At 36.5% G+C, this 249807-nt stretch overlaps 42 protein-coding genes, 4 long non-coding RNA genes, 3 other non-coding genes and 8 pseudogenes across 66 annotated transcripts; 24 read left to right on the top strand and 33 right to left on the bottom strand.

Moving 5' to 3' along the window:
* Nucleotides 1-406: 406 nt before the first annotated feature.
* LOC117126016 lies at nt 407-6293 on the bottom strand. The gene is made up of 6 exons (XM_033273237.1): nt 5359-6293; nt 4020-4873; nt 3238-3939; nt 2704-2978; nt 2528-2609; nt 407-2450 (listed from the first exon to the last, which is right to left on the bottom strand). The coding sequence occupies exons 2-6, from the start codon at nt 4869-4871 to the stop codon at nt 1911-1913; spliced, it is 2451 nt and encodes an 816-aa protein (XP_033129128.1). The 5' UTR covers nt 4872-4873; nt 5359-6293; the 3' UTR covers nt 407-1910.
* Nucleotides 6294-17887: 11594 nt separating this feature from the next.
* LOC103872197 (zinc finger MYM-type protein 1-like) lies at nt 17888-28723 on the bottom strand. Its single transcript, XM_033272283.1, has 2 exons — nt 24019-28723; nt 17888-18581 (listed from the first exon to the last, which is right to left on the bottom strand). Exon 1 carries the CDS (start codon nt 27599-27601, stop codon nt 25295-25297), a length of 2307 nt encoding a protein of 768 aa, XP_033128174.1. The 5' UTR covers nt 27602-28723; the 3' UTR covers nt 17888-18581; nt 24019-25294.
* On the top strand, nt 18103-24568 carry LOC103871948 (probable galacturonosyltransferase-like 3). The gene is made up of 3 exons (XM_033272846.1): nt 18103-18588; nt 21449-21543; nt 24004-24568. Exons 1-3 carry the CDS (start codon nt 18103-18105, stop codon nt 24566-24568), a joined length of 1146 nt encoding a protein of 381 aa, XP_033128737.1.
* A 717-nt stretch (nt 28724-29440) lies between the features above and the next one.
* Nucleotides 29441-30219, top strand: LOC103871949. Its single transcript, XM_009150285.3, has one exon. It carries the CDS (start codon nt 29687-29689, stop codon nt 29828-29830), a length of 144 nt encoding a protein of 47 aa, XP_009148533.1. The 5' UTR covers nt 29441-29686; the 3' UTR covers nt 29831-30219.
* On the bottom strand, nt 29884-35120 carry LOC103871950 (piriformospora indica-insensitive protein 2). Its single transcript, XM_009150286.3, has 2 exons — nt 34677-35120; nt 29884-34214 (listed from the first exon to the last, which is right to left on the bottom strand). The coding sequence occupies exons 1-2, from the start codon at nt 34887-34889 to the stop codon at nt 33165-33167; spliced, it is 1263 nt and encodes a 420-aa protein (XP_009148534.1). The 5' UTR covers nt 34890-35120; the 3' UTR covers nt 29884-33164.
* Nucleotides 32863-32936, top strand: TRNAI-AAU. The gene has a single exon. It is a non-coding gene; the product is annotated as a tRNA-Ile (tRNA).
* A 180-nt stretch (nt 35121-35300) lies between the features above and the next one.
* LOC103871951 (protein CROWDED NUCLEI 2) lies at nt 35301-40160 on the bottom strand. Its single transcript, XM_009150287.3, has 8 exons — nt 39737-40160; nt 39398-39607; nt 38979-39232; nt 38630-38900; nt 38466-38549; nt 36362-38250; nt 35993-36170; nt 35301-35845 (listed from the first exon to the last, which is right to left on the bottom strand). Exons 1-8 carry the CDS (start codon nt 40046-40048, stop codon nt 35537-35539), a joined length of 3507 nt encoding a protein of 1168 aa, XP_009148535.1. The 5' UTR covers nt 40049-40160; the 3' UTR covers nt 35301-35536.
* A 5418-nt stretch (nt 40161-45578) lies between these two features.
* LOC103871952 (probable phospholipid-transporting ATPase 11) lies at nt 45579-52174 on the top strand. 2 transcript variants are annotated; one of them, XM_009150288.3, is made up of 10 exons: nt 45580-47908; nt 48561-49447; nt 49517-49627; nt 49707-49983; nt 50056-50144; nt 50212-50320; nt 50406-50624; nt 50699-50923; nt 50995-51186; nt 51309-52174. In XM_009150288.3, exons 1-10 carry the CDS (start codon nt 47057-47059, stop codon nt 51972-51974), a joined length of 3627 nt encoding a protein of 1208 aa, XP_009148536.2. In that variant the 5' UTR covers nt 45580-47056; the 3' UTR covers nt 51975-52174. The 2 variants fall into 2 exon arrangements, with proteins under 2 accessions (XP_033129156.1, XP_009148536.2); XM_033273265.1 differs by having other exon boundaries at nt 45579-47908; nt 48561-49627.
* Nucleotides 52175-52408: 234 nt separating this feature from the next.
* Nucleotides 52409-54512, top strand: LOC117126023 (uncharacterized protein At1g43920, Chloroplastic-like). Its single transcript, XM_033273269.1, has 2 exons — nt 52409-53824; nt 53934-54512. Exons 1-2 carry the CDS (start codon nt 53570-53572, stop codon nt 54219-54221), a joined length of 543 nt encoding a protein of 180 aa, XP_033129160.1. The 5' UTR covers nt 52409-53569; the 3' UTR covers nt 54222-54512.
* Nucleotides 54477-55686, bottom strand: LOC117126022. Its single transcript, XM_033273268.1, has 2 exons — nt 54818-55686; nt 54477-54742 (listed from the first exon to the last, which is right to left on the bottom strand). The coding sequence occupies exons 1-2, from the start codon at nt 55637-55639 to the stop codon at nt 54536-54538; spliced, it is 1029 nt and encodes a 342-aa protein (XP_033129159.1). The 5' UTR covers nt 55640-55686; the 3' UTR covers nt 54477-54535.
* Nucleotides 55687-58444: 2758 nt separating this feature from the next.
* Nucleotides 58445-60262, top strand: LOC103871954 (E3 ubiquitin-protein ligase AIRP2). Its single transcript, XM_009150291.3, has 5 exons — nt 58445-58790; nt 59099-59261; nt 59360-59426; nt 59511-59751; nt 59836-60262. Exons 1-5 carry the CDS (start codon nt 58675-58677, stop codon nt 60050-60052), a joined length of 804 nt encoding a protein of 267 aa, XP_009148539.1. The 5' UTR covers nt 58445-58674; the 3' UTR covers nt 60053-60262.
* LOC103871953 (heterogeneous nuclear ribonucleoprotein 87F) lies at nt 60232-62879 on the bottom strand. The gene is made up of 2 exons (XM_009150290.3): nt 62675-62879; nt 60232-62247 (listed from the first exon to the last, which is right to left on the bottom strand). Exon 2 carries the CDS (start codon nt 62230-62232, stop codon nt 60505-60507), a length of 1728 nt encoding a protein of 575 aa, XP_009148538.1. The 5' UTR covers nt 62233-62247; nt 62675-62879; the 3' UTR covers nt 60232-60504.
* Nucleotides 62412-65772, bottom strand: LOC103871955 (actin-related protein 3). Of its 4 annotated transcripts, none has more exons than XR_004448546.1 (10): nt 65399-65766; nt 64856-65315; nt 64645-64791; nt 64454-64546; nt 64219-64338; nt 64017-64127; nt 63895-63940; nt 63689-63814; nt 63487-63585; nt 62412-63369 (listed from the first exon to the last, which is right to left on the bottom strand). XR_004448546.1 is itself a non-coding variant. In XM_033273267.1 (10 exons), the coding sequence occupies exons 2-10, from the start codon at nt 65443-65445 to the stop codon at nt 63289-63291; spliced, it is 1314 nt and encodes a 437-aa protein (XP_033129158.1). In that variant the 5' UTR covers nt 65446-65610; nt 65696-65772; the 3' UTR covers nt 62412-63288. The 4 variants fall into 4 exon arrangements, 3 of the variants coding, with proteins under 3 accessions (XP_033129158.1, XP_009148540.1, XP_033129157.1); XM_033273267.1 differs by lacking the exon at nt 63895-63940 and having other exon boundaries at nt 62412-63399; nt 65399-65610; nt 65696-65772; XM_009150292.3 differs by lacking the exon at nt 63895-63940.
* Nucleotides 65773-68353: 2581 nt separating this feature from the next.
* LOC103871956 (oxysterol-binding protein-related protein 1D) lies at nt 68354-71785 on the top strand. Its single transcript, XM_009150294.2, has 8 exons — nt 68354-68887; nt 68958-69311; nt 69493-69577; nt 69652-70112; nt 70189-70344; nt 70462-70770; nt 70927-71271; nt 71406-71785. The coding sequence occupies exons 1-8, from the start codon at nt 68354-68356 to the stop codon at nt 71580-71582; spliced, it is 2421 nt and encodes an 806-aa protein (XP_009148542.1). The 3' UTR covers nt 71583-71785.
* On the bottom strand, nt 70797-71118 carry LOC117126024. The gene is made up of 2 exons (XR_004448552.1): nt 70888-71118; nt 70797-70831 (listed from the first exon to the last, which is right to left on the bottom strand). It is a non-coding gene; the product is annotated as an uncharacterized LOC117126024 (long non-coding RNA).
* On the bottom strand, nt 71774-72009 carry MIR5714 (microRNA MIR5714). The gene has a single exon (NR_120823.1). It is a non-coding gene; the product is annotated as a microRNA MIR5714 (primary transcript).
* A 1648-nt stretch (nt 72010-73657) lies between these two features.
* Nucleotides 73658-76910, bottom strand: LOC103872199 (annotated as a pseudogene).
* LOC103871958 lies at nt 76405-87467 on the top strand. 5 transcript variants are annotated; one of them, XR_004448550.1, is made up of 8 exons: nt 76405-76415; nt 85652-85674; nt 85798-86042; nt 86145-86415; nt 86502-86567; nt 86643-86711; nt 86811-86943; nt 87037-87467. It is a non-coding gene; the product is annotated as an uncharacterized LOC103871958 (long non-coding RNA). The 5 variants fall into 5 exon arrangements; XR_004448549.1 differs by having other exon boundaries at nt 85652-86042; XR_004448551.1 differs by lacking the exon at nt 76405-76415 and having other exon boundaries at nt 83861-85916; nt 86008-86042.
* Nucleotides 77309-79270, top strand: LOC103872200 (cytochrome P450 86B1). The gene has a single exon (XM_009150538.3). The coding sequence runs from the start codon at nt 77429-77431 to the stop codon at nt 79010-79012; it is 1584 nt and encodes a 527-aa protein (XP_009148786.1). The 5' UTR covers nt 77309-77428; the 3' UTR covers nt 79013-79270.
* On the bottom strand, nt 79184-83568 carry LOC103871957 (glycosyl hydrolase 5 family protein). Its single transcript, XM_009150295.3, has 4 exons — nt 82779-83568; nt 80789-81036; nt 79900-80417; nt 79184-79806 (listed from the first exon to the last, which is right to left on the bottom strand). The coding sequence occupies exons 1-4, from the start codon at nt 83334-83336 to the stop codon at nt 79325-79327; spliced, it is 1806 nt and encodes a 601-aa protein (XP_009148543.2). The 5' UTR covers nt 83337-83568; the 3' UTR covers nt 79184-79324.
* Nucleotides 87468-89217: 1750 nt separating the features above from the next.
* Nucleotides 89218-91913, bottom strand: LOC103871959 (cytochrome P450 71B7). The gene is made up of 2 exons (XM_009150297.3): nt 90134-91913; nt 89218-89998 (listed from the first exon to the last, which is right to left on the bottom strand). Exons 1-2 carry the CDS (start codon nt 91034-91036, stop codon nt 89378-89380), a joined length of 1524 nt encoding a protein of 507 aa, XP_009148545.1. The 5' UTR covers nt 91037-91913; the 3' UTR covers nt 89218-89377.
* A 241-nt stretch (nt 91914-92154) lies between these two features.
* Nucleotides 92155-94257, bottom strand: LOC103871960 (cytochrome P450 71B7). 2 transcript variants are annotated; one of them, XM_018659431.1, is made up of 3 exons: nt 93854-93930; nt 93309-93780; nt 92155-92928 (listed from the first exon to the last, which is right to left on the bottom strand). In XM_018659431.1, the coding sequence occupies exons 1-3, from the start codon at nt 93928-93930 to the stop codon at nt 92317-92319; spliced, it is 1161 nt and encodes a 386-aa protein (XP_018514947.1). In that variant the 3' UTR covers nt 92155-92316. The 2 variants fall into 2 exon arrangements, with proteins under 2 accessions (XP_018514947.1, XP_009148546.1); XM_009150298.3 differs by having other exon boundaries at nt 93309-94257.
* Nucleotides 94258-99304: 5047 nt separating this feature from the next.
* On the bottom strand, nt 99305-101631 carry LOC103871961 (proteasome subunit beta type-5-B). The gene is made up of 8 exons (XM_009150299.2): nt 101528-101631; nt 101202-101330; nt 100997-101126; nt 100628-100734; nt 100121-100255; nt 99940-100043; nt 99748-99848; nt 99305-99646 (listed from the first exon to the last, which is right to left on the bottom strand). The coding sequence occupies exons 2-8, from the start codon at nt 101319-101321 to the stop codon at nt 99519-99521; spliced, it is 825 nt and encodes a 274-aa protein (XP_009148547.2). The 5' UTR covers nt 101322-101330; nt 101528-101631; the 3' UTR covers nt 99305-99518.
* Nucleotides 101632-101814: 183 nt separating this feature from the next.
* On the bottom strand, nt 101815-103019 carry LOC103871962. Its single transcript, XM_009150300.3, has one exon. It carries the CDS (start codon nt 102960-102962, stop codon nt 102015-102017), a length of 948 nt encoding a protein of 315 aa, XP_009148548.1. The 5' UTR covers nt 102963-103019; the 3' UTR covers nt 101815-102014.
* Nucleotides 103020-103195: 176 nt separating this feature from the next.
* Nucleotides 103196-105436, bottom strand: LOC103871963 (pentatricopeptide repeat-containing protein At1g13040, mitochondrial). The gene is made up of 2 exons (XM_009150301.3): nt 103663-105436; nt 103196-103575 (listed from the first exon to the last, which is right to left on the bottom strand). Exon 1 carries the CDS (start codon nt 105376-105378, stop codon nt 103825-103827), a length of 1554 nt encoding a protein of 517 aa, XP_009148549.1. The 5' UTR covers nt 105379-105436; the 3' UTR covers nt 103196-103575; nt 103663-103824.
* A 186-nt stretch (nt 105437-105622) lies between these two features.
* Nucleotides 105623-108808, top strand: LOC103871964 (coilin). Of its 2 annotated transcripts, none has more exons than XM_009150302.3 (13): nt 105623-105870; nt 105960-106024; nt 106109-106348; nt 106420-106590; nt 106682-106748; nt 106863-106940; nt 107033-107231; nt 107314-107357; nt 107424-107618; nt 107710-107781; nt 107863-108015; nt 108141-108291; nt 108373-108808. In XM_009150302.3, exons 1-13 carry the CDS (start codon nt 105673-105675, stop codon nt 108570-108572), a joined length of 1833 nt encoding a protein of 610 aa, XP_009148550.2. In that variant the 5' UTR covers nt 105623-105672; the 3' UTR covers nt 108573-108808. The 2 variants fall into 2 exon arrangements, with proteins under 2 accessions (XP_009148550.2, XP_009148551.2); XM_009150303.3 differs by having other exon boundaries at nt 107430-107618.
* A 77-nt stretch (nt 108809-108885) lies between these two features.
* TRNAR-ACG lies at nt 108886-108958 on the bottom strand. The gene has a single exon. It is a non-coding gene; the product is annotated as a tRNA-Arg (tRNA).
* A 288-nt stretch (nt 108959-109246) lies between these two features.
* Nucleotides 109247-112638, top strand: LOC103871966. Of its 2 annotated transcripts, none has more exons than XM_009150304.3 (15): nt 109247-109503; nt 109644-109739; nt 110135-110240; nt 110320-110431; nt 110534-110674; nt 110762-110866; nt 110945-111028; nt 111109-111227; nt 111313-111414; nt 111500-111613; nt 111693-111749; nt 111822-111942; nt 112048-112122; nt 112196-112231; nt 112322-112638. In XM_009150304.3, the coding sequence occupies exons 3-15, from the start codon at nt 110209-110211 to the stop codon at nt 112433-112435; spliced, it is 1212 nt and encodes a 403-aa protein (XP_009148552.1). In that variant the 5' UTR covers nt 109247-109503; nt 109644-109739; nt 110135-110208; the 3' UTR covers nt 112436-112638. The 2 variants fall into 2 exon arrangements, with proteins under 2 accessions (XP_009148552.1, XP_009148553.1); XM_009150305.3 differs by having other exon boundaries at nt 109334-109565.
* A 178-nt stretch (nt 112639-112816) lies between these two features.
* LOC103871967 lies at nt 112817-115269 on the bottom strand. Of its 2 annotated transcripts, none has more exons than XM_009150306.3 (2): nt 114533-115269; nt 112817-114303 (listed from the first exon to the last, which is right to left on the bottom strand). In XM_009150306.3, exons 1-2 carry the CDS (start codon nt 114611-114613, stop codon nt 113203-113205), a joined length of 1182 nt encoding a protein of 393 aa, XP_009148554.1. In that variant the 5' UTR covers nt 114614-115269; the 3' UTR covers nt 112817-113202. The 2 variants fall into 2 exon arrangements, with proteins under 2 accessions (XP_009148554.1, XP_033129165.1); XM_033273274.1 differs by having other exon boundaries at nt 114421-115269.
* An 8373-nt stretch (nt 115270-123642) lies between these two features.
* LOC103871968 (ethylene-responsive transcription factor ESR1-like) lies at nt 123643-127895 on the bottom strand. The gene has a single exon (XM_033273275.1). The coding sequence runs from the start codon at nt 125661-125663 to the stop codon at nt 124686-124688; it is 978 nt and encodes a 325-aa protein (XP_033129166.1). The 5' UTR covers nt 125664-127895; the 3' UTR covers nt 123643-124685.
* A 9638-nt stretch (nt 127896-137533) lies between these two features.
* LOC103847887 lies at nt 137534-141845 on the top strand (annotated as a pseudogene).
* Nucleotides 141822-143250, bottom strand: LOC117126025 (putative F-box/kelch-repeat protein At3g24610). Its single transcript, XM_033273273.1, has one exon. The coding sequence runs from the start codon at nt 143186-143188 to the stop codon at nt 141905-141907; it is 1284 nt and encodes a 427-aa protein (XP_033129164.1). The 5' UTR covers nt 143189-143250; the 3' UTR covers nt 141822-141904.
* A 679-nt stretch (nt 143251-143929) lies between these two features.
* Nucleotides 143930-146012, top strand: LOC117126026 (annotated as a pseudogene).
* Nucleotides 146013-146056: 44 nt separating this feature from the next.
* LOC103872202 lies at nt 146057-147733 on the bottom strand (annotated as a pseudogene).
* Nucleotides 147734-152422: 4689 nt separating this feature from the next.
* LOC117126027 lies at nt 152423-155884 on the bottom strand. Its single transcript, XR_004448554.1, has 6 exons — nt 154609-155884; nt 154005-154092; nt 153229-153931; nt 152945-153095; nt 152726-152862; nt 152423-152630 (listed from the first exon to the last, which is right to left on the bottom strand). It is a non-coding gene; the product is annotated as an uncharacterized LOC117126027 (long non-coding RNA).
* Nucleotides 155885-157416: 1532 nt separating this feature from the next.
* On the bottom strand, nt 157417-160346 carry LOC103848749 (probable histone-arginine methyltransferase 1.3). Of its 2 annotated transcripts, none has more exons than XM_033273271.1 (12): nt 160099-160346; nt 159947-160015; nt 159804-159862; nt 159473-159697; nt 159311-159398; nt 159123-159210; nt 158915-159047; nt 158737-158840; nt 158491-158663; nt 158315-158415; nt 157782-158243; nt 157417-157710 (listed from the first exon to the last, which is right to left on the bottom strand). In XM_033273271.1, the coding sequence occupies exons 2-12, from the start codon at nt 159966-159968 to the stop codon at nt 157600-157602; spliced, it is 1566 nt and encodes a 521-aa protein (XP_033129162.1). In that variant the 5' UTR covers nt 159969-160015; nt 160099-160346; the 3' UTR covers nt 157417-157599. The 2 variants fall into 2 exon arrangements, with proteins under 2 accessions (XP_033129162.1, XP_033129163.1); XM_033273272.1 differs by having other exon boundaries at nt 159947-159994; nt 160099-160284.
* Nucleotides 160347-160580: 234 nt separating this feature from the next.
* LOC103849276 lies at nt 160581-168040 on the bottom strand (annotated as a pseudogene).
* Nucleotides 168041-169124: 1084 nt separating this feature from the next.
* LOC103871969 lies at nt 169125-178360 on the top strand (annotated as a pseudogene).
* Nucleotides 178361-178447: 87 nt separating this feature from the next.
* LOC117125913 (putative F-box/kelch-repeat protein At3g24610) lies at nt 178448-179731 on the bottom strand. Its single transcript, XM_033272858.1, has one exon. It carries the CDS (start codon nt 179729-179731, stop codon nt 178448-178450), a length of 1284 nt encoding a protein of 427 aa, XP_033128749.1.
* An 853-nt stretch (nt 179732-180584) lies between these two features.
* LOC103872203 lies at nt 180585-184649 on the top strand (annotated as a pseudogene).
* A 3975-nt stretch (nt 184650-188624) lies between these two features.
* LOC103871970 (glyceraldehyde-3-phosphate dehydrogenase A, chloroplastic) lies at nt 188625-190513 on the top strand. 2 transcript variants are annotated; one of them, XM_009150308.3, is made up of 5 exons: nt 188625-188872; nt 188965-189069; nt 189162-189466; nt 189546-189790; nt 189881-190513. In XM_009150308.3, the coding sequence occupies exons 1-5, from the start codon at nt 188684-188686 to the stop codon at nt 190381-190383; spliced, it is 1347 nt and encodes a 448-aa protein (XP_009148556.2). In that variant the 5' UTR covers nt 188625-188683; the 3' UTR covers nt 190384-190513. The 2 variants fall into 2 exon arrangements, with proteins under 2 accessions (XP_009148556.2, XP_018508017.2); XM_018652501.2 differs by lacking the exons at nt 188625-188872; nt 188965-189069 and having other exon boundaries at nt 189252-189470.
* A 264-nt stretch (nt 190514-190777) lies between these two features.
* Nucleotides 190778-192188, bottom strand: LOC103871971 (nudix hydrolase 12, mitochondrial). The gene is made up of 6 exons (XM_009150310.3): nt 191994-192188; nt 191855-191933; nt 191652-191775; nt 191472-191555; nt 191229-191393; nt 190778-191123 (listed from the first exon to the last, which is right to left on the bottom strand). The coding sequence occupies exons 2-6, from the start codon at nt 191923-191925 to the stop codon at nt 190920-190922; spliced, it is 648 nt and encodes a 215-aa protein (XP_009148558.1). The 5' UTR covers nt 191926-191933; nt 191994-192188; the 3' UTR covers nt 190778-190919.
* A 2418-nt stretch (nt 192189-194606) lies between these two features.
* On the bottom strand, nt 194607-196153 carry LOC103871972 (nudix hydrolase 12, mitochondrial-like). The gene is made up of 6 exons (XM_018659490.2): nt 196089-196153; nt 195616-195694; nt 195366-195489; nt 195188-195271; nt 194959-195117; nt 194607-194861 (listed from the first exon to the last, which is right to left on the bottom strand). Exons 2-6 carry the CDS (start codon nt 195684-195686, stop codon nt 194760-194762), a joined length of 540 nt encoding a protein of 179 aa, XP_018515006.1. The 5' UTR covers nt 195687-195694; nt 196089-196153; the 3' UTR covers nt 194607-194759.
* Nucleotides 196154-198828: 2675 nt separating this feature from the next.
* On the bottom strand, nt 198829-203024 carry LOC103871973 (transcription factor SCREAM2). Of its 3 annotated transcripts, none has more exons than XM_018659448.2 (5): nt 201663-203024; nt 199832-200350; nt 199559-199765; nt 199267-199446; nt 198829-199181 (listed from the first exon to the last, which is right to left on the bottom strand). In XM_018659448.2, the coding sequence occupies exons 1-5, from the start codon at nt 202008-202010 to the stop codon at nt 199098-199100; spliced, it is 1338 nt and encodes a 445-aa protein (XP_018514964.1). In that variant the 5' UTR covers nt 202011-203024; the 3' UTR covers nt 198829-199097. The 3 variants fall into 3 exon arrangements, with proteins under 3 accessions (XP_018514964.1, XP_009148559.1, XP_033148891.1); XM_009150311.3 differs by having other exon boundaries at nt 199832-200347; nt 201663-203023; XM_033293000.1 differs by having other exon boundaries at nt 199276-199446; nt 199832-200347; nt 201660-203015.
* A 958-nt stretch (nt 203025-203982) lies between these two features.
* LOC103872204 lies at nt 203983-204318 on the top strand. The gene has a single exon (XM_009150540.1). The coding sequence runs from the start codon at nt 203983-203985 to the stop codon at nt 204316-204318; it is 336 nt and encodes a 111-aa protein (XP_009148788.1).
* A 231-nt stretch (nt 204319-204549) lies between these two features.
* LOC103871975 (V-type proton ATPase subunit C) lies at nt 204550-207231 on the bottom strand. Its single transcript, XM_009150313.3, has 11 exons — nt 207005-207231; nt 206873-206941; nt 206668-206795; nt 206495-206594; nt 206259-206326; nt 205941-206082; nt 205727-205843; nt 205420-205545; nt 205244-205327; nt 205066-205145; nt 204550-204948 (listed from the first exon to the last, which is right to left on the bottom strand). Exons 1-11 carry the CDS (start codon nt 207116-207118, stop codon nt 204849-204851), a joined length of 1128 nt encoding a protein of 375 aa, XP_009148561.1. The 5' UTR covers nt 207119-207231; the 3' UTR covers nt 204550-204848.
* A 376-nt stretch (nt 207232-207607) lies between these two features.
* LOC103871976 lies at nt 207608-209370 on the bottom strand. Its single transcript, XM_033274134.1, has one exon. It carries the CDS (start codon nt 209267-209269, stop codon nt 209045-209047), a length of 225 nt encoding a protein of 74 aa, XP_033130025.1. The 5' UTR covers nt 209270-209370; the 3' UTR covers nt 207608-209044.
* A 5956-nt stretch (nt 209371-215326) lies between these two features.
* Nucleotides 215327-215767, top strand: LOC103872205. Its single transcript, XM_009150541.3, has one exon. It carries the CDS (start codon nt 215327-215329, stop codon nt 215765-215767), a length of 441 nt encoding a protein of 146 aa, XP_009148789.1.
* A 1225-nt stretch (nt 215768-216992) lies between these two features.
* On the top strand, nt 216993-217862 carry LOC103872206 (malate dehydrogenase, chloroplastic-like). Its single transcript, XM_009150542.2, has one exon. It carries the CDS (start codon nt 216993-216995, stop codon nt 217860-217862), a length of 870 nt encoding a protein of 289 aa, XP_009148790.2.
* A 2217-nt stretch (nt 217863-220079) lies between these two features.
* LOC103871977 (glutamyl-tRNA reductase 2, chloroplastic-like) lies at nt 220080-222493 on the top strand. The gene is made up of 3 exons (XM_009150315.3): nt 220080-220752; nt 220845-221086; nt 221237-222493. Exons 1-3 carry the CDS (start codon nt 220401-220403, stop codon nt 222338-222340), a joined length of 1698 nt encoding a protein of 565 aa, XP_009148563.2. The 5' UTR covers nt 220080-220400; the 3' UTR covers nt 222341-222493.
* Nucleotides 222494-222924: 431 nt separating this feature from the next.
* Nucleotides 222925-226539, top strand: LOC103871978. The gene is made up of 13 exons (XM_009150317.3): nt 222925-223338; nt 223408-224059; nt 224150-224276; nt 224359-224479; nt 224569-224658; nt 224738-225034; nt 225109-225288; nt 225371-225457; nt 225547-225618; nt 225707-225793; nt 225874-225981; nt 226069-226137; nt 226243-226539. The coding sequence occupies exons 1-13, from the start codon at nt 223111-223113 to the stop codon at nt 226315-226317; spliced, it is 2193 nt and encodes a 730-aa protein (XP_009148565.1). The 5' UTR covers nt 222925-223110; the 3' UTR covers nt 226318-226539.
* Nucleotides 226540-228944: 2405 nt separating this feature from the next.
* On the top strand, nt 228945-231095 carry LOC103871981 (protein PARTING DANCERS). The gene is made up of 9 exons (XM_009150318.3): nt 228945-229146; nt 229517-229644; nt 229727-229818; nt 229886-229981; nt 230062-230156; nt 230239-230279; nt 230370-230453; nt 230583-230749; nt 230828-231095. The coding sequence occupies exons 1-8, from the start codon at nt 229080-229082 to the stop codon at nt 230730-230732; spliced, it is 753 nt and encodes a 250-aa protein (XP_009148566.1). The 5' UTR covers nt 228945-229079; the 3' UTR covers nt 230733-230749; nt 230828-231095.
* Nucleotides 230854-233817, top strand: LOC103871980 (annotated as a pseudogene).
* Nucleotides 233760-235813, bottom strand: LOC103871979. The gene is made up of 3 exons (XR_633607.3): nt 235491-235813; nt 235256-235301; nt 233760-235103 (listed from the first exon to the last, which is right to left on the bottom strand). It is a non-coding gene; the product is annotated as an uncharacterized LOC103871979 (long non-coding RNA).
* A 147-nt stretch (nt 235814-235960) lies between these two features.
* On the bottom strand, nt 235961-238085 carry LOC103871982 (E3 ubiquitin-protein ligase At1g12760). The gene is made up of 5 exons (XM_009150319.3): nt 237289-238085; nt 236949-237068; nt 236753-236885; nt 236502-236672; nt 235961-236434 (listed from the first exon to the last, which is right to left on the bottom strand). The coding sequence occupies exons 1-5, from the start codon at nt 237891-237893 to the stop codon at nt 236261-236263; spliced, it is 1203 nt and encodes a 400-aa protein (XP_009148567.1). The 5' UTR covers nt 237894-238085; the 3' UTR covers nt 235961-236260.
* A 466-nt stretch (nt 238086-238551) lies between these two features.
* LOC103871983 (RHOMBOID-like protein 6, mitochondrial) lies at nt 238552-240225 on the top strand. 2 transcript variants are annotated; one of them, XM_009150321.3, is made up of 5 exons: nt 238552-238692; nt 238891-239121; nt 239233-239396; nt 239475-239638; nt 239715-240225. In XM_009150321.3, exons 2-5 carry the CDS (start codon nt 238901-238903, stop codon nt 240078-240080), a joined length of 915 nt encoding a protein of 304 aa, XP_009148569.1. In that variant the 5' UTR covers nt 238552-238692; nt 238891-238900; the 3' UTR covers nt 240081-240225. The 2 variants fall into 2 exon arrangements, with proteins under 2 accessions (XP_009148569.1, XP_009148568.1); XM_009150320.3 differs by having other exon boundaries at nt 238552-238678.
* A 283-nt stretch (nt 240226-240508) lies between these two features.
* LOC103871984 (cytochrome P450 87A3) lies at nt 240509-245503 on the bottom strand. The gene is made up of 9 exons (XM_009150323.3): nt 242524-245503; nt 242128-242449; nt 241851-242000; nt 241527-241778; nt 241334-241423; nt 241154-241232; nt 240946-241052; nt 240717-240844; nt 240509-240629 (listed from the first exon to the last, which is right to left on the bottom strand). Exons 1-9 carry the CDS (start codon nt 242718-242720, stop codon nt 240524-240526), a joined length of 1431 nt encoding a protein of 476 aa, XP_009148571.1. The 5' UTR covers nt 242721-245503; the 3' UTR covers nt 240509-240523.
* Nucleotides 245504-249807: the final 4304 nt, after the last annotated feature.

The raw sequence follows: 249807 nt of genomic DNA on the forward strand, positions 1-249807 counted from the left end.
TAAAATTAAAACTTGGTGGAAAAAAAAAAAAGGAGAAATCGAATTTTATCATATAAGATAATAAAAGAGGTTTTGTTGGAGCAATAGAAACTTTATGCCACGTACATGTCACGCTATTATGTATTTTGATTCGTTAAGTTGCATTCTATGTTCACACGTAAACCACGCCAATTGGATTTTTTGGAGCCAAACAGGATCGACTTTTATTTAAGGGAAAATTGCCAAAAGAGAACAAGAAATCAACATAGTTGTCCCTATGGTATAAATCCATTTTTTTCCATTTTTTCTCCTTTTTACCCTTTCCATATGTTAAAATTAATGTAATAAATAGTTATAAGAATCAAAAAATTATTAAAAATATAAAAAACTAATAAAACACCCATTTACACAAACACATATTTTTTTAGGTTTGAAAAACATAATAAATAATGTTTTTAAATTACGTTCTACTAAAAGTAGAATTCTGTTTCTACACAAAACGGGTGAGTAGAAAATGAATTCTAGAATGAACACATCCATCTACTTGTTTTAGAACGTAAAAACTACTTTTTACTATAATTCTAAATATGGGGAATACGAATTCTACTATTTGTAATGATCGCTACTTTTATTCAGAAACATGTTTCTACTTTTATCGAGTATTCTAAGTTATCAGGAATGCAAAATCTAAAACATACACGAACGTCCACATAGTGTAGAAATTACATTCTGGAATTTTGTTATGTTCTACACAGTGTAGAAGGTGCCTTCTACGGATAAAAAAACTGAATTTTCGAAAATTAAGGAAGTTGCAGTTTTAAAAATATTCTAAAAATATTCTAACTTCCTAAAACGTGTTTTCATTGATTTGCTTCGTGAAAAATTAAAAAAAAAAACGATTTTGAATGTTCTTCTTCACCAATCTATGATTTCCCCATGATTTTTCTATAGTTTGTCTTGTGATTTTCACAAAAACTTGTTCTATGATGCATATCTATACAACATGTGGTGTTTGGGAGTTTGGAGCAACCACGGGATGGGTTTTTTCGGCTGATGAGAAAGGGGCTAGGCTACTGTTATTGGAATCAAGTTCTACCTTAGAGGTTTTTAAAAGAATGGTTTTGGAAGATTTTGATATGGAAGAAGATAGCTTACCCGATTTGGAGTTGAGTTATCTACCTAATGAGTTGATCAATACATCAACTTGTCCACCTGTGATCATTGCGAATGATCGACAGCTTCAGAATTTTGTTGGTTTTGTTCAAAAGTGTGTTTCTACTCGATTGTGTGTAACGTCTAAAGCCAAAGTTGAGAATCTGAATGAACCAGACTTTGATCTTAACAAGTCGCCAGCTGATTCAAGTTCTGCTCAAGAGGAGGGAAACTCGGTTGATAGGGGGAACGAACCGGCTCCTGTGTTTGTTGAGAGGCAGTGCGAGAAAAAGAAAGAAAAGATTAGAAGAGTCGAAGTTGATGAGGATGCCTATCATGCCGATACTATGATCTCGGCCAAAGAGGACATACATAAGATGTCAAAGTTTTCTGTGCTCAATGTTGTTAAGAAGGGACAATTGTTTGAGAACAAAACTTTGCTGAAGGCGACTTTCGAGCTATGTGCAATGAAGCATAACTTTCACTACGAGGTTATCAAAACGGATAGACAACTTTGGTACGTTAGATGTGAGGATAATGCATGCAATTGGTGTGTTCGAGCAGAGTGTTTGAAGGATTCTGAATATTTCATTATCAAAAAGTATGTCGGTGAACATACATGCGCACCTTCAAACAAAACCAAACCGGGTAGGACTGCTTCGGCCAAAACTATAGGCAGTCTGATTATGCATAGGTATGAAGGGGTTAAGGAAGGGCCAAAATGCAATGATATAATACAGATTATGCTTATGGATCATGGCTGTGAGATCACGAAATCTTTAGCATGGGATGCTCGTGAATATGCGGTTAATGCTGTTAGAGGTATACCAGAGAGAAGTTATGGAAAAATACCGAAATACTTGCACATGCTCAGAGAGGCTAATCCGGGAACCGACTGTGAAATCCTTCTGGTGTCTCATAGGCTGAACTGCCTTGACAATACGCGGAATAAGGTTTGCGAACCCATCCACCTCCTTGTACCTTTTCCTACCCGAGCAGTCGAACACTTCAATGCTTCTCGTCACGAAACTGATGCACAAGGCGATCCAATGATTCCCACTGACATGAACAGGGACATACAGGCGATCCACATCTATATTCCATATCTCATGTGTCCTGCCATGTGGTGGAAGGACTCCTTTACCGAACTGCAGTAGCAAATTATGAAGCATGTAGCTCTTTCTACCCTGACCTTCTAAATGACCATACTCTTTTTTAATCATATTGCTGAAGACGACAGTCATGAAGGCGACACGATGAGGTCTCCATCGTTTCAAAGATGTTCTCTCCCGGAATACGTACATTGCAGCGTCAATCTCCTGCATATTTTGAAAATCTTAGCACACACAATGTATTTAAAAGACACAAATGGAAGCAAATAGTCTCTAAGGTTTACCAAGCTATTTAACCACTCAGATTTATCCATAAGACGATTAGCAATCTCAAAATCTAAAGTGGCAGGTCCAATCCGTATACGTCTGAAACCAAATACAATGATAAAATTGTAAAACATTGAAACGTTTATTTTAAATGTATTAATACATGACATATGAATGAGAATAGAGTACTTACGTAGAGGAAGTTGACCAAGTTCTAACTTTTTCCCAATCCTCTTCACGGAAAAACACCAACGCGGCATCTGGCGAGTCTTCTTTGGTTCGATCCATTTCCTCATCATTCCACTGCAGTGGAGCCATGTTAAACGGTTTCGATTTACTTGACGTCTCAGCTTTCACTTGAGACAGATCAAAACCGTCAACAAATGTAGCTTGGGACAGGTCCCGCAAGTCTTGTGTACTCAATCCAAAATCAAAATCATTAGTTTCTGTAGCAATCTTTTTCCCGTCCTATTCATTAAAATTTAAAACATTGCATATAAGAAGAAGCCATTTATTCATAACACAAACAAAGCATTACATTCATAGAGTTTAATACACAAACAGTCGAACATATTACACTTTAGAAACCTATTACACAAAGTTTCACATTCCATATTACATAATATTACACAGTCAATATGAAGTTCCATACGTCTAGCTCCAGCACCCTAACTCAAGCATCCTAGTTCCAGGTTCATCAAGTTCTACACTTTCTCTTAGGTAGTACCTTTTTTGTTGGAGTAGGTTGATCGCCTTTGCGCTTAGGTGGAGCTTCAGCGCCTTTGCTCTTAGGTGGAGCTTGAGCGCCTTTGCTCTTAGGTGGAGCTTGCTTGGCTTTGCTGTTTAGTGGAGCTTCTTCAGTTTCTTTCTTACTAGGATAGCTTCCTTCACCAGTCAAACTGATTGCGTCCTTGAGCTGTGAAACCTCAATCTCCATCTTCCCCATCCTCTCTGTAAACACTCTCTCCATATTCGCCATTTGCATACTGAGCACATCTCCCAATGAAGTGACAGATGTGCGGATAAGACCCTCAATGAAACTCTTAGTTTCAGGACCAAAAGTCAGAAACTTTTCTGCTGATCGCTTACACAGCACCTTCTTCTTTCTTGTCTCTGCTCCTTCATCAAGAAACTTTCTCTTGCCTTTTCCTGCAACCTGAACCGAAGAGGTCTCCTCGTCTGCTACAACATCCGTATGATCCACGCTCTTATCAGCTTCTGACCCTCTATCATGGCTGTCGGGTTCCTCCATTTTAGACTCTTCAGGGTCTAAAACTGGCCAGTCTGTGCTGCTCCAATCATACTTGTTCCTGATCCTCTCCAAAACAAGGTCCACTCGTTCATCTTCCATCTCACCCTCCCTTGTGTACTGAGCATCTAGAAACACATCACCATTACCAGTCACTGATATGACCGAGAAGAAGTTATCCTGCAAACAGTTAAAATATGAAAATCCAAACAAAATATATACAACAACCATATAAAAGAAAAAAATAGAGAGAATATTACCTTGTTAGTTAAGGAGTCCTCGAGCTCAATGATGTCTTCATAAGAAACTTTTGCAACTCCTTTCCAATTGCCACACCTTGGACCTTTGAAGCTGTCTGAGACTCTTCTGCCTAAAATTTCTCCAAAATCTGGAATTGCCTCCATAATCCAAATCTGGAGAGCATAGGAGAAACCCTCGAAAATGTAGCTCTCCTTCTTACCCAACTTCTTCCTAGCCTTCTCAATCGAACTCAGCAGGAAATCATACGAGTGAAGACCCCAATGGAACTTCCGAACCTTGTCAAAATCCATCACCAACTTGATGTACATATGAGGGATGGACACCTTCTCATCTCTCCCCATCACCACACCCACTATTACACACAAGTAGATCAACCTCATCCTATCAAGCCGAGTCCAGGTGTGAACTTCTTGTAGATGAACCTTTCTGATCGACTGCAAGGTGATCTTACCACCTGTGTGCAGTAGGTTACTCCAAAAACCCCCGTCGTTTTTCCATTTCACTACGTCACTGTTAGTTTCCCGTGTAATCTTGAGGCCTGTCACGGCATGGTACTCCTGAAGCGAAAACCGGAGAGGCGTCCTCGCAAAAACAAACCACTTCTCATGCAGCTTTGAGGTAATCAGCTGCCTACATATGAAGCTATCCACTAGTTTCCCAGAGAACTTGAGATCATTTTCGGCAATAGCCATGATATGTGTGAAAACTGGATCTCTCTTCACATCATCATACTCGGCACACATAGCTTTCTTCAGATCTCTGATAAGTTCCATGCGGCAACTGTTGTTGATCTTCTTAACCCGAGGTTCTGAACCCTCTGCATACAATCGTTTGGGTAGCTCAAGCTCCATATCTACAAAAGATAATAAAACACATGGTTGTTAACACCAAAAGACATCACATGAAAGCATAAACACGCAAACGTCCGAAACAAGCGTAAGAGTGAAACTGAGCCAAACACAAGATAATAATCAAAACCAAACACCATTGTCTAATCAAATTTAAATTTAGAAACACAGTAGATCGATAAATCAAATTAAAACAAGTCAATCTCCATCTCGCAAACAAATCAGCAAACTAAGACAATTACGAGTCAACTACACACAAACTTTGTTCAGCGAAATCAGTATCGTAACAGTCACGAACACAAACAATAACATTGTTCAACGAAATCAGTATCGTAACACTCACAAAGACAAACACAAACACTAACATTGTTCAATAAAATCGGTTCACATAATCAAAAAGTCAATCCACACAAGCAAACAAATATTTATCCAAGTCAAAGTCACAAAATTAATAATGAAACAAAGACTAAGACAAATCAAAGAAACAAACCGTTCGCAAATTGAGGCAGAGAGGCGGAGAGGCGGAGAGAAGCGGAGAGGTGGCGATAAGCGGAGAGGTGGCGAGAGGTGGAGAGAACCGACGAGGCGGCGAGAGGAGGAAAGACGCCGAGAGAGGCGGAGAGAAGCAGAGAGGTGGCGAGAAGCGGAGAGGCGGCGAGAGGCGGAGAGAGGTGGAGAGAGGCGGAGAGTAGCAGAGAGACGTAGAGGTGGAGAGAGAAGCTTCGGTGGGTTCCGTCGTTGATTTCACCGGAGGGAGCACAACGGAGAAGACAAAATCGCCATCTTTATCTCCGTGAAAGAGAGAGGCGGAGAGACCAACGATGTTAGGGTTAGGGAAATCAAGCTTTTGACCCCTTTTCTTCTGATTTTTTTTCTAACCCGGTAACTTTATTAAACCGAATCATCTTTATTTTTTTATAAAAAACCAAATTAATTATGTTTAATAAGATTAATTAAAGGTTACTTTTGGTATTATGGAAAACATTATACTATAGGGACTACTTTAGGTTGGATTTATACTATAGGGACAACTATGTTGATTTCTTGTTCTCTTTTGGCAATTTTCCCTTTATTTAATAAATGATTCGATTGTAATAGAAAGTTCGCGATTTGAGCATTTTAAATAGTTTTCCATTTTTTTAACGGTAAATATAAAGTAAAATATATTTAATAATATACCAAACCTTACATCAAATATAAATGGATGAACAATATTACTTCTAATATAGAGTAATAATATTCATTTTAAGAGAAATTACATGTTTACCATTTTTATGGTACCACTTTTCATTTTTACCACCACTAAAGAGACATTTTCAAAAATACTTTTTTTCATTAAGGGTATGACTGGTTTTCCAGATATCACCCGCAAACGCAGCTTTTGCGATTGGTAGCGGTTGTTGGCGTTTTGCAACAATCGCTCAAATCGCTCCAAACCGCTCCAAATCGCTCTGAACCTCATAAATTAAAAAGTTGGTTCCAGCTAGTGTTTGCGGTTGCGGACGGTTGCGGGAGAATAAAAATTTTTTTTCCAAAACAATATAAATATTAAAATAAAAATATTCAATAAAAAATTAAATTAGAATTATAAAAATGTAAATATTGTTAATTTATTATTTAACCGCTCCTGCATTTGCTAGTTAACCAGTCATAAGTATCTCGCAAACGCACCAATTTCTAACCGCAGAACCAGTCGTACAAATCTCTTAAAACCGCTAGAAACCGCAACTACCTGCATCCGCAAACTCCCGCAATCGCAACTGATGCGGTTGAACCAGTCAGGCCCTAAGTGGCAAAAGACTCTTATGCACTTGTTATTTATATATAATAAATTATTATTTAAATAATAAAAAAATAATAAAAAAAAGAAACTTTTTTTATGTTTTCGAATTATAGTTTTTCAAATTCAAACTTTTTTATAAAGTTTTTTTTTTAAATTGTTTTTTCGAATTTTTTTTATTCTTTTTTCAAATTTCTTTTTCAAAAACGAAAATCATGTTTGAAACTACTTTTTTTAAATTTTTTATATACTTTTTAAGTATTTCTTTATATATTTATTAGAATTCTAAATTTCACATTCCAAAAACCCTATCCCACCCTTCAACTCTAAACCCTAAGTCTAGATTAGTTAACCCTCGTGTTCTAAAACGCCGATGCCTAGCCGCAAAATCGTCCGCGTAGGCGTTCGACGGCAAGCCAGCGCCGCGATTAAAGCCAAATCGGCTTAACTATGCGGACGACCGATAAATCGGTCAATCGAAGCGATTAATCGGTTTTTGAACCGACTTTTACCGCTTAAATCCGCGTAAACTTCAACTATCCAGTTAATTATGGGCTTATATTTAAAGCCCATTTGCAAGTAACTACTCAGAGACTAGCTAGTGACTATTTATAGATGTCTTCAACCCTTTTCCTCTTTATACCTTACCGATGTGGGATCTTTGATATGTGTTTTTAAAATTTTTTGGCGTAAAATTAAATACGCATTGGCAGTCCATCGAACCGTTGACCTTAAACTGCCCCAACATCTGCGCACTCCATTACACCAACGCATCCTGTGATGTCTCTTTATGTATTTTGATGTTTATATTCATATTTTATTTATATATAAATATTTATAATTTAAAAATATTAAAAAATTAATCACCGATTACTCTCCGATTAATTTCCGATTTTTCACTAACTCGCTAGGCGTTAACTGACCGCCCGACTAACGCCTAGCGTCTTTTCGAACCTTGGTTAACCCTAAGAGTATAATTGTCTTTTACCCTTCATTAAAAGTGAAGATAAAAATGGTTAGCGTAAACATGAAAAGTGATACTATGAATGTGCTATTTGTAGCAATTTCCCTTCATTTTATTTTATTTTTAGAATAAAATATTTTTTTACAAAATGATCCTTCACTTTTATATGTTTTTATTTCTTATCTAAATAGAACTATATGTTATAAAAATTTACATTCAAATATTATTAAATTAATAATATCAATAATATACTAGTTTAAACTTTAAAAATACTAATAATTTATATTACATTAAAAATACAATAACGTGATATAATAATCTAAAATACATAATCAACAAAAAAAACAAAAGACAAAAATAGTCAATAGTAATTTTGTTGCTAAAAAACTTATTATATAACACACCATTAGTTTTAAAACAATCTTCAGTTTTGCTAATATTGTTGTATTGTTTTACTATTAAAAAAAGAATTTCAGATTTCAAAATTTATGGTTTTTACTCTAAATGAATCTAATTTCTTTTAGTAAAAAAAATAGAGAGAATCGTAATAACAAATTTCCTTTTTATAGTAACTATATTATTAATACTAAGTACTTTTTGGTATTGTTTAGAAACATAAATAACAGTATAAATAAAAATTGTTTGGAAATATGGATAGTAATATTTTTAATACTTTCTTTTATTTATACATTTAGCCGTTACATTTACAATAAATTAAGTATTTCTTTTATTTACAGATTATACCACTGCAAATAAAATCAATTTAAATTAATTAATTACGATTACAAAGCTTATCTAACTAAATCGATATTCATACATTGATCATTGTTAATATTGTACGATTATTAACTAAATCGTCTGTAGTCTTATATAAAAATTTTGAGAGTTCAATTTTTTGGAAAACAAAATATCATAAGATTAATAATAATTCATAGAAAACTAACGCAAAAAATTTAAAAAATTAGTATGTTGTTTCATTTTAAAATAAATTAACGAAAAACAACAAGTTAATATATGAATAGTATTATTACATCAAATTCTATCAAGTTATAAAAAATTTAATATAATATTATGTACAAATAAAAAAATTATTATCAAACATCTATATTATAAAATAATATATTCTACTATACATGTAAATTACAAAACATAAAAATATACATGAGATATTTTTTTTTAATCTAGCGATTTATGAGTTTACGTTGAACACAAGTTAAATCAAACACTTGTACAGGAGCGCGGATCAAGTTCTAATTTTATTTATACTAACAACCGTTATAGATAGTTTTAGAAAATAACAATGCATATGAATACATTTTTTCAAAAACTAATTTCTATGAACTCCACATACAATTTATGGTTTTCAGTATTTGTTGATAAATAAAAGTAATTAAATATTAATATTTTATTGTGAGATATCCATAGTTTGTGTTGAATTTTACGTAATTTTGAAATATCCATAATTACCATATATGTATATGTATGTATTTTGAGAACTCCAATGAGAGAACTCTCCAACATGCAATTCCCTCCCCTCGTCAACTTGTAACTCTTTTTTAGTAAAAGGTCAAATTGTAAACTTTAAAATTATATATAGTGTCATTTTTAGTTATAGATTGTTAAATTGTTTTATTTTAGTTACGTATAAATGTGTGTGGGTGTGTTTTAATGTTATTCGACTGAACTTGTAATCTGAAATTCGATCGAGTAATACTCCAACAAATATACTCAATACTTATCCAGAGTTTTGAACTATTTTCTAAACAAATAAGTGACGGACTCCGCAAATAAAAAATCATGACATAGAAATTAAAAAAAGATCTATTAGTAACATGAATGCTTTTTGACAAAAAAAAATTGAGATTGCTTTTGTTGACCAATAAATTTTAAACAAAAGATGCCGAGTAGCTCATGGCCCAGTGGCCATATGACAGTCTCTTTGGGACCTTGGCATCAAGGGTTCAACTCCTTCCTGCCTCCTGTAGTGAGGCCTTCCCCTCTATGAGGGTTTGGGCTATCGGACCGGCCCGTTGTGGCCCGAAAGTTGACAAAAAAAAAAAAACAAAAGATATATGTGGGACCTATGTAAATCCAGTGTACAAATAACTCTCCCAGAGAAGGTGGATATTAGTAGTTGTTCTATAAATTTATTCACACATTGAAACACTAGTTAAATATTCAAAAAATTTCCTTGTTTGATCACTAGCATGGCATAACATTATTTGTTTATCCTGATTTAATTAAAGGCAAAAAGATAAATTAATAGAAAAATGCATTGAAATCATAAAATAATATTTATTTTGTAACAAATATTTTATGTTGCAGCAACATTTAATTTAAAAGGAATGAGGTGATAGATAGAATATAAAGACATAGTTGCCCTTTGACACGGTATTACAAAACCGTGCATGTCTTTGAGTTAGGCAATCGAAACCAGCTTAGCCGGTTTTATATTTTTGTTTTTCAAAAACGCAAAAATATGATAAAATAAGAAAAACGCAGAAACAAAGCTAGAACAATATAAGAATTCCTCTTACAATCTCAATAAGTTTTGATTATATTTTCTAACAATTTTTTCTTTTTTTACGAACTCGTTCTTAAGTTTGTATCAACTTCTAAATAGACAACAGATCATCCCATATCACAGAGAAGAGCTATAATAGGAAACTAGAGTTTTAGTAAACCTACACTCATAACCTGTGGGAAATTGGCATATATATTGGTGTCTGAACTTTATATGTAGCGTGTATCTTTTATCTCTTCGTTTGTCTATCACTTTATCAAGTAATTTAGTTTCCACAACATTTTCCAAACCCTAAGATACATAATGCATATCTGTATACGTACATATCGACGGACCGACAATTTTGAAAGATCATATGATGTTACACATTCCACCGATGACTTTGACGGAGTCCAATAATATTACAATCGCTGATACAATGACAATTAAGGTTCAATATATAGGTTACTGACTATTTTTTTGGTCACCAGGTTACTGACTACTTACGAACGTATATATACATGTTTTAATAGGGTTTCGTTTTTGGTTCCAAATTACGTACCATTTATCGTACATTCGTACTTCTTCTCAAAGAAATCTGGGTTTCGAGTATAGCTTTTTGTTTTAAATTTTCGAGTATCGTTCGTAAGTTAAAGATATATATTAAAGTAATATTCAAATTTATACAAAACTAAGCAACTGCTTCACTTTATTTAGTGGAAGTGGTCGTGAGCAAAGTATATACATAGTATTTTTTCTTGCCTCGAACGAAATAACCTTATATGATCCCCGAATAGTCAAACTTAATGAGGTCGGAGACTTCAATAGCAAAGTCGCATTTTTTGTATTTATATGTCCATGAAAAATAACGATAGCTAAAGAAGAAAAGATTAATATATCTACTACAATAAATAAAAAAATCAACAGTTGACCAACTAACCCAAAACAACGAAGAGTCAATAACTAGAAGAAGGTTCGATACAGTAAATTTTGATATTTTCTGCAACGTTCAAGACTTTAAAAATAAAAACCCGTACATAAAGAGTCAATAACTAGAAGAAGGTTCGATACAGTAAATTTTGATATTTTCTGCAACGTTCAAGAGTTTAAAAATAAAAACCCGTACATAAAATTACAGTTTATGCTTCTCAAAGAATCAAGTTATAAAATATACATTGGATTATGGATATATCTCCATATTGAGAATTCAATGGACCTTAAATAATATATAAAAAGTTTAGATCAATTTCTTTATCACCAATTGGTTTTAAGTTATAAATTCATAATAAACTCAAATCTAACATGGTACGATAGCACAAATCCTAAACATCCTAAACTCCTAATTAATATAATATTTTCATCTAGGTATAAAAATGATACTTAACCTTTCCGACCGGATATAGCTGTCGTATTATACTCGTTCAACCGATTATAAATTTATGACCGATAAAGGTTATTATCCCGAGAAAGAGTATTACAAATATGTATCACACATCGAAAATTCCATGTGACCTTAAGTAATATATAAAAGATTCGGGTCAGTGCATTTATCACCAATTGATTTTAAGTTAGAAACACATGGTAAACCCGAATCTAGAAGATAGCGATACATATTTCTCCAAAAAGTATGTATAATCAAGATTACTCATTAGACTTTGATGCAAATAACTCATTACTCGAGAACATCATAGCTAGATTTAAAACTCTGCCTATAAGTCTACGTTTACTATTTGATTGTATTATTTGGTACCAAATATCAGTCTGATTACGACATGGAGTTTGGACACAGGTAATCGACATAGATAATCTATAAGCTATGATTTATTTGTGATTTTAGTTTGTTTATAACCACAATTTAGAAACAAACAAGAGATGGGTCATTGGTCCTTAAAAGAAAGTACCCACTTGCTCTTCTTTATAATTCTCAAAAAACACCAATCTCCGTAAAAGTCTTCTCTCCTTCTAAGTCCATCAAAGTCTATCTGCCAGCCTTTGCATATATATTTTCTTGACTTTTTGCCGCTTCTATCAATTATCATTGATAATTCGGTCGTATACAAAGGTATACATTTATACATAATGTTTAAGTGCATGTGTACCCTGAGTAGTTTACACATAAATACGTGTATAGGGAAAATTCTGATAGTTTGGTTTTTCTTTTAACGTCTGTAAAGGGAAGTTATGGATGAATTATTCTTACGATATCTAACATTATATCAAAATTTATTATGTTATTCATTCCAGATTTAATAATTTCAGGTTTGATCTAGAAGACACAAATGTTAAAATCGATTGTAGAGCATAACCTTTCTAATGATTAAAAACTATTACACTAAGCTTAACCAAACTTTCGCATGGAGTTGACAAACCGCATTGCCTCCATGCACAAATAATTAAAATGTTGTTAATTAGAGATGATAATATTTCTACAGTTTAGGACACTGTACTATAATATGGATGAATTGAATATTAAAGTTGACATGATAGACCGATATTTTCCCATTCTTATTGTTGGTCAGAGAGACCCAGCATATCAAAATTATTAGTATAGTAAATTATCATCTTTTGATGTAATGACTATAAAATGAACATGTATATTTATAGCGCACCCTAGATTTTGTTCATACAATTTTTTTTTTAAAACCCTAACACACGCAAGAATGAGTTGTACTAACTTGTACGTACCCGGGAACTTCACGGTCGACCTAAAATGATTTTTCATTCTCTTAATTAATTCCGCAAGTCTCTATGCATCTGCCTACTTGTACGCTCAAATTTGACATTTAAGCTTCGTCAAACGTTTGCTTTTCTTTATTTAGTTCTTCTTAAAATTAAAATGATTGTGCATGACTATAACAATCCTCACATGTAAATGTTTTCCTTGTATCATGCTACAAAAATTCAGTTACTTTACACCGAAAAAAAAATTTAGTTAAGCGGGATTATATTCTCAACATAATTGTTTTTTGAATTCTCCACGACAGCTGAAAGTCAATATTAAAGACTGCGTAAAATGCAATGTAGATCAAAGTTATGCAATGTAGATAGTTTGTGATTTTTTAGAAACATATGAGTGTAGATTACATTTTTCCCCTTGAGCCTTGAGGTACTGAAAAAAAAATATCATACTTAGAACTCCATTCTCATACATTAGTTTCACGTTCGTGTAAAAAATTTTATTCCCTTCAGTACGTAAACTATAAAAAAAAAAAAAAAAAACTATAACAAAATTTTATTCTCATTATATAGGTCTCAACCTTTTTTCAAAGTTCGTTCCCGCGTCCATCAGAAAATTGTATATAAACTGGGCCTATTTAACAATATTGGGCCTTAATTTATGTTATATGCCAGATGACATCTAAGCTACGTAGAAAAACATTCATTACACAGTTACCTACATTACAAGTCACACAACTTATTACAACACAATGTTTTCTCAGTTTTCTCGGTGCAAATGTTAAAAATGTTCTCAGCTGTTATGTCATATGCTAAACACGTAGGAAAACATTGGATTTCGTTTCCCATTCGTAAAGGAAGGAATAAATCTAGCTGACCAATCGTTGTGTTTAATTTCAAATGTTTAAAAAAATGTTTACATTTAAACATTAAATAATTATTTATTGAACGAAAAAATAGCGTATAATCAAGGTTACAGCCTATGTAAAATACACATTCATTACATTAAAAGCTTTTTATTTCTTCATATATTTATAACTGTTATTTTCCTTTCTACATTATACTACGTGAATTACTTGTATTGTATCCCTCTAAATAATCACTATTTGGACCATTTGTTAAGTTCGTGTTGGTAAGCAGACTAAGCCAAAGGGGACTTATTGAATTTTGAATATGGTGTAAAGCTAATGAGACAGAAAATTGATAGGGCATCCACTTTTGTCTGTGTCTGTCCCTAGTTTTTATATGAAAATAAGAATAGAGGTTTGTTTGTATGTTTATGTGTCGGTGGGATCTGACTATGCTACAGCGTTTGCTTGAGGGAATTTGAAAATTTCTCTATATACAATAGTGGCAGTGTATGGCTCAATGGGTAAGAGAACGGTTTCATATAATTAGAAGGACGGACCATGCTACCGAAACATTATTTTATATGTGATCCAAAAGGACCACAACCATGGATGAAATCGCAACTTGAGAAAAATGCAAGTAAAAATGAAATTTCGAAAGAGTGAGAAAAAGGAATCCGTGAAGAATAGTATTCCGTTTACAAAGGAAAACATCCAAACATATGTGTTGCAAGTTGTAACTTTCACCTTTATTTTTGCATCATATTCATCATGGACCTCTATGTATTTTTGTGTTTTCTCCAAAACAAATAAATAAATAAAGATATTTACTACTTTGTTTTTTTTTGTCAACTTACTACATTGTGTTTGGCTGACTCTTTAATGTCTAGGAAATACTAAAAAAACTTTTGTAGAAAGTTTTCATTACATATCCAAAATGCCAAGTTTGTTTTCTGATTCATACTAACATTAAAAGACAATTTCATTGACAGTAAATAACTAAGATGTGAGAAGAGGGATTATAAAGATTTTTTATTAGCAACACATACACAATGCGTTTATTCTTCCATAAACGTATTTCACGTTCATTCATTAAATAAGATTGATTTTAGGCATCTAAATTGTCGTTCAACCTTTGTTTGTCACATGTTTTTAGTCTAACTAGATTTTGTTTAGTATGTTTTGCATTGTAGTTTGATTCATATGTGTTCGACAAAGTGCTTAAACCACTTTAGAGTTGTGAATACAAGAATAATCTCTACCTAATGGTGCTTATTGAACTCTTTGCCGGAAAAGATACATCCATGATCAATCTTACGTAATTCGGACACATACACTATAATATCCAAAAATGTCGTTATACCATTGTGAAATATCTAAATTGGTTTTGCCATCATCTTGGCAAAGTAAGTAGTTGAGACAAATGCATTAATGAGACATCTAACTTATCAAGGCCAATCTAATTCTCTTGTTGTTTCTTTTTCAATCAGTCTATATAAGATATGTTTACACTCTTTCAAAATGTGCTTGTTGTATTTAAACCAAAAGATACATTTAAAGCTTGAACTCCTTGCTTTTGGCGTTTGTTGGTCACTGATGCAAGTAAACTTAAATCAAACGTTAAACCCCCAGTGGCTGTCGTTGGTGTGTACTTACACTCGCTCGTGAATCACGCTTATACAGTATTACCATTTTCTTTTCTTCTTCTTTTTTCTGAACGAATCAGTAAGGCCATGATTATCGTAGGTCCTAAGTGGAAGTTTTAAACAAAATTTGTGATTTAATTAAATCAAAAGAAAAGGAAAGGAGAATTACCGATCTTTAATAGGGTGTTTTGGAAATCAATTTTTAGGGGAGTTTTATAACCACGTGTCAACATCTCATTTTTTTTGTTTTTTTTTTCTCTTTTTTCTTTTCTCTCTTCCTTTCCTTTTCTCACTGTTTTTCGACTTCTTGTGTTCTCCGTCAGAGGAGAAGAATCCAAACCAACGATGGACGAGGACTGTGTCGGTCCAATTGACGTCGCCTCCGTCTTCTCCGTCAAAAGAAGGAGCAAAAGTCACCGTCGACTCTATCGGTGCTCACCGTATCTCCTCCGTCTTCTTTCATCTACGCCATCAAAAGAAGGATCGAAATCCACCACTAATCAACGAATCTCTCGGTACTGATGGCGTCTCCTCCGACTTGTCTCGTCTTCCACCTCAGAAGAAGGATCGAAACCCATCACAATCGACGACTCTCTTGGTCATCACGGCGTCTCCTCCGTCGGTTCTCGTCTTCTCCGACGTACGACGACTCTATCAGTCTTCACGGCGTCTCCTCTTCTGGTGGGCGATGTGTTAAGTTTGGAGATCAGCTTCTGGTAAGTATGTAACTTCCTCACCTTTATCGTCTGGATTAGTGATGCATATACTTGTATGTAGTTGTCTCGGGGTATTGATAGTCAATCAAGATATTAGTGTGCTTAATTGTTTCCCTTTGATTCATATAACCGAGGAATTGTTTTACATTTTTAAGCTTTCAGTTGATTAAATTGAAGCTTTCCTACGCAATGTTGTGGTTTTGATAATTATCAGATATTGCTGATAGTCATGCGTGTTTATTTCTTCAAAGTTTGTGGTCTTACAGATTTCACTTCCTTTTCTATGTGTCAATGGTGAATATTGTTGTGATTGAAGGTGTTTTGCGTTTGAATTTTCAAGTTAAGGTTTGCCTCTTTAAGATTTCAATTTAGTTAGATATGTGAATGGAGAAAGCATGGTATCAATTTTGAATTGTTTTGTGCTTGAATTTCATATGAAGTAGGTTATCATATGTATTGTCTACTTAAGTTATGTGCTCCAATGTAATATGAATTTATTTTTGCATTTCAGTGCTAGTGGTGGTTGATGGCAAAGTGAACATGCTAGTCTAACACATCCAGTTCTGTGAGACTGTCGGTGAGGTAAGTCTGCAAAACTCTATATCATTTTCTTGCTTTCGTTATGGATAATAGGTAGGTTAATGAATGCGACTGATGAAAGCTTGTTAGAGTTAGGATATGGTTAGTCAATGCTTGTGATGAATACTTGTTTTAGTAGTTAGCTTAATGAATGCTTATGATAAATGGTTGTTTTAGTGATACATTAGGATATGGTTAAGTAATAAATAAGTTAGATACATGTTTACTCAGCTCAACTCTATTCAAATCAAAGAGTAAAGATAATTAAAACACCCGTATCTAACAACATCTTTATCTTCCAACAGTATGTATGTTTCAAGTTTCATAATGTATGTTTCAAGTTTATGTGATCTGTTCTATGTGAAATGTGAGAGAAAGAAACTCAAGTTTATGCAAAGCAAGAGAAGTCCCAAGTTTCTGTTCTTGTATAATTATATAAATACTTGCTCTTGTGTTCTCTGTCCCATGTTCTTGTCTTCGTATTTCAGGTCCAGAAGAGTGTTCTTGTTTTGATGGAGTTAAAGTAATAAGGTAATGGGATTACTCATTATCATCATAGGCACGTAGCATGTTATGTTTCAAACGGATACAATACGTGACACTGATAGTAATGAATGTTCCGGCTATCATATTGAGGTTTTCTTCTAAAATGGCATTGACATTGGCATTGAGACGATCAAGTAAGGTTTTCTTGTTTATGTTTCTTCTTCTTGAGTAAGTGATCTTCTTCAATTTTTTTAACGCTGGATAATTATGCTATTACAACTATGAAAAATATTACAGATGATTCTACAGCCGACAATTCTACATGCGGTATGAAGATTCACGCCTGACTGCATCACCTGAACCGCCCTATCGGATCCACGCTTGACGGTATTCCTTGTGCCATGTTGTAGATCTCTTGTAATCATTTTTCTCATTTAATTCGCATAATTCCGTCTTCTGCGGAAATTGAAATCCAGACCTCCTGATGTAGAAACATTAATAAACCCTTGATCAAACCACGATACCAAGGGAATTTCCATAATTTTCTTCAATTCTTCTAAAAAGTTTAATTTTTTTTTAAGAACCTTTAGTTAAAGAACTCTGAAACCGTTCAAAACGAAAATTTCTTAACTAGAATTCTTAAAATACATTTATATAATTAAATAATCATTAGGAAACCCAAGTGGGTTTCATGAGATAATCATGCTCTAATACTTGTACCACTTTCATTTAGTTACGTTTATGCTTAATTAACGCGTATCTCTGCCAGGCTGGCTTTCTAGACAATATCTGCCACATGATTATTGTAAATATCCAAAAAATACTAACTACTTTACATCAATAAAAATATTCTATAATACAAGTGACGACAAATTAACAATTAATAACGCTTGCCATTAACGAAACTTGTCTGAAAATGTCGAAACTACCCCTAATCCGCGATTAACAATTTAACAAAGACACAAAAAGCCGGTTCTCTCTTTCACACTCTTGTCTTCACTCAGACACTCAGTTCAAAACTCAAAAAGTGTCGGCAATGTGTTTACGTTTATGTCTGTTTCTGCTGTTTCCAATCGCGATTAGCAGCGTTACTACCACCGACACTGATCTCCCCGCGTTTCGAGAAGCCCCGGCGTTTCGAAACGGCAGAGAATGCTTCAAAACGGTATGGTCACCGGAGGATCGCACACACAACCCTTCGATCATCCACATCGCGATGACTCTCGACGCCATCTACCTCCGCGGCTCGGTCGCCGGAGTCTTCTCCGTTCTCCAGCACGCCTCTTGCCCCGAAAACGTCGTTTTCCACTTCATCGCAACTCAACGCCGCAGCGCCGATCTCCGCCGCATAATCTCCTCCACGTTCCCTTACTTAACCTTCCAAATTTACCATTTTGACCCTAACCTCGTCCGCAGCAAGATCTCCTCCTCCATTCGCCGCGCCTTGGACCAGCCGCTAAACTACGCCCGGATCTACCTCGCCGATCTCCTCTCCGCCTCCGTGCGCCGCGTGATCTACTTTGTAACAGCCCGATCCCCCGGCGTCCGACCGGGGTTATCGAAGGGGCGTTATGGACACGTGTCTACTCATTTAGACAACCCTACGTATCCCGTTACTGGTCCCGAGAGACGAGCGCATAACCTTCTTTGAAATACCGTCACACCCACATCCATATACTTCTACTTACAGTCCTGCGCACAGGAAAAAATGGAAATGGAGGGGTGAGCAACAAGTTACTCAGTGAAGTGGCTCTAGACCAGCCTGCCCGCATGACACTCTATACTACTCTATGCGGGAACTAGGACCGACTAGCCACTACAATCAGTTAATGCATTTTATCATTTCCTATCGTCATCTGTAATTTCCACATTAACTTCCATTCATTTCTAACAACCTAGTGATCAATCAATACAATGATCTCACTCATTGCCACACAGGTCAAACCCTAGACTTAACCGACTCATCTTACCAGTCCAACTCGATCCTATGACACCTTTAACTCCCCGTTACCCGACCATGATGCACGTTTTTATATCCCGCCTCTCGCGGTTGGCACACGTTCTTTTCATCAGTGGGTAGTCCCAACTAGGCTTCTACCCCATATTCATGTGGATTCGCCACATCTCCTATGGGTGCTTCCATATTCATGTGGATTCGCCACATCTCCTATGGATACCTAGCGTGAACTGCTGCCACACATACTTTTCCTCAGTGGGTAGCCCCCCACTAGGCTTCTACCCCATATTCATGTGGATTGGCCACATCTCCTATGGGTGCTTCCATATTCATGTGGATTCGCCACATCTCCTATGGATACCTAGCGTGGACTACTTACCCCACCTACTTTCCTTAGACTCTCTATATGCTTTCCCACCCATGCTTAACCTTAACATCATTCTTTCATACTTTTACTTATCCTTTCACTTCCTTATCGTTTCCACTTAACCCTTCTCATTCCCAATTACTCCCCTTTTCATTCATACTTGTACTTGGACTCAATCACTAGACGCCACCCGTTATCGGTGTCACACACAATACACATCGCATTCAAGTTCTACTTCAATAACTTTTATAATCACTGCTCACCTATCATCCTAGCATTTATTTCTCTCTAGCATCCTAACTTCAATCACAACAACACATGGGACATCACAACCAAACATACAAGTATCAACTACCAATCAACCATTACCACAACAATTCAATTCAGTTCATCAAGTCCCATTTATCAGTATGAGGGTTCTTATGCATCATGATCCATTCATCTATCATCCTAGCAATACCATGTACTATCAACCTAACTCCCAAACAGGGTCTAAGCAAACCTAACTCCAACATATAGGAGTATACAGAACCATGAAAGAAGGTTGGGTTCGAAACACTCCACCTTAGCCTAGATCTGGATCTGGAAACAAGGATGAAGAGATCTGAACAGATCTGGAACAACTAAACAAGAGAGAGACGAGATCTGGTCACCACCACCACGGCTGCAACCACCACCACCATCACCACATGGCACCGGCGAGGAGGAGGGAGAGAGGAGAGAAAGAGAGGCGTGAGAGAAGAAGAGGGAAGAGGGAAAAGAGAAGCTTGACGGCTAGGGTTTCCAAGTCTCTCTAAATCTCTGCAGAGCTTCGCTCAAGTTTCAGAAAATGAGAGAAAAGAATGGGCTGCATCTCTTTATAAAGGAAAGGGTGAAGGGAACCCTAGGTTTTTTGTGAAATGGGCCGTAGAGAAGCCCATTCTTTTATGAAAATTTTTGGGCCAGGAACCGGGCCGTTACAATTCTCCCCCACTTGAATGGAATTCGTCCCCGAATTCTATATGTCGATACTCCAACTCTAACATCCTGAACCCGAATGGGTAAACAACTCGTCCTTTGAAATCTAATGGTTCATGCAACAGACCAGGTTCCATATTCCTCACGGAGATCCAACGTCCTCTTAATTCCCAAATCGATTCTCCATCAGCGTTCTCATCCCTAGATTGTTTTCATCTCATATGCATTTCCACATCACCACCACTCTTGTCGACGTAATTCTCTGATGGTCATGTACCTCTTCTATCCTTTCGTACAGCAGCTCATCATCAACAATTATATCTGCTAAGCGGTTTCTTGGATCATCTCAGGCTCGAGATTCTGATCTCCCCCACTTTGGTCCTACATAAGGGATTCAACATGGTTGTTCATACAATCCTCATAGGGGATATCCATTTGCTTGAGTCATAGCTAATGTCTTGCATGGATTCAACTAATATCTGATCCATTAACCAACTTCCTCTCTAAGCTCCACACACATGTACATCACATAGGTTGATTGCCATGTCCTTGGCGACCCAACAACAAAAATATATTGTTATCATATTCCATTTCCATTTTGACACATAAAACTCTTGCATCAATCATATACGGCCTCACATCCCACTATTCTCAACTAACAAGTCTTAGTTGCAAAGCTCCATTAAAACCCTCTTGGCAGTTCCTCTTCGAATCCGGATAAATCTGTTTGCTGCCCACTACAATGGCCATTGCGACCGATAAACTTGTCCCATGATCTCTTCCTTCACCGTTGTGTGGTACCCAACCACATCTCCGTTGATTAACTTAGCGAGCACTTCATCTCATGAAACTTAACGAGCTACTCCACACCGAACATATCCTCGTCCTCTGAGTCCTTCGGTCTGGCCATGTTTTCCTTGATGAACGAACCTCCTATCATAGCCCTACTAGTTGTACTGGTTATACTGGTAGTACGCTCCCATCCATTATCACCTAGTGTGGTTCTTCTCGCACTTCCACTCTTGTCACAACGAAACCGCCTTGTGTTAATGACGATGTCGCAAGTTCTCCTTGGGCTCTGAGTATGTGATGCTTGGTTAGCCTATGATCTTCTTACACCAAACAATAGCTCTGCACCCTTTTAGATTAGTTCATGATCCCAGTAATCTTGCACGTTACAACTATTCTTCAGATCGGTTCTCATTTCCTTCAGGAAGCTGTGAATCAGTTCTCGCCCCCCTTAGAGAGTGCCTGACAATCTCCTCAGGGGTTATATCTTTATTGTATTCCCTTACAATCATGTCTCTCGGGCAGATATCCTAGAACTAACCCTCCATTAGATATATGTCATTCTTCGGGAAATACTTTCATTGACCTATGGCCTCAACTTGTTTCACTGCACCTCTAATGTTCCTCTAAACTCATGATATCCGCCACAACCTTCACGCTCTCGGTAGTTACATTAGTCGGGTTTCCATCTCTGGCTTTCCTCCAACCACTCCAACTCATGTGTCTGGCGATGGAACTTCATCAATGGACGTCACCGATGGGGTACCACCTTTCTCTTTATGATGCGCTGAGTCCGAGTGTAGTTCGGGTTCCACCATGCAGGTCCACGATACCCGTAATTGTCACTCTGGTCGATACTGGTTGTCGAAGACATCCTTCAAGTAGACATCCGATCAGAACCATAATAGAAGTATAGATATAGTGGGTGGTTTTGAAATCGTTCATAACTTTCAGAAAAATCACAACTTTCAGAAAAATCAAAACTTTTCACACACTCTTTTCTTTTAGTTAAAACAATTCTCTCTTTTCTTTTTTTTTTTTTTTTTTTTTTTTTAAACGTCGGAAATGCCGATCCCTTAGGACAGAACTAAGGGATCTTAACCCGCTCTGATACCAATTGTAACAGCCCGATCCCCCGGCGTCCGACCGGGGTTATCGAAGGGGCGTTATGGACACGTGTCTACTCATTTAGACAACCCTACGTATCCCGTTACTGGTCCCGAGAGACGAGCGCATAACCTTCTTTGAAATACCGTCACACCCACATCCATATACTTCTACTTACAGTCCTGCGCACAGGAAAAAAATGGAAATGGAGGGGTGAGCAACAAGTTACTCAGTGAAGTGGCTCTAGACCAGCCTGCCCGCATGACACTCTATACTACTCTATGCGGGAACTAGGACCGACTAGCCACTACAATCAGTTAATGCATTTTATCATTTCCTATCGTCATCTGTAATTTCCACATTAACTTCCATTCATTTCTAACAACCTAGTGATCAATCAATACAATGATCTCACTCATTGCCACACAGGTCAAACCCTAGACTTAACCGACTCATCTTACCAGTCCAACTCGATCCTATGACACCTTTAACTCCCCGTTACCCGACCATGATGCACGTTTTTATATCCCGCCTCTCGCGGTTGGCACACGTTCTTTTCATCAGTGGGTAGTCCCAACTAGGCTTCTACCCCATATTCATGTGGATTCGCCACATCTCCTATGGGTGCTTCCATATTCATGTGGATTCGCCACATCTCCTATGGATACCTAGCGTGAACTGCTGCCACACATACTTTTCCTCAGTGGGTAGCCCCCCACTAGGCTTCTACCCCATATTCATGTGGATTGGCCACATCTCCTATGGGTGCTTCCATATTCATGTGGATTCGCCACATCTCCTATGGATACCTAGCGTGGACTACTTACCCCACCTACTTTCCTTAGACTCTCTATATGCTTTCCCACCCATGCTTAACCTTAACATCATTCTTTCATACTTTTACTTATCCTTTCACTTCCTTATCGTTTCCACTTAACCCTTCTCATTCCCAATTACTCCCCTTTTCATTCATACTTGTACTTGGACTCAATCACTAGACGCCACCCGTTATCGGTGTCACACACAATACACATCGCATTCAAGTTCTACTTCAATAACTTTTATAATCACTGCTCACCTATCATCCTAGCATTTATTTCTCTCTAGCATCCTAACTTCAATCACAACAACACATGGGACATCACAACCAAACATACAAGTATCAACTACCAATCAACCATTACCACAACAATTCAATTCAGTTCATCAAGTCCCATTTATCAGTATGAGGGTTCTTATGCATCATGATCCATTCATCTATCATCCTAGCAATACCATGTACTATCAACCTAACTCCCAAACAGGGTCTAAGCAAACCTAACTCCAACATATAGGAGTATACAGAACCATGAAAGAAGGTTGGGTTCGAAACACTCCACCTTAGCCTAGATCTGGATCTGGAAACAAGGATGAAGAGATCTGAACAGATCTGGAACAACTAAACAAGAGAGAGACGAGATCTGGTCACCACCACCACGGCTGCAACCACCACCACCATCACCACATGGCACCGGCGAGGAGGAGGGAGAGAGGAGAGAAAGAGAGGCGTGAGAGAAGAAGAGGGAAGAGGGAAAAGAGAAGCTTGACGGCTAGGGTTTCCAAGTCTCTCTAAATCTCTGCAGAGCTTCGCTCAAGTTTCAGAAAATGAGAGAAAAGAATGGGCTGCATCTCTTTATAAAGGAAAGGGTGAAGGGAACCCTAGGTTTTTTGTGAAATGGGCCGTAGAGAAGCCCATTCTTTTATGAAAATTTTTGGGCCAGGAACCGGGCCGTTACATACTTCGACTCCGATCTCGTCGTGGTCGACGACGTGGCGAAGCTCTGGGGGATCGAACTTGGCCGTCACGTCGTCGGAGCTCCGGAGTACTGTCACGCTAACTTCACCCACTACTTCACTTCAAGATTCTGGTCGAGCCAGGGGTACAAGTCGGCGCTGAAAGGGAGGAAGCCGTGCTACTTCAACACCGGCGTGATGGTGATCGATCTAGGGAGATGGAGAGAAGGGAGGTTCACGGTGAAGCTTGAGACGTGGATGAGAATCCAGAAACGGCACCGTATCTACGAGCTGGGGTCTTTGCCGCCGTTTCTGCTGGTTTTCGCCGGAGATGTTGAACCAGTGGAGCACAGGTGGAACCAGCATGGTCTCGGGGGTGATAACATGGAAGGGCTTTGTCGGAATCTGCATCCGGGTCCGGTGAGTTTGTTGCATTGGAGCGGGAAAGGGAAGCCATGGCTAAGGCTTGACTCCAGAAGGCCTTGTCCGTTGGATTCGCTTTGGGCTCCTTACGATTTGTTGCGTTATTCACCGTTGATCTCTGATAGCTGATTAATTAATCATCGGACGGTGGAGAGAGTTTTGTAACATAAAACGTTTTGAAGCTAAATTCATTTGGGTCGTGATGGGCTTTTGAAACATTGGGCTATGCTTTAGATTTAAAGTTATAAAGGAAGGTTAACCGATTTGGGCCAGGAAGCCCACGATTTTTGTGCCAAGAAAGCCGGCAAATCTACAATTTTTTGATATAAAGTTCTTGGGCCTGCGTTTAATATATACTTTGATTCTTTGAAACACTTATCCTATATTATCTTTGAAATATCAATACTTTGATGATTTCTCATGCATATTAAAAGTATAAGTCGTCCTTGTCTAGCTGATTATTATACTCGGAAGGTACCGGCACTGATATCATTATGTTAAATATATATATCATAATTCGTGCGCCAACCGAAGAGTACTAATTAGCTAGAGATTATTATAGTAATCATCACCTAACGCATTCTTTGATTAATGAATAATGATACATTTCTCAGTAAACGAATCTCGACATGCAGGCCACGTCATGGACACTTTATTAGGGTCAAACACTCCATATATGAAATGGATTAACTATATTATGAAGTAGTAATTCATAATTCATTACGTATATGTACAGGGGCGAAGCCAGGAAGTTTTTATCACGGGTGCACTATTATTAAAGTAAATAATATTAAATAAATTATGAAAATATTAAAAAAGTATTAAAAACAACATTTTTATGTTAAAAACAACATTTTACAAAAGCATCCTTCTTTCACTCATGGCTTGAAATCGAATCAACACTTCTTCGTTTGTGACATCGTCAAGCAATTCCTTTTCGATAAAACAAATGAGATAATCACTTAAAAAATGATCTCCCATTCGATTTCGTAAAGATGTCTTCACTAGTTTCATTGCTGAGAAGCATCTTTCAACACTTGCAGTAGCAACCGGCAAAGTCAAAACCAACTTCAAAAGTCTATAAACCAAAGGATGTGCAATATGCTTTTGTGTTTCTACCATCAGAAGAGAAAGATCTCCAAGACTCTTCAGATTTTTAAATCGTTGATCATGTCGTACATTGTCGATGAAAATACCAAGTTGTTGCTCAAGCGATAAACAGTCCATAAAACTGAAGTCATCTGGATAGAACTTAGCCAACTTCACCAACTTTGACTTGTCAAATCCACGAAAAGCACCAATAGGATTTAAGGAAGCCATACAAATAAGCAGCTCAGTGTTTACCTCAGTAAAACGATCGTTGAATTCCTGAAGTTGCAAATCCAAAGTTGCATTAAAGCAATGAACCTTATAGTGATGCAAATTAGTGATGTTGGTTTTTTTCCTTGGCCTCCGAGAATCGATAAAACCTTCTTCCATATCGAGCATCTGAGTATCATGTTTCTCACAAAAAGAAGAAATTGTCAACATAAGTGAATCCCATCCATCATCTCTTACTCTCTGTAATTCCCGCTTAGTAGATTCTACTAGTGACATAGCATTCAAAATGTCTTGATTTTTGCTTTGCAAAGCCATTGATAGATTCTCACATATTCCCAAAATAAGTAACATCAGATGCATATAGAACACACAATCAAATGTCTGAGCATACTTGAGAAGACCATATGCCTGGCATCTCTTAGAATCATCGGCGCCTTCCTCTTCGATATACTCAAGAACTTTAATAATAGTAGAAAACAACCCAACCAAACGCAACAACGTTTTATAATGAGAACCCCACCTTGTAGTTCCAGGCCTTTGAAAAGAAATTTCTTGATTCTGTCCTTTCCCAGTGTTAATGTCACCACTAGCAATTCCAACATTTATCTCGTCTCGATAATTTTCCCGGACTTTATCTTTCCGTTTGCAAGAAGCTCCAACCACATTCAGTAACATAGAAACCATATCAAAGAAATCAGCAATCTCAAATATCTTTTTCGCAACAGCCACTACAACCAACTGAAGTTGATGAGCAAAGCAATGAACATAATATGCAGAGCTGTTTTCTTTAGTAATCAATGATCGCAACCCATTGAACTCTCCTTTCATATTACTAGCTCCGTCATAACCTTGTCCTCTCACTTTTTTTAAGCTCAGTCCATACTTAGCAAACAACTCATCAATAGCATGCTTCAAAGATAAAGAAGAAGTCTCTTTCACATGGACAACTCCAACGAACCTTTCTTTGACTGCTCCTTTCTTATCAACAAATCGAAAAACAACAGCCATCTGTTCTTTGTCAGACACATCAGCAGATTCATCTACTAATAGACCAAACACTCCGTTATCAATTTCTTCTATAACAGATTTCACCACTTCTTCTGCAAAAGCGTTTACAATGTCCTTTTGAATCTCTGAAGAAACCATCTTGTTATTTCCCGGAGCATTCTCCAAAACAACTTTTCTTATAATATCATTGTGATCAGCTGTGTATTTCAGAAGTTCTAAAAAGTTGCCTTTGTTAGAAGAATCTTCTCCTTCTCTATGACCTCGAAAAGCTAATCCTTGTCGCAATAAGTATCTAGAAACATCAACAGAAGCATTTAATCTGATACGATACTCATTTTTCATCGCATTAGTCTTCTTATACATAGCATGCACTATGGATTGACCTTGATTCATCAAATCATCACACTTCTTGACAGCATTATTGTGAGAACTGTTAAGCTCTCCTACATGGAAAGATAACCTATCAGGCTTATGCCAATTCGAGAATCCATCCCTCACAAATCCAGGATACGCATCATCTCTAAACAAGTAGCAACACAAACAATAAGCTTTTTCCTCTGATACACTATACTCTAGCCAATTACCATACAGACCAAACCAAGCTGGATTGAATCGTCTCATTTTACCACCTATGAGTCTCTTTTCAAAGTTATGACCAAGTGGTTGACACGGGCCTCTAAGAAGGTACTTGCGTCTTACCTCATCGACTTGATTTGCATTATAATCCTTGATATTTTTTCTTTTAGCAGGATCCCACGGCAAATCATCAGTATCATTAGATGGTAAGGTGTTATCAGATGGTGAAACTGATGCTGGTTTGTAGTACCGTTCCATTGATTAATCTACAAAACCAAAAACATAACATAAATAAAAACATACGGTCTAGCAAAAATATTATTCATAAAAATTATAAGTAAGTAAAACCTGTAAACGATCAATTCTAATCAAGAGTACAGCCTCTATCTTTGACCTTGGACTTGTACGACTGAAACAAAAATTCAGATGATATTTAAATAATTACTAATCATAGACATTGACATTGTTGGAACAATTGAACAATTCAAAGCATAATTGCATAAACATAAATAATATTTAATTAATTACCAGTTTTGTATGGTAGACAAGAGAAAAAAAACTCTCTCAATTAGATTTGATGATTTGTACTTGCACGTTTCACGTTTAAGAAGAAGCTTGGAAGATTAAAATTTTGTATCAGCCGTAGACATAACTAAGAATAGTTAGGGTTTAACAAAAAAAAAGTGTAGAGAATATAATTGGGCTTTGGAGTTAATTTAATCTTTAATGGGTTTAGTTGTTTTTTCTTTTTATTTTCATTATGGTTTGGTACAGATTTTTTAAGGGTGCACAATCATAAATTCATAACAGTTAACATTAAATTTTCAAAAAATTGGGTGTGCACGTGCACCCTCTTTCCACTGGGTAGCTTCGCCCCTGTATATGTACAAGTTTACCAAAAGTGAAATGCATAGCATAACCTATACTTCTAGAGCTTGATGAATTCTTGTACGAAGACTAAGGTAATATACGAGTCAAATAAGTGCGTGCACTATATATTGAAAAGAAATATGTGTTGTTGGCAGTTTAATGCACACTATATTATGAGAAAAGTAGTACAATTCTAGAATGAAAATAAAAGAGCATGTTTTCTTACAACTATTTTACATCGAAGCTATTTTACAACTAGAATTTGAATTTGCGTGGAAGGTCTAATAGATTGGTATATTGACGTGGATCCAACACGTATAAAACAAGAAAATATATAATAAATAATTATAAAAATTTGAGAAACCCAACTTTTCATATCATCCACAAAATTTGACTGTGGTCACAACTAATTAATATATATTATCTTTCACGCACTGATATTTTCGATATTATTTTGATGACATACAAAAGTATCGGAAGTACATAACTATTATATATATGATCAAACGGCAAAATATTTAGTGGTTTCATTTTACAAGTTTTTGGGTAATTTTGACAAGTCTACTTTTATAATCTATTGCATGATTTTTGTATCCGACATACACATATAAATTCAGTATAACACTCTTTAGATGATAATAAAATAAATCTGATTTGATTTTTGAAACTCATGTCGTAGTGTTTTTTTTTTTTTTTGGTAATCATGTTAAAATGTGTCTTCTATATATTTGAAGACACATCCAAATAACTTTCCCGACCACTATGAGTATACCTAACTGTGTTAAATTTAGAAGCTTATGTAGTTCTGTTTTTTTTTATCAGATGTAGTTCTGTTATGAGAAAACCTTAGCTCTGCCGATAACTAATTTTATAATAGTCAGCTAAAAGCATTTGTTACAATATTTTTCTTACAATAGTAAAAGATATCAATCAACTAAACTTTTTTTTTATCAATCAATCAATCGAACATTCTTATCTTTCTTATTATAAACAATCGTAATATTTGAGTTTCGAAATAACATAAGAGATGACGATCTAGAAGCAGGAAGTAATATTTAACCATATAATAGTAATTATCTAGAAGCAATATAACTTATACATAGGTGAAAGGAGACAAACCATCATAGAGAAACCAGCAAAGTAATCAACCAATAATAAAATAAATCAGCCACGTGTCATGCATGTGTGCCTCTTTATACATACCAACAAGAGAGACAAATAGGGCATAGATGTTTTGGGGGTTTGTGAAATTGTGACCGTATAAACCATTCAAATTCAATGATAATAAATTGTAATAACACAAGTGGGTAGTGAAAGAGAGGTGTGTAGGGTCACATTTCTACCTTTCTCTTCTTCTATAAAAAGTCTGTTTTTCATTTGCATCCTCATCATTTATATACATTCTCAAACCCTAAGAAAAGAAAACGTGTTTTCGTTTTCGTTTTAGCCAAAGTCTTTGAATCAATATCGAAGATGAAGTTGGGATCAAGTCAAAGCATGGGAGGTTCAAAGAGACGGGTGTCGAGTAGGGGACTTGGAGCTGTTCTTAAAGAACAAAGAGCTAAGCTTTACATCATTCGAAGATGTGTTGTCATGCTTCTTTGTTGGAACGATTGATTCTCCTTAGATTCATTATGTCCCTCATTTCGATCACTGTCGGTATGTATCAAAGGGTTTGCTGGTTGGAGAGAGACCCGTCGTTTCGTTCTGCAGAAGAACCTCGGCTAACAAGGTCGGTTCGGATCCTAGTTTGATGCTATATTGTGGAAGAATCGGTTAAACGATTAGCTTGTTTCGGTTAGGTCTCTCAGTTGGTTAGCAGATTCTTGTTCTTTGGAGGAAATGTTGAAATTTAAATTACTTAGTGGAGAGGAAGGGAAATATTGTAAATATTCACAACATGCTAGAGAGAGTTGACAAAGTTTTGTAATAGCTTTTGGCTTTGTTCATGACATTCTTAAATATAAATGATTTACGGCTATGTAAAATTGTAGCTCTGTATTCCATAGTTGGTATTATCTTGTTGGGTTAACTAAGGTTTTGAAATCTCAAGTTCAATGATCATACCATTTTTTTACAAACCACACAATATTATTTTTATATTCTTTCCATCATGCAGTTTGATCATATATGTGTTCCTGTATATGTTTCCCGGGATGAATTATGATGATTAAGGATATCATATAAAGCAATTATTCTCTAATAAACAAGTTCTCTAGAACCAAATACTTGATTTTAGTCAACTCAACAACTCTGTTCCTATGGTGTATGATTCAAAGTCGGCAATAATAATAAATTTTTAAAATTGTCAAAATTACAATTGAAGTTTCTTTAGTTAATTGTTGGTTATTGCTGCCCCCACGCATGGGGAAGGGTTACATTAATTTAAATTGGGTGGGATGGGTTAAACTAATTTAATTAGTTCCGACACACCCGAAACACTGTTTCTAATTAGTTATTAGTGAACTACCACGATTTTCAGCACGTTCGATACTTATACGGTTTGGCTCAACCTTTTACGATTTCTGCTGATTGAAATCTGTTGAATTATAGATAATTACTCTCTTTGTTCAAAAAAAAAGGATAATTACTCTCTTTTTTGTTCAACTATTATTGATAATTATTCAAAATACATTTTCCTGGTGAAAGGGATGGAGATATATTTAATTTGCGCGACCATATATATAAACCAAGGGACACAATATTCAGTAGTTTGTTTGGGCCCCTCTTATGAAACCTGATATTATCAATATGTCATTAGGTGCTAAAATAGTTATGGTGGAAGACCTGTCACGTCCAATCGTATTCTGTTAGAATTTTTTTTTTTTTGTTGTATTATGTAATCAGCGGTTTAGTGATTACGTAAACAAAAAAAGACATAAATGTTATTTTTTAGAAACAAAAACCCTCAGACTAATCCGATCAATAACTACAGAAGTTGAGGCGCACACCAGCTTCGTTTAGGATCTTGAAATAAAATTACGCCAAGAGTATACATTACCTATCAGACATATCTCGTGTATATTATCACCGATTTAAATAAAGATTCATAAGTTATCATAACAGAGGTAATAAAATTAGGTCACCGTAACATCCCTAACATCATAGAAGAAAATGACCGAGTTTTCTCAAAAAAAAAAATAAAAAAAATGACCGAGTGATAATATTCCATTTTTTTCTGATTAAACTCGAACGTTTAAATCCTTTGCAAATGTAGTAAAGGAACCAACTAACTAGAGAAGAAGTACGTTGACTAGTCAAATGAAGACATGGGTAAGGCAGGCCACGTGCGGCGGTCCTACCATCGTCGCCGTCGTGACCATCACCAGTACCGCTCTCTTCTCTCTTGTCTCTTTCACTTCTTCTCGGGCTACGAACTTTTTTGGTATTTACCCTAATAAATAAAGTTGTAATAGTTGAGCCACTCGCTTTTCAACCTAATAGTTTCCGTTTGTACTTGTTTATTTCCTGGAACTAATTTGATCTTGTACTTCTTCTCACTCAGAGTTCATTCTTTTAGCTAGTACCCTATTAAGCTTAACGTTCCTTTCCTAATTGTCGTTCTCGATTGGTTTTAGGGTAGATAACCAAAAACTTACACACGTGAAAAGCACAAATATTGTTTCATTTGTTCATTAACTCAATTTCTGATGTATATGATCAGATAAGACGAGAGAGGTAAAACCAAAAAAAAAAAAAAACAATTTTCGGAATAAAGCCAAAAACGATAAAATGTTTCATCTACTCTTGATTATGATTTATTGTTATAGTTATTGACAATGTGCTATTTATTAATAATACGTAATAACTATACTTCTAGTGATTTTCTATCCAAAATAATAAACAAGATTTGAAAGATTTAGCAAATGGTAACACACATTTCCATGAAGTAAAATTTCGGAAAGAACCAAAGACGAGGCAGTACTTTTGAGTATATACTCTTTCTCTAATCATGGAAAAGGATCATTACTCGATGCAATTAAAGTCCATGATTACTGGAGAACAATCTAATTCGCTTGTATACTAGTATTAGTTCATTATAATATTAATACCTTGTATTTAAACAAAATTCAGTGTACCAAGAAACGAACAAGAGTTGGCCTACGATGTCTCAAATTACAAATCAACTAGTTTTTTATTTACTTATAATACGTTGTCTTGTCTTTGGACTCTTCGTTATGCTTGAGTAGCTTTATGACTTTTTTGTTGTTGACATTATCTCTCTGTAAAGAAAAGAACTATGCAAACACTATTCTTCCGGCCAACCCACTTATCAATTTCGTGTAATTTAGTTGTTTATTTTGCTTTGTCCACGAAAGCTAGAACATTTTGGGCTTCTTTCCAAGTGTCTTCCCATTTTCTGTTCTTTCTTATAACATTGCATATGCTTATCTTATCTGAAAGTATGTATATTTATATAATATATGATCGTCTTGTCTATGAGACAAGGAGAGAGCTAGAAAGTGCTTAGACAAGTCTTTAACTCTACATGCTGGCATATTGCCCGTACTTTACTCCGTAGAATTGTATTAGTTATTAAATACTTCCCTACAGGCTACATGATTTGTATTTTTCGTGCTATGCCCCCATGGCCTCTCTGAGTCAGAATCATATAGTCAATAATTTAGAAGACAACATTGTATCAAAGTGGCCCATTAGCTCAGTTGGTTAGAGCGTCGTGCTAATAACGCGAAGGTCGCAGGTTCGAAACCTGCATGGGCCAACTGTTTTTGCTTTTTTTACTTCTGTTACTTTAACCTCATCATCGGCCCAATAAGACTCGTTTTTAAAAACGTCAACATATTCATTCATGGGCCATATTTTCATAACCGTTACAGCAATATAATACGAAAAGATGAGATGATACATGATGATACTAAAAACAAAAGATTTTAGAAGAAAGATAGATGATGAGCTCACAAACACTCATCGATGATGACTCCTCCAAGTTTCAAGTGCATGGCTTCACTCCAAGAGGAAGCAAATGCTTCTGAGATTCAGACATTACAATCTCAAATGGTTGACAAAGATTTGGATTCTTCCAAGCTTTAAATCTTCTTCCCATCTTCTCATAGAACTTCCTAGAGAATCTAAGTTCCCCTCTTAGGTTGTTTCCATTGATGTATAACGAACCAATACAAGGCAAAGCTTCAAGTTCGGATGGAACAAAACCGGTAAGATTGTTGTCGTTCAGACCAAGAAACCTCAACCTTTTCAAATTGGTTAGACCAGTGGGAATCTCACCTCTTAAACCCATTTTGGAAACATCTAAAATGACCAGGTTTCTCATCTTCTCCCATTTTGTTCCAACCATTTCCCCACCCATTGGATTGTCTGATAACACCAACTCCGTTAGAGATTGCATCCTTTCAATGTTGTTGGATAGCCCACCAGAGAATCTGTTCTTCCTCACATCCAATAGTGTCAGATTCTTCAACAACCCAAGTTCTTGAGGTAGCTTCCCTTCCAAGAAGTTATTGCTTAGGTCAAGTTTGAGCAATGAAGTCAAGTCTCCAACAGATGAAGGCAATGTTCCTGAGAAAGAGTTACGGCTCAAGTCCATGATCAAAAGCTTTTTTAAGCCTTGGAGGCAGTTCGGGATCATTCCAGTGAACGTGTTCCCTGCCAAGACCATTCTCTTTAGACTCTTTAAGTTGCAGATACTCGCTGGTAGCTCTTCACTGAACTCATTTTCAAGAACCACTAAGGACTTCAGGTTTGTGAGGTTGCCGAGTGTTTCAGGAAGTTTCCCAATGAGACCAGGATTGGATCTAAACTCAAGCGAGTCTAAGTTAGCTGCAAAGTTTATCCAACCATCTTTAGCTAACACCATGGGAGAGATAAAGCAGTTGAAGAAGGAGAGGGATCTTAAGTGCTTGAGCTCAAACAACTCTGGCCTTATCTCAAGACTTGAGGAGCAAGGAAGTGAGTTTTCATGAATAAGCCCTAAACTCAAATCCGTGACATACCACAAGTCAGTGTACATATCACACGAAACACCCTGAAAACCAAAACAAAAAAGGTATATATATATTTTATTCTTCGAGTTTGGATTATTGTGAAGAGAACTTAAGCTGCATAAAATAAAGGAATGATTGGTGGGCCAATATGCCCATATAATTGAAAAACATTTTAAGAAACCCCAAACAAACATGTTATATGAAAATAGGATTCACTTTGATGCTTTGAAGCTTTAAACTTCACTATCCGATTATAGAAAATTTTCAAAGGGCACAACACAGCATTTTGAAGAATTATTGAGACAGCTAGACAACAAAAAAATCTTTACACATCACTTCAAAGCTTTTTAGAGTTTGAGTTTGAGTTTGATTCAACAACATCTAAAGCTCAAGCTCTTTACTATCTTCAAGAATCTATGTTTCTCTGACAAGACTAAAGACTTGAGGGTATATAACATGGCTGCACAAAAGGTTCTAATGAAAAAGAGTTTTGTAAGAAAAACCTGAATTGGAGTCCAACCACAAGGATCAGGATAGAGATCAGAGCCATTCCAAGAATCACCTACAAATCCTTGAATCGCAGAGTATAAAGCTTCTCGTTCTCTTTTGTCCATTGGAGCTTGTTCAGAATAGGTTACTTCAGGCAAAGATTCATCACCGGTACACCTAACAAGTAGAGATAGCAAGAGAAGAGAGCAAAACATTCGCCACATCATTGCTCTCTCTAAGAGAGCACAAGAACAGAGAATAACAGGTGAAAACAAAGCGTGTGATGTGTTTTGTCTTTTTTCAATTTGAGTTTCTTTGGAGTATTATTTATTGAGAAGAGAGCGAGAGGTCGTTGGGAATCAAATTTAGCTTTTTTCTCATTACAATTCAAATGGTTAAAAAGTAAAAGAGGAGAATTCTATAGACATTTTTGGTTACATGTTCCACTTTTGTAACGTAAAGTAAAAGCTTTCATCTGTTCCCATAACCATACATATATGCACATATAGAATCACAATACATTTATACAATGTTTGTGTATATGTAGTTGAGCATGCAGAGAAGCACACATATCAAAGCGTAATTGCATTTAATGGTGTCTCTAATGTTGACAAAGATTTTTCTTTAATGCTTCTTACTTTTTCTGAAAATCATCCTTTGACATTTATTTTCTAATCAATAATATCCTTCTGGAACCTGGTGCTTTAGGTTCTGTCTATTCGAAAGTACATTATCATTAAACACATGCCTCTAGCTTCTAATTCCCTAACTTCATCTTCCATCAAAAGGGTGTCTTTGGATACAAAGAAGCTATAAATGGTTCTACATAATAAATGTGAAAGTAACATCTCTTAGATCATCCCACGTGAGATGGTTATGTGGTGAGAAAAGTCCACAGCTTCTTTCTTATGGATCCTTCACCAGGTCTTGGTGATCCACCATCATCATCATCATCATCACCATCGTCGTCATCATCATCACCATCGTCATCATCATCATCTTCTTGTTCCTCGTAATCTTCTTCATCATTTCCATCCTCATATTCTTCATTCTTATCCTCATTGACTGTTCTCTGCGTCTGATCATCTTCAACAGAGGGGCTCATAGCGATGTTAGCTGCTACTTCTGTATTTGCAACCGAAACACCCACATTGGTATTAGCAGTAGCAGTAGTTGTTTCCACCTGCCATAGAACGGATCACCTTATTAGCATGTATGCGTGTTTTGTCTTGCGATGAACTTTGTTTATGAGCAGGGTTTTATTCAGTAAAGAGTTGTAGAACTTTAAAACAGGAATCCACAAAGAAGAGGGAGAGGAAGTTTTTCTTACCGTTACAACTCTCTCAACCCTAACTTCCGAACTTTCTAATCTTCTAGCTCGAAGAGGTTCCACCACCGATTCGCTAGTTCCTTCGACATTGTCCTTCGATGGCGCAGAGGCAGCAATGTCTGCATCATCTTCACCACCAGCTGCATCATTTTCAACATTTGCTGGGACTTGGTCTACGCTGCACACACAACAATGATAGGGAATGTAACACTATTACACAAATTATAATAGTGAAACTGTATTTCTTACGAAGCGAGACTAAACTAACACAAGGACCTCTTAGTCTTTAAGGCAACAAATTCTAAACAAAATTACGTGAAGACATATTAATGCCTAATAAACAAACTGTCACAAGGTTAAGAAATTTACGTTTTGTTCCGCCTCAGATTGTAGCGTTTTTGGCCAGGGGTCTGCGGCAAGACAGCAACAGTCTGTTGTCTCTTACGACGTCCACCACCAGCAGCAGTATCCTCAGTATGCTGTCTTTTCCTTCCACCTCTGCCTGTTGTTTTCTCGCTAGTACCAGATACGTGACCACTCACTTCACCTTTTGATGATTCTCCAGGGCTGGCATGATTGGCCGAACTAGTAGGATTCGTAGAAGGCTTGGGTTTTCTAGGTCTGCCACGTCCACGTCCACGCCTGGCACTCTGAAGCTCAGAAAACTGGGAACATTCAGAAGTTTCTTGTACTCGACTGTCTGTATATTCCTCATCCTCGTCCGGAATTGTGCTAACTGGCAGTGGTTTCTCACCTTTTGTTTCCTTATTAACGGCCAGTGAGGAGGATGGACGCTGCTCAGGCTTGCCTGTGTCCATATCATGCTCAGCTCTTTTACTTGGTGAGAAAAGTATCGATGTGCACTTCTGCAGTATCGACATGTTGGGCCTTCTACCACTTCCTGATGCATCTCTGTCTAGAGATTTGTTGATATTACAGGAGTCAGACTCATCAGAACTTTCTGGCAGGTCACTCACAACTCCGTTAGGTGGCGGAATAGCTTCTTCTTCGTTATACGGTAGTTGGAGATCAGAGAGTACAAACTCATTCGCCAGCTGCCCACAACTCTCACAATCCTTGAGCTTTTGAACAAATGCTAGAAACCGACCCCTTTCACGTGCAAACTCTTCCCTACGTTTCTTGAGGTTGATGCTGAGTGTACTAAGTTCACTGATGTCATTATGCATCTCTGCTTGCTGCTCTTTGAGTTTCTCCTTGTGTTTGGCAATTTCTTCACTTTCCTTCTGGAGAGCACCCCTTTTCGACACCATTTCTTCCATCTCCCTATTCAAAGCCTGCTTACGGCGATTGATATCACTAAGCTCTTTCATTCTTTTATCCTCAAACTGAGACAGTCTGTCTTGTAGAGCTTTCTCGTCTTCTTCTTTTCTCTTTTGTTGTTCAATTTCAAGATTCCTTCTCATCGTTTCTAGATCGTCAAGCGCCTTAGAATGCTCAAGTTTGGCCTTTTCATGTAATGCTGAACGTTCGTGTTCCATATTGGCTTCAAACGATTCTCTCTGCAGTCTAATATCGTCCAGTTCCTGCTTTATCTGAACCCTGAAAGCACTCTCTTCTTTCTTCAATCTTTCTCGTTCCAGCATTTCAAACCTCTCAAGCTTTGCTTTTTCTTCAGAAATTCTCATTCGTTCTTTATTATACTCGGCTTGCTTCTCATCCAATATTTCCCACTCCTTTTCAAATCTCTCTTTCTCTTGCTTCAGATTTTCAACTTCCTTCGAAAGAAACTCCTCGTGGAGTCTTGATTTCTCTATCTGGGACTTGAGTTCAGATTGCAGTCTCTGGTATTCTTCCCTCTCTCCTTTCTTGATTTCAAGATTTTTGAGTTCTTCCCGGATCGCATCCTCCTTCTTCATCATCTCAGACCGGATGTTTTCAATCTCTTGTTGTAAATCCATGAGGCTCTCCTTATCAGAAAGTAATTGTTGCTTTTCCAAACTTAACCTTTTCTCCTCAGCTTGTATGTCTTTTTCTTTCTCTCTAATAGCTTTAGACTTTGCTTCAAGGTCCATTTCTTTTTCAGTCACTCGCTCAAACTTCTTATTCAGAGCTTGATTTCTTTTCTGCAGCTTCTCCTCGCCATGATCAATTTCAACTCTCTGTCGTTCAACTTCTTCCGTTTTTCTTTGGAGTTCCTTGTCCAGAGATTTTCTTCTCTCTTCACATTCTTGTTCAAATGCCAGCATCTTATCAGCTAATTCTGCCTTCTGATCATCAATGAGCTTCTGAATTTCTGTCTGTTTAAAAGATCACGGTAAAGCTTTAGTTATCAAAATCTAAGGTGCAGCACGCAGAAAGACTACCAACCCACCCCAAAAGTCATGGCTGCTAAATTAATTGGCACCCAGTAAAAGTTACAGTAGTAGTGAGATTCTATTGTCTAACTATAGAGCAGAAAACTTCTACTATACAAAAAAAACTGTTGTTGCACAACAATGTCCTTAAATCTTACCCCTTCTCTAGCAATAAGCTTCTCTTCAAGTGCTCGCAACTCCCTCTCCTTTGCCATTAGCATGCTCTGGAGTGTGCAAGATTCCTGAGTAAATCCATCACAACAAAATCATATGAGAAAAAAACAAGGGTCTAGAAGCAATGTTCAGTAAGTTATAAACTTACTTTCTCTTTTGCAGTCAATTCTTGCAGTCGCTTATTCAAATCCTCTTCAGTTTCCTTACACTTTGACATTGACAAAGCAATCTTCCTCTCTCGTTCTTCAAGTTCTTTTGCTTTCAACTTCAAGTTCTTTTCTTTTTCATTAACCTTTTCCTCTCTATGATTCAGGCTTCTCTTCTGTTCAGGCATCGATTCTTCTTTTTCTTGAAGCTTTTTCTCCCATTCATGAAGGTAGTCTCTTTGCTTATGGAAAGTCTCTTCATATGATTCTCGCCTGTATTACAATAACATACAAGTTAGACTAACAAAAATATTTGACTTTTACAGTCGTATAACGAAAATCTATGGTTACTCTTTAGCAAACGAAAGCCGCTCTTGTTGCAGGACCCTCTCACGAGTCTCCACTTCCTTCAATCTCATTTCCAGCTCAGAGCTCTTCCTAGTTGCCTCTGCGAGTTTGCTTTCAGCAGAATAAATCTTACTTTCCACATCCGAAGATCTCCCGGTAACACTAGCAACCAGAGCATTCGCTTCAGCTAATTTAGCTTCGGAAGCGAGCCTTGTCTTGTTATTCTCTTCTTGCATTTCACGAAGAGCCTTTTCAAGCTGCCAAAAAGGTAAAATACAATTATATCTCTAAGAAAATTCACAGAGGAAGTAAGACGTCTAACCTTAATACAGAATTACGATTTATTATCCCAAACAATAAAAGAAAATCCGTAGAAAGTTATATATCCAGATATCCATCACGTTAAAGCTAAACTATCATACCTCCTCTACACATTGCTTCTCCAAACCCAAGGCTTTTCTCAAGTTCTCTTCCCGTTGTTCCACAGTGGTCAATGCGTACAGATGTGATGACTGTTCTCTTTTAAGGATCTCTTGAGCTTCTAGTAACGCCTGATCTAGTTGCTCGTGCTTCGAAGCCCACTCCTTATTCTCCATGAGAAGAAGTCCCATGTTGTGCTGGTAGCCATATAACTGCACAGGGAAACCAATAGAAGCGCTTCTTAACACATGAATGCTTCAAAGTAACAAGACCCCTAAGGCAAACCCAGTAACATGATCACAAAACAATCAAATTTATCCACGTTTTTTTCATAAAGGTACCTCCTTTTCGAGTGTAGAGATCTTTTCAAGAAGCGCTTCTCGATCTTTCCTCTCCATTGATGCCTCATCCAACAAACCCACTTCCCTAAACCTCCTCCAATCGCCCATATCCATATCATCAGCCTCACCTCTCGAAAAGCCTTCTCCGGTCAGAGTTCCAATCGGAGGCGGCGGAAGAGTCGAATTAACCGGGTCCTCGCTGAACGCAATCGCCTTTCCCTTTCTATCGGCGTTTCTAGGGTTAGTAACACGCGTCTCGCTTCTCGGCGTCATCGCCGGAGACATCCACTGTTTTCTTTGCGGCGTGAACATAGTTTCCGAAGAGGATCCACAAATGTTTTTTGGGAACCCTAATTTCACAATCTCTCTCTCTCTCTTCCTTTCTCTCTCTAACAATACAACGGCTTTATGGAATTTCAAGTTCCTCCCTGATTAAACAAATCGAAATCATGGTTGGTGGAGGGGTAAAAAGGTAAATTAAAATCCACGGAGAAGGCGGATTAATTAACCGAGATGGTTTGAGATAATTACATAACGGATTAAGAGACTAATATGAGAAGCCTGTGTTGATCAAAAAAAAAATGAGAAGCCTGTTTTTGGCCCATAAACGTAACCTAAAGCCCAATGTTTGTAATTTAGCCTCACCAGCCTTTTTAAAAAGAAATGTTTGAAAAAAGTAATTAACGATGATGTTTAAAGTGTTTTGAGGAAAGTAAAATTAATTACGTAAGGACTTCTTGACCGCTAATGAGAAAGTCAAATTTTCTTTTTCTTCTCTATATACTTTTTCTTTCTAGACGTGTGTTATATACCGTAAGATAGGGTGTAATAAGCAGTAACCACACTATTAAAAGTTTAAAACTTAATTGAATACTAGGTGACCGGTCCGCACCCTGCGCGGGCATAAGAACATGATCGATCCGCACCCTGTGTTCTCTCTCGGTCCGTACCTCAGGAGAGAGAACACAGTAACGCCAGTATGAAGAGGCAGATATTGTGTGTATGTATAATTGCAACGTCATAAAATATTTTGTGTTTACGAAGATACTTTCATTCAAAAAATAGAATAAATAGTGTATAGTTTTAGAAGTAACATATTTTATATTATCATTAATTAGAATTGTATTGTATATGTTTCGTAATTCTTTATTTTAGGTGAATAATATTATTTTTCCATAAATAATAAACAAATATTTATGTAAACATATTAAAAGAAAATATAATAGAAATCAAAATATTATCCATAAATAATATAAATTATGAAGTACATTTCTCGATAAAGAAAGCAAATTCGATTAAAAACTTGCAAAAAAAATTAAATAAATTTTGTAAGCAATTTGACGGGTTAACATTATTTGATAGATTTATAAATTTCTAAATTTTATTGAACATGAAATAATATTAAATTGACATACCGTCATCGGTCTCCTAACTCATCACAACCCATCTAGCAAATACAAAAAATAAATAATTGCAACAGTTTATTCATTTTAAAATTTGTATTTGAAAAAAAAGTTGACTAAAATTACGTACCCTGACTACGAAATATTCTGAAAAACTTGTTTGTAGACAACATTCAATATTTTTGTCTGCGGCTTCCCTTCTTTACCAGTTATTAAGATTTTTAATCCAGATCTCGACTTAACTCTTGAAAGTGAAACTTTGCCTTGCATTTTGTAAGCATTTTATAAATTATTTTAAAATTATGATAAATTTATTCTTTAAACAACGATAAATAATTTAAAAATAATATTAATAAACATTTTTGGATTTTGTAATATTTAAAATAGTTATTATATAATTATATTCGAACATAATTCATCAAGTAGAGTATAAAACTATTATATTTATCTTATATAAAATTTCGTTCATTGTATTTTATAGTTTATAAATATTAAAAGTAATAAATAAAACATTATTAATCTTTCTATAATACTTCCAAGGTAAAGTGGGTGGCAGAGTCGATGAAAGTGGGTGGCAGAGTCGATTCATCAAGTAGCATATAATACTTCCAAGGCAAAGTGGGTGGCAGAGTCGATGAAAGATGAGGAGCCTTTGCGTCTAAACACATTTGTCTTAGCACACAAGCAGCATCGTCGTAATACCTTAATAATATGAGAGGAGAGATTTGTGAATAATACTTTAAAGAATGAAAAGAGAATGTTTGTATTTTAAGACCTTGGGTGTCTCATATATATATACAGTCGATTTATTTCTCATATTAATGACGCATAATATTTTGCACAATAAATAATGAAATAGTTTAAAGAAAGATATTAAATGTGTATTGTCGAAAAATGATTTGCATATGATATGATTTTAACTTGCGCAAGTAATCCATATTAGAAAGGTAAGTTATTAAAAACAAACAACCTAATTATAAACATTAAAATATTTTGTAAGCAATGTAATAAATATGATATCAACATATGCACGTTTACCGTTTGAATAATAAGGAAAGTTTTTAATATTTGTCATAATTCTAAATCTTGCCTAATGGTAAACAAAATCGATAATATTTAATGATTTCAACTTGCGCAAGTAATCCATATTGTGAATAAGTGATTTGCATATTTAATGATTTCAACTTGCGCAAGTAATCCATATTAGAAAGGTAAGTTATTAAAAACAAATTTTGTCAATAAGTTATTTGAATATTTAATGATTTCAACTTGCGCAAGTAATCCATATTAGAAAGGTAAGTTATTAAAAACAAACTACCTAATTAGTAGGGGTAGGCACTTTACCCGATATCCGAAGTGGCACCCGAACCCGATCCGAAAATGCATGTCAAGTTTTTTATTTAAAAAATTAACAAAAACTTACATCCAAATTTTTTTAAAAAATAACTAAATTAATGCCTTTTTAGTTTTATATTTTATGTCTAACTCTATTAACCATTCAATCTATTAAAAATAAAAAATTACTTAACTGAAAGTTATATTTTTAAATATAAGAAACTTGAGAAATGAAAATTTTAATTTTTTTTTTCAAAATCTAAATATCCGAATCCGATCTGAAATAACCGAATCCGAACTAAAAATACCCGAATCCGACCCGAAGCATTAACTGAAATAACCCGACCCCGAATCCATAAATAATATAAATTATGATGTATATTTCTCGATAAAGAAAGCAAATTCAATTAGAAACGTGCAAAAAATTAAATAAATTTTGTAAGCAACTTGACGGGTTAACATTATTTGATAGATTTATAAATTTCTAAATTTTATTGAACATGAAATAATATAAAATTGACATACCGTCATCGGTCTCCTAACTCATCACAACCCATCTGGCAAATACAAAAAATAAATAATTGTAACAGTTTATATATTTTTAAATTTGTATTTGAAAAAAGTAGATTAAAATTACGTACCGTGACTACGGAATATTCTGAAAAATTTGTTTGTAGACAACATTCAATGTTTTTGTCTTCGGCTTCCCTTCTTTACCAGTTATTAGGATTTTTAATCCAGATCTCGACTTAACTCTTGAAAGTGTAACTTTGCCTTGCATTTTGTAAGCATTTTATAAATTATTTTAAAATTATGATAAATTTATTCTTTAAACAACGATAAATAATTAAAAAATAATATTAATAAACATTTTTGGATTTTGTAATATTTAAAATAGTTATTATATAATTATATTCGAACACAGTTCATCAAGTAGAGGATAAAACTATTATAATTATCTTATATAAAATTTCGTTCATTTTATTTTATAGGTTATATATATTAAAAGTAATAACAATTTCGAGAATAGTTTCCATAAATTGTTATTTGTAATATTCGTTAGATTATATGGCAAGTGATGTTAAACGTCAATAAGTTAAACAATTCTTCCATATTTGGAAAACATATATATATATATAACAATGACAAATTAAATGGTAGAGTATGTAAACACCTGTTTTCTACCAGCGTGAGTTAGAACACCGCCGTATTTAAGAATCATAAGGGCATCTACAGGTCTTTATTCTTCGCCTTCACCATCCCACTTCAGCGGCTTTAGTTGAACCTTCCTGTATATCCCTGAGAAATTTCTTCCCTGCGCCATTCCAAAAGGTTTTCTGCTGTGAAAGAATGACCTCATGAAGTAAATAAAAAATGCATAATGTTAGCTTACTTATAAGATAGTATATTCAACAAAAAAAATGATATAAGATAATATTACTAAATGATACTATGTAATACTTTCCCGGACAATATTCAACAAAGAGAGAGAAAGTACTAAAGAACCTCTTCAAGAACTGCTTTAACTTGGCGAAGCTTCTCAGCATGTTCAATCAAGGTTTTCTGGATCACTATCACTCTCACGACATGGTCTACATATAAAAAAAGGAAGATCATATTGTCGTTACCAGTATTCAACACATGAAAAAGATAGATCAAACATGCTTTTTGGAGACAAGACACAAATATGTGAGTTCAGGGTTCTAAAAATGAGGAGCCTTTGCGTCTAAACACATTTATCTTAGCACACAAGCAGCATTGTCGTAATACCTTAATAGTATGAGACGAGATATTTGTGAATAATACTTTAAAGAATGAAAAGAGAATGTTTGTATTTTAAGACCTTAAGTGTCTCCTATATATATACAGTCGATTTATTCTCATATTAATGATTTTAATGTTTTGCACAATAAATAATAAAATCGTTTAAAGAAAGATATTAAATGTGTATTGTCAAAAAATGATTTGCATATGATATGATTTTAACTTGCGCAAGTAATCCATATTAGAAAGGTAAGTTATTAAAAACAAACAACCTAATTAGAAACATTAAAATATTTTGTAAGCAATATAATAAATATGATATTAACATGCGCAAGTTTACCGTTTGAATAATAAGGAAAGTTTTTAATATTTGTCTTAATTCTAAATCTTGCCCAATGGTAAACTAAATCGATAAAATTTAATGTATTCAACTTGCGCAAGTAATCTATATTAGAAAGGTAAGTTATTAAAAACAAATTTTGTCAATAAGTTATTTGCATATTTAATGATTTCAACTTGCGCAAGTAATCTATATTAGAAAGGTAAGTTATTAAAAATAAACAACCTAATTAGTAGGGATGAACAATTTACCCGATATCCGAAGTGGCACCCGAACCCGATCCAAGAAACCCGAACTGAAATCCGAATCGAAGTAGCAAAATACCCGAACGGGTATTGAATAAGGAGAGATTGGATACCCGAACCCGAACGGATAATACCCGAACCCGAATGGATATCCGAAGATAACCGAACATATGTATAATTAACCTTATATTTTTAGTTTACATCTCGCATTTTATATAAAATATATATATTGATACTACACATACTATAAGTTCATATGATATACATACAATTACGAAAAAAATGATTTGCTACTCACTTAAAATGCATGTCAAGTTTTTTATTTAAAAAATTAACAAAAAGTTACATCCGAAATTAAAAAAAAAACTAAATAAATGCATTTTTAGTTTTAAAATGTTATGTCTAAATCTATCAACTATTCAATCTATTAAAAATAAAAAATTAGTTAACTGAAAGTTATATTTTTAAATATAAGAAACTTGAGAAATGAAATATTTTTTTTTTCAAAATCTAAATATCCGAACCAGATCCGAAATAACCGAATCCGAACTAAAAATACTCGAACCCGACCCGAAGTACAGAAATACCCGAACGGGTTCTACACCTCTATACCGAAATACCCGAAAATCTGAAATACCCGACCCGAACCCGAACGGGTACCCAAGGCTAAACTAAATCGATAATTATTATCTCTTAGCTATATATGGGCTTAACGAAATCAACAATAGTTTTGGGCTTGTCTACATAAGTGATTGAATTAAATAAATGAAAAAAGAAAAATTTAAAAAATCCAGCCAATAGAATTATAACGTTTTTCCTGAGAAGTTCTATATGAGTGCCACCTCAGCAAAAATCACTAAAGTGACTTCTCTTTTAATGTATAGGGGGATCAGACGCGCTTTTATAGGAAGTTATAACATGAAGAAAAAAAACATTAAGCTCATATTGACATGCTTCACTAGTCTTCTGTGTATTAACATGTAAAATTTTTGATTATCAGAATGTTTCATTTTTATTCGTGCTTTGCTGTTTTAGTCTAGTTGGATCATCTTAAACTTATGATATACTTTGATAATTTCCAACAAATGTCCTGACAAAAAGAAATATAGTGTTTTTTTGGGCAACAAAGACATATAGTTAATTCCATAAACTATTTAGCGAAAATTTTGATTAACTCTTCGGTTATACTTGAATTAATTATTTGTAATATATATATAAATATTAATTGGTTGTGTATAATTTGTGTGTGTGTGTGTGTGTTTTTGTAAATTGTCACCAGCTAGTATGCAAAATAACCTAATTATGTTTGTCGTGGAGCTTAAGTTGGGCAATGGAGCTAAATAACATACTATCTCACTTTTGTTGCCAAACAATAATATTTCTCAATTTAACTGGCAATAGACTATGAGGTGGAAATGAATTTTCACATGTGTTGCAAAGAGTACGAGAAGATAGATTAATCAGAAAATCGAAAACAGATCATAATCCTCTGGCCCAGGGATCACTGGAAACTAATTATTTAGTCTGATAAACATCTTACATTAGAGAATAAGTCAATTAAACACATCATTCATTTACTAATCACTAGTCCAATACATAATTACTCTTCCTTTTTCCAAGAACTTTTCAAAGCTGCTAAACAAGTAAACCATCTCCTCTACGGCTCCATTCACATTTGTTCCTGTATTATTAACACTTCTTCTTTTCTTTCTTAAATCATGTCTGACATCATAGTATTATTTAATTCTTCTAGAACATTGACAAACCAGGGATCTAGTAAGGAATCAGTACAATACATTAGATCTTATATACAACAGCTGTAGCTGCAACAAATAACAGTAACTTCCTAATACAGAGAGATCGTAATATGGAAGCTGAATATACGGAGATCACAATAATATCTCTTAACATATAGTTTCACGGAAATCAACAGAAGCCAGTTGTTCAGCGATCTCTTGCTTCTTGTTCTCATTCTATAGCAAATAAAATACAGAAACCACTCAACAAAACAAAATGATACGTTGAAAGTCGTCGTCGAAGTTAAAAAAAAATATTTTTAAAACGAAGAAACACTCGTTCCTCTCCCTTGCTAAATCAAATGATATAATTACTCATAACAATTCGACATTGTGTCTCTCTCTCAGATTCTTTATCGTATAGTTCTAAATCTTCATTCTTTCATTCTTTTCTCTCATCAACATCCCTTTTACAGATATTTTCAGACAGAGAGACAATGGCGGGAGGTCGGATAAGGAGAAGACTACACCTAAACAACATCTACGCCTTCACATGTCGCAAATCTACATTTCAAGAAGATCACTCACAGATCGGAGGACCAGGCTTCTCTCGAGTTGTCTACTGCAACGAACCCAACTCTCCCACCGCCGAACGTCGTAGCTACGCCGGCAACTACGTCCGGTCAACGAAGTACACTCCCGCCTCCTTCGTACCCAAATCTCTCTTCGAGCAGTTCCGCCGCGTCGCCAACTTCTACTTCCTCGTCACCGGAATCTTGTCGTTGACCCCGCTCTCTCCCTACGGCGCCGTCAGCGCTCTCTTACCTCTCGGCTTCGTCATCGCCGCGAGCATGGTCAAAGAAGGGATCGAGGACTGGGGGAGAAAACGACAGGACATAGAAGTGAACAACAGGAGAGTGAAGGTTCACGGCGGCGGAGACGATGGGATATTCCGGGAAGAGGAGTGGAGGGAGCTTAGAGTTGGAGATATAGTGAGAGTCGAAAAGGACGAGTTTTTTCCGGCGGATCTTTTGCTTCTGTCGTCGAGCTACGAAGACTCGGTTTGCTACGTGGAGACGATGAACCTCGACGGTGAAACGAATCTGAAAGTGAAACAGGGCTTAGAGGCGACTTCGTCGCGCTTACACGAAGATTCCGATTTTAAAGAGTTTAAAGCCGTCGTGAGATGCGAAGATCCCAATGCGGATCTTTATACTTTTGTCGGAACGTTACATTTGGAAGAACAGAGGCTTCCTTTGTCTGTTCAACAGCTTCTTCTTCGAGATTCGAAGCTTAGGAACACAGAGTATGTTTATGGAGCTGTTGTCTTCACTGGACACGACACAAAGGTACAAACTTGGGCGTTCTGTATCCCGTTTGGTTTCGGTAGGGATATAGATTTAGGAACCATTTGGTTATTAAAAAAAAAGAATCGAGTCCAATCTGGTTCAGGTTCGGTTCTGATTTTTCAGATAATTTCACATAATATGGATAAGAACGTTGAATAATTCGGGCTTTTCAAGTTTTTTTTGATCGAATCACTTTCATTGAAACTTAAAAGAGTTCAAATCCATCAATGGAGGATACAATAAGGATACAAGGAGGTTTTTCAAGTTAAGAATCAGGTAATTCGGATTGTTCAGATAAAAATGTAGGACAATTAGAATAGTTATGAATATTTTGGATAAAAATATATTTGGGATACTTCCTATCTTTGGATAATTCGGTTTATAAATAGTAGTGTTAAAATGTTTTGTTATTTAAAAACTAAACATAATTGATATTTTAAGATATATAATCTGTATTTTAAAAATTCGGAGACCCATTTGATTTTCAATTCGGTTTTGATTTTCGGTTGCAAAGATGTATGATCCATCAAGATATTTATGAAATTCAGTTCGGTTATGTACTATTCAGTTCTTGGTTCCGGATAAATTCCTTTAACAGCATCCACATAAACCTTGCATCGCAAGTCTCATTTTGAAGTTTCTTTGATAACAGGTGATTCAAAACTCAACTGACCCTCCATCAAAGAGAAGCAGAATCGAGAGGAAAATGGACAAGATCATCTACATGATGTTCAGCATAGTGTTTCTGATGTCTTTCATCGGATCAATCATCTTTGGAATCGAGACAAGAGAGGACAGAGGAGGAAAAACAGAGAGATGGTACTTGAAACCAGACAATGCAGAGATCTTCTTCGATCCAGAGAGAGCTCCAATGGCTGCCATCTACCATTTCCTCACCGCGGTTATGCTTTACAGCTACTTCATCCCCATCTCTCTCTACGTCTCTATCGAAATCGTCAAAGTTCTTCAGAGCATTTTCATCAACAACGACATTCTCATGTACTACGAGGAGACTGATAAACCCGCGCACGCTAGAACATCGAATCTCAACGAAGAGCTTGGGATGGTGGACACGGTTCTGTCGGATAAAACCGGAACACTGACTTGCAACTCCATGGAGTTTATCAAGTGTTCTATAGCTGGGACGGGTTACGGACGAGGTGTGACTGAAGTTGAAAGATCTATGGCTATGAGAAGCGGCGGTTCGGCTTTGGTTGATGATTTGAACGTTGTAGCCGACCGTTCTGGTCCTAAGATCAAAGGGTTTAACTTCCAGGACGAGAGGGTTACGAAAGGGAACTGGGTTAAGCAACGAGAAGCAGCGGTTTTGCAGAAGTTTTTTAGAGTGTTAGCTGTTTGTCACACGGCTATACCTGAAACAGATGAAGCCACCGGGGCCGTCTCTTATGAGGCTGAGTCTCCTGACGAAGCTGCTTTTGTTGTCGCGGCTAGAGAGCTCGGGTTTGAGTTCTTTAGCCGCACGCAAAACGGGATATCAATCCGTGAGTTGGATCTTGCAACAGGGCAGAGAGTTGAAAGGTTTTTTTTTTATATATCTTTGCGGTTTCTTGGAGCTCAAGGAAATGAACATTTTTTGTTTTGTTACAGGGAATATCGGATACTAAACGTTCTTGAGTTCAACAGCGCGAGGAAGAGAATGTCTGTGATCGTGCGTGATGAAGATGGGAAGCTTCTGTTACTATCTAAAGGAGCTGACAAGTAAGTTAAAATCTAGAGAGACTTTACATTTAAAAGCTTTCTTGTTGAATGAATCTGTGGAATATTTTTTTGTGTGCAGTGTAATGTTTGAAAGACTTGCAAAAGACGGGCGTAAATTCGAAGAGAAAACACGAGAGCATGTTAATGAATACGCAGATGCAGGTCTACGGACATTGATACTTGCTTACCGCGAGGTTGATGAGGAAGAGTATGTAGAATTCAGCAAGAACTTCAATGAAGCTAAGAGCTCGGTGACTGAGGATCGTGAGAGCTTAATAGATGAGATCACTGATCAGATGGAACGCGATTTGATTCTCCTTGGTGCTACTGCTGTTGAGGACAAACTTCAAAATGGGGTATGCCTTTTTTTTAATAGATTTCTCTCTTTCTTTTTATAATGTGTTTAATATTGATTGTATCTTTTTTAGGTTCCAGATTGTATAGACAAGCTTGCTCAAGCAGGGATAAAGATCTGGGTTCTAACCGGAGACAAGATGGAGACAGCAATCAATATTGGGTAAGGAACTTTTGTTTTGTTTGAATCTAAACATTGTTTCTAACATTCTTTTTTGGAACCTCTTTAGATTTGCATGTAGTTTACTTAGACAAGAGATGAAGCAGATCATCATAAATCTTGAGACGCCACATATCAAAGCATTGGAGAAAGCTGGAGAGAAAGATGTGATTGAACAGGTAATAATTTTATTGATATGTTATATCACACCATTAAACATTTTTAGAGAGTTTACTGAATGACTATCTTTATACAAATATGTAGGCATCAAGAGAAAGTGTGGTGAAGCAAATGGAGGAAGGAAAAGCTCTAATCACAAGAGGACCAAGCGACACAGACTCTCATGAGGCATTTGCGTTGATCATTGACGGGAAGTCACTAACGTACGCCCTTGAAGATGATTTCAAGAACAAGTTTCTTGATTTAGCCACAGGATGTGCCTCTGTTATTTGCTGCAGATCATCACCCAAGCAAAAGGCATTGGTAATGTCTTTTTATGTGTTTATTGAGTTTTACTATGTTTAATTTATAGAAGATTTTTTTTTTATTTTTTTTAGGTTACACGGTTGGTCAAAAGTGGAACTGGGAAGACAACGTTAGCTATTGGAGATGGAGCAAACGATGTTGGAATGCTTCAAGAAGCAGATATAGGTGTTGGAATAAGCGGTGTTGAGGGAATGCAAGCGGTTATGTCTAGCGATATAGCCATTGCTCAGTTCAGATACTTGGAACGTCTCTTGCTCGTTCATGGTCACTGGTGTTACAGCAGAATCTCATCAATGGTACAGCTTCTTTTCTCTTATCACACATCATAGCAATTTCTCTAACTAGGGTTTGTTTTCACTTTGGGCAGATATGTTACTTCTTCTACAAGAATATCACTTTTGGTGTGACCTTGTTCTTATACGAAGCCTACACATCTTTCTCTGCTCAACCAGCATATAACGACTGGTTTCTATCGCTTTTCAACGTCTTCTTCTCTTCGCTTCCCGTCATTGCTCTCGGTGTTTTTGATCAAGACGTCTCAGCTCGCTTCTGCTACAAGGTAGGGTTTTATAAAACCCTAGATTCCTCTGAATCGCGCGATTAAGTTTTGTTTTCTTTCTTTATAAAACCCTAGATTCCTCTGAATCGCGCGATTAAGTTTTGTTTTCTTTCTTTATTTAGTTCCCATTGCTATACCAAGAAGGAGTTCAGAATCTTCTCTTCAGCTGGAAGAGAATCATTGGCTGGATGTTCAATGGACTAATCTCGGCTCTCGCCATTTTCTTCATCTGCAAGCAATCCCAAGAACACCAACTCTACAACCCTAACGGCAAAACCGCCGGCCGGGAAATCCTCGGAGGGACAATGTACACTTGCGTAGTATGGGTGGTCAATCTCCAAATGGTTTTAGCTATAAGCTACTTCACTTGGGTCCAACACATTGTAATATGGGGATCAGTTGCTTTATGGTACATCTTCCTCATGATCTATGGAGCTATCACTCCCACCTTCTCCACAGATGCTTACAAAGTCTTCCTCGAAGCCTTAGCTCCAGCTCCATCTTACTGGCTTACCACTCTCCTTGTGATGATCTTCGCTTTGATCCCTTACTTTGTCTTCAAGTCGGTTCAGATGAGATACTTCCCCGGTTACCATCAAATGATTCAGTGGATCCGGCACGAGGGTCAGTCTAACGATCCTGAGTTTGTGGAAATGGTTAGGCAAAGATCAATTAGGACGACGACGGTTGGTTCCACTGCGAGAAGAGCCGCTAGTGTACGGCGTTCCGGTAGGTTTCACGATCAGCTCAATAAGAACACCATTGCTATCTCAAGAGAAGAGAAATAGAAATGTCTCAGTGTTTGTGACTATATACTTTGTACATAGAGGTACAACTTGGTGAAAGCTAGGTTTCTATATTCCTGAGATGAAATACATTTATATTGTGTATGTAACATTTTTGATGTATAGATTTCATTTTGTCTGATTCAAACTAACCAAAGTACCAAACAATTTGTTTTTTTCACCAAGCTTTTTTGTTTTACTGATTTTTTGTATCCCTAGACATTATTTGAGAAGTAATTTTTCATGTCATCACCACAAAGATTTTACAAGAAAAATAATGACATGACACATTAATAATGATGACATGGCTTAATTGTGACATTGATATTCACAGTTAATATTAATTTATATTTTTAGTAAGTTTTTTAAAATATGGTAATAACTCGTAACTATTAATATAATAATAAATAATATGATGGTAGAATTAAAATATAATAATATTTAAAAAATTCAAATATTATTTAATTCTATTTTTATAATTATATAATTTTTATTACTAAAACAATTTTTTAAAATTTATGCAGTTTTTTTAAAATTGTAATTTTCTAATCCTAGTACCATTAATTTTTTTTAATATCTAAAATTTTGGAAGCATTATTTATTTTATGTTTTGATAGTTATATACCTAACAAAAATTTCTCTTCATTTTATTGAATTTGATTTAATATATTTTAACCAAAAGAAATAACTAAGAAAATATTTTTGATTATAATTTTAAATATATACATATATTATTAAATTTAAATAAAAATTAGTTGTTCTATCTTAATTATAAATATAAATAAATTAAAATTAAATATTGTAAGTAATAATAAAATATGCTTATAATATTTTAAATATTATATTAAAAATGGATAAAAAGCCCATTTCAAACCCATTGAGAATCAAGAGCCCAATAAAATTAGAATCCAACCGAACCAAGAGACTGGGGCCCATTAGAATTAAGAACCCAGAGAACGAAGCCTATTTTTAATTGAGAAATCGGCCAAAAAAACACTGAACTTTGCGGGAATTGCCAAAAGAAACCTGGACATATGGGCTAGCCAATAAAATCATGAACTTTTGTTGACTTTTCGGGTTTATTAAGAAACTTACGATTGACTGACCAGATTAACACACTGTTAACCGAGTTAACTGTTAATTAAGCGGACGTTTATTTTGGGTGTTAAAGTATACGACGTCGTTTCATCACTTTGTCTGATTAAAGACAAACGACGTCGTTTATATAGCTGTGTTATTAAAAATATGGGTTTCGTACGGCTCGAACTCGTGTACTCGGGTATAATGGTAGGGGTTTTTGCCACTGAGCTAGTGGACTTTGCGATAGATTTACGAACACAATTTCTTTTATTCTTCGAATCTGAGTTAAAGACAAATTAATGAAACGACGCGTTTTATATTAACTTTTTTATTAAAAAGATGGGGTTCCATCGACTCGAACTCGTGCACTCGGGTTTAATGGTAGGGGTTTTTGCCACTGAGCTAGTGGACTTTGCAATGGATATACGAACACAGTTTCTTTTATTCTCTTTGAATCCGAGTTAAATGAATCAAAAAGAAACGACGGCGTTTTCTCCTCCGATTGGTATAAACCCTAAATGGGCGAAATCATAAATCCAGTTCGCGATTCAAGCTCGATTCTTTTCGATCTCGTCCTTAAGAATCTCGATTCTCATCTCTCCTTCTTCGAGTATCGCATGATGAGTTCGGGTTGTGAGGATTCGTCTGTGAATACGATGGGAATTCGTGGTATCCCGGAGCAATGCGGCTGTGGTCGAAGAACTGGGATATACACATCAAAAACGAAGGTCAATCCAGGAAGAACTTTCTTTAGATGCCCAACGTTTCAAAATGTAAGTGTTTAATTTGATTGTGTTTAAGAAAAGAACATAAGATTCAATGGCTAGGTAGTCAGTGAGAAATTGTTTGAACAAAAAGATTGTGTTCATGATTTGTGTCTAGGATCACTTGTATAAATGGGTAGATGAAGCTGTCTACGAAGAGGTTCAAGATGCATTGCCAAAAGTTGAGTGCTTTGCATCAGATGTTATGAAACTTAAAATGGAGATCGAAAGCATGAAAACCGTGGAGGAAGAGTTGAAAGAAGATGTCAGGAAGGCGAGCAATGAACTTAAGAAGCTGAATGTGATCATGAAAGTGGGTTTTTCGGTGGTTTGTTTATGCGGTGTGATATGTCTTGTGTTGATCATGTTTGACAAAGCATATGGGTTGTCTATGAATAGCTACTAGGAGACTCTGTTTATGTAAGGCTATGTTTATGTAAGACTCATGGTTCATGTAAGGCTATGTTTTAAGACAATGTTTCAGTAATGTTTATGTTTTACTTCTTGATTGTTTATAGAAGGACAAATGAACACACCAATGAACAGACCATCATGATGAAAACACAAAGATAATAACCGACAGTTTCAAATTAAAACAGCAGGAAGAAAAGAAAGAAAAAGGTAGTTCTTGTTCCAAAAGCATTCAGACAGAGACACTATCATAAACAACACACAACGAAAGCATTCAGACAGAGACCATCATAAACAACACACAAGCATCTAAAAAAACCATCTTCCCCACGCTGCTGTCTGTGATGCTTCAGCTTGTGAGGATTGAGGAACTTCCCATCGTGATGATTGAGCTTGTGAGGATTGACCTTCTGAAGATTGAGGAACTTCCCATGCTGATGCTTGAGCTTGTGAGGATTGATTTTGTGAGGTTTGAGCTTCTGAGGATTGAGCTTGTGACTCGCCAAAGTGTAGTCCCTGCAACATATAAATGAATTGTTAGACACATTACCGAGAGCTAAAAAACAATGAGATAGAAACTAAGACCCTAACCTGATATTTCCTTGGTCTGCCTCTTGGTTTCTTAGGTGGACTCTCAACAAAAGCCTTCCGACATGTATTCTTGTAGTGCCCTTCTTCTTTGCAATTAGAGCAAGTCATTACCCTGTTCGCACGACTCAGCTTGGTAGTAGACACTGTCTCACTGGTTCCCTTCTTTCGATCATGGTTTTTAGGCCTACCAGGCTTGCCATTTCGATTAGGTGGTGGAATCACACCTAATCTATTGGTCCGAGGCCACTCTATCATCCCATTTACAGGTCTGATCCCAAAACTGTAGGTTTCACGCCACTTAGAGGTTGTGTAGAAAGGAGCAACAAATTCAGAGAGTTTTCTTCCCACGCCAAGGATGATCTTAGCAGCATGGATGCATGGAATACCATTCATTTGCCAGCTTCGACATGCACAAGTCTCATTCTCCAAATTCACCACGTAAGACTGGTCTCTATCTTCCACCTCAGTCTCTGGCCCAATTGCCCAACGCAGACTACATTCTTTTGACTTCTTCTCAACCCTGTCTAACTCTTTATGTGTCTTTGGGGTGAACCTAGTCTTCCTGTCCTTAGCCATCTTAGACCTATTGTAGTTCCTAGTCATACATTGGCGCCTAATCTCCTCTAACATGTCTAGCAGAGGTTTCTTCCTAGGCTCCCTGATGGTCTTGTTGAAGGACTCACACAAGTTGTTCAGATTATCATTACAGTAGGAGCCTATCTTGAAGAAAGCTCTAGACCAAGTCTCTGGCTTTGTCTTTATCAGAGATGCATGTGCGCCAGGATCATAGTTCTTAAGCTCGTCCATGTTGTAGTTGAACATACCAGGAGTGTAGCTCCTTGCAATGAACCAGAAGAACCACTGTAACCTTAGATCTTTTCCACCTTTCCTCCAGTTCTCGTAGATATGGCGACAACACTGTCTATGCTCAGCTTCTGGAAGGAGAGTATGAACTGCCTTCACTAATCCCTACAAGATCAGAAAAAAAAAGAAATCAGAAACAAGAATCAAACATTCATTGAGTATCATGAAAGCAAAGTGTTTACCTTTTGTTTGTCAGACATTATAACAAAGCCGTTCCCATTTTCTAATCCCAAATCCAAGGCCAAACGCTTCACAAACCAATCCCAGTTTGTATCATTCTCTATCTCCACTACAGCCCAAGCAATAGGGACAATCCTATTGTCTCCATCTCTTCCAACCGCAGCCAACAACTGTCCCTTGATGTCCCATTTCAAAAAGGCTCCATCTAAGCCAATAACAGGCCTACAAGTCTTCTTCCATGCTTCCTTTTGTGCTTGGAAACACATGTAGAGTCTATAGAACCGCTGCTTGCTTCCAACCGTGGCTCCTGGTATGGTCTCAATTTCCATGGTTGATCCAGGATTGCTCCTCAATATCTCTGCTTGGTAATCCCAGATTTTATCAAAATGCTCTTCATGGGTCTTCCTCCTTTCTTTCATCACCTTCGTCTTGGCCTTAATGCATGAGTTTTCTAAAACTTCCATCTTATACTCCCTCAATATCTCAGCCTGTATCTCCTTTGCCGTGAGCTTAGGATTCAGCCTTAACCTCTCAGCAAATAGACTTGCAATTGCTGACCTCTTAAGTATCTTGGAATACCCTGTCCTCTCACACTTATGGTCATTGACGTATATTTTTACCATCAACTTCTGTTTCCTCCTATCATACGAACAGTAGACCATCCAGGGACAAGGAGCCTCATCATCTCTCATCTCAGCGGCACATTTTGCACCCATCTTCAAGCTACTGGATCTGTAGTACTTGATGTTGTATCTGGTTTTCAGGGTATACCTCAGACAAGCATGTTTGAAGTCCTCAGCATCTGAAAATGTCTTGCCTAGCTGAAGGAGCTCCTCTGGATCAGTGTCTTCTCTGTAAGCTTGCGCAGGTCTCATCTCCTCTTCATTCTCATCATCTGATGACACAGGATCAGGGATTTTATCATCATCCCATGCATCATCATCGCCTTCGTCTTCATCAACCTCACAGTCATCATTTTTTGCTTTATCACCAAAATAAAGACTCAAATCTGTACAACCAACTTCCTCAATGCCAGCAATACCGTTCTCATCTTCCCTACCATCATCACCTATATCCCCAAATTCCTCAATCTGGAGAAATTCTTCTCTGTCATCACCATCATCACCTAGACTCCTCTCCGAGTTTACCTTCTGCTTCTTCAATTGTCTAGGAGACACAGGCGACCCGCCATATGAAGTTCCCCGCCTTGTCTTCTTCGCAACTGTTGATGCCAACATCTCAGTCTCTGGCCATTCCTCTCTGTCATCACCAGAAGGAGCCACATTTACCTTCTGCTTCTTCGAAACTCTAGGAGACAGAGTTGAACCACGCCTCGTGGCCTTCACCGGAGATGGCGACCCATATGAAGTTCCCCTCCTCGTGGTCTTCTCCGGAGATGACGCAGGCGACCCATATGAAGTTCCCCGCCTTGTCTTCGACGCCTTCGACACCTCTGTAGATGCCAACATCGATATCCCTTCAACGCTTTTACGAATCCTCGATCTCTCCGGCGATGACAAACTCACAGAAGCATCGCGTTCTCCACCCTTCTTCGACTCTTGAACCGCTTCGTCACTCCCGTAATCGAAATTCCTCATCGCTCCGAAAATCATTACCTCCCTTCCATTCCTTGTGAACTTCGTCTTTACCATCTCCTCACCATTACAAGAGAAATCCCCAAATCGATTTGAGAAATTAGGGTTACGTTCAAACACGGGTTTCATTTTGTTTGATTGAAATCAAACACATCTTTTGATCAATAAAAATAAACATGTGTGATAATCTTCCGAAAAGTCCACTAGCTCAGTGGCAAAACCCCCTTAGGACCACGAGTGCACGGGTTCGAGTCCAGCTAACAACAATTTTAATTAAGCAAAACGACGTCGTCTTGAGATTTTGTGTTTAACAAAACAACTGAATGAAACGACGTAGTTTTACTAAACAGAAGTAATTAACAGTGAGTTAACACTGTCTTAACTGTCGGTTAACGGTGTGTTAATCTGGTTAGTCAACCGTAAGTTTGTGAATTAACTAAAAAAGTCAACAAAAGATCTGGATTTTATTGGTCAGGCTCGAGTACAGGTTTCTTTTGGCAATTCCCGCAAAGTTCAGTGTTTTTTTGGCCGATTTCTCATTTTTAATTAATTTTTGTTAGGACATTGACTAGGGTCTCCATTAACTAAAAGATTTTTTTATTATTTTCGATTTCAAACAGTTTCGTAATATTTCTTGTCGGTTTTTGGTGTCCACCTCTAATTTAAAAGCTTACACTTTACACCATAGAATAATTTTGAGCATTATTCAATGGTTTACTTCAGCAAATCAAGTTCTATTAGTGAGACAAGAAAATACACGCATTCTTCCACTTCGGTATTTTTGTCTATATTCGCTTTAAGTATTTAATCCCAAAGCTGTTACAAAATTGAATGAAAATGACTATTAATTATAATCAGATACGAAAAAGCCATCCCAACTCATAGTACCAAGCTTAATTAACAAGAACAATTAATTTAGTAATTAAGAAAACGAACTTTTTTTATTCCAACATGATTATTTATTTAAACAAAGCAGAACTAACCGTGAACAAAAGAATCAAAAAGGCAAAAGCAAAGAGAGAGAGAGAAGAAGTGGAGACTTGTGTCCTTGCGGTGTTAAGCTTCTTTGTTTGGCCTTTTGTCCTTTAGGTTCTTGCCTTTTTCCGATCATTCAGACCAATCTCTCGCCTTTTTGGCATCTTCGTCTTTCTTATATATCTCTGTTGGGATTCTTCAATCAATTCCTCTGTTGGGATTCACAAACACAGAGAGAGAGAGATGTATAATCAGTTGGCTATATCTTCTTCTTCTTCTTCTTCTTCATCATCTTCTCCTTCTTCGTACTATGAATCTTTGAAGATTTTGGAAGCTGATGTCCAACACGCAAACACTTTGTAAGTCCCTTTCTGGGTTTTGTCTCCTTTCTCCTAAAGTTTAGGACTTTACTCTCGTTTATCGTTTTGATTAGTTGAGCTACTAATTAAAAGTAGGTGAATTATTGAAAACCTCCCAGCTGAGACCTTTAAGGTCATTTTCTGGGGATTTATGTAATCTCTTCTCATCAGAGTTTGGTTATTTTAGGAAACTCCGATGAGTTCTAGTAAGTTCTAATTTCAGCAAATTGTACTAGCCTTAGCCTTTTAGTTGGAATTGTAAGATTCGTTACTGCTTATTGAGAAGTTTGAGCTTATTATGTCTTCAGGGCAGAAGCAATTCCAATGGGGAAGAACAATGTGAGGCTTCAGATGAAACTGGTTCATAGCAACTTTGCTTCGTTATTACTCTTCTTGCTTCGGTGGATGGATCTTTCTTGCTCATGTCTGCTTCCTCGCTACTTTAACCTCTTTCACGTTCTTGTCTACAAGGTTTAGTTCTTTCCCCCTGTGATCTTAAAGCCTCTTCCTTTGTTAGGGCTTTCCATGTTCTGTAATTTCTCAATTTGTTGTCATTTTGGCTTGTACAGGTTCATTCTGATGGACAGCCTAAGCTCACCACGCACGGGAGGAAAGCAACTATCAGTGAGTTCTATGGTAAGCAAAACCTGTAATGTTGTAATGTTCCATGTTTTCTGTTTCCAGCTTTGGTCTCCTAACGTTGTCTTGTCTTTTTGAAAGGTGTGATACTACCATCACTTCAGCTATTACACAGCAACTTAGACGAGCTGGCAAACGCAGACCTCGGGTTTGACCTTAAAAGGCTCAGCAAGAAGATAACAAAAGAGGCTCGCAGCAGTAGTAGATTCAGCAACGCCGGGTTTGATCGTGAGGAAGAATGTGGAATCTGTCTAGAAACTTGCACCAAAATGGTTTTGCCTAATTGCTGCCACTCCATGTGCATCAAATGCTACCGCAACTGGTACACACACATTATTCAAAGACCTTTGTTAACTGATGAAGGAGCTTTCATTTTAACCAAATCTCCTTTGATTCACATCTGCAGGAACTTGAAGTCTCAGTCATGCCCGTTCTGCCGGGGGAGCATGAAGAGAGTGAACTCAGAGGATTTGTGGGTGCTTGCTGGTGACAACGACGTGGTGGATACAAGGACGGCTTCAAGGGAAGATTTGTTCAGATTCTACCTCTACATCAATAGCCTTCCCAAGGATTATCCAGAAGCTCTCTTCTTGGTTTACTACGAGTACTCAAATCTTATTTAGAATCTGGACAAACAAGACTATGTACAGATTTTTAGAAGGTAAAAAAAATGTATTGTATAGAATGTAAAACTGTGTGTTTGGCTTTGGGATGGTTTGATGCAACATGCCAAAGCCCCTCAGCTTTTACATCCTTTTATTTAAAATTAAATAACTGTGAAATGCTACCAATAAAGCTTGAATAAGAGCAAATAATAAAGATCTCTTTTACAACAGCTTCCTAGATCAAAGTGTTTGCAGTAACAAATGAAACTTTAACAAAAACAAAAACATAGTTTACACATATATATGCTCAACTCCAAAGACAGATTATCAGCAAACAAGGTATAGAGAAACATTGTATCAAATATTTGATGATGATAAGTAGTTTGATGCAGTATGCAGAGTAACTTAAAACCGTATTGTTTAGATGCAGCAACAAGAGAAGAGGCAGGAAGAACATCAGATGTTCCTTTTCAGTCTCCTCGCCTTCGCTTTCCGTAGTCTGCATCTCTTGACCTGGACCTATGATCATCTTCCGACATTCTTGATCTGCTTCGAGACTTGGAAGAAGACTGTCCTCTATCGTACTCTTCAGAGTCACGGTGCTTATACTCGCGGTGACTATCTTTCTCCTCACGGTGACTCTTGTGTCTTCTATCACCACCACTGCTCTCAGACCAGTCACGTTCCGTGGTAGAACGCTCTTTCTCACGTGATGGCTTCTCTTCTTTCTCTTGGTTTTCATCTTCATACCCACCGTATTCAGAGCCACCCTCTTCACCACCACCACCTCCTCCACTAGCCTCGTTCCACATCCCTCCTGCATGAACTCCGTTCATCCCTGCGTTACCCATCGTTCCCATCCCCGCGCCCCCGAAAAAGGCGGGATTAACATGAGGAGCAATCCCAACCATTCCCATTGGATTAACACCGGGATAAGGTTGAGGCATCCCGGGGTAAGCAAGACCAGGAAACCCTCCATAACCACCACCACGACCCATGAATGTAGGATCAAACCCACCAGCTCCCATCATACCCTGTGGATGCATCATACCACCAAACGCTGGACCAGCGAGTCCAGGGCCGCCATACGGTCCAGCACCAGCACCGTTAGCCATGTTGTTCATCCCTCTGCCTCTCGCTGCACCACCCCAATGACCTCCACGGTTTCCCATTCCTTGGCCACCACGTGCAAACCCACCACCTCTCCCAAAGTTTCTTCCACCGTCTCCATTTTGCGTATTCATGTTGTTGTTGTTGTTATTGTTGTTGTTGCCTCTTCCCATTCCCTCATTCAAAGGCCTTCTGTTTTGCATTTGGTTTTGTCCTTGGTTCCTCCCAGTGAAGTTAGCTCCCATCTGCTTCAGCGTCTCGGGAGAAGCAAAGGCTACAACACATGCTTTACCGTTGAAAACAAACCCATTCATTCCTTCTTTGCAAGCAGCTGCAGCAGCTGAATCGTAAAACTCAACCTGACAATACCCTTTGGATTTACCACTAACTCTCTCGTCGAAAAACTTGATCTCTTTCACTCTTCCATACTGAGAAAGAACACTCTCAATCTCTGCATCCGTCGTCCACCAGTGCAACTCCCCCACGAAAAGCATGGTGTTCCCATTGTCCACAACAAACGGCTGCGTGGGGCTTCTGTTCACCATTGCGCTTGGATTCACACTCGTCTGGCTAACAGGAATCTGCTGAGCACCTTGAGGAGCACCACCATAAGCGTTATGCACAGGAGGAGGCTCAGGCACATTCACAGCATTCCCTGAAAAACTATGCGTGTTCAACACAATAGATGTTGATCCTTGTGGATTAACTTTGTTGGGTTGGTTGGACTGGACATCAACATTCATCCCTTTTGGTCCAAAAGAAGATCCTTGCGGATAAGTATCTGATCTTGTCTCAGGTCCACTGATCCCATTACCATACTTCCCTTCAACTCCACCTCCAGATACAACTGCCATTCTCGGTTCAGAAACATTACTATTCTGAGCTTGAATACTTCCACCGACTTGAGCTGGTGCTTGAGGTTGATTATGAGCTTGGAAGAAGCTCTCACCAACATTAACATCGCTATAGAGATCATCATAGTCATCATCTTCCCCCATGAGCTCTTCATCAGCAAGAGCAGGAATAGTCCCGCTTCCCTGGTGAAGTAGCTTCTGATTATCTCCATAACCAGCGTTTTCTTGATTCATTGGATTCTTACAAAACTGGGCCAGAAAATACAACCAAGAATTAAACAAACAAACAACATAAACAATCTTTTTACATAAACAGAGATTACAAGCCATTGATGAATACTAAAGTATACATGTGTCTGTGTACAGATTAAAAAAACAGGAACTTTAGCTCATAGATCTGAGATTTGGGATCTAAGCTCATCAAAATATCTTCTCTTTCATTAAAAGATTAGATCTTACAAGATTAGTATATACAATTATAGATCAAATTACACACATGGTTTGATTTACAAGGGAAAGGAGCCTGCCTACTACACATACCGTTCTTACAAAATCGAAGAAGAAATCAACAGATCTGGGATGAAAGTTACAATTTTTAACATTGATGAAACCCTAGAAAGCCTCGAGATTCGAGGATCGAAGAAAAAAAAAACAACAACAACCTAAGCTTGCTTACTTTGACTCTTTGCAGCTGGGTCTCTTCCGTCTACGGAGGTTGAGATTTCGATAAGGATCTGAGGGTTGTTTCGCCGGCGAGGATCTGAGCTTCTCCGGGGAAATTCAATGAAAGTATTGGTTTTGAGATCGGAGGGAGAGAGTCGTCTTCGTTGAGAGAGAACACGTGATGTTCTTCTTTCTTATCCGATGCGATAATAGATTTCTCCTCCGTGTTAGTGATAAGCTATTGGGCCCGGGCTTCGAATCATTAGTTAATGGGCTGTATTGCGTTGTGTTTTAAGCCCATTTAGTACTCTTATTTAGCCAAGTCTGGTTTGTAGGAAACAATTATCGTTTCTGTCACCAAGTCCCATGAAGCTTATCAAGTTGTTGCCTTTTTTGTTTCTTTTCTACAGACAATTTTTGTTTTGTTTTTTTTTTTTGCTTTGTCTGAGAACAATATGAATTCTTCTACTACATAAAGCCTAGCTTACACTGATTGAGAAACTCAATGAAACCTAAAGAGCCAAATAGCTTAGTTACAAGTATCTAAAATGGAGTGTTTCATTCAGACAAACATTCACATATGCTGGTGAATTATTTAAAGAACCAGCTTCTATTTGTTTTAAACTTTTAATACATCCCTTTGAACACCGGATTAGTACGACATATGCTTGCTCCACATTCCTCATACTCCTCTTTCGTTCTGCAACTCTGCAACATAAGTAAAAAAACACAAATCCACTGTTTCAAACAAAACAAGCCAAGATGTTTTTTTTCTTGAATCAAGCTTCTAACTATAACCGGTTTCAAATCAGTTGTTTTACATACCGCAAAAAACTCAGGAGTTGATGAAAGCACAGAGCCTCCAAACCAAACAGCAAACTTTTGGACAGGGTGGCTCACCACATTAACCTCCACTGGTTGAGACTGTTATTACAAATGGCAACGCAGATAAAATGGAAATTGGTTATATTTATATAATAACAAACATATATCTGTTTACTACTGACATCATACAACTTCTTTTTACCGTGATTTCACCACCGGTACGTGCGTTGTTAGCAAGAACACGAGCATCAACAATCTTTTTGAGATCCCTTTGTAACCTTCTTCCGAAATCTTTGAACATAGTTGAGCCTCCGGACAATACTATGTTCTGAAATGATTTTTCACAAATTCATCAAATACCCAAAAACATCTTAGAACAACCAAGTGGCTGGTAGTAGTGGTTAGAACCCCACGTTGAGGCCGTGGAGACGTGAGTTCGATTCTCGCCTTTCACCTTGGTTATTTAACGTTTTTATCAAAAAAAAAAAACAAAATCTTAAAACTCTGAGCCAAACTGAGTGTTTTCGGACCTTATATAAAGCTCTCCGTGTGTCAATTGGTGCAGACTGGATACATTTGTCTATAACAGTCGGTAAAGAAGTTGTAAAGTCATTGCTGTATATCTCTGGATTAAAGAAGACCTGTAAACACACACACAATCTCAACATTATCATCCATTAATAAGTAATAACACAACACGAACGCATAAACATAGAGACAATGGTAACAAACCTCAGGTCCAAGGAATCGTTCGTATCCAACGTCACAAGTGTATGGTGCACCAGTCTTTGGCTTAACACCTTTCCATTGTTTAATATACTTTCCTGGTTCTTTGTCGTGTTTGTTAAACTCCTATAACCATATGAATTGTTCAATGTCAAGCCTTTTCAGCATACAATCAAGTAATCAATCATTAAAATAAAAATAGTACTATTGTTTAACTTAAACATTAACCACAAAGCATTACCTTAACAATGTCTGAACAAGTGTAGCAGTACATTTCCTTCACTTTACGTGCAACATCGAATGAATCTTCCGGTGGTATATTCTCACCTCTTTCCTATAATGAATATTGAAATGAAAAATTCCATGAACGTACTACATAAATGTCACATAGAAAGAAGTACAACAAACTACAAAAGATACATTAGTACATACACGCATGAGTTGCTGGATAAAGAGGGAGACATCTTTGCCAGCAATCGGAATTGTTTTGATACAGCTCCCAATAACATAACCTTCCGCAACAGGCACAACACGAGTCGCCCCATCTCCAACATCAACTACAACCCCTGTCATCTCACACTAAGACAGCCAAGATTCAGACAAGCAAACAACTTGGAGTCAAAAAACCAATGCCCCCACTTACCTTTGATGTAGTGTACCCAGCTGCAAGTGCAAGCACCGAGTTAACAGCAATGTAAAGCCCAGGAACATTAAAAGTCTCGAACAGAATCTCCCCAGTGTACTCTCGGCTCTCAGGAGGAGTGAGAGGGCTCTCGGTGAGAAGAAAGTAATGATCCTCTGGATCACACCTCAGATAGTTAAACACACACTGCTGCCAATACCTTTCCATAGCATCCCAATCCTCAACTTGACCATGCTCGATCGGATAACGAAGATTGTAAGTACTACTAGACCGTGACTTCGTGAGAGCCTCGTCTCCTATAAAGAAGTCCATATCCGCCGCGACTCCAGCATTGTGCTGAGCTGCCCAAGAGCCCTTTAAAGAACTCTTGGGCTGGCTTAAGAAAGACTCGTTAGATGCAACTACTGTCGGGAGAATGAAACATGGTTCTACGTTACCCGCAAAGCCCATCTTTGTATACCTAAAAAAATCAGAGAGCATACCGTGGATGAAAAAGGAAACATTTTTCTCGAACCCATCAAGGTCATAAGCCTAATCACGTACCCGGTTCCATTGTCGATGACAACAGCGGGTCGAGAAGTCGGATCCATTACGCCCGAAACAGAGTCCAGTTGAAGAACGAGTAACAGTAGAAACGTTAAGAGTTTCGATCTGTTTTGCAAAACGAAGGATCAATCTCCAAACTTGCTTCTTCTTCTTCTTCTCCGACAATGGAAGTTTGAGATTCCGGCGAGGTGCCACGTAGCTCTGTCTCCGGTAAACAATGTAGGGGAGAGAGAAGATATAATTTAATTTTCCCGGAAAACAATCAGAGATTCCCGTGAAATTGAGGGAAGACCATTGGTTCAGAAACTCAGATCATAGGGAAAGTCGCCGTCGTCGGTTTGTACTTTACCGTGTGAGAGATTCTTTCAGACCATCTCCAATGTATTTCTCTATTTTTATCTTTAAAATAGAGGAACTCTATAATAGAGATGGGTTTTACTCCAATGTATTTCTCTAAAATAGAGATCTCTATATATAGAGCAAAATATAGAGGAATGCTATTTCTTCCCCTATAAATAGAGAAAAAAATAGCAATCTCTATTTTAGAGGCAAAAATAGAGATGGGTTGGAGTGATTTTGCCTCTAAATGCTATTATAGAGGTAGAAATAAAAGTGGGTTGGAGATGCTCTCAGACAGTACAAAACAAATGGACTAATGTTAAAGTTTGTCCTGATGTTTAATTCGGTTTAACTGAACCAAACCGAATCGAACAAAACCAGATTCTGTGAAACTGAACCAATTCGAAATGGAAAAGAAAAAGACTGTAAAACCAAAGTTTTCTTTTTTAATATTATTGTTACTGTTTAATCTTACTGATTACGATGTGTAGTCGAAGACAAGACGAGAACAATCTTAGATCTCAAGTGATAACGACGCTTCAACCACCGGCAAAAAGCCCACCACCTGTGACTATTTGCAACAACAAAAATTATACTATACTCTTATGGTTTGTAGCAACACTTGCAGTATTAATAAACTCGTATATCCATAAAAAAAACTATTGTGCAATTCACAACAAAACCTTTTATATATGATATACATGTCATCTAAAAAAAAAATCACTCCTATAATCTATCAAAGCCAAATTATGCAATCAATTAATCCGTGAAATCCTATCATGGTTCATAATATATTCTTCTATGATTTATAAAAGATACTAAAAGCATTCTATAATCAGAAATCATTCACTAGAACAATTATTTACATTTCGCTTAAAGCAGAGCAGTATATGGTCCATAGATACTACGTAGCCTTCTTATATGGTCATATACATCCAATTCCAAATATCCAATCGTTTTAGCTTTAAATCATTTTGGTGCGGTCCATGCAAACCGTTATGTGACTCACAGTTTCACCTATAGAGACTTCTTACTTTTTTTTTTGATCAACTAGAGACTTCTTACTACAGTTCATGAAAAGTAAAAGAAAAAAAGAAAAAAATTTGATGCATAAAAACTATTTTTATAATCACTAATCTTTTGCTTTTTTTTGTTCAAAATAATCACTAATCTTTTGCAGTCGGTGAAAAACACATACAGTTCATATACGTTGTTGCTATGGTCCAAAAGAAACTGTGATATGGGCCCATAAAGGGCCCTTGTATGTTGCGATAAAGACTTTTGCACTATATCCAAATAGACCCGTTTACCTTCAATGGAAGTCATTCTAACTCCTAAGGTCCATATTTTTTATTCCTAATCATTACTACAGAGTCAGTTCCAACTTCCAATGTAAAGAAAACAAACATATACGGATCTATCGATCGTTTTAATTTTATGTTGCACGATAATTTTTGTCTGGAGTCAAGTTTTCTTCTCCTAGAGTTCAATATACTAAATCCTTTTTAAGAACATGATTCATCAGTGTATCATGTTCACAAACCTGCTAAGTTTATCGAAGAATCGAGTGACTCAAAACAGATTTTAAAACTTCAAGATGCTAGAATTTGTTTGCTGGATCTCCAACCGTCTTTGAAGGACCTCGAGATTTCATTTTGAAAAGTTGTAGTCAGATTTGGACGACGTGAAATAAAGTTACCATAATAAAAAAAATACTAGTCTAGACTTCAAATAAGCACTTGTTAATCATGAAATCATTACGCAATGCATAAAACCCCCTATTTACGGTCCATTACGTTTATCAATGGTCAAAACAAACTATTACTATGTTAGATAAAAACCCACCTTCTATGATTTAAATAAGGATAATTATAATCTCATTAATGGTTTCTGTCATCTTTTTTCTATCTATAACAACGTCTCTGCGTCAATTAATGTCTGCAAAAAATCAGAAATCTCTCCACGGTCTCTAATCAATTAATACAACTAATTGATTAACTGCTTAAAAATAACCCCAATAGGATCATCCATATACTAATCCTTATTCACTAGTATTAAAATTTCTCTATATTAAGTAGAGAAAATACTATAGTACCTGATTGATTATTCGTACCCATTGCTGTATATGGTAGTATTATTTATGAAATACCGAATATTTTGGTTAATGAGACCAACGATAATTAAATACAAAAATACAATGGTCATTTTTGTTTCCGACAAATTATATAAATATATTTACTGTGCAATAACTACCTATCCTCTACTAGGATTGGTCCAAAAAAAAAACATAATTATGTTGACTCAGAGCATTAATAGTAATTCAATAATTACTTTTATATATTTATATTTTTATATATTTTTTTCCATGAATTTAAACGATTCAGAGAGATGCTCCCTCTCTCTCTCATCTCTGCACACTGAACAAACACAAATTTTTACAGACCAACACTGCCTTAAATTGGATCTGTGAGCCCTCCTCCTCTCTCTGACAATCTCCATTATCTCTCTCTCTCTCCTTTTTATTAATTTATTTTACAGTCTTCTCCGAACTAAAGATTCTCCGATCCACACCGGATCTAAAGAAACTTGCTTCGTAACTTTGAATCAAATGTTATGAATCCTCTTTGCTGCATTGCTCCGGTTTCAATCGATGACCGGACTAACCCGGTTATCGCCAAACCGGCGTCGAATCATCAGCTAGGTCTCCTCCCTAGCAACCACGCTTCCAAGCCCTCCTTCTCGACTCAAGCCTCGTGGATCAGCCAAGATCAGCTCGAGAGGCTCTCCTCCGAGGACGTGAATCTCGAGGGGAAAGACTCTACTTCAAACGGAGGTTTCTTCTTTGGAAATGGCAGCGTCGGTGCTGGAGTCGCTGGGATCATGTATAAGTGGACTCACTATGGTAAAGGGTGGAGAGCTAGGTGGTTTGAGCTCGAAGACGGCGTCTTGTCGTATTACAAGATCCACGGACCTGATAAGATCGTGATGAATCCCGCTAGAGAGAAGGGAGTGAGAGTGATCGGAGAGGAGTCTGTGAGGTACATTAGGAAGGCTAGCTTCGGTGGCAGTAGCAACAAGCTTGGAGCTGGAGCTGGAGCTGGAGCTGCTTCAAGGCCTTGTAAACCTTTTGGTGAAGTACACTTAAAGGTACAATCTTGATCTTGATCTTTGCATGAGGGATGGTAGATTTTTTACTCTGCGCTTTTTTTGTTTGTAGGTTTCTTCGATTCGTGCGAGCAAGTCTGATGACAAGAGGCTTACTATATTCACTGGTACAAAGACTCTTCATTTACGGTGTGTGTCGAGAGAGAATAGAGCGACTTGGGTTGAGGCTTTGCAGGTGGCTAAGGATCTTTTTCCTAGAGTGCCTAGTGGCGACATTTTACCTTGTGAAGATGCGGTTGTTTCCACGGAGAAGCTGCGTGAAAGGCTATTGCAGGAAGGGATCGGTGAGAATCTAGTCAAAGATTGTGAGACCATTATGCTTTCGGAAGTTTCTAATCTGCAGAACCGGTTGAAGGTTCTCACACAGAAACACCTTATACTGCTAGATACGCTCAGACAGTTGGAGGTATGTATGTTTTGGTTCTCACACATTTTGAAATGGAACTATTTATTGGATGTAAGTTTTTAACAGTCACTGCTATTTTCACATTGTGAAGTGAACATATTGCATCACCAGCCTCATTTTTGCTTCTCCTTCGCCTTGTAGTAGACTAATTGATGTGGTTCTTTAAAAAATCATCTTGCAGACTGAAAAAATAGAGCTGGAAACTACTGTGGTTGATGAAACAAAGGAGCATGACTCTTGCTGTGGACAGGGAAGACGATTTAGTGGTCAGTTACTTTACATATATGTTTGTGCACTCTTGATAGTGTTGTGTTTCTTGACAATCATTGTTCTCCAACAGATTTCTATTCAGTCGTGTCCGAGGTATCTGCAAGCGACTCTGAGGCTGATAACGAAAGTCACGATGGAGCAGATGTTGAATCTGATGAAGACGATGTACCTTTCTTTGATACAAACGATATTTTATCAGCCGACGCACTGAGAAGCGCTTCTTACCGAAGCAGAGAAGCTGAAGGCAATGGTTCTATTTATGATAAAGACTCCTTCTTCTCTGACCGCTTGCAAGCTCCCGTTAGGATTCCGCAGTATCCATATGTGAGAAGAAGGGATAATTTACCAGAGCCAAAGGAGAAGGAAAAGCCAGTTGGATTGTGGTCGATCATCAAAGAGAACATTGGCAAAGACTTGTCTGGAGTTTGCCTCCCCGTTTATTTTAATGAGCCACTATCTTCTCTGCAGAAGTGCTTTGAGGATTTGGAGTACTCTTACTTGATAGACAGAGCACTTGAATGGGGAAAACAGGTCAGATCCTTGCGAGTTTTCACTCCCAAAAGCTGAAGCAATTTAGTTTTAACATTATAGTGTTGTCTCGTTTCAGGGCAATGAGTTGATGAGGCTTCTAAACATCGCAGCTTTCGCTGTATCTGGCTATGCCTCCACTGAAGGCAGACAATGCAAGCCTTTTAATCCTCTACTTGGCGAGACATATGAAGCTGATTACCCTGATAAAGGACTTCGTTTCTTTTCTGAGAAGGCAAGTCAACCAACGCATCTCTCCCCTCTTTTACTGCAAGAGTTGTATTGAAATGGAGATAAATGTTACATTTGATTACTTTTCTAAATTCATTGAGCATATAATTATGTTTCTTAGGTGAGTCATCATCCAATGATTGTTGCTTGCCACTGTGAGGGACAAGGTTGGAACTTCTGGGGAGACTCAAATATCAAAGGAAAATTCTGGGGACGGTCCATCCAGCTTGACCCTGTTGGTGTCTTGACATTAACATTTGATGATGGTGAGACTTATCAGTGGAGCAAGGTTACCACTTCCATATACAACATCATCCTCGGGAAACTTTACTGTGATCACTATGGAACTATGCGCATCAAAGGCGGTGGCAATTACTCCTGCAGGTTGAAGTTCAAGGAGCAGTCAGTCATAGATCGAAACCCTCGTCAGGTAGTATAATGATTTTTTGAATTTTATTTCTGATCCATAGGTATATCATTATCTGCATTTTCTTCTTATCTTAGACATTGAAGCTTATAGCATGAAGAATTATAGAGAGAATCGAACAATAAAAATTCATAATGGTTTTTGTAAATAATCTTTCAGGTTCATGGGTTTGTGCAAGACAATAGAACTGGGGAGAAAGTAGCTATCCTGATAGGCAAATGGGATGAGGCAATGTACTATGTGTTGGGGGATCCGACAACAAAGCCAAAGGGATACGACCCAATGACAGAAGCTGTGTTACTGTGGGAAAGAGACAAATCTCCTACGAAAACAAGATACAACCTCTCCCCTTTTGCAATCTCTCTTAATGAGATAACTCCTGGGATGATGGACAAATTGCCTCCAACGGATTCAAGATTGAGACCTGACCAAAGACACCTAGAAAACGGTGAATACGAGGCAGCAAATGCTGAGAAACTGAGACTTGAACAGCTGCAGAGACAGGTACACATTTCACTTTTATACACTCAGTTTGTGTGTCTAGGTGATATCATCTTGATTGATAAGGCCATTTTGTTAAGTCTAGTTGATGACTACTGAATGTTGAAGAGTGTATTTGATTTTTGTGTGTGGTGTAGGCAAGGAGGCTGCAGGAGAAAGGATGGAAACCGAGATGGTTCGAGAAAGATGAAGAAGGGAATTATCGGTACGTGGGAGGTTACTGGGAAGCAAGAGAGAAGAAAGATTGGGATAAGATCACTGACATTTTCAAGAAGCAGCAGCAACAGCGTAACAGTGTTTCATCTTCTTCATAATCATCTCATGTTTTTGTTCCTTTATTTGTTTTGTTTTTTTTTTAAAATTAATATATATTCAAAGATTTTCACCATTCCCTCATTGTGCTTCTGTGAAAATTTGGCCAGAACCTTTGTTGGTGTGTGTGTGTGCATTATATGTAGATTCTCATTCAGACTTATTGGAGATTAGTAAATTATCCGATTAGGATTTGGCCAGAACCTTTGTTGATGTTGTAGAGTCTTGTCATCGAGAATTTTAACTGTTTCTTGATGTCGTAGAGTCTTGTCATCTAGGATTTGCAAGCTTTAGCATGTTTTTCTATCACCAATAGTTTGAATATCCAGAAACAGAGCCAGCAAGTTCTCGATGACAAGACTCTACAGCATCCAGAAACAGTTGAAATCATTCTCGAGAATCACCACTGAATCACATAAAGCTCATACCTGTCGATTCATAAGAAGAGATCCACGGAGGCTTTGAGCTGTTTGTAGATCAGCTGGAGCTCCGTTTCGTATCCATCCGGGTCAAGTTTTACCTTGGAGCATAGGAAGGCTGAGCTTCTCGAAGCTCCGGCTTACGAGAGATCCGGCCATAATCAAAGGTTTTGGGAGAGAGAAAGAAACACTACGGCGAGGTCTGTTTATATCGTTAAGACATAGGTAACTAAACTTACCATCGCTGATATAAGATGAGATGTGAGAAACAGACAATGTTTAACAAAATGTAATCTATTTATAGGATAAAAACAAATCAAAATAACGCAAATACAATTACTACAAGTAAAGTTAGAAAACTAAAAGTAATGTAACTTGTGATGGATATGCTTATAGTGAAAGTATCTGCCGGTTTGCAACAGACACCACTAATAAATCATTTATTAAAAAAGTATGGTATGAATTATAGAACACTAGGGTAGGCCCGCCCTACGGGCGGGTAAACGAATAAGTAAATAATATAAATTACTTAAAATATTTAATTTATTTTTAATTGAAATTAAAATTTTCTTGTTTTTATTAAAAAATAGTCTATTATTTTAAAATCATAAACATAATAATATTAAAAGATTTATAGAAGATTAGTATTTTCTTTCTTTTAATATTTGTTTTAGTTTAACTATAGTAATAGTTAGAATTAGTTTTTAAAAATTGTTAGATGAGTTTAGTGAAGTTATAACTTGTAATAAGTAGTGCAAAGTTTGATCCATTCAAGTCAGGTAGACTACATACAAAGTTAATAGTGATCATTACTATTTAAAACTATACATTATTGTTTGAGTCTTAAATATATTACTATTAGGTTTGAAAATAAAATAAATCAAGTAATCTAAGTAACTCATGAGTATATATTTAAAAATAAATGGTACTTGGCAATTAGCATTGTATAATTCTTACGCTCTATCTATTAATATAAAGAAGACCCTATGTATAGGAACCTTTAGTGTGAGTTTGTAACATTACAGATCGCTATCTCAATTTTTAGTTTGTGGTTGTTGAATTTATCGAATAAGCTGCGAGTTTTTTAACTGTGTGATTTTGAGTTCAACCTTCATTGCGAGAAATGAACTATTAAAAGGGATTCCATTTTATTTCAGACTCTCGATTCTTAAAATATGTTGTTTAAATCATAAAAACAAAGTTTTTAATCTCTTTGTAACAGATACATGTGTCACATCGGATTCCAGTGGTGTAGGGATGCCATGTAATTGTAGCTGTGACATTCAAATAAGTTACAATGTAAACTGATAGTCTTGTTACCTTAACCTCGTGGAGTGATATCTATTTCGGTAGTAGCACTGTAGCAGCATGTGGATGGGAGTCTATAGCATTGGTTCATTTTGATTATGCTTATTCTCCACCCAAACATGTTTGAACTATGCATGACTGAATATATCATTATGCTGTATTCATAAATGTTATTGTTATACACTTCAATTGTTGTACATGTGTAGATGTTATAAACCTTATATGTGTTGTTATTACGAAAATAGTTTTGTATCCCTCGGACGTAGTGAGCCTCACTGCCTCTATATCAAGCTTTTAACGTAGTCTGTTTGATTCATTATTGGTCTCCCATTTAGTTGCTTGCACTATAATGGTTGGAGATGATCTATGCCTCACTCTCAAGGATTTTCTTTGTTTCTTTTCAGTTTATTCCGATGTGTTTTGTAAATCAATGTTTCAATGTAACCATTTAACCAATGTCCAATTTAAGGTTTTTGATATTAATATATATATATATATATATAATCTATAAAGATATATTCATCCGGTCATATATTGATCATAACAAATGCTAAATGACAATTCAATTATCAAGAGTACATCAGTAGAAGAAAAAATAACAATTCTCAAAATACAAATAAAAAAAAACATTACAGAGAGCTAATATTTCACCTATTTCCTTAATCAAAAGTCTGGCTTCTTATGCTGGAAGCACACAAACAGCTGGAGTTGGATACAGAGCAGTTTAGATGTCAAACTGCTGATAAAAACATGAAAGAGTCAAAACAATGTGAAGACAAAAAGCTTCGAGATAATATTCACAACCCTCAACTTCAAGCTATCTAGGTGCTCAGTTCTTGTAAAATTTAAATACTATTATCTTAGCTTGTCATCTTCTCTCCTAAGCTTCCCCACCAATTGAGAATATAGGTGATTCAATCTTGCAAAAGCTTCCTCAGAGTTTTTTTTTGTCTCATATAGACTGAAAGGAAGAAATATGGTAATAGAACATGTGTCAATACACTTCTTAAAGTGTCAAAATACAAATTAATTGTAGACAAAAGGTTTGAAAGATGAAGAACAATAAGATTGATCTTAAGTTTAACTTTTCTCTTACATTCTCTTGTACAAAAGAATTCAAGGTTTTCTTTGGGGCTGCGGCAGTTTACGGGCTGCGGCAGATTTCAACGAAAAAATTGATTGTGTGATTGTTCAAAAGAATTAAAAACTCACATGATTAGTAAGCCACGCTCTATCTCCATATCACGCGCAGTTGAAGCAGCTCGAGGCCTAGCTGCAGCCAAAGCTTCATGAAGACACCTAACTGATTCCTTTCAAAAAGTCTTTCAAGCTGTTTCACAAAGATGCGTGTCAAACAAAATGCACATATCTTTAACAGCAATTTCTTTCAGATATGTGGATCAAACAGAATGCACAAAAAGACTACTGATATACCATATCGTGTTCCCAATAAAAGCTGATGCACCAGGCGGTTGCAGACATAATTGATAAGGATCATGCCCTTCACTCTGTCAAACAATAACTCGAGTGAGATTCAAGTCCTAACCTTACTTTATTCTAAAAAGTGAATATAGTATCCTTAGACCAAAAAACACACCTGTAACTTTGCAAGCCAAGCAATGGGATTAATGTCAGAATCCATTATAATCCTGCTGTTGCGAGCAAACACACCCTATTTTTGCAAACACAAAACATCAGTTAAGCTAGAAAACATAACATTGCAAGATAGATACAGACATTGGTCACCAAACTACCTTGCTAAGAGATGAACTTTTATGTTTAATCATCTCCAAGGCCTTCTCTACAGCAGGGTAATACACTCCTTTTGTAAGAACATGATTCTAGCTAAGAACATATACTCCTAGAGACTCCCTTCGTAACCTCATCACAACAGAAGAAACCTAACACAACAAAGTTCTCGTTAATGTAAAGACCATTCAATAATTTAAAAGCAGAATTTGTTCTATGTCATACCTGAAGCATAGTCTTCTAAAGTGCTTCAATAGCATTCTCCAGTGTCCAAGACAGTTCATTGTCCCAAGCAAGAGCTGCAGCAAACATTGAGCTTCCACCAAACTCATTAAACTCAACCTGCGTTTGCATCAACCAATTTACACGAAGCATACATATTAGTCAAAAAATTCTTCTCCTCCAGAAAATCAGTTCAAAGATTCAAACTTTAAGGTACCTGAGGCACAACAAAGTAAAATGCAACAAAGAGTTCCCATTCCACAGAGATCTCTTGCCGTTAGGATCCAACCAGACAAAAATCAGAGGTGACGTAGATGACAGAAACCTTCAAAATTGTTAACCACTCAACAATCAGACTACTGAGAAGCGAAGAAATCGTAAATATTATTACTTTACCTTCAGATGGATCTCCAGTCATTGTGAGATAATGGATTAAGGTCGCGGAAGAACACTGCAGAACCGATACCGGTGACGCTAACCAGATCACGATCTTATGAGCCTCTGTTACTGTTCGCATTCACGTTGGCCAGTCGAGAAGCTGATCGGGACGGCCAACGTCGATACAGAAAGAAAAGAAGCAGCAAGGCCGAATCTCGATTTGATCCTGAAGCCAATCAATTGTTCCAGAGCCCATTTAGTTCAACTGGTAACGTTTCCTGTTCTGAGGAAGAAGATGGAAGAGCGATTTAGAAAACCTAGGTTCTGTAGAGGGGAAAAAGAAGAACACGTACGGGATTAACATCTAACTGAAGTAAACATGAAGCCCATAAAAAAATAAAAGCCCAATCGAAATGCACACTGATTAAATGAAACGCAAAGTTTCAAGGAAGAGGGACACGTGTCGACTTCTGGTGACAGTATTATCTTACGTGGCAAGAGGAGAAGAGAGTCCCTCTCTACTTTATGTTATTAGATTATTGATACGTACGTACGTAAAGTTTGAAACATACAAACGAAGGGTATTGATAGTTTTTAAGAGTTTCATGTCTTCCGTCAGTATAGTGAGTGAATAGGACCAAGAAAGAAACATACATTTATGTCACACAGAGTCGCAGACTCGCAAATAACATGAAAAATATATATAGTTACGACTAATTTGTACATGAAGTATGGTCTCAAGGTGACCATTACGCCAAGGTCAATTGAAGAGAAGAAACTAGAGTCATGTTCCATGTAGAAATCATTGTAGAATCCAGTACCTTTTAGAGGAACTCAGATTTGATGACTAAACGAGCAGTTTAACACATCTTTGACCTTTACAATACTTTGTTTTGGAGCAACTAATCTTCAGAATATATCTTATACTAATCCATTTATCATTCATACCAATCTCATTTTAACACATGAGTAAAAAAATGGTGTCATGCTCTTCTCCAAGCTAATTGACCTATCAAGAACGTTGCATTCATTTTCGCTGCAATACGCCAATAGGCCCAAATACTATTTGGCAATATATTTCGGATTAATGACCTAAGTGCACTCACATCCGCATTGAGTGATTTTGTTTTAAAATACTACTCTCTCCTGTTTTTCAATTATCGGTAAAATTTTCATTTAAAAATAATTGTTGTTTTATAATTTTAATATAAAATTATGAACAATATTTTTCAATTTATTTTTCTATTGGTTGAATTATGGTTAGATGTATATATAATGTTGTTTTTATTTTGAAAATATGCAAAATTAAATATATTTTTAATCCATGTGCATAAACATAAGATGACAAATAAAATGAAACGGAGGGAATAATATATTTGGTGAGATGACTTGTATGTTAATTTGGTTTCACTTATGTTTTCAATATAATGAACATCAAAAAAAGAGTTTATAACTAACCATATGGTTATGTGACCAAAGACATGAGCGAAAATTTTGCATTTATAGGAGCATTCCTTTGCGCTTGCTGCGCATATTGCAACACACAAATTGCATTGTCAGTACTAACCTACACCTTTCGTGTCTGACAAGAAACTTTTATCTTCTTGAAATATACCAACTTACCAGAGCTAACTGTCTCCAAGAAGACAGCCACAAAAGTGGTGTTCTTAAGCCAAAACATAAAACGCATGAAAACTAATTTCCTCATATACTCTTTCAGTCATTTCACTTTCACATCAAACAACAACTTCACTAGATAGAGAGAGCTTAGAATGTCTGAAGCCTCTTCCATGTCCTTAACAGAGAGAATTTACAATCACCTTTGTCTCTTCGATGTCTCTCTCGCGTTGTTAGGACTCTTCGTTTTCTGTTGCGTGCGTGAGAAGTTAGCCAAGAATCCAGGTCCAACGACATGGCCAGTGTTCGGAGTCACTCCAGAGTTCTTCTTTAACAGGAACGATGTCTACGGTTGGGTCACAAGGTGTTTAAAAACATGTCGAGGTACTTTCCTTTACCGCGGAATCTGGCTCGGTGGTTCTTACGGAGCAGTGACTTGCGTACCCGCTAACGTCGAGTACATGCTCAAGACCAACTTCAAGAACTTCCCCAAAGGCGTCTTCTTCAACGAAAGATTCAACGATCTCCTCGAGGACGGTATCTTTAACGCCGATCACGATTCTTGGAAGGAGCAAAGACGGATCATCATAACCGAGATGCATTCGACTCGGTTTGTGGAGCATTCTTTTCAGACAACGCAGGATCTGGTGAGGGAGAAGCTGTTGAATGTGATGGAGAGTTTTGAAAAGTCACAAGAGGCTTTTGATCTTCAAGATGTGCTCTTGCGTTTGACGTTTGACAACATCTGCATCGCTGGTCTTGGCGATAACCCTGGAACACTTGGTTCTGATCTTCCTATTGTCCCATTTGCTAAAGCGTTTGAAGAAGCAACGGAGTCTACTCTTTTTAGGTTCATGATTCCTCCTTTTGTGTGGAAGACTATGAGGTTCTTGGACGTTGGGTATGAGAAAGGTCTGAGGAAAGCTGTTGAGGTGGTTCATGAGTTTGTAGACAAGATGGTCGTGGAGCGTATCTGCAAGCTCAAGGAGGAAAGAACGTTAGGGAACAGATCAGATGTACTCTCGAGAATCATCGAGATAGAAAGTCATCATCACAAGAAGAGTGATGAGAAAGATCCTTCCATAGTTAAATTCTTCAGACAGTTCTGCACTAGTTTCATCTTAGCTGGGAGAGACACGAGTTCAGTTGCACTAACATGGTTCTTTTGGGTGATACAGAGACACCCTGAAGTTGAAAACAAAATCATCAGCGAGGTCAGGGAGATTTTGAGACAGAGAGGAGACCATCGAACTAGTCTCTTCACGGTCAAGGAGCTTAACGACATGGTGTATCTACAAGCAGCACTCTCGGAGACCATGAGGCTTTACCCTCCAATCCCTATGGAGATGAAACAAGCCACTGAAGACGATGTTTTCCCTGATGGGACGTTTCTAAGTAAAGGCTCGCGAGTTTACTTTGCGATTTACGCTATGGGAAGGATGGAATCAATATGGGGGAAAGACTGTGAGGTGTTTAGACCAGAGAGATGGATACAAGCAGGGAGTTTCGTGAGTGATGACCAGTTTAAATACGTTGTGTTTAATGCTGGCCCAAGGCTTTGTTTAGGGAAGACATTTGCTTACTTGCAGATGAAGACAGTAGCTGCTTCTGTATTGTTGAGGTACTCGGTGAAGGTTGATCCAGATCATGTTGTTGTCCCTAGAGTAACGACGACTTTGTACATGAAGCATGGTCTCAAGGTGACAATCTCGCCAAGGTCGCTGGAAGAGAAAAGGTAAATATTCCACGTGGCATATCATGGAGATGTTACTAGTCATGTTCAATGTATAATCATTGCAAAAGATAACACTTGTAGAGGAAATTGACCTTCTTCTATAGTATCAAAAACCGCAATGTAACAATTTCAACTTCACTTTATATATTTTCATTAATGCAATTTTTCTGTTTAATAATTCGAGATGATTTTTTTATAGAAATAACAATGATATATTAAGAAATGAAATTTTACAAGAGATATTCTAACATTTTCTTGATTATTTTCTAATCTTAATTAATTTTCTAATAGTTTACTAGTCATATTATTAAGAGCTTTACAGCAAATCCGATTTGGGAGACAAATTCTCGAACTGTTTGTACAGTCTCGAACCCTTCAATGGCCTTGTGGCTTTAATGATAGTGAACCATTGGCTCATTGGCTCACACGAACTGTCCTTACTCAGACACTTGCAGGCATTAGCCAGAACATTGTCGTCTGCGTCCACGTCAAGGCAAACAGAAGTGTTGTTACTTGTTGTGGAAGCTAAGTGCATCTTAGATGCCGAGATAGTCTGCCATATTGAACCGGGACTTGAACAATCCATCTTAGTCATCGTAACCCTGTTTCCTGGTCCGTTGCTCTGTAAACACAAAGACTGGTCTTTGCTTCGTAGTGTTTGCTTAGTGTAGCTCCATGGTTCGGAACTGTTGCATGGACCAAGAGTAAGCATTGTCGTGTCATTGAGAGACCGAACTAGGCAGAGTCCGGTATATGGATGGAAAACCAGATTGTAAGCATCAGTTGAAGGCCCCGGTCCTAGTAAACCAAATCGAACCAAAAATAAATAAATTAGTGACTGAAGCAAATCTTGATTAAGCTTCTAGAAACTTTTGCGATTTATGTAAGCACCTTGAAGCTGAGATTGAAGAAGAGTGATCTTTTGCAAGAAACTCGAGTTTCTAACGCTAATCCAATCCGAATCCAGCACACCATAATACTCAACCAAACCGACCTTGCCTTCTCTTAAGTAATAACTTCCGGTTAGGGCCCATAGCGACCAATCAACATCATTACCAGCCGCCCAACCACTTACACATCCGAAATAGCGATTATCATCGGCGTTTCCTCCTCTTTCGTCTATACCAAACTCGCTGAGGAACAGGGGAAAGCCTTTGTTGAGGAGAAACTCGCCACCGTTTTTTATCCGGTTAAGAACCTGACCGCAGATATCGTTAGGGTTGTTGGTCGCCCAGTTTCCGTCACTGAAAGAATACCAATGGAGCTCGAACACGAGTTTTTTGGTGAATGATAGTTTTACGGGTCGTGACCTGACGAAAGAGAGATCGGCGTCGAAACTGAGACCGGACAGGATTACAAGTACGTTCTTGTTTGCTGCATGAACTGCTTCCGCTCCTTGTTGCATATACCTACGTACATGGATAGGAAAACATTCGTTTTATTTTAATTAATAAATTATAACGAAGAGTACAATGAAAACAACTTCCGTTTGTTCAAGGTCAACTTTCAACCTAAAACTTTGATTGTTATAACAAACTCTTAAATCATTGACGAATCCAAGAAAATTAACAAACATGCATTTTCTGTATATATGCCTAATTAATTAGTTTCTTACTAACGTACTGTATTTTAGGAACGTTAGACATTATACATTTTGTTTATAAATAAATAAAAAATAAAAAAGGATACACTTTATTAAAGAGTTTTAATTGTTAAACTATTAAATTAAATTTTAATGTAATACATAATATATGCTTGGGCTAAAAAATAGTAACCTTACTTGAACCAGTCGTCCGCGTTTTGTTTAGGCCCTCTAAGTTCATTCCTTAGACTCATGCCAACGACATTAGAGACGCCATCGAACGTCGCCGCCATTTTACTCAAAGCGGCGGTCCATTCGGTGGGATCGAAGAACTTGTCACCGAAAAAACCGTTTCCGTCGTTGTTGGCGCAGCACCACCCTGGTTTGGTTAGGTGGTTGTCTAATATAACCATCACATCATTGTTTCCTAATGTAGTAACCACCATCTGCCCAAAAGAAAAATAAGCTTATATATATATCATCATCATCGACATTTCATTTTCACTTTTCTATAATAGGATTGCGGTTTCGGTTAACATTGGTCATTTTTAGATAAATCACGGGGTTTTTAATATTTCCATGGCATGTGATCGTTCCATTATGTTTATTTAGACTGGCCATCTTACAACCAAAATTTTGACATTTTTAGAAAATTTATAACATAACTAATTAGTATGATATCCGTATGACAAATAATATACTGTATACGAAAATAGCTTTGATATAAAATACTAATGCTTATTTGCAAAGTTTGGTTGGAAGCGTGATGATACATGTATGATATGCAACTTAGTATATGAGAATAAAGATTTATGATCATATATAGAAAGAAAAAACCTATGTGTTGTGAAATTTAGATTCGGAACAATACTAATGTTTTGTAATTTCAAGAACCTTAGTCGCTTTGTAATCTGATCTCTAAACGAGAATTTGAAAATCAGGTACAAAGGCTCAATCCTTCACTAAATAACTAACCAACTTTTGGGTACGAATATGATTCATATCGATTATAAATGCATTTTGCATTATACACCCTTTAAGAATAGAACAAGTCCATGAGAATATAATTAGCTCATGTGGCAGAAAAGGCAAAAGGCCAAACAACCGTCACGAGTGTTATGTGTTCTTAAGTTACACATTAACTTCATTTACCCACTACCAAACATTTTTTAATTAAGAAATTGACGATTGACATATTTCAGCATACACCTGATTCCTGGAATTTTTGTTTAATAACAATTCCCAACCAAACCCCAACAAGATTTGATTGAAGATTTTGTTTATGTAAAGTTTCCCACAAGAGTTGACGTGTTCTTTAGACAGATTGGTACTTCTATAATTTTAATACGTGTTGTTAGTTTGATAAGCAACATTGAAACTTGAAATTCATTCTTCTATCAATGGAAGTTTTAACTATTAAATTAATTGAATTTTTAAAAATTAGTTGAACAGATTCATTTTAATGTATAGATTGTATTTCCCTAAGAGTGTAAAACATAAGCCCATCTACCACCCAATATGCCTTGTTAGTTTTAAAACTTTACAGGTTTCATACAAAGAAACAAAATAAAACAGCAGAAAAGTAGAAAAAGCTATAACACCAAAGCAATATATATATATATAATTTTCTGTAAATTGCCTAACCTTAAATATATATATATATATATATGTATATACTTTCTCTTTGTAGATTATTTAATTTTCAAGATTTAAGGATGCACCCATCTGATGCTTAAGGAAAAAAGTTCATAGGAAAAGAAGAACCCATGCATAGTATTTCATCATATATCTTTTCATTTGAATGGATTGTCAAAATGAAACGATATTTTGTGGAAATGGCTTGTTTATATATTCGAATTTTGTTACAAATTGTCGGTTAATTAGCAAAATATGTTATATGTTCACATGACACATGTAAAAAATTATGTACTGATGGACAGTGTATGCTTATGCATATATACGATATATCTAACATTTGCAATAAATATTCAAGTCATCTTAGTATAAAACCCATACGCTCAGTCAAAAGAAACAAAACGCTTTTCGTTATTTGCATCAGAATTCAATAATCTCGAACACATTAACTGAGCGTATAGGTTTTATAAATAAAAACCTCATATTTATTGTAAAAAACATATAACCGACACAATTTTTGGAAGTGAAAAGATTGGAGATATTATAAGAGTACCTTGAAAGCTTCAATGAGGGAGATATCAATAATGGAGGGGTTGTTAGTTTGGAAGCCAACAATGTCATCTTTAAGACCAAAGCTTTGAAAAGATTGTCTCACTGTGACATTATTAGCCAATGTCTCATTAGTCATCAAATCCAACGCCCAAGTTAACCTAACACAATTGAAACCCATTTCAACTATCTTCCTGGCCACATCGTCCACCGGCTGCTTGCTCAGCCCTTCAGCCACCACGGGCTGGAGGTGCGATGGCCAGTTCACACACGCTAGCTTCACTCGTTGGCCGTTCTCGTCGACAATCCAACGGGAGCTTGTTGAGAGTGGATAAGCCATGTTTGGGACGGTGTTTTGTGCAATGAATGAGAAGAAGAAACAGAAGAATGGGAAAAAACAAAACATGTGTTTTGGCTCTTTTCTCGTCATTGCTTGTATGAAGTTGTGTTTTCTTGTTTCTCTTGTGTGTTGGACAATCATTTTAACAATAGTCTTATTTATAGAGAGGGTTGAGAAGTAAATGTCTCTGTCCTTAAAATTTGTTCTTCCTTTACTGTTCATAAATCATAAATTACAAGTTATGTTTTACCATTTTTTTTACGTTAATATCACTTGGCTTCCTCTCCGTGTTAACTGTAATCAACGTTTGATATATTGGTAATTAAAAATAAGTCTAACATGAGTTTTCTTTAGAGTACCTGAAACGTGAACAGCTGGTGTCAATATCAGAAGTATGAGAAGTCTCGTAAAGCTAAAACTCAACACATTAGAAGATTCTAAATATACATAGCCATCTAGCTATCATGTATACATACTCCCATCAAATATCGTATACTTGAAAATGAAACGTCGCTAACTGTCAAAATACTAGAATGCGTGTAACAGTTCTAACTAAAATCCGTGTGAGCATCTAAAGATAAGATAGCCGTTTCACCCCTGAAAATAGGTCTCGAACAGGCATCTACTTGACCAGTATATCCACCGCACCGTCTTTCAGTTAATTAACTCAAATCAAATATTTGGTAATCGTTCAAACAAAAAAAAAAGTTAGAGAACAACACGTATGAAAGGTCACTTTTGATGATCAAAATTAATGAACCATATTTAGAAGTGTACATATCATTCTTGCGCATATATATGTTATGCTAATTTTCCTGAAGAAATTAATGTTCAATATTTAGAAGGACGATGGCTTTATTTTTGTGCTGTAAATTCATTATATTAGGTGTTTATATGGGTTATCCAAAAAAAAAAAGTGTTTATATGGAAAATTTGGTATATGTGAATATAATAAATCAATGAAGAAAGAACCTCATTTTTTTCAGTAGTAATATTAATAGTTTTTGGAATCAGGAAGACTAGTTAACATCTAGAACGCTTGAGTTTTTCAACATGTATATGTTGGGGAGCTTTGTCAACTCTATAGTTGAAATATGTAATTAATGTCTACGTACAAAACCAAATGCAGTTACCAACTATCTGAATCCATTTACTTATTTAGTTTTTTTTTTCTTTTCAAAAAGTGAAAATGCCATTTATTTATGTTAGCTGTTATACAATTACTTTAGCATTGTACTTTGTATAACCCATTCCCCACTAGATGTACACTTATATAAATTCAAAAAATAGTACAAAGTCGAGATATATAACTTTGAATGCAGTTTAGTTCTATTTCCAAAATAAAATTAGTTTCAACTCAAGTAACTACAGATTTGGCAACACTTTTAGACAAGTTAAGAGAAACTTGAAAGACCGTTAAAGTTTAGCCTACGTCCAAGTAAATTCTCCTTTTCGGTGATTTGCAACACAAGATTCCCTAAAACTAATATTTTTTGGTTTAAAGAAAAAGAAACAATTTTATTAAAATTTGAAAAATCAAAACTTACGTAGATTACTTGAAGTTTGTATGCCTTTCCCTTTATTTTGTCTTAAAAAATAAAAAATAAACCACTCGTTTCTGATTTTCCTTCTTCAATTTTTTTGAAAATTTGATTTAAACCGACCGGTTCTTTATAACCGCCGGTTTTCTTTCTTTGAAACCACATCGCCGGGGTCTAGTTAACGCTTCGTCGCCTCTGGCTCGCTACACCACGGAAAACTTCGAGAGATTGAAGAGGTGCTGAAAGAATCTTAGACTCGGAAGAGTAGAATTAAGGCAAATATCGTCTGCTCTGCACTTGTATCGTCTTCGTTTTAATCAGTGAAGCACAGGTTGTGTTAATGTAGTAAGTTGTATATTTCATCAGTGAGTGGTGGGACCTCGTTGTCCCAGAAGCGTTGATGGAGTAGCATTGACCCTGAGCTTGACTGGAACTTCACATGCCTATTCTCTGAAATGGAGTCTGTTGAAAAGAATCTCAAAGTTTCCTCAGCCTTTCGCTAAGACAACCTTAAGGTGAATATCTCTCTGTGTGCTTGGTTTCATGTTTAGCTTGTTATTGAGTTCTGCATGGGTTTAGGATTGAAATGTATAACTCTCTTTTTTCTTTTTTTTATGTAAACTAAAGTAGAACTCATTCGTTAGTTAATTTAGCTGAAAATTTAGAAAGTAGAAAATGTTTCTCTCATGTTAGAATGGCGTTTATAAAAAAAAAGGCTGGGAAAGAGTGGTGGGGGATTTGTAGTGCGTGTATCAGAAGATGAGATGGGGAGTGATGAAGAAGAAGATTGTAGTCAAATCTGTACAATGGGGAAACGTTTTGCCTGTGATGAGCTATACTTGAGGTGCTTACCATCAACTCTTCCTTGCTAGCGCTTGTTTACGAAAGACTTCTTGAGTGTTGTTTGATCCGTTACTTCTTGTTCATACAGTGATGAATCTGAGTCCTTTTTGATGAGTAACAACATGTGTGATTGTTCTTGTGCAGAGGCTGAAGTAAAAGCTCGTGCAGAGGCTGAAGTATATAATTAAACATCATGTATTGGTCTTCTAAGTAACGTTGCTGTGATTATTCTTTTCTTTTCATTTGGAATATTGAGATCTTATTTCTTGTTGTGCTTGTTATTTATTGGATCAACCTAGGTAAATCAACACAAGGTGCAGAACCCCCAGAACGTGCTTTGACATTGGAGAAGCACAGGTTGAAGAAGCTGGAAGAGTTAGAAGCAGCGACCCAGTCTCTAAAATCACGTTCATATGAGGTATCTCTCCTTTTCTTGTGCTTTTTATCCGTCATATCATACACATTTTCTTTTCTCACAAGTCAAGTCATGTGATTTTTTCCTTTTACAGCAAAAGCAAATAAGGGAAACAAAGGATAATGTAAGGTATAGTTCATGGTAATCTTTTACATTTGGTAGCAGCTCCCTGCCTCTTATAGCGTTTTAAAACAAATTGCAAGGGCCATAAAGCAAATAAGGGCAACAAAGGTATGGTTCATGGTTTCTTCATGACTGTTGTTGTATATATGCCTCTTTTTCGCGTTTTAATGTAGGAGCCTTGATCTTGTTTTTCTTTTGAAAAATGTCAATTTTCAGCATGTGGTACGAAAGATTCAATATAGAGTTGAAGAAGTTTTGTGTAAGCTTTGCCTAGGCGTCTCTTATATAGAGTTTTGTTAATGTTTGTTGATTCTTGCAGATAGTCTCCACTCAAGACCCTTTTGCAGGCAGCTACGTCATCCTTTATGTCACCTCGCAGGTACAAAATCTGAAAACGTTTTCTTGTTTCTGTAGTTAAAACTCTCTTTGCCGTTACTGAATATCATCTATCATTGATGCCCACAGTTTCCACAAGCAATGGATATTGTTCTTTGCTGATTTTTACAAAGCTTGCATTTACACATGTCACAGGTAACTAAATTTCTCTAAAATTACTTTGACCTAATTATTAAGAATTTGTTAATATTTTCTCTGTGATAAATTCAGTCAGGTTGGGACTCAGACGCATATCAACGCCTAGCTTCTACAATGAGACTCTACGGTGCACTTGTCCAGGTTTCTACCTCTTTTTTTTTATTCAACTCTGTCTTGTGAACTACTGTCTCTGTAGTCTGATTCTTAGCAATGTGAGTCTTCTTCTGATGGCAATAACAGACCGATCGATATTCGCGGTGGCAAAGCTCATAACATTCATGGGACTGAAAATGGATGGGCTTGATTTGCCCGGTTCCTTAACAATATCTCAGCCAACAGAGCTACTGCAACAGCCTTAAACGCATTTCTCTAGGTACCAAAAAATAAGTTTAGATTTACAACTACCGGTTCTGAATTGAAAAAATGAGCTTTATATCATAGCTATGGTATATGTTGATATGTGTAGACGGCAGGGTTTGGTCTTCATCAGAGGTACAAATCTCAGTTCTTAAAAGCTGTGAACGTTGTCAGAGAGCATTTCTTGCCAAAGTTGAGGGCGAAAAAGGACGCAGCGAATCTACAGACGATCATAACCGATATAACAGCGTACTTGGATCATGACCAGATGTATCTCAAGGAACCGGTTGGAAGAACTATGGAGACGGATACTTTGTCGTCCAAGATTACTCATGAAGAAGATCAGCACAATCAACATTACCATGGGAACTATTACAGAGGCTATCGTTGATTTGTGTATCATTCGTTAAATAAAACGTATCAATTTTCTTTAGGCTGTTGTAACATATGATCATAATGTTACACCAATATTTGAAAAATCAGTCACAAGAAGCTGAATCAAGGAAACATTATTGTTTAATTACTGAGTATTTTGTTTCAGTTAGAGACCTATGTGAAAAGGTTCTTTGTAAGATTCACCAGGGGTCGTGTCGAAGCATATTCAGACAGTTTCTTGAGTAACAAGTCATTCTCTTCCTCTGATGTAACTGAAAGACGGTCTTCGTGTTAAAGAGTTCGATCAACTGAAGTCACTTTCGAATTCGAATACCAAAGCCGTCGCTTGTTTATTTTATTGTTTGTTTGGAGGGTATGTATTGGTACGGTAACATGCCGGTGGTCTTCAGGACGCCAGCTAACACAGCACGTAGATAAATCAAATAAATGAGATTGAATCAATTTTATATAAATATAGATCCTCGTAATCTATTTTCTATAATACCCGCGTGGACCGACTGTTTATAACTTAGAACTGACGATAAAGCAGTAATAGTATGCTATATAAATAATATGTTGTAAAAGATGTATGCTCTCATTTATATATTTAATAAAGTGATTAGTAGAAATGATTCATATATAAAATTATCATAAAAATTAATATATATAGTATATAATTTATTTTATTTTAAATAATATAGATTTATAATATATAAATATACATTATTCTATGTTTTTGTTATTAAAAATAATGAATCATAAAATTTATATATATTAAATTATATTTTAAATGTGAAATGTTATTTAAAAAATTTCAATATATTTAAATTCTAATTTTATTTTAAAAAATATATTTAATTTTTAGATATAAACATATATTTTTGATATTATTAAATAAAAAAATTAATTATATATAATTATTTTTAATTTTTATAATTTGTTTATGTAAATGTTATACCAAAAACTTCATTTGAGAACATTAAGCAAAGAGCATTTAGAGAGCACTAACATCTTCTAAATGCTTTTTAAAAATTGTTGATCGGATGATAGAGATCATAATGCTTATGCTAATGCTTTTACGTGTAAGTTTTAGACATTCAGAATGTACATTCTTCTTCTTTTTTTGTCAACTGGAATATTTTATATTCCGTCTTACTTACTTAAAAAAGTAATATTTTCTTCTTCATATTTTACAAGTTAATGACTATTGAATGTTGACATTATCCTTCAATGCATTCATTGTACTTTTTGCATAGTTGGTGGAAGTGGACCTATTGTCTATACTCTTCGTTACACCAGCTAATTAGTTAAACTCGGATTGGTCAGATGGTCAGATCGATCCAGACGGTAATCAAGTAAATGTGATTTGCAGCTTGTGTGAAGACAAAATTCAAATACAACGATTGGCTTGAACTTAAAGGTCAGAACAAAAATCTAAACTCTACCCACCTAATATTCACCTAACTAGCTAGTCTACATTTCAAACTTTGCATCCCTATAAAAAAAGGTTAACCTTATAATCACATACCATGCAACAATCCAATGGAGAAGACTTATTATTCATCAGCACTAAATGGCGATGGAAGGATATAAGCTTCAAAGATTCAACGAACATAAAAGATGAATAATCGAATAGAACACTAGTCCAAACAAACGATCTACCAGCAAGTACCGGTGAAAACAAAGAGCAAAATAGCTACCATGCACATGAGGTACGTAGCTGTTTATTCTGCTAACAACGTAAGGCCTTATAAATATATCCCAAAAGTCCCTTTTTCTATTAGTAATGTTTCCCTATTGACGATAACGTGGGCGGCTGAATTACCGAGTGATAATAACGCGTCTGACGTAGGAGATCGTGTTTTGTTTTGGTTAGGGATGACAAAGTCTGCCTTTATCCTCCTAACTAACACAATTAGTTCAAACTTAATTAATTCATTTCTCATGTTCAGATCATGAAAATCTGATTTGACAACCCAATCTTTCAGATATATGATATAATGTTTAATATAAGAAAAAATATTACAAAATCAAAAATACGAAGCCGAGTACAAATACATGTATCTTATTATGGACTATTTGTTTAAGTTATATAAAAGCGAAACAAGCTCAAGAGTTGACTTCTTACTGATAATGAGCGATCCTGTTTCTTCCAGGTCCATGTCTTTGATAGTCTTCCCTTCAGGCACTGCCCAATCAAAGAAGTAGAGCAAATTTAGCAGTCCCAACTCTACGGTAGCTATTCCCATATTCATCCCGGGACATATTCTCCGACCAGAACCAAACGGCAAAAGCTCAAAGTTCAGTCCCTTGTAATCCACGGAACTGTCGATAAACCTGTCAGGATTGAACTCATCCGGGTTTGACCAAATTTCTGGATCGCGTGCGATCGAGTAAACGTTGATCATCATCTGAGATTTCTTGGGGATGTCGTATCCTTGGATCTTGATATCAGACATGGTCTCTCTCGGGAGCAAGAGTGGAGCTGCTGGATGTAACCTAAACGTCTCTTTGATCACGTGCTTCAAGTAGTGAAGATGGTTTAGGTCATCTGCTGTGAGTCTCTCCTTGTTGTCCCCAAGTGTTGTCCGAATCTCGTGTTGCACTTTCTTCATTATATTAGGGTTTCGGATCAGTTCCGTCATGGCCCATATCATTGTGATGGCGCTTGTGTTTACTCCTGCTAGAAATATGTCCTGATACAGAAAATGCATACACGTAACTAATATTAAATAATGTGGTTTCGGATCCAAACCTACTGGTATTAAAAAGAAAAAAAATCAAGAGCTTAGACTCATATGAGTTCAGATGGTCAGATGGAGAAGACTTACGGAGATGATTCCTTTGAAATGATCTGTGGTGAGCTTGAAAGAATCTCCATCTTGCTCTTGTTTCTTCATCAAACCAACCATCACGTCAACGACATCAGGGTTGTCGGATACTGTTCTTCCAGGCTTAAGATGAGCATCGAGTATGTTCTGGAAGAAAGTGTCTAGCTCCGAGAAAACATTGTTCAGTGTCTTGTTCTGTCCGGACACTCGGTCGAGGATCCAACCCACTCCAGGGAAAAAATCAGAGAATGCAATACCATCAACGAGCAACTCAAACTTGTGAACTAGATCCGCAGCGTTGTCCTCATCCACGAACTCGCATTTGTGGATATCTATCCCAAACGCGAGCCTACAGATAATACTCGCAACGAGCGCGAAAAGGGTCTTCTTCAGATTCACAGGGGAACGTGTCAGAGCCGCTTCGGTTAGTTTCTTGACCAACACGTTATTCTCTTCCTCTCTGATGTAACCGAACGACTGAAACTTTTTCATGTTCAAAAGCTCAACGACCACGAGCTTCCTCAGCGCTTTCCATTCCTCACCGTAAGGAGCGAACCCTATGTCTTTGAAGTTGTAAGAGATCATTCTTGTCGCGACGGTTTCTGGTCGGCTGCAACATTCGAGATCTTGGGTCTTGAGAGCTTCTTCTGCTCCTTCTCTAGATGAGATCACGACCACGGGGACGGATCCGAAACGGAGAAGCATCACTGGTCCGTATGTTTTGGAGAGGTTTGTAAAACACGTGTGAGGCTGTCCTTTGAGGTTGTGCAAGTTTCCGATGATCGGAAGTGTCTTGGGACCAGGTGGAAGTTTCCATTTTGAGGGTTTGTGTTTCTTTGCTATGATGAAGAAGGAAACTACAAAGATAGCTAAAGGAAAGAGGAAGTAGATGAACGTTGACATTGTTTGCTACTCTGTTTCTTCTTACTTCTCTCTTGTGTATTGGATGAAGAACTGAGCTTAGATCAACCGATATATATATAGACAATTATTTGAGAAAACGTGTTATATAGACAATTTTTTTTTTTAATAATTGTCTATATATATATCGGTTGAATAATCGTTTGATTTGTCTGTATACGTAACTCTTACATTAATCAAGGCTGTTTACGACTCTTACAATGGTCTAGAAAGAAAATGTATTTTTATTTATTTATGGGAGACTTGTAATTAATAAAATAAAAAATAAGTCTATCCTATTTTGTGGTAGATATCGATATTTTTTATAATATCATCTGCTAATCATGATTATCATAAAAATACACAAACTACTAAGATTAAATATTAATCTTTAGTAAAAGTTTATATAAGCTCTGAAAACAAACAATGTCCACACTGGTGGTATGGTGTGGTATGCATGTAATATCTACTAAAAATTAATATGCTTGTAAACGATGGTAGAATTTTTGTTTAAATGATTAATAGAATAATTAGAAATTAGTTGGTATAACTTAGCAGACTAGTCAAATTATTTATGCCAAATAGCTTCCAGAAATTAACAAAAAGCTATATATAGATTAGTGGTTTGAACTAATGTCATTTCATCACCCCCATGTCAAACCTGATAAAATGTACGTCATAAAATTTCTCAAAATTGTATTAGAATAAATTATAATATAAATAACATAGACAGTAACAACAAACAATTAAAAACACTAGAAAAATATTAGAACCGTCAATTTATAATCCACCATTCCAAAATTCAGCCACACGGTTTAGGCAGTCCAAATGGTGACATCTAGCCACGCCATTCAACAAATCCATATACTTCCCAAACTTATGTCATCATTTAGATTTGTATGTGAAAGACTTAGATAGATAATATAAAATTACAAAATCTGTTTTTGCTTTGAAAACTATAATCTCAAGTGATTCTAGTAACCAAGGTAGGTTTGGTCTTACAATAATACACCCACAATGCAATATCAAATACATTATATTATGGACTCAATGCTTCACCAGCTATTCATTTATAAAGAAGTCTAATGTCACCATTTAGATTTGTATGTGAAAGACTTAGATAATAGCAAAATACAAAATCCATTTTTGCTTTGAAAATTATAATCTCAAGTGATTCTAGTAACCAAGGTAATGGTTTGGTCTTAGACTTTTAGAATAATACAACACAAAATGCATACAATATCAAATACATTATCTTATTGACTAAATGTTTCAACAGCATTTCAGTTAGGATGAAGTGGAACAAGCTCAAGGCTGACTTTCTTGCCGATAACAATAGCCCCTGCTTCTTCCAAGTCAATGTCCTTCACCGTCTTACCTTCAGGCAACGCCCAATCAAAGAAGTAGAGCAAGTTTAACAAACCCAATTCCACAGTAGCAACCCCCATTGTCATCCCAGGACAGATTCTCCGACCAGAACCAAACGGCAAAAGCTCAAAGTTCAGTCCCCTGTAATCTACAGACATGTCTAGAAACCTGTCAGGGTTGAACTCATCCGGGTTAGTCCATAGTTTTGGGTCACGTGCGATCGAGTAAACGTTGACCATGATCTGTGTTTTCGCCGGGATGTCATAGCCTTGGATCTTGATGTTAGACAACGTCTCTCTTGGCAGCAAAAGTGGAGCTGCTGGATGTAACCTGAATAACTCCTTCACCATGAGCTTGAAGTAGTGAAGCTTGTTGACATCTTCTTCTGTAACTTTCTCCTTCTTGTCCCCAAGTGTTGTCCGTATCTCCTTTTGCACCTTCTTCATCACTCTAGGGTTCCTGATCAGCTCGGTCATTCCCCATATCAAAGTCATCGCACTTGTGTTCACTCCCGCAAGAAAAATGTCCTGACATAACACAGATAAAACAACTTAACCACTGTATAAATAAAAAAAGACTTAAAAGCTTCATAACAGTTAAAACTGCACCGCACCCTAATAAATAGTAACAAATTTTTTTTACATATACATGTTTTTGCTACTATTAGAATCCGATGTTACCATTTAGATAGCATGACTAAACCCGGTCTCTTAACCGAGATTCTTAACTCATGATTTGACATTTTTTTTACACTTTTCGGCTAAGAGACCGTTCTTATATTTCTTACTTAAGAGACGGTTCTTAGTTTTTCTTAGTTAAGAACCGTGTTTTAACCGAAACTAAGAACCCAGTTAAAAGACTGGGTTAATTATGGTCTTAAGTCTACAAATAGAGTTTAGAAGATTACTGAGATGATTCCTTTGAGATGATCCGTTGTGAGTTTGAAAGAGTCTCCATCTCTCTCTTGCTTCTTCATCATATCAATCATCACATCGACTACATCTGGACTGTCAAGCACCGTTCTCCCAGGCCTTAGATGATCATCGAGAATGTTTTGGAAGAAAGCGTCAAGCTCCGAGAAAACACTGTTCAGCTTCTTGTTCTGTCCCGTGATCTTGTCCAAAACCCAACCGGTTCCTCCAGGGAAGAAATCAGAAAACGCAGAGCTCGCAAGAACCATCTCAGACTTTTGAACAAGCTCTGCGATACTATCCTCGTCGATGAACTCACACTTATGAAGATCCTGTCCGAACGCGAGCCTACACACTATACTCGCTACTAATGTGAAAAGCGTCTTCTTAAGATTCACAGGGAAACGTGTCGAAGCACATTCAGAGAGCTTTTTAACCAACAGATCGTTTTCTTCTTCTCTTATATACCTGAACGACTGAATCTTCTTCGTGCTGAAGATCTCCACCACAGAGAGCTTCCGCAGGGCCTTCCATTCTTCACCGTATGGAGCAAAGCCTATGTCTTTGAAGTTGTAAGAGACAGTTCTGCTCGAAACTGTCTCTGGTCGGCTGCAACATTCAAGATCTAGCGTCTTGAGGACTTCCTCGGCTGCTTCTTTTGACGTGATCACCACCATACGCACGAACCCGAACTTGAGAAGCATCACTGGACCGTACGTTTGGGAAAGGTCTCGAAGACAGAGATGAAGCATTCCTTGGAGGTTGTGTAAGTTTCCGATGATGGGAAGCTTCTTTGGTCCTGGAGGAAGGTTCCATCTAGAAGAAGGTTTGAGATTTTTCAAGAAGATGAAGAAAATGGGTAAGAGGAAGATGAAACAGAGGAAAGTTGACATTCTTTTCTCTCTTGTGTAGTTTCCAGTGAGAGGAATATAACTTTACAAATTCGAATTGTATAGACAATCAAGTTAGTGAGTTAATACGAGTGGTTGTGTCGTTTTCTCTGAATCAGACAACAACGTGTTTGCATCGATTGATTCAAAATCGCTTTTATGGGGGTAGTAGTAGTAGTGGATGGCTGGACGCATATAATATATTTGTCTCCAACAATCATCAAATCTTATCAACGATATGGACGTACGATTTGATTTTAATATCATTTCTTTTAATAACTTTTTTTAATCACGAGACATTTAACTATTTACGTTGATTGCTTTAACTGGAAAGAAAACAAGATTACATATCTGCCCCACAAAGGCACTTTAGACTTAGCTAGTGCACAAATCAAATTACACAATCAAAATTTCAGTGGCGTAGAACTTGAACGAGGTTAAGAGCAAGTTCATTATTTGTAAAACGATTAAATAAAGAAACCAAAACTCTTACGTGTTGCAGAGGTTATATGGATTCGTGTAAATCTTGAATATTGTCACCAGAAAATGCAAACCCAATCTTTGATAACAAATGACCCAAGGCTTCATTTTTTTTTGAAACACATTCAAATTAATAACCATCATCAAAGTTAGGTGTTGGCCATTAAAGACTCAACCATAACAAGCCCCTGTTTTGCTAACCCATCAGCAACAGAGTTTTTTTCTCTAGAAATCCAAACAAACTCAATAGCTTCAAAACGAAAAGAGTAGTCTAGGATGTCGGCAACGATGCCGTAGATCTCCAAGGGGACTTCATTCCCATTGAGCGCTTTGATTAGTTGATCAGAGTCAGCTTCGCATCTCATTCTCTTATGACCCAGAATCCAGCTTTCCTTAACTGCTTGTCTCATCGCCATGGCTTCGGCAACTAGCGCTGAGTTCACCGACGAGTCTGATGAAAAACTCGCCACCTCCTCCCCTTCTCTTCTGATTGTCCAGCCGAGTCCAGCCAGTTGTGATGCAGCTCTCCATGCTGCATCGGACCGCATCAGAGAACAGTTCAGCGGGATGGGTGTACAACTTGGAATCTTTTTCTGTGACTTTACTGGATGTTCTTGAGCATTTGTCCATTCCTTTGCCATCCGAATTGCCCTGTTGATTGTCTCTTCTTCAGATATCTGTTTATTATTGAAACAGAGACTGTTTCTAGAGATCCAAATTTGCCACAAGATCCATGGCGCCAGGGGTCCCGTCGCTAAACCCGTCGGAGGAAGACAAGCCTTACTACATAGTCTCGCCCATACCTCCGATAAATCTATAAATCCACTCAAGTCCACTGTTGGTGTCACCGGGATGTGTTCCCAGACCTTTTTTGCAAAAGGGCAGTGGAGGAAAAGATGATTTATAGATTCTGGAGCGTTGCAGTGCTTGCATCGTATATCCACATTAACGTTTCTGATCGCCAGTAGCTCTCCCACTGGTATGGCGTTTTGAAAAACTTTCCACAAGAATAGTTTAACTTTCGGTGAGACATTCAAATTCCAGACACTCTTATACCAGTCCATCTCATGTTGGTCGGCTATGAGGATGTTCTCCTGCCCTCTGATTTTGATTGCCGCCTTATAGCCTGTTTTATTTGTGTATTCTCCCGTCTTAGTACCCAACCAAACTCTCTTGTCAGGAGCTCCCGACAGACTAGGCTTAATGGCAACTATCTTCTCTTTCAGATGTGGGAGCATATTTTGAATCTTGTTGTCATCCCATTCGTTGGAGCCTTGTTGGAAAAGATCAGACACTGTCAAATTCATATCTTCTTCTCGCGCTGGGCCTATTGGTCCTTCTTGTTCTGACAGGCTTAGCCACGGCGAGTACCAGATTTTGATGGAGGTTCCGTTTCCCACCACCCATCCCATATTCGAAGATAGTAAGTCTCTGCCTATCAAAACTCCCTGCCATCCATACGAGGAAGAAGTCTTTTTGGAGCACTCCATGAAGCTTTCTTCCACACAATACTTTCCCATAAGGACACGGGTAAGCAAAATGTCCGGATTATTCATAATCCTCCAGCTTAACTTCCCGAGATAAGCATCATTGAAAGCTTGGAAATCTCTGAATCCCAAGCCTCCTATCTCCTTTGGCTTCGACATTTTCTCCCATGAGGTCCAAGCAATCTTTCGTTTACCCGTGTTGTCTCCCCACCAGAAGCTAGTGACCTCGGATTGAATCCTTTTGCAGAGTGAAACTGGTAGTTTGAAGCAGGTCATAGCGTGAGACGGGATGGGCGAGAGAACGCTTTGCAGCATCGTCATCTTTCCCGCTGATGACAAGAACCTATTTGACCAGCTATTCCGTTTTTGTCGGATTTTATCCACTATGGAAGTGAAGAGATCCCTCTTTCTTCTCCCAAAGTGCTCGGGTAGTCCTAAATATTTTCCGACCCCTCCTTCTTTTTGCATGTTCAGCTCATCCTTTATTCTCTGCCTCAAGTCTGCAGGTGCTCGTCGTGAAAATGTGATAGAGGATTTAGCTGCGTTTATGGACTGTCCTGATGCATTCTCGTACTGAGAGAGAATCTGTTTCAGCGACTTGATACTTTCTTTGTTTGCTCGCAGGAAAAACATGGTGTCGTCTGCGAAGAGTAAATGGTTGACGCGAGGGCATGCTCTAGTCACCCGAATCCCTTTCAAGGATCCATCTTCGCTAGCTCTGTTACAAAGTCCCGAGAGAACTTCACTACACAAAATGAAAATGTATGGTGAAAGAGGGTCTCCTTGCCGGATGCCTCTACTCGGTGTTACCCTTCCTCTAGGCGAGCCGTTAATGAGGAAGGAGTATGTAACAGTGGATACACACTGTGTTATCCAAGTGATCAACTGCTGATCAAATCCCAGTCGCTGCAGAACCAGTTCAATAAATTCCCATTCCAAGCGGTCGTATGCTTTGCTCATGTCCGTCTTTACCGCCATGGATACTCTCTTTTCCGCTTTGGATGTTTTCAGGAAATGCAAGACTTCATTTGTTATCAACACGTTATCCGCAATCGCTCGTCCCGGCACAAAGGCCGACTGATTTTCAGAGATAAGGGAAGAGAGGATAGGCTGTAGTCTCTTCGAAATCAGCTTCGCAATGATCTTGTAATAAACATTACACAGCGCTATAGGACGGTAGTCAGCTACCTTTTGCGGATTAGGGATTTTTGGGATAAGCCTGATGTTTGTTTCGTTTATTCTTGGAGGTAGCACGCCTGAGTCGAAAAAAGTCTGAACTTCTGCGACTATATCCGGTCCTATCGTGCTCCAGTTTGAGTGGAAAAAGCTAGCGGAGAAACCGTCCGGGCCCGGGGCTTTATCCGCGTGAATTGATAGCACTGCCTCATGTATCTCTAGCGCTGAAGGTCTGGTTGTAATCTTTGCGTTATCTTCATCAGATACCCTCCTTTCTAGCGCTTGGTTAACGATTTGCCTTCTCTCTCCTTCGGTCGAAGTGAAGAGAGAGTTGTAGTACCGAACAATCACTTGGGAGATTTGTTCCTCTTTATAGACCGTCTTCCCTTCCTCATCCTCTAGCACTGAGAAGGAGTTCGCTCTCCTCCGGTTCTTTGATACAGCATGGAAAAATCCAGTATTTCGATCTCCCAATTTTAGCCAAAGCAATCTGCTCCTTTGGCGCCAGTACTCTTCTTCAGATTTGTATGCCGCCATCAGTTCCTCATTGATTTTTTTTATCAAGTCTGCATCGTTAACAGCACCAGACAGAGCTGAGTCCAGCTCTAATCTCTTTGCATCAATGAGCAGGCGGCTGTTTCTATACTGGTTCTTGCTCCAGGCCGCAATCGCAGTTCTAGTCTGAGCTATTTTATCTCTGATCGGGCTGCCTGAAGCTTTGTTCCAAGTTTCCTCTACCAGCTTCTTCACTTCAGGGTTGTCTTTTAGACGTCTATCATATCGGAACATGCCCTTTCTCTTTTTGTAGCTTGTTTCAAAGACAGAGACCAAGGGCCTATGATCTGAACCTTCCATGGCAAGGTACTGGCTTCTTGCTGTTGGGAATAGTTCTGCCCATGAGTTGGTTGCAGCTGCTCTGTCTAGGCGACATTTCACCAGATGGTCGCCTCTGATGCCTCGCCAAGAAAGTAAATCACCAGAATGCGGTAGATCATATAGGTCACCCTCGGAATAAAACGATCTAAGATCAATAAAAGAACCTTCTGCACGCTCCGGTCCACCTTCCTTCTCCGCGTTACTGAGAATATCATTAAAATCTCCCGTTATATACCAAGGGGAGTCGCGGGCATTCATTGGAGCTATCATTTAGTTCCAAAATACTTTCCTTTCATTTTTATCTGTATCTCCATACACAAAAGCTGCAAAAAAAGATTTTCCTTCCACCTCAATGTGGGTATCAATGAAGTTTGCATTCGAAGAAAGGATGTGTAGCTTCACTTGAGGTTTCCAAAATATAGCCAGTCCTCCTGAACCATGACCCGTAGGAGGAATGAGGTGATTGTTTTCGTATCCCAGTGATTCAGTCTTGCTGAGTACGAAGTGATCGGGATTTTTTGTTTCCGAAAGGAAGAGAATGTCTGGTGATATGAACCGAATCATATCCTTTAGACGTAGAACTGTCTGGGGATTCCCTAACCCCTGACAGTTCCAGCTTGTTATTTTTAAGGACCGCGATCGGATGGGATCCGAAAATCCATCCTCTTCTTCACTGTGGCGGGGATCATGTTAACGATGGGTTGATTATCCGAGCTTGTAGCAGAGTAAGCATGCTCTCCCCCACGGGAAGTGCCTGTTTTGGACTTCAGCCTTGCAGGTGTGGTCGTCTTAGGTGAAGTCTTCCTGCGCCCAGGGGAATTCTTTTTCTGTGCTACTGTCCTTCTTTTTTGTACTGCTCCATGTTCCTGAAGTATTTTTTCTTGTGCCTTTCTTCCAGGGAGACGTCCTGGTTTCCTCTTCGGTATCGCAGAGGTTTTGTCATATTGTAGTAGTGAACAGAAAATAAATTGGTTTTCAACTCCAACTACTATATCAACAAAAATGTAATTAATGACTCCAGTTTTGTCTTGTTTGGGGAGCTAAGTTAATATATACACTACTTGTTATAAAATTTTAACTACATGCAAAATAATCACAGATTATTTCATACTTTAAAACACAGGGTGAAGAGTTAAAAAAGAGCTGCTTGAACAAAGTTAAGAGAAAATGTATTTGCAGAAAAGGAGTCTCAATCTTATATAGTGAATACCAAAGCTTAAGCTAGAGAAAACTCAGTATCTACTAAAGCAAACACACATAAAAGAGAGGGACTGATTTGGAAGTAAAACGGATCTCCTTACTCAGCGGCTGCTTCCTCCATGACCTGTTCCGCAATGGCTGGTGGCACTGGGTAGTAGTGATAGTGTAGCTCCCCAACATCATCTCCTGACAGTTTCTTCCATCCATTAGGACCCACGTGGTACACTGATTGATCATATGACAAGAGACGAGTATTATTATTATATTTTGAGCCAAAAAATTCAGAGTATCTTGAAAGTTTGGTAAACACATTTGGGACTACTAACCGCTAGCAACTCCACCACTGGCTCCATCACGGAATGTCGCATGGTAGATTGATCTCCTTGCTAACTCGGAAGCTTCTTCAACTGTCATATCGAATTTGTACCTAATCATACAAGCAATATTAGGTTATGGTGTTTTAGCTTTTAGGATTGGAAAAAAAAAGAGATGAACATGTTTTGTGGGCAATGATTTACCCGCTGTCTAGTACACCGTAAGCGTATGGTGAACCAGAACCGACTGAAAACCTGTCTCCCTTGAGCCTTCCTCCTTCGTTGTCGACATAGTATAGTCCAGGACCCTATTTCCACTGAGAAGTTAGAATCTTAATGTGTTCATTTGGGTGAGAGAAAATAATATGAAGTTGGTTTCACTGACAGTTTCGTCCCATCCAGCAATCATCGTGCCGACAGAAAGGCCCATTCCGCGGTATGAATAGAGCATGTTTGCGAGAAGTTTTGAAGCTCCTGAAACGGAGATTCTCCTCTTGTTTGCCAGCTCATGTAGACGGCACTTGGATAGGCACAAAAAAAAAAACTCAAAAGATTAGACATAGTTTCAACAAATGAAAATTTGGTAGAAAATAAACATAGACAACGAAATTAACATGCCACTCAAATAAAAAATATAGCATCCACCAATTCCTGTCCCTCGATTTTAACATTGGTTCATCCATTTAACTTATTTTGTTATTCGGTAACTGAAGTCTACTGCTACATAAATGTTTGGTCTACAGAACATAATAATCAAAGCCTTTGACAACGCAAATGAATCTTACTTTTGAACAACGCAACAGGATTCACGATAGCCACAGATATGAAGCTAAGTCACAGATCTAAGCATCAGTTCAGACAGCAGAAAAAAAGAAAAATCAGAGTTACATACCTTAATTCCAAGATTTCTGTGCCAGAATTGGCAGTCAGCAGCTCCTCCAGCCATTGTACCAAGCATATAAGGATTGATTTCAATAATCTTCTTCACAGATTGTGAGGCTGCATCGAGGAAAAACGATATCAAAACCTCAGCAGACATCACAAAAAATGCTTCCTTTCCTATACTAGTTCATAAATCATTAACCAGCACAAAACTAAAGCAACAGTAAACTAATCTCCATCCTATTTGTTTCTGCCACAGTCTGTCGAAAGGATGCATAGTTTTAAAGGAATTTTCCAGAGAGTTCAAAGCGAAACACCAGCAACTATAAAGCAGATAACGAAAGCTAAAGGTAGTGAACCTCAGAAAGAGAACACATACATATATATCCACCCATGCTAGCACGAGAATCAGCAGCGACCATGACACCTTCTTTGAAGATAAAAGCGAGTGTTGTTGTTCCTTTCGCTGGCTTCACCATCTGCACTGCCTCTTTCTGAAATCCATCAAACTGAAACCCCCAAAACAAACAAATCACCACCCACAATCCAAAGAAAATTTCAAAAAAAAAAAAAAAAAAACTCACATCTGTGGTGCGGGGAAGATCAAAAGAGGGCACAGTAGAGAACCCATCAAGCATATCGTTGCTAGAGCCAAAACCAATCGTAGGCATTGAGGTCTCGAACCCACTTGTATCAAGCTTCATCTTTTAACCCTGCAAAATCATTGAAAAGCACCCAATTGAAGAAAAAATACAAGTACCAATCGAATATCGGAGCTGCCAATTCCAAAGAGCTTTTCTCTCAAAAACTCATTATCAGATCCAGCACGAGATACATTTGTGCTTGTAAAACCCCTAAACCTTCATCGTTATTAACGATACTAGAGCTCGATTAAGGATCGGAGACGTACCTTGCTGTAGAAAAGAGAGAAGAAGGAGCTCTAAAGTGACCAACGAAGACGAGAAATAAGAATAGATCGTTTCTTGAGCTCTGGGCAAACCTCAGGGAAGCATATATGGGCCATACTGGGCCCTTAATTTATGGCCAGTTAAATTAGTTATTGGGCCTATTACTTTTTCTTAATTTATAGTTTAGTTAGTGTGGTTGATTAAAAACAAATAAATTCATGAGTGATTGATTGATTTACTCCAGCTAACCTATCTTATGAAAGTAAATAAAATTATGTAAAAAAAAAAGTAAATACAATTTTGGAACTATTATTCAAAATACAAGATGAAATGCATTTTCACATAGCAATATAATTTATTTTTCTAAATTTAGCAGAAAAAAAAACATGAAAACATACATAACATTACAAAAAAACTATCTATTTGCCTATATAATTATCAAATGCATCAAACAAAAAATATGTAATATACTCCGTCGCTCTTATAACGCTAGCGTCTGGTAATGCATCTTCTTGCTCGTATGTACCCTGAAGGAGGGCTATTCAACGAGATGCTGCAACGGGTGTGCAACCAATAAGAGTATCTCATAAACGACCCGAGGTCCGAGCGCGCGTGAAACGTTCCTCTCAGGTTCAGCAACACAGGACCGTTTCCAAGCTGCAGCTGCAACTCCTGGCTCTGAGTCATTTCAATAGGGACCTGACTGCTCACGAGATGGAAGCTGGTGAACATCGACATTCCCTTTGGGACAATGAAGGGCTCGATGTGTTCCGTCGCTATGAGTGTGTTGTAAAAAAAGAGCTCGAACATGATGTAGCTGAAGTCCACGTTGCTTTTCATGCTCGGGTTTGTGAAGTTTACCACGACGGCGAGGTCTCCGTTTAGGGAATAGCCCATGTCGAGATTCGCGGTGTTTAAGGTTGCTGCTGAGATGTCGAAGTAGGGTGTGTTTGGGCGGTTGCTGAGGTAGACGAGGAGGAGGATGAGACCGGAAAGAATCAGGATGATCAGGAGAATTGCACAGCAGACTGTAGCCGTCAGTTTCATGGGTTCGGTCCTCTTCGAACCTGGTTGATGAGCTGCTGGTCGTGTTTGAGCGGTCCACCATGGAGTTGGTTCAGGTTTATAGCCACCATGGTGTGGAGGTCGTTGTTGATCTTCAGGGCTTAAGAGTAATGGCCTGCCAGAGCGTGGTGGTAGAGGTTCTTCTGGCCTCAGTGGCAAGGGTCTTGAGGAAGGTGGTTCATGGATTGGTTCCGGTGGCTCGGTCTGATGGCGTACTCGAGTCTTTATTTTCGGCCCAATTGGAGGAACTGGGTGAGTCTGCGAGTTCTGGTGGTGGTCTGGGGAGGTCCATGAGCTCGAAGGACCACCGGGATGGTGGTCCTGTGAAAACTGAACGAAATGCGGGTTGGTTTCATAGTGGTGGTGAGACATTGAAGCATCAATAAAAATGAGAAAAGAATTGTGTGATAGCAAGAAAGTAGAAACTTTTGAGTGTTTTTTAATGAGAGAGATGATAGCTTGATGAGAAGTTCAAGTATGATTCTTGTGTTAAAGGAAACTGATACAAGGAAGCAAGTAATCTTCTTACATATTCTTCGTTCTATCTTCTAACAAACAAAAAAAAAGTAAACAGAACTGTAATCATCATCTATTTGGAAAAGAAATGTAAAGACTAGGTCTGATTCACTTTTTGTTGTTCTTACAGTACCAAGTTATTCAAGGTTCTTGGAGAGAGAGAGAGGTGAGAGCTTACAGGGTCCAATTATGGAAAAATGTTCTACAAGCGTACCTTTGAAGGAGAATTTTCATGCTTTCTCCAACCAAGAAACAACAAAGCTTGATGTGCCGATACATAAAAAAAAGGTAACTCCTCAGTCCAAAATTTATCAGTCCTCACTCCTCAGTGTAATATTTCTGAGGAGTGGGTTTACACTGAGTTGGGAGAAATTGTTTCATCTCCAACAACGCTAGGGAGCTGTCTGACTTGTGCCATAGTCTGACCATAAATGATGACCCTCTTCAGGAGTATTAATGTCAAAGTCAGCTGAAACAAAAGGTAAATATATAGTTGGTCTATGCAAAATCATCCACGGATTCACTTGTGTAGAAAAGGAATGAAAGTAGCTCAAACCTGATAAGTCTTTTGTTTTTTCTCCAAGCAGCAGCAGGTATCAATAGAGGCTTAAACGGCTCTGTATCAGCATCTCCATGCCGCCATAATTTGACTAAGATGGCATTTTCTCAACGGAGAAGGCAAGTTTGACAATTTTAAAGGTTTATACCCTTATTATGCCTACGCATCAGCACTCACTGAACAGCTAGCCTTTATGAGTGTATCAGACACATCTCTATCAAGGGTGAATCCTTTATCCATCATCTGGTCCCAGATCTTGTAGGCCGCGGATACTTTATTTTCCCGTATGAGTCCTCCAATAATGAACTTGAAAGTCAATTCATCAGGACAACACTCTTTACTCTGCATGTCCTCAAACAGTTTCATTGCTTCAGTTACTCTACAAGACCTGCAGAGGGCACTTATCAGGGCGTTATAAGAAATCACATCGGGTGCGATTCCGTGCTCAATCATGTCCTTGAAAACACCATAAGCCTTGTCGAGATTCCCGGATTTACACAAATGCTCCAGAATCGTTGTGTAAAATATGCGGTCTGGTGACAGACCTAACTCTGTCATCTGATCGAGAAGCTTCTTCGCAACACTAGAGTTACCTTCCCTGAGAAAAGCCTTGATAAGACTCGTGTACGTCACCACATTCATCACCACCCCCTTCTCTCTCATTTCCTCAAAGATCTTGTAAGCCTTCCTAGTGTTTGACGCCCTGCAGAACGTTTCAATCAGAGTGCTGTAGGAGACAACGTCACACAATCCTCTAGGCTCCATCTCTTTAGCCATGAAGGAATAGCATTTATCAGGATGACTAACCCTGCAATGCCGCTTCAGCAACTGGTTATAACTATAAGCATCAGGCTGTATCCCACTCTTCACCATCTCGCTCATCACCCCTTCCGCTTTCTTCAACATGTTGTTATCATAATAAAAATTCAACAACACATTGTACGTTACAACGTCCGGCTCACACCCACTCTTACTCATAAACGACTTCAAAGCTTCCGCCTTTTCTATCCTACCCGCCCTACAAAACCCACTAATCAACGCATTATAAACCACTGTACTAAGCTTAACCCTTGCACTCTTTATCTCATCAGCCACCATCTCATACGCCAAATCAACTTTCCGAGCGTGACACAACCCAACAACAAGTGCCGCACATGCTCTATTATCCGGCCTAATCCCTCTACGAATCATCTCATTCCAAATCTCAACAGCATCAGTAACCTTACCAGCTCTAAACAACCCATTAATAAGTATAGTATAAGATACAACATCAGGTTCTCTACCTCTCCGAACCATACAGCAAAACGTCTGAACAGCAAAACCAACCTTCCTCTCACGACACAACAGATCCAGATAAATATTAAACGCCCAGATATCCGGCACGTATCCGAGGGTCTCCATGTCCCTCATAAGAGCGTCAATGAGATCAAAGTTTTTAACTTTACATAAACCCGAGATAAACCTCGAGTAAGTAAACGGAATGAGGGAGAAGCCCATTGGGGTCATATCCCTATATATCGCCTCGGCGAGCTCGAATCTCGAGTCTTTGACCAAAACCCCGATGAAACGATTGTAGTCGACGGAGAAAACGCGGTAGCTTGAGTGACGCATTTCGTCGAACACCTGGACCGCGTTGTCGATCATGCCTGACTTCACGAGATGAGCGATACGCGAGCGGTATGCGAGGCGTACTGCGCCCAGCGTCTGATGCATATCAGAGCTCGGCGACGCATATGATCATAATCAGGTTGCACTTGGTTAGTTAGTTTCAACGCGGCGACATCAGATCGGACGACGACGGCTGAGTGCTGAGGCTTAAGTGAAGACGAAGGCTCCAACATTTAGCCTGAGGCTTAAATGGGCTTTAACGAAGGCCCATTATGTGCCCTATTAATCTTTGATTAAACCCTCTCTATGAACTAGAGTGTTCGCTTTCTTACTTTCTCCTTCTTCTCTATCATAGAGAGGGTTTAAGGAGGAGACGGAAAGCTCAAAACTTTAGCGACTATGGAGCCAGAGAAGGTGAGGGTTCGTCTGTCTTTTGAGGATCAACGGGTTCTGAGTAAGTCACAGAAGAAGCAAGGTCTAAAGCGGAGCTGGGTTGTTCTGGATCCTAAATGTCACCGAACTGTTTCGGAGTTCTCTGATCATCTTCTTCACACATTTTGCCTCTTTGAAGCTTGTCCTCATGGAATTTCTCTATCTGTAGGCCTACTCCTTCTTTACCCTAACATTAATGGCTACATGCACTGTTTGGGGTCTTTCTTATGGAAAGTTTTAACCTTTGATTTCAGATGGACGGTTTCGTTTTGCCGCCGTTTGAGTCGAGCTGTGTATTGAAGGATAAAGATATTGTGTGGTTAGTTTCACTAAAGCTTTCACCTTTATTTCATTTCGGCTCTGTTAAGTATCACTGTTAAAGTTTTCGTTTTTTGTTTCGTAGTGTTAAGAGAAAGAAGGAACCTTTGTTAGAGATTGTGGAGGAAGACAGTGAGGAGAATGTTTGTGCTGAGATTGAGGCTGAGGAGAGGGCTCCTGGTGTAATGCTGCTTGCTAATGAGGAGTTCCAAAAGGAAACTGGAGGATATGAAAGTGAGTCTGAGGAAGATGAGCTTGAAGAGATTGTCCCGGTGAAGAAGACTTCAAAGAAACGTAAAGCTTCGAGTAAAAGCACAAGCTCCAAGTAGGATCTCGACCAGAACGGCTCTTAAGTATATGTGTATTCGTTGTTATTCACGTTTGATTGGTTTGTAGGAGGAAGAAGTGTAAGTTAGCTACTACTGAAGAAAGTCCCTTAGAAAGAGAAAGCGAAGCTGTTGTAAGCAAAGGCAGTGCTGTTAAGAAGAGAAAAACATCGGATGCACAAAGAACTGAAAATGATCAACAGGATGAAGTTAAAGCCAAATCTATGACCAAGTCAAAGAAGTATGTTTTTTTTTGTGTGTCAAAACTCTCTAGCAACTCTTGAATATTTTTTCACTGGTAATTTCTTCATTGACTTTGTTATTTGTTGCAGGTCCTCGAAACAAGCAGAAAGCAAAGAGCCTAACGAACAGTGCAACGTGTCTGGTGAAGCTAAAAAGGTTTGAGTTTACTTCTTTGTCTGAAGGAACTAGAAGAGCTTTTAAAGAATGAACAATGTGATCCTTGTTTGCAACAAGGAATGTGAAGCTAACTCTTCCTCGTATTTATTTAAGACACCTAGCAGAAGCGCTCGGCGTAAAAAGGCTAAACGGCAATGGTTGAGAGAGAAGACAAAACAAGAGAAGGAAGAGGTTCGTCTTCAGATACTTCAGAACATAAAATGATGAAGACTTATGTATCTATCACGCGTTTGGCAATACTGATACTTTCTTTCTTGTTACAGTATTTACAGCTTAAACAGAAGCAGCAGATGGTTGTAGCACCCAACCAAAAGCCAGCTTTCACTATAAACCACCAAGTAACCAAGGAGAATCGCTCTGAAGCTCTGGAAACTCAACAGCCTGATGAAAATGGTGATGGGGTTGGGGATGAAGTGGTTCCTGTGGAAGTGAGGCCAGGCCACATTCGCTTCGAGCCGCTCGGTAAATTGTCTCTCTGCAGAACTTCTTCTGTGCATTTGCCTTTGGCTCCTCACGGCTTTTGTCTTCTATGTTGACTTTTCAGATGAAACAGATCAAGCTTCTGCTGAAGAAATTGCACCTCCTGCGGTATGACTTATCCCTATATTTGTATTTTTTTTTAAGCTTTGTCTGATCATGACTTGTTAATGTTAGGAAAAGTTCGTGTGGAATGGAAACATGACGAAGAAGAAAGGGCAAAAATGGGGAACAGAGAAGGCAGGATTGTCCAAACGATATGCTCAGGATATGGATGAAGATACTTATCAGACACAGTCCGCTGAGGCAGAGACACTTGCTAAGGGTCAGATCGACTTTGAACAGCTTGTGGCTTACTCTGGCTCAGTAAAGGTTTGCTTATAGTATTATTTGCTACATACAGTTCTCTATAGATTCTCAGCATTTTTAAACTCCTCAAACTCCTGATTTGTGAATGTTTCAGAAAGGAGATGTTATTGCATACCGCCTCATTGAGCTAACATCATCTTGGACTCCTGAAGTTTCCTCATTTCGAGTAAAATCTCTGTCACTCAAACAATCAACTCTTTTCTTTGAGGAAGCTAAGCTCTTTACAATATATTTAATCTCTTGGTAGGTTGGAAAGATAAGCTACTATGATCCAGAATCCAAGAAGGTGACTTTGATGCCTGTTGAAGAATATCCAATCGAGAAGAAGACAGAAGAGGACACCGATGATTCCTCAATGCAACCTGATACTTCTCTTTATAAAGAAGACGGGTCCTTGGAGGTACGCTTTCATGTTTTTCTCTATGACATTGTGATCTAAAGAAACAAGAACACAGTTCTGGTTCTTGTAGCTGTTTGCTTGTGAAGTATTAGCATTCTTATATAAGAAAGACCTTGCTTCTGCAGATAGAATTTTCTTCTCTGCTTGATGTCCGCTGCATCAAAACTACCAGCTCAAATAACTCAGAAGTCGCCAGGTCAGCACCGCTCAAACCTGTCCAAACAGCTACAAATCCAAAGCTGAGCTCAGACAACGGTTTGCAAACTCCTGTAAAAGGTACATTTCCTGCAACTTTAGTGCGACATTTTGTTGATATGGGGACTTATTTTATTTCAATGGACCCTACGTAAATTGCAGAAAATGGAAAAGGGGACCCTTGGGAAGAACTAAGTAACGCTTTAAGTGCGAAAAAGGCACAACTGGCTCAAGCCAACAATGGTGGGTGGAACAACAAGAAAGGAAGCTCAAGTGGAGGATCGGCGTGGTCTTACAAGGCACTGCGAGGTAGCGGAATGGGACCTGTAATGAAGTATCTTAGATCTCAGAACGAGATATGAGAAACTAGGCTTAAATCTTTTGAATCTCATTTGGGGTATGTGAAAAACTCAGACAGAAGAAGAGAAACCATTTTGTTTTGATGATGTGTAGGCATTGCTGAGTTTTCGTTCGGTAAGGGGTTTATTATGTATAGAGAAAAACGATGGATGTTACTCTCCTTCCAAGATCATTTTATTTTTATGTCGAGTGCATTCAAAATGTCTGAAACATTAATAAATGTGTTAGATCATATCTATTTTTTGAGTTCCATGTTGCTTGTGAGATAAGAGAACCCTATGCAATGGAAGAAGCTCAAAAACATCAAAAAGAAACCGACTTCACTGGGGATCGAACCCAGAATCTCTGGTTTCGTAGACCAGCGCCTTATCCATTGGGCCATGAAGTCTTTTTGTTCTTTCTATCAATGTATAAGTTATTTATATAATAAACTATTTGGAACTTCCAAAGATAACTTGACCTATCGGGCCATGGAGTCGTAAGATGTAGCCATTCGATGGCGAAAACAATTTACCAATACTTCGATCCTGAGCCCATGAGTTGCAGTCTTAGGACTAGCCCAAATAAACCACGTGTGTCAGATCCAGACTGAAAGAAAGCCTTTATTGTCTTCACAAGCCAGCCAGCCAGCTAAAAAAGTCAACTTTGTTTTGACCTACATTCCCGTAAGTCGCGTTACATGCGATCAATTCAAACACACTTCGCTGTTCTGTTCCTTTTTCAATCCAAAGTTATCTCTTCCTTTTGATTCTTCTATTTAAATCCTTTGTCCTTTACTATCTTTTCTTTTTCACTTATCTCTCTCTCCACTCTTTAACCCTGCCCAGCTAAAACAAAAATTCTCAGTCAAACAAAATTCATCAGAATTTTTCAAAGACGACGGCTTCTTTTAAATTAATCGAAGTTGATCATCATTCGTCTCCTCTCTCCTTGGTATTTGATTTTATTTACATCTTTTTAAGTTTCTCTAACGATCTTTGCTTGCTCCGTTACTTGTAAAATATTCTCTCTTTCTAGTCTCGTTTATTTAATTACACAGCTTTTAACGTGTAGTCTTTCGACTTCTGTTACAGAGAGTGAGGAGAGATCTTTATTTATGTCCAAATCTGATTCGTCGTCTCAAGCTTCCCTCAAATAGTTCCAAGTTTTATGCTTTTGCTCACTTTCTGGTAAGTAACAGCTTTTTTCTGTTCAATTAGTATCACTTCTTCTAATAGATCTGATTTCATTTTGTTATCTTTTGGGATTTGGGTTTTGGTAGTGCTCGAATATATTCCAATTAGTTCACACATCTTTCCCTTGCCAAAACCATCGCATCAGATTCATATTTTTATTAAACTCATGTTGTTTCTTGGGACCTTAAAAACTATGTCTGTGTCTGATTTTTATGTGATTCTGTCTGCTCTTTCTAGCTGCATAGCTTAATATTTCCATCTCACAAGTCCTTTTTTTTTAAATACTCTTTGACATGGGAATCTCTACTTGCAATCATTTGTGGACTAGATCTGAATCTAAAGATCACACTTTAATTCTTTGTTCAAAACTCGTTTGTCGTGTGATGCAGCTAACAAATAACCTTGGAGACTGAGGTTTCCACTGGGTCATATTGTTCCTGGTGACCTTAACCGGATTCAAGACATGGCTAACCGAACAGACAACTCCAATCGCTGGTTAGATTCGGCAAACAATCCTTAGTTCATTGCTTGTTGATCATAGTATATATAAGTAGTTTACTTCCTCGGTTTGCAGTTCGAATGGTAAAAAGCTGAATGATGGAATGAAACTCATTATAGCAACATTCATAGGAGTAGTTATTGGTTTCTTCTTGGGGATATCTTTCCCTACTTTGTCACTTACCAAAGTGAGCTTTACCTCTTTTAGCCCTTTTTTTTTGTTTTTATTTTCTCTCAAGAGTCAAGACTTTATGCTTAAATGTTGTCTCCCAACTTGACAATATGTTCAGATTAATTTCCCCTCTACCATTCTACCTTCTGTTGATATTGCTTACGTTGAAGACGAGACACCAGAAACATCGAGCGAAACGCTTTTGCACACATGGTCTTCTAGGACTCCGTCACATAGGGCTAATGCATCACACTGGAAGGCAATAGTTTCTTCTCTTTTTGATCTTTTTAGTGGGGTATTGGACAAGATCTTGTTAGAACTAATCTTGATGAGACTCTCTCTGCAGATTTGGGTTCCATCTAATCCCCGAGGTGCAGAGATGCTCACTCCTGGTATCGTTGCACCTGAATCAGACTATTACTTACGCAGACTCTGGGGTTTACCTGAGGAGGTAAGCTTACCCTTTTTCCATCTTTTGGACAAAAAAGCTTTATGAATTGTCTGATCACTGGTTTTGTTGTTCTTTTAGGATATACCTGTGAAGCCAAAGTATCTCATTGCCTTTACAGTCGGTTTTAATCAGAGAGTAAACGTTGATGCTTGTGTCAAGAAGGTAATACTCTTATGCCGCCGGCTCTCACCTTTCTTTCTGCTTTTAAGCTTAAATAGTCTTTTCTTCTTTATCATCCGCAGTTTTCAGAAGATCTGTTCACCCTTGTTCTGTTCCATTACGATGGAAGAACCACTGAATGGGACCAATATGAATGGTCTAAGCGCGCAATACACGTCAGCGTGCCAAAGCAAACCAAATGGTAACCATAATTATCCTTTGCTCCAACTACTTCAAACTTCCCTGAAACTATCTTTAATCTAGCTGGTTGTGGTTTTCATCACAAGGTGGTATGCTAAAAGGTTTCTGCATCCTGACATCGTGGCACCTTATGACTACATATTCATCTGGGATGAAGATCTCGGCCTTGAACACTTCAATGCAGAAGAGTGCGTCTCCTTCCTTGCTCATTTCTATCAATGCAGAAGAGTGTGTCTCCTTGCTCATTTATGCGTTTCTCTCTCTCTTCTGCAGGTACATTAGGCTTATAAAGAAACACGGTCTAGAGATATCGCAGCCTGGTGTGGAGTCTGAGAAAAAGATCACATGGGAGATAACTAAGAGAAAAACCAAAGGAGAAGTTCACAAGTAAGCAAAGTTATGAACCCCTTTTTGGAACGTGAAAAATAAACCTTCAGATAATCACACTATCTTACCTATTCACCAGGGACGCCAAGGAGAAACCTGGTCGATGCAATGATCCTCACTTGCCTCCTTGTGCAGCGTACGTCAATCTCAATGTTTAACACTAGCAACATAGTTTTGTACTCTTGACTCCATGTGTGTGTTTTAACAGGTTTATAGAGATTATGGCTCCTGTATTCTCAAGAGACGCATGGCGTTGCGTTTGGCATATGCTTCAGAACGACTTGGTTCATGGTTGGGGTCTTGATTTTGCACTTCGTAAATGCGTTGAGGTGAATCATTTTGCTTACACACCTTGATTTATTAAAGAAAAACATTGGACATGTGTTTGGTGACGACATTAGTTGCTAAAGTTTCATAATGTAAAACACAAACAGCCTGCACATGAGAAGATAGGAGTTGTGGATTCTCAATGGATCATTCATCAGACTGTTCCTTCTTTAGGCAGCCAGGTGCTTTGATTAATACCTTATCAAGTTCTCTGTTTTGTAAATATACTTAAATTCATTTTTCGGATACTCTCAGGGAGAGGAACACGACGGTGTAGCAGCGTGGCAAGGGGTATGAACTTTGAATATTAGTTTCTAAAAGAGAGCTTAGTGGTTTCTTGTTAAACTTATTGTGATATATATGCATGGTGTTGTTGCAAAGGTGAGAGACAGGTGTAAAAGGGAATGGACGATGTTCCAAAGCAGAATGGCGAGTTCCGAGAAGATGTATCTGAAGGAACTTGCAGCCGCTTCTTCAAACTCTACCATTCCTTAAAAGTAACAAACAGAAAGACAAAGTGAGGGCTGGAATCAAAACCAAGACTGTTGTAGCAAAAGTCCATAAAAGTTCTTTTTTTCTTACTGTTCATATGATGATAATGATTAAGCAAATTCAAACTTGTAATTTTACACACAGGACACATTTTTCAAATAGAACAATGAGAGATTGTTGATTGTTTTTCACTTGACCGTTGTTAACTCCTCCTGTCTTAAAATCAGATGACCATGTGTGTGGTGGGTCACATTGTGTATCAGCATCTGGAAAGGTATATTGTATTCCTAGTGATGATAACAAAAATCTGAACTCGATCAAACATTGTAAGCTTATTCATGAGAATAAATATCTTAATGTATACATAACAAAGCCAATAAAATCTAGAGAGGAAGAGACAGATGTACAATAAGGCCAACCAAAGAATGTCTTAAAGCAAAACTTCCCAAAGGGGAAATTCAGAAGAAGAACACATACTCATGTTTGAAGATAGAAGATCACACAAGTAATGAAGGTTTTCATGCCAGATTCCAAAATCAGAATCCTGAAGAAACAAAGAGATCTATCTATATACAAGAAAATCTTTACTCTTTAATAGTCTTCTTGAAATACTCTGCAGCTTCCACTGACACCAATACGCCTCAGACAAAAAAACGCAGAGATTATCTATCAGTTGTGTGAGTGTTTTTAGCCCAGAGGAGGATTCAAGCCAACCTTTTTCTTCTCTCAATGTAGAGAGATCAGTAAGACTGTGTGGTGAAAATTCACATCTAACATTCCTTTTCTCTGATGCAATTTCCCGGCAAGAGGAATCTATACTTCTCTGCATTCTCCAGGAGATAAGAAGGAAGATGAACAGCCGAGAAAGAATGAGGAATCGGACCCATCTTCCCTATAATATCCTTGAAAGTATACTCTTCAGGCAACATATCGAAAAGATCACCCCCTTTGCATATAACTCTCTGAACCCTCTCAGGATTCAAGAAACGCCTAAACCTCACTCTATCACTATGGCTATAAGCCTTCATCTTGAATACAAACTCACTAATCCTCCTAAAGCAAAAGCTGCAATGCCATCCCGCATCCGCCAAAATCTCATCAGACTGTCGGTAATGAGCGTACCGCGTCTTCCCCGTCTCGTACCTATGCACAGAAGCTCTCCAGCTCTTGTTGTCAACAAGGAACTCGAAGGAGTAAAGATAGTTCTTGAGCCGTAAGTGAAGTATCTTAGGCACCTCGTCGCACCATCTCAAGAGGTTTATAGTGTGTCTACTCGGAATCTCGTCCACGTCAGACATTAGCAACAAGTCATCATCAGTGATCCCAGCGATCCTCAGAAGCTGGTCCAACGCCACTCGCTGATACGCCTCCTCGTAGAAAGGGTTCATCCCTTTGATAAACCTCCCACCGAGGGAGCCGTAAGTGAGACGTGACTCGATGAAACTAAACTCGTCTCTGTGGGAAGCGAAGACGAGAGGCTTGGGGAGGCCTGTGAAGGTGGAGTTTGACTCGAGGAGGACGAACTGAGTGATGTAAGGGTAGAGCTCTCGCCAGCGGATAGAGAGAATGTCGAGCTCGTTGCTGAATAAAACGGCGTCGTAGACGCGTCTAGGGAACTCTCGGACTCCCCAGCCGTGGAGTTTGCAGAGAGTGGCCATGGAGGCGTTGGAGTGGTGGTAGTGAGGGATGTCGTGGAAAGGTTTCGGTGGGGATTCCCATAGTGGCCGGAGGAAGTAGGAGATCTTCTGGCCGTGGATGTAACCGGCGAGGAGACATGTCGGGACGATGACTAGTAGGAAGATGTATGTCTTCATGTCCACGCCGCGGAGAGCGCAACAGAGTCTGGAGAAGCTGGAGAATCTACCAGTTTCCTGCAAAAACGCATAAACTCAGATCCATCCAAGAGACGAAAGGTATAGACTTTGAGGGTTTAAAATCGTTTTGAGAGTTCGTAGTTGAAATCAAAAGAGATGGGTCGAGTTGTATACTTGAAAAAGGAGTGAAAGTTTCGAACTTTAGAGGAAAGGGAAGTTAAGATCTTGTTTTTTCTCCACGCATCAATGTGGTTTAAGAGCGAGCACGCAAAGAAAGAGATCGAACCTGACTACAGAGAGCGCCACAGATATCATCAGTCTTCTTAGAACAGTAATGTCCACCAGCTTCTCCCATCATCCACCACATCAGATCCACCGTTTTATTTACCAAGAATGCCAATCACAGACTTTGACAAAAACAGAAACTTTCAAAAAAAGGCTGAATCAAAGAAGGAAACTTTTCAGAGAGAAACAAAACTATCAGAAAAAGAAAGAAAGAAATGGTTTTTAAGAGAGAAAAGAGGATGAAAAAGGGCTGTGTCCTCTCTGGAAATGGGTGGCACTGAGGTAATGAGAAAGAACAAGGGGCCAAAATCATAATTGTGAATAAATAGAGAATTTAATCATCTAATTCTGCTTCATTTTCGCAGTTTACGCAATTACCCCTAGCTCTAACAGCCTACGGGATAATTAGTCTGGGGGTTATAAGGTCATTAAGCAGCAGCTTAACGGTTTTACTCGGGCCCCGCCACGAGTCTCAAACGCCTATGTCGTGTAAATGACTTTATGTGTCTGGTTTCGACACGTGGCGATGCAAAATATCTGCTTTCATTGCTCTTGGGCTTTTTAATCTGGGCCATCTTACCGATTGTAGCCCATTCAGTTGATTATATTATTCCTCCTTGTTTACAAAATATATAAATTTTACGGTTTCGGTATGGATTTATATAATTTAAATAATCATTGATACGGTATCATTTCATGTGTAACAACACCCCTTGACAAATTATTTGGTTTTAAATAGAAGGAAGAATATGATTCAATAATTGTAAACAAAGCCAATGGACCACCATGACTTGTGTTGAATAGGTCGGTGGGCGATACATTGACTTAGAAAATTGTAAGCCCCGTTTACTTGTGATTCAGTAATAATTTAGACATGACTTCTAAATTTAAATCTCATCGTCTACAAACGCTCACTTGGACAAAGAGAAAAAAACAGGAAAAGTGTTTAAATTAATCAGACGAAATTTCGCACTCTTGAGATATGAATTATTGATATAAGTTTCTTCCTTTGTTTGTTTTTTTGGGTCTTCTTTTATCTTGTGGAGCAAACGTTGCTTTTTTTTTTACTATACGTTTCACACGTTATAAAAGATCTAAATTCTAAATTGAACTGAAAAGTATAACATGTCTACTTGTATGTGCTAGTTCCATTGTTATGTTACAAACAAGATTCAAATCTGTATATTGTATATTATTGACTAAAAATATTTTAATAAATCAAAGTTAAAATCAATGGTCAATCTATTAATATAGTCGATTGTCACCAATTCATGTACAACTCTGAACTCTCACGAAGAGAGTAGGTTTTATTGCTAAAGTGTACACTATCACCAGGTTGAAAAAACGATTTCTCCGTTCTATAAAATGATTGATTGGAGTATATATGTATCGTGTGGGAGGACTATGAATATGAGTGAATATAGAAAGAAAACAGTGACGCATGATAAGAGTAAAAAGTTGCATTGCATAGTTGATATGTTAACGTGTTTGTGAGAAATCTAGCCCCCCAAGGTGTAACCTTTAGCTTTAGATTTGACCACACACTCACCAAGACTTCAGCTTTAGTCAATCAAATGAGAAACACAGTTATGAAACAAGTTCTTCTTGAAACAGATTGTGAAAGTAGAAGAGAAAACAAAACAAGGCACTCAAGATTGTTAATCCAGTTACACCCGTTAACTAGGGTGTTAGTCTGGGCCGGGAACTGTCTCCCGGAATCCACTAGATCAGAGTTTACAAGTGTATCTTAACCTCAAGGCCTTTGCAGTACCTATCTCGGTTTAAACGTAGCTTACAAACTCTCAAGAACTCTCACAAGCTTATACTTTGAAAAGATGTTATCTCTCTCTATCTTGCTCAACCTCTCTCTCACTACTAAGACTCACTTACATACTACTCTCACTTTAACCTAAAGAGTGCTTCGGATGCTCCAGCTGGCCACGCTCCATCCGTACGGACCAATAAAGACACAACGTTAACTTCCTGATGAGAAGCCGACAAACAGTTGTTTCTTTGCTTTATCAGACTGAGACAAAAACAGCTCATCTTGTGGTCCTTCATCTTGATAAGTCACGTGAGTAGTTCCATGTCCTTAGTAGCTTGCTCTCCACGCCTAAACTTGTCTTCACATTGTCTTGATCTTCTTTACTAAAAAACTCAACAAATCTCCACCTAGTAAAGACAGATCAACAAGACTGACATAGGCGAGTTGTCTTGAGATGTAGAGGTAGGTGCCTGATGTCTAGATTTTGGATTCCTGTTCCCGGAGCCTGAGCTTGATTACTCAGACTTAACCCTCAGCAAGTCCATTGCAGCTTTGAACTTACTGACTGGTATAATCTTCGTGAAGATATCCGCTGGGTTGATCAAGGTAGATATCTTGGTAACCTTCAACAGCCCCTTCTCAATGATCTCTCTGATCTTGTGATACTTGGTGTCAACGTGTTTCGTTCTCTCATGATACACGTTGTTTTTGGATAATGCTATCGCACTCTGAGAATCACAGAAGACCTCAACACACTTCTGATCATATCCAAAATCCATCAGTAAACCTTTTAGCCATAACGCCTCTTTTTCTGCATCGTTCATCGCCAAGTACTCAGCCTCCGTGGTGGAGAGAGTTACTACTTTCTGCAGCCTTGATCTCCAACTGATGGTGTTTCCACCGAGTGTAAATACTACTCCACTGATTGACCTTCTCTTATCTCGGTCAGCAGCATAGTCGGAGTCACAGTAGCCTTTCAACACAAACTCAGACCCTTTCCTGTAACAGAGCTTCATCTTCAATGATCCTCTGATATATCTCATGATCCACTTTACTCCTAACCAATGCTCCTTGATAGGATTTCCCATGAATCTGCTGACAATTCCCACAGGATATGCCAAGTCTGGTCTTGTACAGATCATGGAGTACATCAAACTCCCGACTGCATTAGCATACGGTACTGTCTTCATGTAATCTTCATCATCTCGCAGCTGTTCTTTAGTAGCAGAGCGAAACTTCATATGAGCACCCAGTGGTGTTACAACCTCTTTGGCTTGTTCCATCTTATATGTCTCCAAAACCTTCTCCATGTAACCTTCCTGAGATAGCCATAGTTTCCCATTTGCTCTGTCTCTTCTGATCTCAATCCCAAGAATTTTCTTTGCTGGACCGAGATCTTTCATCTCAAACTTCATACTGAGTTGCTCCTTCAGCTCTAGGATCAACTTCTTATCTTTTGCAGCCACCAACATGTCATCAACATAGATTAGCAAATAGACCTTTGCTCCATCTTCACACGTCTTGACATACACACAACTGTCCCTATAGCTTCTTATAAAGTTAAGTTCAGCCATGAATCCATCAAACTTCTGATTCCATCTTCTTGGTGCCTGTTTCAATCCGTACAAAGCTTTCTTCAACAAACAGACTTGACCTTTCTTGAACTGATCTTCATATCCTTCAGGTATCTCCATGTAGATCTTTTCATCCAACTCTCCATGTAGAAAAGCTGTTTTTACATCAAGTTGTTCTAGTTCCAGATCTTCTTCAACTACAATGGCAAGAAGAATCCTTATAGATACGTGTCTTATCACTGGTGAGAAAATCTCTGTGTAGTCTACCCCCTCCTTCTGAGAATAGCCTTTTGCAACAAGGCGTGACTTGTGTCTTGGTTTCTCAACCCCTGGAATCCCACTCTTCCTCTTGTAGATCCATTTACAGCCAATCACCCGTTGTCCTTTTGGTCTGTTAACCACAATCCAAGTGTGGTTTCTCAGTAGAGAATCCATTTCTTCATCCATTCCTCCTTTCCAAAATTCCCAGTCTTCATCATCTATAGCTTCAAGATAGCTCGATGGTTCTTTGAGATCACCATCCACCGTAGTGATCAGAACCTCAGCATCAAAACAGTCTTCTTCATCGTCGGTGTCTTCACTGAAGTAACCTTCAATATCAAACCTTCTAGTGGCTCTGACTGTTCTTCGTTCTCTATCTCTGACCAGATGATAGCTCTCAGGTGATTCATTTGTCTCATCTTCCTGCGCTTGATCATTTTCAGAGTCATGATCATCCTCATCATTCTGATCACTAGTTTCTTGATTTTCAACTTCATGTTGATCAGCTCCTGAGATTTCGTTGTTACTCTGAGTATCTCCACCTGAGGTGATATCTCCTTCCTCTCCAAGATCAATGTCAAATACCATTTCTGTAGAATCATGTTGCTCATCTTCCTTTTGTTTCCCTTTCCGAATGACATCTTTATATACAGCATTCTCTTGAAAAATAACATCTCTACTGATTTGACATTTCTTTTCCTCAAGCAGCCATACCTTGTAACCTTTTACTCCGGAAGGATATCCTAATAGAACTGCCTTCTTTGCTCTTGGATTGAGCTTCCCGTCATTTGTGTGACTGAAACATACACAGCCAAATCTCCTCAAGTAACTGTATACTGGTGATCTTCCCGTCCATTTCTTGTCTGGAATTTCAAATTTTATTGCAGATGAAGGTGTCTTGTTGATCAGTGTGACTGCAGTTTGAGTAGCTTCTGCCCAAAACATCCTCGGTAGACCAGAGTCACTCAGCATGCTTCTGACTTTCTCTAGAATAGTGCGGTTCATCCTCTCGGCCACGCCATTTTGCTGAGGTGTGTAAGCACATGTCCTGTGCCTTACAATTCCTCTCTCTTTGCAGAAGTTATCAAATCTTGAGTTGCAGAACTCAAGACCATTATCTGTTCTTAGTACTTTCAGCTTCTTTTCTGTTTGATTTTCAACCATGATACACCACTCTACAAACTTATCAAACGCTTCATCTTTATGCTTCAAGAAGTATACCCATGTCTTTCTTGTGTAGTCATCTATGAACGAGATGAAGTACTGACACTTCCCAAGCGAGAATGGAACACTAGGTGCTCCCCATAAGTCTGAGTGTACATAATCCAGCTTGTCTTTTGTATCGTGAGTTGCAACAGAGAAGCTGACTTTCTTGGCTTTCCCGTAGACACAATCTTCACACATATCAAACTCTGAGACCTTCTTCTTATCAAGTAGACCCTTCTTCACCAGTAGACTGAGATTCTTCTGACTCATGTGTCCTAACCTTCGATGCCACAAGATAGTGTCATCATTCTTTCTTTCAGTTGCATAAGACTGACCAACTTCAGGTTTTCCTTGAAGTAAATACAGTTTGTCATGTCGTTTTCCCTTTAAGACAGTCTTGTTATCTTTATGGATGCTCAAGATGCCTTCTTTTGACACAAAACTGTATCCAAGCTCTTCCATTGTCCCTACTGACAGCAAATTTCGATCCATTTCTGGAATGTACCTTACTCCAGTTAGCAGAAACATGGAGCCATCTTCATTCTTGATTCTTACTGTCCCAACGCCTCTGACCTTTGAAGTTGTCTTGTTTCCCATGCGTACTGATCCTCCACTGACATCACTGAGTGTTTCAAACCACTCCTTCTTGTATGTCATGTGATAGCTACATCCAGTATCCAAGACCCATTCATTCTCAAGATTTATATCTGTTGAATAAAGGGCTTCTAAAACATAAAGACCTGTAGCTTCATTCTTGTTATCTTTCACCATTGCAGCTTCTCCTCTGCTACTGCTCCCCTGGTGTTTTGGTTTGTTGTGGGTCTTGCCTTTGTTTGGACAAGAGCCCTTGAAGTGTCCTTCTTCACCACAAGACCAGCATACCTTCCTGCCTCTCAACTTTGAGCGTGACTTAGACCTTGAGTTTCTGTCTCTATTGTCTGATCTTCCACGTTGGTCCCCTTTCTCTCTTGCATACAAGCTTTCTGCTTCACCTTTAGACCCTTTGGAGTTTGACCCATTCTCAAGTTCCTTTGTGTATATCGCTGCAACAACTTCATCCAGAGTGAGAGTTATTCTTCCTGTGCCATACCTCAGAGTGTCTCTCAGTTGATCGAACTGTCTTGGTAGAGACATGAGGAGCAGTATAGCTTGGTCTTCATCGGGAACTTCAACATCAATGTTCTCTAGATCTGTTATAAGATGCAGGAACTCATCAATGTTGCTCTCAATGGACAGACTTTCAGACATCCTAAACCCATAGAGTTTCTGTTTGAGATAGAAGCGGTTTGGGAGTGCTTTGGCAAGGTACAGCATGTCTAATGCCTTAAGCATCCCTGCAGCGGTTTCTTCCTTTCTTATCTTCCTCAGAACTCTGTTTGTGACGCTCAGAACTATGGTACTTCTGGCCTTCTTGATTTTCTCAGCTAAAGTTTCTTCCTTTTCTTCAGCCGCTTTCTTCTCTTCAGGTGTTTCATCTGGATCTTGAACTTTCTCTCTAACTTTGTCAGATTCTTCTAAGGCTTTACTCAGCCCTTGAAGATCCATCTGAGCTAAGAGCTTATCCTTCCATAGCATGTAGTCTCCATGACCATCGAACTTTTCCAGCTCAACTCTTGGCAAAGTCATGGTCTTGAACGCAGACCAACTCAGAACCTGGAGCTCTGATACCAATATGTGAGAAATCTAGCCCCCCAAGGTGTAACCTTTAGCTTTAGATTTGACCACACACTCACCAAGACTTCAGCTTTAGTCAATCAAATGAGAAACACAGTTATGAAACAAGTTCTTCTTGAAACAGATTGTGAAAGTACAAGAGAAAACAGAACAAGGCACTCAAGATTGTTAACCCAGTTACACCCGTTAACTAGGGTGTTAGTCTGGGCCGGGAACTGTCTCCCGGAATCCACTAGATCAAAGTTTACAAGTGTATTTTAACCTCAAGGCCTTTGCAGTACCTATCTCGGTTTAAACGTAGCTTACAAACTCTCAAGAACTCTCACAAGCTTATACTTTGAAAAGATGTTCTCTCTCTCTATCTTGCTCAACCTCTCTCTCACTACTAAGACTCACTTATATACTACTCTCACTTTAACCTAAAGAGTGCTTCGGATGCTCCAGCTGGCCACGCTCCATCCGTACGGACCAATAAAGACACAACGTTAACTTCCTGATGAGAAGCCGACAAACAGTTGTTTCTTTGCTTTATCAGACTGAGACAAAAACAGCTCATCTTGTGGTCCTTCATCTTGATAAGTCACGTGAGTAATTCCATGTCTTTAGTAGCTTGCTCTCCACGCCTAAACTTGTCTTCACATTGTCTTGATCTTCTTTACTAAAAAACTCAACAGTGTTTCATTGCGTTGGATTCGTAGGCATTGACTTATAACTTTTCAGGTCTTTCACTGATTAAAATCTGCGTTCAACGTCTCATATGCCCACTTTATAATTGAGTGGTGTAAAGAAAACGTCCATATCATCATCATTCCTAGTTTGCGTGGGAGTTACGTCAAGTAAATAGACCTATCCCAGTTATGAAGACAAAAAATAATAATAAACTGATGGTGTTCAAAGTGGTTAATATGTTAATGGATGTTCAAAGTGGTTTATATATTAATTGGGGTGTTTGAACCTAACGTATTTTAAAATACCCCTTGGACGTAATGGCAATAAAATTATGTTCGTTTTAAAGCCGTTGACCCAACGATATGTTATAAGCAATACGTTGTTTTCCCAAAACAGCTTCATTTTATTATTGTTGGTTCAATGCGTCTGATAATCAACTTTTTGAGAAAAAAAATTGGTCGTTATTGTTTCTCGGTAACATATTACAAAACGAACATTACACGACAAACACCATCATGGTCGTTTGGTAAGAAACCAGTTGGACTCTTGGAACTGAAAGCAGAATCTTGAACCTATAGGAAAGAGATGAAGACCATAAACATTTTCCTTTTTTCAATCGTTTAAGCTCTGTGAGAGTTTATTTGATGAGACTCTTACACATAACAATTGCACAATCGGATGGCACTTGTTAGTCTTAGGCTATTGCGAGAGTGTTGAGAGCATCACATCTGTTATGAATTTCGATTTGATGATCCATATTACAGCTCAAGCCTCGCGCGTCTTGCTATCTATTGCCTTGCACATGTTCTGTCTTTGTTGTCAGGTGATAAGAAGATGACACTTACAAGATTTTGGGCTCCTCGGATGGCTGTATATTAACGGCCTTTGAGTTGTTATGACCCATATTTGTTTATTCGCTAAAACCCAATTCTCAATGTGACGACACTTTGACCTTCATTCACTTTATAGAATGATGGCTTTTGGTATAGTTGCTTTGTGACTCGGAACGCAGGTACCTGGCAAATTAACAAAAAAAGTAAAATTGGTGTTTGAAAATTTGCCTAACGAATATTAACTTAAGTGTTCTTCAATAAATACCCTAAACCATAGCCTCTGCTCCTTTCTTTGAGACAATTCTTCATACTTTAATAATACTATAGGCTAGTCTAATACTAGTATAATTCACTTTAATTCGTTGAGATTTATAAAGTTAACACCCTCAATGATATCTAAAGCTGTCTAGTTATATGAGACATTAATTAAATTACAAGCACTACATTATTAGTGTCAATAATCAAGAGAATACTCATTTTTGCCATCTATTAGGAAAATATATCACCATACACAATACATACTATTAGAGCATCTCAAAAAATTCACTCTATAATGAAGTTTCCAAAACTTTATATTTGAAGTTTAAAAGTGTTTAACTTCAAAACTATTTGTATTTTATCTTATGGTCCTTATATTTTTCATAACTAATTTAAATTCATAAAAGTTTTGTAAATAACTAAACACATATATAAAAATATTATAAGATATTAACTAATAAAATGTTATATTAAAATACAAATCTTAAATAGAAATAACATAATTAATATTAAACTTCATGAAAAATACCATATTATTCCATAAAACTATTTTCGTAATGCATATATGGTCAACTAGTGTATTTCGAAGTAAAAAATGACTCTCTTTATTTTTAATTTGTAGACCATAAACTAAAAATTATTGAAATCACGTGATCTTAAACTTCTATCAATGATATTAAAATTCAGTGAATACATTCGATCTAACAAAAAAAGAATCATATGAAATAGACATCAGAACAATAACCATCTTAGGTTACACAAAATTTGTGTAGACATTATTTTGGAGGTTATAGATCAAATTTACATGACTACTAGTGTCGTAATATTAAAATTTGTGTAATAGTCATGTTTTCATGTAATTTTTGAAAAGTTTTTTTGTTGTTATGTTTCTTTTGTATTGTTGTTGTCTAAATCTAGTTTTAAAATATTTTAAATCTCTTTTTAATGTTTTATTTAACTTTATGTGTAAAACTTAAATTTATAAAAAAATGATTTTTTATGAGATATGAATTTTTTTAGGATTAATACGACAAACAAGAAAATATTTAAAAATTAAAAATGTGATGTGTAATTGTAGAGACCAAAATGCAAATAAAAATATGAAATTTCAAATTTGAACTTTTGAGAAGTGAAACTTCAAATAAAGTTTTAAATTTGAAGTTTCAAAATTTCTTTTTGGAGGGCAAAAATCTTCATATTTGAAGTTATAAAATATTTTTTTGAGATGCTCTTATGCTATGTAATGAACATATCTTTGTAAGGACCATTTTCATTCACTTGTACACAGAACAAAGCAACTTTTAAAGAAAGAAAAAAAAAAGATCCAGGTTTAAATTCGTGATCCTTTATTACTAGTCAGGGCAATACTAATTTGGCTTTTCATATGGTGATAGATTGAGAGAGCACGATAAATTGGAGGAGACAGTCAGACAGAGACAAACTCTGCCTTTTGTACGAATAAAAGCCTATTTTCAGTATGCATGCAGATTCACTTTTAAATAGGGGCGATATCGTTGCTATAAAGGTTAAAAACTTACTTTATATTTTATTATAAGTTGTATGTAAACATTTAATCTGTAAGTTATGCTCGTACAACTGATTAGTTTTTTTTATCAACAAAAGATTTAGTAATTTCATATTCTCGAAGCAGCAGTGTTACTGAGTTAGTGATATTTTACAAAAATGCAATCCCAATAACAGTAGAGACTGAAAAAGATCCAAGTTTTCATATAACTAAAATATTAGAAAGACTTACAGAAGCTAAACTTCATCTAGAAACCACATATCAAAAGTCTATAGTTATTTCAAGTTTTCAACTTAACAACTGTTTAGTTAATATCCAACATAGAAATAAAAAAAAGTAGAAACTTTTGAAAACTATAGAATATAGATATCATGATGAATATCTCTAGCTTATCCCCATGGTTTGCGGTAAGTACATCCCAGCTGACCACCGTACATCAACATTTCTTGATACCCCCACGCCTCTGATCCGTACGTAAAATCACTGTCTGCGGCGGGGATAGCGCCGTTGAAATAACCGTAGCCACCAGCTTGATTGTTGTTTCCGTGGCCTTCTAGTGTCCACGTTATAGGCTCCGTTGTCTGTTGAAAGAAACTGTCCGAGACGTTAGAGAGAGCAGACAAATCACCACCAGTGCTCTCTAGATCTCCGATCATCGGCGGCGGCGGCGGAAGAGGGTGGTTGCGGTTTTTCTTCAAGAACTCTTTAACGACCTCTTCCAAGAGACCAGAGTCGGAAGATTCTTGCGGGAAAAACTCCGTGTCGTAGTCGTAAACGGAAGACGAAACGCTTGCCGTTTTTGGCTGAGAGTAGGAATAAAAAGAAGAAGAGCCGTTGAGAGAGTTAAACGGCGCAGTTTTGCGAGAGGAATACGAGGCGTCGTTGTTAATCTTCTGCGGTGCCGGTGTACCGTAGAACTCATGAGTAGAGTGATCCAACGGTACAGAAGAACGAGCGGACGTTAAAGATTTCTTTGGGAAGAAAGGGAACCTATGCTCAGGAACAGCAACGGCAACAGGGTAAGTGAAGTTCGTACGAGCCTTAGATCCACGAAACGCACGTGCTGCACAGTCGTAAGCACATGCGGCTTGCTCCGCCGTGTCGAACGTTCCTAGCCACCGTCTCTCCTTCGACGTTGGATCACGTATCTCCGCCGCGTAGCGTCCCCACGGCCTACGACGAACGCCGCGGTACCTCGTCGTGGCGTTGCCAGTTCCGAGAGAGGTGACTCTTGTCTCTTTTGAAGCCGGTTTGCGGTTTGAGGACTTTGTGTTGGTGAAGTTTCTCGTTAAAGGATACTGGTCGGGTTCGTAACCGGGGATGAGCGAGTGGGTAGACTCGCTGAACTTTCTTAGGGCTTCTTCCATTTTTCTTTTGGTTTTTGTTTTTAGGAGTTTGTGTTCTGAAAGACAAAAGTAGAGAGGGATGAGAGAGATCGGTTGTTTGGTACGTTGACAGTGCTGGAGCCTTCTTCTGTCTATTTATAGGTACAATGTGACAGTATTGAACTCAAAATTGGTTTTGGTTACTTGCTGATATATTGACAATGCTTCCTTTGTTTACTGTTTACATGTAATCTCACTTGAAATGTTTTTGTTTGTAACAAAAAAAAAAACTCAAAATGTTTTACCGTACATTCTTATGTAAAACTAGTTTGGACTTTTAAATATCTACTCTTAAAACAAAAATGTCAGATATATTTTTCAAAAGTTATTGGTGTGTTTCTTCCCTTAGTCATCAGTGGTTTTGTTGGGTGTTGCAAATCGACAGAATAAAACAATAATTATGCACCTTAGACGCATTCTCGTTGTGTTAATTTTAATTAGTCCATACGTAAAACGGCAAATCCATCTTTTGAAAACTTATAAAACAACCGACCAGCAACAATTTAACGGTAATTATCAGAAAATATGCTTTCTTTTAAAATTTTAATGAAATTATAACCTTCAATACTAGAACCGACAACATGAAGGACAAAATTAATGATTTTTGTAAAGTGAAGAAAAAGAATGGAACAAAAGATATGGGTAGCAAACACTGCAGTGAATACCTGACATGTGTTGGCATTATTCTACGAAGATGACTTTTCAGGTTTGTCTAAAACGTGTATGTGTATAAGGGCCAGATGTATTTCATGTATCAGAAGCTTGCTTTTTTATTTATTGCTTCTGTCTTGATATGATAATCATACCATATCTTCCGATGTTTCACGTTACAATTACACAATCCACTAGAACCATGCAAAATTTTCCAAGTATATAGTATTAAAAAAGTTGTAGCCATTCTAATTGTTTAATCAAGTTTTGGAAAAGCATATCAGTTGCCGCAATTTAATGATTGCAATTCGCATCAGGATTAAATAATTATTGTGAACTTGTGATATTAGCAGGATCGTCATCTTCGGATTTCGGATTTTGATATATGATCATACCTTCTTATTATCTCGAACTGCGTTTAGCATCCATAAAACTATAATGAATATGGGATAGTCTTGACAAGACATGGCCGGTTACTTGCATATCGGTCGTCTTCTACGATTCTTTAAAGTCTTTGTTTAGGTGTCAAGTGTAAACTCTGAAAACCTTATTTTGTTTTTGAAGATTGGAACTGTAACAACAGCATTGATTTGGCGGTGTCGTTCCTAGTGATGAACTATTATTCTAATAACGTATCTATTCGTTGAAAAGTATAGTATTTTAACGATGAATTGTATTAAGCCACGGAAAAGTTATAATTCAAAACTAGAAAAGAATACATCACTAAAGATCTAAAGTTAATAACGCATCTGTTTTGTGTATATATGACAAACTTATAAAATGAAAACTTTATTTTTATTTCTAAAATAGTTTGTATGGGTGATAATCTTCGTAGATAACCAAAAAACATATACAGTATTAAGGCTTCAAACTGAATTAAGGACACAATTGTCAATCTTATTTCGGTACGAACCACGAATACGCTTGTTACAAATTTACTTACAATATTCATGTAGCATGACATAAGATTGTGTCTACGGTAGGTTTGGATTAATAAATATGATAATTATTGTTATACTTATTACAATATGGTAAGTCCGAGACCATAAAGGAAGTTAGTTGGAACTGAAAATTTGATCATTGAGAGATTTTCAATTCTCGGGAACTATAAAGACTTTGGTTTCCAGCTCACTTATACACAAATGTTCGTGTGACTTCCAATGTCACAAAATCATTTACTACTACTTTGGTCGTGCATGTATTTTCTGGATTAAAATGCTAAGGTAATTTATTTTTTTAGTTATGCCAAAAACTAATTTAGTGTTGCTAGCTAATCTGAACTTAAGGTTTGTTTCAAATGAAAACGTCAGAGTTACAAAAAAAAGGGTATTTCTTTTAACATTAACTAGAGTTTAACCCGCATATCGTGCAAGTATATTTTCATTTTATAAATATTTAATTTTGATATTATTATATAAATTTAAATATATAATTTATATCTTGGTGTTATGTATTTTATAACTCTTTAATTTTATTGTTTAGGTTTCTTATTACTTTATTAATATAGGGGTTTGTTTTATATATTTTACCTTTTTTATTACGTTTTTGAGTTTTCATAATTTGAAATAATCAAATAAAAAATATTCTTCAACATATGATTTTTGAAAATATATAGCTGTAGAAATAAAATTTTAATGTATGTTAATAACTTCATTTATATAAAAAAAATATGACATGATTAACAAATTTGAACCCGTTTTAGTGGTAGATAATAATTTATTTAAATGAAAGCATTATATTACTTAATTACGAAATTAATTAATGCAATATTTAATAAAAAAATATTTAAAAATTTAGTAGGATTTTGTTAGATTTTTCTCAACAGATTTTGTTATAACTGAAAACAAAATTCAAATCTATAGTTAAAAATAATTTTATTAATATTCCTATTAATTATTATGTCATATTATGTGATTAATAAAATGGTCATAGTAGACTTCTAAATAGTAGATAAAAATGATACTTCTCTTTTAATAGAGAAAATTAATCAATAGGTATCCAAACTTAAATCAGATAGTATGGTAAACCTTTGAGATAGTCTATTATATACAATAATTGTTTTATTTCCGGGGTCGACTGCATAGCCGATAGAATTTATAAAAAAAAAGACTTACTTTCTTACAATGAATTATTTTAACAATTTGATACTAGAGCATATGCTTTGCTTATGAATGTACATTTCACCTACGAATTAAACCCAACCTAATGGATTTAGTGAAAGTCAAGCTAACCCAACCGCTTATAATCAAACCGTCAGTTTATTTGCTAGTCCAACCAAACAAAAAAAAAAACATTAAGAAATCATTTGATTAACCCAATGAAAGAACACATGCTTATTTATACCGCACGGCACACCATAACATATTTTCTTGTTGTTGGAAGTGTTGGATGTTGTTAAACGGGATTTTTGCAAAATTGACCTACAATTTAAAGTCAAACACAAAACTAACCTCCATTTTTTTTGAAAATTGGTTTTGCCCTATTCATCCCACAAGTTCATATAATTTACAAAAATACCATCAATTTTTTTTTATTTTTTTTTCGAAAATGACATTTTTACTCTCTCACCCTCATCATCTTCAAGTAATTACAAGATTGTCATTGTCATCAATACCACAACCACCATGAACAACCAATTTGAAGCTCTTAATGCTCCCAAAATCGATTTACCCTTCTTCTTTTTCTATTCTTGTGAACTAAACACAACATATCTCTCACTTTCTCTCCACAATAAGCTAAAAAACCCCAAGATTTTGATTCTAAAATTTTTATGGTTCGTAGAGTCATAGAAGCAAACGATTATGGGTGGGTGACTTTCGTTTGTGATTCTGTGTGCATGGAGAAGCTTTATGTATGCTAAGGAACTTATCTCACCAATTTAAGGTATGACATCGAGTTTTTTTCCAGATCTGTTCGTCAGACGACTTACTTGGGAAGTCGTCTGGCTGTAGACGACTTACCTTTCAGTCGTCTGGCTGTAGACGACTTACCTGGAAGTCGTCTGGTCAACGCAGAAGTTATTTTTGCAATTGACTTTGAAATCTGTAACCTGAGACGACTGAAAGTTAAGTCGTCTACTATTGTTTGGTTTCAAAAAAAATTCCAAAGAACCTAGACGACTTACATTTCAGTCGTCATAGGTTAGTTTTGCATTTGACTGGATAATTTCAGAAGTTTGACTTCCCCAGAAGACTTACATTTCAGTCGTCTGGCGAAAATTAAAATAATAATATTTTTTTAAAAGTTGACGACTTAAAGTTAAGTCGTCATAGGTTAGTTTTGCAATTGAAAAAAAAAACTTCAAGACTTAATTATACATAGACAACTTATAATTCAGTCGTCCACCAGACGACTTAATTGTAAGTCGTCCAGGACTTTTTTCCGAGATTCTGGTCAAACCTCGTAAATTCTGGACGACTTACATTTCAGTCGTCTCGTGGACGACTGAATTATAAGTCGTCTGTATATAATTAAATCTTGAAGTTTTTTTTTTCAATTGCAAAACTAACCTATGACGACTTAACTTTAAGTCGTCTACTTTTAAAAAAATATTATTATTTTAATTTTCACTAGACGACTGAAATGTAAGTCGTCCAAAAAGTCAAACTTCTGAAATAATCCAGTCAAATGCAAAACTAACCTCTGACGACTGAAATGTAAGTCGTCTAGCTTTTTTGGAGTTTTTTTTTAACCAAACAATAGTAGACGACTTAACTTTCAGTCGTCCGAAATAACAGATTTCAAAGTCAATTGCAAAAATAACCTCTGCGTTGACCAGACGACATATAGTTTAGTCGTCTAGACAGCTTAGATTGAAGTCGTCCGCGTCTTCTCCACTAGTTTTTAAGTCTTCTACGTTAATTTTTGAATAACTTGTATTTTTAAGAGTGATAAGTAACTTCAAGATATGTAAAACTCATATTTACAAAATATGTTTTCTCCCTTAGTTTTACTAAATTTGACTAAGTTTTTCAATGCAAACTTATAAAAAATATGATATGCTTTGATTAGTTACTATTGTTTGTTTCCATCTCTTACCAACATTCTTGTTTATTATGATGAGAAAAAGGCCATTGGAGTTTATTATTGCATATGAGAGATCCAAAGATAAGAAAAAGGCTACTGAAGTCTATTATTTAATTGATTTGTAAATGTGTAAACACATTGTTAGCACATTTAATACATCTTGGAAAACATTATTACTGATTTTACAAAAAATTCACAACTAAAAGAGTATACATGCAATTCACAAAACAGACCACAAACAAAACTATTATAGATCATTCATCTACAAAGACAAGCTTGGATTCCACTTGAGTAGACAAGACCAGACAACTTTTAAGAAGTCCAGACGACTTCTAAGAAGTCCAGACGACTTCCAGGAAGTTCAGACGACTTTGCCAGAAGACTTAGGAAGTTCAGACGACTTCCAGACGACTTTACAGGAAGTCCAGACGACTTTTAGGAAGCCCAGACGACTTCCAGACGACTTCCAGACGACTAACAAGGAAGTCGTCCCAGAAGTCTTCCAGATCTGAAAAACCTGCATATTAAATCCAGATCTGAAAAACCTGCATATTCAAAAACGTTCAAATGGCTTAAAAACAGAAAAAATGAATGGAAGATTAGATAAATCTACCTTTACAGAACACACAAAAATACATATCTAAAAATAATAGATCTACCTTTAAATTAGTAGAAGATGAGTACCATCTAATTAAAAACCTGCAAAAAAAAAAAATAGATTAGTAACAAAGACATGAGACAAAATTGAAAAATTCATATAAAGTTTGGTGTTTTCAAGTCAAAGAGATTAGAGTGGGTTTGGAGAGTTTTAGTTTGAGAAAAAAGTAAGAACTTTATACAACAAGAAGTTACCAAATGAAGAAAAATCAGACATAAGAACTTACCAAAACGCTCACAAAAATCCAGACGACTTCCTGGAAGTCCAGACGACTTTGTCGGAAGACTTCCAAGAAGTCCAGACGACTTCCAGACGACTTCCAGACGACTTCCAGACGACTAACAGGTAAGTCGTTCCAGAAGTCTTCCAAATCTGAAAAACCTGCACATCAAATTCAGATCTGAAAAACCTGCATATCCAAAAACGTTCAAATGACTTAAAAATAGAGAAAATGAGTGGAAGATTAGATAAATCTACATTTATAGAACACACAAAAATACATATCTAAAATTAATAGATCTACCTCTAAATTAGTGGAAGATGAGTACCACTTGATTAAAAACCTGCAAAAGAGATAGATTAGTAAGAAATACATGAGACAAACTGAAAAATTCATATAAAGTTTGGTGTTTTCAAGTCAAAGAGATTAGAGAGAGGTTGGAGAGTTTTAGAATGATGAACATTACATTTTTGTTGCAGCCATTTGAGAGGAGGAGAGAGAATGTGTAAATTTTTCTTTATATAGGGACACAAAAAATCCAATTAGATTAAATATTTTTGACTCAGACGACTTACATTTCAGTCGTCTGGTGAAGAAATTAAAACAGACGACTTACATGTAAGTCGTTCAGAAGAGTTTAATATTTTTAGCGGGAAATTAAATATTTTTAACGGGAAACTAAAATAGAAGACTTTCCAGACGACTTACAAGTAAGTTTAAGTCGTCTGGACGACTGAAATATACGTCGTCCGGGTAAATTATTCAACAGACGACTGAAATATAAGTCGTCCACACCATAAACATAACCCCTAAACTTAATTATCTAATTAAACACTTCATAAAACCAAATCAAACTTGAAAAGTGTTTACTATACACATAAATAAACACATATAAGTGAAAACTAATTTTTGAAAAAAAACATTTTAGTTTTCCAAAATCTAACCCTAACAATACGTACAATACTACAACATATGTTTGCCAAACTCCTAAACCAAAGTATTTCATGATTCACTACTTCCACTCATCTATCTTCAAAACAAATCAATTTTATCATATCTTAATTTATATCAGTTAAAACTGTTTATAATTACTTGATTTTTATTTTTTACGCATCAAAATATTGTTTTACAAGATTTATAAATTATTTTTAAAATAAACTGGTACCAGACGACTTATACTTCAGTCGTCTAGACGACTTCCAACATCTCAGACGACTCAGACGATTTACTGGGGCTATATTCGTAAAAATGGCTTCTGTTTTTTTGTTTGGTCACAAGGGGCTGAGCTGTAATTTTACTAGGCTTTTATGTTAGTTTTGCATTTGATTCAAGTTTGGGTATATGTTTGGAATTAAAATCAAGTTTTGTGTTAGTTTTGGCAAAAACCCCTTGTTAAACTCTCATTAAATAATTTTGGTGCAAATGACAAGAGAGTATATAGTGCAACCAATCAAAACTTCAAATTCAATTCAATCAAAATTTCCTTGAAAGGCGGGCTTTAATTCTTCGACCTGTTTCATTCTTCATGTAATAATAATCCCTGCAAAAGTGAGAAAAGTGAATATATACTCTCCCCACTTTAAAATGTATGATGTTTTAAGAATGTTTTATATTTAAAAATATAAAAAGATTTAAAGTATTTAAGGGTGATTGGTTATATTTTATAATTTTTATGATTTCACTATTTTTTAATTTGCATTTCAATGATATCTTTTAAAAGATAAAGCTAAAATATCATATATCTTGAAATACAATGAGTTTTTTTTTTTACAATAGTGAACCTTTTACAACATGTACGGATTCCCAGTGCTGCAGATTAACACAGTTGTCTTAAGAAAGTGAAGGAAATTTAATTCATTGAAAGCCCTTTCTCAAAAAAGAAAATCATTTATGTACATATTTTCTCGACCTAAAAATGTGATGGAAAATAGGTTAAAAGCGAGTGACCTTTTGGGCCATCAGAAAAGATCACTCTCATCATTTTGCCCCCTTTGATGTGGACCCTGCGCACCCATGCGTTACATAATAATAATTACTCCCTGATTTGACTCTCGGGATCTTTTTTTTTCTCTTTTATATTACTCCCTCCGTTTCAATATAGATGATGTTTTAGAAGGTTTGTTTTGTTTCAATTTACATGAAGTTTTGAGATTTTAAGGAAGTTTTGAGATTTTAAGGTTAACTTTAACTTTATTGGAAACTGTTCAACCAATTAGATTTTACAGTCTTTTTTATAATTGGTTAAATGATTTAAAAATTATATCTTTAAAATATTTTTTTAGAGAAATGTAATTTTCTTAAACTTTGTGCACTACTACAAAACATCAAGTATTATGAAACAGAGGGAGTAATTATTTATATTAGCTACTCGAAACATAGCCAAACATCACTAAATGCATACACACGCCTGGGTAGAACTCCACAATATCAAATCTGGAAAGGAATACAACGAACAAAATACAAATGGTGTTTCTATTTTGAAAATGATGCTTTAACAATGTACAAAATAGAATGGAGTTATAGAAAATAGAGTGAAATTAGAAATGCTTTAACAATGTATAAAAATTTGAAAGCCAGTTGAACGTCAGCATAAACTAGGACTACAATTACACAATTATGATCAGCTGTTCGGTTCTGTGATATTGATTCAAATTGAAACGTTTGATATTGGATAAAATTGTTATCAGTTCGGAATGAACATGATTTCTGAGATGGATTCTAAACATCTCCAACTTTATTCCATATTTTACTTCAAAAATTGAATTGAGAAATAAATAGAATGATGAACAAAAAATAAAAACATTATTTTATAAATTGAATAATATTTTTATTTTTTGTTCATTACTTCATTTCCACTGTATTTTATTAATTTTGGAATAAAATATGAAGTGAAGTTAGAAATACTATGAAAATTTAAATACTTGGAATCATAACAAAATGTCTGTATAGATGATCAAATTTTTTGAACAATTTGATCAGAGGTTCATTTTAAGCAAACTAACGTATAAAAACATAGTAGCTAGCGTTCCACCTTCTGTCAATTAGTAATATTAAATAAATAGTAGATTTCATTATTATTATACAATAGTTCCATAGACCAAACTTACTGTTTGTCTGTTTGAGAGTAATTACACTAGAGATGGGTCCTAACCTATGTATACTAACACATTGATTATGGTGCTAACTTACGAAAAGAAACAACCTTTTGTTTGCATTGCGGTACTCTAGTTGCTTTGCTGTGATTAATCAAATTTGAAGAAATGTTTACAATTTTAATCATATATTTCTCTGTTCAAAAATGAAATATATTTGTTGGATGAAATCACTCATATTAATTTTTTTGCTTTTACCTATGAAACATCAACGAGAAAATATATATAATTTATGCTAACCAATTATAAAACACATCATAAATCTAACGGTTTGCAGAGTTTTTTTAAAACTAGAATTCACCTAAATTATTTATAATATATTTTATATGTTGAAACGTCATCTTTTTCTAAAACAATCATATATTTCCACACAGAGGAAGTAATAAAAGTGGATAATAATAAAGTTTAAAAAATAGAAAGGGATGAAGGAGCATAATGGTCTGCCAAACTCTCATAGTAAGATCAGTACTTTTTTGTTCTGATCAGATTGTCTCCCCTGATTTCTCTACCTCTAATATCTTAGGGTCAGATTCATTATGCATGTACAGGGTACATTCGTTAAACATTAAAGCAAACAAAAGAAGCTGGCAGGTAATAAATGAATTCCTTTGTTATTATCTCTTGATTTGTTATCATATTATTGGTTTATAATATGTAGAAACCCTAGTCCCAAAATCCATCATCATTCCTTTATTTCTTCTGTAAATGTTCTTCAGCAGCTTTTGTCCCATGTGTCCCTCGGGAACAATGGGATAAAATTTAAATTTTTAACTCAAAACGCGTCATTATTTTCTACTACAGTTATTGCTTTTCTATTGTTTTATTTTTTACTAATTGTAATGTTATAAATTAATGGTTAGTTCATTATAGGCCCGCCTAGTTCATTATATTTCCTAAATTTACATATATACATCGAATTTTTTTTTGTCAACATATAATATATATATATATCGAATTAGTCCGAGAAACTGATCGGTAAGGTCTAAAGAATATCGTCTTTGGACAATATATTTCCCACGTGCTTTATCTTTTTCTTTAAGGGACAGTCAAACACAGCAAAGTCCATACATCTAATGTACACAGTCTTTCTACAACAAACAAAGAGAGTCAAAAGTAAAACCAGATAGAGAGTCATCAAACACCTTGAAGCAAAAACAAAAAAAATAGAAAATTTAGAGCAGTAGTTGATCCATAAACGAGTCTATTAAGCTATTAGCATTTTATACGATGTTTCATCGTTCATATACTCGAACGGATATTCACGTTGTATAATTTTTAAATTGTAGTATCAAATAAGCAATGACACGGACACATAACACACCAAGTTCCTTGACGCTCCACCAATTGATGGGCGTGGGTTATAGTAAAAGCTGTCTTAGTCTGGGTATCATTAATGGGCCTTACAGCCCAAAATTAAGTCAACATGTTTGGCCCATATTAACATTGCACACTTGTCTTTGTTTTTGGTTCGGCTTTCTAATTAAAATAAACCGAAGTATTGAATCGAATCCAATCCGGGAGAGAAAAAGAGCCGAAGCTGATTGGATTCTGGAAAAAAAGGAAACAAAATTGAATTAAATCAAAATTGAAGAAGAGGAAGAGAAAGTAGAGCAATTTTGAGTGAATGGAGTTGCAGAGGAAAGTAGCAGAAGCAATCCATGTATTGAATCACGATCCTCAATCTTCAAACAGAGTCGCAGCTAATCAATGCCTTGTTCCTCAGCTCTTGACGCAGATATGTCTAGCTCTCTCGGCGCTTCTCCTCCACGCGGATCTTTATTCGAAGCCCTTTGATAAGCTTATGTTCGCGCTTCAAAGTCTTCAAGCGCACGATGAGGGCAATGTCGTATTGCTTGAGCTTCTCACTGTCCTTCCTGAAGAGATATCTGACTCTCGCCATGGGTTTTGATTCCTCTGCTGTGCGTTCCACAGGGTACTACTTTTGATCTCGCCATTGAGGTGCTTGTTGAACTTGTGACTCGTCATGAGGTATATTCTTGAACTACATTTTATTGGCGTTTTTGTCTTCTGGTCTGATTTGTTCATTCATGACAATGTTGTTGCATAGGGTTTAATATATTAACATATTTAAAAAAAAAAAATATTAACATATTTTTTTATATAGTTCAATAGCAAAAAAACGTATATGCTTTTGGATTTCAATGGCTTTGACTCGTTTCATTCTTGCAGGATCTTCCTCGGGTTTTATTGTACAAAGTACAGTTGCTTAGAGATACACTTCTAAAACCAGCTCTTGTAAATGCTGATTTTAAAGTTGTCTCTGGCCTGGCATGCTTGATGTCTGAGATCGGACAGGCTGTGACTGTGAGTACTAACTCCATTTTATCATCTCATAAGAGTATGCATTCAGTGCTGGGATGTTATTACTTTTCACTTAACTTTTTTTTTCCTTTTGTGAGACTCGTGTCGGTTTTGTTCTAGGCACCATGCTTGATTGTTGAAGCAAGCTCTGAAGCGCTTATTCTAACTGACGCGCTTTTGAGGTAAATATAAGGCCTTGATTGTTTGCATTTGCTTTGGCATCTAGTCTGTACTTTAGCATTTTAACAAAAAAAAAAATTGTTCTTAGTTGCAAACACCATCCGAGAATAGGAGATTCCTCATCGGTGTACGTTTGCATTTTCTAAAAATATGTTAGGCAAAACTGAAACGTATAATTTGACATTCGAAACCTACCAGGCCTTAATTGTATGAAAATCTGGATATTCACAATGTGGTGCAGTTTTAAGCTGATTTGTCGCAGTTTCTTCTCGAAACATGGCTTGTTCTTTCGGTTGCCATTAGTATCTTACACTTTATTCTTCTTCACTGTTCATCAGTTACTTATACAGCTGTGCGTCATTTCCAAGTGAAGCCTGGGATATTGCGGACTCGACTTTACAATTTTGGTATCAATTTTATAACAATGCAGACTATTTTCTTTCATCATCCTATCAGAGAGATTTCTGCTTGCATTTGAGCTCAGACTTGTGTCTATTATTTTCATTATTTTAGGTAAACTTTTGCGACATATATTCTTAGCCTAAGTGGGAACAGACAGAACGACAGAAATCACGTGAAAGATATATTTCTCCCAGTTTTCTCAGCTTTAGTTGATGCTCTTGTGCTGCGCGCTCAGGTTACATCCTGGAAACTTTCTTAATGTTCAATGTCTCTTTCTGTTTTCTAACTATAGAAGCTATCATATCAATTGCAGCACTAGCAACTCCTTGGAAAAACCAATTTCAGTGTATTTTTATGTTAACCTGGAAATATTTCCTTCTTATTTATATAGCTCTCATTGTTGAGTTGGTTAACTAATAAGATTATGGTGGAATTTTATTAAACTTGGTTTCGATTCATATTCTTTACCATCTTAGTCTTACCTTTCTTATTTGATTTTAGAAATAATCTTCTTGAGCTCTTGGTAGATATTTGTCAGCTACTTCATCCTACAACATTTGTGAGTAAGGTGTCCCCTCACTTCAAAATTCAAAATCATTACTTGATTCAGTATTTGCCATGGTGATTAGTTTGTTTTATGAACCAGGCACGTTTTTCCCCAAGTTTATTTATTTCTGAAATGTGAGGTTGAAAGCAGCGTCGGTACTTTTTCCTTGTCTGATCAGTTCTCATGGGTTCTATTAGTGAACCATGCTCTGTATAACGTTGAGTCATTTAGATTATTACTTTACTCTGGTGTCTAGGATTACTTCAGTTATATGGTTGCTTGATAAGTAATTTTTGCCCTTTCATGCTTTGTGACGAAGTATCCAGTTATTTTTGTTATGTTATTTTAACCTTTTTCTTGCCGATATACATGTGGTTATTTTTTTGGCGGCCTACCCTCTTCAAATATTTCGATGCCCTTGAGGGAGATTGAGGCGAAGTTGTTTGCTCTTATTGCGGTTAGCACATATCACCTTTCTTCTTCCAATCAAGCTGCTTCGTTTTAGTTTTCTTGTTTAAAAACACCCTAAGAGGTGTGGGATCACGTTGTCTAGGTTCTTTACTATTATTATTTTTTTTGTCTCTGTTACTTATCCATCCATCGCCACTTTCTGTTTTGAGAGTGGGGATGATATCTTGTTTTTCCTTGTCTTTACTAACGATTCTACCGTGTCAGGTTTCTGAAATTATCTTGCAAGAGGGAGAGGCTTTTGATTTTTCATTGATCATGCAATTGGTTTCTGCATTCTCCGTCAGGCCATCCAGTGAGCTCAAGGGGTTTATATGTGTTGTATGTCAGTTCATACTCTTGCTTTTTCTTCTGGCTTCCCAAGATTTTTCTTGATCGTTGGCAGATGTTGTTGGCTCCTTTTCAAGATGGATCTCTGTTTTTCCAAGTAATGGTAGACCCTTGCTGTAAGTCTACTTTCTTCAGTGACCATTCAACATAATACAGTTACAATTCCAGTTTCTATATTCATTTCCATTCTGATTGGTATTTTTTACAATCTCCTGTAAGGAGATGTGTATGTTCATATCTCGTAACATCAATTGGTCTGATTATCTAAATGGTGCATGGTTTTTGTGTGTTTCAGATTATTTCTTGCAGGAGGGATTTCTGAACCCATTTGTTCACATGCTTGTGCCTCTGCTCTTCTTAAAATTTGTGAAGATGCTCCAGCTGTAATTCAGGAAGCATCTAATTTAGACATCTTGATGCGAATAGGAGAGGTTTCAGCTTCATGTATCCCTTTCGTTAACTGTTAAAGACAAGCTTCAAGTTACACTGACACATATATATTGTCTCCTGAATCATTATACTTTTACGGTTTTACCTTCCTTAGTGTTTGGATTTGTGGAATTTGGCGTTGGAAGATGAAGAAGAAGTCATTAGCGCTATCACTGTGATTCTTGGCTCTGTTGCTAACAAAGAGTTACAAAATAAATTATTAACTCAATTGCTTTCGTCCAGTTATGGAGTTCTCTCAAAACTTGCAAGTGTTTATATTGTTCAGTTAGAAAGAGTTCTTGATCATTTTTTTTTGCTGCCCAAGTAACTGTTTGTTCATTCTCTGCATTGATGGAAAAATAGTCAGCTAAATGTCCACAGATGATGCACCTCTGAGATAGAATTTGGACTAATACCTCTGATGAATTTAGGTAGATGATGACGTCAAGCCTTCTAGTAGACAGAACCCAGCCACTTACACACGAATGTTGAGCTCTGTTACAAGAGGTCTTTACAGGTCTGCTTCTGTGACTGCTGTATTTACTATCTTGCTTAAATACTTTTTAATCAAGCAGCCAGCGTGGGAACTTCAATTCATCTATGAAAACATTCCATAGTTGACATTGCATATTTTCGTTCTGATAACTTTTGATAACTGCAAACCATGATCTTTGGAACTTGGAAGCTTTTTTATTAGAGGCACAAATATTGATAAGAATATATGATTGATGAAGTTGTTTTTTTCACTTGTTCAATGATTTAGGATTGGAACTGTATTCAGCCACCTTGCCACGTCTCTGTCATCTGTCCCTGTGGCGGATGGTCCAATCCTTTCTTTGTTGACTGCGTTCTGGCCCATTTTGGAGAAGCTGTTCAGGTCTGAACACATGGAGAGTGGAAGTTTAGCTGCTGCAGCATGCCGTGCTCTTTCAGTGGCAGTTCAGTCGTGAGGTTTCAGACTCTCTTATCTTCTTATTCTACTAAGTTACATTCATCCTGTCATGCCTTAAGATCATGTAACACTTCTCTATTCCAAAGCATCCTGTACACTAGTGAATAACCAATTATATATTGCTTCCTACTGTAAGAGTCTGACTATGCAAATGATTTTGGACGATTATGGATAGTAGTTTTCACTGACATTTTGACATCTTATGTTTTGCATTATGTACAGGTGAGCACTTTATGCTGTTACTACCCAGTGTACTAGAGTGTTTATCTAGAAATTTTCTGTCATTTCAAAGCCAAGAATGTTACATAAGAACAGGTGAGATTCATAATTGAGGTACATACTCCACTTTGAATAAAGTCTCTTGGGATGCTAACTTTGATTCACTGGGTTTCTGCATTTAATAATATACTATGAACCAGCTCTCTGACATTTCGCCTTTTCCACACACTTGTTATCACAGCTTGTGTAATCGCTGATGAGTTTTGTGAAAAGGAGGTATACGGGTCCTTGTTTATCACCACGTTTGAGAGATTTACTCGAGCATCATCACTGATGGGTATAAATTCGTCATATATATGCGACCAAGAACCCGATTTGGTGGAAGCATATGTGAATTTCGCATCAGCGTTAATCCGCGGTTGTCATAAGGTGTTGCAATCATTCCTTTGCTCGTTGAAGTTTAACTTCTTATTCATCTTTCAAAACAAAAAGAGGAGTCTTGTGGTGAAGGGTTGGTTCCATTTCTGTTCTGATGAAGCAGGAATTGTTGGGTACTTGTGGAACACTTCTTGAAATTTCTTTCCAAAAAGCGGCTATTTGTTGTACAGCTATGCACCGTGGCGCTGCTTTAGCCGCCATGTCGTACTTGTCAGGTATGTGTGCTGTGGTTTACTATCTAAAACATGACATCTACTTTTGGCATACAAGACTCTTTGGTCATAAGCATGATTAATTATGTAATGTTTTTGACATGTACTCAGGTTTCTTGGAGGTTTCGTTTTCTTCCACGATTGAAACGGTGAATTGCAAATCAGAAGGATCATTCAGTGTGGTCACTGTCCAGGTTGTATCTCGCTGTGGAGAGGGGCTTTTGTCTAACCTAGTCTATGCTCTACTTGGAGTTGCAGCTATGTCAAGGGTAAAGAATTCTAAATAAAATAATCTCTCTCACAGTGATGGATTGTGGTGTCTATTGATTCACCTTTTCGGTTTGTTTTAGGTCCATAAGTGTTCGACAATACTTCAACAATTAGCTGCGATCTGCAGTTTATGTGAGAGAACGTCATGGAAAGGAATGTTGTGTTGGAAATCTCTCCAAGGATGGCTAAACTCAGCGGTTTGTCTCGTGATTACATTGAAACCGAACTCCTCTTCTGTCTTGTTCGTTCTAATGGATCTGCTGTTTGTTTCTTTTTATTTTCAGGTGTGGGCACTCCCGAGAGAGTATCTAAATCAAGGAGAGCAGAAAACATAGTGAGGGAATGGTCGGAAGCTCTAGGAGGCGCAGGGGTCGATTACCTTGAGAACAAAGGCTGCAACCTTGGAAGTAATAACAGTTTAGGAGGGGGACATATGCAAGGGAAACACGGTCGAGCGTTGAAGCGATTAGTGAGAGATTTTGCGGACTCTCACCGAAAGGATCCAAATCTAAACATCATATAAAATTATATTCATTGTTGCCTTAATGATAGAGGGCAATGCATGCATCTTCTATTTCTGATGTACAGTAGGAGAATAATACAACATTTGAGATTGAATCTTGATGAGAAGAACAATATACATCCATTGTTAACATCTAATATATCTATTTCAAAACTAGTTGTTAGATTAAAATTTCGTCACTATAAAGGGAGATATACAAGGAAAGTTGGATTATATTTTTGGGTTCAGACATCAACGGAGATAGAGTACAAGACCTTAGAGCGATCCAAGATAGGATCAAGAGTGAGGATAGCATTGGAACACTCAAGCACGCCATACATAAAGCCCCATTTGTTGCTCCTTGTGAACGAATACTCGGCACACCAAATGCGCACGCTCTTTTCAGGTAGGAGCTCTTTCCAGAAGACAACAACATTGTGGCCAGAGCTGGCGAGTTTGGCCCCGGGAAGTATATCTTCAAGGCATTTGGTGAAATTGCGCGTCTTCTTCTTCTTCTCCAACACTCTTGCCATCTTCCCACCAAAGTGAGCCACTCTAGATCTAGTGAGCTTGTCCTGCAGCCGTTTCATTGGGTGACTTAACAACTCAGTCCAATTCGTCCTCACTCCAGCACACCGATCCAACTCATGTGGCTCACACCAATAAATACACCCGTCGTTACCAACACTGTATAACACATTGTCAACCACACACCAATCCCTTTTATTCTTAGACCATGATTCTCGCGTCGCCGGACTCCCTCTCCCCCATTTACACAGGCTCAGCGAGTAGAAGAAGGTTCTATTCCATAAATCAATCACGTATATCTTGTCCTCTATCACCACACTCCCATGGATCAAACTCATCCTAGGGCGTGTATCCGGATCCTCCTCGTCCGGCATTGGCTCTGAAACTGTCAGGGCAGCCCATGTTTGGGTCTTTGGGTCGAACACTTCCCCCCAGTCAGCGGGTTTCTTGTCTTTGCAGCCTCCCAACACGTATATCTTCCCGTTCACCACTTGAGCCGTGGCGGATGCTCGGGCCACTCTCATGGGAGTCACTTGGTGCCAAGTGTGATACCGGCAATCAAGAAGTAAGACACCGGACGTGCGCTCGCCTTTAACCAATCCACCGAAAACATAGATGCTCCCGTCCAACGACACCACGGCGGATCCTTCCCGAGGCTGAGACGGGAAAAAAGGGATGGGTTGAGCCCGCTTCACGGTCTTCCCGGTGGCAGGGTCTAGCGTTGGGTGGAGGACGAACCAGCGTGGGATTATGTGCGGAGGCAGGCCTAAGCACACGTACACGCACTTCTCCGCGTGACCCATCAGCGATCTTGTCTTGTAGAACTCCGGCGAAACCACCAGCGAACGAAATCTCTTGGAGACGGCAGATAACGCCGCTTGGTCCAATCTGGAAACGCGAGCCAAGCAACTTATAGCCACCGCATCTGGCAACGAATCAAACGACGACGACGGAGACGTCTCCTTCTTCCTCCTTTTGGCGGCGGCGGCGTAATTGTACATCTCAAAGAACTTTAGATCTGAGATTGATTCACGATTGGAAGAGTCAACAACCTCTTTGATTAATTAATTTACTGAGGAGGAAGATAAAAATCAGATCGATCTTATTTATATATAGAGGGTACGGTACCCCTTTTCTTTTTTGTTCGTAGGTTGAAAAGGAAACACGCGATTCCTTATTACAGTAACTTTATGTTTTTTCCTTATTACAGTAAGACTTGACTTTGTGTTTTGTCCTTTTGTTCCTCACTATTTGGGCCGCAATTAGGTTATTAGGCCTATTGAGTTCAGATAAAGCCCATTTATTTCTTCCCGTGGTTTGCAAGTTATTGGCTGTTGGGATAGAATTTCCGGAAACCCTAAGGCAACTTTATGATGTTATCTTCTGTTTTACTGGAATGTTTCCATTTTTACTTCAGTAGAAACCTATCTGTTCGGTTTCATAGCGTGTCGTTTCCGAACTTCATGATGTGTTATAAATTTTAGAGATATTTGGAAATAAGGAACAAATTAACTATTGTCTTGTCCCCTTAGAATTAAAACTGAAATCATTGTCCCTATAGTATAACCATTAATGAAAATCCAGTTTAGTCCTTCCTAATTAATTTTAAAATACAATAAGGATTTAGTTATAAGGAAAAAAAATAAAATTAACAATTAGGATTTAATTATAAAGAAGTTAAAAATATTTTTTTAAGAAGTAAAAAAGGCCATTTCTCCTTGGCTTCAATTTTCCAAGGTGAAATGGTGCGATTATGGTCGATCGCGAGAGTCTCGAACTTCGGGAGACGACGGAGGCTCACGAGCAGTGGCGGCCATAGAACTAGTAGAGTGATGAGCTTCGGAGACTGAAGCCATGGCGCTTTGGGGCTACCAGGTATGGGAATAGTGGGAACCGACGCTTACGAACCAACTCTAGTTCCTGATTTACCTTCCGACGCAATGAGGAAAGCCAGCTCGGTTGAATCGGTAGAGATTCAAGGACTGTTGCGAAGAGAGTGGAAGAAGGCCTGGAGAATGTGAGAGTCCGATCAGCGTTTGCGTCTAGAGTGGTTTCAACGGCGATTGTAGATGATGGGTCTCTGTGGGTTTGGGGAAAATCGAAAAGGGGACAGCTTGGGCTTGGGAAAGGTATCATTGAAGCTCTGGTTCCTTCAGCTTTAGGTCAAGAACACATCGTTAGATTGGGGGCACGGACTTGCTCTTACTGTTGATGGTAAAGTTTTTGGGTGGGGTTATGTAGCTGATGGGAGAGTAGGGAATGTAGGACTTCCGCTTGATTCCTTTACAAATGGGTATGGTGGTGCTGATCACCAGAATCTTGACGAGGCGGCTGGGAAGAAAGTTGCGGAAGCTATGAGGAAGGAGAACAACATGCCTATAGCTTGGGAGCCTCGTCTGGTGGAAGAGTTACGTGGTGTGAAGGTAGAAGATATTGCTTGCGGGTCTGATCACTCGTTAGTCCTTTGTTATGATGGCACTCTTTTGAGCTCTGGGAGCAATGTGTATGGTCAGTTGGGTCGTAGGTCTAAGCAAGACCTAGGAATGTCACATGTTGATATAACCGGGTCTCCGGTTTCAATAGCAGCTTGGTCTTTGTCATTCTCTAGCGATCTGCAATGTTCAGTCAGATTCCAACACAAGGAGGGTTGTCTCATCATGGGGTTGGAACCGGATCCAGCAGCTTGGTAGGGGAAAGCCGGAAGAGCTGCCAAGAAAAGTAGAGGGTTTAGATGAAGAAACTCCAGATTCTGTATCAGCAGGGCGTGTGCATTCCTTGTGTGTAACAGAGAAAGGAGAAGCTTGGGTTTGGGGATGCGGAAAGAATGGTAGACTCGGTTTAGGAAGGTCGGTTGATGAACCTGAACAAATGTTGCTAGAGGACGTTGAGGGTTGTGTTCTTCAAGCAGGGCTTTGATCACAGCCTCATCTTAGTGTCTGATTGTCTAGATTAATGTTGCTAGCTTTGGTAAACTTTCACTTAAACAACTGGAAATCTTGTTTGTCATCATTTTTTTAAGAGCATAGAAATAAATCAAATGTTAAACCAATCATAGTATCTTGCCATTTTAGCTGAATAAAAAAAAAGAAGTAAAAAAGGTGCGTAAGAAGTAAAAAAATTAGAACCCTCGCCTCCGACTCTTCCCATCTTTCTCCATCACTTTTGCTGCAAGAGTGAGTGAAGTGATGAGGTTTATGTGTATTGTGCATTCTACGTTGGGTAGATCACTGTATCTTAGCTAGAATGCATATTCTAAGTTGTCGTAGATGGTGGATTTGATATTCTAACACCTTTAACCCATTTCTGAACTTACTATTCTAAATATTTTTCCAATCCAAAAATATTTTTCATGTATGCATATGCTTGACTACTTCATGTTTTATATTTTTCTTAATTTTTTTTGCATTGTAAATATATTTATGTGAATTTTATTTACAAGAAGGATAGTAAAAATCTAAAAGTGACAAAATTTGATTTTATATTAAGGAGACAATAGTTTAGTTTACTTGTTCATTTTTTTCTCAAAATTCCCATTTTACTCTTGTTGTGTGGTCAGCTTTTGATTACCCTCTCCATCTTCGACCTTGAAAGTTAAATTTCGGTTATAATGATCCGTCTTTGCTCCTTCCAAGATTCATGATCAGCGTTAAATATACCATCCTCGAGAAGTTAGTTGAATCTCTCGTTGGAGAAGACCTCCAATAAGTCTGAATGAGAATCTACATATAATGAACTCACACACATACACCAACAAAGGTTCTGGCCAAATTTTCACAGAAGCACAATGAGGGAATGGTGAAGATCTTTCAATATAATATTTAATTTTTTTAAAAAAAAGAAACAAATAAACGAACGAAAACATAAGATGATTATGAAGATGAAACAGTGTTGCGCTGTTGCTGCTTTTGAAAATGTCAGTGATCTTATTCCCAATCTTTTTCTCTCTTGCTTCCCAATAACCTCCTAAGTACCGATAATCCCCTTCATCTTTTCCAAACCATCTCGGTTTCCATCCTTTCTCCTGCAGCCTCCTTGCCTACACCACACACAGACAAATCAAAATACACTCTTCAACTGTTCAAGGTAAAAGATCTTGAGGTATATGATATCAGTGCCGTCTTAACCAATATAATAGCCATGGGCGAAACACAGAATATGTACCCTTTTATAAATATTTTCTATATATTTTTTCACTGCATTTTTTTAACTTGAACTCTAAGATCTGAAACCAGTGTTTTGAAAACTGGACCGGTCGGACCGTGACTCGGCCATCTATTCGGTTCCGGGTTATACTAAAAATCGGATTTGAGTTAAATTGACAAACCCAGTCAAAAACCAATAAAACTCGCTAAAACCAGTGATCAAGATTGATATTAAAATCAAAATTTTCAAATTCAAGTATTTTCTTAAACTGCGAATTTTAAAAATATTTCATAAAAAAATCATAATGTTTTCTAAGTATCTATCTAAATAAATTATTTTTATTATTTTATATTATTTAAAAAAAAATATTTTTGTTTCATATCATTTTTAGATTCTAATAATTCTGTAAAATTTTATAAAGATAATTTTATGTTATACATATAATAGTTACTTAATATACAATTTAATTAAAATTTAAAACCCAGTTGAACTAGTTGGACCGGTCCAACCATTGATCTAGTTACAATGCCAAATCGACGTCGGATCCGGTTTTCAAAATACTACCTGAAACAAATAGAAAAAAATATCTCAAAACTAATGGTGAATGTACATATTTTTTATTTGTTTTGTATGGTAATAAATAAATTAGGTTTACTTAATTATGAATCTTTTTGATAATTTAACATATTGAAATGAACCTTTAAAACAACACAAAAAATATTTAGACCTATGGACCCATGACAAATGTCCATGTTGCCATGGGTAAGAGCCCGAGGACCTACCAATTTTATAATAGTGAAATTTGTACCTGTCTCTACAACTGTTCAAGCCTCAGTTTTGCTGCGTGGTATTCACCGTTTTCTAGGTGTCTTTGGTCAGGTCTCAATCTTGAATCTGTTGACGGAAATTTGTCCATCATCCCAAGAGTTATCTCATTAAGAGAGATTGCAAAGGGGAGAGATTGTATCTTGTTTTAGTAGGAGATTGTCTATTTCCCAAAGTAACACAGCTTCTGTCATTGGATCGTATCCCTTTGGTTTTGTTGTCGGATCACCCAACACGTAGTACATTGCTTCATCCCATTTGCCTATCAAGATAGCTACTTTCTCCCCAGTTCTATTGTCTAGCACAAACCCATGAACCTGAAATATGATTTACAAAAACCAATGATGACTTTTTTGTTCGTTCTCTCTGTAATTCTTCATGCTATAAGCTTCAATGTCTAAGATACAATGAAGTTATAGGCTGGTGGCCTCTTACGAGAATGCAGATAATCATATAAATATTTATCAGAAATAAAATTCAAAAAATCATTTTACTACTTGACGAGGGTTCCTATCTTTGACTGACTGCTTCTTGAACTTCAGCCTGCAAGAATAGTTGCCACCACCTTTGATGCGCATAGTTCCATAATGATCGCAGTAAAGTTTCCCGAGGGTAATGTTGTATATGGAAGTGGTAACCTTGCTCCATTCATATGTCTCACCATCATCAAATTTCAGAGTCAAGACACCCACTGGGTCAAGCTGGATGGACCGTCCTCAAAATTTTCTTTTGATATTTGAGTTTCCCCAGAATTATGGACCGTCCCTCACAGTGGCAAGCAACTATCATTGGATGACGACTCATCTAAACAACAGCATAATAATTATGTTGGCAGAAAGGTCAGGGGTTGCTATTGTAGAGAATGGTTAAGTATAGAGTCCGGTTCGGGTTGGTTCGGTGAAGGCTTGAACGTACTTAACCATTCTCTACAGCTATCACATATATGCCCAATAAATTTAGAATGTAAAAGAGGAGAGAGATGTGTTGTTGGTTGACTTGCCTTCTCAGAGAAGAAACGAAGTCCTTTATCAGGCTAATCAGCTTCATAATATGTCTCGCCATGTAGAGGATTAAAAGGTTTGCACTGCCTGCCTTCCGTGGACGCATAGCCAGATACAGCGAGAGCTGCAATGTTAAGAAGCCTCATCAACTCATTGCCCTGAAACGAGAAAACATTATAATGTTAAACATAACTATCTAGGTTCTGACGACAACTATCTAGAGTTGCAGTACACTTGCAAAACGAGCACTCTTTTTCCGATCAGTGCTTAAAATAAAACATGACCTGTTTCCCCCACTCAAGTGCTCTGTCTATCAAGTAAGATTACTCCAAATCGTCAAAGCACATCTGCAGAGAAGAAAGTGGCTGCAGGCTGTCAGAGAAGATGGAGTCTTTATAGTAGATAGATCCATTGCCTTCAGCTTATCTGCTTCGATATGAAGCGCTTCTCAGCGCGTCTGCTGATAGGATATCATTACTATCAAAGAAAGCTACATCATCTTCATCAGATTCAACATTTGCTCCCTCGTGACTAACAGCCCATATAATGGGCTCCAACAGGGGCAAAGCCTGACCACCCAGTAGGTGAATGACTTTGATCGGTATCAAAGATATTACCACTGCAATGAAAAAGACCAAGAAGAGATTGAGAATCCCCCTCAGTGGTCCTTTCAAACGAAAGTAATAACGTTATCTGCCTCAGAGTCACTTCAATGTCAAACAGATTCACCCGTCCCGTACAGCAGCGGGCTAGTCGTCTAACGGGTCACGGCGGGCCTCTCCCGCGTGGGCTGCGGTCCTTAGAATGCATGACCAAACCTGTACTGCAGTATGGTCAGCGGTACGCGTCTTTATTAAACCGCCTGCTACAGCTTCCTTCAAGACCAAACGGCAAACATGAAGAACAAGAAATATATAGAGTGTGTTACAATAAAATATTATGATCTCAAGTGAAGTGTATTTAAATCAATAGTCATAATAACATTTTCTATTAAATGTTGGTTCATAAAATCTTTGAGAAGATGATTCAAATTGATTATCTTTGAGAAGATGATTCAAATTGATTATCTTGAACATCAACATTTAATAGGAAATATTATTATGACTATTAATTTAAACACAATTCATTTGAGATCATGATATCTATAACTAAATTGTTTAAATTCATGTAATACAAAAAAACAAGAGTCTTAAATGTATAACATAATGCATATTCATACTTTTACTCTACTTGATTCATTACAATATCATAAATAAATAAGAATTTTTATGAAGTTATTTCAATTGATATCTTACATCACATTAAGAGCAAGAAAAAGACGAAAACGAAAAAAGACGCTCCCCCAAATACGCGACTCCGAAGGCGAACCCTAACAAAACTTCAGCTTGCTCAGCCGACGGCGACCTCCGGTGCTCCGGCTCCGGTGTTGACTCCGTCGTCGGCTGTCTCCCTTGTCCCTACGCTTTTCTCTCTTCTCCATTGTTTCCCCTCCTTTGTTCCATCTCTTGTTCGTCGATATGCCTTCCGTTGTGGGCTCATCTCCGGCGTCGCTGCCCGGAAGGCTGAGTTCTGGAGCGGTGGTGAGGCGTGTCTAGAGTTGGAGCGTGGGTGGTCTCTCCGCGGTTGTTCTCTGAGATCTCGTTCAGATCTGGCCAGATCTGCCTTGTTGGTGGTCCGTCGGGCTCAGTGGTGGTGCTCTGGTCTCGTTTGGTTCTTCCAGCGGTGGCTTGCGCGGTTGATGAAGTGAACCTGCGTTCTCGGTAGGGAGGTTAATGATTCTCGGATCTCTTTGCAGACCCTTCTTCTTCTCTCATCACCAGTGAGAGACTGTTGTGGTAGGCTGAGATTTTGGGTCCTGGTCGTATGCCTCGGTGGTGGTGGTGAGCTACTGCCGGCGGTTTCTCTTTGTAGGTGGTTGCGGTTGGTTCTTGTGGCTAGAAGGCTTGACCGTCAAACCTATGTCGAGGTCTGAGCTCTCCCTGCGTGTCTGAGTTGGATGTGGCGGTTCTAACGAAGCGAGTAGGTTGGAGCTTTCTTGTATGGTGATTTGCAGTCTTCGGTTCTCGAAGGTTGTCCCTTGTGCGAGTGTGCTGGTCCATGGTGTTGTCGACCTGGTCTACTCTCTCGGTGGCGGCTTGGGTTGCTTCACTAACAGTTATAGGGCGAGATTCTTCGGATTCAAACTCTTGTGGTGTTAGCTTCTATCATTGTGCAGGTCCCGGTGGTTGTGGCGAGCTTATCATCCACTTGCCTCTCCGAATAAGAGCGGCTTTCTAGCTTGTTGCTATGGTGTTTGTGGTTTGGTGGGTCTCTTGAGCTCAATAGGAGTTTGGGTGCTTGTGAGGTTGGATAAGGAGTAGTAGAGGAGGCAGGTCTGGTGGATGAGGTCAACGACAGCCGATGCTTCGACAAGTGTTTGGTTGGTCGGCCGGAGCAACCTCTATTGTCGTCTGCTGCAACTTTTTGCCTCATGATGCGTCGGTGCTTGATGCCCATCGTCGGACTTCCGTGGTAGGTGAATTTTTTGGAGGCGAGCTTGGGGAGGCCAATATTTACCGGCTCGTGACTCATGGTGTTCAATATCGCCTCAACACTGTCTTCCGCAACGCGTGTCGCACACTCCAAGTAGCTTTGTTGAGTCCTTCCACCTTTCGCGCTGGCTCTTGGTTTTGGGTATAGTAGTCGTGTTTTACACTCTGTTCTTCGTTGTTGTGTTGTAGGTTGTTGTTTTCCGCTACTTGTAACTCTTTGTAATTTCTGTAAAAAACTCGAAAATGGTAATACAATCTTAACATGTTTACCAAAAAAAAAAAAAAAAAAATCTTACATCACATTTGCTACTTCAAAGTGATCCCCATCATCTTCAACTATTAGCGAAAATAAATAAATTGAAATGTTCAAGATAATCAATTTAAATCATCTTCTCAAAGATTTAATGAATCAACATTTAATAAGAAATGTTATTATGACTATTAATTTAAACAAATTTCATTTGAGATCATGATATCTATAACTAAATTGTTTTAAATTCATGTAATACAAAAACAAACAAGACAATCTTAATGTATGACATAATGCATATTCATACTCTTAGTCTAATTGTTTCATTGCAATATCATAAATAAATCAGAATCTTTATGAAGTTATTTCAATTACATCTCATTTGTTACTTCATCATCTTCAACTATTAGCCAAAATAAATAATTTGAAATGTTCAAGATAATCAATTTGAATCATCTTCTCAAAGATTTAATGAACCAACACTCAAAAAGGTGTATTTGTTATATATCTTACCTTTTCTAATCTGGCTTAGTAAATGTGAATTAGTTCTTTCAAACTTTACATATCCACTTTGCTTTGAGTTTGTTATATCTACCAATGATATAAGAAAATATCGGAATTCAAAAATTGGGCAAATTATAGAATATCTCATAACACAAAAGTTTGTTATATGTAAGTCCTGCTCCTTCACTTCTTTTAAAAAAAAATTTAAAAGTTTTAGACTTCTTTTGCTGGCGCAGAAGCTAAGGTAATTTCTTCTCTGCAGGCAATTAAGGTTCTTAACATGATTAAGCTCCATGGGAAGTCTATACATGCTAACAAGGTATCGTCTTTGTTTTTGGAGCATCCTACATTTATATAAAACAATTGTAAAGCTTATAATTAGTACTGTATAAATTTTGATTGGTTTTAAAATTATTAAGTTTCATTTATGTACTTGTATTTAAAAGAAAGTACCATCGACTTGTATAACGATTCTTTATTTGTTGTCTTCAATTTATCGTTTTAACCAAAATAATTTTGTCAACCTTTTAACCAAAACTTAAATTTAACAAAAACGGTTTAAGAATTCTAACACCTACAATTTGATCCTGCCCTACAATCTGAGTTGCAAACCTACAAACTGCATTATTATTATTCTCGCATTTGCCTCACTTCTTCTTTTGTGTTTCATGGTCTTTTTTTTAGGTTCCATGACCTTTGTCTATGGTGCTTTGATAGTATTGTGTACAAACTCAATATTAAATTTTACTTTAGTTATACACATTCTAAGTTATTATCCAGGCTACACATGTTTATATAAAAAATTTGTTTTATATTTATAATAATTTTAAAATTATCAAAATAGAAGATCGTGTTTAAAATTGTAACCTTTTAATTAACTGCCATTTTCTATTTTTGGATTTATATATACATAAATTATGTTTTAAATGTACATTTCATATTTAATACACATTATGTTAATATTTTTTTGTATATGTAATCTTATGATATAATATTTTATAATCACATTTAATATGAGTAACATATACTAATTATTGAATAAAATTAAATTGCATCTTTTTCTCCAAAAAAATCACTGTTTAAATAAAATATGTTCTATAAATATTGAAGCTAACCTAGGGTACATGAAGCTAAGCTGATCACCACCGTGCTTGTATTCCTCCAACATCTGAGGATGATACTCCAGTATCTAATGTTTTTTTTCCCAAAGATAAGTGACTGTTAAAACCATTAAAGAGCAGAGAAAAGCAAGATGTGTAGAAGAAGAAATGCTTTTTGTGTTACCTCTCGGTAGATTAATTTCTGACATCATCATTTGTTAACTTCTTTCTCTCGAAATCAAACTCAAGCTTTGAGATTGGCTGTGTTGATGGCTCACGCTCTGAGTTTGACAAACCACTGAAGTATGGATCAGATAGTGCCTGTAAATAAGCAAAATCAGAACAATGAAAGATAAGAGTTTAAGTCTGTGTAAGAAAATGGGAAAGAAAAACAAAAAGGTACATCTTCAGCAGATGCACGGTCTTTGGGATCAAAGGCAAGCAGGCGTTCAAGAAGGCGGAGAGCCAAAGGATCAGCTTTAGAGAACTTATGAGAGAAAGGGACTGGCTGTTTTTTCCTCTGCTAAGATACCTCCTCGCCTTTCATTTCTAATCTGTCATCATTTCAAGATTGCAACATCATATTATAAAAAATTAACTCACTCTCAAATGACGATGGTATGTAACACATTAATCTGCTAGAGAAAAAATTGAACATGTTTTTCTTAAAATTATTGAGTGACTAACCCTTGATATAGACTCAGGAGGTGGAGTGCCAAGGAAGTCAGTCATAAGATCCAATTGGTGGTGCACCACGTTTTTCCCGGGAAACAAAGGCTTACCCAAAAGCATTTCCGCAAAAAAGCAACCAACACTCTAGATCTCAATCGCAGGTGTATACTGTAATATGAAAAAAGAGTACATTTAGAATGAGAGGTAACTATAGAAATTGGGTTCAGTGAAAAAAGAATCTTGTGGTCATGTTGTTTCTCCTGAAAAGTTAGTCATCTCCTCAACCAACTTTTCCTGGTCATGTAGTGTAGTTGTTGAGGAGAAAGATGTGTCTCAGAGATACATCTCTGTACAGCTTCGACTTCACTTGAAGGTTAGCTTCAAGAACCGAAGCTATAGAGCAGAAATGTCGGTTCATCGCCACAAACTTCTATGGTGAATCGTAGGTAAACTATTCTTCCTCTGGATTGATAACATCCTGTGGCGAAGGAGGTATTGTGAGATCCTCTACATCCTCGTGCTCCATGAGAAGCGAGTCGAGCGTTTGGCTAAAGTCCGTCAACGCCATGAGGTAGTTCATCACATAGTTCGTTAGCGGGTGAATCGCTCCTCCAGTGAATGATGAGAGGAGACATCAGAAGCAATAGCACTCTTGAACTCAAGAAACGTCGCTCTCGCGCAGTCCCCGAGCCTCCTCATCACTTCTCTGTACTCCGTTCTAACCGATAAACCGAGATGATGATCAGAGAAGATGTCTTAATTGAGAAAAAACTTTTTAATTAAATTAGTACTTTTCACTTCCTAGAGAAGGCATTGTTGTAAATTGGCAGGTGCAACGTACTGCCTTGGATTGACTTGTTTGACAAATAGTTGACAGTCCTTCACAGAAGAAACAACAAATAAGAAGAGTCAGACCAAGCTACGAGATTACATATCAGTATGTCCACTTCACTCAAAGCGAAGGGAGACAACAACACTTCAGTGAAGAAAAAAGGGCAAGCTTTGTCTATACAAAGAGATGATGAAACGCAAACAATAGCTACAGTTAACAGTTTCTAGCTTCAACAAACGAAACAGCCAAGATTCCATTTTTAAAAAAAAAATATATACCAACTTCCTCCAGTAGAAGTTTCAAAAGCAAGACAAACATGAGAGACTATACTAAACACATGAAGACGAAGACATAACATAAAGCTTCATAAGAAAAAAAACGTTGTGTCGAAGTCAATAAACAAAAGGGAGATAATTAGTCTTTAATCAAAGGAGGATTTGAAGTTAAAAACACAAGCAGATTGTAAATTATCTGAAGTTTGAAGCTAAATACTTGTTAATCTAAAGCATTAACCAGATAATAATCAAAATGCAAATTTTCATCGGAACAGAAACACCAATCACCTTGAGAAGATCGATGGTGTCGGCGGCCATGCGTCCCTTGATAGGAAGACCAAGACGAATCTGCTCTCTCTCTCCACAACAACAGGAGCTGGGGCGGAACCATTAGCGACAGTGATTTGAACGGAGGCAACGCAGGAAGTAACCAATATGAGGCATCTCAGGCGAGTTCCGCCGAAGGAGAAAGCAGTGGAAGGAGACGGGGAGAAGAGTGGGGTTGACGGCGAGAGGGAGGGAGAAGAACATGGTTTCGTTTGTAGAGAAGGTGATCGATCAGAGCTCTTTACGCTTTGAATCGGAGAAGACGAAGAGGCAGAGGCATAGATCCTCGAGACCTCCGTCTGCTTAAGGATTCATCGCGATCTCCGTGCTCTGCAGGTAATTTTTTTTTCTTAGGTTTGTCGAAGACGAAGCCCAGAGTAATAAAAGTAAACAACAGAGGTCCAAACGTAAATACCACAATGGAGACCGAAGCCCATCTGACGTGGCAAAAAGAAATGTTCTGGTTGGAAGATTATTTTTGATGACGTGGCATAGCTGAGAATTGAGATTATCTCCCTTTTAGTATTGTATTGATTATTTATATTAGCTACTCGAAACATAGCCAAACATCACTAAATGCATACACACGCCTGGGTAGAACTCCACAATATCAAATCTGGAAAGGAATTCAACGAACAAAATACAAATGGTGTTTCTATTTTGAAAATGATGCTTTAACAATGTACAAAATTGAATGGAGTTACAGAAAATAGAGTGAAATTAGAAATGCTTTAACAATGTATAAAAATTTGAAAGCCAGTTGAACGTCAGCATAAACTAGGACTACAAGTTACACAATTATTATCAGCTGTTCGGTTCTGTGATATTGGATTCAAATTGAAACGTTTTGATTATTGGATAAAATTGTTATCAGTTCGGAATCAACATGATTTTCTGAGATGGATTCTAAGAACATCTCCAACTTTATTCTATATTTTACTTCAAAATTGAATTGAGAAATAAATAGAATGATGAACAAAAAATAAAAACATTATTTTATAAATTGAATAATATTTTTATTTTTTGTTCATTACTTCATTTCCACTGTATTTTATTAATTTTGGAATAAAATATGAAGTGAAAGTAGAAATACTATGAAAATTTAAATACTTGGAATCATAACAAAATGTCTGTATAGATGATCAAATTTTTTGAACAATTTGATCAGAGGTTCATTTTAAGCAAACTAACGTATAAAAACATAGTAGCTAGCGTTCCACCTTCTGTCAATTAGTAATAGTAAATAAATACTAGTAGATTTCATTATTATTATACAATAGTTCCATAGACCAAACTTACTGTTTGTCTGTTTGAGAGTAATTACACTAGAGATGAGTCCTAACCTATGCATATTAAGGGCATCTCTATCCCTACTCAATTTTTTCCTCTAAAATGGAGTAAAAGTGAATATGGAGTAAGGAATGCTCTAACCCAACTTCATATCTCACTCCATAATGAAATTTACTCTATAAATGGAGTAATCTTTTTTTGTTTGTTCATCACTCCATTATGGAGTTTGAAATGAAATAGAGTTGAAGCAATTTTACTTCATTTTCACTTTTACTCCATTTTGAAGGAAAAAATGGAGTTTTACATTGGAGATGCTCTAACACATTGATTATGGTGCTAACTATAATCTTACTTTTCAACAAAATTATTTAGAATTAACGTTCTTGGAAATATTAGTATAATGAAGGTAAGCTTTTGCTCAAAAATAAATAAAATGAATGTAAACAATTTTATACGAAAAGAAACAACCTTTTGTTTGCATTGCGGTAACTCTAGTTGCTTTGCTGTGATTAATCAAATTTGAAGAAATGTTTACAATTTTAATCATATATTATCTCTGTTCAAAAATGAAATATATTTTGGATGAAATCACTCATATTAATTTTTTTGCTTTTACCTATGAAACATCAACGAGAAATATATATAAATTTATGCTAACCAATTATAAAACACATCATAAAATCTAACCGGTTGCAGAGTTTTTAATAAAACTAGAATTCACCTAAATTATTTATAATATATTTTATATGTTGAAACGTCATCTTTTTCTAAAACATCATATATTTCCATACAGAGGAAGTAATAAAAGTGGATAATAATAAAGTTTAAAAATAAGAAAGGGATGAAAGGAGCATAATGGTCTGCCAAACTCTCATAGTAAGATCAGTACTTTTTTGTTCTGATCAGATTGTCTCCTGATTTCTCTACCTCTAATATCTTAGGGTCAGATTCATATATGCATGTACAGTTTACATTCGTTAAACATTAAGCAAACAAGAAGCTGGCAGGTAATAAATGAATTCCTTTGTTATTATCTCTTGATTTGTTATCATATTATTGGTTTATTAATGTAGAAACCCTAGTCCCAAAATCCATCATCATTCCTTTATTCTTCTGTAAATGTTCTTCAGCAGCTTTTGTCCCACATGTGTCCTCGGGAACAATGGGATAAAATTAAATTTTTAACTCAAAACGCGTTCATTATTTTCTACTACAGTTATTGCTTTTCTATTGTTTTATTTTTTACTAATTGTAACGTTATAAATTAATGGTTAGTTCATTATATTTCCTAAATTTACATATATATATCGAATTTTTTTTTTGTCAACACATATATATATACCGAATTAGTCCTTGAAACTGATCGGTAAGGTCTAAAGAATATATCGTCTTTGGACAATATTCTGTTCCATCACAATGTGGTATGGTATGTTTTCAGAAGATTTGTTCACTCTTGTTCTGTTCCATCACAATGTGGTATGTTTCAATACAAACAACTTTATTGAGATAATGGCTCCAGTTTATAATAGTTGTTGTACAAAAACGCCAATCAAATGTGTATTTGATGCAAAAGGTTTTCAAAACCAGAATCCCGTAAGAAACTAACAGACCTAGCTATCCACATATATTCTTGTTTCCATATGTACACAAAATCTCATTGTTTTAACACCCCAAGTATGCGTTAGGAAGACGCGACACCTCCAGCCTATACGGCATGTCCTTCCTGCGGTTGTTGACACAAGTGTTGTAGTTCCAAATACCACCACGAGGAACCTGAATCAAAGCAAACACAGCACATTAGAATCATAAAAAAATTCTATTTATTGGATGGACACGAGTTTTACCAGGAATAGGACAGATGTGTTTTCATCCAACTTCCAGCTTGTTTCCAGAAATCCCTCCGTGAGTTTGTAGAAAGCCATGGTAGATGTTGCGGAGCAAATACCAACAATAGCTTCCTTACCAAAGTGTTTTGACAGGAATCTAACGTCAGCAGCTGTTGGTAGCGCGATCTCGCAGGACTCCTCAGTGCGCACGAATCCAATTAAGGTAGTGCCTTGGAGATGCATGTTCTCTAGGGGAATGTCTGAAATGTGTAGCTCTCCTTGTCTGCTCCACTGCGGTGGTAACAGAATGTGGGTCACCTTGTTTTTCTCAGTTCCAACTAAAATCCCCACCACCTCTGACGACTTTGCATCTTGTGCAGAGAGAAATTTCTCTAGCATATCCCACGGCAAGAAAAAACCATGAAAGTTGTCTATGGGACCATACTGAAACTGGGAGTACCAATCTTCTATGGTCTCATCCTGGACCAAACACAAGAGCGCATTAGCACAGTCAAAGCGTCAAAGCAAAAAAAAAAGTACATTTCTTTTACCTTCGGAGGTAACGGTGTTACTTTTTGTGCTTCACCAAGTTCGAAACGTGATTTGTTTGTCTGAAATCCTATCTTACATCCACCTCTACCAAACATTTCAGCTGTTTAAATACCAAATCAAGTTAGAAAACTAACTTTTCAAATGGAAAAAAACAAACGAGAATAAATCAAAGAACCTGTCAACGTTATATCTGTGGTGTAGCTATGATCGGAAAGGGCCTCAAAACGAGCTTTGCCAGTTATGGTTTGACCAATCACAACGTCAATAGCGTGGGGGAAAACACATCTAATACGGAAACAATCCGTTGTTGGTGCCCTGGGAGAAGTTTTGATCCATCTTTTATCCACGCTGTAAGAAACAAAACAAAGTGTGGAGTAAAATTGTAAATAAAAAAGGTGTAAAAGTGTGAGAAGAATGATACCTCCCGTCCAAAAGAACTTCAAACCACAGAGCAAGGCCATGCACCATGGTGGAAGTTGAGGAAATGAACAATAAGGGAACATCCATCACGTAAAAATCTCCCTCCTGGAGTAAAATGAGTTCAAAATCTTACAACCACGAAAAATAGAATTTTTTTGATTTCAAAGAGTGAGGAATACCTTCTTTTGAGTAAAATCAAGAGTGTGGATCATTGGATGAGCCACCAATACGCTCTCATCAAACGCATCCACCACAGGTTTATTTGCCATTTCAGTGAATAAGAATTCATCGCAAAAAGGAGCTATGTGAATCCTACCATGATAAAACTAAATTAGGTTAAAGAGATCATAAGAAGTAAAAAAAAATTCTCTCAAAAGTTGAATTTACCTTCCCGCAGACGGAAACATTTTGCCATTAGGGGAGATGAAGCGATCCCTGGCAATCACATAAGATTTCAGCCCTCTCTCGTTGAAGCCTGGTTCAAAAAAAAAGAGACATGTCAGTCTAATGACCAATGGAACTTTCAATCAAGAAGCCCCACATAATGTTTATCTGACCAAGATCAGCTGACTTACCATGTGTGAAACACATCCCCAATGGTTCAGAGATGAGAACATCGGCTTTCTCAGGTAATTGAACATCCTCAACGTTGCCTTTGATGACCTACAGAACACAAGTTCAACCAACATCAGAAAAATGTATATAGCACATAAAAATAAACTTTTTGGAAAACTCACAGTGATCAGTTCAGAGAAAGTTGGATTTTCATCGATCAACTTAAGCGCATATTCAGAAGCTTCGACAAGGTAGATATGTTTGGCACCAGCCTGGGCAGCACACAATGCTAGAACGCCACTTCCAGCCCCCACATGGAGAACAACACAACCAGCAAAGTCCAGTTTATTTTTCATGACAGTAGCGTAATATGCACCTGCCCTCACATTATCCTCAATCAGGTTTTGCTAATGGCCGATAGCAAAACCCATTGAAAGATAGCAAAATTAGTTCAAAACACAAGCACAGAGAAAGCAACGAGAATAGTTTCATTCCAGGAACAGAAAAAAAAACCTGAATAGTGAACCGTAGCGCACCAGTGCGGGAAGAGGAAGACATGGATGATTCAGAACCTGTGGAAGAAGAGGGCTTTAGGGTTAAATCCTCTCTAGGCGTTAATCTGATATGCGTTAATCAATAAAAGATTGGATTCATACCAACGCGTGACAAAGAAGGCATGTTTCAGAATCTCCGAAAGAAGACGCCTTTAGGGTTTTTTCCTCGCTCTATGAGAGTTCCCAATTGCAGATAGATTAAATTAAACAGAAAGATCAAGATTAGGGAAGATAATCTGAATCTAAGTAAATACCTGAGATTAAGCGAGAAACTGAAAGAATTTGAGAATTGGTTGACTCGAATGGAGTAGACCGTAGCCACCAACGCGAGAAGAGAAGCCGAAGACGATACGATTTGAGAATCTGCGGAAGAAGAGGGTTTTAGGGTTTCTTTTTCTGCAATTTGAGAATCTCTGGAAGAAGTTAATGCGTAAATCTATTAGAAGATCGTATTTATAACCCGGATAACCCATGTTGTCAATAGGGTAACCCGACAATTTAAGGGTTTGGATACTCCAATTCTTTTTTTCTTATTTTGTTATATTTAATTAAATCAATTTTGATTATGAATATATTTATTAATAAGTGAAATAAGGGAAAACTGAACCAAAAGCATCCTTTGCCCAATCGGTAAAGCGCCGGACTACGAAACTAGAGATTGTGGGTTCGATTACCGGTGGAGTCGCTTTTCTTTTGATGTTTTTGAGCTCATCATTTTTGTCAATTGCCATGAGAGTAGATCAACATGGAATTTAAGAATGGGGTGATTAAACACATTCACTAATGTTTCAGACATTTGAACGGACTCGACATAAAAGTAAAATACACATCCTCAACATAAAACTAAAATGATCTTGGAGGAGAATAACATCCATCGTTTTTTCTCCATGCCATAGACCTTTACCCGAATGAAAACTCAGCAATGTCTGTGCTCAGCTTTGGATTTGTAGCTGTTTGGTCAGAGGCTTGGAGGGTGCTGACTTGGCTACTTCTGTGGTAGCTGAGCTGCTCCTGTTGATGCAGCGGACATCAAGCAGAGATTCAATCTGCAGAAGCAAAGTCTTTCTTCTATCAGAACTGTGATGCCTAGCAAGCAAACACCTACAAGTGAAAGAATCTGTTTAGATCACGATGTCACAGAGTAAACCCATGAAGCATACCTACCTCCAAGGATCCGTCTGATAAGAACTTGCAACTTTATTGCACAACCAAAGAGAAGAACACACAGAGCTCAAGCGTATGATCTTGAAAGCTCACCAAACTCTTGCTCTCAACAACCTGAGAACAAGCGCAATCCTGACTTTGGCCTGGCCTAACTTCCACAGGAACCACTTCATCCCCAACGCCATCACCACTTCCATCTGGCTGTTGAGTTTCCAGAGCTTCAGAGCGATTTTCCTTGGTTACTCGGTGGTTTGTAGTGAAAGCTGGTTTTTGGCTGGGTGCTACAACCACCTGCTTCTGTTGGATCTGCAACTCGTGAAACAACAGCAAGGACGATATCAGTGTTGCTAAATCGTGTGACAAATACATGTGTCTAATTCATTGTAAATTCTGAACAAGTATCTGAAGACGAACCTCTTCCTTCTCTAGTTTTGTCTTCTCTCTCAATCATTGCCGTTTAGCCTTCTTACGCCGAGCGCTTCTGCTAGGTGTCTACAATAAATACAAGGAAGAGTTAGCTTCACATTCCTTGTTGCAAACAAGGATCGCACTGTTCAGACAATGAACAAACACACGACAAGCCCATCTAGTTCTTTCAGACAATGAAATAAAGTCGAACCTTTTTAGTTTCACCAGACATGTTGCACTGTTCGTTAGGCTCTTCGCTTTCTGCTTGTTGCGAGGACCTGCAACAAGAAAGTCAGGCAATGAAGAAACAACCAGTGAAAGATAATTCAAGAGGTGCTAGGGAGTTTTGACACACAAAAAAAAACATACTTCTTTGACTTGGTCTTAGGCTTGGCGTTAACAACATTCTGTTCATCATTTTCAGTTCTCTGAGCATCCGACTTTTTCCTCTTCTTAACAGCATTGCCTTTGCTTACAACAACTTCATTTTCTCTTTCCACGGGACTTTCTTCAGTAGCAGCTAACTTACACTTGTTCCTCCTTCAAAATCATCAAACGTGAATAACAACTAATACACATATAAGTGAATAAGAGTCGTTCTAGTAGAGACCCTACTTGGATCTTATGCTTTTGGTCGTCCACTTTATCTTCAAGCTCATCTTCCTCAGACTCACTTTCATATCCTCCAGTTTCCTTCTGGAACTCCTCATTAGCAAGAAGCACTGCCCCAGGAGCCCTCTCCTCAGCCTCAGTCGCAGCACAAACATTCTCATCACTGTCTTCCTCCACAAGCTCTAACAAAGGTTCCTTCTTTCTCCTAACACTAGGAAACTAACCACACAATGTCTTTATCCTTCAATGCACGGCTCGACTCAAACGGCGGCAAAACGAAACCGTCCATCTGAAATCATAAGATAAAAAATTTCCACAAGTCCAAATCCCAAACAAAGAAAAAGGTGCCTGTACCCATTAAATGATGTCAACGTACAGATAGAGAGAGGCCATGAGGACAAGGTTCGAAGAGGCATAGGAGATGATCAGAAAACTCCGAAACAGTTCGGTGACGTTTAGGATCCAGAACAACCCAGCTCCGCTTTAGACCTTGCTTCTTCCGACACTTACTCGGAACCCGTTGATCCTCAAACAACAAACGAACCCTCACCTTCTCTGGCTGACTGGCTCCATATCAAATTAAGATGCTGATTTCTTATATTTCTAATGATATTTTTTAAATATATGTGAACACTTTAAAATTAAATAACATATAGCCTTAATTTTGAAATCACATGTGTTTATATTTATATTTTTTATTATTTCAATTCTTATATTCTGTAAGATTTATTTTTTGTTAGTTAAATTTATATTAATTTTCCAAAGATTTAGTTTATATATCAAAATGATACCTTTACTGATTTTTCTTGTTTCGTTGACTAAATTTAATATATCTTTTTATTTCAAAGTAATAGTTATTGAAAATCTTGAAGTTTTTTTAAATAATAAATAAAATGATGATTTGTAAAATTTTCCTTTGTGGTTTAAGATAATATGTGGACAATCTCAATTATTTATAGCATCAACTTATATATAATATATGTTATTTTGAATATTTTCAATAGCATATAACCTAAACTTTGAAAATCATATGATTTAAATTTATATAGTTATAGTTTTAAAAATTCTTACATTTTAAATTAATTATTATTTTGTTAGTTATTTTTATGTTAATTTTATTAAATCTATTATATATTAAGTTAGAAATATGATGTTTTACTTGTAATAAAGATTTTGATGTGTCATATTTTGATTAGTGATTTTAAATACTATGTATACACATTGTCAATGAATGAATAAATAAAAGACAATTTTAAACATATTTATACTTCACAAGAGACCATTGTGTAATTTTCTCTTTTCTTTTTCGGTATATCTCACTTTGTCAAAGTAAATCATGAAAACTCTAGAATATTTAACAGGTATTTATAATCACTCTAATACTTCATATATTAGAAAGTTTCTTAATTTATATATTAAGTGAATCCCCATTTTTAGATGTTTTAGTTTTTTTTGTTATTTTAACTTCCTTAACATCAAATTTCCTATTTTTGAAATTTAAAGGATATTAGAAAATTCATTTTTATACATTGTGAATTGTTTAGATGATTTTTTTGTTACTTTTACTATTTTAACATTAGAATAATATTTTATTTTTGTGTAAAATATATTTTACATTTATTTTACCTAAGAAAACAATAATGTTTTTTGCTAATATTACGATTTTACTTTAGACTTTCCAATTTACTATAACAATTAACATTTTTAAGCAAGTTGTGAAATGTTAATATTTATTTTGGTAGTTTAAGTTATTATATGGTATATTACTGTCATTTTTAATATAATTTTGGAAATATTAATATTTTCTACAAATAATAAAGTAATATAATGATGTGTCATGATTGGTTATTTTAAAATCCTATGTGCACGCTCTCAATGATTAATATAGCCTTCTTACTTTTGATTTTCCATTTTATTATAACAATTAAATTTTAAACGAAGTTGTGAAATTTTAATAGTTATTTTATTCGTTTAAGTTATATATGAAATATTAATGTCGTTTATAATATAATTTTGGAAATATTAATATTTTCTATAAATAAAAAAATATAATATAATGATGTGTCATAATATGATTGGTTGTTTTAAATTCTACGTGGACGCGTTTAGTATAGACTAGATTTTATACTCGCGCTACTCGCAAATATGTATTAATAATTTAGTTTAGTTTTATTATAACTTTTAAGCTACCAATTAAATGATTTATACAATTTTCTTATTTAAAATATGATTTGTTGATTTTAATATTTATGTGTATTTATAATTATACCATCTTATTAGCTATTTAGTTATTTGTATTTATAGAAGCAATAATCATGTTTATAAACATATTCATAGTTTTTAAAAATATTAAATTATATTTTAAAATATTACGTATATTACTCAATGCATGTAAACTGTTAATACATTATAATATTTTTATCAAAAAATTATATATTTTTTATTTGAATAACATAAGGGATTAAACTATCTCCATAATATATAATTTTGCTTTATATTCAGAAAAACTTTATAATTAATGTGTGATTGTTATACATACATATATATATATATATATGTATAGTATAATATTTAGTTTTAAAATTTAATCGCAACAAATATTTTGATGAACTTTTATTAATATTAAATATTCTTTGTAAGATAATATAAATTTAAATAAAATATAATGAATTAAACAAATGTTAAGTAATATTTTATTTATTGAATTAATAATATAGAGAACCTAAAGTATAATATTTATCTATTACTTGATCTAATTATTTAGTTGTATAGTAGTGAAGCTAGTATGATTGTATAATGCATTACAATATATCATAATTTACTTTTTTCATATGAAAATATTATTTTTGTATGATAGATAATATATGTTTGTTTTTGGAGTTTCCATGAATATTTTTAAGATCCTTTAAAAACTATTATATAATTTGATGAAAAAATATTCATGGTTGTTAAATGCTGGGAATAAGATAACGAACATCTTAGATAGCGTACTCATTGTAATCTTGAGATTTTTTAAAATGTATTTATGTGTATTTATAATTATACCATCTTATTAGCTATTTAGTTATTTGTATTTATAGATGCAATAATCATGTTTATAAACATATTCATAGTTTTTGAAAATATTAAATTATATTTTAAAATATTACGTATATTGCTCAATGCATGTAAACTGTTAATACATTATAATATTTTTATCAAAAAATTATATATATTTTATTTGAATAACATAAGCGATTAAACTATCTACATAATATCTATTTTGCTTTATATTCAGAAAAACTTTGTAATTAAAGTGTGATTGTTATACATATATATATATTTATGCTTTATATTCATAAACTTATGTAATTAAATTTGTGATTGTTATACATATATATATATATGTAATAGTATAATATTTAGTTTTAGAATTTAATCGCAACAAATATTTTGATGAACTTTTATTAATATTAAATATTCTTTGTAAGATAATATAAATTTAAAGTAAATATAATGAATTAAACCAAATGTTAAGTAATATTTTATTTATTGAATTAATAATATAGAGAACCTAAAGTATAATATTTATCTATTACTTGATCTAATTATTTAGTTGTATAGTAGTGAAGCTAGTATGATTGTATAATGCATTACAATATATCATAATTTACTTTTTTATATGAAAATATTATTTTGGTATGATAGATAATATATGTTTGTTTTTGGTGTTTCTATGAATATTTTTAAGATCCTTTAAAAACTATAATATAATTTGATGAAAAAATATTAATGGTTGTTAAATACTGGGAATAAGATGACGAACATCTAAGATAGCGTACTCATTGTAATTTTGAGATTTTTTCAAATGTATTTATGTGTATTTATAATTATACCATCTTATTAGCTATTTAGTTATTTGTATTTATAGATGCAATAATCATGTTTATTAACATATTCATAATTTTTGAAAATATTAAATTATATTTTAAAATATTATGTATATTACTCAATGCATGTAAACTGTTAATACATTATAATATTTTTATCAAAAAAATTATATATATTTTATTTGAATAACATAAGCGATTAAACTATCTCCATAATATCTAATTTTGCTTTATATTCAGAAAAACTTTATAATTAATGTGTGATTGTTATACATACATATATATATATATATGTAATAGTATAATATTTAGTTTTAAAATTTAATCGCAACAAATATTTTGATGAACTTTTATTAATATTAAATATTCTTTGTAAGATAATATAAATTTAAATAAAATATAATGAATTAAACAAATGTTAAGTAATATTTTATTTATTGAATTAATAATATAGAGAACCTAAAGTATAATATTTATCTATTACTTGATCTAATTATTTAGTTGTATAGTAGTGAAGCTAGTATGATTGTATAATGCATTTCAATATATCATAACTTTTTATATGAAAATATTATTTTGGTATGATAGATAATATATGTTTGTTTTTGGAGTTTCCATGAATATTTTTAAGATCCTTTAAAAACTATTATATAATTTGATGAAAAAATATTCATGGTTGTTAAATGCTGGGAATAAGATAACGGACATCTTAGATAGCGTACTCATTGTAATTTTGAGATTTTTTAAAATGTTATAAGTTTGTAAATTTGTATGTTTTGGGTTTGTTGATGATAAATTCATATTGATTATTTTTTCTATCATTCTTTTATGTTATCCTTCGTGCTAATTTATTGATGATCGTCCTTATAATTTTATTGAAAATCTTAACTAACTTATTTGAAACTCATAAATAAATTGTGGCTTCTCTCTCTCTCTCTCTCTCTCTCTCTCTCTCTCTCTCTCTCTCTCTCTCTCTCTCTCTCTCTCTCTCTCTCTCTCTCTCTCTCTCTCTCTCTCTCTCTCTCTCTCTCTCTCTCTCTCTCTCTTACTTAACATCTTTCAGATAGAGCGAATGCAAATTTCAAATCTTTTTCTTATATTGAAATTATTCTCTAATCTATCCAATTTTTTGGTGTGATACATTTTTCATGTATTGGATTTTGTCTTCGGCTTTGTATGTCTACATTCCGTCGCCGATGTTTTACATTTTTCTTTTTACTATTTCTCATTCACTTCAAATCCTATATTCTTGACGCGTTCCTTGTTCATGTAGATTATGTTTGGTTTTTCGATTTGGATATTATTAAAGAAAACACATTTGATATTGATTAATAATTTAGTTTGAAAATATAATTTTTGAAATTTTATTTTGAAGAGTATATTTTATTTTGTTTTCTTGGAAGGAAAAATATTGTAACTTTATATTTTATATTAATTTGGTTAATTTGTTTGTTAAATTTTCAAATATTTAATATATATATATATATGTGAATCAATTGAATTTTAATGATTTATTTAATTATTTACCTTATTTGATGTTGAATTCCTCTTTGTATTATCAATTTTAGAAATTTCAACATTTTAAAAATAGTAAACTACAATTATGATCTTTCATATTATGATATTTTTTCTAATCCTATGTGTATACTCTCAATGACTTACAGCCTCATATATAGTATATGCTATTTTTGAATATTTTCAATAGTATATAGCTAAACTTTGAAAACAATGAGTTAATTAATTTACTTATAATTGTTTGAAAGTCTTGTATTCTAATATTAATTCTTATTTTGTATTTTATTTTAATGTTACATTTCAAGAAATATTATATATTAAGTAAATTTATTTATAATGTTTTACTTTTGTTAACTTACCTTGTTTGATATTGGTTTCTATTTTATTTTAAATGATTTTATGGAATTTTTAAAATCCTAATCAAAATATACTAAATTATTTCTCACTATTTTATAGTCTTAGCTTATATATAATGTATTTTTCTAACCATTTAAGTTTGACAATAGGAATGAGGAGGATGGCGGCGATTTTTTTTTCTTCCATACCTCTTCAACTTTTTACTCAGATCTGAAGCCTTCTCCGGTCCGGCGCTTCCCGCCGGTATAGTGAGAGGGTCTCCTCTTATCATTATCCTTTTCAAGTTTAATTTTTTCTTAGGTGTATGTTATTCGACGTTGCCGGAAGGAGATATAAGTTATGTTCGTTTCGGTTGTGATCTTGTGTGTGGTGTGTGGTTTCTTGCCTTCTCCTTAGAAGATATGGATTCAGATCCGGAATAGAGACTCAAATCTCAGAGAATCTCATTTCGGTTTTAATGATTTATTTAATTATTTACCTTATTTGATGTTGAATTCCTCTTTGTATTATCAATTTTGGAAATTTCAACATTTTAAAAATAGTAAACTACAATTATGATCTTTCATATTATGATATTTTTTCTAATCCTATGTGTATACTCTCAATGACTTACAGCCTCATATATAGTATATGTTATTTTTGAATATTTTCAATAGTATATAGCTAAACTTTGAAAACAATGAGTTAAATTAATTTACTTATAATTGTTTGAAAGTCTTGTATTCTAATATTAATTCTTATTTTGTATTTTATTTTAATGTTACATTTCAAGAAATATTATATATTAAGTAAATTTATTTATAATGTTTTACTTTTGTTAACTTACCTTGTTTGATATTGGTTTCTATTTTATTTTAAATAATTTTATGAAATTTTTAAAATCCTAATCAAAATATACTAAATTATTTCTCACTATTTTATAGTCTTAGCTTATATATAATGTAATTTTCTAACCATTTAAGTTTGACAATAGGAATGAGGAGGATGGCGAAAACCCTAAAACCCTAGAGCGGCGATTTTTTTTTCTTCCATACCTCTTTAACTTTTTACTCAGATCTGAGGCCTTCTCTGGTCCGGTGCTTCCCGCCAGTATCGTGAGAGTGTCTCCTCTTATAATTATCCTTTTCAAGTTTAATTTTTTCTTAGGTGTATGTTCTTCGACGTTGCTGGAAGGAGATATAAGTTATGTTCGTTTCGGTTGTGATCTTGTGTGTGGTGTGTGGTTTCTTGCCTTCTCCTTCGAAGATATGGATTCAGATCCGGAATAGAGACTCAAATCTCAGAGAATCTCATTTCGGTTTTCACCTGTTGATCTTTTTAGATCTAATGTATGTGGTGTGGTGTGATGGTTTGTCATGGATTCCGGTTGTACTAAGAAAGATCTTGTTGGTGGGGCTTCGGTTGTCATGTACGCGGTGTGTAGTCACATTAAAGGCGTGTGGAACCCATTCTGTGGTTTAGCCACCGGAGAAGTGGTGTATCTTTTGGCATTGTCAGGGTGTGGAGTCGCATCAGAGGCGCGCGAAGAGCCCTTTCACAGTCCAATAGCATATCTTCTTTGGATATGGAGAGGCTCTACTTTGACGGTTATATATTGCAACCATGCCGGTTTGGTTTTCTCTTTATCGGGTTTTGCTTTCAGTTTCTAGTCGTTCTTGTCGTTTTATTTTGGCTCCAATCATTTACTTTAGAGTTTGAGTTGTCATGATTGGTTTGTCCTCGAGTCTTTAGCTCTTGCAAGCGTTACTCTTTTGTGGGTTATAGGAATGCTGCAAGGATTGAGGAGTTCTTAGGTCTCGTAGCTTCAATAGATTGGGAGCTCTTTAACAAGACTTTACAGAATTCCCTAGTCCACTGGTTGATAGGAAAGAATGAAAAGGGCAGACTAATACCCTGGTGGTCTCATTTCAGCTGGTTTTTATACCTTGACGGTTCAAGGTTTATTACTTTGGTGCCTACTGGTATCAGGTTTATTACTTTGGTGCCTATTGGCATCGATATGTCTTTATTAGCTACTGTTTTTTCCTTCTTTGTACTGGTGTATGTTTGCAGTACTTGGTTTATGCATCTATGTATGACCAATTTGGTCATGAACTCTATATTGGAATGAATGAGATTAGGCGTAAAAAAAAAGAAACTTATATATAATGTATTTTATTTATGAATATTTTCAATAGCATATAACCTATATTTTGAAAATCATTAGTTAAATTTATAGTTATAATTGTTTAAATTATTGCATTTTAAAATTAATTATTTATTTTAGTTAATTTATGTTAAATTATATATATATATATATATATATATTAAGTTAATATCTGTATAATGTTTTTACTTTTGTTAGTTTGCCTTATTCGATATTGTTTTTTTAAATTATGAAGTAAAATTTTTTTTGGAAACATTGACATATTTAAAAATAACAAATTAAAATGATTATTTGTTACATTATTTGATGTTGAATTCCATTTTGTATTATCAATTTTAGAAATTTTAACATTTTAAAAATAGTAAACTATAATTATGATTTTTCATATTTTGATTGTTTTTTCTAATCTTATGTGTATAGTACCAATGACTTATAGTTTCATATATAGTAGATGTTATTTTTGAATATTTTCAATAGCATATAGCCTAAACTTTGAAAATCATGAATTAAATTAATTTACGTATAATTGTTTGAAAGTCTTGTATTTTTAATTTTAATTATTATTTTGTATTTTTTATTTTAATGTTACATTTCAAAAAATATTATATACTAGATTAAGACCTGCGCCTTGCGCATGATGAATATTATATATAAACTACTATTATGTATTATATGTTTTTTTAGTTATTATGAAATAATAAATATATATTGAATTGGTGCAAATACATAAATAAATTTGAATAATCCACACAAACACTTTTTCTATTTTATATGGTATAAAATTAAGTTTAAATGATATTAACATAGATATATAATACATTTTTAATATTTACATCTGTTAAAAAATATTTTATATTCATATTATTTTTGATTGTTTGTATTTCTTTATAAAAGAAAATTTTAATCACTGATAACAATAAAACTTTTGTGGGATGTTTAATAGTTTTAGTAATTTATAATTTTAAAAACATTAAATGCAAAGTTTAAAATCTAAATATTAAGTTGTCAATATTTGTTCAAAATGTTTATAAAACATATTCAAAGAAAATTTAGAAATTAAAATACTTATGTATTTTATATGGTATATAATTTATTTCTAAAAATATTAATATATATATAAATATATATATATATATATATATATATATATATATATAATATTTATTAAATGAGACTGCCTACGCAACTTCGTAATCATTTATATCTTGTTACAACAGAAATTTTAAACTATGGATCACAAAAGTTTCAATGCTAAATTTTTAACAACTTTAGTCATTTATAGTCGTTTTTTAAAAATTCAAAATATAACATGTATGAAAAAATCTAAATTTTTATTATATAGTTAATGTGGTTTAATTTATTTTAATAAGTTAAAATTTTAAAAAGTGATAGAGAATAGACTAAGTTTTATCAAATCTTTATTATTCAAAATCATTAATTGTCATATATACTTTAGCTACATTAGGTAATTTCTTGATTTTTATTTAAGAAAATAATTAAGAACATTAATTATTAATTTATGGTCAGTTTAATAAAAAGCTTATTATATATTTATATGGACCAACATATTTTTCTAAAGATTATAAAAATAATTATGGTGATGACACGTGACTACAAAAATATGTTGTAATGCTTCTCTTTTAATATATAAGAGATTAAGTAAAGTTATTTATAATATTTTACTTTTGTTAACTTACCTTGTTTGATATTAGTTTCTTTTTATTTTAAATGATTTTATGAAATTTTCTAAATACTAATCAAATTATAATGAATTGTTTCTCACTGATTTGTATTCTTAGCTTATACATAATGTATGTTATTTATGAATATTTTCAATAGCATATAGTCTAAATTTTGAAAATCATGAGTTAAATTTATAGTAATAAATGGTTGAATTATTGCATTTTAAAATTAATTATTATTTTTAGTTGATTTGTGTTAAATTTCGAAATTATTAATATATATATTAAAATAATATATGTATAATGTTTTTACTTCTGTTAATTTTGCCTTATTTGATGTTGATTTTTTGGTTGAATTATTGCCTTTTCCACACACTTGTTAATTGTTATCACAGCGTGTGTTATCGCTGACGAATTTTGTAAAATATTAAGGGCCATTCAAACACATCAAAGTCCATACATCTAATGTACACACTCTTTCTACAATAAAATAGTCAAAAAGTAAAACCAGATAGAGAGTCATCAAACACCTTGAAGCAAAAACAAAAAAGGAAAATTTAGAGCAGTAGTTGATCCACAAACGAGTCTCTTAAGCTATTAGCATTTTATTATATGGTGTTTCATCGTTCATATACTCGAACGGATATTCACATTGTATAATTTTTAAATTGTATCAAATAAGCAATGACATGGACACACAAAGTTCCTTGACGCTCCACCAATTGATGGGCGAGTAGTAAGAGCTGTCTTAGTCTGGGTATCATTAATGGGCCTTACAGCCCAAAATTAAGTCAACATGTTTGGCCCATATTAACATTGCACACTTGTCTTTGTTTATGGTTCGGCTTTCTAATTAAAATAAACCGAAGTATTGAATCGAATCCAATCCGGGAGAGAAACAGAGCAGAAGCTGATTGGATTCTGAAAAAAAAGGAAACAAAATTGAGAAGCAGTTCGTCTCCCCTCGATACCCGCTTGACAACAACCGGAAAATACTTCGTCGTTTACTGAGTTGGGTATGTTGCTTCGTGTTTATTTGTTTTGTATGTGGCATTCCTCCGGATTATACGTTGATGTCTTCCCCTCCCCTTCCTTTATCATTAGGTTCGTGCTGGATGTTTCTCTGAGATTCCACAGGGCGCGGTGCCATCGCATCCCCTTCTTAACTACGTCTTTAACGCTCTCCAGGTGAGTTTCCTTACTGTTGTGGTTTTATTTGCTTATCTATTGAGCGCCTTTCTCTTTCTTTCTTGGGTTTTGATTTATTTGCGTTCCACAGGGTACTACTTTTGATCTCTCCATTGAAGTGCTTGTTGAACTTGTGACTCCGCATGAGGTATATGCTTGAACTACACTTTATTGGCGTCTTTTTGTTTTTGTCTTGTGGTCTGATTTATTCATTGATCCATTATACATGGCAATGTCGTTGCATGGGGTTTAATATTAACATTTATCTTATATAATCCAGTAGCAAAAACGTATATGCTTTTGGATTTTACTAGCTTTGACTCGTTTCATTCTTGCAGGATCTTCCTCGGGTTTGATTGTACAAAGTTCAGTTGCTTAGAGATACACTTCTAAAACCAGCTCTTGTAAATGCTGATTTTAAAATTGTCTCTGGCCTGGCATGCTTGATGTCTGAGATCAGACAGGCTGTGAGTACTAATTCCATTTTATCATCTCATAAGAGTATGCATTCAATGCTGGGATGTTATTACTTTTCACTTAACTTTTTTTTTCTTTTTGTGAGACTCATGTCGGTTTTGTTCTAGGCACCATGCTTGATTGTTGAAGCAAGCTCTGAAGCGCTTATTCTAACTGACGCGCTTTTGAGGTAAATATAAGACCTTGATTGTTTGCATTTGCTTTGGCATCTAGTCTGTACTTTAGCATTTTAACAAAAACATTGTTGTTAGTTGCAAACACCAACCGAAAATAGGAGATTCCTTATCGGTGTACGTTTGCATTTTGTAAAAATATTTTATGGAAAACTGAAACGTATAATTTGACATTAGAAACGATCCAGGCCTTAACTGTATGAAAATCTGGATATTCACAATGTTGGTGCAGTTTTAAGCTGATTTGCTCAGTTTCTTCTCGAAACATGGCTTGTTCTTTCGGTTGCCATTAATATCTTACATTTTATTCTTCTTCACTGTTCATCAATTACTTATACAGGATACAGCTGTGCGTCATTTCCAAGTGAAGAATGGGAGATTGCGGACTCGACTGTACAATTTTGGTATCAGTTTTATAACCATGTAGACTATTTTCTTGTTATCATCCTGTCAGTGAGATTTCTGCTTGCATTTGAGCTCAGACTTGTGTCTATTATTTTCATTATTTTAGGTCAACTTTTGCGACACATATTCTTAGCCTAAGTGGGAACAGACAGAACGACAGAAATAGCGTTAAAGATATATTTCTCCCAGTTTTCTCAGCTTTAGTTGATGCTCTTGTGCTGCGCGCTCAGGTTACATCCTGGAAACTTTCTTAATGTTCAATGTCTCTTTCTGTTTTCTAACTATAGAAGCTATCATATCAATTGCAGCACTAGCAACTCCTTGGAAAAACCAATTTCAGTGTATTTTTATGTTAACCTGGAAATATTTCCTTCTTATTTATATAGCTCTCATTGTTGAGTTGGTTAACTAATAAGATTATGGTGGAGTTTTATTAAACTTGGTTTCGATTCATATTCTTTACCATCTTAGTCTTACCTTTCTTATTTGATTTTAGAAATAATCTTCTTGAGCTCTTGGTAGATATTTGTCAGCTACTTCATCCTACAACATTTGTGAGTAAGGTGTCCCCTCACTTCAAAATTCAAAATCATTACTTGATTCAGTATTTGCCATGGTGATTAGTTTGTTTTATGAACCAGGCACGTTTTTCCCCAAGTTTATTTATTTCTGAAATGTGAGGTTGAAAGCAGCGTCGGTACTTTTTCCTTGTCTGATCAGTTCTCATGGGTTCTATTAGTGAACCATGCTCTGTATAACGTTGAGTCATTTAGATTATTACTTTACTCTGGTGTCTAGGATTACTTCAGTTATATGGTTGCTTGATAAGTAATTTTTGCCCTTTCATGCTTTGTGACGAAGTATCCAGTTATTTTTGTTATGTTATTTTAACCTTTTTCTTGCCGATATACATGTGGTTATTTTTTTGGCGGCCTACCCTCTTCAAATATTTCGATGCCCTTGAGGGAGATTGAGGCGAAGTTGTTTGCTCTTATTGCGGTTAGCACATATCACCTTTCTTCTTCCAATCAAGCTGCTTCGTTTTAGTTTTCTTGTTTAAAAACACCCTAAGAGGTGTGGGATCACGTTGTCTAGGTTCTTTACTATTATTATTTTTTTTGTCTCTGTTACTTATCCATCCATCGCCACTTTCTGTTTTGAGAGTGGGGATGATATCTTGTTTTTCCTTGTCTTTACTAACGATTCTACCGTGTCAGGTTTCTGAAATTATCTTGCAAGAGGGAGAGGCTTTTGATTTTTCATTGATCATGCAATTGGTTTCTGCATTCTCCGTCAGGCCATCCAGTGAGCTCAAGGGGTTTATATGTGTTGTATGTCAGTTCATACTCTTGCTTTTTCTTCTGGCTTCCCAAGATTTTTCTTGATCGTTGGCAGATGTTGTTGGCTCCTTTTCAAGATGGATCTCTGTTTTTCCAAGTAATGGTAGACCCTTGCTGTAAGTCTACTTTCTTCAGTGACCATTCAACATAATACAGTTACAATTCCAGTTTCTATATTCATTTCCATTCTGATTGGTATTTTTTACAATCTCCTGTAAGGAGATGTGTATGTTCATATCTCGTAACATCAATTGGTCTGATTATCTAAATGGTGCATGGTTTTTGTGTGTTTCAGATTATTTCTTGCAGGAGGGATTTCTGAACCCATTTGTTCACATGCTTGTGCCTCTGCTCTTCTTAAAATTTGTGAAGATGCTCCAGCTGTAATTCAGGAAGCATCTAATTTAGACATCTTGATGCGAATAGGAGAGGTTTCAGCTTCATGTATCCCTTTCGTTAACTGTTAAAGACAAGCTTCAAGTTACACTGACACATATATATTGTCTCCTGAATCATTATACTTTTACGGTTTTACCTTCCTTAGTGTTTGGATTTGTGGAATTTGGCGTTGGAAGATGAAGAAGAAGTCATTAGCGCTATCACTGTGATTCTTGGCTCTGTTGCTAACAAAGAGTTACAAAATAAATTATTAACTCAATTGCTTTCGTCCAGTTATGGAGTTCTCTCAAAACTTGCAAGTGTTTATATTGTTCAGTTAGAAAGAGTTCTTGATCATTTTTTTTTGCTGCCCAAGTAACTGTTTGTTCATTCTCTGCATTGATGGAAAAATAGTCAGCTAAATGTCCACAGATGATGCACCTCTGAGATAGAATTTGGACTAATACCTCTGATGAATTTAGGTAGATGATGACGTCAAGCCTTCTAGTAGACAGAACCCAGCCACTTACACACGAATGTTGAGCTCTGTTACAAGAGGTCTTTACAGGTCTGCTTCTGTGACTGCTGTATTTACTATCTTGCTTAAATACTTTTTAATCAAGCAGCCAGCGTGGGAACTTCAATTCATCTATGAAAACATTCCATAGTTGACATTGCATATTTTCGTTCTGATAACTTTTGATAACTGCAAACCATGATCTTTGGAACTTGGAAGCTTTTTTATTAGAGGCACAAATATTGATAAGAATATATGATTGATGAAGTTGTTTTTTTCACTTGTTCAATGATTTAGGATTGGAACTGTATTCAGCCACCTTGCCACGTCTCTGTCATCTGTCCCTGTGGCGGATGGTCCAATCCTTTCTTTGTTGACTGCGTTCTGGCCCATTTTGGAGAAGCTGTTCAGGTCTGAACACATGGAGAGTGGAAGTTTAGCTGCTGCAGCATGCCGTGCTCTTTCAGTGGCAGTTCAGTCGTGAGGTTTCAGACTCTCTTATCTTCTTATTCTACTAAGTTACATTCATCCTGTCATGCCTTAAGATCATGTAACACTTCTCTATTCCAAAGCATCCTGTACACTAGTGAATAACCAATTATATATTGCTTCCTACTGTAAGAGTCTGACTATGCAAATGATTTTGGACGATTATGGATAGTAGTTTTCACTGACATTTTGACATCTTATGTTTTGCATTATGTACAGGTGAGCACTTTATGCTGTTACTACCCAGTGTACTAGAGTGTTTATCTAGAAATTTTCTGTCATTTCAAAGCCAAGAATGTTACATAAGAACAGGTGAGATTCATAATTGAGGTACATACTCCACTTTGAATAAAGTCTCTTGGGATGCTAACTTTGATTCACTGGGTTTCTGCATTTAATAATATACTATGAACCAGCTCTCTGACATTTCGCCTTTTCCACACACTTGTTATCACAGCTTGTGTAATCGCTGATGAGTTTTGTGAAAAGGAGGTATACGGGTCCTTGTTTATCACCACGTTTGAGAGATTTACTCGAGCATCATCACTGATGGGTATAAATTCGTCATATATATGCGACCAAGAACCCGATTTGGTGGAAGCATATGTGAATTTCGCATCAGCGTTAATCCGCGGTTGTCATAAGGTGTTGCAATCATTCCTTTGCTCGTTGAAGTTTAACTTCTTATTCATCTTTCAAAACAAAAAGAGGAGTCTTGTGGTGAAGGGTTGGTTCCATTTCTGTTCTGATGAAGCAGGAATTGTTGGGTACTTGTGGAACACTTCTTGAAATTTCTTTCCAAAAAGCGGCTATTTGTTGTACAGCTATGCACCGTGGCGCTGCTTTAGCCGCCATGTCGTACTTGTCAGGTATGTGTGCTGTGGTTTACTATCTAAAACATGACATCTACTTTTGGCATACAAGACTCTTTGGTCATAAGCATGATTAATTATGTAATGTTTTTGACATGTACTCAGGTTTCTTGGAGGTTTCGTTTTCTTCCACGATTGAAACGGTGAATTGCAAATCAGAAGGATCATTCAGTGTGGTCACTGTCCAGGTTGTATCTCGCTGTGGAGAGGGGCTTTTGTCTAACCTAGTCTATGCTCTACTTGGAGTTGCAGCTATGTCAAGGGTAAAGAATTCTAAATAAAATAATCTCTCTCACAGTGATGGATTGTGGTGTCTATTGATTCACCTTTTCGGTTTGTTTTAGGTCCATAAGTGTTCGACAATACTTCAACAATTAGCTGCGATCTGCAGTTTATGTGAGAGAACGTCATGGAAAGGAATGTTGTGTTGGAAATCTCTCCAAGGATGGCTAAACTCAGCGGTTTGTCTCGTGATTACATTGAAACCGAACTCCTCTTCTGTCTTGTTCGTTCTAATGGATCTGCTGTTTGTTTCTTTTTATTTTCAGGTGTGGGCACTCCCGAGAGAGTATCTAAATCAAGGAGAGCAGAAAACATAGTGAGGGAATGGTCGGAAGCTCTAGGAGGCGCAGGGGTCGATTACCTTGAGAACAAAGGCTGCAACCTTGGAAGTAATAACAGTTTAGGAGGGGGACATATGCAAGGGAAACACGGTCGAGCGTTGAAGCGATTAGTGAGAGATTTTGCGGACTCTCACCGAAAGGATCCAAATCTAAACATCATATAAAATTATATTCATTGTTGCCTTAATGATAGAGGGCAATGCATGCATCTTCTATTTCTGATGTACAGTAGGAGAATAATACAACATTTGAGATTGAATCTTGATGAGAAGAACAATATACATCCATTGTTAACATCTAATATATCTATTTCAAAACTAGTTGTTAGATTAAAATTTCGTCACTATAAAGGGAGATATACAAGGAAAGTTGGATTATATTTTTGGGTTCAGACATCAACGGAGATAGAGTACAAGACCTTAGAGCGATCCAAGATAGGATCAAGAGTGAGGATAGCATTGGAACACTCAAGCACGCCATACATAAAGCCCCATTTGTTGCTCCTTGTGAACGAATACTCGGCACACCAAATGCGCACGCTCTTTTCAGGTAGGAGCTCTTTCCAGAAGACAACAACATTGTGGCCAGAGCTGGCGAGTTTGGCCCCGGGAAGTATATCTTCAAGGCATTTGGTGAAATTGCGCGTCTTCTTCTTCTTCTCCAACACTCTTGCCATCTTCCCACCAAAGTGAGCCACTCTAGATCTAGTGAGCTTGTCCTGCAGCCGTTTCATTGGGTGACTTAACAACTCAGTCCAATTCGTCCTCACTCCAGCACACCGATCCAACTCATGTGGCTCACACCAATAAATACACCCGTCGTTACCAACACTGTATAACACATTGTCAACCACACACCAATCCCTTTTATTCTTAGACCATGATTCTCGCGTCGCCGGACTCCCTCTCCCCCATTTACACAGGCTCAGCGAGTAGAAGAAGGTTCTATTCCATAAATCAATCACGTATATCTTGTCCTCTATCACCACACTCCCATGGATCAAACTCATCCTAGGGCGTGTATCCGGATCCTCCTCGTCCGGCATTGGCTCTGAAACTGTCAGGGCAGCCCATGTTTGGGTCTTTGGGTCGAACACTTCCCCCCAGTCAGCGGGTTTCTTGTCTTTGCAGCCTCCCAACACGTATATCTTCCCGTTCACCACTTGAGCCGTGGCGGATGCTCGGGCCACTCTCATGGGAGTCACTTGGTGCCAAGTGTGATACCGGCAATCCAAGAGTAAAACACCGGACGTGCGCTCGCCTTTAACCAATCCACCGAAAACATAGATGCTCCCGTCCAACGACACCACGGCGGATCCTTCCCGAGGCTGAGACGGGAAAAAAGGGATGGATTGAGCCCGCTTCACGGTCTTCCCGGTGGCAGGGTCTAGCGTTGGGTGGAGGACGAACCAGCGTGGGATTATGTGCGGAGGCAGGCCTAAGCACACGTAGACGCACTTCTCCGCGTGACCCATCAGCGATCTTGTCTTGTAAAACTCAGGCGAAACCACCAGCGAACGAAATCTCTTGGAGACGGCAGATAACGCCGCTTGGTCCAATCTGGAAACGCGAGCCAAGCAACTTATAGCCACCGCATCTGGCAACGAATCAAACGACGACGACGGAGACGTCTCCTTCTTCCTCCTTTTGGCGGCGGCGGCGTAATTGTACATCTCAAAGAACTTTAGATCTGAGATTGATTCACGATTGGAAGAGTCAACAACCTCTTTGATTAATTAATTTACTGAGGAGGAAGATAAAAATCAGATCGATCTTATTTATATATAGAGGGTACGGTACCCCTTTTCTTTTTTGTTCGTAGGTTGAAAAGGAAACACGCGATTCCTTATTACAGTAACTTTATGTTTTTTCCTTATTACAGTAAGACTTGACTTTGTGTTTTGTCCTTTTGTTCCTCACTATTTGGGCCGCAATTAGGTTATTAGGCCTATTGAGTTCAGATAAAGCCCATTTATTTCTTCCCGTGGTTTGCAAGTTATTGGCTGTTGGGATAGAATTTCCGGAAACCCTAAGGCAACTTTATGATGTTATCTTCTGTTTTACTGGAATGTTTCCATTTTTACTTCAGTAGAAACCTATCTGTTCGGTTTCATAGCGTGTCGTTTCCGAACTTCATGATGTGTTATAAATTTTAGAGATATTTGGAAATAAGGAACAAATTAACTATTGTCTTGTCCCCTTAGAATTAAAACTGAAATCATTGTCCCTATAGTATAACCATTAATGAAAATCCAGTTTAGTCCTTCCTAATTAATTTTAAAATACAATAAGGATTTAGTTATAAGGAAAAAAAATAAAATTAACAATTAGGATTTAATTATAAAGAAGTTAAAAATATTTTTTTAAGAAGTAAAAAAGGTCATTTCTCCTTGGCTTCAATTTTTCAAGGTGAAATGGTGCGATTATGGTCGATCGCGAGAGTCTCGAACTTCGGGAGACGACGGAGGCTCACGAGCAGTGGCGGCCATAGAACTAGTAGAGTGATGAGCTTCGGAGACTGAAGCCATGGCGCTTTGGGGCTACCAGGTATGGGAATAGTGGGAACCGACGCTTACGAACCAACTCTAGTTCCTGATTTACCTTCCGACGCAATGAAGAAAGCCAGCTCGGTTGAATCGGTAGAGATTCAAGGACTGTGGCGAAGAGAGTGGAAGAAGGCCTGGAGAATGTGAGAGTCCGATCAGCGTTTGCGTCTGGAGTGGTTTCAACGGCGATTGTAGATGATGGGTCTCTGTGGGTTTGGGGAAAATCGAAAAAGGGACAGCTTGGGCTTGGGAAAGGTATCATTGAAGCTCTGGTTCCTTCAGCTTTAGGTCAAGAACACATCGTTAAGGTATCGTTAGATTGGGGGCACGAACACACCGACCCTAGTTCTTCAAAAAAGCTTTGTCACCTTTGAAAATATTCTATAATCGGATAGTGAAAATTTTAAAGCTACAAAGCACCAAAATAAATCATATTTTCGTATATAACATGCAGGGCCGGGCCTGAGAAATTTAGGCCCAGAAGCAAACAAATTTTTTTTGACCCATTATCTTCAAAAATCAGAAAAAGTGGCTAAAAAAAAGGTCTAGTTAATCGAACTCTGCACCTCTCATGCGCATCCCGGTGCTCTTACCAGTAGAACTAGTGTAACGTTTACATAATTGTTGGCTCTTTAATTATATATATCTTGTACGGCCCCAAGCACATGCTTTATGTGCCTTTACTCAGGCCCGGCCCTGATAACATGTTTGTTTCGGGTTAATGTTCTTCAATTATATGCCACATTGGCCCACCAATAATCCGAACTTGAAGAATAAATCTATTTCATAGACAAAATTGGTTGTCAATACCAATACTTCCTCTTCCCCTTATGTATACCAATACTTCATCTTCCCTTTATGCTTCCTCCTAATCTTCTTGACACACGGAAGACTTGAAACAGCAAGCGATTATTGCATATGATCAGAATGATTAGGCACATCGAGGTTGTAGTTCCAAAGGGGAGGGACCTGAAGCAAAAAACGTTAATTAAAATCGATATAATAAATGCTTCGATACAATAATGTGGAAAGTAGTCTTTCAAGAAAAGAAGAGATGTTGTTTCATCAGTTTTCCACCTAGCTTCGAGACAATGCTCCGGAGGAAAGTCTCCAGATCAACTTTAACATTTGACTTATTCCCCCATGCAAAAGTCTCCTTGCTTATGTTATACAACACCATACCGTTGCTGCAGCATATACCCATGACACATTCTTCACCAAAATATTTGGTGAAGAAGAGTACATCATCAGGTGTAGAAGTCAACCCAATGTCAACACATGATCGTGTCCGCACAAAACCCAGAAGTGACATGCCTCTCATGTGGATTTTGTCCATCGGAATGTTGGAGATGTGCAGTTCCTTGTATGTGCTCCACTGCGGGGTCGGTAGGATGTGAGTAACCCACTTCTTAAGTACAATAGGATGTGTCACTCTCTTCTTCTCAAACCCCACCAGCATACCCACTACAATCGCCCTTGAATCTTCCGCAACAAGAAAACTATCCAGAAAGTTGTAAGGAATAAGGATTCCTTCGAAGTCATCTTCGGATCCTTTTTATTTGGGACATGTCTTAGTCTTTACCATGAAATGAACATGGGTTGAAAGCAAAACATGAGTCACTTTCCTCTCTTCGAAGCAAACTAAAAACCTAAAACCATAGAACTTGGATCTGATATAGAAATGAACAGCTTGAGCATATTGTAGGATATGAAGAATCCTTTGAAATTATCATGAGAAATGTACTAAAATTGTAGTGAACCAATCAATAATACTCAGATGATTTTATTTTAAGGAGATATTGAATTAAGAAGATTTGTTTTAACTAATAACTATGTTTACTATTTTAAGTATTGAAATCTTTTAAAAAATTTGGTAAAATTGTGTTCAACCATGTTGGAAGTCTTATTTTGAAGTCTCATTTGCATGCTTCCAACTGTACCATAAAATGGTTCATGCAAATGTAAGAAGAACGTTTTCGTAATCTTTTGTTTAAAAGAGTATGTAGTGAGGTTAGAGATCAATAATTTATAACAAATTATTGCATTAAAGGCCAAATTATCAGACATACTAAATTGTTGTCAATAATAAAACATGGAGCTGAGACCTACATTATCAACATACAATTTCTAATTATGAAATAGTTGAACATCTAACCTATTAGCTTAATGTTTGCAATGGTTTTTTTGTATGGTTTTAAATAAAAAACATAACTTGCGTCTTAGAACATCGCCAAGAATACAAAAAAAATCAATCTGACGTGCACTCTTAAACTATTTGGGTCACAATTTAATATGTAAGTCTATCCAGTTAAGACAAAGCACATTTTCTTCTTCAGGTAGTTCGCACGTGATTGACTGTGGGGTAGAATATGCGAAACTTATGTTCGTTACTTATGTTCTGTTATCTTCTGGTGACATTTTTTATACAAAAGTTTAGAAACCTATTTGTTCAGTTTTATAGCATGTTCTGTCTGAACTTCACACTGTATTTTGTAATTTTACTCTTGTTTGTGTTGTTAGGTCGAAAAGTTTTTTCGACCACCCGTTCTCCATCTTCGACCTCTAGAGAAGAAAATGGCAGATCAGTAGGCAGACAGAACATCGAATCGAGATATGGAAAACCAAGAAACTAATTAAAGGTCTCGAATCGGCAAGAGGTAGCGGAACAAGCATGGTGATGAATACGGAACTGCTTCCAACATCAAGAGTCGTCTCAACCGGAACCATTGTTAACGATGATGGCAAAGATAAGAAATCCAAGTTTGATTTCGAGCCCTTTAGGCCATTAACGCTTCCTTGTACTTATGTGACAAAAAGTTCCATACTGAGGCCTTGAATGAGCTTCTTTGAGTCTGATGATAACTGATAAGTTTGGTTTTATCGTGATGGATGGTTGGGTTAACCCTGCTACAAGTCAGCCTAATGTCGCTGGTCTGATTCTTGGTGGTTCAGCTGGTTTCAAAACTAAGCTTAGCCAGTCTGAGATGTTTGATCCGCCTCTTCAAGCAAAGATACTGAACATAGTCGATGTTTCTTACGGAGGTGAAAACGGTTTCAACAAAGCAATTGAACTGTTTGCTGAGATTCTCTCCACAGGAGAAGAAACTGATTGGGAAGTACTTTGAGGAGATAAGTCAGAACACGGGGAAGTATGTCTTTGGTGTGGAGGACACTTTTAAAGGCTCTGGAGATGGGTGCTATAGAGACACTTATCAAGGCTCTGGAGATGGGTACTATAGAGACACTTATCAAGGCTCTGGAGATGGGTACTATAGAGACACTTATCGTGTGGGAGAATCTTGATATCAACAGGTGCGAGTTAAAGAACAACACGATTTGGAGAAGTAGTGGTGAAGCACTTTGGGAAAGACTGATCAAAGCAACTTCCATGACGCAGAGTCCAACGATGAGCTAGAAGTATGCCTCTGCTAGAGTGGTTTGCGAATGAGTACAAACGGTTTGGTTGTAAACTTGAGTTTGTGACTAAAAAGTCCCAAGAAGGGTCACAGTTTTTGCAGAGGGTTTGGTGGGATACTTCGTTACCAGCTTGATATGGTGAGCTTTATGAGGATTCTGATTAAAATGAACGAACAGATCGATATATGCTATAGAACTTTGAAAAGCTTATCTCTTTATCATATTTTACATCTGTTTTCTGTGTCTGCTAGACAATTTTTGTTGTATAAATTGAGGATTCTGAACATTTTCTTTTTGTTGCTGGTTTTATTTTCCCGGGAAAATCTATTGTGAAGTAGGAGATAAACGGCATCGTTCTTTGTCAAAACTTAAATGTCAGACACCTAAGCGGCATCGTTTATTGGCGGGTTAAAATAAATCTGAATGAACTGGAGCTTCCGCCGCGACAAAAATTACCGTCTCGCCATCACCAGCCTCCTCGAGCAGTACCCTAACCGAGTCAAGATCGTCCAGCGCGACGAATCCAGCGGCGAGATTCGATCCTATCCGAACCTCTAAGAGTGCCAGCGACCTGATCTCCTGGCTACCTCAAGCGATTTCCTCGGCCTATGGCGAATCGATGACGATGGATCAAGCTCAAGTCTTCCCTGAATAGCAACAAAAACAGCGAGTTCTGTGGTCCTTTGACTTCGTTTGATTGGAACGAAGCTGAGCCGAGACGAATCGGGACCTCTAGCACCGATACGACTTGTACGATTTGAGATATTGATCGTGAAGTTGTTGATACTCAGCTTATAGCTCTCATGATAAAGAAAGTGTTCGACATTGCTTGGGGTGGAGTTGCTGTGTTCGCGTCAGTCTCAGCTGATGAAGGACAGCAGGTTGGTGAAGGTGGGCTTGACCTTATTCTTGCTTACACTGTTGGTGCTGAGATTGAGTGGTCTTCTTCTCAGCCTGATTGGGTCGCTATTGCTTTCTCAACCAAGATGCAAATTCTCAGGGTTTGATCAACTCTTTGTCAGAATAGGGTACTCATTTTCTATCGTGTTTAAGAGTCTGCTTACTCTTGTTACTATCCTCATGATGATGTAAAGCTTGCAATGACTGTTCTCCCATTCGAATTAATGAATCTGCTAAGCTTGCATTGACTCTTATTGATGTATTGTTTGTTGATAAGAAAGTTTGATACTTTGATCTTGACTTTTGCTCATCACTCTTTTCTCTCATTAGTCTGATCCATGGGAAAAATACTGTGCGTAAACTATGTTTAGTTTTCTATTTGATTAGTCTAGTGAGATTCTAAAAGTTAAACACGAATCTAGTTTGATTAAGTTCTCCTGCAAGTAGGCTGTAGAAGCATCAGCTCCAGTGTGGTAAATCTGCCGAGTCTATACATTTCAACTACTTGATCTTGGTACTACTAAAGATAAACGCTGCTTAAAAATGGGACAATAGGACATCAAATCTAAAGGAGAATGAAGGAGTAATTGGAGGGTTGTTTCCCTTGGTATTTCGAGTTTCATTGAACCGTGTTTATGTGATGAGACTAATCATCCATCATCTCCTTGATGAGACGCTTACTATGGTTGGTACTTTGTGAGGTGTGAGCAACAAGGTGATTGACCATATGCTCTGCTTCCACACAAAAAATGCCATATGCTGAAATTTTTATCTGCAGCCAAGAGTGTCAGAGAAAATTCAGTTGTGACTTTTCAGTGGTCCTAAGAAGGTATGTGGGGAGATGAGAACAAGCCAAATGATGTGCAAATGTGACACCATAATGGAGAACCACACTTGGGAAGCCCAAGTGAGAAGAAAATATTAGTGAATCATACAAAAATGTGAAGAGGGAAGAGACTGATCAATAACAACTATACAAATGAATGACAAAGCTATCCAGAATCTCATCTTCTTTGCCTCCATCTTAGCAATTTTCTTTCCGATATTACTTATGCCAACAAACCACAAAAAAAGTTATCCGACAGAAGATTAAATCATTGTTTACACATTTACACTGTAAAGATCACATATGTTTCACTGTAAAAATGCTTTCATTCTTCTGCTTTCAGAAGACTTGTCACTTGCAGCGAAAAAGGCATGCGCTCCGTGTGGTTGAAGACATCATTGTTGTAGTTCCAAATACCAGTCCCAAGAGTAACCCGAGGAAGCAAACACAACATATATTAGATGGTAAGAACAATTCTTGCATTTATTGGACACAATAGTTCTTTACCAAGAATCGGACAGCTGTTGTCTGATCTAGCTTCCAGCTTGTTATCACACAGTAATCAAGTGGAAAACTCATATCAACTGCGTTTGAGATTCCCCTTTGTGATTTTCCAAAGAAATGCTTCATTCGTGACTTTGTAGAACACAATCTTAGGTGTTGAGTTGGATCTCGAGAAAATGTCAATGATAGCTTCTTCACCAAAATTTTGGTGATGAAGCGACATCGGAAGCGGTGAGAGGAGTGAGCTTGCAGTCTTTACCGGATGCAGCAGTACGTACAAAGCCATGAGAATCATGCCTTGCAGGTACATGTCATGTATAGGAATATTTGCAATGTTTAACTCTCGGTGTGTACTCCAATGAGGTGGTAGTATAATGTGTTACCCTGTTTTTCTTTACTCTAACCTAAGAATCCCACTATCATCGACGACCTTTCATCTGCTGCAGAAATGAACCTTTCCAACAAATCATACGCTAGAAAAGCACCTTTGAAATCATCCTTTATGCCATATTGAAATTGCGCATTCCGGTCATCTATAGTGAACTGATCTTGAACTAAACACAATAATGCATTAGCACACAGTCAAAGCAAAAAAGGTAAATCATATTTATAGATGTTTCTTTTAGTGTCTTCATCGTTGGTAATGGTGTTATACTGTTGTCTTGTGATTTAGAAAGGTCGAATTTGGATGTATATGATTGGAATCCAATCATCATGCCTTGATGAAATAAATTGATTTGTTATCATATCAGGAAAGAAAGTTTCAAATGAAAAAAAAAAGATCGAAAGAAAATAAACTGAACCTGGCAAAGTTAAATTGACAATGTAGCTCTGATCAGTATGGGCCTTGAAGTGAACTCTGCTAGTGATAGATTGACCATCAATTACGTGAATATCCTACGAGAGAACACATCGGATGCGGCAACAGTGCACATGGTAGAACTGAACTACAATACTCAGACGATTTTATTTTAAGGACTGCACTAAGATTGTCTCGTGAACTGATCCATAATACTCAGACGATTTTATTTTAAGGAGATCTAAACTAAGAAGATTGTTTTAACTAATAACTATATATACTATTTTAAGCATTGAAATCTTTTTAAAATTTTGGTAAAATCGTGTCAACTTTATTAGAAGTCTTAATTTCTAAGTCTCATTTGCATGCATCCAACAGTATCATAAAATGGTTCATGCAAATGAAAAAAAAAACATGTTCACAATCCTTTGATGTTGTTTAAGAGAAAAATAATTAAATATTAGTTTATTCTGCCTAAGAATACGTAATAATGTTAGAGATTAATAATTTATAACAAAGTGTTGCAATAAAGTTCAAATTATAGATACAATAAAATATTATAAATTAATATTTGATAAATTAATAAAAAAATTCTGGTTTCAAGTTGAACTATTTCAAAATGTAACACAAATCGATAAGATAATAAAATAATATTTTTTTAGAAAAACCTATGTAAATATATGGTCTATTAAAATTATAAATTATTAATTTATATGTATATATATATTATATATGTACAAGTTAAAATGCTCTTGTTACTATCCTCAACATGTAAAGCTTGCACTGAGTGTTCTCCAATCGTATAAATGAATCTGCTTGACCTCTTTACTTTATTCACTATGCAAAGCTTGCATTGACTCTTGATGTATGGTTTGTTGATAAGAAAGTTTGATACTTTGATCTTGAATTTTGCTCATCAATCTTTCTCTCTCTAGTCTGATCCATGGGAAGTGTGTATCTAAATATTGTGCGTAAACTATTATGTTTAGTTTTCTATTTGATAAGTCCAATGGGGCTCTAAAGTTAAACTACAAATCTCATTTGAATAAGTTCTCCTGCAAGTAGGCTGTTGAGTAGACTGTAGAAGTATCAGCTCCAGTGTTGTAAATGTGCCAAGTCTATACTATGCATTTCAACTACTTGATCGTTGTACTAAAAAGATAAACACTGCTTAAAAGTGGGACAATAGTACATTAAATCTAAAGGGGAATGAAGGAGTAATTGGAAGGTGGTTTCTCTTGGTTTATCAAGTTGTTTTTCACCGTATTGAGCCGAGTTTATGTAATGAGTAATGAGACTAATCAACCATCATCTCCTATTCTACTTGATAAAATGCTTACCACAATTGGTACTTTGTGAGGTCTAAGCAACAAGGTGACCGATCATGTGATCTGCTTCCACACAAAAAATGCCATATGCTGAGATTTTATCTGCAGGAAAGAGTGTCAGAGAAAATTCAGTTGTGACTTTTCAATGGTCCTAAGATGAGATGAGAACAAGCCAAATGCAGTGCAAATGTGACCACATGATGGAGAAGCCCACTTGAGCAAAGCCCAAGTGAGAAGAAAAAATCAGTGAATCGTACAAAAACGTGAAGAGGGAAGAGAGTGATCAATCACAACCATACAAACGAATGACAAAGCTATCCAGAATCTCATCTTCTTTGCCTCCAACTCAGCAATTCTCTTTCCTATATTACTTATCTCTCCCTTCAACATTGCTTTCTGTCCTCATTTTTTCTGCTGCTACAGTTTATACAGCTTCTCTCTCTCTGGTAGCCATGGCTTCGGCTACTTTCTCTGTCGCCAAACCATCTCTTCAGGTTTTGTTTCATTTTTGCCTTCCTTATCATCTTACTGCACTTCATTAGTTACATCATCATGATCTGATACTCTATACGTTTTTACATTTCAGGGTTTCTCTGACTTCTCAGGACTTCGAAACTCCTCTGCTCTTCCCTTCGGCAAGAAGTCTTCTTCCGATGAGTTTGTTTCCTTCGTCAGCTTCCAAACTTCTGCAGTGAGTTCCTTTCTTCTTGGTTTCTTCTGTGTTATGTTTCTTGTTTGCCTCTTTATGAACCAAGTACATGTTGTTATTTTTCTGTGCTGTAGATGGGAAGCAATGGTGGATACAGGAAAGGAGTGACCGAGGCCAAGCTAAAGGTAGCAATCAACGGATTCGGTAGGATTGGTAGGAACTTCTTGAGATGTTGGCATGGTCGTAAAGACTCTCCTCTCGATGTCATCGCCATTAACGACACTGGTGGTGTCAAACAAGCAACGCATCTCCTCAAATACGACTCAACCCTTGGAATCTTCGACGCTGACGTCAAACCTTCAGGAGACTCTGCTCTCTCTGTTGATGGAAAGATCATCAAGATTGTTTCTGATCGCAACCCATCCAACCTCCCCTGGGGGTAAGTTTAAAAAACAAATTGTTTCATTCTTTCAAATTGATCTAAAACTTTAATGAACGTATCTGGTGATGATGGGTAGGGAACTAGGCATTGACTTGGTTATCGAAGGAACCGGAGTGTTTGTAGACAGAGAAGGTGCTGGAAAGCACATTCAAGCTGGAGCCAAGAAGGTTCTGATCACTGCACCTGGCAAAGGTGACATCCCAACTTATGTTGTTGGTGTCAATGCTGAACTTTACAGCCATGAAGACACAATCATCAGCAATGCTTCTTGTACTACTAACTGTCTCGCTCCATTCGTCAAGGTTCTTGACCAGAAGTTCGGTAAGCGTCATCATTAGCCATAGTAATGCTTACATAATGTAAATTAAAGACTAATCTTTTTACTTATTTGTGTTGTGTCAAACATGGTAGGGATCATAAAGGGTACAATGACAACTACTCACTCCTACACTGGTGACCAGAGGCTGCTAGATGCTAGCCACCGTGATCTAAGGAGAGCAAGAGCAGCGGCTTTGAACATCGTTCCAACATCTACCGGAGCAGCTAAGGCCGTGGCGCTAGTGCTCCCTAACCTCAAAGGGAAACTCAACGGAATCGCGTTGCGTGTGCCAACTCCCAACGTCTCGGTGGTTGACTTAGTTGTGCAAGTCTCAAAGAAGACTTTTGCTGAAGAGGTCAACGCTGCTTTCAGGGATGCAGCTGAGAAAGAGCTTAAAGGTATACTCGATGTCTGCGATGAGCCTCTTGTCTCTGTTGACTTCAGGTGCTCTGATGTGTCGTCCACCATTGATTCTTCTCTGACCATGGTTATGGGAGATGATATGGTTAAAGTGATTGCTTGGTATGATAATGAATGGGGTTACTCTCAGAGAGTTGTTGATTTGGCTGACATTGTTGCCAATAACTGGAAGTGAAGACCTCATCTTTTGATGTCTGCTCCATTTTTTATTACTGTTATATGATTCCGAATGTATAATTGTAGTTCCTGAGTTTATGTGTTTGTGCTCTGCAATTTTATAGTAATAAACTTTATATTCAAACATATACATCCTTCTCTTAAACTTATATTGATTTCAACATGTTTCACAATATTCAGAGATAACCAAACTAAACTTATATTGATTTCAACATGTTTCACAATATTCAGAGATAACCAAACTAAAGTCAATTCTTAAGCATTAATCTGTGTGTGATTTGTTGATTTCTCTTTGGTGTCATATGTGTCTTTTTTTTTTCATTTGGTGTCCAAATAGCATATGAAGACACAAGCTATCTTTATCACTTAAAACAGACAAAGAGATATCAAAATATTCCAGACAAAGTTTGAGATTACGTAATGTCACATGCAAACTGAAGTCATGTTTGCTTCTTATGTTTCAACTTGTTTACATTAGTATTAGAAGCAGGTTTTCAACGGAATCCAAAAGCTAAAATAAAGATTGAAAAAGAACTAATTAACTACAAAACAGTAACAAGGATCTATTTGACACTCCTCTAGCTTTGAAGAATCATCCTGCACTGTCTCTTCCTCTTCCTCTGATCTCAATTTCCTTTCTTCTTCTTCTTCTTCTTCTTGCATTACTCTTAGAAACTCTTCAAGTGCTCTCTGCATCCACTCATACCGACACAGCTCTAATGCTTCTTTAACATTCAACTGCAACATTTTTAATTTCCCAAAGTTATATATGAAAAGAAAGAATCGTCAGTTTATTCGATTTTTAAACTTGTTATTATTATGTTTCGAGCATTTTTAAATTACCCATTTCCTCTCACGATTCTCACGTTCTGGCCATTCCTCTAGTTCTTCGGTTACCTTTAATGCAAACATATATCCTTTGCATCCACCAAAGCATTCATCCTCCTCATTACAACTACTACTAATACTACTTTTGCTTCTAAATTCCCAAACTCCTAAAGGAACTTCCTAAAAACAAATGACCAAACAAAATGACAAACAAAACTTTCTCAACCTCTTTGTTTTAAACAGTTTTAAGAAACTTACTCTAAGGCTTCCTTTAACTCCAGCTTCTTCCATGGCTTCACGAGAAGCAGCTTCAAGAACTGTCTCATCATCTTCCCATCCTCCCTGATAATAGTATATATAACATAGACAACAAAAAAAAAGAGTTTTCATAAAGACAGTAAGAGAGGGAGGGAGATTTTGAGAAGAAATTAAAAAAACCTTTGGGAAGACAAGATCATGACGATTAGGAGATGAAACCATGAGAACTTGAAGCTTGTTTACAAAGTCAACACTTGTGTCTTCTTCACTTCCTTCGTCTTTGATCAGCCTATACGGAATGCATCTGTTCAAAAAACACAAAGAAAACATTGATATGATATTGTGATGATGAAAAAAAGAAGAAGAGAATAGATTATATGTACCCAGAAACGAGACGAAAGTTGTTGTCGTAACGTTGACGATCTCGTCCAGTCCGAGATGATATAACGGACATTGATGAATCTGCAACAAAAGATTTTAACACAAAACCAAAAAAAAAAAAAAGAGAATGCTGTCTGTTATGTTCTTGAAAAGCCCTCTCTTCCTGATTATTAGGGTTTATTAAGAAACATGATCATCATCATAGGATATCATTTCATCTTCATCTTCGCGAGAAACAACAACTCTCGTTTTTATTATCCAGAATTAACCTTTTTTTCAAAAAAACTTCTTGTTTTTATGTTCTCTCTATTTTAAGCTACGGAGAAGAATGAGGAGTGTATACCAACGAGCATTCAACTGTCTCTATTTAAATCAGTTTTTTTAAAAAAATATATATAATTAAAATGAAGTTACTAGGAAGATGAAGCAAGTGATTGACGGATCTGATTCCATAATTAACTTTCTTTCATATCAACAGAGTAATATTCTCCACTATGGGAATAACTCTGGATAAATAGATGCTACAAAAACTTATCTTGAGATGTGTTTCCAAGGAGACCATTGACACCGAATTGGTATTTACTACTTTCAATCTGTTTCTAGCTATATTCCATTTTTAGTATTTCGGACAATGAAAAAGTATATCTCTTAACACAAGTTGCTATAGAGTTGAGTTGTGTCGGATAATATGTTTCATAAAACCCTTAAGCCATGTGTGTTAAGAACTTTACTGTTATTACCAAACCCCTACTTGCATGGTACTTCCATTGATGTATTTGGAAGCACGAACCATTTCTTGTATGTTACGTTTTGTTGATGAGATGTTTTTTGCTCTTCTATTATGTTTTTATTTTTACTAAAATGAGGCTATAGTACATGTGGATATCACACCAGACTGCATGAGTCGCGATGTGAGAGTAATATATCTTCTTGTCTTCTTGATCCTCAAAAACCAGAAAGATAATAATAATATGATCACAGCTTTAAGAAACAGTGAATTTTGGTTAAATTATATCTTATCTAACTTTTCTATTAATAGTATGTAAGAATCTGCTGCCAGAAATAATAATTAATATAAGAAAATCTTGTCTAATTTTGTATTTCATATCACTTTATAGTTTTTATAACTTGATTTGAGGACTACAATTAAAATAACATTATGAAAAACATAGAGTTAACCAAATTTAAACTATACTCTAAATCTCAACTCAATACAAGATATATAACTAAGACTTTTTAACCCCTTTGTATCTTTGTGACCTAATACGAGTAGAGATGTCAAATGGGCGGGCTATAAATGGGTGGTCCGTGTCCAAATTGATATGGTCCAAAATGGACATACCCAAATTAAACCATAATTAAAATTTGTCCAGATGGGTGAGCCCAATTATATCCATGGGCAACGTTGGGCTTAATTATGCATCCTACAACGTATTATACGAGTTTGAGATCCTCTAGTTTCTGTTTTCTTCAAGATCATCCACCAGAAAACAACTGGTTTGTAACTCATACTATCTCTTTTTCTTTAAAGAACAACAGTTTTCTGCTAGTATAACTAATTAACGGGTTTCCACATTGTTATAATGATGATAATGATGATGAGCATGTTGGTAACATCAAAAAGATTTCCTTACCTTCTTTTCCAAATGATAATGTTGACTCTAATATATATTATAATAAGGATAGATTTGTCATTATTATTTTGAACAAGTTCATCTCCATCCCAATCCCCTATATATTAAAAGAGAAGCATTACAACATATTTTGTAGCCACATGTCATCACCACAATCATTCTTAGAATCTTTAGAACATATGTTGGTCCATAGAAATATATAATAAGCTTTTTATTAAACTAACCACAAATTAATCATAAATGTTCTTCATTGTTTCCTTAAATAAAAATCACAGAATTAACTAATGTGGCTAAAGTATATATGACAATTAATGATTTTGAATAATAAAGATTGATAAAATTTAGTCTATTTTCTATCATTTTTTATTAAAATAAATGAAACAACCACATTAACTATATAATAAAAATTTAGATTTTTTCGTATATGTTATATTTTAAATTTTTAAAAACGAATACAAATGACTAAAGTTGTTAAAAATATCACATTGAAATTTTTGTGATCCATGGTTTAAAATTTATGTAATAACAAGATACAAATGATTACGAAATTACATAAGTAGGAAATCTCATTTAAAAAATATTATATATATGTATATTAATATTTTTCAAAAATAAATTATATACCATATAAAATACATATTTATTTTAATTTCGAATTTGTTTTGAATTTTTTTGATAAACATTTAGAACAATTATTGACAACTTAATACTAAGATTTTAAATTTTGCATTGAATGTTTTTAAAATTATAAATTACTAAAACTATTAAACATCCCACAAATTTTTTATGGTTATCATTGATTTAAAAATTTTGTTATAAATGATCAAAAATAATATGAGTATAAAATATTTTTTTAACAAATGTCAATATTAAAAATATACTATATATCTTAATATCATTTAAACTTAATTTTATACCATATAAAATAGAAAAACAATGTTTGTCTGGATTAATAAAATTTATTTAAGTATTTGTACTAATTTAATTACATACGTAATAGTTACTAAATTTTTAATTATTTAATATATATTTCTTATTTCATAATATGTAAAATAATATAATACTTAAAAGTAATTTATATATAATATTCATTCCGCGCAAGGCGCGGATCTTAACTTAGTACACCAGTTAAAACTCACATGGATGAGTCATCTAGATAAGTTTTATTTTAGGCTAAAATTAAAAACACTGATACATATTTTAATTTAAAACGAACATCATCAATTCTCCTCTAGTTTGAAGAATTATCTTGCATTGTCTCTTCCTTTGTTCTCTATTTTCCTTCTTCTTCTCCTTGCATTACTCTCAAAAACGCTTCAAGTGCTCTCTGCATCCACTCATACCGACACAGCTCTAATGCTTCTTTAACATTCAACTGCACATTTTTCATGTAATCCCAAATTTATATATGAAATGACATAATCATCAGTTCATTCGATCTTATACTTGTTATTATATTTTGAGCTTCTTACCCATTTTCTTTGGCGATTCCCACGTTCTGGCCATTCCTGGAGTTCTTCGGTTACCTCTAATGCAAACATATAGCCTTTGCATCCACCAAAAGATTCATCCTCCGCATTGGTACTAATACTACTTTTGCTTCTAAATTCCCAAACTCCTAAAGGAACTTCCTGAAACAAATGACCAATAAATGATAAACAAACTTTTTGAATCACTTTGCCTTGAAGATTGAAAACTTACTCTAAGTTTTCCTTTAACTCCGGCTTCTTCCATGGCTTCGCGAGAAGCAGCTTCAAGAACGGTCTCATCATTTTCCCATCCTCCCTGATAATAATAGTAACATAACACCAAAAAAAAATAAAGTTTTTATAAAGACAGGAAGAGAGGGAGATTTTCGAAAGAAATTGAAAAAAAAAACCTTTGGGAAGACAAGATCATGACGATTAGGAGATGAAACCATGAGAACTTGAAGCTTGTTTACAAAGTCAACACTTGTGTCTTCTTCAAGTTCCTTGTCTTTGATCAGACGATACGGAATGCATCTGTTCATCAAACACTAAGAAATCAACCATTTTGCTTTCTCGTTTTTGTATATGTTTCCGACAGTTGCAAACTTGCAAAACTGCTCATCATTCGAAAAAAAAAAGAAATGATTTTCTTATATTTACCCAGAAACGAGTCGGAAGTTGTTATCGTAACGTTGACGATCTCGTCCTGTCCTAGATGAAAGAACCGACATTGATGAATCTGCAACAAAAACATTTCGACACAAAATCAAAGAAACATAGAGAATGTGTCTCTTACATTCTTGAAACTCACTAGCCTTGTTTATTAGTGTTAGTGAAAACACGATCTTAGCATGCTAGAATCCAGATTGAAAATTGTGAAACAAAAACGTGTTGAAAACAATAATATAAAGTAGTAAAAGGTTTGAAAACCGTTAAGGAAATAGACAAATAGTCGAGATTTGATTTGTTTACTTAACTCAATAAATCACTCTTATATGAGATATTTTTATACGATTTTTAAGATTCAGAATAAAACTATTTGCATGTGTCACAAAAAAAAGAATAAAACTATTTGCATCAACCAAAAAAACAATCTGCGAACTTAACATCCACATTATACTCTCTAAACTTACTTCAAAAAGATTTGAGGTATTGCTAGAACTTTGTATGTGAAAGCTTATCTTGAGTAAGATTATTATGTGAGTATATTGGTATTAGAGAGATAAGACATATATTTATATGAAAAATTTACAAAGTTTAATCATAAATTAATTTAAACATTTGTCATTAAATTTATTAACCTTTAGCCATTTGTCTCCAAGTCATTTTGGGTTAGACACAAAATGTGTTTAGCTTAGCCATTTGTCACCAAATTGATTTAGCTTAGTTAATAAGATAAATTAGTCACAATTTTACTTAGCTTAAAACAATTTATCACTAAATAGATTTAAATTAGTCATTAACTTAGTTCAAAGCTTTTTCATTGTCCAAAGATAACTCCAAATTTAAGTCTGATAAATGATAATGTGACATGTAGTGATTCTATTTAATTATATCATATCTTTCTTTTCTATTAATGGTTAGTAAGATCTGCTGTCAAAAATTAATAATTAATAAAAGAAAATCTTCTTTAATTTTATATTTCATATCACTTTATAGCTTTTATAACTGATTTTGGGAATAAAATTAAGATAAGATTATGAAAACATATAATTAACCAAATTTGAACTATACTCTATATCTCAACGCTGTAGGAAATCGTTTTTAACAAAATGGTTTAATTAAGACCATTTCTCTGTAAGTTTTCGGACGAAGACGTTTGTCCAAATCCTTCCCATGCTTTTATTTTTTAGTTTATAATTTTTTGTATGTCTGAAAGTACAACATATAGAAAAATTCGATAGACTCTATCTTTGATGTTGGAAGATATAAACACAGCAGTTGTATCTAAAAACATCACACTAAAGGAAGTTTAAAGATTTAAGAAAAGAGATTTGCTATTTTGACTCTACAATTTTTCTATATCAATTTATTTTAGTATTGTAATTTAGATTTATGTTTTTCTTATTTTTACAAATATTATTTGTCTCATTGAAATAAATTAAGGTTCCTACAAATACAAGATATATAACAAGAAAGATTCAATGGTTATTTCATAACAGAAAAGAAGAAAGACATGGATGCAACTTCACCACCAGCACTACCAGATGACGTCATAGAAGAAATCTTATTGAGACTTAGGGTGAAAGAGCTAATCCGACACAAGTGTCTTTCAAAACAATGGAAATCGAGGATCGAGTCTCGCATTTCCGTTGTACGATTCCACTTGGACCGCCCATCACTCATTTTGATGCTGCATATCTTTATCCGTTTAGTAAAACACGTCTTCAAGTGTCTTCACGTGTCCTCCAAATCTGCTTTTACTTTAATGTTTTCTTCTACAGATCAAATTTAAACAAAAAGACTGAAACTTTTACCTGAGTAGTTTTACCACTACCAGTCTCTCCAACGAGAATTAGTGTTTGGTTGTCGTTAAAGATTATGAGAAATCCCCTTTCTGCTGCCACACTGGTAGAGTCCTTCGTTTCTCAAGTATCTGGTAGTACTGGCGAATAAGGCTTTTCGTTCCATTTATTGATTCCACTGCCAATACCGGAGCTGAAGGCTCGTCCATCATATCGAATAAGCGCTGACTTTCCTCTTTCTCTCGATACGTCAAAGAAGAGGGGAGGCAACAGAAGAAAAATGAAAGGCAACCGTTTGCTAAAGTTTGTCGGCTTGGCGGTGGCTAAAATTCTTATGGAATTTTTAATCTGGCCCCAAATCTTTATGTATATTCTTTATCCGCTCAAATTATTTGGAAGGCAAACCTAGGGCCCGTTTTAGTGGGATAGTAGGCCCGTCTTTTATTTAAGAGGCCTGGTTCAATAGCTAATGAAATATAACACCAAAGTTACTTGGTTACCTTTGTGCATCTGTTTAGTAGAGGGTAATTTTCAAAAACCAGAAAAAGAAGTGTACTTTTCAAATTCTATTTTGAATTTTGTTGTACAAAAATAATATTTATTTTCATATATGCTATTTATATCATTATTATGTAAAATTAAGCATACAATATCAGTTATAATTTCTTTGTAACTAAGTCTTAATATTTGTCAAAATAATTAATGTGAGAATTAATTCTCAAATCTTTATTTTTAGGGTTCTTGTCGACCATATGGATTATAAAAAATTCGGTAGATTCTATCTTTGGTGTTTGGAGATAGAAACACAACAGTTATATCCTGAAAATCTGAGCACTATAAAAACATCACATTAAAGGACATTTAAAGGTTCAAAAAAAGAAATTTGTCATTTTGACTCTGCAATTTTCTATATCAGTTTATTTCGGTATTGCAATTTAGATTTATGTTTTTATTATTTTTATAAATATAAGTTGTCTCATTGAAATAAATTAAGGTTCCAACAAATACAAGATATATAACAAAAAAGATTCATTGGTTGTTTCATGACAGAAAAGAAGAAAGACATGGAAGCGACTTCACCACCAGCACTAACAGACAACGTCATAGAAGAGATCTTATTGAGACTTAAGGTGAAAGAACTAATCTGATTCAAGTGTCTTTCAAAACAATGGAAAACAAGGATCGAGTCTCGCATTTTCGTTATACGATTCCACTTGGACCGCCCATCACTCATCTTGATGCTGCGTATCTTTATCCGTTTAGTAAAACAGGTCTTCAAGTGTTTTCACGTGTCCTCCAAGTCTGCTTTTACTTTATGTTTTCTTCTATTTTGGAAAGCTCCTTATGTTCAACTTATATATGATCTCATATATTTGGAACGTGAACGTTGTATTTGGAAGCATGTAAGAAAAATAAAATCTCTAGTTTGTTATTTTGGTTACATGTGAAATAGTTTATTTTATGCAACGAGTATGAAAAGGTTGAACTGATGCATGCACAAACACATGTTTTTTTTGTCAAAGCCAGATTAAATTAATAACTATCATCTGCAATACAAGATTACGACTGATGAAATGAAACTAACTGTAAGAAAATTGCTGACTAGTTAATTAAAGGCTTATAGACCTCTAGCTTTGCTTCATAGATGCTTCCTTCTGTTCCGCAAAGGAATTGGAATCAAAGCAAACCAGAGTAACCAGCTGTGTCTAGAAGCACTGCTTTGATTTGTTCAGGAAACACCTCGTGACCTTCTTGGCATTGCTGAGTAAAAGAAACAAATCATGTTTATACTACTACTAATCCTCACTCACAATAATAAGTAATGATCAGCATAGCATCTACGTACTATGTTTACCTCAGCGCGGAAAACATCCAAAGCAAAACCGTTGAAACAGCTAATCACGGCCTGTTGAACATCCAATCCTAAGTCATCCAAAGCTCTCATGGTGGAAAGTAAAAGACCAGGTCGTCTTCCACAGAACATGTGAATGTTCACTGCCTTTCCTTCCCTTAACTTAACCTCAATCTGCTTAAAACAAAAACAAAGAAGCCTTACTTAAAAAAAACTAGAGTCTGGTTTGGTCCACTAGCAAACAAACTGGTTTGGTCCACTAGCAAACAAATGAGTTTATTCTTACTCTTGCTTGCTCGCCTTTAGCGCTTGGCAAGGAGGAGGAAGACGGACACAACTCTTCCTTAACACGGTAAGGTAGCATTTGTGGTGACGGTGTTAAGCCTGAAGAACTTGATGGAGTAGATTCAAGTTCGGTATGAAGATCGTTGATTCGCTGTAAGAGCTCTTTAAGATAATCAATTGCATCACCAAGTATCGATGCTCTATCCATCTGCATGTAAAATCCACAATTAAGAAACATGAAAAAATGAAAAAAGAGGTAAGAATCTTTACTCACTTTGCTGATCTTGGGGACAACTGATCTGAGCATGTAAAGCCTATCATTAAGCTTCTTCCTCCTCCTTCTCTCAGCCATTAGATTCTTAGCAGGCATCCCTTTCTTCTTCCCTTTGTTGTGGTTATGCTCATCAGACTCGTAGTTAAAGATGTCCACGATTCCAGGACTAGTCTCATCACCAATCTCTCTCCTCATCTCAGAGGAAGAAGAGTCAGAGTTGCACATTTTGCTACTGGAACTCTCACGCATTGCAGCTCGTTTCTGGAACAGCGTCAGCTCAGAGCCAGAGGAAGGCAAAATCTCCAAAGGTTTCAGAACCTTGGCTCTGTTCTCGAAGACGCCGCTCGCGAGGCCCTCGAACTCCAGAGGGCTGAACACGTTGCATGACCGGGAAGAGAGAAAGTCCGGTGGTGGTGAAGTCATTACAGGGAAACTCATGGAGTTTGGAATCTGGTTTAGTTGTCCTAAAAACGGAGAGTCGAAACCGAAGTCATCAAAAGGGTTGTTGTTGTTGTTTTTTAGTGTTTAGATGAACAGAAATTGTGAGTTCTTCTTCAAGCAAACATGGAGAAAGTGTGCTCGCATGAGAGAGAAGGAAGAAGACAAAATAAAGGAATATTTCTGTTAGCCATTTACGTGTGATGAATATGTCACTATATACACTTGATCTAATCAGCTAGCCGGAACAAACCGGGTTTGTAATATGTGCAAACTAAACCAATAAAACTATAATGAACCAATATTCCCCCTCAAGATGGAGCATAGATGTTAATGAACTCCATCTTGCTTAACAAATGACGGAAGGGACCAGGGTATAAAGGTTTAGTCAACAGATCGGCTAGCTGATTCTCCGAACGGACGTGGAGAGTCTTGATCATGCCAGACTTGACGCGTTCCCGAACGATATGACAATCCCGTTCGACGTGTTTGGTTCGTTCGTGGAAAACAGAGTTGTTGGCAATATGTATGGCAGCAGTGTTATCACAATAAAGAGGAGCAGGGCCTGTACTTCCAATCCAAAGATCTTCAAAAAGATTTCGAAACCAAATCATTTCTCGTACAGCTTCAGACATGGCGCGATATTCCGATTCAGCAGTTGAACAAGATACAGTATCTTGTTTATTTGACTTCCAAACGATGAGGGCAGTACCAACAAATACACAAAGTCCTGATACGCTACGGCGAGTGTCACCACAAGAACCCCAATCCGCATCAGCAAAGGCAGAAAGTTTCAAATCAGAAGTCGAAGAATAGAAGAGACCTTGTCCAACCGTGCCCTTCAAGTAATGTAGAACTTTGTAAGCTGCGTGCATATGAGGGGTACGAGGGGAGGCAGTAAACTGACATAGTTTGTGAACCGCAAACGTAATGTCAGGGCGTGTAAATGTCAGATACAAGAGTTTCCCCACTAAGCGTCGATACCTCTCTGCATTATCCAATAAATCACCATCTTCTGAAGAGAGTTTGATGCTAGGATCCATGGGAATGGAAGAGGGCTTGCATCCCAGTAAACCTGTCTCAGTAAGAAGATCAAGAATATATTTGCGTTGGCAAAGAGTGATGCCTGCAGAGGAGCGAGCTATCTCTAAACCCAAAAAATAACGAAGAGGACCCAAGTCTCGTAATTTGAAAGAAGTTTGTAATGCTTTCTTAAGGAGCTCTGTAGCATGATCACAACTACTGGCGATGATAATATCATCAACGTAAACCAAGACAACCATATAAACATTACCGGCATGTTTGGTGAAGAGAGTGTGATCACCAGAAGAAGTTTCAAAACCCATCTGAAGCAAAGAAGCAGAGAACTTCAAAAACCATTGACGAGACGCTTGTTGGTGGTGGTGGGAACAGTGAGGAGAGAAGCGATGCAAGCTTTTGTAGCTAAGAAAGACTCTTGTTGCTGTTGTTGTTGTTGAGGAGTAGTAGCGTCGAGTGTGAAGTGTTGAAAGGGAGAAGAGGAGTCAATGGATTGCTGAAGAAGGAGGAGCAGATTCTCTGAAGGGTTTAGAGGAAACCCACCACCGTTGAATCTGAACTCGTTTTGAGAATCATCGTGTGGTTGTGAGTTATTAAACCAGTTTTCTTCTGGGTTTCTAACCCACGGCACAGGCTCATCGTTATAGCCCGCCTGAGAACGTTCTCCGGCGTCGTGGTCGAGCCAAACTCCGTCGCCGTTCATAGCTGAGAAAGATGTGAACTTTGGAGAAGATACTTTGAATATTTTTCAGAGAGATGTTATAAAGAAGGGAGGCGTTAAAGGGGAATCACGAGGATCTTGCAGAGGAGGTCTCTCTTCAAAGAAAAAGGCCAAATCTTTCTTCTTCTTCTTCTTCTTCTCTTTAAAAGAGGAGTTTGCCAATGATTCTCGTGACTATCTTTGCTTTCCGTCTCTCTTACTTCCACTTCATCTTTTGCCACCTCTCTGTTTTTTTTTTTTTTTTTTTTTTTTTGCGGGAATAGTTCAGTGACAGTGTCAGAGCTGAACTTAGCAGAGGCTACCATCTACCGTTAGTTTAAAAAAAAAAATTGGATTACTTGCTTCATTTATTTACATGTTATATTAACTTGCAATTTATTCAGTAATCAACACTTTTTTTTTGTGAATTGTTGGACAATTATAGCTATTACAAATCTCATATTGTATTTGCCTTTTTGGATATCCAGCTACAATTAGACTATTATACATTGAATCAATAATCGACCAGTAAAAGGTAAAAAAGGGAATCCAATAATTCAAAGATTAATTGGGATAAAAAGATGTCGGACGCAATATGGTCCCTTTTTTTTTTTATAACAACAAGGCCATGGTCCCCTTTTTTTCATCTTCCTTTACCTCCACTCATTTTTTAATAAGGTATAAAAGTATTTTCTCAAATATTTCTTTTTATTCACATAAGATAATTGTTTGATAAGAAAATCTCATATGACCTTTGCTAATGTGTTACTTGAAGCCCAAGATTTGATCTTTTTTATAAAGTTCCTAAAATGGGTTTGGGCTTTGTCATTAAAATTTTAAACCCTCTAATTGAAATTTCGGTTTCCTACCTTGAAATGGTTCTCGCTAGCAATTATGTCCGGTTAACCATTAATCATCAGAATGATGAACAAACACTTGGGTGATGTAAACAGCAGGACTTTTCCTCTTCTCTTCACACACTCGTTACCTATAAAGTGTCTTCTGACCGGTATGCTTCGATGCAGCCCCGCAATGATACATAAGATCTGTGCGGAGACTTCCTCTGTGAACGTGTTACATCATTTGTGGAAAACCGGTTGGAAGGTAAAGTGGTTAAACGATACCGCTCATCTTAGACTGTTGCAGCGTTATCATCATCACCATCAAATTCTTTTTACTATCTAAAATCTCACATTCCTGCGCCCAGTACCGCCTCGGTAAGTATTTGAATCATCCCCTTTGGTCGTTTGAGCTTCATAGACAAAGAAAGTTGCAAGTTCAGTGGAGATCATCGGGAACAAGCTATTCTGGAGACGTCAAGAGAACTTCCGGCATCCTCGGCAACGAGGAGAACCTCACTTTTCTGAGGATCACGTCAATGGTAGAGAACGGCTACCAAAGTCGAAGGATTTCAAAAAATAAACTAGCGAAATGTGTCGGATTTAGTGGACGGGCAAAGCTAGGATCGTAATAGATTGATTTCATATTTTGTTCAAAACAAGCCTGTAACCGTATCTGATTCCCGATTTATCGGAAAGATTTTATTTATAATACTTATTTTAAAAAAAAAAATCTCAGAACAAGAATGAGCTGTAAATTATTACAAGACCTTCACACGCCATTTTAGTCTGTTGAAGAAGATCAACAAGCTTTGCAGGTTACATGCTATTGCCACAAACTTTGCAGACCAGAGAGTTTTTGCTACTTGTTACCCTTAGGTGGTAGAAGTGAAAAAATGTAAATGCAATCACATTACTTAAGAGGAAGAAACCAAAAAAACAGGCATGTGTAACAGTTAAAGGACCCATACTTTAGTCCGTGAACACATTCATTCACTTCGTTGTTTCTAAGTAAGACACGCACACACACACATGGGAACAAAGGAATCTGTCTCCTTCTCTGTTCTATTATTTATAATCTTCTGGAAAACCTATCTTTCTTTTCCAGAACAGAAGAAGAAAAAATAGAAACACCTATGGCTCTGTCTTCTAGCTTCTCGCTTTCCGTGTTTCTCTTGATCGTTGTGTCGGTTCAATGGGCTCTGGTTTTTAGTGAATCCACAATCTCAACTTCTCCTGCTGTCTTACCGTATATCAATGCACCAGATATGTCTTCATTTTTCCCTTCTCCGACCAAAAACCGGTCATTTGATACTGCTGCCTCTCCTGTTCCAGAAGCACCCGCGCCTGGTCCTAGCTCAGGCCAGTTTAATGGGAATGTTGTAGGCATGTCGATGCAGCTCCGTCCTGATCTTTCTTTGGTTCTGGTCATTGTTGGTATCTGTGGGACTGTTACTTCATTAATGTTGTAATCTTTGTAGTTCGCTTTTACAGTGTCACCGTTAATACGTGTGTATGCGTATTTTGTTTAAATAAAACAAATTCAATTAAGCAGTATAATTGCTTTCAATGTTAGTCTAATGAAAGGCTGGAATATTATTTCTAAATTGATCACGTGTGTTTCACCACCTCCAGAACATTTCCGACACCAAATAGCGTGTTTCGAAAATACCAATAATAATATCATTCAGACCAAAACAAAAAGAGACAAAAACGAAACAGCTTAATAATGCAACAAAGTGACAAAATGACGAAAGGCTTTAACAACTGTATAACCTCTGCTCGTCCACAAGTATCAGAAACTCATCGGAATCTAACAAGACTCCGACCAAAATAAAATTACAGTAAGATCTCTCTCCTGAGTGCCACCTTCATTTCCCTTCTTTTATTTTGAAACAAAAAAAATCAAAATATAATAACAATGAAATATATAGAACACAAACAAATATAACAGATAAAGGCATAAACGTAGAAGCAGCATCAAGCCATCTCTCATCAAATTTTAAGCAAGGTTGATCGTGAAGGATACATAAGGATGCGTCTCGGAGTCACCGGCTAAACCAGCCATGGCTCCTGCATCCTCCTCGCTTTTCCAGTATCCACTGCATTGTTTTTCATACAATCATCAGACTCAAAAATTCAAACTGAAACCTGCCTTCCTACTTATTATAGATGAATCCACCTTTATAATAGATAAGGCAGAGGCTTTTTTAACATACCTGTTGGTAGAATCACACAAGCGTTCAAGAATGGAGCGGACTTTCTTTTCACTTTTTACAGCCGGAGACAAGACACATGCCTAGAAAATAACAAATCATGAGACAAGAGAAAGTAATTTGGTAATGGAGTTAACAGTGTTGAGGGAATAGAAAAGCATAGCTTGTACTCTTAATTTACCAAGAAAGCCGGAGGTAAACCATATCTCATAATGCTCTCAGCGAATATACGCACGGCACAGAAATGCATCCAGGAGCTAAAAACCTGCAGATATCAATCAAAGATCAAAATAAATTCAGGTTTTGCAACTCTAAGATGATAATACAAGAGCATAGCAATACAAAGTTACTGTGTACCTCTCCATAACTGGTGTAGCACCACTGCAAAAGAGAGCTTCTCAAGCTTTCCTGATCCTGAACCAACTTTTGTAGCTCTTGTTTGCGAGTCTCTTGTGCTTCAACGCTGTGTTCAAAGTCACGAATCTAAAAGAGAAAGGTGTACAACATATGATTTACAAACCTTGAGAATCAACCAAGGGTCGCAACTTGCACAGTGAATACAACAGTTCTTAAGGACAAATCACAGCTACTGGCAGATGATTATTTCTAACTTCTAAGAAAGCTCTAGTAAGTAAATATCAGGAAGTTGACTAGAAATACTCACTTGGAACCCTTTCTCGCGGGCACTTGTCCTGTAATTGTCTGCAACACGAGTAAAAAGAGTGACGGTGTAAAGAGCATACTCGTTATCCTCAAACAATTTCTTCGAGGACCTGGGAACCTGAGAAGAGTTAGAATAAATTGATTAAAACCACTGTACAACAAAGTAATAGTTTCAACGTTGATGTACGGAACTCAACAATAATTAATAATTTTACCACAAAGTCGGTCAATGTCTCGTAACATGCTAGCCAGTCCTTTTGAGAATACTTTGGAACAACAGCAAGAAGAGTCACGAGATGTTCAGACGTGACAACATCTTCTGGCTTAACCAAGTTTGATAGGTCACGAACAGCTAAGCTGTAACAACAAAAAAAGGAGGAAGATCAGCCACACATTTGGCACAAAATATATGTGAAAAATCTAAGCAGAGAGAAATATAAATCCTTTACATGGAAGGAAGAATATGTTTCAAGCAAACATAGACCGATTGAGAAATCAAAGTATGAATAAGAGAAAGAAAAAAAAAGCTTTACCTTCCACTTTGCTTTCGGTTAATGGCATTGAGTTGACCGCGGACGTTGTTATATTCAGCCACACGAACCTGAATAACAAGCGCAATCAGAGACGGTAACACAACAATTTCATCAAATCACAATAAGAAAATTCTAAACATAGCATAAAACGAGGATCCACCAGCTACTCTTCACAAAGAAACTCAAAGATTTGCATACCAACAGACTCATTCAGGCTAAAGCTTAAGCTTTCTTACCTTGAGATCATCCTCAATCTTGGCAACCTGGGACTGAATATTGTCAACAACCTCCTTGAGAGGTGACATTGTTGGGTACTTGGCTTCATCCCAGACAAACCTTATAAAAAAAGTTTAGTTCTTTACTGAATTTGATCACCAAAAAATTAGCAATCAACCAAAAAATGAGAAACCTGGTGAGATAAGAATCAACAGGAACTCCATCAACCGTAAGAGCATTGCTCTCAACACCAGATATCCTCTCCAGCTCCTCGATCTGTCTCCTTATCTTCTGAGAAACTCCCTCCACGAAGCTGTTCGACTACACATCTCTTTTTATTATAATCACCACCACCAACAACAAGATATGATCCAATCGGAGGAAGACGGAGGATTTACCTTGAGCAGATCATCGCCGAGAGCGAGTAGAGAATCCAATGTTCCAACGCGAAGATTAGGGATGTTGAACTGCGGAACAAATCGAAGAGATTATTAGATCGTAATCACACAAGATCATTTTCAATCGCGTACCCGATAAACCGGAGTGTCGAAGGAATGCTTGGAGATCTGCTCTTGAAGACGATTCCACAAGGTGGAAGAAGAGTCCTTCACTGGTAGAGACACCACCCAGTACCTCGAAGTCATTCTTTCTCAATCTCACTCTCTCTTCTCCGATGGATCGATCTCTACTTCTTCAATCAATAATTGATAACCGGTTCGAATTATAAATTGGTAACGAGTTGTAAGCCAAACCGGTAATATAATAGCATTAGTCCGGTTTAGTATCACCCGGCACGTTCTCCACCTGACTGGAAGTTTGAGTTAATGGGCCAACCACAACTCCTATACTACTAAAAGGTTTTCACTCAAGTTAGCATAAAGTCCAAACACCATTTACAGATTGTCACAATTGCAAAATTCATAACGTTTTTAAATGTGTATGGAAGGTTAAACTTCTTCAACAATGACATGGAAAATAATTGTGCTATCACAAAAATATATTATATGAAGAAGATACTGGTATAACATGGATAAAGAGAGCATATTAAGATAGCCAAGGAGACTTCCTGCCTGATACATAAACCTCAAGATTTAATCATCTTTTTAACAAACTGTTTTTAGAATGTGGCTAGAAAAACCCAGACGATTGAATCATTGAGATGAATTAAGCGCAGGCAAGTCATCCTTGGCTACTATATATCAGACTCTCTTCTTCATGTAAAACCTATCTTCTCTCTTGTTACTCTTTTCATTTTCTCACACAATTTGCTCCTTTTATAGCATTTCAGCGAATATGCCTATCTCTAGAGCTCTTCTTCTCATTTGTTACTTTTAATAATTTTAAAATTTGAAGTTGTTCGTTTTATTTTTTTGTTGGCTAATATACAACTTGTTTGCACCATGATAAGAATTTATTCATTTTGAAAGTCTTTTCTTATCTTTTAGCAGTATTTTATCAGTTTAATAACAATAATTTCGTGTTTCGAGAATAGAGATGAGAGTTTTGTTCTGTGGTGATGGATTTAAAACTAAATAATATGAAACAGATCTATAGACGTATATGAATTTGGAAATGTTCGATATAGATTTTTCTTACTAAACTGAAACTGTATATAGAAAGAAAAGTGTAGTATATATGATTATATTTTTTAAATATGATTATATTGTATATACATTAATGTATACGGTCCAAATCAATCACATACATCCACGTATTTCATACTTATCTTAGGCGATTCTAAGGATAACCTAAAACTGATTTATTGATACACTTGGGATCAGTTAAGTAGCTTTTTGTCATAAGTATACATTATTTTTCCTGCACAGAATTAAAAGACTAACAAACAAAACCAACCGACGTACGTATGCATTTGTAGTCTACTCGTCAAAAGCAATCATGGGCTAACTTTCGATAGAGTACTTGGGCTACAACTAGGAAGCCCGGCTACAACTCGGAAGCCCGGCTACAAGAACAGAGCTTGATTTCATCACTCTATTTGGTTTTCAATGACCCACATCGATAATTCAAGAATCGCTCGCTCTAACCGGACGCATATAACCGGTCAGGAGTGACCAAGCTTAACCCAAAGTTAAATCGATTTTGTAGAAGGGCTTTCCGTAATAACCGCATAACCGAGTCAGATTACATAATTTTTGCATTGCTCGATCTGTTGAACTTTTGACTCTAAGAATGCGACCAGCTGTATAGTTTCGTTTTAACACTTTGTCTTATTGATTAAGTGATCAGAGTAATTAAGAGCTTTTTTTTTTTATTCCAAAAGTCTGATTGTTCTTTATCTACTATCTTTTCAATTGATGTCGTTCAATATTTTTATCACACTACTAATTGACATATCTTATTTAGTTATCTAGAATCTATTAATTATACATTGTTGTAGTTTATGGATAAACACACTCGTAGTTATTAAAACCCCCGCTATAAATACACTATTAGTAGCATAAAAAGTTAAAAACCAAGAGATACAAATACAAGAGCTACAGCTAATATAACAGCCCATGCATATGCAACTGCGTCTACGTTTGAATCACTAAACGCGAACGCTCTGGTTATTACGGCGAGAAGCATTGGAAAACACAACTCTCATAAACACCACCGCGGGTGACCCGAAACTCATTCTCCGGTCCAGCTGGTTCTGGTATCTGAGGAATGTTTTTTCTCTTTTCCAGTCTATCGCATGCACAAAAGCCGAACCTCAGATTCTTTCCGGCAACAGCTGCAGCTCTTTTCTCCATTCTCCTGCGGTTGACATACTCTTCAGATATGTAGACATCCATTGGAATATGAAGCAAGAAGTGAAAAGACTTTGGGAGTGTTTTTGGTGATTGAAATTTGAAAGAAATGCTTTGTTTGGCAGTTTGAAGTTTCTTGATGGAGTTGAAGTGAAAGACTGAAAGTATTAATTTATAGAGGGGGTAAAACTGTGGGCGTTATGTCCCATGTTGTTTGGCACAAATAATTACATACACAGATATTTTATGTCTTTGGATTGTTTTTCCACAAATGAAAACGTGCTTTCCTTATAATAGAAATTTACTTCTGCTGAAAGCTGGTGATTATTTAAGTTAAATAATATAAAAGATTCCTAATTTGTGGAAGATTCGTTGGATTTTTATACCATGGTTTGTTTCTGCGAAGAAGGTGATATGATCGAACCAATTCTTTTGGTTTTAATATGTTTTGTTAGGTTCAACTTTTGACCTTTTGAATTTGGATTAGCTCGTGGATGTCTAGCTAGTGAATGTCGCAGGACACATTAAAATAATATGATTATATCACGTGTATTTATGTTGGATCGAATAAAACATAAACAAATATATACAAGAGAAATTATTGTCACGGTGTTTGTTAATAATAATGGAAATCTGACAACAACAAAATATTTTGTTTATTGCTTCAAATATCACTACATTACTAGACAGGAGTGTTTCAGACAGGAGTGGTTATTTGATATTTCTATATTAATTTTACACAGAGCATGTGAAAACACACTTTTATTAGAGTAAACTATTTCCAAAAAGTATCAAAACCTGGATGAAAGGAGCCATAAACCATGAGGCCACAGCCACAGATAATTCAAGCGACAAGTGTACACAAGTTTCAGGATGAAAAACCGCGGCAGAACACTAGAACATAACGCCAATTTTGTCATTTTTCATGTCTCAGTGTCACCATGGTTTCCGTTATTACTAAACGGCTAGTTGATTCTGCGGCTAAGACACATACACATTGCTTGCAAGCAATAGTAATTGTTAGCATTTGATAATACTCACATATAATATTTTTACTGTTTTATACTGTTCCAAACATCATAAATTGTCAAGTTAATTTCCTTCAAATAACTAACTAAAACATAACAAGTTTTGAAAAATTAGAATTTAAAATTACATATATACTGTATATAGCTTTAAAATACATAAATTGATTAAAATCTTCATATATATTAAATGAAAAGTCAATTAAATGACTTTCAAATATGTGTCGAACACTAGTAAAATCTTGAAAAGATGATTTTTAATTTTTATTTATTTAACCTAGATGTAAAAAATTAAAGGTAAGTATAGAATCAACTAACGTCACTTGTCAAATAATTTAAAAGAATATTAAAATACACTAAAAGAATAATTTTGTAGTCACAATAATAAATATTTCATCACAATAATAAATATTTCGTCACAATAATAATATTATGACGTATTTGTGACCATTTAAAACGGTTACAATACCGTCGTCACAAATCTTTTTTGGTAACAAAAATGTCACAGTGTTTGCTACGCATTACTGGAATAACCATTTCGTTTCAAATAGCAACAATATAAAAAGTAACAAATTTGTTACAATTACCAACTAAAAATATATCGCAAAACTGTCATATTATGTGACTGATGTTGGTGAGTGGAGAATAGGTGATGATAAATTCAAAAATAAATTCTCAACTAAGGCAACTTGAGAGTTGCTAAGATCACGAGGAACTAAATGTTCATGGAGTAAAGGAGTTTGATTCAGGTATGATACTCCAAGATTTACATTCCTCGCATGAATAGCTATATATAATAGACTATCTACAAGCGATAGGATGACGAAGTGGGGAGGACCTGTCAATACTGCTTGCTCTCTGTGTAATGAACCATTGGAAACCGGGAACCATCTATTTTTTGAATGCAGATTCTCTGAGATTGTGTGGGAGAACCTTGCAGGATTGATAGGAAGAGATTATACGAGAAGTTGGAGAGAGATAGTAGATTTGATCTCCACATATCAGAACACTACAAAGCAGTTCACATTGAGGTATATTTTCCAAACGATTATTCACGGGGAAAAGCCTTTGAATACAACAATTCTGATCAGGATCATGGAGAGAAAACATTAGGAACAAATTTTCATTGGTTCAGAGAATGGGTTACACAAGATTAGAGGATGGACTTAGATTCTGATTTTCAACAAAGCCATTTTTAAGTTTATAGAAGAATATAGATTATAAAATGTATAAAAAATATGTTCTTACATATGAAGCATTGTAATTGTAGCACAAAAGAGTTTTTGATTGAATAAAATATTAACATTCATTTTTCAAAAAAATGAAGAGTAAATCTTAATCGCTGGAGATTTGATTAGAACAAAAAGATTTTAGATGAAAAGGAGAAAGAAAGAAAATGAAGATAAAAGCAGACACAAATGCAGAAGAAGAGCTTCTGATAAAAAAGTAAATGCGTTTCCATTATTTCATTGATTTTTTTTCTACTGTACTATATAGATTTTACATCAAATGCTTGATTGAAAACATCCTCCAACAAACCATGGGTGAGCAACTTAATATTTTGTTCTCTGTAGTTTAATCTTTCGGATATTCAGAAACAAAATTGGTTTACGTATGTCGTATGGTTGTAGGGGTAAGATTAACATAAGCACTGAAGATTGCAAAATCAGTGTTGCGACGAGGCAATGGGAGACAAAATTAACAGAGATATTCGTAGCTTCAGGTTTATATTACTGCAGTCTTTTCTTTTCTCAGTCTTTTCAATACACAAAATTGTTTTTTTTTTTTTGTAACTGAATACACAAAATTGTTTCTTTCAAATATTTGATATATCAATACAACAGGAAATCATTTTTCAATCTACTACATCCTCTTTACTGCAAAAAATAATTGGTAGCGAGACAAATGGATTTTTCAATGATTTAGTATTTTCTAAGGTTTTGAAGTCTTTCTCGATATATATGATTTTCTAAAATGGTTGAAAAATCTGATATTTAAATTTTTCGTGTGTTCTTCAAAATAATGTGCAATCCATACTATCCAATTATTTATCTTTAAAAAAAATATTCACATGGGGTCAATACTAGTAAACAAAATAAAATAGAAGTGGATTTGAGTACGAAAGGCAAAACAAAAACCAGTCATTCTGGATTAAGATTGAATAAAAGGTAATCATGGTAAAGAAACGAGAGGACGGTAAAATATCTTTTCACTCTCCTTTGAATTTTCTTTTTGGTAAAAGCAAAACTCCAGATCACCTGCTTTCCCTCTCTCCAGTCAAAATCTCCAATGTTCCCCCAAACCATAGTAGCCGACGACATCCTTCGGCTCTAGGAGCTACTGATAATCTCGGTATAGGCACCGTATTTGCTCTCGAAATTCCGGCGAATTAGAGGTTACGTACTTTGGAAAATGCACAGTTAGTTCCCCTCGAGGCCAAGTCTAGCGCTCATCTTCAAGACCCATAGTCACACGGTCTCCAAAGAGATCATTCATCCCTCGGAGAGATTTCTAACTAAGCGACGTCGTTTGGGCGGTTGGTTTTCAGGAGGCGGACAAACGGAGGGTATGGAGGTGAGGAGGAGAACAGAATTTCTTGTGTTATTTAGTATCTTGAAATGTATACAAGTTGAGAAACTCTTTAGCAAAGTTCTGGATACACTTCTTGGATTGCTGGTGGTTTGTGTAAAGTAAACTGTGAATGCGTTTAAGCTTTATAAAAAAAATGTTCAAGTGGGTATTCACCTTGACTTGTTACCACACAACAACGACTACTGGGTTAGCTAGCAAAAATTTAATTTGAAGGTTGCAGCTAGAGAAGTTTAATAAGTCCTGGTGTCTTTATTAGAGCTTGTGAAATGTAACGGCTGCTTCAGGCTTTAAACTAGAGGGTGATGCGGACTGCAGCAAGCAACGTGACAATGAAGTGAGCTGTACTTAAAATTACTGTTGATTTGTAGTTTGTGATCTTTCATTACCTTTGTGCAAGAAGATTGGAGCAAGCTTCCATCTAATGCTCCTTCCAGAAAAAGCTCTTCTTTTGTGAAACCCTTTGGGTACACCCATCAATTGGTGTTGTCAATTTGGAGAAAATATCACGATTGGCTTATGACCAAACTGATATGCAGTACATTGAATTATAGAGATTGAGTACTTTCATGCTTGTTCTTTCACCGTTAACTAGATAGATAAGGCTTTAACTAACTGAATGAAACATTTGAGATATTGATATGCTAAATTTCGGTAGAGAAAGAAGATACATGTAGAAAAAGTGCTGAATTGTTTACAGCAGCTGTTGTTTGCTAGTTTTTCTCTTCTCTCTCGGTCTCTTGCAGTTGGATTTTGATAAGGTATATGACATAGATTTGTGTGTGTCAGCGGACAGAATGGCACGGATAAGTGTTTCTGCTTATGAACAATGCTGGGCTAGAACCGCAGAGGTCAAAATATATATGTTGTGTGCTTCAAAACACAATTCTATATTGTTTTGAAAACAGAATGAAAGAGTCTGTTAAGTTTTTGTTGTCCTGGTTAAAAAAATTACTACTGGTGGTCTGAAATGGGGACTGTGGGTCTTGTTGGTTTTTGGGGTTTTTCTTTTCTTTTTTTTTTTGGTGTGAAAGTCTGAATGTTAAAGGAGATGGTGTCGCTCTCTAGGAAAGAATTGAGACATTGATGATGCCAAAATGCTGCTGATAGAGAAAGGAGAATGAAGACAGTTTTGTTCAGCGATAAAATCTATATTCCCTTAACGGGAAGAAGTGTTAGTGCAACACAACCCATACAATTAAGCATTGTGAAAAGTTTGTTCCTTGTCACACAAGTAAGTGCTCACATATATTTTCATTTACTATATCATCTCATGATTTATTCGTTTACTTAATGTGTAACTTGATCAACTAATAAACATGAAACTATTCTTCATGCCGTCATCATGTTTTCTTTATACGTCTCATATGTTAATGAAGTTCATTAATCAATACTATTAAAAGGGAAAAGGGAAGGAGTTTAAATAAATCTACTTAAAAAGTTGTTTGAACCTTTCTATTTTTTATTTTTTGGTCTTCCATATATATTATATGTTTATCCCTATTTAATCTCACTTTGTTATCAGCAAAATAAATATTATTAATTGGGCTTTGGGCGTTTAACTTAAAAAGATAATTTAACTGATACAACCCATTCAGAAAATAAAATTATAAATTTAATTAACTTTTGTTACAAAAAAAAATTAACCAAATTAACTTTAGGTCCTTTTTTTACAAAACCCAAATTATAAAGACCATTTTATACATAAATACATATAAATGTAACATTATTTAAATTGTATGGATTTCTAATAATAAAATATCTGTCACAAACTAATTTTTTTTTAAAAACAAATTGATAATAGTTTGATAGAAAATTAAAAAAGGAAAAAAAAATAATACTTGCTTCACTATTTTGGTAGATTGATAATTAAAATATTTATAAATAAACTTAACAATATTTGTTAAAAGAAATTTCTTATACAAGTCAAATATATATTAATATATCAAAAATTTATAAAACAAAAAACAAATTATATTTTTCTCAATGGGTTAATAAAAGTCTTTTTGATTTTCAAATACTTTTACTATATTCATTTTATTATATTCTATCCCACTATATATGAGTTACTAGATCTTACGGTTCGACCACAAGTATGATTCGGATATGAAAACTCAATGAAAACATTGTACCGGACTGAAAGAATAATAATAGAACAGCTTTTAAATATTTTAGATATCTAATAATAAATATAAATTCATTTAATATTTGAGTTTACGGTCAAAATCTAGTTAATATATTAAAACCCTATGCGCATCCTGATTATTATACCATTAATATATTAAAACCCTACGCACATGCTGATTATACCATTAATTATTATATCTTGGGACATAACCATCATGCGATTCAGTTTCTACTAACCATTTTAGATGTATCATAATCCTTACCATTAAAGACATGGGAGGTCCTTAGACCTAGAGGAACTAGACAGCCCAGCGCTAAGCACATCTGGTTTAGTGGGGCAACTCCGAAGCATGCTTTTCACATGTGGGTTACTAATTTAAATCGGCTTCCAACTAGAGATAGGTTGTCTGCTTGGGGTATGCAAGTCCCTATTAATTGCTGCATCTGCTCTCTTCACCCTGAATCTAGAGACCATATCATGCTCTCTTGTCCCTATTCGATTACTCTGTGGTCTGAGGTTGCTCGCAGGCTCCGTTGCGTGGTCCCTAACTTCTGCGACTGGGCTGAGCTTATTCGTTGGGCTTGTAGTACATGTCCTACCGCCCCTTCTGTGCTAAGAATGCTTGTGGTGCAGACTCTTCTCTACACGGTTTGGCAGCAGCGCAACAATATGCTCTTCAACCAGACTTTGTCTCCCCCGCTTGTGGCGTTTAAAGACATCAACAGGCAGGTTGTTAACTCCATCACAGCACTGCGGACGAGGAAGAAATTCAGAGCCCTCATGCAGCTTTGGTTAATCTGATCTTATGTGTTTGCTCATAGGTCTTTTTTGGGCTTCTTAGGAACTCCATGATGTCGCTTTGTATCAATCCCCTGTTTTTTACTTTCTTTTTGCCAGGGAATTGATTTTGTATAGGTTAACTACTCATGTAGACTAATCTTCATCATTTATGATATTTACATTCTTAGCAAAAAAAAATAATCCTTACCATTTCCATTTTAGGTCATTACGTTGCTAAACCATACGTTTTTCTATTAACACATCAAACATTAACAAATATAACATCACGCGAGTTGGCCCCCAGGTTTTATTCCAAATAGAAAATTTTGGGACAAGTGTAAAAGCGCAAGGTCCTAAATAGAAATTTAGGTGACAAGAATGCTTTTTATTCTTCGTAGCGTCTCTAACTCAGTAAAGACTCGTTCATAGTGTCTCTCTAAACCCACCACCACTAAAGACTCGTGCTTGCTACTGAAATCGGAAACCCTCTTCATCTCTCATCTTCGTTTTGCAGCGATGAGCACTCTCTCTCTCATAGGTTTCTTTTGAAACTCCTCTTTTCCTTTTAAAGTTTTGTTCTTTACACCCTGACGTACGATTCAATAATCAACCTGTTCTTGTTTACTACATTTACGATTTGATTCGTGTATCATCCATCGTTGGACTCGCACTTACGTAGTTACGTTTGCTATTTGGCTCCCATGAATCGTATGTTCTCGGTCTGGTTTGCGTTTCTTCTCGTGGGTTAGGGTCTTGGTTCTAAAAGGATCTTCTTTTATGTTGAATCCATCGTGCTCATAGAAAGATGGTTACTTGCTTCAGTTCTTCTCGATCTGGTTAACTTGCTTATTTTGTTTGACACATAGACATATTTTTGGTAGATTTCAATTAATTATATGTTTGCACTCATATGAATATCTGTCATGTGGCAGGGGGAAAAATGGCATCCTCTTCTTTCTCAGTTTCTTATTCATCCACAACCAGCTCACTTCCAGTGTTTAGAACATCCCAAGCTGTGGTCTTTAGCTCAACCTCTAAGTTTCACACTCTCACACCAAGGTCTTCCTCGTACGGCAAGTCTCTGTCCACAAAAGCACATGCATCATCTGACAACAAGAAGCTATATGTGGAGAATGTCAATTGTTCATCCAAAGTGACCATTATTGGTTCTTCTCTTGGGATTGGACCGGCTTTGTCAACTTCGCTCAAGAAAAGCCCGTTGGTCTCAACGCTTCGTTTTTACTCAATGGGCAGTGCCGACCCCCTCAAGGCATGTCTCGATGCCACTCTTTCTCAGGATCAGTTCAGTGGGCTGGAGGAAACACTAAAGGACACTAATGTGGTAGTTATTGATACTCCCTTTCCAAAGGCAGAAGGAACCCTTGAAGACAACTTCATTGCCAACGCAATGATGGTGAGAGCATGTGTTGAGGAAGTTGCTGGTCACTGCCCCGACGCTTTCATCATCATTTCAAACCGAATGCTCAACTCAATTGTACCAATTATGTCTGCAGAGGTCTTGAAACAAAGAGGAGTATATGATCCTAAGAAGTTGTTTGGTCTCATGACACCAGAAACTGAGTTGGCAAGAGCTTTTGTTGCTGAGCGATTTGTGCTAGATGTGGAAGATGTGCACGTCCCTGTTATTGGTGGTCATTGCAGCTTAACCGCTCTGCCACTTTTCTCCAAAACGACACCCCATGTCATCTTATACAAGGACGATATCATCTTGTGGACCTCCGAGATCACCTACTCCATAAATAATAGCAGTGAATATCTTGACTACTTTGCAGGAAATCCAGATCGTGAGTACTTTGAAGCCAGAGGAGCAGAACGTTTTGTCTTGTCGTTGCTGCGTGCACTTGGTGGAGCTAATGACATGTTTCAGTGCTGTTTTGTGGAATCCAACATGTTTGACGACATTCCTTTCTTTGGATCAACTGTGAAGCTTGGGAAGAAAGGAGTGGAAGCTATTATTGAGACTGACTTGGAAGGACTCACTGAGTACGAGGTCAAGTCCTTGAAGTATCTCAAAGAAGATCTCATTGAAGACATTGAGAAAGGTATTGAGTTTGCAAAGAATAACTCGGAGGTTTATGAGACAATACTTGTTTAGCTTTTTTGGTTTGTAAGACAATGGTGAGTTTCTTCACGTTTTGTTTTCGTTAAAATCACTGCCACTCATTACATAATCTAGACCATATGAACTATATATTTTAAATGTTTACCCCATAAATTATATGCAAGTGATGAAGTACTACGAAGATTTTAGAACTAAATAGGTGTGTATTCAGAGAGACAACCAGAGCTATGTGGTGATATCAAATTACGTTGCATAGGCTGGGTACTATGTACCATACAACACGAGCCATAGGTGCTGGGGGGTAAAGGCCTGAAAAACGAACAAGGACCGAGATAATGGTTGTAGAGTGAAGACCAAGCAAGTAGACTTGTACAGTTGTATTCTTTGTTGAGTGCAATTTGATTTACCCTATTTCTAGTTTTTTTCCGTGTTATATCTTTCCGTTTTAGTTTGATGAAGTTTGTATCAACGTTCGGGCCGAAAACATATTAGCCGCCCCATTTCTCAGGTTGGAATTTTTTTCGTTTGTTTATAGTAAGAGCAATAATTATTGCAAAGATAAAAAAAAAAAAAACTTGTTAGAAGAACCTCGACTCCACATAGGCTTGGACATATAAACCGAAAACTAAATTGAAATCAAGTGAAAAATCGAATCCGTAATCAAATCAATTTTCACAGATATTCGAACGGTTCCTAGATTTATAGAATAAGAAAATCAAAACCAATCTCAAATCGAGAACTATGGATACCCAGATATTTAAAATATATTTTCTATACCTAAAATAATAATTATATTTAGTTTTAAAATTCTCAAATATTTCAAAACTACAACTTATAAACCAAACTATCCAGAAACTGGATTACTCTAATACTTTTATCATAAATAATTAAAATTATTGAAATGTTTTATCCAAATTATCCTAAATTATCCGGAAAATCAGAAAAATATTGGACACAAAATATTATCAGATATTAGTTGGTTCCTAACATTATAAAATGTTCATTCTTGATGAGGTTTAGTATTTTTTTGTCGCTTTCCTCTTACACCTTTATGCATTGAAGTTATTAAGTATTTATAAAAATTGTGTTATTTTACAATAAAAACTCAATTTTCTTAGGTTTAGAATATAAATTTTCTTAGGTTTAGAATCATATTAGTATTTAGACTATGGTATAAATATATGGTAAAATGATCTCATTTTCATTTTGAGATCAACAATCCATATTGTAAATACTAGGGCTGGACATTTCGGGTATCGGTTTGGTTTGGTTCGGGTATTTCGGGTTTCGGGTATAGTTCGGATAGAGAGTTAGAGGATTCATTTACTATTTTATCTATTTTCGATTCGGTTCGCTTTGGATGGTAAAACTAGGAACTTGAAAATACCCATAAAAAATCAGTTATCATTTGGTTCAGGTAGCTTGGATAGTTCGGATAATTTGGGTAAAATATCAGTTATTTAAGGTAAAACATCAAATAGTTAGGATGATTTAGATAAAAAATTTCGATTATTTTGGATTACTTTAGATATTTCGGGTAAAACTAACCAGATAGTTTCGGATACTTTGAGGTAGTTTGGATACTTTATAATATTTAGATTATTTTCAACTATTTTCAGATACTTTTAATAGTTTTTTTAAATTAAAAATATATATTTAACTATGTTATATGTATATATAATTAATATTTTTATAAATTTGGGTATCCGTTCGGTTTTTGGTTCGGTTCTGATTATTTCGGATATAGAAATATATGAACTGTTTGGATATTTGAGGGTCTGAGTCCGGTTCCAGTTTTTAATATTTCGGTTTGGTTTCGTTTTTTTTTCGCCAAGGCCTAGTAAATACATTACAATATGAGAAAAAGACTAGGATAGCACCAAACCAAGTTTTTGTTCCCAAAGTAGCATTCAAGGCTCAAAATCACAAAAATAGGTAAAGAGGTAAATATACATTTATATTCATTGGGTTAATTAATTCAAACTTTAGGGTTTAGAGTTAAGGGGTGGAGTTTTGAAATTAGGGTTTAAAATTTTATAAAAAAAAAATACTAAAATAAAAAATAAAAAATTTTAAAACAGTTTCAAAAAGTATTTTTAAATTATAAAAGAAAAATTGAATAAAAATTCGAAAAAAAAATTTCAAAAAGAAAATTATAAAAATTTCGAATCTGAAAACATGTAATCTGAAACTATAAAAAAAAATTCTTTTTTTTATTTATTCTGTTTGTTTATTTAATTTAAACCAAGGGTATTAAGGATATTTTACCTTTCAATGAATGTTATTTTTGTGACTTTCTCCTTCTAGTGCTATTTTTGAGATATAAACTTTAAAAGGTGCTATTATTGACAATTGCTCTTACAATATGAAAGTATCTTTTTTTCTGGTCAAACAATATGGAAGGATCTTTATAATCAAAAACACATATTAATTTTTAATATATTTTTCTTAGAAGATCCAGAAGCGCGGGTCATAAATTTTCGTAGCAAGCTACGTATTATATGGGCCTAACAGTTAAAGCCCAATGTCGAGTTGTCATAATCTAAGGTGAGCCATTTTACGGCCCGACCGATGTACTCGATACGTAAAGTCGTAAACCGCTACGAACGATTCTTGTCGAAATCTTCTGTTTGTCGTCTGTGTGAACCGATCGACGTAGAGCTAGCGGATACATGTTCGTTTCCCTCTTCAAATCGCACTCTGTCTGAGATTAAAATCAAGGCTATGGCGGTTGCTAGTGCGTTTGGTTTCAACCAGATGATGTCATCGAAACATCATAATAATCCATCATCCTCTTCTCCGATTGTGTTAGGCACTCGTGCTTTTCCGACGAACAACAAGACAACTGGAGGTCTGATCCGTTGCGAGCTTTCTTCATCAAGCGTCTCGGCTCTGCAGCAGCTTAAGAAGTCCGCCATTGACAGTAACCAATCTCTCTGCCTTGGACGTTTAGTGTCCTGATTGCGTTTGAGTTTCTGATAGGTGTACTCTCTCTCTCTCTCTCTCTCTCTGCAGGATACACAAAGGAGAGAAGCAGCATTGTTGTGATTGGTCTTAGCATCCACACTGCTCCTTTAGAGATGCGTGAGAAGCTTGCCATTCCTGTTGCTGAATGGCCTCAGGCTATCTCTGAGTTGTGCGCTTTGAATCATATTGAAGAAGCTGCTGTTCTCAGCACCTGTAACCGGATGGAGATCTATGTCTTGGCTCTCTCTCACCACCGTGGTGTCAGAGAAGTCACTCTATGGATGTCCAAGGTTTTTTTTTTTTTTTTTTCTTGTGTCTTGTTTCGATGTGTTTTGGGCATAAAATGACAAGCTTTGATAATTATTCAACGTGACAAAGTTTATAGCTTTGATGACCCTGTTACAGTAATGCTGACATGAAATGCTATTTGCTTTTGGCAGAGAAGTGGAATCCAAGTTTCTGACATCTGTAAGCATTGGTTTCTGTTGTACAACAAGGACGCCACGCAACATCTGTTTGAAGTCTCAGCTGGTCTGGACTCTCTTGTCCTAGGGGAAGGTCAGATACTCTCACAGGTTAAACAAGTTAGAGAGAAACTACGCAATGGGTTTGGTATGGTTATCCCTGGGCTGTTTGAAAAGGCTATCACCGCTGGGAAGCGTGCCAGAGCAGAGACAGGTATCGCCTCCGGGGCTGTTTCCGTTAGCTCTGCTGCCGTCGAGCTTGCTCTCACCAAGCTTCCACCTGGATCTGCATCGTCTGCTACGATGTTGGTCGTTGGTGCAGGAAAGATGGGGAAGCTTGTAATCAAGCACCTGGTTGCTAAAGGTTGCACTAGAATGGTGGTTGTGAACCGAAGCCAAGAGAGAGTTGCAGCTATCCAAGAGGAGTTTCCATCTGGTGTTGAGATCATTTATAAACCTCTTGATGAGATGCTAGCTTGTGCTGGAGAAGCCAACGTGATTTTCACTAGCACAGCATCTGAGACACCATTGTTCTTGAAGGAACACGTTGAGTCTTTCCCTCTTCCTGCTGATGCGAGGCTCTTTGTTGATATCTCTGTTCCTAGAAACGTTGGATCTTGTGTTGCTGAATTAGACTGTGCACGTGTTTGCAATGTGGATGACCTCAAGGAAGTTGTTGCTGCCAACAAAGAAGACAGGGCGAGGAAGGCAATGGAAGCTCAGGATATAATAATAGAGGAATCTAAAAAGTTTGAAGCGTGGTGGGACTCGCTGCAGACGGTTCCAACAATCAAGAAACTGAGAAGAAAAACAGATAGAATCAGAGCTGATTCGGTTGTAAAGTTCATGTCGAAATATGGAAAAGACATGGACAAGAAGACGAAGGAAGCAGTAGAGGATCTAACCAGAGCTATGGTGAACAAGATCCTCCACGGTCCAATGAAACATTTGAGATGCGATGACACTGAGAACAGACCGCTGCCTGAGACGCTAGAGAACATGGAGGCTCTCAACAGAATGTTTGAACTCGAACTAGAGTTACTCGAGGAGAAGATCAGAGCAAAGATGGATCAAAAATAGAGAGAGAGGCATCCTCTTTTTTTTAGGTACGTAGAAGTCAGAAGACACGCCTTTGTTATAAAACAAACTTGAGTAGAAAGTGAACATGTCCTCATTGATGTCTTTGATGACAAGTAAGCCACAATTATTATTATTACTTTTTTTTTTGACATAGCCACAATTTTTTTTTTTATGTTTGCCTTTAACAAAGAGAAAGACAAGCTATTTCTCTGTGAGAAATATCGTATCTAGGGGATTCAAAATTTATAGCATTATATATACATATATTTTTTTATACGATATTTGTATTTACTAATTCCCGGACAACCACTTAATCATATAATGCGTGTTCACAAACTTACACACCTACGCTATTAATTTAGTTCTCCAAACAGCTTCTTATGGGCCTCGCTAACCAAATTAAGTGGGCCTAGCTTCGTTTCTTGAGGGAATATACGCCGTTTATACTAGAAAGAAGACCAGTGGTTGACGTTCATGATAAAGAAAACGACTAGCAGTTTACCTCTAAAACTAAAGAACAGAAAGACGTTAATGCAATGGCTTGGTCATTGCTTCATCAACCACGTGTCTTTCCACCACTGGTAGAACCAGTAAGCGAAAATATGCATAAGCTAAACCGATAAAGCTCCTCCTCCTTCCGCCATAGCCCCACTCTCCTCTGTACTTCTTCACACAGAGCTCGAGCCAGTCACTCGAGTTAAAACGAAATTCTAGATTTTGATCGAACCCATGATTCTAGCTCGGAGAAATTAGAATCATAATCGGGAAAAATGGACGTTATCGCCTTATCCTCATCCGCTTCAGCCGCCGTATCTATCGCCGGAAGCTTCCCGTTGTTTACTTCTAGTGTTGGAGTGAGAAGAAACGTACAAGCTAAGCACAAGAGGGTTGTAGTCTCTGCTTCGAAAAGGGAAGAGCCGAAGCTGAGCGAATGGGATCAAATGGAGCTCAAGTTCGGGCGCTTACTCGGAGAAGACCCCAAACTGACTTTAGCCAAGGTGAGAGATTTTTCTCTATAAAGTGATGATGATATGATTGTTGTTAATGGGTGAGAAATGATGAAACAGATTGTGGCTAGGAAAGTGAATCCAGAAGCTTCGTTTGTTGAAGTTGAGAAGTCTTTTTACAAGAACAAGGGTAAGCTTCCTGACATTGAATCGATTCCTTTGGATTGGTCAAAGGAAGATACGAAGACGAAGAAGAAACCCACTTCACTTGATGGGTTGAATTTGGTGAAGCCAGTTCCTAGAGACGGTGTTAAGTTCGAAGCTTCGGATAAGCCGGTGGTGAAAAGGCCAAACTTTTCTCTGAAGAAGCCATTGGATGCTGCTGCTGCTCCTCCAGTTGCTGCTACTCCTCCGAAAAGGACGTTGCCTAATGTTATTCTGAGAAAGCCGAGTTCGTATTATGTGAGTAATGACGAGGAGGATGAGTCTAAGCTGCGGTTGAAACGCAACCTGACATTGAAAATGAAGAATGATAGGGAGAATGAGAGGTTTAGTGACATGACGCTGTTGAGAAAACCGGAACCAGTGAGTGTGAATGCGGAGGAAGATAAGGTTCTAAGTGATGGATTAACTATGGAGGAAGGAGAACAAGAAGATGTAGTATACTCGGAGTATACTCTTTTAGAGAAGCCAGAAGCGAGGCCTGAGCCTGAGAACGTAGAGGAAGAAGCTGTGGAGGTGCCTGAGATTGAAGATACATCAGTTCCAACTGGTAATTGATAGAGACAAGACTAAAGCTTTTTTTTTTTTTAACAGATACTCTAACATGGAGCTGATTCATATGCTTGTTTTCTTAATCAAGAAATGCAGCTTGAGAGCGATACATCATCAGATTCCTCTGAGGAGGAAACCATTAACAGTGATCCAGTCGGGATAACTCCAGTTTCTCAGACCACCGTGGAAGCATCTTTACAAGGGAAACCACAAAGGTTCTTTCCGGTTTAGTGTCTTGATGAGTTCTTTCTTTCACATTTCTTCTCATTTTGACTTGGCTGGTTCAAATTGTTATAGATTAGACCCGTCTTCCGCAGAGCCATCAGTTTCAAACAGAGGACAACCAGTAACCTTGAACCAAGAAGGCAGTCAGGTCTCTATTGAGCTCAAGGGACCTCCTACGAGATCTTCCTTGGAGGTTTTAGAACGAACACTCTTTTCACTAAATGTTTGTTCTTCATAAGATAAGAGTGCAAATCATAAGCTCGTCTTGTATGAATTTGATAGGAAAGTGACTGGATTAAGGCAGAGTCTCTAGTTAAGACAGAGCTACGAGCTGATGTTGAGCTAATAAGCTCCAGCACTAGAGGATTTGCTGTAAGTAAGACCTGCACTCATTTCTAGTTTAAGGTTTCATCTCCTTTTTGGTTATTAACTCAGTTTCTCTTCTTTACAGGTTTCCTATGGATCTCTGATTGGATTCTTACCCTACCGGAACCTAGCAGCAAAATGGAAATTTCTCGCGTTTGAATCATGGTTGAGAAGAAAAGGTGTAGATCCATCATTGTACCGACAAAACCTTGGAGTAATTGGAGGTCAAGATGTTAAAGCTCCATCTCCAGATGCAAGCTTAGCAGCTTCCGAAGTTGGTAATGCAGTCAATGGAGAAGTTTCTTCTGATATGAAGCTGGAAGATCTTCTTATGGTGTATGACAGAGAGAAGCAGAAGTTCCTATCTTCTTTTGTTGGCCAGGTTTGATCCAAAAAAACATCTAAAATTTTTAGTATGTACATGAAATGCTTACCTCTTTCCCCTACTCAATGCAGAAAATCAAAGTGAATGTGGTAATGGCTAATAGAAACTCAAGGAAGCTTATATTCTCGATGAGGCCAAGAGAAAATGAGGAGGAAGTTGAGAAGAAACGAAACCTGATGGCTAAGCTTCGTGTTGGGGATGTTGTGAAATGCTGCATCAAGAAAATTACCTATTTTGGTATTTTCTGCGAGGTATGTAGTACCTTCTTGGCTAATAGACCCTCAAGAACAGAATCCAGATTGTTGTTGAAACCTAAATGTTTTGTGGAAACAGCTAGAAGGTGTCCCTGCATTGATTCACCAATCAGAAGTTTCATGGGATGCCACTTTAGACCCTGCTTCATATTTCAAAATCGGTCAGGTAATATCTCGAAATATCATTTTAAAACGTTTCTAAGAAATGAAACTGTTTGATAAATGTTTTTTTTTTGTTGTTGTTGGTGTAATAAGATTGTGGAGGCGAAAGTGCACCAGCTAGATTTTGCTCTTGAACGTATCTTCTTGTCACTAAAAGAAATCACGGTGAGAGAGAGATCTGTAATAAGTCTCCCTTGTAAAAATATGTTTCTCATTTGATATAAATCTAAACCCTATCGATGTATTTATGCAGCCTGATCCTCTAACAGAAGCCTTAGAGTCTGTAGTTGGTGATAATGACCAGTTGGGAAAGTTACAAGCCGCAGAGCTTGACGCTGAGGTAATTAAAAGATCTTCTGTGACCATGTGATGTCAAACCATTATTTAACAGGTTTCTGAGAAAGTTTATTCCCTCTGCAGTGGCCTGATGTGGAGTCTCTAATCAAAGAGATGGAAATGGTTGAAGGAATCCAATCTGTTTCAAAAGGTCGTTTCTTCTTGAGCCCTGGTCTTGCTCCTACGTTTCAGGTACACAATTTTAACACACAAAATCATTCAAAATAATAATAACCCTTTTTTGAATAGTTGAGTTTATTGAACAATGTTTCTGTGTAGGTTTACATGGCGCCAATGTTTGAGAACCAATACAAACTGCTTGCTCGAGCTGGTAACAGAGTGCAAGAGGTAAAGAAAGAAACATAAAAAAAGAACTACTAAATCTTATTTGTCTTGATTTATTATGAACCTTGGATAATTCAGTTTTCTTGGACTTTTTTTATTTGATTGCAGCTAATTGTGGAAGCATCGTTGAGCAAAGAAGAGATGAAAACTACAATCATGTCTTGCACCAACAGAGTAGAATGAGAGAATATAGATGAATGAATGATTACTGCTGTTTTGTTTCATTCTTCAAAGTGGGTCTCACCCTAAAGACTTGTGTAGTAATATGTACAAGAACAATAAATGATTTCTAGTGTAAAATTTTCTGAGTATTTGTGATGTGAAAAGGTAGAACCTGAGAAAAATGTAGGCTGTTGTTCTTGCGGAAACAAAGGAAACGTAAAAGCCGAGTTATAAACATTGAAATTTGAAATTTGTTGACTACTTTGGTCGTTGGGAATGTGATAAGGTAACGTGTGAGATAATATACAAGTTGGATATATTTGTTTAAAGTTATATCATGTAGATGCAATCATTATCGTACACAATTTTTTTTTATCACACACAATTTGATTTGTCAAAAACAAATTCTGGTGAAGAAGATGCCAAATAAAATGTATTATAACTTTGATATGAATATTATATGTATTGTATTTATATATTAGTACTGTTGTGAGTATATAATTTGCTGGCTAAGAGCATCTCCAACCCATTGCTATTTTCACTTCTATAATAGCATTTAGAGGTGAAATTGCTCCAACCCACCTCTATTTCTTTCTCTATAATAGAGATCTCTATATTTTCTTCTATTTATAGAGGAAGAAATAGCATTCCTCTATTTTTTACTCTATATGTAGAGATCTCTATTTTAGAGAAATACATTGGAGTAAAACCCACCTCTATTATAGAGTTCCTCTATTTTAGAGGTAAAAATAGAGAAATACATTGGAAGATGGTCTAAGTTAAATTAACAAATGATAGAAGAAGTCAACGAGTGAAAGAGCGTCGCCTGTGCTAACGGATGTTCCACGCGAGCACTCCATCGATCCCATGGGATAGGTTTACATAAGTACCCTTCTATTCGATGTAGGTCGTGTGTGAAAACGACAAATACATCCTCGCATATTAATTCAATCATATAAACAAAACAAAATTACATAATTATTATTTTTCTTTAAAAACACATAATTAGATTTCTTATATTATTAGAAATTCAGAATGAGAAAATTAGAACAAAACAAGTTATCCATACAGTCCGAGAAAAATAATATTCAGAAATATATAATTACTAAAAATACATAAAACTATGTACCGTATATATCATTAGACCAGCTGAAATTCATAATCTACCAAAGTCTACTTAAGTATCTATTTCTAACACGTAAAGGCTGGTTTCGACTTTTCACAGTTTGCCTCGAGTATTTTATTATACCACAAGTCCATCATGAACATGCATCGTCTTGTACTATTTTAATATAAATCTCTGCCTAAGTAGTCGGATCTTAATCAAAGAGACCAAAACCTCAGAGAGAAAGAGAGTAAGAAAAAAGAGAATGAAATCTTGGAGGCAGAGTATATCATCATCTCTAATCATCTTCATCCTATTTTTAGGCGGACTCCATCTCTCATATGGCCGCCATATTGGTAGGACGAAGACTCCGATGCACTCAACGGCGGAGTTCTACGAATTCTGGAGGAGAAGATTTGCCGAAGAGAGAATGTTAACGGTGGTGCACTCCGGTGATAAGAAAGACCTTATTTATGGAGTTTCCGGCAGAGAAGCTCCTGCCGGACCAAACCCGCTTCACAATAGATAGAATCGTTTTTATGTGTAGAAACTTAGCACAATTATTTTGCTTCATATATATATTACTATATTTTAGTCTCCAGTTTCTCAATATCTTTTGCTTGTATTTCATTATAGGATTGTAACCACGGTAAATGAATACTTATTACGTATATTGTTTTCTCGTTTTTTTTTCACAGTTTTGTTTTATGAACAGTAATATTCAATGGTTTGAGTATTGTGATTTTCTTGGTCAATAGATTCAATCTCTATCATGTTAGTTGACAGGGTTTAACATATTAATAGTGTCTAAGTCCAAATTAAATCATATGCTTGTTTTTCTCAAGAGGTGTCTTAGTTTTTCATCCGCATGTATCTTAATTTGTTCACAATGCAAGGTCTATTTTATTCACATGAAATTTTTTGTTCTGAGCCTCCTATTTATAAGATGATTTTGACTATGAAATATGATAGATGTGAGATTAGATTTATTTTCTGGCATTTAATCAGGCAAAACAGAATGCTTTTCAAATTTTAGATTCAAAAAGTTATATCTAGACATATTACAATTAATTAGTTGGAACGAAACTATACTTTTTATTTTCAGCGTTCAAAAGAAGGTTTAAAGGCTTCTATATTCAGGTCTGGGGTTCGAACTCCAGACAACGCAATTTTTACAGGAAGAAGTCTGAGTTTCAATTCCCGGAGAAAGTAAATTATGTAGAAAATTAGAGAAAATGCTTATATGAGATCTTTAACATGGCGCAAGGAGTACCGTCAGGAATTGATCTCATAGAGCTACTCAGGATGATACAGTCAGACGTGAATCTTCATAAAACATGTAGAATTGTCGGATGTAATATCGTCTATCTAATGTTTTTCATCATTTGTAATAGCATAATTAACTAAACAAAAAAAACGTTCAAAGGTTTATTATGAACGCACTATTAAAGTCAAAACATATTGTACAAGTCAATCGTACCAAAAGAATAATACTTTTAACAAAAATTTAACTTTATTTAATAAATAAGTGAGTAAATAAACATCCTTTTCATCAACCGCCAAATAAATTTACCATCTCCAAAATAAACAAATGACCACCATAATTCAAATTCAGTTTCCTTTCCCATCGTTCGCCAAATTTTGCCTCCGTCTTCAAAAAAGTCTCTGAGATTCGTCGATGGCGACTTCGGGATCAAGCCACAGTCCCTCCACAGATCAACCTCCGCCATCTCTCCCGAATTTAGGTACTCACTTCTAGCTGAGCTTACTCCATCACTATAGTCTCTAGGGGTTTGCTATTGTTGGCGTCGATTCGTCAGACGAGACACCATACCTCCCCCTTCTATATACACTCACTCACGAATCGAATCGAATCGGATCTGAGAATCACTAACCGCTTACTTCGTTATGATTAAACTCCCTATCCCCTCCGTCATTAGCCGATATGTGTGTTCGATTGCTCCGATCGAATCGAATCTAGGGATTTACTCAATTTCTATAATCACTCTTGCATTCCAGGGCCGTTAGATTGCAATTTCATAGCTCATTGACACTAGAATCCGTAGATTATACACCAGAATGCGTTTTATATGTAATGTTGTTGATGTATGTCAGGGAGTGCTGCTGGTGTTTGTATAATGAGCAATGCGTGGAAGGATGAGCAGCACCCTTCCCTGATCAGTTTCATATCAGCGTATCTCAGCTCAAACTCTTTGAGGCTTAACTTTGTCTCCATCTCCCCTGTAATGTACCCCTTCCCCTCTCCTTAGACGATTCAATCTAAGGTAGTAGCTAAAGAATCACTTGCTTTTTGGTTTGCGGTAGGATCTGATCTTCAATTGTGGAGGCGTGTCTATTGCTTTTGTTTTTGTGACAAAGTGGGATGATTGTTGCAATGTTGGCTCCTTCTTCAACAGGTTATTACTTTCAACTCTGGTCTCCTATTATTAGTCTGTCTTTTTTCTGATTTATTTGTCTCTGCAGAGTCAAGAGGCTGAAAACGCAGTTTGCGCGACTTTACGTTGTTGCCACACTTTCAACTAAAGAACAGAATGATTCTTTCATAAGATCTTACTTCCAGTGAGTGGCCTAGACGTCTTATTACTTTTGCATGTATTTGTCTTTGCTGAAAATGAAGCTGGATGATTCTTTTCAATTAGATATGAGATGGAGTTTGGGAAACCTGCGTTTGTACTAGTCACTGATGCTGAGATGGGATTCGAGAAGATTGTTAAGTTTTCTCAGTCTCGCGGGAGTAAGTAAAACTCATCGTTTAGTGTTAGTTAGATATACTCTTACCGCTTTTTCTGATCAACTGAGTGAAACTTGAGCTGCAGTGTGCAAGCAACAGAAGGTGGCGTCTAAGGTCAAGGTTGAGGTAGGTCTTCAAAGACCCCCTCGTTGTTAAGAATCTTTTTCAGTATTTGATTTGACGACCTCTAAATCTTTTTTTTCCTGTCATGTGAAGAGAAAGCGAGCTGTCCAGGATACAGACACGTTCATCAGAGTTCTCACATCCATACCCAACATTGACAAACATGATGCAAACTCGGTGATGTTTTACTTTTCAAGCAATAAAACTTCCATTTTTGATTCTTACTTAACACTCTTACCTTGTGCGTGTGTGATTCTAACCGCTTCACGATTAGTCCTGCTTACGCATGTCACCTTTTGGTTACAGCTATACCAAGCTATCGGTTCAATCGACGCAACCGCTAAAACATCCAAAGAAGACATACTAGCAAACACAGATCTCTCAGCCGACAAGACTGATATCCTCTGCAGGTTTTTCCAGGATCCCGAGTTCTACCTCAGTCCCAGATTCAACTGATGACTGCGAAAGCAACTGTGAGATCACAAGTCTTGGCTGAATATAAAACTTCATAGCGTCTTAGAACTTAACCATATTTTTCTTGGCCGTAACAGTTTCCGAACGTACCACTCAAGGACTTCATACTTCTCTGCTACAATTACAATACATGCTACATGAGCCACTACCGGGTATGTTAAATGATTCACTTCTTCACCTCGGTAACAATAACAACACGGGTCATCAAATTTTATAGTAAAGTTAGCCTAGGTCTATTAAGATAATGTCCATTAGACAACCAGTGCAAATAATGTTGATGGTACAACGTCATTATCCAACTTGTAGCGTCATGCCATATCAGTAAAAAAAATGATGATTAGTGAATGACAGTAATATTACATAAAACTTCAGAGATTTACCAGAAAAAGAAAACAATAACTATGTTGTCAAATTACCCCATGGATTTGGTAATCACTATGTTTCAACATTAACAAAAATAGACCAAAAAGACAAAACTCACGATCAATACGTCGTAACTGACAATTGAGGAATCAAAGGCATCATCATATCTCAACGAGAACCATCACTTTGTCATTATCATCAGTGCCGCTTTTGTATAGAAACCAACAAAAACATCCTTGTGCGTTCTTATCAACTTGTAAAAGAAAGCTACAAAACTCATTAAATATGAGCCCAACTTTCTTGTGTCTTCTTCCTTCTGTCCCTTTCATCCTCTCTGTTTGCTGCGATATCTCCCTTCTCTTATCTAGAAAGGATAGTTTAAAGTGCAGAAAGATTTGAAATCGGTAAGTGGGTTCTTTGATAACTTCTTTTGTCGAATTTGTGGAAATGGATTCTTCCATGGAGCAGAACATTCTTGTTACTGGTGGTGCTGGGTTCATCGGGACACATACTGCTGTTCAGCTTCTGAAAGAGGGTTTTAAGGTTTCCATCATTGATAATCTTGATAACTCTGTTCTCGAAGCTGTCGATAGGGTTAGGGAGCTCGTTGGTCCTGATCTCTCCAAGAAGCTCGAGTTTATTCTGGTAAGTATTACTTCTCTTGCTTTGATTTGGTTTAGAGAAATTGTACTTCTGCTTGCTTGGTTTGACGAGGCTCAGTGAGTGCTGATTTTGTTTAGAGCCTAGCTTGAGTTCGAAACAGAGAGTTCATGCAAATAATCTGAATTTATTTTCTCTGTCTGGTTCACAAGAACAAATGGACGAACTGTAGCATCTTTCTGTGACCTTTAGACTTGTAGTTGTTTGCTTTTATAACTTTGTTTGTCGGTTAAAAGTTCGGTGTTGGTTGATTACAGGGTGATCTAAGAAACAAAGAGGATATTGAGAAACTCTTTTCCAAGCAGAGGTATGTTATTGTTAGATTCTTACCTTCAAAGTTTGCAATTGTTTTAGGTGAATTGTGCCTGGCTTGATTTCGTTTTCTTTTTCTTGTGAGGTATCAGATTTGATGCCGTGATCCATTTTGCGGCTCTTAAAGGTGTGGGTGAAAGCGTTGGCATCCCTCGCCGCTACTATGACAATAATTTGGTCGGAACAATCAATCTATATGAGACCATGTCAAAGTACAACTGCAAAATGGTTAAATAGGATTCTACAACTTCATGAGTGTTTTATACTGCACTTCCTAAGTGTTTATTTCATCTTTTACTTCTTTGTTCTGTTGTACATCGGTGTGTTGTTGGAGTATACAGATGGTGTTTTCATCATCTGCGACCGTTTATGGAGAACCTAAGAAAATTCCATGCGTGCGTGGAAGACTTTCAATTAAAAGCCTTAAATCCTTATGGTCGTACTAAGGTAAATATTAATCTTGAGCACATCTGAATTTCGAGATTTTATCAATATGTCTCTCTTTATCCAAGTTCCCGTCTTTTCCTCTCTTTGTTGTGGATCCATAATATTGAAAGGTGGCTCAATTCTAGCTGATGCATTGAGATTTTCCTAAACCTTGCTTGACGCAAGAACCGTTTACTAAGCCTAACAAAGATAACAATGCCGAGTCTGTAAAAACCTTTCTCTTGTGCAGCTGTTTCTTGAAGAAATAGCTAGAGATATCCACAGAGCGGAACCAGAGTGGAGAATTGTTTTGCTGAGGTACTTCAACCCTGTGGGAGCACATGAAAGTGGAAGAATTGGTGAGGATCCAAAGGGAATCCCCAATAACCTCATGCCTTATATCCAACAAGTGGCTGTGGGACGTCAACCTGAGCTCAATGTCTATGGACATGACTATCCCACCAAGGATGGTAGTGCGGTAAAATTCCTGATGCCTGGTCAAAAAGCTAGAATTGGATGAGTTTTTATCAATTTAGTAATGTTAAAAGGGATGTTTGGAACAGGTAAGAGACTACATCCATGTGATGGATTTGGCAGATGGACATATCGCTGCGCTAAGGAAGCTATTTACTGATCCGAAGATTGGTAACTATCTCAGAAAAACAACTGTGAAAAAGAGTTCAGTTTTGTTTTGATGGATTCATCTCAAAGATGTGCTGTAAATATCAGGCTGTACTGCTTACAATCTGGGTACTGGAAGAGGAACCTCTGTGTTAGAAATGGTTGCAGCCTTTGAAAAAGCTTCCGGCAAGGTAAACAACATAGCTAGTGAAATCAGAAGGGTAATATAATATTTTGTGTTTAAAAATGGTTGAAACGTATAACACATTTGCAGAAAATACCTATGAAGCTCTGTCCGAGAAGGCCAGGAGATTCAACGGTAGTTTATGCTTCAACAGAGAAAGCTGAGAAAGAACTTGGGTGGAAGTAAGCTTACTCTATCCACCATTAACGATTAGCTTTAGCCTTTAGGGGTAAAATATTGATTTGATTTAAATTGTAATTAGGGCAAAATACGGAGTGGATGAGATGTGCAGGGATCAATGGAATTGGACAAACAACAATCCATGGGGTTACCAGAAGAAGCTTTGAATGTACTCTCTCTGTTTTCTATTTAGTTACCACTTCTTATCACTCAATATAAAAGAAAAGTGTTAATACACCATATAGTGTTTGCTTTATCTTCCATGTATGAAATATGCTTTTTTTTTTTAATTTAACACCACAAGAAAAAGGAAATATGATATATAACAATTTCTGCTGAACATGTATATAATAATAGTATATAAAATAATTGAAGATATATATATTACACAATCAGGCGGCTGTCGTGTCTTGGATCCGTCTTCTCGCTCTCTCTCGTGTATGAAGGGAAAAGGTGTGATTCGGGGATGCAGTAGTCGTAGTGAATTGGAGTCGAAGAAGGAGGAGGAGTGTGGGTTATTGTCGCTGCCAGATGATGTGGCTTTGGAGTGCCTGTCTAAGGTGTCAGACTGGACCTGGTGGCCTTAGCCACGGTTTCCAGGAGCCACCGGTTTGTGGCAGAGTCCCGCGATCTCAGGGCCATGAGATATCGGCTGGGTAAGTTGGAGCCATATATGTACGTATATATGCACATGTATCCAGAAGATCCATGCCCAAGGTGGTTCGTCCTCCACCCCCCTGCAACATCGGCTCAAACCGGTGCACCATTCGAGCTTCTTGCATCCGGCTCCACTAGCCGGATCCTGCTTCGTGAAGACGGCTTGGGGGTCTATTGTATCGGTGGACTCATGAACGACGGCAAGCCCACATCGGAAGTCACGTTTTTTAGTGCTATCGATCACTTAGTTTACCGAGCTACCCCCATGAAGATGGCTCGAAGCGGAGCATCCGCAAGTTTGATAGACAAGAAGATATAAGTGTTTGGAGGGTGCTGGGATGTCGCTAATTCCTCAAACTGGGTAGAGGTATATGATATGGAAACCGGAACGTGGGAGTTTTTGTTTGTGATTACGCCCAAGATGCCCCTCAACATCCAACAAAGTTTTTGTTTCTATTCCATCTTTTGATTGCAACATGTTATCACAAACCAAGTCGTGTTTCTATTTACTACAAAGAAACTGGTAAAACAAAAACCACTTGTTCAACGTTTCCTTAGTTATAAATTATAATCATGTCAATCTTTTAATGGATCATTGGTATCATTCAAAATCAAGAGCTAGATCTGAGAGTGTGGGGGTTCGTTTGTCTTAATACTTATGTAATGCATTGATTGTTTGGGACAATAAATTTAGTTCTGTTCTGTATTAGTTTGACGTCTTAATTTGTGTTCTGAACTTTCTTCGTGAAATTCAAGAAGAGAATAACAAGACCAGGCTCGCTTATGAAGCTAAATTAGCTGAAGCAAATGCTCTGGTTGCTAGTGTTACCGGTATATCTTCTGATGTGGAAAGTAAGATTTACTCTGCTGAAAGCAAACTCGCAGAGGCAACTAGGAAGAGCTCTGAGCTGGAAATGAGATTGAAGGAAGTAGAGACTCGTGAGAGGGTCCTGCAACAAGAGCGGCTTTCATTTGCTAAAGAATAAACATAGATATTCGTTATACGACTGTAATATTTAAAGCTTTTTGTTAGTCTAACTTGTATCTTTTGCAACACAAGCGAGAATCATATGAAGAGACATTCCACAAGCAAAGAGAGTACCTTCATGAATGGGAGAAAAAGCTTCAAGAAAAAGAAGAATCAATGCCTGAATCAAAGAGAGGAAAAGGTTAATGAAAAAGAAAATAACTTGAAGTTGAAAGCAAAAGAACTTGAAGAACGAGAGAGAGAGAGAGAGAGAGATTGCTTCAATGTCAAAGTGTAAGGAAACTGAAGAGAATTTGAGTAAGCGATTGCAAGAATTGACTGCAAAAGAGAAAGTGAGTTTGTAACTTACTGAACATTGCATCTTTAGACCCTTGTTTTATATCCAACAAGATTGCTGTGGCAGAATTGGTGAGGATCCAAAGGGAATCCCCAATAACCTTATGCCTTATATCCAACAAGTGGCTGTGGGACGTCTACGGACATGACTATCCTACCGAGGATGGCAGTGCGGTAATTCTAAATCAGATCTCTAAATACCTCGCTCTCTGATGCTTGATGAAAAAGCTAGCTTTGCACGGCTTTTTATTATAATAATAAAGTAATGAATTGTCATTTTAGTAAGCTAAAAAGGATGTTTGAAACAGGTAAGAGATTACATTCATGTGATGGACTTCGCAGTGTACACGTCATCTAGTGTTTGCTTTATTTTCCATGTATCGAACCAGTCTCCTACTTCATTGAATAAATAGCTTTACACACATCATTGCAGCCTTGCTTTTCTTCGAACAAGTTACAAACTCAAAGATCAAAATCTCCAGATGATGAAATGTCAATATGATCATGAAAAATCTCTTAACAATTCGAGGTCAACACAGAGGTAATACAAAAAAAGTGGCTGCAAATGAAAGAAGGATAGAGATATACATGTACAAACCTGATTCTTTTCCAATCCAAAACATAAAAACAAAAGTATAATAATTTGTATAGAGATATCATAATAACAAACAATGCATCATATATATAAAAAAACACCAGTCGTGTTTTTTTTTCCTTAGGACCCCAAGTTTCCTGATCAAATGTTGTGTGGGGGGGTCTATGAATAAGCAAAAGCTGCCTCCTCTAGACTTCCTCACGATCCAAGTTGCTACTCTTGAGGATGTCGTATTTGCAGAGCGGGCAAGTCGCGTTAATGTAAAGCCACTTGTCTACGCATGAGCAGTGGAAATGGTGACCACAAGGGAGCTCCCTTAGTTCGCTTCCGTCTTCATATGCACAGAGACAGATGCAACATTCCTACAAAATCACAAGAATCAGAAAGCATTATGTTTGATCTTTAAAATGAGTTATAGTGTATACTTACTGCATCCTCTTGCAGAATAGTATGTTCAACGGGTGAATCTGTACCACACTCTGTCATTACTCCCTCGGCGTTTCCTTGGGCTTCATCACCAGCGTGTTTGTTGACATCGCCACCAACTTTTCGAAACTTGAATTTGGTGAGCTGCTCAATGTCTTCTTTCGAAGCTCCTTCCTGTTTCTCATCGTTAAAACAAATAGCAAAACGTAGCTGACTTATATTACGATATAAGATGAATTGGCTACGACACGTACCTGATCCGCAACAGCGTATAAAACTGCAATGATACATGGGAGGCAACAGCAAACAGCAATGCCAATAACGCAGGCCAACGCAACGCAGAAGACAACGAAGAACACATCGAAACCAAGAAAGACGACAGACAGCCTGAAACATAAGCAAGGCATTCAGAAATGATAATAAGACTAACACACTTATGAATAAACAAACCAGTAAATCCGCGGAGATTCTTGTGCTAGCTCTTGGCCACCAGCAGATACCCAGTAGAATCCAATGATCCACCAAATGAATGAAAACATTGTGTTTGCAGATTCCAGATGCTTTGCAACACTGCTTTGGTAAAAAAATAAGATATTAAAAAAATCAACCCAAAACATGGAACTTAACTTACTAGTTGCTGAATCAGTTTATGATCCCCTTAGGAGTGAACCTAATGTAACTATCTAATACCCCCAAGAAGTAGCATTTAATCTCAATTAAATTATAAAATGCATTAAGGAGCATAAAGATAGCTAAGAAACCACTACATAAACCAAAAACTCTTATAAACCTGCTGCGTTCGTTCTCAATCTGCCCGAGAGACAAGACCTCCTCATGCGAACCCAAAGCATCTTCCTCCATCGAGGAAGAAGACGAAGAAGAAGAAGAACGTGACCTCGGAGTCCTATTATTCCTCACCCTATTCCTCCTCCTATACTCAACCAACACACAAACCATATGCAACACGCACTGCAACGCATACCCCAACAGCCAAACCCTCAGCGGCATCATCGGATGCTCATTCCTCGCCATCACCAGAACAGCCCCCGCCACCGACACAAACGCCAAGTTCCACACGATGTCCAGCACCACGATGGGCTTCGAGTAGGCCCAATCGCTCTGCCTCTCCTCCAGCTGCTCCGCCGCCGCCTCCCTCACGACCATAGACGGCTCCCGCATCGCGCGCCCTCCGCCGCTGCTCGCGCGGCTCAGCAGCCTCGCGGCTTCCCTCAGCCCCGGTCTCCTCACGGAGGAGGATCTCCGTTGCTCTCCTCCTCCGTTGCCGTTGCTTCCCTCGTTCTCGTCGCCGCTCAGAAGCAGAGGCGCTGGATCGATGGCGTCTGATGACGGTGGCGGCGGCGGCGGCGATGAGGTGTTGTTATTCTCCGTTGACATTTTTTTTTTCCTTCCCAACAGTAAATCGATGGAATTGGGGAAGGGTTAGGCCATAAAAAGGTGAAATTTCGATCTGAGGAATCGAAATTGGGATTGCTAGGGTTTCGAATTCGATCGAGCTGGAGAGAGAAGACGATGATTGATGATGAAGAAAGATGATTTAGAGAAATTAACAGAAAATCTCTTTCGACTAATATTTTTGATATTTTGAATTTTAAAAAAATCATTCATGTGGTCCATTAGTCAACAGTCAACAACCGGACAAGTGTACGCGGCTTATTTCATTTTTTTGTTTTTTTAATTTCGGATAAACGTACGGATGGGTTATAAACTTACTTTATTACAAACAAATGTGTCTGAAATTCATGTTCTAACCGGTGTGGTAAACCGGATTTGTTATTGGACGTGGTTCAAATCCGAATCAGGTTTCAGACTGTATCCCATTTGTTTTTGTTATTAAAAATGAATAGTGGCAGGCACATTATCATGAGAGTCTATTTTAGTAAAGTTATTAGTGACATCTCACCCGTGGACTTTTTCTCCCTCACGAATATTTATATTCTCAACAAACTATAAAGATAACAGAAATACGTTTTTAAAAAACTAATAAATCAATATTATTTAACATTACCAATTTTGATTTCACGTCTGAGATTTATTTCCTCTCTGAGATTTTGATCAGAAAGATAAAAGGTAAACATCTTGAAGGAGGAGCTGCCTTGCCACCACCACCACCACCACCAAAACTCCTTGAACGTTATTTCTCTTAGAGATAATAAAACGTTGTGAGTATACTCTGGTAAATAAGATTGTTTCCGTTACGTTATATCGAATTCAACGGTTTAATTCTCTTTTTTTTCCAAAATTCAGAAAAAAGAGAATTTAATGTTAAAGACTTTTTTTGTCTGAATCTCTGATCATTGATCTTTCCTGTCTCAATATCTGTTGATCTTTTGATTTTAATAAAACTCTGTGTTTTGTTCTTTTGTACGTACAGAGAAGAGACCATGCCGAGTAGTAAGAACGGAGGGAACAACACCCAGTGGACGGCATGGCTAACTCCGGTCATCGTCTTGGCTTGTATCGCCGTCTTCATCGTTGTCATGTTCATCAACGACTGCCCCAAGACGGTTGCTGGCGCCAACGGAGATTGCGTGCCAAGGTTTCTCCGTAGGTTCTCGTTCCAGCCTCTCAGAGAGAACCCTCTCTTGGGCCCATCTTCTTCCACGTAATCCTTTTCTCTGTTTCTTGAACCTTTGACGCTTGAGGATTGTAGTAGTGATTCCATGTTATTACTGATTGGTCGGTCTGATGATTCCAACCCCCATTGTGGTTTCAGATTGGAGAAAATGGGAGCTTTGGATCGGAGCAAAGTCGTGAACGGTAATGAGAAATGGAGGCTAGTCACGTCTATGTGGCTCCACGCCGGTGTCGTTCACCTCATTGTTAATATGTTCAATGTGGTCCTCATCGGTTTCCGCCTTGAGAAGCAGTTTGGATTCAGTAAGTAGAAACTCATGGTCATGCCTCTTCTTTTATTTCATGTATTCAATATGTAACTTGTAAAAATGATTAATGCAGTAAGAATGGGGCTTATCTACTTGATAGCTGGATTGGGTGGGAGCATCCTCTCGGCACTCTTCCTTCAAAACAGTATCTCCGTTGGTGCCTCAGGAGCTCTCCTTGGACTCCTTGGAGCTATGTTATCCGAGCTTCTCACCAACTGGACCATCTACGCCAACAAGGTACCCATATGTCACGTTCCTTCATAATATAACTAGCATTGCATTGTATTAACAAACGTTTTCTGAATTTTACCAGCTGGCAGCTTTGTTCACAGTCTTGTTCATAGTGGCAATCGATTTGGCAATAGGCCTGCTTCCTTGGGTCGACAACTTTGCTCACATTGGTGGGTTCTTGACCGGATTTCTCCTCGGGTTTGTAATACTGGTCAGGCCTCAGTACGGGTGGGAAGAGTCCGGCAATTCTCCTTCTCAGTACGGTGCTCCTCGTGCCAGATCAAAGTATAACCCTTGCCAGTACTTGTTGTTCTTTATCGCTGCTGTTTTGGTCGTTGGGGGTTTAGCGGTTGGGATTGTGATGCTGCTCAAAGGAGAGAATGGGAACAAACTTTGCAAATGGTGCCATCACTTAGACTGCATCGAGACGTCCAGGTGGACTTGTTGATTTTCAAACATCACTTCTCTTTTTTTTATTAAAAAAGGTGTTACTGTCCTTTTTGTGTTGCTCCTTTTGTTTTTCTAACTGTAACTGAAGTTGATTGAGTGGATTATTTGATAGTTTGATTTATATGTGAACCATTTTTTTTATATATGTATTGGAACAACGTTTAAGGATAATTTATGTAGTAGTAAGATTTTTATATCATCCATCACTGAAAAAATCTCCTGATGCATGTCTGGAGTTAAAATGTCTGTGATCAAATATATAACACTATACATATTACAGTTTCTGACCCAACACACGACAGCTTGAAATCAAAATTGTGTGGTTCACCTTAATTTGTAGCTGATTTCTCATCCTTAACCTAATTAAGACATATAGATTCAAGCTACATCCTCCCCCGTTTAACTTAGTGTTCAAGATGTATAACAGCTTCGTTTTACTTGTCATTCATTCTCTAGTATATTTTTCTTATGGAGTCTGACATGGTAACCGTTTGGAAACTGTAATCCTGGAGTTCGAACTATATTCCCTCCTTTAATCTCCTCCCATCTGATAAAAAAAAAATCCAAAACCAGCCTTATTTTTCTAACACTTTACATGCATATGACTTAGGAGAGTACTATAACAAGTTCGTACCTGTATTTTGTTACTAGGCTGTGGAGAAACACAGCCATCTGCAATTTCGTGAAGTCAGTTCCAACACAGAACCTCATCCCACCACCAAACGCCATGAAGTGCTTTGACGCATCGTTAGCATTTGATTCCTGTATATGATATCCACTTTTAAATTCTAGTTTGTTATAAGAAAAAAGTTTCAGTTTAACTTGGAGTAGAAGTAAACTTAAATAAAAAGGTTTGACCTCACCTCCCATCTCGATGGGTTGAAGACTAAGGGATCTTCATACTTTTTTGGATTCAAATGTACAGCTGGTGGACAGACCATCACCGCCCAGCCGGCTGGTATCGTATAATCTGTGTGCATCATTGACAAAGTCTTAAATGATAGATAATATATGAAAAAGAGGTTGGGTTTATCATTCGAAAAAAAAAATATTTTTTTTTATCTATCTTACCTTTATATTTTATATCTATCAACGCCTTTCTGAAGATGGCAGGAACTATATTTGCTAGTCTTGCTGTTTCGTTTATGAACTGCTTAGTTACACAATATAAGACTTAATTAGTCAGCTAAGAATCATGTATTGAAACGTAGGAAACTATCATTCATTAGTTTTATGGAACTCTTAAGCAACCTGAAATGTGTAAGTCATTGACTTATATTCTTCCCATGTAAGTCCGGAGTTTGCATCTTCCCGGTTTCTCAGAATCGTCTCATGTTCTTCCTAATGAAGATAAACACAGTTTAGCATATGTTTGATTAAAAACAAGAAGACATTGGTCAGTTCTTTTTAATAGATTTATGGTTTTTCAATCCCTATCACTGACCGTTAAACGTCTTAGAACTTTAGGGTCATCTGAAAGGAACTTGATGGCTAAAGTTAAAGCGAGAGAAGTTGTTTCAAAGCTGGCAAATAGCAAGACGAACATTAGATCCAATGCAATCTCTTCTGTCAGAATAGTCCCCTCTTTCTGAATCTCTTCAATGACATAATCAAAGAAGTCACTTGGGTTCTTCCGTGGTTTCTTACGTCTCTCCTGAAGCATATTCCTCAACATTCTCATTGCATTTTCCCTACCCTGCATGATCATTTTCCAGCATTAGTAAACCATATCAATCCTTTAAGTAATGACTCTTGGATATTCATTCACCTTAAGACATTTGTGATAAGCTGTGCCTGGAATGTCAAAAGGGAAGGAGATGAGTCCTTGAATGAAAGCAACAAAGTTAGCCCTTAGATTCTCTGATGACTCGTCTGGATCATGGCTTATCAACTTCTTCGCCGTGAGATCAAATATCATCTGATAAGTTTATACCAACATATTAACAAAAAAAGGATTAAAACACTATTGGATTATAACTTCAAAAAAAAAAACTATAGAATTATATCTGAATTATGTAGAAAAGAAGTCCTATGCTGAAACTCACACTTGCGGTTGCATCTTTGAGTTCTACTGATTCTTGATTTGACCAAAGCTCTAATCTCTTATTTGCAGTCAGCTCTACTTGAGGGAGCATCTTCTTGAGACCATCGTAGCCAAAGAGAGTCAAGACCATGCTTTTAAGGTACTTGTACATAAACCCATGTAGTGAACCCACATTATTTTTCCCAAAGATGTTTGTAAAAGTGTCTGGATACCAACTCTGGAAACGCCGACCCTCTTGTTGAAACACAAAGTAACTCAAATCAGGATCTGCTGATACAATAACTGGTCTCCCCACTAGATTGGTCTTGAAAATTGGACCATACCTATCAACAACAGTTTTTAAACATTTGTGTAGCATTAATCACATTGGTTTGAACGAGAAAAGAGAGACACTCACTTCTTAACCCTCTCTTTGATAAAAGGAGGGATGTCTGAAGTAGTGTTTGGCTTGAAGAACTGGAAAGTCTCTCCGAGTAGAGGTAAACCCATCGAGCCAGGTGGAAGCTTCCCTTTGCATTTGGGGTTCCTCCAGCTGTAAACCCAGTGTGTGACGGTTATGACAAGCAGAGAAACCCAAATGAACAATGCCCACATCACAAAAAGACAATTTAAGAGTGTGTATATATGATTTGTCTTGGTGGAACAACAAATGAAACTATTTTTTGCCTCTAATTTCTTTTAGACAGAAACTGAAAACGTGTAGACGAATTGGAGAAGGAGAAGAAGAAGAAAGAGGTGCTGGCGCATATTCGTCAACCATTATGATGAGTGCTTAAATAGGCAATGCAAGTCTCTACACATAACTCTGATTAGATAATGATAAATAATTTTCTCAAAAAGTAGTTGTAGAATTAAAAAAAGGTTTACACATTATATAAAAAATCTTAAAATATGTTTATAGAAACCATACATGATTCATTATACGTGTGAAAGGGCAGATTTTTTTTTTAAAAGGTAATAAAAAATGAGGAGATCATAAAATGAAGGTTCCTCTTTTCTCCTATTTTATTGTCTCATAGGAGCACCGTATGGCATTAAAACACCAGTTTGAACATTAGACAAGTTTACAGCTTCATTTTAGGAGATTACCTGTGGGCTCTTCCTCTCCCACAGATTTGATAATAAAGTAGTAATAATAATAACAAATTGGTGTTGTAACTTGAAACTTGATACTCACATAGTTTTAAACATGGAAAAAAGAGTTTCCAGCTTTACATTATTGGCTTCATAATTGTTTTTCCTTTTGTATCATATCTATCAAAATATCTGTATCTAATACAATCTTTGACACCAGGGTAGCAAAAATAAACTAACATAATAAGTACTATTCAGTTTGTTCTCATTCATGCTCAGAATCTCTTTTTAGATCTGCTTGTCATGTTGTTTTTAATAATTATCATTATTTGTTTCATGTCCTTTAAAATGTTCAACTTGTCAAACTCAAGATTAATCTTATTGCAAAATAATGTAAACATCAGCTTTCAGATCTTGTTATCAACCACTGCATCTGCTATTTTTGTGTTCAAATGATAACTATTTAGACCTAGAAGCTAGTAGCTACTATACACAGTGAATTTAAGACAAAGCCAAAGATATTAGAATCAGCTTTAATAGGGAAAGAAAGAATCAGGAAGATTAACATTTTTGTCATTGTTTTTTTGCTAAACTGTTAATATTCAAATTAATGAAAGAGTTAGATTTACAAAAAAAAAATAATCAAAGAGCACCACTATGGCAAAAAAGAAGAAAAAACATAGTGGAGCTAGTTAAAGGATCTGTGAAAGATCATTATCTAAGCCAAAAAAACATGAGAGAAGCGAAGTTCTTTCGTTTCCGTTTGGCAGTGATGGTTGTCATTGTTTTACTTCAAATCTCTTCAAGCAACAGTTTTGCACAAATCCAACATTGTGTTCACTTCGTTTTTTTTTAATAGTGTGTTTCATTAGGGCTAGATCGGTAGATGGAAATGTGTGTTTATGCTTGTCAATTTGTGGGTGATATGATATGAGTAGGTAGGTTTCATATTGGCTGGATAAAGTCCAAAGTAGTAAACCCAATTAGGGCTTACGTGAAAATTTTAAAGTATTAAGAAAATAAATAAATAATAATAGTCATTAATTAAGGGTATTGGGATGTGACAATTGCAAGATATATATAGACAACTCAATTAGCTAACGTTAGCTTAATACTAGTAACAAACTTATCAAACCTGATATCAGTTTGGAAATATCTTTGATATTATCACTAAAATATCAATATATATTATGATATTATCTAATAGCTTGCAATTATTGTTGATTCCAAATTGGCTTGGTTTGACATATTTTCTGATTAATTATAAGACTATAAATATTCGAATTTGGTGGCATGAAATATGGAAAATATGATTTTATGAAATACCTGCAATCATAAATTTTAGAGTTATTTTACCCAAAATAAATAAATTTTAGAGTTTGTATTAAAAAACGAAATAGAAAAAAAAAACTAATTATTGGACGGAGCTGCTCACTGATGAGATGAGAATATAGTTGCTTAAAAGTGATCTTCGGTCCTATCATGTTTTTTTTTAAAGAAGGTCCTATCATGTTCTGTTCAAATACGTTGTTACATAAACTTGTTTACTGTGTTTTTAACACAGAAAGTTGGCCACGTGATACATAACTACATATCTTCGCATTGTGAACATATCATTCTTCAGTGTTTCAAAAAAAAAAAAAGTGTTTCAAAAAAAAAAAGAACATATCATTCTTCTTGTTTTCTTTTTCTTTTTTCTTTTTCTTTTAGTTTTCTCTTCTCCCCTTTTACAATTATGAATTTAGGTTTACAAATTAGAATATATGGTACATCCTAATATTCACTCCTTGTAAATGCCGTCACGTAAATATTTATTTTCATGATAAGCATTGTAGAACATAGCTTAAAACGTTCTAACAATTAGAATAAATGAGACCTTTTTGCTTTTTGGTAAGACTTTATAACTAAAGCTTTTTGAAACTTCACAACACGAACACGAGGATTCAGAGAGAATTGTGGAGAAAGGTCGTTAAGTTGTCTGTTCCGTACGCATGCGGCAAGCCCATTTTATATTTTCTTTGACTTGAAGAAAAAAATAAATAGAAAAAAACAAATTAAGAAATCAAATGATCGATGCTTGAAAAGCATTGAACTTATAAGTCAAAGCTATCTCCAAAAGAAACTTTATAACTTCAAATATATAGTTTTTTGTTCTCTAATAAAGAATTTCAAAACTTCAAATTTAGAGTTTTTAAAAGTGAAATTTCATATTTGAAGTTTCACTACTCAAAACTCTAAAAGTTGAAGTTTCATCTTTTTATTTGCATCTTGGTCCTTATAATTAATTATATCTCAGATTTATGATTCTTAAGTATTTTCTCATTCATAGTTTTAATCTTTAAAACTTTTGTATATTTTAAATATTCCAAATTTATTTTTATAAATTTAAATCTTACACATAATTTTTTTTTTAAATAAAATTAGATTTATAATATTTTAAAAGTAGAATTAGAAAACAATAATATTACAAAAGAAACTTAATATATTTTTTTAAGTAGATACATGAAGACATAATTATTACACAAATTTAAATATTACAACAACACTAATAGCTGAGCAAATTTCCAAACAAATTTTGTGTAACAAAAAATGGAGGATTAAGAAAATAATTTTATGTAATAATATGGTATTTTGTTTGTAGTTTAATATTGAATTATGTATTTCTATTTATAATTTTATATTTTAATATAAGATTTTATTAGTGAATATTACTATAATATTTTTATATGTGTGCTAGTTATCTATAAAAGTTTTATGGATTTATATTAATTATGACAAATATAAGGAGCATAATGTAAATTATAAATAATTTTGAAGTTAAATTTTAAAGTTTTGCTTTTGAAGAAGAACCCTTGAAACTTCAAATATAGAGTTTGCAAAACTTTATAATAGAGAGTCTTTTTGGAGATGCTCTTATAAACTTAACAAATTAGAATTGTTTTTAAAAACAAGTTATAATAAACTGATATGAACCGGTAACCAGTAAAGTTGGACATATTGTAACCTTTTATCAACTAATCTTGTTATTATAAAAGCCTTAAAAAAACTTATCTTGTTATTTTACACACACAAATTCAACTAATCTTGTTAGGAATGTAACAACACAAAGACATCTCTGTAAGGAAAAGGAAAGAGTAATAGAGGAATATTTATAAGAAAAAACAACGGTTATTTACAGGTCTTACAGAAGATTCAATAAGTAAAAGTAATATTAACAAGTATTGATGAAAGGGAAAAAGTGCCATTTTCGACCCCAACTATTTCAGTCGTGCCAAATACGACCCGAACAATTGATCAGTGCCAAATACGACCTCAACTCAATTATAATTCAAAAAAACTACCCGAATTTCTTAAAACGTGCCTAAATCTACATTGACTCTAACAGAAGTTAGTCAACCGTTAACAAGATAAAACGATGTCGTTTTGATATACGAGAAAAAGTGCCAATTTCGACCCCAACACTCTCAGTCGTGCCAAATAGGACCCGAACAAATGATCAGTGCCAAAAACGACCTCAACTCAATTATAATTTAAAAATAATTACCAATTTTTTTTAAAACGTGTCTAAATCTACATTAACTCTAACAGAAGTTAATCAACCTTTAACAAGATAAGACGATGTCGTTTTGATATGTGCATTTTTTAAAAAATATGTTCATTTCGGGACTCAAATTCGTGCTGGTATATCCTTTTAAAGGGGCACACTAACAACTAGACTAAAATACTTTTTTGAAATATTATTACAAATTGAAATTCTCCATTATATAAACTACTATTCTTCTTCCTCTTATCCAATTTAAAACTTTGGTGATTGCTTTATATATTTTAGTTATTGTTTAATTTGTCTAATATTTTGTACAACATATCTTAGTGAAAGAAAGGTAAAAGGCCTCTTAACATTTTTGAACAAAATATCAAAATATATAATATTAACTTTGAAAACTAAAAAAAAATCCGATTAATTTTAAAAATTAAAAATAATTTATATAAGAAAATTGTATAAATAAATTCAAAGTTTTAAGCATATTTAAGATCGTATAATAATAAATATTTTATTATTTATATTTTAGTAAGATATAATTTTATTAAAGATATGATAAATAAGAAAAACATGTTAATGTATTTATATAAATCAGGAAAAATTGTCACCAAAATTTTAAATTGGATAAGACGAAGAATAATAGTAGTTTATATAATTTCAAATTTGTAATAGTATTTTAAAAAGTTACTTTTATCTAGTTGTTAGTGTGCCCATTTAAAAGGGTATCACAACACGGTTTGAGTTCCGGAATGAACATATTTTTTTAAAAAAAATAGATAGATAGATATATATATATACGATGTCTTCTTATCTTGTTAACGGTTGACTAAATTCTGTTAGAGTCAATGTAGATTTATGCACCTTTTAAGAAGTTCAGGTAGTTTTTCTTAAATTATATTTAAGTTGGGACCAGTTTTGGCACTGTCCATTTGTTCGGGTCCTATTTGGCACGACCGAGAGTGTTGGGGTCGAAATTGGCACTTTTCCTCGTATATCAAACGACGTCGTTTTATCTCGTTAACGATTGACTAACTTCTGTTAGAGTCAATGTAGATTTAAGCACGTTTTAAGAAGTTCGGGTAGTTTTTTCGAATTACAATTGAGTTGAGGTCGTATTTGGCACTGATCAATTGTTCGGGTCGTATTTGGTACGACTGAAATAGTTGGGGTCGAAATTGGCACTTTTCCCGATTTCTAATAGGGAAAACTCTCTCTGTTTCTAAAAGGTGATTATATTGACCATCGAGGTATTCAACTGTGGAAGAGCCAAAGATAATTTTTTTTTAATTTTAAATTGGCATGATCTTTTTTTTTTTTTGTAACACAAATTAATTGGCATGATCCTTAAGGCTAAAAATATATATAAAGACAGATCTGGTCGTCAGTGTCTGCTTGTCCCATGGCCATAGGGTTTGACCTTTCACAAAAGTAAAACGCCAGTCGCGGGGAGGAGTCACATATCGAACCAGAGGTTTACTCCTAATTTTAAAATTTCTTGTCACAGTATTGATTTCGTAATTCCTTTCCTGTTACTTACCAGTCAACACGAGTGGTCTAGTTGACTTGTCGGGTTTCCGACAATTTAAACAGAAAGCCTTTTGGCCATACAATTAACAAATCATTTTATACGAACGATGCATATTATGATATTAACTAACGCTAATCAAATTAATTAATAATTAATCTTCAAAATATAAGGTAAATATTAGCTAGATATCTCACTCTTAAAACTATTTTATCGGGGAAAAGAACATTCTCTATTGATGTAAAATGTTGGAAATTCTCTAGATCATGTAAAATGTTGAAACTCTTATATAAATATTTGTAGTGATTTGATTGTTGAAATTGTAGTGAAAATATTCTAACGCTGATCTTCCTCTTTTAGGTTGAAATTGTTATTGATAGTTTCGTAAGCGATTTGGTTGTTACTTTATACAAGTCAAGCAAATGAAATAATGTGTGTAATAAGAAATTAGGAATACGATATATACTTCCAAAAACTACAGAGCACTAATCAAATTTGCACATGAAGTCATCAACTGATAATTTCTTCGCACTAGGCCATCTCGGTATACATATATCTACATTGGTGAAATAATTCTAGACAATTATGACATCAGTTAGTGTTACCTTGAGATGGCAACAAATAAAATATAATCAACTCTAGAAGAAAATTGTGGGAGAAGTAAAATAATTAGCAATGCGTAAGCAATGAGTCAATGACTAAGGGTATGACTGGTTTTTCCGCTACCACCCGCAAACGCAGCTTTTGCGGTTGGTAGCGGTTGTTGGCGTTTTGCAACAATCGCTCAAACCGCTCTAAACCGCTCCAAATCGCTCTGAACCTCATAAATTCAAAAGCTGGTTCCAGTTAGCGTTTGCGGTTGCGGGCGGTTGCGGGAGGATAATTTTTTTTTTTTTCGAAAACAATATAAATACAAAAATAAAATATTCAATAAAAAAATTAAATTAGAATTATAAAAATGCTAAAATATATCTATTATATTTTAATTAATATTATAAAACTTTAAAATAAAAATATTTTCTATATTTTTAAAAAATTTAAACTATAACTTTCTAAATATAATTTTTATATTTATTATAATATTATTATTTTTGATATTTTTATAATTGTATAAAATGTAAATATTGTTAATTTATCATTTAACCGCGGCTGCATTTGGTAGTTAACCAGTCATAAGTATCCCGCAAACGCACCAATTTTTAACCGCAGAACCAGTCGTACAAATCTCGTAAAACCGCTAGAAACCGCAACCACCCGCATCCGCAAACTCCCGCAACCGCAACTGCAACCGCTGCGGTTGAACCAGTCAGACCCTAAGAAGACTGTCATAAATTAGGGGTCTAGGGAAACATGAATTTCATATTCTCTACGTTCCTAAAAGATGGTTCCTAAAAGATTCATGTTATAGTTTTTTCACACTTATTAAAAAAACATTTAAAATTGTATTTTCCAATACATTGTTTTCCTCTTAATTAACTATTTTCAATAATTTTTAACCAATGAGATTTTATTAAACACAATAATATTTTTTTGAAAAATAC

Source organism: Brassica rapa, chromosome A06, assembly GCF_000309985.2.
Source record: "Brassica rapa cultivar Chiifu-401-42 chromosome A06, CAAS_Brap_v3.01, whole genome shotgun sequence".
Lineage (NCBI taxonomy): Eukaryota > Viridiplantae > Streptophyta > Magnoliopsida > Brassicales > Brassicaceae > Brassica > Brassica rapa.

Coding starts and splice junctions, on each gene's coding strand:
- LOC103872206 (XM_009150542.2), top strand. CDS start 216,993: ATGGGCAGTGCCGACCCCCTCAAGGCATGTCTCGATGCCACTCTTTCT.
- LOC103871978 (XM_009150317.3), top strand. CDS start 223,111: ATGGACGTTATCGCCTTATCCTCATCCGCTTCAGCCGCCGTATCTATC. Junction 224,277..224,358: donor TTACAAGGGAAACCACAAAG/GTTCTTTCCGGT, acceptor AAATTGTTATAG/ATTAGACCCGTCTTCCGCAG. Junction 224,659..224,737: donor CCAGCACTAGAGGATTTGCT/GTAAGTAAGACC, acceptor TCTTCTTTACAG/GTTTCCTATGGATCTCTGAT.
- LOC117126025 (XM_033273273.1), bottom strand. CDS start 143,188: ATGTACAATTACGCCGCCGCCGCCAAAAGGAGGAAGAAGGAGACGTCT.
- LOC103871964 (XM_009150302.3), top strand. CDS start 105,673: ATGGAGCCAGAGAAGGTGAGGGTTCGTCTGTCTTTTGAGGATCAACGG. Junction 106,941..107,032: donor CAAAACAAGAGAAGGAAGAG/GTTCGTCTTCAG, acceptor TTCTTGTTACAG/TATTTACAGCTTAAACAGAA. Junction 107,232..107,313: donor CATTCGCTTCGAGCCGCTCG/GTAAATTGTCTC, acceptor TTGACTTTTCAG/ATGAAACAGATCAAGCTTCT.
- LOC103871951 (XM_009150287.3), bottom strand. CDS start 40,048: ATGTTCACGCCGCAAAGAAAACAGTGGATGTCTCCGGCGATGACGCCG. Junction 39,608..39,736: donor TCTCTACACTCGAAAAGGAG/GTACCTTTATGA, acceptor TTCCCTGTGCAG/TTATATGGCTACCAGCACAA. Junction 38,901..38,978: donor CGGCTTTCGTTTGCTAAAGA/GTAACCATAGAT, acceptor ATTGTAATACAG/GCGAGAATCATATGAAGAGA.
- LOC103871968 (XM_033273275.1), bottom strand. CDS start 125,663: ATGGAAGAAGCCCTAAGAAAGTTCAGCGAGTCTACCCACTCGCTCATC.
- LOC117125913 (XM_033272858.1), bottom strand. CDS start 179,731: ATGTACAATTACGCCGCCGCCGCCAAAAGGAGGAAGAAGGAGACGTCT.
- LOC103871954 (XM_009150291.3), top strand. CDS start 58,675: ATGTATAATCAGTTGGCTATATCTTCTTCTTCTTCTTCTTCTTCATCA. Junction 58,791..59,098: donor GTCCAACACGCAAACACTTT/GTAAGTCCCTTT, acceptor TTATGTCTTCAG/GGCAGAAGCAATTCCAATGG. Junction 59,427..59,510: donor AACTATCAGTGAGTTCTATG/GTAAGCAAAACC, acceptor TCTTTTTGAAAG/GTGTGATACTACCATCACTT.
- LOC103871983 (XM_009150321.3), top strand. CDS start 238,901: ATGCCGAGTAGTAAGAACGGAGGGAACAACACCCAGTGGACGGCATGG. Junction 239,122..239,232: donor TTGGGCCCATCTTCTTCCAC/GTAATCCTTTTC, acceptor TTGTGGTTTCAG/ATTGGAGAAAATGGGAGCTT. Junction 239,397..239,474: donor TGAGAAGCAGTTTGGATTCA/GTAAGTAGAAAC, acceptor TGATTAATGCAG/TAAGAATGGGGCTTATCTAC.
- LOC103871970 (XM_009150308.3), top strand. CDS start 188,684: ATGACAAAGCTATCCAGAATCTCATCTTCTTTGCCTCCAACTCAGCAA. Junction 188,873..188,964: donor TCGCCAAACCATCTCTTCAG/GTTTTGTTTCAT, acceptor TTTACATTTCAG/GGTTTCTCTGACTTCTCAGG. Junction 189,070..189,161: donor TCAGCTTCCAAACTTCTGCA/GTGAGTTCCTTT, acceptor TCTGTGCTGTAG/ATGGGAAGCAATGGTGGATA.
- LOC103871981 (XM_009150318.3), top strand. CDS start 229,080: ATGGCGACTTCGGGATCAAGCCACAGTCCCTCCACAGATCAACCTCCG. Junction 229,645..229,726: donor ACTTTGTCTCCATCTCCCCT/GTAATGTACCCC, acceptor GGTTTGCGGTAG/GATCTGATCTTCAATTGTGG. Junction 230,280..230,369: donor CGTCTAAGGTCAAGGTTGAG/GTAGGTCTTCAA, acceptor TGTCATGTGAAG/AGAAAGCGAGCTGTCCAGGA.
- LOC117126016 (XM_033273237.1), bottom strand. CDS start 4,871: ATGGAGCTTGAGCTACCCAAACGATTGTATGCAGAGGGTTCAGAACCT. Junction 3,940..4,019: donor AGGACTCCTTAACTAACAAG/GTAATATTCTCT, acceptor AACTGTTTGCAG/GATAACTTCTTCTCGGTCAT. Junction 2,979..3,237: donor AACCTACTCCAACAAAAAAG/GTACTACCTAAG, acceptor TTTAATGAATAG/GACGGGAAAAAGATTGCTAC.
- LOC103871962 (XM_009150300.3), bottom strand. CDS start 102,962: ATGTCTCACCACCACTATGAAACCAACCCGCATTTCGTTCAGTTTTCA.
- LOC103871977 (XM_009150315.3), top strand. CDS start 220,401: ATGTACTCGATACGTAAAGTCGTAAACCGCTACGAACGATTCTTGTCG. Junction 220,753..220,844: donor TAAGAAGTCCGCCATTGACA/GTAACCAATCTC, acceptor CTCTCTCTGCAG/GATACACAAAGGAGAGAAGC. Junction 221,087..221,236: donor TCACTCTATGGATGTCCAAG/GTTTTTTTTTTT, acceptor TGCTTTTGGCAG/AGAAGTGGAATCCAAGTTTC.
- LOC103871960 (XM_009150298.3), bottom strand. CDS start 94,205: ATGTCAACTTTCCTCTGTTTCATCTTCCTCTTACCCATTTTCTTCATC. Junction 92,929..93,308: donor ATCTCAAAGGAATCATCTCA/GTAATCTTCTAA, acceptor GTGTTATGTCAG/GACATTTTTCTTGCGGGAGT.
- LOC103871961 (XM_009150299.2), bottom strand. CDS start 101,321: ATGAAGCTTGATACAAGTGGGTTCGAGACCTCAATGCCTACGATTGGT. Junction 100,735..100,996: donor TAGCATGGGTGGATATATAT/GTATGTGTTCTC, acceptor TCCTCGATGCAG/CCTCACAATCTGTGAAGAAG. Junction 99,647..99,747: donor CAGTGGTGGAGTTGCTAGCG/GTTAGTAGTCCC, acceptor ATGATCAATCAG/TGTACCACGTGGGTCCTAAT.
- LOC103871949 (XM_009150285.3), top strand. CDS start 29,687: ATGAAGTTGGGATCAAGTCAAAGCATGGGAGGTTCAAAGAGACGGGTG.
- LOC103871952 (XM_033273265.1), top strand. CDS start 47,057: ATGGCGGGAGGTCGGATAAGGAGAAGACTACACCTAAACAACATCTAC. Junction 47,909..48,560: donor TCACTGGACACGACACAAAG/GTACAAACTTGG, acceptor CTTTGATAACAG/GTGATTCAAAACTCAACTGA. Junction 50,321..50,405: donor AGAAAGATGTGATTGAACAG/GTAATAATTTTA, acceptor ACAAATATGTAG/GCATCAAGAGAAAGTGTGGT.
- LOC117126023 (XM_033273269.1), top strand. CDS start 53,570: ATGGGCGAAATCATAAATCCAGTTCGCGATTCAAGCTCGATTCTTTTC. Junction 53,825..53,933: donor GATGCCCAACGTTTCAAAAT/GTAAGTGTTTAA, acceptor ATTTGTGTCTAG/GATCACTTGTATAAATGGGT.
- LOC103848749 (XM_033273271.1), bottom strand. CDS start 159,968: ATGCCTTCTTTGTCACGCGTTG. Junction 159,863..159,946: donor GCCTTCTTTGTCACGCGTTG/GTATGAATCCAA, acceptor CTTCTTCCACAG/GTTCTGAATCATCCATGTCT. Junction 158,244..158,314: donor TAACACCGTTACCTCCGAAG/GTAAAAGAAATG, acceptor TGTTTGGTCCAG/GATGAGACCATAGAAGATTG.
- LOC103871975 (XM_009150313.3), bottom strand. CDS start 207,118: ATGACTTCGAGGTACTGGGTGGTGTCTCTACCAGTGAAGGACTCTTCT. Junction 205,328..205,419: donor GCTACACCAGTTATGGAGAG/GTACACAGTAAC, acceptor TGATATCTGCAG/GTTTTTAGCTCCTGGATGCA. Junction 204,949..205,065: donor TTGTGTGATTCTACCAACAG/GTATGTTAAAAA, acceptor AAAACAATGCAG/TGGATACTGGAAAAGCGAGG.
- LOC103871957 (XM_009150295.3), bottom strand. CDS start 83,336: ATGAACAGTAAAGGAAGAACAAATTTTAAGGACAGAGACATTTACTTC. Junction 80,418..80,788: donor AACGCGGACGACTGGTTCAA/GTAAGGTTACTA, acceptor CCATGTACGTAG/GTATATGCAACAAGGAGCGG. Junction 79,807..79,899: donor TCTTCAATCTCAGCTTCAAG/GTGCTTACATAA, acceptor TTGGTTTACTAG/GACCGGGGCCTTCAACTGAT.
- LOC103871948 (XM_033272846.1), top strand. CDS start 18,103: ATGTGTTTACGTTTATGTCTGTTTCTGCTGTTTCCAATCGCGATTAGC. Junction 18,589..21,448: donor TGCGCCGCGTGATCTACTTT/GTAACAGCCCGA, acceptor ATGCTTGGTTAG/CCTATGATCTTCTTACACCA. Junction 21,544..24,003: donor TACAACTATTCTTCAGATCG/GTTCTCATTTCC, acceptor TTTTTGGGCCAG/GAACCGGGCCGTTACATACT.
- LOC103871959 (XM_009150297.3), bottom strand. CDS start 91,036: ATGTCAACGTTCATCTACTTCCTCTTTCCTTTAGCTATCTTTGTAGTT. Junction 89,999..90,133: donor ATTTCAAAGGAATCATCTCC/GTAAGTCTTCTC, acceptor TTTCTGTATCAG/GACATATTTCTAGCAGGAGT.
- LOC103871955 (XM_033273267.1), bottom strand. CDS start 65,445: ATGGATCCGACTTCTCGACCCGCTGTTGTCATCGACAATGGAACCGG. Junction 64,547..64,644: donor TTATCCAGCAACTCATGCGT/GTATGTACTAAT, acceptor TATTCATTATAG/GAAAGAGGTGAGAATATACC. Junction 63,586..63,688: donor GTACCGGTGGTGAAATCACG/GTAAAAAGAAGT, acceptor TTGTAATAACAG/TCTCAACCAGTGGAGGTTAA.
- LOC103871956 (XM_009150294.2), top strand. CDS start 68,354: ATGAATCCTCTTTGCTGCATTGCTCCGGTTTCAATCGATGACCGGACT. Junction 69,312..69,492: donor ATACGCTCAGACAGTTGGAG/GTATGTATGTTT, acceptor ATCATCTTGCAG/ACTGAAAAAATAGAGCTGGA. Junction 70,113..70,188: donor CACTTGAATGGGGAAAACAG/GTCAGATCCTTG, acceptor GTCTCGTTTCAG/GGCAATGAGTTGATGAGGCT.
- LOC103871953 (XM_009150290.3), bottom strand. CDS start 62,232: ATGAATCAAGAAAACGCTGGTTATGGAGATAATCAGAAGCTACTTCAC.
- LOC103871982 (XM_009150319.3), bottom strand. CDS start 237,893: ATGTCAACGGAGAATAACAACACCTCATCGCCGCCGCCGCCGCCACCG. Junction 236,673..236,752: donor TATACGCTGTTGCGGATCAG/GTACGTGTCGTA, acceptor GATGAGAAACAG/GAAGGAGCTTCGAAAGAAGA. Junction 236,435..236,501: donor CTATTCTGCAAGAGGATGCA/GTAAGTATACAC, acceptor GTGATTTTGTAG/GAATGTTGCATCTGTCTCTG.
- LOC103872197 (XM_033272283.1), bottom strand. CDS start 27,601: ATGGAACGGTACTACAAACCAGCATCAGTTTCACCATCTGATAACACC.
- LOC103871963 (XM_009150301.3), bottom strand. CDS start 105,378: ATGCATCAGACGCTGGGCGCAGTACGCCTCGCATACCGCTCGCGTATC.
- LOC103871972 (XM_018659490.2), bottom strand. CDS start 195,686: ATGTCGGTTCTTTCATCTAGGACAGGACGAGATCGTCAACGTTACGAT. Junction 195,490..195,615: donor AACTTCCGACTCGTTTCTGG/GTAAATATAAGA, acceptor TTTGATGAACAG/ATGCATTCCGTATCGTCTGA. Junction 194,862..194,958: donor GGAATCGCCAAAGAAAATGG/GTAAGAAGCTCA, acceptor AAAAATGTGCAG/TTGAATGTTAAAGAAGCATT.
- LOC103871950 (XM_009150286.3), bottom strand. CDS start 34,889: ATGATGTGGCGAATGTTTTGCTCTCTTCTCTTGCTATCTCTACTTGTT. Junction 34,215..34,676: donor GTGGTTGGACTCCAATTCAG/GTTTTTCTTACA, acceptor TTTGGTTTTCAG/GGTGTTTCGTGTGATATGTA.
- LOC103871971 (XM_009150310.3), bottom strand. CDS start 191,925: ATGTCCGTTATATCATCTCGGACTGGACGAGATCGTCAACGTTACGAC. Junction 191,556..191,651: donor ATGATCTTGTCTTCCCAAAG/GTTTTTTTAATT, acceptor TACTATTATCAG/GGAGGATGGGAAGATGATGA. Junction 191,124..191,228: donor AGAATCGTGAGAGGAAATGG/GTAATTTAAAAA, acceptor AAAATGTTGCAG/TTGAATGTTAAAGAAGCATT.
- LOC103871967 (XM_009150306.3), bottom strand. CDS start 114,613: ATGTGGTGGATGATGGGAGAAGCTGGTGGACATTACTGTTCTAAGAAG. Junction 114,304..114,532: donor GTGGCGCTCTCTGTAGTCAG/GTTCGATCTCTT, acceptor GCGTTTTTGCAG/GAAACTGGTAGATTCTCCAG.
- LOC103871966 (XM_009150304.3), top strand. CDS start 110,209: ATGGCTAACCGAACAGACAACTCCAATCGCTG. Junction 110,241..110,319: donor ACAGACAACTCCAATCGCTG/GTTAGATTCGGC, acceptor CTCGGTTTGCAG/TTCGAATGGTAAAAAGCTGA. Junction 112,232..112,321: donor GTGTAGCAGCGTGGCAAGGG/GTATGAACTTTG, acceptor GTTGTTGCAAAG/GTGAGAGACAGGTGTAAAAG.
- LOC103871984 (XM_009150323.3), bottom strand. CDS start 242,720: ATGTGGGCATTGTTCATTTGGGTTTCTCTGCTTGTCATAACCGTCACA. Junction 241,779..241,850: donor CTTATCACAAATGTCTTAAG/GTGAATGAATAT, acceptor ATGATCATGCAG/GGTAGGGAAAATGCAATGAG. Junction 240,845..240,945: donor TCAACCCATCGAGATGGGAG/GTGAGGTCAAAC, acceptor TATCATATACAG/GAATCAAATGCTAACGATGC.
- LOC103871976 (XM_033274134.1), bottom strand. CDS start 209,269: ATGGATGTCTACATATCTGAAGAGTATGTCAACCGCAGGAGAATGGAG.
- LOC103872200 (XM_009150538.3), top strand. CDS start 77,429: ATGTCTGAAGCCTCTTCCATGTCCTTAACAGAGAGAATTTACAATCAC.
- LOC103871973 (XM_018659448.2), bottom strand. CDS start 202,010: ATGAACGGCGACGGAGTTTGGCTCGACCACGACGCCGGAGAACGTTCT. Junction 199,766..199,831: donor TTGTCCCCAAGATCAGCAAA/GTGAGTAAAGAT, acceptor TTTTACATGCAG/ATGGATAGAGCATCGATACT. Junction 199,182..199,266: donor TCCGCGCTGAGGTAAACATA/GTACGTAGATGC, acceptor TCTTTTACTCAG/CAATGCCAAGAAGGTCACGA.
- LOC103872204 (XM_009150540.1), top strand. CDS start 203,983: ATGGCTCTGTCTTCTAGCTTCTCGCTTTCCGTGTTTCTCTTGATCGTT.
- LOC103872205 (XM_009150541.3), top strand. CDS start 215,327: ATGTGGGTTACTAATTTAAATCGGCTTCCAACTAGAGATAGGTTGTCT.
- LOC117126022 (XM_033273268.1), bottom strand. CDS start 55,639: ATGTTCAACTACAACATGGACGAGCTTAAGAACTATGATCCTGGCGCA. Junction 54,743..54,817: donor GCAGACCAAGGAAATATCAG/GTTAGGGTCTTA, acceptor TATATGTTGCAG/GGACTACACTTTGGCGAGTC.